General features: G+C 33.1%; 28 protein-coding genes, 3 long non-coding RNA genes and 1 other non-coding gene across 36 annotated transcripts; 19 read left to right on the forward strand and 13 right to left on the reverse strand.

The window, feature by feature from the left end:
• Nucleotides 1-2,616: 2,616 nt before the first annotated feature.
• Nucleotides 2,617-3,732, forward strand: LOC126678497 (F-box protein At4g00893-like). The gene has a single exon (XM_050373392.1). It carries the CDS (start codon nucleotides 2,617-2,619, stop codon nucleotides 3,730-3,732), a length of 1,116 nt encoding a protein of 371 aa, XP_050229349.1.
• Nucleotides 3,733-3,874: 142 nt separating this feature from the next.
• LOC126677165 (histidine--tRNA ligase, chloroplastic/mitochondrial-like) lies at nucleotides 3,875-8,310 on the reverse strand. Its single transcript, XM_050371655.2, has 11 exons — nucleotides 7,868-8,310; nucleotides 7,690-7,785; nucleotides 7,464-7,552; nucleotides 7,131-7,260; nucleotides 6,693-6,785; nucleotides 6,326-6,400; nucleotides 5,981-6,098; nucleotides 5,390-5,532; nucleotides 4,602-4,730; nucleotides 4,194-4,357; nucleotides 3,875-4,114 (listed from the first exon to the last, which is right to left on the reverse strand). Exons 1-11 carry the CDS (start codon nucleotides 8,201-8,203, stop codon nucleotides 3,976-3,978), a joined length of 1,512 nt encoding a protein of 503 aa, XP_050227612.1. The 5' UTR covers nucleotides 8,204-8,310; the 3' UTR covers nucleotides 3,875-3,975.
• Nucleotides 8,311-28,507: 20,197 nt separating this feature from the next.
• Nucleotides 28,508-30,282, forward strand: LOC126678766 (heavy metal-associated isoprenylated plant protein 6-like). The gene is made up of 5 exons (XM_050373668.2): nucleotides 28,508-28,619; nucleotides 28,752-28,893; nucleotides 28,988-29,214; nucleotides 29,334-29,412; nucleotides 29,504-30,282. Exons 1-5 carry the CDS (start codon nucleotides 28,608-28,610, stop codon nucleotides 30,064-30,066), a joined length of 1,023 nt encoding a protein of 340 aa, XP_050229625.1. The 5' UTR covers nucleotides 28,508-28,607; the 3' UTR covers nucleotides 30,067-30,282.
• Nucleotides 30,283-53,431: 23,149 nt separating this feature from the next.
• LOC126677557 (uncharacterized) lies at nucleotides 53,432-54,233 on the forward strand. The gene is made up of 2 exons (XM_050372237.2): nucleotides 53,432-53,728; nucleotides 53,866-54,233. Exons 1-2 carry the CDS (start codon nucleotides 53,480-53,482, stop codon nucleotides 54,130-54,132), a joined length of 516 nt encoding a protein of 171 aa, XP_050228194.1. The 5' UTR covers nucleotides 53,432-53,479; the 3' UTR covers nucleotides 54,133-54,233.
• Nucleotides 54,234-54,346: 113 nt separating this feature from the next.
• Nucleotides 54,347-58,306, forward strand: LOC126677558 (auxin-induced protein X10A-like). The gene is made up of 2 exons (XM_050372238.2): nucleotides 54,347-55,032; nucleotides 57,536-58,306. Exon 2 carries the CDS (start codon nucleotides 57,546-57,548, stop codon nucleotides 57,843-57,845), a length of 300 nt encoding a protein of 99 aa, XP_050228195.1. The 5' UTR covers nucleotides 54,347-55,032; nucleotides 57,536-57,545; the 3' UTR covers nucleotides 57,846-58,306.
• A 4,901-nt stretch (nucleotides 58,307-63,207) lies between these two features.
• LOC126676710 (uncharacterized) lies at nucleotides 63,208-64,858 on the reverse strand. The gene is made up of 3 exons (XR_007640386.2): nucleotides 64,727-64,858; nucleotides 64,572-64,648; nucleotides 63,208-63,284 (listed from the first exon to the last, which is right to left on the reverse strand). It is a non-coding gene; the product is annotated as an uncharacterized LOC126676710 (long non-coding RNA).
• Nucleotides 64,859-70,996: 6,138 nt separating this feature from the next.
• On the reverse strand, nucleotides 70,997-74,624 carry LOC126676708 (uncharacterized). 2 transcript variants are annotated; one of them, XM_050370974.2, is made up of 4 exons: nucleotides 74,493-74,624; nucleotides 74,338-74,414; nucleotides 72,982-73,056; nucleotides 70,997-71,720 (listed from the first exon to the last, which is right to left on the reverse strand). In XM_050370974.2, exon 4 carries the CDS (start codon nucleotides 71,716-71,718, stop codon nucleotides 71,020-71,022), a length of 699 nt encoding a protein of 232 aa, XP_050226931.1. In that variant the 5' UTR covers nucleotides 71,719-71,720; nucleotides 72,982-73,056; nucleotides 74,338-74,414; nucleotides 74,493-74,624; the 3' UTR covers nucleotides 70,997-71,019. The 2 variants fall into 2 exon arrangements, 1 of the variants encoding a protein (XP_050226931.1); XR_007640385.2 differs by lacking the exon at nucleotides 70,997-71,720 and adding an exon at nucleotides 72,283-72,532 and having other exon boundaries at nucleotides 74,493-74,614.
• Nucleotides 74,625-94,124: 19,500 nt separating this feature from the next.
• Nucleotides 94,125-95,886, forward strand: LOC126676224 (uncharacterized). The gene is made up of 3 exons (XR_007640252.2): nucleotides 94,125-94,407; nucleotides 95,084-95,190; nucleotides 95,856-95,886. It is a non-coding gene; the product is annotated as an uncharacterized LOC126676224 (long non-coding RNA).
• Nucleotides 95,887-105,151: 9,265 nt separating this feature from the next.
• On the forward strand, nucleotides 105,152-106,034 carry LOC126679110 (auxin-responsive protein SAUR32-like). The gene has a single exon (XM_050374049.2). It carries the CDS (start codon nucleotides 105,298-105,300, stop codon nucleotides 105,634-105,636), a length of 339 nt encoding a protein of 112 aa, XP_050230006.1. The 5' UTR covers nucleotides 105,152-105,297; the 3' UTR covers nucleotides 105,637-106,034.
• Nucleotides 106,035-106,795: 761 nt separating this feature from the next.
• LOC126679012 (uncharacterized) lies at nucleotides 106,796-110,294 on the reverse strand. Of its 2 annotated transcripts, none has more exons than XR_008790627.1 (3): nucleotides 110,155-110,294; nucleotides 107,548-107,903; nucleotides 106,796-107,009 (listed from the first exon to the last, which is right to left on the reverse strand). It is a non-coding gene; the product is annotated as an uncharacterized LOC126679012 (long non-coding RNA). The 2 variants fall into 2 exon arrangements; XR_007640786.2 differs by lacking the exon at nucleotides 110,155-110,294 and adding an exon at nucleotides 108,445-108,654.
• Nucleotides 110,295-119,637: 9,343 nt separating this feature from the next.
• LOC126678158 (auxin-responsive protein SAUR32) lies at nucleotides 119,638-120,665 on the forward strand. The gene has a single exon (XM_050373047.2). It carries the CDS (start codon nucleotides 120,055-120,057, stop codon nucleotides 120,400-120,402), a length of 348 nt encoding a protein of 115 aa, XP_050229004.1. The 5' UTR covers nucleotides 119,638-120,054; the 3' UTR covers nucleotides 120,403-120,665.
• A 291-nt stretch (nucleotides 120,666-120,956) lies between these two features.
• Nucleotides 120,957-123,476, reverse strand: LOC126679165 (thylakoid lumenal 15.0 kDa protein 2, chloroplastic). The gene is made up of 6 exons (XM_050374118.2): nucleotides 123,129-123,476; nucleotides 122,637-122,740; nucleotides 121,782-121,872; nucleotides 121,576-121,644; nucleotides 121,336-121,445; nucleotides 120,957-121,236 (listed from the first exon to the last, which is right to left on the reverse strand). Exons 1-6 carry the CDS (start codon nucleotides 123,340-123,342, stop codon nucleotides 121,144-121,146), a joined length of 681 nt encoding a protein of 226 aa, XP_050230075.1. The 5' UTR covers nucleotides 123,343-123,476; the 3' UTR covers nucleotides 120,957-121,143.
• A 273-nt stretch (nucleotides 123,477-123,749) lies between these two features.
• LOC126679166 (uncharacterized) lies at nucleotides 123,750-125,681 on the reverse strand. The gene is made up of 3 exons (XM_050374119.2): nucleotides 125,466-125,681; nucleotides 124,190-124,268; nucleotides 123,750-124,063 (listed from the first exon to the last, which is right to left on the reverse strand). Exons 1-3 carry the CDS (start codon nucleotides 125,615-125,617, stop codon nucleotides 123,998-124,000), a joined length of 297 nt encoding a protein of 98 aa, XP_050230076.1. The 5' UTR covers nucleotides 125,618-125,681; the 3' UTR covers nucleotides 123,750-123,997.
• Nucleotides 125,682-127,586: 1,905 nt separating this feature from the next.
• Nucleotides 127,587-129,542, forward strand: LOC126676992 (transcription initiation factor TFIID subunit 8). The gene has a single exon (XM_050371396.1). The coding sequence runs from the start codon at nucleotides 128,221-128,223 to the stop codon at nucleotides 129,289-129,291; it is 1,071 nt and encodes a 356-aa protein (XP_050227353.1). The 5' UTR covers nucleotides 127,587-128,220; the 3' UTR covers nucleotides 129,292-129,542.
• Nucleotides 129,543-129,799: 257 nt separating this feature from the next.
• LOC126676993 (membrane magnesium transporter) lies at nucleotides 129,800-132,441 on the reverse strand. The gene is made up of 4 exons (XM_050371397.2): nucleotides 132,256-132,441; nucleotides 132,127-132,179; nucleotides 131,898-131,998; nucleotides 129,800-130,119 (listed from the first exon to the last, which is right to left on the reverse strand). Exons 1-4 carry the CDS (start codon nucleotides 132,326-132,328, stop codon nucleotides 130,026-130,028), a joined length of 321 nt encoding a protein of 106 aa, XP_050227354.1. The 5' UTR covers nucleotides 132,329-132,441; the 3' UTR covers nucleotides 129,800-130,025.
• Nucleotides 132,442-132,683: 242 nt separating this feature from the next.
• On the forward strand, nucleotides 132,684-138,452 carry LOC126676991 (uncharacterized). Its single transcript, XM_050371395.2, has 13 exons — nucleotides 132,684-132,927; nucleotides 133,034-133,080; nucleotides 133,278-133,548; nucleotides 133,734-134,077; nucleotides 134,216-134,501; nucleotides 135,575-135,642; nucleotides 136,273-136,524; nucleotides 136,791-136,866; nucleotides 137,192-137,268; nucleotides 137,352-137,395; nucleotides 137,531-137,615; nucleotides 137,970-138,068; nucleotides 138,167-138,452. The coding sequence occupies exons 1-13, from the start codon at nucleotides 132,774-132,776 to the stop codon at nucleotides 138,389-138,391; spliced, it is 2,028 nt and encodes a 675-aa protein (XP_050227352.1). The 5' UTR covers nucleotides 132,684-132,773; the 3' UTR covers nucleotides 138,392-138,452.
• A 4,202-nt stretch (nucleotides 138,453-142,654) lies between these two features.
• Nucleotides 142,655-148,433, forward strand: LOC126677510 (TSL-kinase interacting protein 1). 2 transcript variants are annotated; one of them, XM_050372170.2, is made up of 15 exons: nucleotides 142,655-142,822; nucleotides 143,406-143,657; nucleotides 143,774-143,856; nucleotides 143,931-143,978; nucleotides 144,087-144,196; nucleotides 144,534-144,618; nucleotides 144,730-145,003; nucleotides 145,428-145,562; nucleotides 145,653-145,804; nucleotides 145,912-146,150; nucleotides 146,232-146,383; nucleotides 146,516-146,580; nucleotides 146,960-147,367; nucleotides 147,467-147,592; nucleotides 147,827-148,433. In XM_050372170.2, the coding sequence occupies exons 2-15, from the start codon at nucleotides 143,531-143,533 to the stop codon at nucleotides 148,046-148,048; spliced, it is 2,226 nt and encodes a 741-aa protein (XP_050228127.1). In that variant the 5' UTR covers nucleotides 142,655-142,822; nucleotides 143,406-143,530; the 3' UTR covers nucleotides 148,049-148,433. The 2 variants fall into 2 exon arrangements, with proteins under 2 accessions (XP_050228127.1, XP_050228126.1); XM_050372169.2 differs by having other exon boundaries at nucleotides 146,232-146,580.
• A 6,449-nt stretch (nucleotides 148,434-154,882) lies between these two features.
• Nucleotides 154,883-156,994, forward strand: LOC126676321 (UDP-glycosyltransferase 86A1). Its single transcript, XM_050370501.2, has 2 exons — nucleotides 154,883-155,499; nucleotides 155,917-156,994. Exons 1-2 carry the CDS (start codon nucleotides 154,971-154,973, stop codon nucleotides 156,837-156,839), a joined length of 1,452 nt encoding a protein of 483 aa, XP_050226458.1. The 5' UTR covers nucleotides 154,883-154,970; the 3' UTR covers nucleotides 156,840-156,994.
• A 1,298-nt stretch (nucleotides 156,995-158,292) lies between these two features.
• On the reverse strand, nucleotides 158,293-160,656 carry LOC126678498 (uncharacterized). Its single transcript, XM_050373394.1, has 5 exons — nucleotides 160,651-160,656; nucleotides 160,168-160,496; nucleotides 159,899-160,091; nucleotides 158,566-158,866; nucleotides 158,293-158,474 (listed from the first exon to the last, which is right to left on the reverse strand). Exons 1-5 carry the CDS (start codon nucleotides 160,654-160,656, stop codon nucleotides 158,293-158,295), a joined length of 1,011 nt encoding a protein of 336 aa, XP_050229351.1.
• Nucleotides 160,657-161,463: 807 nt separating this feature from the next.
• LOC126677735 (cell division cycle protein 48 homolog) lies at nucleotides 161,464-165,581 on the forward strand. The gene is made up of 9 exons (XM_050372498.2): nucleotides 161,464-161,574; nucleotides 161,669-161,834; nucleotides 162,156-162,384; nucleotides 162,664-163,430; nucleotides 163,546-163,767; nucleotides 163,861-163,932; nucleotides 164,017-164,298; nucleotides 164,381-164,740; nucleotides 165,041-165,581. The coding sequence occupies exons 1-9, from the start codon at nucleotides 161,546-161,548 to the stop codon at nucleotides 165,332-165,334; spliced, it is 2,421 nt and encodes an 806-aa protein (XP_050228455.1). The 5' UTR covers nucleotides 161,464-161,545; the 3' UTR covers nucleotides 165,335-165,581.
• A 2,842-nt stretch (nucleotides 165,582-168,423) lies between these two features.
• LOC126677734 (cell division cycle protein 48 homolog) lies at nucleotides 168,424-172,953 on the forward strand. Its single transcript, XM_050372497.2, has 9 exons — nucleotides 168,424-168,569; nucleotides 168,747-168,912; nucleotides 169,476-169,704; nucleotides 169,964-170,730; nucleotides 170,834-171,055; nucleotides 171,150-171,221; nucleotides 171,317-171,598; nucleotides 172,045-172,404; nucleotides 172,495-172,953. Exons 1-9 carry the CDS (start codon nucleotides 168,541-168,543, stop codon nucleotides 172,786-172,788), a joined length of 2,421 nt encoding a protein of 806 aa, XP_050228454.1. The 5' UTR covers nucleotides 168,424-168,540; the 3' UTR covers nucleotides 172,789-172,953.
• A 13,838-nt stretch (nucleotides 172,954-186,791) lies between these two features.
• LOC126679060 (small polypeptide DEVIL 16) lies at nucleotides 186,792-187,201 on the reverse strand. Its single transcript, XM_050373996.2, has one exon. It carries the CDS (start codon nucleotides 187,103-187,105, stop codon nucleotides 186,938-186,940), a length of 168 nt encoding a protein of 55 aa, XP_050229953.1. The 5' UTR covers nucleotides 187,106-187,201; the 3' UTR covers nucleotides 186,792-186,937.
• Nucleotides 187,202-192,876: 5,675 nt separating this feature from the next.
• On the forward strand, nucleotides 192,877-194,142 carry LOC126678787 (uncharacterized). Its single transcript, XM_050373691.2, has 2 exons — nucleotides 192,877-193,462; nucleotides 193,546-194,142. The coding sequence occupies exons 1-2, from the start codon at nucleotides 192,956-192,958 to the stop codon at nucleotides 194,038-194,040; spliced, it is 1,002 nt and encodes a 333-aa protein (XP_050229648.1). The 5' UTR covers nucleotides 192,877-192,955; the 3' UTR covers nucleotides 194,041-194,142.
• A 12,097-nt stretch (nucleotides 194,143-206,239) lies between these two features.
• On the reverse strand, nucleotides 206,240-211,222 carry LOC126676812 (high affinity nitrate transporter 2.4-like). The gene is made up of 3 exons (XM_050371104.2): nucleotides 210,335-211,222; nucleotides 209,147-209,262; nucleotides 206,240-206,969 (listed from the first exon to the last, which is right to left on the reverse strand). The coding sequence occupies exons 1-3, from the start codon at nucleotides 211,148-211,150 to the stop codon at nucleotides 206,303-206,305; spliced, it is 1,599 nt and encodes a 532-aa protein (XP_050227061.1). The 5' UTR covers nucleotides 211,151-211,222; the 3' UTR covers nucleotides 206,240-206,302.
• Nucleotides 211,223-213,510: 2,288 nt separating this feature from the next.
• Nucleotides 213,511-217,314, reverse strand: LOC126678121 (RNA polymerase sigma factor sigF, chloroplastic). The gene is made up of 9 exons (XM_050373005.2): nucleotides 217,041-217,314; nucleotides 216,061-216,185; nucleotides 215,851-215,978; nucleotides 215,547-215,741; nucleotides 215,186-215,453; nucleotides 214,843-215,073; nucleotides 214,503-214,643; nucleotides 214,222-214,422; nucleotides 213,511-213,953 (listed from the first exon to the last, which is right to left on the reverse strand). The coding sequence occupies exons 1-9, from the start codon at nucleotides 217,123-217,125 to the stop codon at nucleotides 213,666-213,668; spliced, it is 1,662 nt and encodes a 553-aa protein (XP_050228962.1). The 5' UTR covers nucleotides 217,126-217,314; the 3' UTR covers nucleotides 213,511-213,665.
• Nucleotides 217,315-217,699: 385 nt separating this feature from the next.
• Nucleotides 217,700-222,316, forward strand: LOC126677613 (uncharacterized). Its single transcript, XM_050372312.2, has 3 exons — nucleotides 217,700-218,057; nucleotides 221,088-221,284; nucleotides 221,963-222,316. Exons 1-2 carry the CDS (start codon nucleotides 217,893-217,895, stop codon nucleotides 221,244-221,246), a joined length of 324 nt encoding a protein of 107 aa, XP_050228269.1. The 5' UTR covers nucleotides 217,700-217,892; the 3' UTR covers nucleotides 221,247-221,284; nucleotides 221,963-222,316.
• Nucleotides 222,317-222,405: 89 nt separating this feature from the next.
• Nucleotides 222,406-223,707, forward strand: LOC126677612 (transcription factor PCF1-like). The gene has a single exon (XM_050372311.2). The coding sequence runs from the start codon at nucleotides 222,825-222,827 to the stop codon at nucleotides 223,452-223,454; it is 630 nt and encodes a 209-aa protein (XP_050228268.1). The 5' UTR covers nucleotides 222,406-222,824; the 3' UTR covers nucleotides 223,455-223,707.
• Nucleotides 223,708-225,553: 1,846 nt separating this feature from the next.
• Nucleotides 225,554-226,192, forward strand: LOC126678499 (transcription factor PCF1-like). The gene has a single exon (XM_050373395.1). It carries the CDS (start codon nucleotides 225,554-225,556, stop codon nucleotides 226,190-226,192), a length of 639 nt encoding a protein of 212 aa, XP_050229352.1.
• A 1,487-nt stretch (nucleotides 226,193-227,679) lies between these two features.
• LOC126678869 (OVARIAN TUMOR DOMAIN-containing deubiquitinating enzyme 12) lies at nucleotides 227,680-232,048 on the reverse strand. Its single transcript, XM_050373780.2, has 11 exons — nucleotides 231,817-232,048; nucleotides 230,967-231,321; nucleotides 230,718-230,884; nucleotides 230,325-230,398; nucleotides 229,922-229,976; nucleotides 229,708-229,782; nucleotides 229,517-229,590; nucleotides 229,381-229,429; nucleotides 228,932-229,016; nucleotides 228,084-228,140; nucleotides 227,680-227,873 (listed from the first exon to the last, which is right to left on the reverse strand). Exons 2-11 carry the CDS (start codon nucleotides 231,289-231,291, stop codon nucleotides 227,812-227,814), a joined length of 1,023 nt encoding a protein of 340 aa, XP_050229737.1. The 5' UTR covers nucleotides 231,292-231,321; nucleotides 231,817-232,048; the 3' UTR covers nucleotides 227,680-227,811.
• A 22,823-nt stretch (nucleotides 232,049-254,871) lies between these two features.
• LOC126679661 (small nucleolar RNA R71) lies at nucleotides 254,872-254,978 on the forward strand. The gene has a single exon (XR_007640947.1). It is a non-coding gene; the product is annotated as a small nucleolar RNA R71 (small nucleolar RNA).
• A 15,771-nt stretch (nucleotides 254,979-270,749) lies between these two features.
• Nucleotides 270,750-275,989, reverse strand: LOC126678106 (serine/threonine-protein kinase PCRK1-like). Of its 2 annotated transcripts, none has more exons than XM_050372982.2 (5): nucleotides 275,536-275,989; nucleotides 274,369-274,770; nucleotides 273,212-273,472; nucleotides 272,995-273,117; nucleotides 270,750-272,027 (listed from the first exon to the last, which is right to left on the reverse strand). In XM_050372982.2, the coding sequence occupies exons 2-5, from the start codon at nucleotides 274,753-274,755 to the stop codon at nucleotides 271,512-271,514; spliced, it is 1,287 nt and encodes a 428-aa protein (XP_050228939.1). In that variant the 5' UTR covers nucleotides 274,756-274,770; nucleotides 275,536-275,989; the 3' UTR covers nucleotides 270,750-271,511. The 2 variants fall into 2 exon arrangements, with proteins under 2 accessions (XP_050228939.1, XP_050228938.1); XM_050372981.2 differs by having other exon boundaries at nucleotides 274,369-274,766; nucleotides 275,536-275,988.
• A 4,270-nt stretch (nucleotides 275,990-280,259) lies between these two features.
• Nucleotides 280,260-287,006, forward strand: LOC126679591 (putative white-brown complex homolog protein 30). Its single transcript, XM_050374644.2, has 14 exons — nucleotides 280,260-280,792; nucleotides 280,884-280,960; nucleotides 281,399-281,671; nucleotides 281,789-281,852; nucleotides 281,956-282,102; nucleotides 282,312-282,346; nucleotides 282,469-282,542; nucleotides 282,780-283,660; nucleotides 283,889-284,185; nucleotides 284,270-284,749; nucleotides 285,053-285,201; nucleotides 285,299-285,588; nucleotides 285,664-285,797; nucleotides 286,554-287,006. Exons 1-14 carry the CDS (start codon nucleotides 280,575-280,577, stop codon nucleotides 286,708-286,710), a joined length of 3,276 nt encoding a protein of 1,091 aa, XP_050230601.1. The 5' UTR covers nucleotides 280,260-280,574; the 3' UTR covers nucleotides 286,711-287,006.
• Nucleotides 287,007-287,059: the final 53 nt, after the last annotated feature.

The raw sequence follows: 287,059 nt of genomic DNA on the forward strand, positions 1-287,059 counted from the left end.
AGGCCAAGTTTCGTGTCTTTGGTGTGCAAAGACACTGTGTATAGTTTTGCTAGCTTTACATTTGTGTGCATGCTATGCCTGTTTTAAATATGTTTGATATAACGCTTTAAAAAGAAAAGTGTTTGATATATTTTATTAAACATATTGTTCGGATGCATGGTTTGAGACAAGGCTATCTGTGAGGAAAGGCACGTGAGCTAAATCCCTGTACCACCGCACCGATTTTTGGAAATGCGCGTGGGTCAGAATAACTAGGATTATTCAACCAGCATTTCTGAAAACGTGATTTTGCTATATGAATATTTTCTGAACTGTTTCTATGTTAAACAGAAAAATATTGTAACGACGTTTTTTGAAAACAGATTGTATGCGAGATGCGATTTAGATTTATATTTGCAAAAAATTTATAGAGGTTTTAGGCTTGCTAAGAGTTTCGAAACAATCATTCCCATTCCTTAGGGCCGGTCTCGACTCGAGTTTCGGGGTGGAAATTGGGTCGTGACACATATAGCCAAAATTTTCATATTACCACTGCGACTCTGCTGAAATAAATTTGAAACAGAATCTAAACTAATTTCTAAATAGAGATAACTTTCACAAATTAAAAATAAACGAAGAATCGATTTACATCTCTCAACTTGGCACAAAGTATAAAAAACGTCAAAATTAGCAAAAAAATGATTACTTTTACCTTGAATTTGGCAAAATCAAAAACCTCCTCACTACTCTCATCCAAAAAAGTGAGATATACTCTTCGATTTTGATGGTGATTTATTTTTTCCAAGGTGGTTTTTTATGAAAAAAAGTTTAAAATGATCCTAAATTTTTTAAAACACTGTAAATTAATACCTAATAATTTAAAAAGGAACAATTTAATCTTTTTATTTTAAAATTTTATATAACAAATTAACCCTAAATTTTATATATACAATAAATTAACCCTCAATTTTATATTATTAATAAAAAAAATTTAAATTGAACAGACTCACTGGTTTGTTCTTTTTCTTCAAAAACAGACCGGAGCCACTCCGGGGAGGAGGAGAAGACCGGAGCAACTCCTCTTCTCCAGCGGTGAGGAGAAGATCAGAGCAGCTCCTCTTCTGCTCCTCCTCGCTGAAAATTGAAAAACAAATAATTGTATTTTTAAAAAAAGGTTCAAAAACTGATTTCAAGTTCAAGATAAAATTGATCCGGTTTTTATTAATTTGTATCAAATTGAGAGGGTAAAGTGATCCTTTGTTCAATTAAAAATGTATTATACTATATTAAAAGAAATTGAAAGTATAATTACAAAGTTTATTTTTGATAATTTAAAAGAAAGTGTGCTTCTGAGAGGAATTGAACTCACGATTTAACAATTTGCTGGCCAACTTTTATATTATTTGAGTTATAGCTCATTAGCACCACAAAATTATTAAGATTGAAGCTGTTGAGATGGATGTTCTTGCAACATAACCCAGTTAAGATGGTACAGTTTATCAAATGCATCAGGACAGGGTACACTCATCGACAAGGTTCGATATTTCAAGTCGAACACTTGCAGATATGCTCCGGTCGTAAAATATATGGAATTGTGTTTAACTCTTGATTCTGCCGCACAGTCACATGCCACGCCATGTCTTTTAGACAGAAAAATGGTTGAACTCCCAATATCGTCAGTTTCTCTCCAATTTTGGATCATCGGATCGAACTCAAAAACGTTGAAGCAACGAGGTTCATCGTCGGAAATTTCCGTTCTTATTTTTTGAACTAATAGGAGCTTCCCCCGACAATCGATCAAATAATTTTCAAAATGTGGCAGAAACGGGTGACTAAATAAACAAAATTCCAGTGTAGTTAACGGCGTTACCCGAATTTGATTTCCTTTGAAAGAAACAACCGCCAGAGTTTTTGTATTATTTGTTAAACAATACAACTTTCCGTCACCGGACACTTCAAACGACGGTGAATCATACACGCGAAAATCTGAATCTATCGCTTCGCCTATGTTCATCTGATGCTGATATTCGATGAAATTTTGATGACCGAATTGCCAAAAGAGAATGAAATCCGAACTAAGGAATAAAACTTGAACATATAAAGCAGGTGGCGGTGATAAAAATAGATAACAGTTGCCGAGACGGCGGTTTAGTTGCGGAAGCTTAATATTTTGGGAAGTGTTTGGATTAAATAGATAATGATGTCTCGTCCGATTGTTAACTGCTTCCTCTTCTAACACCATCCATCCATGAGAAGAAGCCAGTAATCTTTTATTTTTCATCTCTGGAATTTCTTTTGTGTAAAGTTTATTTTCAGAAATACTATAGAATCTCTGTTTTTCTTCATCTGCGTCGTGTATAATCAGCCATGGATATGATTGATCATCAATCATGGCGGCCTATTTGATTCCGCTGTTGCTATTAGCCGTGGCCTGTTTCGGAAAATCTTATTAGCTGCTGCTGTTTATATATCAAATTTAAACAAAACCATTACTCTTTATATATATACTAATTGATCCTAATCCGATTTGGTTAATGACTCTTTGATTTTTGTACTACAGTTGTACTAAAATAATACTCTTTAATTATATATATATATATGTCCTTTTCTTTTCCCAAAATTGTAGAAAGAATTAAGATGAAAAAAGAACTGGCTAAGGAAGAAGAAAAAGAAAAGAGATCACGGTCTGAACTGTTACCTGAAGAGCTCTGGATTATCGTTGCTGCATATGCTTTTCGAGATGATCCATCTGCCATAGCTAATCTTCGCAGTGTTTGCAAATCTTTGAATGTTTTGATAACTAATAATCAAAATTATATTGTTAAACATTCTGTTCCTCGTACTGAGCATCAAATACCTAATTACTATACCCAACACCCCTTCCTAATATCACTCAGAGGACAGCTTTGTGACTTTGTTTTTCGCAATTATACTTTTCAGATGCAATTTCCAGAGTTAGCAAGTTCATATATTCGATTTTCGAAATTCGGTTGGTTTCTTTTATCTCGCGGGGATGTTAATAAAACCCATTTTTTCTTCAATCCATTCACCAGACAGAAGATTGAAATTCCAAACTCAAATAAAAGATTTATGAGTATGTGTTTTTCTTCCTCTCCTTCTTCTTCGGATTGTCATGTTTTCGGATGGACGGCCGGTTTAAAAAGCTGTGGCGTTATCAAACGTGGCGAACAAGAGTGGAATTTCTACGGAGAATTAGAAAACTCTCTAGAAACTAATCAGCACCATCCCATATTTTATAAAGATCGTTGTTATTGCATGGGTGATCGTTATACCGTGGTGTTCAATCTAAAAAACAAGTCACTAGAGGTATTACCTAAAAGTCCTTTCTGGCATTGTTCTGTTACGGATTATTATTTAGTAGCAGATGAAGAAGAAGATAATTTATTGGCTATTTTCGTGCCCGGTGATGAAGGTAAGATCGAGATCATGCGTTACGATCATTCAGATCAAATATGGCGAGAAATAGAAACATTGAAGAATAAAACGTTATTTCTGAGTAGGACTGCATCTTTCATAAAGCAGGCTCCAGTTGAATGTATGAAGAACAGGATTTGTTTTCCTAAACTTAGAGATAATGATTATATTGTTTACTCGTACGAAAATGGAAATTATTGTTCTTTTTTGGGTGATTGTCGAAACAAAATCCCCGTGGATTTAAAGGCATTGCCAAATTGCGCATGGATCGAAACAGTCACAGCTCCCACGTCTTGCCGTGAAGAGTTCCAGTGGTAAATTAACAAATTAATCATGCAGCAAAATCTCAACAACTAGAAGAATTCTCATCTTAGTATTCTGTATTAATTTTTGTTTTCTTAGTTTGTAGTCATGATTTCAAGTCAATTTTTCCCTTTTTTCCATTGTAAAAGAATATACATACGTAAAATCAAGAATTAGTTTTGCATTTATTGGTCTCAAACAAAAATTATACATCAAGAATAATAATACATAACAATGATAAAATAATCAGATATATTATCATTGCAGCTCATTAAGCTTAACTTCATATTGCTCACCGGTGGAGAGGATTTTGACACAAACCATACCCTTTTGCCACTCGGAACTCCCTACCAATACAAGCCTCTTTGCATTTACACGAGCTGCTCGTTTGAATACCCTGAAAGATAAGTAGCAGAATGTATGAATTAACAAACGAAATACTTTTAAACCATGCATCAATCGAGCGGAGTAAATACCATTTAAGAGGTTTATTTTCCAAAACTAAATCAACGCTTTGTCCTTTCTCTCTAAGTACGGTAGCCACGCTAGCAGCTGCTCCTTGAAGATCACTGTCTAGAGCACATACAATCACCTCGACTTGAAGGCTGAGCTCCGGCAGGAGACCCTTCTCTTTTAGTAGCTGTCACAAAAGATAGAATAGTTCTTAATGAAGGACGAGAAATATAACAATAACAAAACAAATCTGACAGCAAACTAACTAGGACAGGTGAGAATGGAGAAAGATATTGAAGAAATCTCATACACCAAGGTCAAGATATTTGCAGAAAATGACGCATAAGTTCATGTAATATTAAAATACTCATATTGGCAATTAAAAATCATCATTAAGAAAAAGAAGAAAAAGAATAAGACTTTCCACTTACTTCAACTATAACAGCATCACCAAATCCAAATCCACAAGCTGGAAGATCATCACCGCCAAAAGTAGAAAGTAAGCGATCATATCTCCCACCACCGCATATGGCTCTCAACTTTCCATCCCTATCAAAACCCTAGAAGAAGAAAAGACGATTTGCATAGTTACACAAAAGAACAATTTCTACGATTTCACAATGAAAAAAGGAGGATAGAAAGACCACAAAAATCCAAGCAAAGCTTTCCACGTCACCGCATATTTCTTTATGTTAGCGCGGTAACTTTTACACAGGATGAGCTACATGTATCCACTTTTTCACCAAACAAAGCGTCGAACGTTCTTTATTTGCACATATTTTCAAATAAGACTCACCTTAGTAACACCTTTACTTATTACATGAGCTAAGTGATGGTATACATACTCATATTCAGACCTAAGCTATGCAAATTTGAGGTACCTTAGTTTGAATGGGGTCTTTGAACACTAAAGCTACAGTAGCGAACTAGAATCACTCACAACAGGATCGTTGATACGCAGCTCTTAATGTTTAGATTATACTGTTAGATGTTCATGTATTAGTAAACGATATACATGTACACCAAACACCGCAAAGTGTCACTTATTCATCCAAGGTAGAACATTTTAAAATAGATGTAGTAAGTAGTAAGTACTATTCTTCCAAAAGAGCACCTACGATGAAGTTAAAAAATAAAAACACAAAATAAGCTCTGAAGCATCAAACTGAAAACAATAACCAAACTTTGCCTAATAAAAAGACAATATCATAAACCTTACCTCAAAAACAATACCAGTATAGTAGGCAAGACCACGGACAACTGAAGCATCAAACTGAATCCACTCAGAATAACCAAATTTTTCAGCAAGAGAGAAAAGTTGTTTAAGGTCAGCAATTGCTTCCCCTGCATCTCCAAGTATTTCTACATTCACAAAAGCGTTTGCACTAAATCAGAAAATAAGACATGCATTCTCTCTCCTTGATAACTTTGTATTAGTGATTCAGGATCTAAAGGTACCACATGGCTATTCTACATATTAGTTTCAGAGGAGCAGATCTAGTTATCAATGCAATTTAGTCTACACGCTAGAGGATTAAAATGTTAACACAGCAAAAAAGTGAGGCTAGAAATTCTCAAGAGGCAACGATTTGCATAAAGAGTGTATGGTCCATCAGGAAAATTTTCAGGTAACTCTTTTGGCTGTGACTATAAGGATGACCCAATTATCATCACTAATGACACGATTTCTTCTGGTTATATTATGTTGTAGTGAGCAATGAACGCTAGCAATAAGCAAGAAAATAAACTTATAGTCATTGGCTAAAATGAAAAATTCAACTAACTTGTCAAACCATTTGTTGAACCCAACCTTCCAACTTTGTCAATGACTTAATGGAAAGGACTTGCAGTAGCTCCTCAATAGCTTGTTCTGACATCCCAACGGATTTCAATTCTGTCTTAATTTCATCTCTAGAGATCTTCTCAATCTGTTTGATGGCCCCATCAGCCATGCCAAAAACAAGGAAAATAAGTTGACGCGTCCAATTTGAAACAAACATGAAAATGAACAAGCATCGGTACACATGAAGTGACCATCAAAATTCACATAGATACAAGCAAGGATGGGAGTGTTGTCGTTATTGCTTGCTTCTAGCAACCCCTAAGGGAGTGGACAAAACTTTCATCTCAAAACATGAATACTTAAGTGACTAACCTTGTCTATAATGATGCAGACCTTGCCAAACATATTGTCAGAAATAGAATAGCATCTTAATACTTCCTGCAAAACCTGTAAGAAAGATCTCAAAAAGTTAATGCAAAGTTTTGAGCATGCAACAATTAGTTAATGCAAGTGTTGAGCATGCAACAATTAGTTAATGCAAGTGTTGAGCATGCAACAATTAGTTAGTGCAAGTATTGAGCATACAAATCCAACATTAAGACCAGATCAGATTGTCCTTGTTGCCCTTAAAGATATGAAAACAATGGCAACAGCAAACAGTCCACTTATAGATAGAAATATTATGATAAAATGCAACACGAGAAAAAGTTCACGTTCCTCCAAATACAAGATGCAACACCTTTCGGCTAGAAACTTTGAAACCAACATCTGCTGCAGTAATACCAATGCGCTTGAAAAATGTGACAATAGAAGAGATAAGCTCTGCTTCAGCCTACAAAATTAATAGAGAAAATATTGTTAAAAGAAAGCTTCATCATATCTGAATAACAATAAAACCTGTAAATTTACAGAATAAAGGAATTGAAGAGGGAGACAACAATAAAGAATACACTTTCGTGATCTACCTTGAGGGCTTTACTAAAGGTCAAATGTTGTCCATCAAACATACAAAGATTTAAATCATAGGTGCATATATTTGTGTATCAGGGTGAAAAACATGCATATTTGAAACTTGAAGGAAAGGGAGGGGAGAACATTTACAAAAAGAATTAAATCCTCGAAAATATCTTGAAACAAGTGATTCCTTGATTGAGAATTTTAGGTTAAGAGTACTTACTGTAACTTCAGGGACACCAATAATATCCATGTTCCACTGGTAATGCTCACGACGACGACCTCTTGTCATCCTCTCATATCGCCAACACTGTCCCACAGCGAACCATTTCAAAGGGAGAGGTACTGATTTTCTGAACCAAAAAAGACATGGAGATCAAACTCTGGGATTTGCCCTGGATACAAAAATCATAGGCAAATAAATACATGAACAATAAAATTTCTTTCGCAAATTAAAATCAAAAATTGAACATGACAGGGAAAGCGTAAAATATAATAAAAGGCAGCATATGCTATTGAAAATCAAAAGCAGCGCCATGGATCATAGGTTTAGTACCCTTTCTGTATCACTAGCCTTGCCAAAGATGGAGTGAGCTCAGGCCTCAATGCAACACGACGATTTCCACGATCTTCAAAGCAGTATAACTGCACCATTAAACAAGAGAAAGAAATTGTTCCTGAAGCAATTCTAAATGTGAACAAACTAAAGCAATTCTAAATGTGAAATACACAAAACAATCTCACTGCATAATAAGAGTAACAATACAGCAACAAAATCAAACCTGGTCTCTAATTTCTTCTCCAGCTTTTCTAATAAACAATGCCTCTGATTCCAATACAGGAAAATCAACCTCCTCGAATCCGTACAGCCTCGACACCTTTAAAATCAACAATAAACACATAAACACGGCATATAATATAATATAAATATATATGGTAGGAGTTAGAATGAGAGCTAACCTCTCTAAAATTGTTAAAGAGCCAACTGCGGAGTCGCATTTCCTCGGGAGGAAAATCTCTGGTTCCTTTAGGAGGATTGACATCGATTTTTTTAATTGAATCTTCGAGGACCGGTGGCGGAGCTGATATGCCCCCGGACCTTCCTCCACCTCCGCTTATTTCGGCTGGAGGGTAAGCGGAGACTACAGAGGAGAGAGTTCTAGGGTTTATAATGGAGAGCTTGCGAGGTGAAATTGAGGAATGAGAGAAGTGAGTTAAAGAAAGTATGAGCGGTTTAATGTAGAGACTAAAGTGTGGTTGGTGAATTACGTGGAGTGAATATCTGATCGGAGCCATTGGCGGTGGCCGGAAAAACGAATTTCCGTTCAGCTCGGTGTGGTTCAGCAGTGGTGGTGGTGGACTCTCAGGCTCAGCCTCTTGTTTCTGCTAATTTTGCTGCGCCTGCGCGCGCGTAGAAGTGTTAATTGGGGCTTATGGGCCGAAAACATTTTGGCCAACTCTAAACGCCCACAAGATATAGGCTGGGTTGTTAATCATGGATGTGTGGCCCAAGAGATGTAAACATAAATTATATTTTTAAAATATTATATAAAGATTGTAGTATAAATATTTATTTTACAATTTATTTATATTTTATATTTTTAATTCTAGAAAATTAGTTTTACCTACTTTAATATTTAGAAAAAATCTGCAAATTAATTTCATAGTGTGAGAATTTCCGTTGGAAATGTAAACAAGCAACTAGGGGTATGCATTCTATATTACGGTGCCATTCGGGAGTATTGAGGCTAAAACCACGGAACATAAAAAATTAAAACTGAACCATAATTTTAAAAATAAAAACTGAAATATACTATTATTTGTACTAAAATTAAAAATAGCCCAAAAACCAAAAGTTCAAAGTAATTTTCTCGCGAGATCTTAATCCATAATCAAATTGGCCGTAACCCTATAATTAATTGGCAGAAGTCTAGAAAAAAAATTGCCTTAAATCTAAAATCCTGAGAAGTTTAGAATCTCACATTGTAGCACGTGCTAACAATTGTATTAAATCGGCAGTTTTTAAAAAAATTTAAAAAGCAGTTTTTATAAAAACGAAGAAAGTAAAAATGTGGGCAGTTAAAAAGCAGTTTTATCATCTGACAATTTTTGTAGAGACTCCGTAGATAGAAGAAGAAGAAGAAAAAAAAGGTAATGATTACAACACCCGACAAAAATCAACAAAAATCCAAAATCTTTCAGGAGAAAAATAATGTCAACATCCTAATTTTTGGAATACATTTGTACTGCAACTTGTGTTTTTCTCATTTTTCAACGTTATTTTAATCGCAATTTAATTTACTATACAGGTTTTAGTTTTTCAATTACAAAAGCTTTCTTCAAATTTTTAAACGTTTTCAAAATATTTGTTTAAAAACTTTAAGGTTTTTTACATTCTTTGAAAACTTTTCACAATCGTTTGATTATTTTTTAAAATATATTTTGAGGTATAACCATCTAGCACGCTTACACACTCAAAGGCACCAGCCGTTTTCTAAAACATAGGAAATTTGGCACGTCCAGTGGAACTATTCACCAAGAACTCGCAATATTTTGATAAAAGATGTAGATGACTCTCAAAAGGAGGATAGTGCGCCTGCAATAGCATGGCCAGAAGGAATCATTCATACTGTGGTTGGACAGTTCAAAAAATTACTTGCGCCTTTAAATCATGAAAATAAAAAGCGCCACAAAATGTCATTCTTGTAGTAGAACCTATTACTGCAGAAGAAAAGAGGAAGGAGAATATAATTAATGATTCTACAAAACTATCATGGTTCAAATGATAGATAATTTTAAAAAAGATGGAAATGAGGCACGAGAAATGGAGGAATAATTTAAAGAATAAGCCAAGGAAATGCAAACAAGATGGAGGAAAGATCTAGAGAAAATGCTAAGAAAATCAAAAAATAATTCAGAAAGTACTCCAGAAAAAATAAAAAACATCACAAGATCGTGATAAATATTGTAGAGAAAATGTAAAAAATTTTGGCTTAAAAGGAAGACTATCCAAATAAGAATTCAAAACAAGCAGAACTCGGGGGGCATACTTTTGATAAATGCTTAGAAAGTAGTAGAGTCAAGTAAGGCATTTCAACCTTCTCCTATTATTAATCTTGTTTTTGAGGAAAGGTATGTTCCTCCTCATCGTAAAACTGAGGCGATAGACACTCCTTACAAGGAAGCTTTCCATCAAGGAACGAAACCACAATATTTTCGGACATACTAATGTTAATACACAATATAATGTGTATGATGAAGGTTTTAACCATGTCGGAAATAATTGTGTTGGAGTCCCAAGAGCAAACATCGCTCCAGTGCCTGTTTTGCAACTCATGTAGTTCCAACCATATGGATATTGATGCTGTGACAGAAATCATTCAAACACTCTATTGTCCCGATTGAAGGCAAGTTAGAAGGTCAGAGTTCCACAAACCATGTCCTGAAGAAATTGACAAAGATAATCCATATCCAAAAGGTTATAAAGTTCCTGACTTTTCTTTATTCTCAAAAGATGAAGGCCAATCAACGCTTGAACATGTAGCAAGATTTACTATACAATGTGAAAAATTGACAAATGTTTTTAATTTTTCAAATCTTAAATTGAGATTATTTTCTATTTACAGGAGCGGCATTCACTTGATATTTCATTCTTCATAAAAATTCAATTTTTACTTGGCAGGAAAAAAAAGGCAGTTTCACACTTAGATTTTTCGTTGTTAAATAAACCGATCATTTATTCGTCCCTAATTAAATTAGAGTCGCTCACGGCCTAGGTAAATACATTCAATAATCAATTGCAATAGTGCATATTTGTTTTAAGGCTAATCCCCTTGGAACCCCTCCATCTGTTACCCCAATTCGATTGCACTTTCAACGTTGCAAAATCGCTAATTTTAGCCAAATTATGGCTTTTCGGTTTCAATTGCACCCCCAAATATCAAACTGACCTCTTTTTACTTGTAAAATATTCAAATCAATACTTTATATTTTAACATGTAATTTTAATAGTGCTAAATGTTATATTTAAAACAAAAAATTCTTTATTTCAAAAATTATAAAACTCAATAAAAAAAAATTTAATACAACCAAATATTATTGATAAAATTAAATTTAGATCGTTTCTAATATATTAGAACTTTCCACCAATCTGAAAAATTTCTGTCGTTGGAGAACGGACCCAACTGGGTCTGTTCATCAATGGCGATGAATAGACCCAATTGTGTGTTTTCCGGCGACGGGTGGTTTTCGGGGTGGCGATTTCCGACGGCGGAAGTTTTTGGGGCTATTTTAATTAACTATTAGCTTTAAATAATTCAAAAAAGTTTAAATAATTTTTTTTAAATATAAAATTGTATTTTTTTTATTTAAATAATTGAATTTTATTCGTCTTTCCCGTGACGAACACGAGATGAGTTCGTCTCGAGGAAGACGAACGGGTTTTAATTATTTTTTTTAAATTATTTAAGTGAATTATATTTTATAAAAAAATTTATTAATTTTTAAAATTTTAGGGAAGATGATTTTTTAATTTTAAAATTAAAATTGGGGACTATTTAGAATATTTATTAAAATTTGAAGTATTTGAAAAAAAGGTCAATTTGATTTTTGAGGGTGTTATTGAAACCAAAAGGTGTTGATTTTAATGTTTGAGGGTGAAAATGAAACGGAAATGTCATAATTTAGATAAAATAAGTTATTCTTCAACATGAGTATGCAATCGAACTGGGGTTAAAAGGTGTGGATTTTCAGAGGATTGGCCTTGTTTTGAGAGAAAATGGTCAAATATGCCCTCCATGTTTAGCCTGAGGATCAAGTTGGCCCTCTATGTTCAGAAAGGTGTTAAAACAGACTTAATATTTTTTAAAAAGCTCAAATAAACTCATCTTTCTAACACCGTTTGAAATCCGTCAATTCTTACTTAGCTTGACTCTGATGTGGCTTTTTGAACATGAGGTGGTTCAAATATGTCTTCAATGTTTAACTTACGGTTCAAATATGCCCTTCATGTATGAAAACGTTCAAATTTGTCCTTCATTAATGAAAATGTTCAAATGTACCCTCTATGTATGAAAAAGTTCAAATACGCTTTTTCTATAAGAATAGGTTCAAATATGGTTTCGTGTATTAGATTCAAATATCACTAGTAAGGATAAGCAAAATTATCGATCGACCAAATTAACCGACTAAATTGGTGACTTTCAATCGGTTTGATTATAAGTTTGGGTTTAATCAGTTCAGTTTTGAAAAAAAATACAGATCTTTTCTTTAATTTTGTTTCGGTTTGAGATTTAAATTATCCAAACTAATCGAATTAGCCAAATTGTTTTTTACTTTTTTGTTGTATTTATGTCGATTTCGAGTTTTAGTTATTCTATCCAAATTAACAAAATGAGATGGCCTATTGAAGGCTTAAAATATTTGTTATCAAAGGACATTATTATAACCTGATATTAGCATGTAATTGAGTAGATTCTAAGAAAAATACAATCACTCTCGGGATCGATTCAATTTTAAAATTTCAAGTTTGAAATTTAATTCCAACTCGACAAAATATCATTTTAGAGATACGAGCTCAAACTCGATAGGATAATTAAAGTTCAATCTCTATTCGACTTGATTATATATATAAATAATTAAAAATTATATTTTAAAAAAATAAAGATATTATTGTGTTTATATATATAATAATAAAAAATAAAAAATTTACTAAAGCTTGACTAAGCTCCTAGGCTTATTAAGCGGAGCTCAAATTCAATTTGAACCTTTTTATATATGAAGGACGTATTTGAATTTTTTTTATACATAAAGAGCATATTTGAACTTTTTAGACATGAAGGACATATTTGAATATTTTTATACATGAAGGGCATATGCACTAACCATATTCAAACATTGAGGGCATATTTAAACCACTTCAACTTCAATAAGCCACGTCAGAGTCTACCTGAGTAAAAATTGACGGTTTTTAAAATGGTGTTAAAAGGACTTATTTGAGCTGTTTTGAAATATTAAACATGTTTTAGCAACTTTTCAAACATGGAGGATCAATCTGCTCTTCAAGCCAAACATCGAGGGCTCATTTGACCCTTTTCCCCTTGTCTTAATAGAAGAAAGTTTGTCCCCGTCTCTACATTGTCGTTCCAAAAGAAAATTAAAGAAAGTGTAGAGGAAGTTTCTTGATTGCTGGCCCGTGAATAATAAACATAACTTAGAAACACTTAAAACGACAACTGAAAATTAACAATGATTTAGTATTTGGGGGTCCTCCAAGAAGAGAAATAAATTTAAAAACAAAAATCAATTCTTCATCTCTATTCGAGCATTCCCGAAAAATAAGGAGTATTAAAATTTTAGTGTTATTAAATTTTTGTGTCATTTTATTTTGACCAAAATAATTAAATTCATTTTAATTTTGATACTAATCTTTATAAATAATGAAAAAACTTCTAGTAATTTCAGATCAGATTAGACACATCATGAAAGGCAAAAGGCTCACTTTAGCCCCTGAGGTCGGATCAAAAGAATAAATAAGCCCCTAAGGTCGAGGTTGGCTCACTTCACACCCTGTGCTTGTCCAAAACGGCTCACATCGCACCAAAAATTTAACTCCGTTAATTACTTCTGTCAAATGATGACGTGGCATATAGGCAAAATGTTCAAAAAAGTCCTTAATATTTAAAATACTTACCAATTGTATACTTATAATTTTTTTTAATAATTTTCACCCCCTTTTTCATTTAAATATTAATAATTCGAAAATATTTAATATTAAAATATTTATTAACACAATCGAAACACAATTAAACATTCCGAAACAAAATTAAACGCTTGGAAATCCAATTAAACGCTTCAAAATCCAACTAATTAAATTTAATTCACCCACCGTAAACCACACCGAAAAAAAACTTTCCAATTAAAATTAAAAAAAAAACATTAAAAAAAACTCACCGGAGAAGACGAACTTCGTCTTCTCCGGGATGTTCTTCCCCATGGAAGAACAAATCTGTTCTTCCATAGGGAAGAATAGCAGCTGTTCTTCCCCAAGGAAGAACAGCCAGGTCGGCTGTCTTCCTTGGGGAAGAACAGATCCGTTCTTCCCCAAGGGGAAGAACGATTTGTTGTTCTTCCTCTTGGGGGGATCGTTCTTCCCCAAGAGGAAGAACGATCTGTTTTTCCCCAAGAGGAAGAACAACTCATGTTCTTCCCCAAGGGGAAGAACAATGGGTTTTAGAGCAGAACCACCGGTGGTGGTTCTGCTCTAAAATAGTGACGGCGGTGGTATGTCCGGAATTTTTTTAAAAAAAAATTAGACGTTTTTCGGCGATGATTGGTGGTAGTGTCTCCGATTAAAATAAATAATTTCTGAGAAAAATTTATTTAATTTCTGAATAAATTTTCCGGCGATCGATTTGTTTAATTGGATTTTAATTTGATTAATTAGGTTTCGACGTGTTTAATTGAGTTTCGATAGTTTAATAAATATTTTATTTTAAAATATTATTAAATTATTGATATTTAATGAAAAAGAGGGTGATAATGGTTAAAAAAGTTATAAATATAAAATTTGGTAAATATTTTAAACATTAAGGATGTTTTTGAATTTTTTCCATACATGTCATGTCATCATTTAACTGAAAAACAGACGGTGTTAAATTTTTGGTGTGATCTGAGCCAGTTTGGATAACGTCAAGGGATGAAGTGAGCCAACCTCGACCTTAAGGGCTTATTAATTCTTTTGATCCGACCTCAAGGGCTAAAGTGAGCCTTTTGCCCATCATGAAATAAAATATTCAGAAAAATGAAAATTATACCTATTATTGATATAAAAAATTGCTAAACTCATCCTTAAAGTTTCTTACCATTAGCTTAAAACACTTAAATATTATCTTTACTATTTCTTTTAGTACTTGTGGTTCTTTTCATTGAAATTTTGTCGTTTTGGTTGACGATAAACAACAAAGTTTATTATAATTTTGTTCATAAATGGGCTATGAGTGTATAAAATAAACAGTTAAGAGACTATTTAAATATAATTTTTTTGTTAGAACTAAATAAGATTAAAATCAATAATGTAAAAAAATCAAAATGGATTTAGCCTAAAAATTAGTATTTGGTTGCCGCGAAACGTCAATTTGATATGATATTTCATCTCAAAATTTCATCATTAAACTAATTCCTCATTGCTCGTAATTTTCAAATTCAAAATTTAATACTATTTTACAATCAAAATAAAACAAGAATAAAATTTTCCTACTACCTAGACAGTAGGAAACTCCTGCAAACTGTGTGATGGCAGTCTCTCAAGATGCCACCGCACAGTTTTATTAATTAAACAAGAATTGGTTAATTGGCCATTTCAATTCCTAGTTAATTAAATAGAAATAAGTTAATTATCAGACTTTTAAAACATATTTGAAATTATTTCGGTGACTTTCAATTGTATTTGCTGCACTATAAACCAACAACTTCTGTACGTACTTTTTTTTGAATTATCTAATCATTTCTATTAAACATATTTCAATAAACAAAAAAATATAAAAATAAATTTCAACAAATTATTCATTGGATTCAATTCTCCTTACATATTAAAATTCCATCTTCTGAAAATATATAATCATAAAATAAAACTTTTGTAATAATGATAATCACTTGAGCTAAACCACAGACCCAAATAATGCCTTTAATTGTTAAATAAAACTTTTGCAGAAACATTTATCAAGATTCTAGTTATGCTGTATAGTTTAGGTTTAGGATTAACATAGTAAGAGAAGTACAAACAGAAGTTGTTGATTTATAGTGCAGCGAATACAATTGAAGCTTGAAAGTCACCGAAATAGTTTTAAATCTGTGTAAAAAGTATGATAATTAACTTGTTTCTATTTAATTAACTAGGGATTGAAATGCTAATAAACCAACTCTTGTTTAATTAATAAAACTGTGTGGTGGCAGCCTCAGAGACTGCCACCACACAGTTTGCAGGAGTTTCCTGCTGCCTAGGCAGCAGGAAATTTTTGTTCATAAAACAATATAAGTTAATTCAAAATTTAATACCCCTACACTATAACCAATATATTAAGGGCATCCATGCAACCTGATTTTAATAGAATGGTGAATTTTAAGGTCAAAACCTACAACTTAAAACTTTACAAGTTAATTGAATCTTGAATATCCTAAGAGGTCAAATTAAGTATGACATTATTACAATATATTGTAAGCTTGAAAAGTGCATGTGATTCACATTCACTTTTGTCATTTCATATATAATATGAAATTTTAATTCGGTGCTCCAAAAACTCACATGTGAATTATAATTGTTTAGTAGTTTTTGTATTTATAGTACCAAACTCCACTTTCATCATTTTGGGATGATACTTCTAGGATTTTTCTTGCTAGTCAAGTTGTTAAGGCTGGATGTTTGCTACTTGAACATGTGCAATAACTAGGGCCAGACGGGGCCTTAGCAGTCGGCCGCTCCGCACCTCCTTCAGTCAGTACGGAACTAAACTTTCGATTCCATATATAATTATTTTTAGCACTAAAATATTAAAAAAATTATTAGGTCGGATGAGATATCGTTTAATCTCTCAAAAAATTCAATTGACTTGTAGACTATTTATTTAGAAGGCTTCTAGCTAGGCGGAAGGAATGATCGCATGCTTCTGCATTCCTCTATCTCCGCTCCGGTCTCTAGCTATCGAACATTTATATATTTTATTTCTTTTAAATAGTTATGATTTTTATTAGCTTTACTCTTTTTTATGATTAACATTTTGGTACTTTTGTTTAATGAGGTCGCTGCAGCTATAAATATAGATTGATTTTTTTTGTCAGTAATTTCTTTATAAAATTTAAACATGCAAAGCCTTATTGTTTGAAATTTGATTCTAATTAGTTGGTGTCTTTTATTGATTCTGCGATTTCAATTTGTAATTCAATGATGGAATTCTGAGTTGTACTGTTATATATAGGCTAGCAAGCAGACACATGGTTTGATTGTGTATATAATAGTGTTTGATCCGAAAAATCATCTGATAAAACAAATGTGCATTTGTCAATATATTTAAAATATCTTTCATACGGTTATAAATTTATGGAATATATTTTAATTATCTAAATAAAAAAATAAAATTTATCGATAAAGGAGATAGTTCTGTACTACTTATAAAATATAAATGTAATGGTCCATTCATTTATATCGTTGGAAGTAATGCATATGGACGTAGCATTTGTATATGACTTTACAAATACTTAATGAGAGTTGAATTAATCTTTACATATGGAGTACATTTAATAGTCTAGTGGTGTTTTCATAAATTACACACTAGATCTTCTCAACTTTATTTTATTTACAATAAAGCATTTAAGTATCACTTTTTTCATTCCAATATATTTTTTCCACTTAAGTATTGATAAATTATTATCGACTGGGCTTTTTACGGGCTCCAGACAATAACTTGAAAGAGACAGAGAGACAAAGGTCAAAACGAATGCCGGTGAGGGATTCCGGCAATTCGCTCCGACACACAAGTCAGTTTTTGTAAGAGAATAAAAAGAAGAGAAAAGAAAAGAATCATTGAAAAAGAAGTAGAGTATTAATGGCATGCATTGATTGTATCATGTCATATTTACATCAAGACAATAAACATTTGTGATAGGAAATTTTTTAACTTTTTTATTATTAATTTTTCCACATGACTAACGCACCATTTGTTTGTTGCACGAATGACATGACGCAACGGTTGCGTACAATAATTTTTTTCAAAAGTACCTTTAGGGTTTGCACGTAAGGTGCCTTTTATATAGGTTCACCCCGTGCAAGCCTGATGTAGCAGCTTTTTTCTCTTTTTTGGTCTCCTTATTTCAGTTAGCTGACGCGACAACTTCTGATTGCATCTCGAGTGTTGTGTCAAATACGTGATATGCAAGAAATAATTGTATCTCAGTCTATAATCGGTACGAGTTCTTAGTTTATATCGCGTCTTGGATACTCAATCCACCCATACACCAAGATACCCTGATGTCTTAAGTCATCCTGATGTCTTTTTTCCACTGATATTAATGTGTTGTGGTGGTATTTCAGTTCGAGTCCCCCTAATGATCAGGCTGCTTCGCCCCTTTCATGTGTTACTACTACGTTATCAGCTATATTTTTATAATTACAAAAAATATGATTAATATTTTATTTTATAAATATATCTTTATTTTTATTTTGCCCTTATTCAATACTATGATTAATTGACTTTCTTGAAACAATAGCAATAAATAGTAAATTTTAAATAAAATAAATATAAAAAGATTTATATTAAAAAAAAGTTAAAATTTTATAGTTACCAAACCAAATATTTTTCATTTTTTATTATTCTACTCCAACTGAAATTTTAGTATAAAAATCTAAAACATTTTTTATGAGCATCTTTTCTATGATAATACTAGATCGTCTAGCCGAATTAGGTGTTAAAGGTGGAATATTTAGAGTTAAATCAACAGAAATCGCAAGTTGCAGAGGTCGGAATTTAAACCTACGTATCCGGTCTAAGCATCTTCTACTTAGTAACACCAAATTAACTGGATAAGGTAGGATTATCCAGCTTGTGTGACTGTCCAAAAGTTTCATTTGGTCCAGAATGTCTATATCGCACATAATTAAGTTGGGCGTTGAGTTTGTAGAATAGAATGAATCTATACGTCATTGATATTGTAAGCCTCCCCATAAAGCCATCGAACGATTATGGCAATGTTATATGGTACATTTCCTTCCCAAGTCAAACTGTTTACTATATTCGTTAGCCTAGGGTTTATATATATGCCAATAAAAAGCAAGATTTGTTTTCATTTTTTTCTTTAACATTTTCCCATTTAAGTTCAGATGGTATAAGGGTACGTAGTGTTTGCAATTGTTGTTGCTAGGAGTGTCAAAATGGTTCATGACACGATAATACGAACTAACCCGTAAATTTGGCGAATCCAGGTTGAGGCTTAGCAGATTCGTGTCAAAAACGTGTCAACCCATTTATGACACGAAATAAATGTGTCGTGTCACGGGTTGACTCGCGAACCCATCTAACCCACATAACCCGTTTATAAATTCTATTATTTATAATAATATAAAAATAAAATAGTTATAATTATAAAAAAATATATAGTATAATAAAATTACTAAATTAATTATATTAATATAAAAATAAATAAATTATATTAAAATTTTATAATTTGAAAATTAATTGATAAATTTGAGATTAAAATTATATTTATATGATTTAAAAAAAATGTTAAGTGGGCCATGTTAGTCGTGTCGCGTTAGCCGTGTAATCGTGTTAATCGTGTTACCCATTTATCTTAACGTGTTAATCGTGTCATGTAGTGTCACTGATTTAAAATTTGTGTCGTGTTAGGGTTGGGAATTTTGACACGATTAGTTAAATGGGTCGTGTTCGTGTTGACCCTAATCGTGTCAACATAGTGGGTCGACACGACACGAACACGACCCGCCAATCCATTTTGACACCTCTTGTTGTTGCATTAGTGAAAAGAAATATTGGTAGGTGAGGTAATTAGTTAATTATGTTTTTTTTGTCAAAGGTGGTAATCGACTTTTTAGAGTCTCAATTGTTAGTTTGTTAGTTATCGAGGCGTGGTTCGAACCCACAACCTCTTGATGCACTTACAGATGTCTTAGTCATCCAAGTTAGGCCCACATTGATAATTAGTTAATTATATAACAAAAGTTTTATTGACGTACGACAAAATTACTTTTTTACGTTACCACTAATAGATCAGATATAATATTTATTTTTTGTTTATGTATTTGTATTTGTATTTGTATTCGTTTTTGGTATTATTATAAAGGCTGGTCCTATTTATACAGTTAAAAAATATTGTAAATATTGTTGAATATTCATTTGTTATTTCCTTTCCTTTATTTGAAGATTATGAGGCTATTATTAAGGGATTAGATTTGTATAAGCAAATCTCTGTAATTGAGGAATCGTAGCTTAATTCTAGGACTATGATTATTTCCTTGTATTTCTCTATATATTCAGCTTTGAGTAAAGCTAATAAATCATATCAGTTTTTTATCATTTCAAGATGGTATCAAAGCTATTTTTGATCCACTACACTTTGTCTTTCTGTTTGTATCATTCTTAATCTTGTGAGTGTATTAAACCCATAAAAATGAGTGATAAAACTCTTCAAACAACAACCTCTAAATCAGTTCCTGTCATTATTCAATCTGAAGGAGTTTTTAATGCAGGAATTGTTCTAAATGAAACAAATTATGACATATGGTCTCAATTGGTGGAAATGCAAATTGCTGAAAGAGACAAAATCTCTTATATTCGGGGCAAGACGAAGCCACCAGCTGAATCAGATGAAGGTTATGAAAAATGGTATACAGAAAATCAAAAGGTAAAAAGGTGGTTGCTCATGTCCATGTCTCCAGAAATCATGAGACGTTATCTACGCCTACCCACTGCCTTTGAGATTTGGAATGCTTTGTCAAAAGCCTTCTATGATGGAAGTGATGAATTACAAGTCTTCACCTTGAACCAAAAAGCTTTCTCAGCAAAACAAAGTGGCAGAATTCTCTCAGTGTATTACGGAGAGCTGACTGAAATTTTTCAAGAATTGGATCATCGAGATAAAGTGATGATGAATGATCCTGATGATGTCAAAGCATATCGTAGATCTATTGAACGATTACGCGTACATATTTTTCTCGCTGGATTAGATGAGATGTTTCATCAAATTCAGAGAGATATTTTGCGCAAAGACCCGATGCCCAATTTAGAAGAATGTTACTCCTTGGTTCGACGAGAAGTTGTACGTCATACAACCTTAAAAGGTGATTCTGATACATCAGAATCCAGTGCTATGGTGGCTAGAAATCGGTTCGTTCCAGGCCATCAAACACAATACAAGAAGACAACCAATGGGATCGACAAGTCCTCACTCAAATGCACTAACTGCAACAAATCTGGTCATATTAGAAATGGTTGTTTTGACTTGATAGGATATCCAGAATGGTGGGACCATAACCGCTCAAAGAAAAATTACAAAGGATCTTCTGCGGCAGTAGCTGTTGAAACTAAAGCTGAGGAGGAGGCTGTTATTAAACAATCATCTGCTTTGGTAATGGCTGCAAACGATGAAGGTAAGGTTTTAAATATTTCTACACCTGTTTTGAATAATACTTGGATAATTGATTCAGGTGCTACAGATCATATGACATTTGATTCTAGACAGGTTTCACCTCTCAAAGTATCCACCCAAAAGTTTGTTTCAACTGCAAATGGAAATTCAATCCCAGTCCTTGGGGAAAAATCTGTGAATTTAACTAATACATTTAATTTAGATTCTGTTTTAGTTGTTCCATCTTTAGATTATAACCTTTTGTCAGTTTCTCAAATAACAACCACTTTATCTTGTGTTGTAATTTTTTGGCCTGACTTTTGTGTGTTTAAGGACATCAAAACCAGAAAGACGATTGGTTGTGGTATTAAGCGAGGAAAGCTGTATTATTTGGACTTAGAATCACAGAGTACCAAGAGCTTACAACAAGCACTCAAAGTGGACAATATTGGAGAAGTCAAAAGACAGGAAGAAATATGGTTACGACATCGAAGGTTTGGGCATGTATCTTTTGGGTACCTTAAAAAATTATTTCCTACTTTATTTGCAAATGTTGATGTTTCTATATTTAAGTGTGATGTTTGTGAACTTGCAAAGAGTCATCGTGTTTCATTCCCAGTACAATTGAATAAAAGTCCGATTCCTTTTATGCTTATTCATTCAGATGTTTGGGGTCCGTCTAAGGTTACTACATTAGGAGGATCAAGATGGTTTGTAACTTTTATCGATGATTGTACTAGGATGACATGGTTATGCTTGATGAAATCAAAAAGTGAAGTCAGTTCAGTTTTCAAAAATTTTCACAAAATGATTGAAACTCAGTATAATACAAAGATTCAAGTGCTTCGGAGTGATAATGGCGGAGAGTATCAAAATTCTGAACTTCAACAATATTTTAAAGCTCATGGAATGATCCATCAAACCACCTGTTCTAACACACCTCAACAAAATGGAGTTGCAGAGCGTAAAAATCGTCACTTGTTGGAAACTGTTCGATCCTTATTAATTGAATCTCGTATGCCATTATCATACTGGGGAGAAGCTCTTACTTCTGCAACATATCTAATCAATAGGGTCCCCTCAAGCACTATTAATTTTAAAACTCCTTTTCAAATTCTCAATGAAGCAGTTACAGCTCCAATTCTTCCTAATTTATCTCCTCGTGTTTTTGGGTGCGTAGTGTTTGTTCACCTTCACAAACATCAACGCACCAAATTAACTCCCCATGCTCTGCGATGTGTCTTTGTTGGATATGCCCAGCATCAAAAGGGATATCGTTGTTACCATCCTCCAACAGCTCGAATATTTGTTTCAATGGATATAGTTTTTCATGAGGATAAAATGTATTTCTCTGAGCCTGAATGTCAGGAGGAGTATTGGAAGGAAATTCAGACTCTCAGTCATGAAGAAATTGGCGATGAGGGAAACATAATATTTGATTCTAGTGATAAAAAGGTCACTCAAGATGAAGATAGTATTATGTCTTCGAATCAACTTGAAGCTGGAATTCTTGAGCATATAGCTCCTCAAGCTGACATACCACACCAATCGCCTCTTGAAGGTTCTCCTGAGCCATACGTGAGACAATTACCGCAACGACAAAATAGGGGTATCCCTAAACCCACATATGAACCTGAATTATCTAATAAGGTGAAATATCCCATGAGTCATTATGTGTCTAACCGTCATTTGTCAGAATCAAATGTGTCTTTTATGAATCAATTATCTGCTGTATCTATTCCTAACAGTGTGCAGGAAGCCTTAACTAATCCAAAGTGGAAAGCAGCTATGAATGAGGAAATGAGAGCCCTTGAAAAAAACAAAACATGGGAACTTGTTGATCTTCCACCAGAGAAGAAAACAGTTGGGTGTAGATGGATTTATACAGTAAAGTATAAGGCTGATGGCACAATTGAACGATTCAAGGCAAGGTTGGTAGCAAAAGGGTATACACAAACCTATGGAATTGATTACACAGACACATTTGCTCCCGTAGCCAAAATCAACACAATACGTGTCTTGTTATCATTAGCTGCAAACTTGAACTGGCCATTGCAGCAATTTGATGTGAAAAATGCCTTTTTACATGGTGAATTATTTGAAGAAGTTTACATGGATCTTCCACCAGGATGCATGATACCTGAAAGACAAAAGCAGAAGGTATGCAAACTAAAGAAGGCATTATATGGGCTAAAACAATCTCCACGAGCTTGGTTTGGAAGGTTTACAAAGTCTATGAAAGCATTTGGTTACCATCAAAGCAATTGTGACCATACTCTCTTCCTTAAGAGGAATCAAGAAAAAATCACTGCTCTTATCGTTTATGTGGATGATATAGTCGTTACAGGTAATGATGCTAAAGAAAGGAAAGATCTGCAAAATTACTTGTTTAAAGAATTTGAGATGAAAGATCTAGGCCCTCTAAAATATTTTCTTGGGATTGAAGTATCTCGATCTAATAAAGGGATATTTTTATCTCAAAGAAAATATGCCTTAGATCTGCTACAAGAAGTTGGCATGTCAGCATGTAAACCAGTTGATACTCCTGTAGAAGAGGGATTGAAGCTTTTCGTTGAGCCCGATCAAGTTCCAGTAGATAAAGGCAAATACCAAAGACTTGTAGGAAGATTGATGTATCTTTCACATACTCGGCCAGATCTAGCCTATGCCTTGAGTATTATCAGCCAGTTCATGCATAATCCCGGAGAACAGCATATGAATGCAGTTATACGTATTTTGAGGTACTTAAAGTCATCTCCAGGAAAAGGAGTATTGTTCACGCAAAATGGAGATTATCAAAGTATAGAAGCATATACAGATGCCGATTGGGCTGGTGACGCAAATGACAGGCGATCAACTTCTGGTTACTTTACTTTTGTAGGAGGTAATCTTGTTACTTGGAGAAGCAAGAAACAGAATGTTGTAGCTCGTTCAAGTGCGGAAGCTGAATTTAGAAGTATGGCTCTCGGAATTTGTGAAACATTATGGCTAAGACTTCTCTTACAGGATTTGGGCTATTTATCTGAACGACCCATCCAACTCTTCTGTGATAATAAGGCGGCTTGTGACATCGCTCATAATCCTGTACAACATGATCGTACAAAGCATGTCGAGGTGGATAGGTTTTTCATCAAAGAAAAACTTGATGCAAAGATTATAGAATTGCCTAAGATTCGAACAGAGGATCAGTTAGCTGACATTCTCACCAAAGCAGTCTCAAATCGAGTGTTCTCAAAGTTTATGGACAAGTTGAGCATGAGAGACATCTATGCACCAACTTGAGAGGGAGTGTTGAATATTCATTTGTTATTTCCTTTCCTTTATTTGAAGATTATGAGGCTATTATTAAGGGATTAGATTTGTATAATCAAATCTCTGTAATTGAGGAATCGTAGCTTAATTCTAGGACTATGATTATTTCCTTGTATTTCTCTATATATTCAGCTTTGAGTAAAGCTAATAAATCATATCAGTTTTTTATCATTTCAAGAAATATTTTATTGTTACTTTGAATTTAAAATTTTGGTTTTCTAAGAATAATCCATCTGACTTCATTTTTGTTTACATACTATATCATTAGTATTTTAGATAAACAAATTCAAATAATTAATTTAATTAGTCTGTAATAAGTTTTATATTATTTTATTATTAAAGTGGGTTTCTTATATATTAGATCGGCCAGATTTTAATATGATCTAACCTTTCGATGTGATTTTAAAAATATAGTTATAAATAAATTATGTTTAATACTTCTTTCCTTCTAAAATAATAGGCCATTTGAAAACACATAAAAAACAGAATATGTTTAAAATCAGTTTTTATCTCATTTTCAATTTTTTCAATTTATACTTTTTTTTTTAATTTATAGATACCATATTAATGACTATTTTTTCTATTAGTATATTTTATATTAGAATATGAAATAATTAATTAATTTAAAAATAATTATGCAATTTTTAAAGATAAATAAGACTATTAATTTTATTTTATTTGCTAGAAATAGTAGGTGGTTTATAATTTAAAACGCCAAAAATAATAATACGACATATCAATTCGGGATGGATAGTAAACAAACCAAAGTTAAAAGGCAAAACTCATACAGAGACCCCTCTACTTTACCAATTTTGTTCGAGAGGCCCCTACTCCAAAATTATTCACGTCCGGATCCCTATACTTGGCAAAATTTAATATTCACACCCTTACGTGGACGGAAAACGGCAAGTGTAGTTTACTCGCCGTTAATGAGAGTGTGGAACGAAAATGCTCTTAACATTTTTACTTTTAATCCCTATATATACAAATAAAATTTAAGGACTTTAAATGTATTTTTTCATATTTCCACACTTCATCTTCTTCGCATAGCCATCCACCATGGAATTTCAAGAAACCAAATTCTTCAGAGGCATTCCACTAACACGTAAGGTGCATACAAAATATAACCTTATTCTTCAGAGGCACTCCACCTTCTTTACATATGAATCAAAGTTTCATACATGTATCACTGAGTTGGATCCACTCTTACTGGTCTAACCCACTTTTTATTTTATAATCCTTTTTTCATTCTAAAAAGAATTAACTCAAAAAAATTAGTCAGTAGCAGAGGAATTTAGCTTCAAGCTGATACAAATACAATATAATAATTTATATAGATATATTAAATTTATATTCTAAATAATCCAAAAATCAGTTCATACCCTTTTTTCCAACTCTTACATATCTCAACTGGGTTCTTTTTGATTTTAAGTTCAATTTCTTCAGTTTCAGACATGTGAAATTTGGTTGTTTTTTGATGAACTGTTAATTGTGTTGAGATCAAAGTTTTATTTTTATTTTAAAATTAAGGTATGAATCTAAGAAACGGTAAAGAATCGATGTCAACAATCAGTTCTAGTGTTGTTTGGAAAACTATAGAGGTTGTTCCGGATCATTTTCCAGCCGGGCTTCAAGTTCTTGCTGCCGATCGATGAGAAACACGGCCGGAGATGACAAAACCGCTGATGCTGCCGTTGGTCGAGATCTCACTACTGCCGGCGAACAAAGCTACTGCCGTTGCAAGGATCTGCCGTCCGTCGCCGCTAATTGCTGAATGCAGGAAGAGTTGTTGTCGTCGTTCATCGCTGGAGAAGACTGCTACTACTGAGTGAAGAATTCAAAGGAAGAAGGTGATGGCAAAATAACCATTTTGCCATCAAATTTATTTTGCTTTACAATTTTGTTATTAAGTTGTAATTTGTATAAATAAATCCTTAAAATTGATGTCACGTATACCTCAATTTATTGAAATGAATGACACATCACTTTTTTCTGTTAATTAACGGAGAGTGAACTACACTTGCCGTTTTCCGTCCACGAAAAGGTGTGAATATTAGATTTTACCAAGTACAGGGACCCGGACGTGAACAACTTTCGAGTAGGGACCTCTCGAACAAAACTGATAAAGTAGAGGGGCCTCCGTATGGGTTTTGCCAAGTTAAAAATATACCTTGATACTCAGGAAGTTTACAGGAAAAAAATAAAATTTAAGGACGTTGGTGATAAAAAAAGCAGGTGTTTGAAAAGACGGATAAAAATATGTCTACTGTGTTTGATCTATTTTTAAGGGTGTTCAAAACCGAAACTGAAAAACCAAACCGACACATTAAGTTCAGTTTAAGATTGTAAAAAGAATTTTGTTTGGTCGGTTTGATTCAGTTTTAAACATAAAAAATTCAGGCAGTTTTTCATGTAAAATGAACTAAAAATACCAACCAAATCAAACTGATCAAAAATCGATTAAATCGACTAGATTGGTTCGATTTGAAAAATATTTCCCTAAAATTTTGGTTCGGTTTGTTTTTCAGAAGAATTTTTTTTTCGATTCGGTTCAGTTCAGTTTAGTTCGGTTTAAACCGATTGCACACTCCTATCTCTTTCCCTATATTTATGTGTTTTTAACGACCATCTATATAGAATTATATAATAGAAAATAATTAGATTGAAGCTTTTAATCTTTTATATAAAACGAGAAAAAAAGTATCTATATTCATATCGAATTTCTCCTTCTTTCCAATGATATCTATGGGAATAGTAGATAGTAGGAGGGCATAAAAATCAAACTAAATCAATAAAAAATTACATTTAGTGTAATATTATAAAAAAATTAATTTGATTTATTTTTGAAAGTAAACACAATTTATTCAATGTTCATACGGATCGAATTAAAAAATTAATTGAATTCAATCAAATCGACGGATTCACTTTAATTTGGTATAAACTATTCTAAATACAACTGAATGGTAAAAATGGATGAGCTTGACGGTATCAGCCTACTAGTTGGCTTTAATTTTGTAGTATAAAATAGTATAATTATCCAATGCATTATCTAGTCATTCTGATTTAACTATAGAAATTAACATTTTAATAATAACAATTGTTTAAAATTTTAAATGTAGAATCAAACACTTCAACATATACGCAAAAGCCAAATCCAAATTTTGATCAATTTCAACAAAATCGTGACTTGAATTCTTCAACCCGAATAATTATTCACAAAACAAAATAAAAAAACATATGCAAAGAACAAAATGATAAAATACATAATTAAATATACAGACCATTTAATTTTCACAATCTCCAATATAAACCACCATATTTTATTACTGTGGGTGCAGCCGCGGTAACCCACGTTGTTCTTTCAGTAACAATTCCAATTTCCACATTCCACATAAAGCACTCAATTACAGAACTACCCCCACTGCTTTTTGTTTTATTTATTTTTGCTTTTAAAAGAGAAAAATAGTTAGCCTAATGTTGTACCATATCGTATGTTACGGGTTTTAAAGATTTCACCATTTTGAATTAATTATAAAATTTATAAAAGTGTAAAATAATTTCCAAATTCTTTATTAGTTATTTATTTTCTACGTTCTAAAATAATAGTACATTATTTTTATTTTTATCCTAAATAATAAATAAATGTTAATACTCGAATGTTTCATTGCCATGTACACTCTTATTAATTATAAATAAATGCGTTAAAAATGACAATTTTAATAAATCAATTCAATTTAACTACTAAATAAAAAATTAATACATTCATATTTATCATAAAGTGCACATTAATTAGACGAAATATAAAATATGATCAAGATTCAATTTTATAGGTTGACATTTTATATAAACACCCTATATTAAGTATTAAATGAAAGTTCATCACTTGCCTAAACAAAAATACTAAAATAAGTTAATAACTAGAAAACGAGGGTAATAAAGTAAAATGTCAGTTGAGTGGTCACGGTCAAGTCAAAGAAAATATGCCGTCGTTTCTTTCTTTCTTATTAGTCCAATCGGGCGGCATAATCCACGCCCATCCAACCTGACATCATACCATACATACAACCCCATATTTCCCACATATCCCACATACATAAACCATACATACATACATACATAAACTGATCTATATATAATACTCCCAACCTCTGCCTCCATTTTCAATTCTTCAAATAATACAACAACTCTCTAATTCCAAACCTAATTCTCATTTCTACCAGTGGTTTAGCTAACTCTAAACAATTCACATTAACCAATGGGTGCTGAGGTTAGCCATTTTAGATTTTTAATTATCTCCTTAATCTCATTCATTATCCAAAGATTTATCTTTAAATTTTTTTAATTTTGATTCTGATTCTGATTCTGATCGATTCGGTTTGTGTCTGATTTAATTTAACAGAAAGAAGTTGCTGAAAAGAAACCAGAAGCTGCCGCCGCCGCAGAGAAAAAAGATGACGCGAAGGTCGTATCTGTTTACAAAATGGATATGCATTGCGAAGGCTGTGCAAAGAAAATTAGAAGCGCAGTTAAACATTTAGAAGGTATTTTATTTTTCTATTCTTAAATTTGTTTCGTCGATTGAGATTCTGATTTGTGTTGATTGAAGATTTAAATTGGATTTGCGTTATTTTGAAGGTGTGGAGTCGGCGAAAACCGATTGCGACGCGAATAAACTGACGGTTACCGGAAAAGTTGATCCGGCGAAAGTTAAGGCGAGGCTTGAGGAGAAAACTAAGAAGAAAGTTGAGATTATTTCTCCACTACCTAAGAAAGACGGTGATAAAAAACCTGATGAGAAAAAACCAGACGACAAAAAACCTGACGAGAAAAAACCTGAAGAAAAGAAAACTCCTCCTAAAGAGGTAATTAATTAATTAATTATCATAAATTTTGCAATTGATGCTGCCATTAATATCGGAGTTTTTGGTGGATGACCGACTGTAACTGTGTAACTGACTTGAAATTTAACTAAACGGTGCAGAGTACTGTCGTTTTGAAGATCAGAACACACTGTGATGGTTGTGTTTCCAAGATGAAGAAGATCATTTTGAAAATCAAAGGTAAATTAATTGTTTATTTTTAATCAATTTTTAAATTTTATTTTAAATTAAGGTGACGGCAATCTGACGTGGCTAATTTATCAATGAACAGGTGTTGCTAGCGTTACAGTGGATGCACCTAAAGATTTAGTAACAGTCAAAGGAACAATGGACGTGAGTTCGATGGTTTCTTATCTCAAGGATAAACTCAAAAGAGCCGTTGACGTTGTTCCTCCGAAAAAAGAGGAGCCGAAGAAAGAAGCCGCCGCCGCCGCCCCTGCCGGTGGTGAGAAGAAAGATAAGGAAGGCGGAGGAGAAGCCAAAGCTGAGAAAAAAGAAGGCGGAGGAGACAAAAAAGAAGCAGCTCCCGTTGCAGCAGCGCCGGCGCCGAGTGGTGCTAAGATGGAGATGAGTAAATTTGAATATTATCCAGCACCAGCGCCGACTCATTGGTTAGAAGGAGTGTTTGGACACAGTTACAGTGGTGAGCCCCATCATCAAGGATATTACCCGGAAAACCATCAAGCGTACCCGGTAATGAACCACGGGCATGGATATATCCAACAAGGATACGTACAACAACCGGGTTATGTTATGGAACCAATGTACAACCACCCAATGCATGCACCACAGATGTTCAGCGAGGAGAATCCGAACGCGTGTTCTGTTATGTAAATAAGGATAAATAACAGGGAGAGAAAAGTAAATATAAGAAGAAAAATAATAATCGGAGTGAATAGTAGAATTTTGTCTTAGGTAAAATTAAATTAAACGAGTAGAGGAATTTTAACGTTGTACCCTTGCCGGCCGGCGTAATGGTCTTGTCGGTTTAGTTGGTTGTTATTTTGTTTACTTTGTTATTTTAATCAATTTTATAATTAACATTTCTTACGATTAGTCTCTGATTAAATAATAATAATGGTTTTTATTATGGGTTTGGATTTTGTCTTTTGTTGGTAGTTTTAGGATGGGACCTGTTGGGTGGTTGTTGTTGATGTTATATTCCTTTCCTCCAACATTTAAAAGCTTTCTGATAACAAGGGAATGGCTGATTGGCTGGTGCTTATTTCCACTGTGTAGTACATTGACTTGCGATGCATATAGTACAAATAAAAGAATTCAATCTCTAGTACTGTGATGATTGATATATTGACAGATTGTTTTAGAAGTTGGAAACAGAAATAAACAGGGGAAACTACTAAAAAAAATCCTAACCTTTCATGTAATGAACAAGTTAAACCCTATGGTAAACATTGATGCAAATTCAAAAATTTCCAAAACAAACTCTCTAAAGGTATTAAATAAATAAAGAAAAAGGACTATTTAAGTTCCCAAACTTTAAAAAATGACTAAACATGTAATCGTTTTTTTTTACAAATAAGCCCGTAAAAAGATAATAATATTATATATATTTTTTAAAATAAAGTAAAATTATTTCATTCATATAATAAAAACTTAAACATAAAATCATATTTTTTTTATATTTTAATTAATAAGCTACCGAAAACTGCAAATTATAAGATAAAATTTAAACTTGGGACTTGAATTATTTTTTTTATGAAATCGAATCCTATTTTTCGTGCACTAGTAGTCAATTGAGTAATGTTATAAACGTTCACGGAGCCCAATAAATTTATCTAGCTGATGTAAATAATAAGCATAATAATATAGTATAATAAATAGATTATCTATTGAATTTTAACTTTTGAAATATAAAATATTCAACAAGATTGTACCGAAGAATTGTCCAAAAAATAAAGCTAATTAAAACATTGAAGAAGAAGAGAGTTAGGGTAAAATAATTGAGATAGGATAGGAGAGGTGTGGTGGGAAAATGGTATTAGAAAGAGCAATCCTTTAGAGACTTTTGTTTTAATTCGAAAACATCAAATCAAATAATTAATGGGGGATATTGATCGGTTACAATAGAAGAGGGTCTATTTCATATATGAATGAGAAATTGAGGGGTGGTCCTCAAGCAGTGGATGCTGAAACCTCTTTGGCGTCTAATTTTAGGTATTAATAATTAATTTAGATATCAATTGAATGATTTTTTATTTTTTTTATTATTATCATCCAATTGAAGGATTTATATATGCAAAGCATCATGTGTAAAGTATTTGCTTCACTATGCAATCTAATTGCTTCACTATGCAATCTAATTATTTTTTCTAAACGTGAGTTCGTGGATTAGGCAACTTTCCCACTTCCTAGACACTGTGTGAGTTCAAAGTATGACCATGATTTAAGCATGATCCTTACCTTAACTATTTAAATTATTTGTATCTGGGGGACTACTCAGTTCGATTTGGTTCACATAAATCAGCTTTAATGTTATATCGATTTCGAAAAATTTGATAAACTCTCAATAAATTGACCAAATTGGAATAGATTTATAAAATTTGAAAAGTTTGAATAAATTTTTGAAAAATAAAAAAGAATATTTTTTTGGCGCCATTGGACCGCTCTAAAATGTTGAAAAGATTTTACTTTTTAGCACCATTATTAAACTTAGTTTTTAGTATTAAATAATTTCAATTAGATTTTATTGCAAATCAAACTAAAATATCAACAAATTTGACTGATTTAGTTCAGTCAGGGTTGAAAAATTTGACATCTTTATAATCTTAGTTTGATTTAATTTAAAAAATATTGAATTTTTAATTCATTGTGGTTCAAATCTAATGCACACCCCTAGTATTATGTACTAATTCTTGTTTAAACAATAAATATAATGTCCCTATATAAACTGCAAAACATCATTACTTTATGGGATCAACAATATGTTTAAATCTAATTTTGCATAAGCAAATACTCCATTACATCTCCCTAAAAATCTATTTCTGAAGAGATTAATTAATAGGATAAAAAAATAGAGTAAAAAAATAATTTATAAATAGATACTATCAATTAAAATAGAAATTTTATACCAATTAGATTGGGACATAAAGAATAAGTTTAGAAATATCATATACTATGGCTGTGTATTGGAATTTGGAAATGTAAATAAATCACATATAGATTAAGTAAGAAGAACTCCAAGTTATATAAAAATTTATTTGTGATTGATGCTTAGCACAATTCAATTAATTTTATATAAACATATTATTATATATATATATATATCAAAATCTATCGAGTTTTTATATTGCGTAGCCCACTTAGTTTGTGTTATATTTTTTTTCATCGGGATATGGTGGGTGGCGAGTCTCACAGCATTTGGCAATATAATATTATGATGGTAATGCTTCTGTTATTTTATACTACTTTTAAACCAGGATTAATTAGTATAGTATTTGAATTAGCATGGTTAATGACCTTATATAATCATCAATAGGCAATAGCTGCAATTTACGTACATGCAAATAAAGACGTTTAAATATCAAAGCCAACAAAAAGCATGCCTTTTCATCACCAAAAAAGGCTATAACTTGCTTTCAGAATTCACCTACTAGCTCTCTTTTAGAGACACAAAATCAATAGATTAAAAGTTGATTAATTATCTTAAATTAAGCTTTTGAGTCAATATCTCCTTCCTTTTTTGTTAAAATTATTAGTTGATTAATAGGTGTGAATAAATTGATTATAAATAAATTATTCAATGTATATGAATGAAATTGAGTCCAATTACGATCATAATAAGTAAAACTAGTTAATAGGATGGTTGGACTATAGCCGTTATTAACTTTTTGTATTTTTATTATTTTATCGGTGTTGGATTTCTTAACATGATTTGCATAATTGTTTAAAGTTATAGCAATTCTTTTTTTATGTATATAATTATCTAATAATTCTTCTCTTGATTTGATTTCTGAAATGGCATGCATAGGATTTGATTTCTGCTAAAATTTATTTCTAAAGAAAACAAAACAAAATTGATGATGATCACAAATAAAATATGTAAATTCATCTGTGATGAAATCAAATCATTATGTACGATTATTGAAAATTTAGTAGTAAAATACAAACGGATATCATAATGTGAAAAATTGTTTCAATTGCAACTTGATGCGACATATGTATTGATTGAAGATGGAAAGAGAAATTATATTAATTGATTAATTATTTTTGTTCATTAAACATAATTTAAGCATGAATCTAAGTTATAATATATTTAAAAATAATATAATTACTAATTTATGTATGTACAAATTGATTCCCTCGATTTAATTACTTATGATGAAACTATGTTGGGAAAATTAATAAGACAATTATAATTCGAGTTTTCCATCCTAAAACAAAACTTTTTTAATTAATTAGTAAATTTAAATATTAAAATTTGGTTATTCTTTTATAAGTTCAAACAAACAAAAAGCCTAAAGTTTTACTGAAACATACTATAATTATATATTTATTTGAAATATTCTCATTCCTGGCCTATCATTTATTTTTATATGATAAAAAGGTTAGTTGTTATTTAAGTTTTAAAAGTTTATTATCTTTATTTAACTTATTATATGAATTATGTGATACAAGATTGTCCATTCTTAATTTATTCCTATTACATGGTCCCTAAAAATTGGATGTGGATGTGGATGATGAACAATAGAAAATCCACTGATGTTACAATAAAAAAAAATTAGCGACATGGACCCACTAATGGTCTTACAAAATTATAAACATCTTAAAAAAAAGGGTTAATTGTAATTAACGAATCTACTCTCAGATCATCTGTCTTTCGGGTTGTCCTGAAATAGTCTTTTCCATCGGATCACTCTATAATAAATTTGATATATAGTGAATTTCGTATTATGTCCTACAGACAAATAAAGCTAGATAGGATTTTGGATTTTTGAGCTCACTCCGAAACATAAATCCGTATCAATTTCAATATAAACAAATATTATATAATAAAGGTAATAAAACTTATTCTTTTTGTAATGATATATGTTTGTTTGATTTATACAGAGACTTGTTGAGTTGGTTTATTTTTATACTAATAATGCGTGATTTTGTGATACAAAATAGCCATGTGGAATTTTTTTGGACATTCCATCATTAATTCCATGTAATATCATAGCATACATATATTTATATCCAGGGCCGGCCTTAGATGAACCGAGGTCCTAGGCGAGATCTCAGTATTGTTTTATAAATAAAATCTATTTTTGTAAAATTATTTGTAAAAATAAACTCGTTTTATTTTTCTCATAAAATATGTTCTTTTTTCACTTTATAAAGGTACTCTCTCGGTATATTATTGATAAATATTTAGTAGATTTTTGATAAATATCGATAGATTTGAAGTAAATTTTTATAACCTTTCTTTTAAAAAAACATTTTTTTATATAGAAAAAATATATATAATGTAATTTACTCTTGTTTGTATTGCTATATAGTTATTATTAAAAGAGTCTAAGTTATTTTTAAATATAAATTACAACATTTACTACCATAAAAGAGGCCCTTTAAAATTTATTTTCTAATTACTAAAAAACCTAATTAAATTTAAAAAAATAAAAATTTCATCTATCATAACAAAAATTAATAAAATTTTAATATAACATTTATTTTTTTTATGGACCCCATATAATTATGGGACCCTGTAAAATTTGTGGCCCTAGGCACAGGCCTTAGTGGCCTATGCCTAAGGCCGGGCATGTTTATATCGTACCTATGACACCTATCTCATACTCCAAAAATTGGCATCAGAGCAATGGTTTTCGGACTCGAGAATTTAAAAACATTGCTGATATATGATTTTTGGAGTATGAGGTAGGTGTCATTAGGTACTCATAGGAACTACTGCAGAAAATAGGATTCGAGTCATGTTTTCTGCACGTATTTTTATGTTTCATAGGTTCTCAACCTTCCCTTATGTGATATGAGACTGCGATAGGCGTGCGTGTGGTCTAGACGATTCAGTATCGATGTTGAATATCAAACATGGAATAACGTGATGACGGTGTCGAAGTCATTCAATAATAGTACAAGGGACAATTAATGAAAGAAGTACATATTCAGACAAGTGGAGTAGTTGTGGAGGAAATCTTACTGGTTACATAGTTTAAGGTCCGAAGAACTTACAAAATCGAATGATATAAATTGTTATGATTATCATTTAAATGATTTTAAAAGCATAATTGTGATCAAAATTAGCATTAATATATGTTGCAAGAATCACTATACAAAGCATATACAAATCATATGTGTATATATACATACATAAAATAATTTTTATAGGACATGTGTTGACAAATAATCGCAAGTGTACGATATCGCGCAAGTAATATAACTTGGAAGACCAAGTATCGATCCCACAGAGACAATGTACTTAATTACTAATTTTAAATATTCTTTAATCGGCTAGCTAGAAAAATCAATAGGGTTTTGTAAATTAATTAAACTAATATAAACTGAAAACAAATAATAAAATATGATTTTAAAACGATAAGATTAAAAAGTTCAAGGATTGATAATCCCAAATAAATAAGTAAAATTATGGAATAGGATTTCTTAGTGATTTTATCGCGAATCGAGCTATTGTAAAGCACCGAATCCCGCCCTCTCAAGCCTTAAAGATCCGAATAAAATCACAACCTAATTAACTAACCAATTATTAACTCGCTCTCACGATATTAAAACTGAATTAAATAATCAAATTATAATTATGAAGCAAACTCAATGACTACCTAAATTCCAACCCGCTCTCACGGCGTTTTCCTCTAAGTTCTTAATTATCTATGTCTATTTAATTAACAATCTCTCAATTAGTTAACTAAACACAAACTCATGAACTAAGTAGCTAATTTAATCCAAGCAATAAGATTAATAATTAAGACACGAATTAATACTAATCCATCCAATCCAAATAATTACCAATTTATAAGTTCATATCAACCCTCGAACAATGGTTTTAGTTACTCATAATAAAACTGAAACAAAACAAGAAGGATGATGAAGAAGAAAGCATAATTAAACAATAAATACCGGAGTTGTCAATTTCGGAAAGAATCGTCTTGATTAAGCTTGAAATCTTCAACAATCGTCTTGCAGAAACTAATTATAAACTACTTATAAACTGCTGGAAAAAACTAAACTAAAAGCTATTTAATGAAAACTAAATTATAACTAATGTAATCTAATGTCTAATTTATTGATTGATTTCTAACTAATGCTATTACAATGCCTTTATATAGTGGAGGTAGTCCATGAATAATAAAATAACTCCAAATACAAGTCGGAATTGGATTAGGAGTTGCGTTGAAGTTGAAATAGGAGAAGAATCCAATTCGAACACTGATTCAGCCCTTTTTCTCATGTCTCGTTCGAGAAAATGCATGTCTCGTTCGAGACATGACTTAATTTGAAGTTTCGATGTTTTTTTCGTTCGAAAAACAACTCTCTGTGAGCAAAATTCGAAGGTCTCGTTCGAGACCTTAAATTCTCGTTCGAGACCCAATTCCAGCTGCACAACTGCTAACTTCAAAACTTCATAACTCGATGTAGAAAACTCCAAATGAGTTGGTTCTTGAACCGCTAGAAAGCTTAGGATGTCTACTTTATTTCTTATGAAGAATATAAAGTCATTTGAAATCTTTAACTGCTCCAAAATTGTCAATGAATGCTTCGGGGTCAGATTTTCTTGTGTGCAAATGTGCTTTCTTCATTCCCAAGTTTCACGACTTCGATCTAATCCACGATTTATACTCTTTATTGCTCAAAACGCTCCATAATCACTAAATAATCCTTGAAACACTAACACACACCATAAAGTATAAAAACACTAAATAATGTATGAATAATACGATAAAAGCGATTAAAGATGCGTAGAAACGACTCGAAATATAGGAGTAATTTTACTCCTATCAACATGCATCATATATATTGTATATATCAAAAGAAAAGTGAATTGTAAAGTCAACTCTTTGTAGATGAGAGATGTCATCGCCCTGATGCACAATTATGCAAATGTATTAAAAGTGGATTTTCAAACAATTTTTTTCGAAAAAGGTACTGAAGATGATTAAACCATTTCAAACAATTTTCGTTTTTCTTGTAAATACACCTGGACCAGAACTCTGTAACAAAAGTAAATACTCGAGATCAAGTAGTAAGCGATTCTCGCGAGGACAACAGAAGCATACAAGAATGGAAGTTGAAGAATATAGTTGTGATTAGAAAGTACACAGCTAGTTGTAGTTGAACTACAACTTGTGTTTGAATAGCAATGCATATTCGAGTTATGACAAATTAAGGATAAGAATATCCTTAAATAAGATGTTTAGGGCATTGTACCCTGGCACACTAGGAGTAACAAAGGAGGGATAGAACCTACTGATTGAGAAGTGGTTAAGACGTTAGAGATACGCGATTTTTCTAACACGCCTAATTGATCGAAAACACAATTTTACAACCTCTAAGAGGTGCGGTGAGAGGTTCTGTCACTTCTCCCATTGCATCTCATTGACAAAAAGTGAAAAATTTAAGTTTTCTCTCACTTTTCTTCGATCCAATGCACGATTATAAAATGGTAACTTCAGGATCACATCTAATTTCTACTGAGAAACATAAATTTAAAGAAAAGAATATATAATTAGTGATAGATTTGTGATTTTTAGCATAGTTATTCAAAAATTCAAAACGCCTAGACAAGATTACTACCGGAGTCGGGGAATGAAGACGACGACCTTTATCTAGAGACCGGTTTTTGTTTGTTTTGTTTACACCATGACTTCATATTTAATCTTTGTTGTTGTTTCTTAAATTATGTGTAGTTAAACCCTTAATTGGTGGTTAATAATTTGAATTATACGTTTTTAATTATATTGGATTATGGGTATTTACATCAATTGTTTGTTGATTATTAATCTTAATGTTTGATTTATTTTGACCATTTAAATCTTTATCATGTGTTTGACTATGACTTGAGAAAGTCTAATTGAAATACGAATGAGTTAATGCATGAGAGTGAATCAATGAATAGGTCTTCATAGGATTTTTAATCAACTTTAATTAAAATAATTATTTAGATTAATAATTACACGAGAGTGAGTCATTTTTTTTGATAATTTGAGTTTTTCTTACTTATAGTTTATTGAATTGGATTTTTATCAGTTAAAAGCTTGAGAAAGCGTAATTGGTGCATTCGAATAGTCTGAACTACAAGTGTATGAATTAATGTATATCCATATATCAAATAGTTTAAGGATAAACATCTTATAAGTGTAAATGACATGTTAGTTCAAGTATTTGTTTGTCTATTGTTCTTAATTTAACTAATCCAAATCAAACCCTTGAATTGTTAGACAAACTGAAATTGATAATGGTAGCTAAAGATTAGATTTACTTGTGTAAACGACATTCGATCTTTACAGTATGTATTACGAGTTGGTTTCCGTATATTTGCGGTTTCACCAACATTCATAAAAAAAATATAAACTAAGGTCTGAATATAATGTTTTTATTATTATCCTGCCTTAATTTCTGTAATATTTATATATGAATCTCAACTCCTTGTGATATACACTTGTAATCTTTACCAAAAAAGTAAGCAACAGCAAGAGCCGGCAAACCATTTCATCTAGTCTAAATAATTTATGTGCATGCATTGTGAAATTAACTATTTTTTTACATTCTCAAAAGAAAAAACTATCTTTTTATAAAGCAGAAGAGAATTTAGGATGAACCACTATTTCTATTTCTTCTTAAATAGAAGAACAATTTAAGACTTAGGATTCGTCATCATTGTTATCAATTAATTTCTTTAAAATTTCATAATCACCTTTATGAAATTAATTCAAGTCATCATGACTTTATTTCAATCTTACTTTTTATCTTCTTCATCGATTTGTGACAATATTCACACAATTTTATGATTTCAATTTTGACTAAATAATTTATCAAGCAACCTAGCTATTCTATTTCATAGTCCTCCACCTTTAAATTTGATCCCGAAAGTAAGTTTTGTATGAAATTTTTTTTATCTTAGATTTGATTTATGGTTAACCACGCTCATATAAATGAGTTTTATTTATAATTCAAACTGGTCGTTGGTTCAATTTTTTCACAAACGTTCCATCCTCCAATTCTAAAAGAAATTAATTAAGAAAATTACCGCTTGAAATAATTAATATAAAGAGAATTTAAAATTTATCCTTTGAGATAATTATGTGTTGCTACAAAATACATGAATACACATAATAATAACGCATCTTAAAAACAACCGAAGAATCCTAAAAAATATCTGAGGATAAAAAAAATACACCTCAACTAATAACAACGGCTTAACTTGTAACAATGTCATTCATAAAAAAAAAAAAAAAAAAAACTTGTAACAGTATCAACACGGCAAATGATCTTTAACATGAATATAACATTTAGGGGCTGTTTGGTTTAAGGTTGAAAATTGGAGTCAAAATGAGAAGAAATGAAAATGAAAATTTATTTGGTTCAATAAATAAGTGTAAGAATGAAAATGGATAAAATTTTATGAAAAAAGTTATTATTTATTAAATTATTTTATAAAAATCATTAATTTATTTTGATTTTTTCATTTAAAAATTATTTTGAAAAAGCTTTTTATTTTTTAAAATAATTATTTGAGTTTTTTTAATAATTATTTATTATTAAAATATTTTATTTCTCATGCAAATGAAAAGTCCATTCTTATAGATGAGGGGGAATAGGTAATTCACATTAAAGAGATAATTACATTTACATTTTCTACTACATTTTAACAAAACAAACACAAATAATGAAAATTATCCATTTAGGAGCAACTCATATCATTATAAGACCAAATCAGAGCTAAGAGTACCATAATAAGAATATTATCCTTTTTTTTCTCAATTCTTCTAAGACTAACATGGCTATATATGCCTCGTATTGATGAACAAAGTTGACACGTTTATGCTCGTATTTACATTGTTATATCTTTTTCTTCGCTTTTCTCCTTATTTATACTGTATTAACTTGCACGTAAAATGAATGGCCAAAATCTCTTTCGAATGTTTTTCTGGCATATTTTTTTCTGTTCAGGATCTTGACCAACTAGTATAAGACTCGTATCATTTGGTGATTTATTATCCATGAATAAAAAAATTGAAGTTTGATTCATCAAATTACACATGAATATGAGTCATATTATCTATTTAATATGAATGAGAAAATTAGGTAACAAGATATTTAAAAATAAAATCCTTGTACAACAAGCGTGCAAGTCTCTAATGCAATTGTATTATTATTACCTAAATGCATGAGATTATCAAGAACAAACTTTTGTCTCTTTTTTCTTTCATGTCTATATAGACATTTGTACGTCCAAATTGTGCACCAGCAAAAGCCAAAAGATAAGGCAAATAAATAGGAGTTTTCGTATACGTACATTTTCTTCAACCTTGTAAAAACAATTATTTAAAACTCAGCTTTTCTTTCTTACGCCTTCCTTTCAAAAAAAATTATTGATTTTAAAAATGAACCGAATCAATTGGTCAGAATATATTAATCGAGAAGCAACTATTCGGCCGGATTATATTTTAAATCCGAAGATTTTTAAAATTAGAATAAAAAAAGTTTTATTTATATTTAACTTATAATTTCAATTTATCCTCTAAAATTGGTATTTCTTAATATTTCCAACTATAAGTATTTGCATAATAAAGAAAAGAAATATGCAATGACAAAAAATAAAATAAAAATAAACATACATATTTAAAAATAAAATGATGAAAAATAAAACGAGCACATAGTCTTAAATTTATTTGAAGAAAATTATACTGTTACTATATAGTACTCCCTCCGTTCCAAATTGATAGGCAGTTTAGGACAAACACACGTCTTAAGAAATTGTACTTATCAAGATAAAATGAGTAAATTTATAAACAAATACCACACTTACCCTCATTTATTATAATAGCAGTTTTATCTTTTAGCATTTTTTGTGTTATTTTCAATGCATTCAACTATAATTAATGAGGGTATATATGACAATTAGTCATTCAAGCAATAAATTACTGCCTATAATTTGAGACAAAGAAAATGCAAATAGTACCTATCAATTTGGGACGGAGGGAGTATATACTTTATAATTTTAGTATATATAATTTTGTAATTCATGTATTTTATTATTGAAAACATCAAAAATCTACTTCATCACTTAAAAACCCACATCATTTATCTTTCACCATTAGTAATTAAAATTTCAAAATAATTTTGATTGAATCTATGAAACCATAAACCACTTGCAAACTATTTTAATCTTCGGTAGATTTCTAAAAACACTGCAAGTGAAACAAAAAACAGCAATTAATTTGGTTGATTTTAGTAACAAAATAGCAATTGAGATTGACCTCTTATTTATGATAATATAAACAACTACTTTAGAGCAAAGTGCTTAATGACGTACGCAAAATAACATTTCTATATCTATATAAATTGATCGTTTTTTATATGGTTATCCGGTCCAAATGGACAATATATAGCCAATGATTAAGAGGATTTATACCTATACTGCAACATACAAATTTGCGTACATCACCCTCTTAATAGTGACATTATTAATTTTTATTTATTTTGGCTGCATTATGGTACGTATCCATGATATATGATGGGTTGTAATTATATATGACTTTTTTTCCAACTTTGTGTATTTTTATTTTATCACGTATTAATCTGTTCTACGTTAATTATTAGCAGAAATTAACAAAAAATAGTTATTATTAGATATAATAACGAACTAATGCAATCTCAACCAATACTTTTGATTTATTAGAAATGTAAAAAAATTAATAAACTTTACAATTTTTTTTGTTTATTTTAGTCACGCCGTTTAAAAATCGACATTTTTATACGCCAACTACCAATTTTTCTCAAATCCATACACCGATTTTCGGGCGAAAGTTACCGACATGTTACTATCCCGTTTGTTATGAAATGTCACTATCCGGTTGTCAATTCAACAATTTTAGCACACTATAATAGGTTGAGATTAGAAGCTGATATGGATTAAAACACTCACTAAAATAAATATAATTTAAAAAATAGAAACTGGTGAAAATGTCCTATATATTTGATGAGAATTAATGAAATAATTATATTTGTTGAGAATCAATGAGAGAGCTGATCCTCTAGATTATATAAATATATAAATATATTTAAAACTAAATGAATATTTTATTTAAGTTTGGAAATTCATGATGATGTTTATTTCGGTTCTCTCAGTTATATAAATATAAAAGAATTTTGATGAATGCATTTAGTTACAGTAAACTATTTAATTTAGTCATATTTTTACTAAAAATCCAATTTTTTTAATTATGATCATTTTTCTTTATACTCTAATTCTGATAAATACCTCAACTGAAAATTATCAATTTTAAATAGAACTATAAAAATTTGAAAAGATTAATTTTTTAGATAAATGTATCATTAAATTAAACAGTTAGTTATAATTGAATGATATTTATTAAAATTAAAGTAAACTTAACAAAATTAAAATTAAATAGCATCGCAAATACTTGGCATTTTTTAGATGAATGTCTTCCATTAACTATAGAAATCAGATTAATTACTACTCCCTCCGTCCCGTTTAAGAAGGGACAAATGAGTTTTGCACAAAAATTAATAAAATAAGATAATATTTTATTTTGTCATGTCTACCCCTATTTATTAGTGTAGTTTCTCCTAATAATAGTATAGATTTATTGTAAATTGAGTTGCATTTAATACATATTGAAATAACTAAAGGGATAAAAGTGGAAGTTCAATATAAATTGGCACGGAAAACACGATATGGTCTTCTTAGATGGGACAAATAAAAATGAGATATGTCCCTTCTTAAACGGGACGGAGGGAGTATTACAAGTTGATTCCACATCAGCACTTATATGTATATGTCATTAGTCACGAGTCATGCCTAAATTAAAACATGGCTTAATACATAGTTTGACCCCTGAACTTGTACCCTTTTACCCATCTAACCTCTAAACTTAACGTCTCACCTATCGAACCTCTGAACTTGTTAAATAATTCGATTTAACCCCTCAACTTGATAAATACGTAAATATTGAACCCCTCCGTGCCACCTGTCACTTGAAACATTCTAGAAGAAATTATGTACGGAGGGGTTCAATGTTTACGTTTTTATCAAGTTCAGGGGTCAAATCGTATTATTTGACAAGTTCAGAGGTTTTATAGAGGAGACGTTATGTTTAGGGGTTAGATGGGTAAAAGAGTACAAGTTCAGGGGTCAAACTATGTATTCAGCCATTAAAACATACTATACTTTTGATTCAAAATTTAAAAATATTTAATAAATAACATATTTTATAATCTTATTGAATGTCAGTTAGGATAATCACAAAATAAATCATAAAATTTAATGTATTTTATTACTATAATTAAAAAATTTAATCTTGATAATTTAAATTTTGAACTACCAATTTTTTTATAATTTAAAAACCACATAATATTTAATAAAAAAAATACTAATATGAATGATTGAACAATAATATAATAACATATATTTTGGCGTATGTTCATGTGAGTAATTATTTATATTCGTAGGTGTTATGAATTGAAAAAAAAAAAATTTAAATCATCAAAATTATAAATTATTGTTATAAATCTATACTATATATAAAAGCACGGATGGGGGGGGACAGGCAAATTTACTGAATAATCCTTTTCAGTTTACTATTAAATAAAGATTTTATAGTCATTAACTAATTAATCATTATTATAATTAAAATCCTAATTAGAATAGGTAGCTAAATTATCTCCAATTTAGCTTTAGTATGTAAAACATAACTAAATTATCTCCAAATTAGTAGGAATACCTATCTTTTAGTTTGATTCAACTACAAAATTAGAATATTGTATTTGGTCAATATATTATTATTTAAATTTCTATTTTATTATTTTTAAAGATATTATTAATAAAATTAAGTTAATTATTTAATTATGGTTATTATAAAATCAAAAGAAGAATTTTCAGTTTAATTATAAATAAAAATTGATATAATTATAATAAAATTACTAATATGTTCATTGACGAGTTACGTTACGAGCCACGTGCATAGCACGTAATGCGAAACTAGTTGATATAAAAGACGCTAAAATCTATTATTAATTAATAATAGTAGTATTAAATAAATATTCAGCAGGCAAATCCGCATGCTTCTGGTGGGATTTATGAGCTAATGAGGTCACACTTAATTCCAGATTAGCGACCTAACTACACTCACAAACAAAGCGATGTGTTAATTGAAAAATGAGATGGACCTAATTCAGAAACAAATGATTAAACAATAATTGAAAAAAACATAAGCACACACAAACATCAGTGCTGTATGTATATCCTAATTTTAATTATTAAAATTTAAGTAAGCTTCTAGTCTTCAGACTACAGCTTAATGTAGAAATCTTAATTCAAACAAAACACGCATAATTATTTCGTATCTCATATTGCCCAACAGCAAATATATGACTAATCATATTCTATATCCATAATGCGTATTAAGTTGGTATATCAAATTGTTTATTTAATTATTTTTCAAAGAAAATAATAATAAAAAATTGATTAAGTTAAAAAGTTTTCACATATATAAGATGGCCCAACATTTTCATTGAAACGATTTAAATAAAAGCAACAACATACTTACCCACCACCAGATTATATTCTTGAATTATATATATCCTAATCTTAATTATACTAATTTCAGTCGCTAATTTATTGATAGGCAACCGCTTCATTTTTGAATAAAATAATTGATGATATTCAAAATTTGGCTTGTTTTAATTCGCTTATGAAGTTAGGTAAATAAAATTAATTAAGCTAGTAAACTAATCAGCTCCTGGAGTATCATACAAATCCCCTATTCTAAATTCTTGGGTGACAAGTAGCAAACTAGGAATCAACATTAAAAAATACAACAGAAATAAAAATTAACTAACCAGTTACTCGTTTTATGATTAATCATTTGGAATTTGATGAGGAAAGTATATCCATTCTCCACGTAATTTGTCATTATTAATAAGTATAAGCAGTGGCGGAACTGAAATTTTCACTCAAAAGGCGAAATACTGTTAATATTATCTTTAAAAAAATGTATAGTTCGGCTAGTTTTCAATATCAGTTGATGTGTTTGTTCTAATTGTTTTTAATTTTTTTAGACTATATGACAATGTTTAGTCCGTAATAAATTTAATGAATCATACGGTCTCTTTGAAATTAAAAAAAAAGATATCAATTGTATTAATTTATTAATAATATTAGTTAAGTTATTAAGCATAAACTTATCAATAAGTATTAAGTATGAATTCATTAATAAATTTATTTATGTAAAATACATACAAATACATTAATAATGATAAATTTAAACAATTAAATAACAAGAAATTTATTCATAATTCAAAAAATAAATAAATTTAACCCAAATAATAATATCAAAAATTTAAAATGAAATAACTAAAAAAAACATACTTCTTTGTTGTGATTTTATCAAATACATCATTTGCCATTGCTAAAATAACATAAATCATGTAAATTTCATTATCACACAGTTTTAAAAGAAAATTTATTGAATAAAAATATAAAAAGCAAAAAATAAGAAAAGAATTATTTAAAACGATGAAATTATAAAAAAAATCTTTATATACTATGGAATTGGAAAGACATGAAAAGTTTATGGGCTTTTGAGCATTACGCTGGTTGGTGCACGGCCAGATGTTTCAGCCTCACTTGTCAAAATTGACCGTTAATAATTTAAGAAAAATGCTTTATATTTCACTTTTTTAATCCAACTCTTTTAACTCACTTTACGTGATAAGGTATTATTTGTTCAATTCCCATCTAAAAATATATATTTTTCAAAAAACAAAATTTAATCTATCTACTTCTTAGTTGGCATGGTACAAAAGGTGAATTAAAAATGTGAAATTATATAGCATTACTCATAATTCAAATAGTAAAGGAAGCAAAACGCTAATGCTTCCAATTTTGTTTACAAATAGTGATATTTTTAAAATGTATACATAGACAAATAAGTAGTTAGGGATTCTTTTAGTGGTAATTTTTCTAAGGTGCAAGACTTGTTTAATGAAATATGGAATAAAATTATGCCATGCTCGCTTTGTTATGAAGGGAAAATGGTGAGATCCAAGATTCTTTTAGTATTTCTACAAAATTATATATACTCTCATGCTTTATATCATCAAGAGATTGAATGAACAATAATACTATAACGTATCAATTATGACTATGGTCAAACAACAACCATTTCATCATATCGTGCATTACCTAAAAATAATAAATCCAATTTCCCCATACATAATCTAATAATAAAAATTTAACTATTTACTTTGAGAGTTTTTTAAAAAAATCTTTAACTTATTATAATAAATAAATAAATCATGTTTAAATTTGAGAACATATCTGCTATTATATTTTAAAATGCAGATTAACGGAGTGTTACATTAACCCGAATTAATCAAATTAGGCTATACATTGATCAACTAAATAAATGGAATTAAATGAGTTGTGGTATTTTAGGTTAACTATGGAATACTATACAAGTTTGCATTTAAAATAAGCCAAACCCATTTAGAGGCTCCTGTACTTTACACTTTTTTCTCTGTAGATTCTTATATTTCATTTTTGTATTATCTAGTCCCTCTAATTACCTATTTTTTATTTTCAGGTCATTTTTGAGTTTTTTCCAGTCCTTTTGTGTGACTGGAGGAAAAAAAATTGTAAGTAGAGGGACTCGAGAAAAAAAAATTGTAACTAGAGGGACTGTAAAAAATTAAAAAAAGATCTGAAAATTGAAAATAGGTAAGTAGAAGGAGCAAATAATATAAAAATGAAGTATAAGGACCTACAGAAAAAAAAAGTATAAAATACAGAGACCTTTAGATGGATTAAACCTTTAAAATATTGAAAAATGGAAGTAGTTTAAGCCTAGGCAAAATGTGAATAAAAGATGATGAAATTTATCAATGATCCAAAATAGGGAAAATAATTAAAGAAGATAATTAGTAGGAATATTTTATAATTGAGAATGGAATTTGTCAGCATCAATTTATAGAGACAAGAAATTAGAAAGAGGAAGGTGAGTCATGAATGAAGTTTCATTTTCTGACTCAGCCATGACTATGACTCTCAACCATCAACATGTTGCCCTCTTTTTTCTTCATGTCTATGGCTAAAGCATGATGATGATGATCATCATATCCAATGTCAAACCATAAATCTATGGCAAAACTCACCTTAAATCCCTAAACTTTATTACTTTTATTCAAAAAGCTCCTACCTCGAAAATGTTATCTTCCCGGTCATTGTGTTTGTCATTTTTGCGATTTTCATGCAATTTTCTATGACTAAAAGAAACAAAAATTATAAGTGGAAGAAACAAAAAAATGCATAACCAAAATAACAAAAATGACAAATAAAAGGATCAGACAAATACGTTTTTCTCAAATAGAGGCTTCTTGAACAAAAGTGCTAAAGCATAGGAGATTCGGTATGAGTTTAACGTAAAATTATGATAATGGTGAATTATTTCTACTCATTAAAAAAATTTTGTTTCTGTCAAGCGCAGTATATAGGGCGGGATAAAGATAGAGAAGCACATGATTTAGATTTATGTTATGTTGTAAACCGCAAACAACTGTATAACTCTACCTTACTAATTAGACCTGGCAATTCGTATATGCGGGTCATAAACGAGTCAAACCCGTTTAGACACGAACACGATTAGCCTGAACACGAACACGACACGATTATTAATCGGGTTTGATATACAAAACCCAAACACGACACGGATATTACACGGGTTACACGACACGACACGTATAAACACGTTTATCTAAACGTGTCAATGAATCAACCCGTTTAAAGTGACACGTTTGAACCTGTTTAATTGTTTAACTACTTTTTTAATTTATTTAACATAATACTAAAAGAATTATTACTAAATTTTGAGATAAATACTATTTTAATTATATATAATATAAATAATTTAATTAAAATTAAGAATTTAATAATATTTAAATTATAAAAATAAATAATATTTAATTAAAACTAGTTAACCGTGTTTAAACGTATTAGGCGTGTATAACCCATTTAGACACGAAATTAATCGTGTCATAAACGGGTTGACCCGTTTATGATCCAAATCCATTTACATCAAATTCAAACCCGTTTAATTTCGTGTCGTGTCGTATCATTTAATCGTGTCGTGTCTAAAATTGCCAGGTCTATTACTAATCTATCTACGAAAAAAACATATAATAGATCGTGGTTCAAATTCTTATACAAACGGTCATCGTCTCCAATTATTAAAAAAATACTCCCTCCGTCCCATTTAAGAAGGGACATATCCTATTTTTATTAGTCCCACTTAAGAAGGCCATATCGTGTTTTTTGTGCCAATTTATATGAATTTTCTTTTTTTACCCCCTTATCTCTTTTCATAATTAATGACTATAAACTTATACACAAAATACAACACTATCATAAATAGGGGGTAAAATAAGAAAACGCTATAATAATTAATGTTTTCTTAATATATGTGAAAAAGTCATTTGTCCCTTTTTAAACGGGACGGAGGGAGTACATAATTTAATTTTGGTTAATCGATGGTTTGTTACAATCCCACGGTTTGCTCATCCTACTATTAGGAGGCGGAATTATAAAGTGGGTCCTGAATAATAATGGGTTTGAAAAGGGTTCGGCTTTTTGGATCTTCACCGCGGGGTCCACAGGAATTAGGGGAAATCGCAGTCAGCCTTAGCCTTTAGTTTAGCTCACCAGACATGAAAACTCAGACCCTCTTATAGTGGGTCCTATCCACGTCAGCCACACATGGAAACTCGTCTTAGTGTCTTAATTTCAATTTTTGGATATTCCATCTCTTGTTTATTTTTTTAGTGATTATTTCATTTTTTTTTCATTATTCCATTAGCTTAATAATATGCAAAATATACAATTTTAAAGTCGGTTAAATCGAAATAGTACTACAAAATTAAATTGATTTTAAGAAATTAAATAGAATTATAGCAAAAAATTAAAATAGAGATAATATTATAAAAATTTAAAAACTCAGTTTAAATTATAAAAATATATAAAGAGTTGAATTTCTTAATACAATTACACCTAGCAGATAATCAGTCCAAACTGAAATTGGCGATTCCAATTTTATCAAATGAGAGATCGATTAAAAATCAATTTTTTTATGATCTTGAGACGGTTTGAGTTAAGTTTTAAATTTGATCAGTTTCGGACCACAATTCTGTCTACAAATGAAAATGGAGAAAAAAAAGTTAGAAAAACCATCTTTAATTGACGATTGTTAAAAACTGCCTGAATTCTATTAAATCTCATTTACTACATCTAAAATCTACTATTGTTTAAGGCCTACTTTTTTGACTATTTTTTCATATAATAATGGCTTGAATTTACATACTAAAAATTTCAAGGCTGTTAAAATAATTGAATAGTTAGATTTCATTCAAACCCAACTAAAACGAATATATAAACATCAGCAAATTTTCACCAGCGGAGAATATAGGAAAACATTATTTAACATCAATTTGATTAATGCTTTCAAAATTTTAACCATTTTAATAAATCTTGAATTCATAATTTCTATAAATAAAATTTCAAACTTTGAATTATTGCCTATAGCCGTAGCTTAGGGGGCATAGAAAATTATTAGAAAATAAAATAGTCAGAAAGAGGAAAAAATGATTTTTTTTCTTTCTAAATTAATGAATTTAAGAGAAAAAGAAAATTAGATGTTGTATCAAATTTTTCATACCCCTCGTGCAAACCCAAGTCATATTCTTGTTTTTAGTCTAGAATTATTAGACATGACAAATTTTGGTTTCAATTTGAGTGCTGAAAACTTTGAAAACAAGAAAAAACATATTTTGATTACGTTTTTGACTATTGATTCATTTTTATAATTAATTTTCTTGCGTCTCTTTTCGATCAGGAAAAGGTACAACTATGACTGCAGTATTTATCTCGATTCACATTTAATCATTTAGTGAGCTTTTTAATAGTCAAAAATAATGTTGATCACTTTTATTATTTACAGTAGACCCTCTAATAATTAATACTCAATAAATTAATAATTAATAATTAATAAAATTTTAAAAAAACCAATTTTAATATTACGTCTTATTTAATATTCAATAAATTAATAATTCTAATGATTAATAAAATTTTAATCCAGTATGTATATTAATTATTAGAAGGTCGATTGTACGTTTGTTTTACCAAAATTTATCAAGCAATGAAAATATGACTGCCATTTCAATAAAAATATAGTTTTTCTTTATTTTTATTTAAAATTTTATTTAATATTATACATTTATAAAATATAAATTAAAATGGTTTCCATCTTTGGTAGTGTCATTCGGTTTAAATTGAATCGAACAAATTTTTTCTGTTTTTAAAAATCAAACCAGACCAAATTAAATTGCTCATTTTTGTTATTTTTGATTTGGTTGGTTTATTTTTGTTTGATATATATTGTAACTTAGCTAAAAAAGTTATGTCTAAAATCAAATTGAACTGAAGAATTGATTTTTTTAACATCAAACCGTACGAGGCGATTAAATGTCTCTCATTATTTGGACTAAGGCCCAGAAAGTTGGGACCACAATCAGAAATGTAAAAGCCCAGAGACAGCCCAATGATGTGGAAATGTTTCTTCATGGCGATCCAATAGGTAAATCTATCAGCCCATGTTTTTAATTTAGAAATTAGCCCAGTAATGATATATCTCTATTTATGTGACATTCATAAATTATTCAACAAATTAGGAATTTTTTTTTATTTTTTAAATAAGAGGAAATTACACCATTTACCAAAAAAAATGAAAATAATTACAAAACTATATATTGATTTTTTTCATTTACAAAAATATTAATAATATTTACAAAAGTACAAAAAAATAAAAAATAATATCAAACATACGGTGTATACTGTGGGTATAATGTCAGTATACTAATAAACTAACATTATATCAACATTATACCAAAATTATACCGACATTATACATACTGAGATTTTATTAATATTGAATAAAAATTTACCAAAATTACATCAAATCGTATACTGAAAATTAAATTAATAATATACCAAAATTATACCATTAGTATACCAAGAGTATACAAATTATCTAGTTCATTACCAACTATAGTGAAAAATACACATAAAAAAAAATACATGTTATCAACTAGAAAATATATATAAAAATTTATAATCAATATACCAAAAATATATTGAAATTATACCAATAATAAACCAAATATTATTTTTAAATTATCTGATTTATAGTTTTAATATTCCAAAATTATACCATAATTATACCGACATTATACAAATCGTACTTTTGTAATTAATTTTCATTTTTTGTTACTTTTGTAATTAATTTTAAATCAGTCGTATTTTTATAAATAAAAAAAGTTTACAGGTACTTTTGTAAATATTTTTAAAATTTTAGGTACTTTTGTCATCGTCCCTTTAAATAATGATAACGGAGGGATCGTTTTCAGTTGGATTTGGGTTGGTTTTCAGAGATTGTGGGGTGGTCGGAGGCTCTAAAACGCCGGAATGAGTTTGATTTTTTTAAATAATAATTAATTGTGTTCATATTAAATTTATTTAAATTTAGTTAAATAAAAAATAAATTAATTTTAATTAAATTATGGTTTTTCTGTTAGTTTTTAAAGTTGAAGGATTTATTTGTACTTTTGAATAGAAAAAAAATATATGATTTAGACTTAATTAATTAAACGATTTTATCTTTAAACTTAATTAATTGAACGATTTTATCTTTAGAATTAATTAATTGAATGATTTCATTCTTAAAGTAAAAAATTGCCAAAAATTAAAAAATTAGAGTAAAATTGAAACGATAAAATACGAATATGATAAAATTGATCACTTTTTAATATTAGGGTAGAAGTGATAAATGGCTAAAAGGTTATAGTTTTTTTTTTAAATATTAGGCCTAAATTATTATATTTCAACAGAAATACAGTCAGTTCAGCAGAGTATGATACAAAATCATAATCTAGAAAAAAAAATTATAATTATAAATTAAGGTTCTCTCAAAATGAACTCTACCTTTTAGAATTTCATGTTTGATTCGTTTACAAATGAATTTCAATCGGTTTTGGTGACTGAACCAAAAAAATTGAAATCGAAGTTGGAAAACAATCCAAAACCGAATCGAAATTGGAGTTAGGTCAAACTGCATTGAATCGTACCGAAAATTTCAGTTTGATTCGGTTAAAATGCGTTTTGTTTGTTTTAAAAATTAAAATTTTATTTACTAATAATATTTTATATGGTTATTAGTATATTTTATCTATTATATAGGGTATAATTATATAAAAATATAAAACAAAATATATTAATTATACTTTTTTTTGAAAAAATAACTTTTTTAATTTACTATTCGGTTTTTTATCGGTTCGGTTTTTTTAAAAATTAAACCGAATTGAAAATCGTTTTAACGAAAAAACTGAACCAATATTGAAATCTTGGTTCAGTTCGCTTTAGTTTTTTTTTCGTTCGGTTTGGTTTCTACATTCCCTATTCATGTGTTTTCAAACAAAAAATTTTAACATTTTAAATAGATTTCACATATTTTTAAGGGCTGTTTGTAATTGTTTTTTTCAAAATTTCACTTTTATAGCGATTTAATTTGAATGTTCAAAACGGTACAAAACAAATCCCAACCTTTTTTATTTATGCTATTTGTAGCCCAAATCGTTTACCTGAAACTTTATGCATATATGGGAGCCATATTAAATACACGTATTGACATATTAAATCTCGACGTTTCAAAAAAAATTCAAATAAAATCCTAACATTTCGTGTTTTTTCACTTTGTAGTTTAAAAAAAGAGATAATACCGTCGGAAAATTAATCAGGGTTACAAATTGCATAAATAAAAAAATTAAATTTTATTTCGTAACATTTTAAATGTTGAAAATAAATCGCTATAAAAATAAAACGTTAAAATTTATTTTACCAATATTCCTATTTTTAAAAAAATGATTTGTTCAAGAGGGCAAATAAAAAAAGTAAGAACATCCGAGAAAAGAGAAAAGCAAAAGGTGATGAGCAATGCCACCAACAGTAACCGCCACCACTAGATTCCTCACTTCTCGCGCCAAATGTCCTCATCAATGGAGAAATTACGCTACCAGTAATCCCAGATTCTCCATTTTCACTTCTACTTCTCTTTGCTCTTCCTTCCAATCTCATTTTCCTCATCTCCGATCTTCTTTCTCATCCATGACTGCCCATCCTCCTCCTCCGCAAGCTCAAGCCACTTCCGACCCAGACCCGGCTCAGTCCTCCTCTACAAAGACTGTGAGTATATCCTCCGGTTCTATTACTGCTCTTGATTTATGAATAAAAGAAATTGGTTTGCTTTAACTTTTGAATAATTGGTTTCTTGACATTGGGTGGTTAATTTTGTAATATTATGTGGGGTTTTGGATGTGCAGGTGAGGGTTTTGATTAAAGGAAGAGTGCAGGGAGTATTCTACAGGAATTGGACTATAGAGAATGCAAATCAATTGGGGTTAAACGGTTGGGTGAGGAACAGGAGGGACGGGTCTGTTGAGGCACTTTTTTCTGGAGATTCTGATAAGGTTCAGGAGATGGAACAGAGGTGCCGTCTTGGCCCACCCGATGCTATGGTTACTGGCCTCCAGGTTTTCCCTTCTCATGATGACCCTGGAACTGGATTCCACCGCAAATCAACTGTTTGAAGATACTTTTCCGGTGGATTTTTCCTTTAGTATGTGTAGATTAAGACTTACATTTCATGAGGTTATATATACAATATTGCTGTAGTACCGGCAGTTGATCACTAATTATCTCGAAAAAAAAAAAATAGAAAACTTTCCTGAATATGTGATATGTTTCCTTTTAACAGTTCCCTATTGAAAACTGTTTTTTGGCATTTGAATTAGAAGATACAGTTCCCGTCAAAGACAATATTCTAACTTGGCGTCATTGAAAATCTTTGATGGATTGAAATGCTAACATGACGTTCTTGTCAAAGTTGATTGTTGGAGACACCTGTCTTTTCCGGCACCACATTTTGACTCGTCAAATTGTCCAATAGTGCTTATATTGAGCTAGAGTAGTTGAAACTTGAAAGTGTTATTCACATTTCAGAATAACTAAGCTGTGCGCATCATCAAGATTAGACTTTCTTACTTGTGAAGGTCGTCTACGCTAGTTCTTAAAAATGGAAAGAAGAATTGGTAATTACTATATCGAGGTTATGCTAGCATTCAGTCTTACACTATGGAGCATGTTTTTACTTAGTTGAGCGTGCTTTTCAAGCAGTATTTGAGCTTTGCCAACCTATCTTTTGGAGATAGAGTATATGACTTCACAAAAATATGCCCAAGATTTTGCTGTTTGATAGTTTAGGTTGTTATTTATATTTCTGGTCTGACTAACAAATTTGTATATCAATCGAAACCAATGTAAACTGAAAGGAGGAAAATTTATGTGAGTTCAAATGCATTGAATATTTTCTCTTGACCTATTTATGCCTTGATTCTTCTTTTAACAGAGCAAGATATCAATAAGGATATGAGGTAATTTCCAACCTCCATAATTGCAGAGTACCTCAACTGGATTGATTGATATATCTGGTAAGACGTTTTTATCTGGGAGAAAGAGTAACTTGATGGTGCAAATGCATTTTAATGTCTTTATAATGATTGGCCACGGGTCATGAAAATGTCACTGTTCCATTGTTACCGGCCTGGTGATTAGCTAGCAATCTCTTTTATTATGTTTAGTTGATGGCGGTTACTTTGTGTTGATTGCTCTCTTATGATCTATCATTTTACCTACTATGAGTGGCATAATTGCATTAGTAGCTAAAGCATAATTGGTTCTTGCACTATCACCGAAAATAACTCATTAGGTTCATTGATTTGAAAATAAAGCTTCTAAAGTCAATAGTGGCATTTGATGGAGCATGATCATTTATTCGATGTAGTCATTGACCTTACTCATATAAAACTAGCACAGTTTGCAGTAAAGTCTTTTTACTTATAATACATGCTTTTGTAGCGTAGATCTGTTGCTATAACAGCATCGGAGTGTTCACATCCTTATGCAAATGTTCTGCCATATTCTTGGTTGTTGTTAGTTTCCCGGAAGTTGTGTTTATTTGATGATTAAATCGTCAATGACATTATAGCAATTACAGCCAGTAAAGAGAGCTAAAATTGATTGTGAAACATCTATTCATATAGAAACACTGAGAGTGATACATCAAAGTGTTATTAATTGCAATATCATTCATTCATATGCACTTGTCCACTTGGTTCATTGATTTGGTTGTATCCTCTCTTGTTTAACATCTCTACCATGTGTAAGCATCTTCCTTTCCAGGGAGGATCTATGCAAGCCAAACTTTTAAATCTCTACCATGTGTAAGCATCTAGAGGCTTGTTAGGAAGATGCTTATGATGCATGCCAAACCAAGACCAAATTATGTTCATTTGCATTGAGTGTGAGCAGGTGGGAGTATTATTCACCACTTTTTGAGTGATTGAGTTCAAAGGTTTCCTGGAAATAGCAACGGTCATTCCTACATGCCAGAGCTTAAATTCTGTTACTTGCTTGAACATTTTCAGTTTTCTCCCAGTTCTTTATGTTTTTATATCGTCATCTATATGTAATGATCTTAAATTGTGATTTGAAATTTGGGGTACTATTTATATTAGCTTTTTAATTTTTGACAATCGTGGTACTAATAACGGTCATAACTTTTTTGTGTATTATTGCCATCATTGTCTGTAGACAACTTCGTCCAAATCATGTTTGTAAGTTACAACCGACCAAAATTTTTCGGTTATGAACTCCATAGGAATTGTTTATACTTAATTGTGCTAAAGATACAGGTTATGTTTGGTTCATGAAATATGTCCGGAATAGAGTAGCTATTCCATATAGGATAGCCATTCCTTACTTTGGTTTATGGAATATTAACTCCGTAAAATTGCTATTCTGTGATTTTATTGAATAAGTATTCCACTCAAAATGTAAAGAATAGCTATTCTATAGTTTATATTCCACACTATTCCATTACATGAACCAAACATAGGTGTACAGTTTATGGATTGACATAGTAGTCCTATCCTACATTTTGAGTTCTTAGTATTCATGTATCAAAATTAGGAGTTTTACAATATTCAGTTAACCGAATTGACCAATCAACTCAAAATGAATGAACCGAACCAAAATCCCTCTTTTCAATGTTTTTGCAATTGGTGTTGAATGAACCGTGTACACATAAAATCTTACTTTGCACTTTAGCTACCGGTATAAGGACATCCTTGTGTTATTGTAAAGTTCAGATTAACTACTATGGTAACAAATCAGATTTACCGTATCAATCTTTTGATTTGGTTTGGCTTCAACTTCTTTTTTAAGTTGATCTGTTTCGGTGAGCCATCGTTTGGTGATAGAAAGTAGAAACGACTGATGCTCGCCCCTTATCAGAAGTCAACTAATCATTTATGTAATAAAACAGTAACTAATCGAAATGTAGACCAATGTATTTTGGTGGAGTTTCTTGGTCCCTAGGTAATACCAAATAGTTAAATTCAATAGTTTTTTTTTTCTTTTTGAACTTAATTGAATTCAATAATTTGATCAGCTACCAATTAAGTACAAGTTCTTTATTGTTTTTAAGTACAAACACAAAGGAAAATGATATGTAGAAGACGTGCACAAGTTAACTTTCTGAAAAGGTACCCAACACGAACACTTGCCCTTGCCCATCTCTGTATAATTAGTTTTTTTTAGCCATTTCTGTGTTTACCAGTACTAATCAAATAATTAGTGTTCCCTCATCACTGCATTAATATCAGATAGGATGGAGATATATATACATATCAGGAAGAAGGACAAAACACCTTTTATCATAGGTTTCTTTCTGTCAATTTTTGTATAAAGTATGAAGGTAGACCCCATTAGTGAAGCAACTGAATTGAAGATTGATCAATCATCACATGTAATGGCCCCCACTATCCATCACTTTTTCAGAGTTTTGATCCCATAATCTGCCATTTGCATTACATGTTACATGCTATATATAATTATATATATGTACACATTTCAGCATTGCTTGTATAACAGTTTCAGGACAATGGGAAAAGCTAAGAATTTTGAGGATGTGAGGAGAGGAAGTATTAGAATTGTGAGATTCATCAAGGGAAAGGTGCACGCTAGCCTTTCGTTATCCAAGGAGATCAGGGAAGGTCACTTTGTCGTGGTCGCGACGTCCCAAGGTTGGGAACCAAAAAGGTTCCTTGTAGAATTGGGGTTTCTTCACAATCCTGAGTTCTTGAAGTTATTAAAGCAAGCTGAGGAAGAATTTGGATTCTCCCATGAAGGAGCTCTTGCCATTCCTTGTCGACCGGATGAGTTGCAGAGCATCCTCGGGTAATTGTGTCGATGCCCTTTTCATGTTATGACGTACGCTTCCATAAATAAGCTGTCGTAGTTGCTAGATTACTTTTTGATGTTGTTCTACCCAATTCGGTTTTCTTGGTCCATAAACCTATTTGGAAGCTGTACGCATGATTTCAGTGTATGTAGCACAAAAATGGACGGGATGCTGAAATGGAAAACATCAAACTAATATTTTTTATAAGAACATGTCATAAGTATAGAGTTCCGGAGTCCAGTAGCGCTTCTAGAAATGAAAATGAAACTCCGGAACGTAGAACTCCTGAAGTTTCCGTACAACATATAAGTTTCATTGTAATAATGTTTAGTAGTAAACGGTGAAGATGAATCAAGCATACTTCTGAGCTTCTGTAGATTCTACCCTAATAATCCTGTAATGAGTTCTTAAACTTACTGATTAGATGCATACAAATGAAATTATGATATTTTATTTGGGTAGATAGATGCTCATTTGTGTTGATTTGGTAGAAATTGAGGGTGATATGTCATGTTCTAGAGTTAGCTCACTGGCTAAATACATGTGATGTGAAAAAAGGTAATTTGCAGTTTTTTGCCATTAAGGGTGAAGAAATTGAGAGGTTTGTTATAGAATTGAACAACTTAACTAACACTTCATTTGTAAAGTTACTGAATTGCTGAGAGGAACATGGATTCAAGCATATTGGAGCTAGGGGTGTGCAAAAATAAACCGAACCGAATCGACAAATTTGGTTTGTTTCTGTTTGACACTGTATTTTGTTTTTGTCAGTTTCTTTGTTTGGTTTTGGACATAAAAAAATTTCAGTTATGTTTTAGCAGCAGTCGAACTGAAATAACCAAACCAAACATAAGAAATCTACCGAACTAGTTCGGTTTGAAAAAGTTTATATTTTAGAAATAAAAATTTTAGTTCGATTTAGTTCGAACAGAATCCATACCACTAAGTGAAGCTCTTTCCATTCCTTAACCTTAAAATAATTTAGTATCTTGCTAGTCTTGGAATATTCAGTTTGTTCAGCTTGATTTCTGTTTAAACCAGCTAAGTAGTACATGAGCAATGATTCTAGGAAGCATGAAATTTCAATTGCAATTTTCTCAATCTCCTCACCTTTATAGTCAGTATATTTTAAGAATCAAATTGCATCGGCAGATTCAACTGCAAAATAGCAGTTCCTTATTTTCTTTTTTAAACTAAATTCAGAAGTATGGCTGAATCTCTTTGAACCAAATAAATCCGTAAAAGTAAATTCTTTTTAAATCGGTTTTTGTACGAATCCTCTAGCACAAGTGATGTGGCTAGAATCGAGACTTTCTTAGTCGATTATCAATGAAGTTTTAATTTCTTCCCGGTAAAAAATAAATAAATTCATTTGCTAGTTAGATATAACTGCACTTGGCATATGGATAGACTGACAAAATCTAATTTAACCGATTGAATCATAAATCGGAGGCCACATCAATTCAGCCACCGGTTTTTAAACAATATATAGCAATAACCATCGGGAACTGTTAAATATATGTGTAAAATTGACAAGATCCTTTATCATTTTGAAGGTTAATTTTAAGTGAGACCCACTATTCAAAAATAACAGGTGTTGATGATTCTATCGTGAGTATATCAAAATCGTATTCATATATATATATATATATATATATATATATATATATATATATATATATATATATATATATATATATTTAAAATAATTAAAAATTGAATGCAAACTGATGCTTAAAATGTTACTCCCTCCGTCCCGTTTAAGAAGTCCCATATTCTATTTTGGGATGTCCCATTTAAAAAGTCTCATTACTATTTTTAGATTATTTTTCCATTGAATACCCCAATTTACCCTTATTTTAGTTATCTTAAAAGAGTTTTATGGAAAATTCTAGGCTTAATACATAGTTTGACCCCTGAACTTGTACCCTTTTACCCATCTAACCTCTAAACTTAACGTCTCACCTATCGAACCTTTGAACTTGTTAAATAATCCGATTTGACCCCTGAACTTGATAAATATGTAAATATTGAACCCTTCGTGTCCACCTGTCACTTGAAACATTCTAGAATAAATTGTGTACGGAGGGGTTCAATGTTTACGTATTTCTCAAGTTCGGGGGTCAAATCGGGTTATTTAACAAGTTCAGGGGTTCGATAGGTGAGACGTTAAGTTTGGGGGTTAGATGGGTAAAAGGGTACAAGTTCAGGGGTCAAACTATGTATTAAGCCAAAATTCTACTATCATTAATAGGGGCAAAACATGAAAAGACAAGAATAATTAATGTTTTCTTAATCTGTGTGTAAAGTCAAATGGGACTTCTAAAGTGGGACGAAGGGAGTACATTTTAAAATTGGATTTCGAAAAAGATATTGTTCATTCCAATATTGGTCTAGAAACATGAATTAAAATGTTTTCTATTGAATTGCGTCTTTACTTTGTGACAACCCAATGGATCTAATTCTCTTGGTCCGTGATTATTCACTTTTCGGGAAGTACACTTTCTGAAAAGTTAATTATCTAGGAACTTAATTACTAAGGAATTAGTAATGATTCTACTTGATTTGTTTTTAAACTTTACAGAAGTTGATTTTGACAATAAATCCTTAATAAATAACTAAAACAATTGAATTTAGAGATATTTTTATATTTTATAACTATTTATCTAGGGAAGTAAAACTTACTTAGATTTTGTAAGAAAGTTACTTCCCTAATTAAGGGAAAGCTTTTCCGGAAAATAAGACACATAAAATGAAACAACTTTTTTTTCACTTTCCGGAAAGTTTTGCTTCCATAGTTAATTTATTCCCAACTGAGTAGGGCTTAGAATTTGCAAAACTTCCGGTCTCGTGCAAGCTTCATTTTGCATTTTGCATTTATCTTTTTGAATTCTGTAACATCCCATTGAAGTTTATAACATTTTATGTGATTGTATTTAGCCTTGATTTTCGATAATATAATGAGTGTTTATCCCATACAACCGTTGCGCCACGTCATTTTTACATTAATCCAATGAACATTTGCGATAGGAAATCTTTTAATTATTACTTATTTTTTTTATCATTCAATTTTCCACATGGCTAACGCACAATTGGTTTGTTGCACGAATGACATGGCGCAACGGTTGTGTGCAATAATTTTTCTAATATAATACTCTTTTCTTTTCAAAATAATTGTCAATTTTACAATTTTTACAGTCTAAAAAATATAATTAATATTTTAAATTTATAAATTCATTTTCGTTTTTTTGTTATGCCCTTATTGAATATCATGACTAATTCATTTTTTTGCACTAATGATAATAAATAGTAAACTTTAAATAAAGATAATAGAAAAAAATTAATCTTAAAGATAGTGATTTATTCGGAGTATGAGCAAATATTTAGGACACAAAGTAATAGACAATTATTTTGAGCCAATGTGAGTACATACAAAATTTTATATATTCAAGATATATCTGTACTGGACAGAAAGACAGGCTTTTTCTACAGTTACTTTGTTTTTAGTCTACTTTGTTAGTTTCACCATTGGATGAAGATGATAATAATTCATAAGACGGTAATAAATAAATCAAGTAAGATTTACTTTGTAAAAAATAAAGTAACTGTAGAAACACCCATAGAGCCAAACCTACTTTATTAGAAATTTTGTAATTCACGGGACTCGATTCGGTGCAGTTTATAATTGGTTTAGTGGTGTCAAAAAGGTACATTTTTTTATTTTTTTGAAAATCTATTTAAAACTTTCAAAAACTGTAAATTTAGCCCAATTAATGTTTTCAAAATTAATCTAATTACACCTACAATAACAATTAAATGTGTAAGAGTTTTTAAAAGTGAAAAGAAAAAGAGTTGTCTATTGACTTTGCCACGTAGTACAAATAAATTAATTTTAAAAAATATTAAATCAATTTTGAAAATTTGGATAGATTTTAAACGAATTCGTCAAATTGAAATATATTTATAAATTTTAGAAAATTTATAAGATTTTCAAAAAGTCATAAAAGTTTGACTTTTTAATACTATGCCTTTATGATTTTACTATTTCAATTCAATTTAACCTTTATTTTGATTTACTATTTCTATTTGCTGAAATATTTATTGTTTCAGTTTGCGTATTATGTTTTCTTAACAAATTTATCACCCCAGGCTTTCCGTTTTATGTTAGGTCAGTCGGAATGGTTTGAAAACTTTACGGCATTTCTTACACATGTAATTGTTCCCGATTCGCCATAATAATATGATATTTTACTCTAAAAAAAGAAAAATTATATAAAACAATTGTTGTGCCATGTTATTAGTGCAATAAATAAATTATTATACGGAGCATAATATACAGGGCTGATTTGTATATTTATAAAATAAAGAATATTTAAGATAATTTTATGGATGTTCCAGAAAGAATAGCAAATCTTATATTATTGATTATTATTTAAGATTTTACTTTGTAAGGTGTATAAGTGTCACGACCCATTTTCATGAATCGGGACCGGCGCTAGGGTATGGGTATGGTTGTACCAAAACCCGTAGCTAGCCTTGCGGATAACCAACTTAGATACATTTAAAACAAAGTACCTGCAGAAAATCACATGCTCGGGGGCAACCGAGACTTCAGCCTAATCTAGCAGTACAGATAAACAGCATATATTTAAAGTACGCTTAATCTCAAATAAACTCCAACATGGCAATATAATATAAATGCCATAACACTGTAATCATGCCACAAGCGATAAGTAATAGTTGGACCAATCCAACAACAATAGTCTAAAATATAAACGTAAGGCTAAGACATGAATAATATGAAACTACTACTGCGGTCTAAGAGTTTAAAATAGTTCGACACTTTATTTCTGAAATAAATAAAGAACCTCCGAGAATGAAGAAACGGAGATCGACCAAAGCTCAAATCATAAACCTGGAAAATTTGGGAAAACAACGGGGTCAGATTTACTGAGTAGAGTTTATATAACCATTTACATTTATTAAGTTAAAAACCTTTAAAACGTTTAATAAAACAATTTCATTATGGATTATCAATGAAACCCTAAACCACAATTCTAAATCCATTGTCGTGTCGGTGAGACGTATCTCAAAACCGATCCCCGACTATCACTTAATAAATAGTGAGCCCAGGAGACGTATCTTCCACCGGTGCCCTCACTAAGGTGAGACGTATCTCAAACCTACCTCAATACCATAATCATTACCGGTGCGCACGCAGTCCCGATGATGCCCATCGAGTAGCACGTTCCAAATCAAATCCACAATGTCGAAAACAGTTCAAAAGCTGCTTATACATATATATATATATATACAAAATAATACATTTGCTTAATAAAGAGGTAAATAGAGATATAAACTCACTGCTTGCTAAATCCACGTGATCCTGACAAGCAATCTAACTCTGGTTCGCCTCTGAAGTACGAACAGTCGACGGGTCTAAATAAAATATTAAAATCATAATTAAAATCAGACCCTAACTCTAAAGAGTACTAGACACCACATAGAACCAGTACAACACAATACCAAGTCACATATAATAACACACTTATATTAAATGCATTAAAAATATAACCCGAGTTATAAGGCACAAATCATATAATCACATTTAGAATGGTACATAACTTAATTTAAATAAATCCGAGTTAAAATCCATATTAGTGAGTCAGCCGAGTTATTAAAAACTACCAAGCTTCTTCCCACTTGTTGGGCGACCACAGTCTAACCCAAACCAAAACTTTATTAAATTTATAAACCCGAGTTTATAATTTAGATACTTGATAAATAATTATCTATATTAAAATAGAATTTAATATCTTATAATTCAAGTAACCCAAGTTACAACCAAAACTTAATTATTTTAAGTCTATAAAAGTTTAGGAACTAAACTGTACTTTAGCCAAATAGGGACTAAACTGTACTTTAGCCAACTAAGGACTAAATGGTACTTTAGTCAAATATAAATCAAATAAATTTCCATTCTTAATTTACTAAATAATAAATCAATTAGAAATCCAAAAGTTATAACTTAACTAAAATAAGTTTTTTAGAAACTTTAGGGGCTAAATTGTAAATTAGCCAAATTGGCATTTCAATTAAAAAAATTTAATATAATTACCCGAGTAATTAAATTAATTTAGATTATAAGGTCATTATCGTTTCCAATTTGCCAATTTAAAATCGAAATAATATAAAAGTTATTATCAAATCAATTAACAATAAAACTAACTTGAAGTATTTACTTGATTTAAATATAATAATATGGTGATCATTATGGCCTTTAAGCCATCCCTTCCATTCAAAATCCATCCCCGCCCAAGTAATGAACAACAGATTGAAATTTCTCACAAAATAAGCCATGATCATTAAGCTTTAACTCATACAAAACCTAATCAAATGATCATGACAATTATAGCCACTTAAGCATGCAAAATTTAGCCATGTGCAGCTCTTTATTATCAAAACAAGGAAGAACAACTTCAAAGGAAAAGATCACAGTGACCACGCATGGCACTCGGCTATGGTTTCGATCGAATTCGACTAAGCAAAAGTAACCACGATGAGACTCACATTAACCAGACAAGATTTGCATCAAACATCAACACAATTGACAGCCATAAATTGACAAGAATCGGCAGCAACAATCTCATAAAAAGGAATCGGCAGCAATATAGTTAAAACACGTTCGAAATCGAAACGGCGAGGAAACGAGGAACCTATACGTACCTTAATCAATTTCGAAACGTCGCGATGATAGAGCTCGCTGAGTTGGTGTGGATCGACGAAGAACAATCGAATTATAACTAATACAATAAGAAGGAATTTAAGAACCGTATTCGACGATATCGCACTTTAAACAAGAAAAGAATGAGAATACTTACTGAAGCTAATGAAAGCAAGAGTTGATGAATGATTATGATTTGATCTCAAAAACTTGAAGAATGGCGGCTAGAGGTTGTTCTAAAGAGAACAAAAATTTAGGTTTATGAGATAAGAAACGTGATTGCAGCGGTATCTTTATAAGGTGAGGAAAAGAAGAACCTGCTGCTTCTATTTTTGAAGCCTTAAAATGTATAGGCCTTTGGCCAAGTACAAATAATTTGGGCCAATTATTTCCGTGTAAAGGAAATAAGAAATGCATGCATGGCCGTGTGGTATGCATGGCATACTATTGTTTTTTTTTTTTTTTTAAGATTTAATAATACAACTAACACGAATCGAATCACGACCGAATCAACGAGCGACTCCAATAAAATTAAATAAAATTATTTACTAAAATAATATTAAATTACCTAAAGTTTGACGGAATATAAATTTAAAATTTAAATTAAAAAAAATAATAATAATTTAAAAATACGGGATATTACATTCTCCCCAACTTATTGAAAATTCGTCCTCGAATTTAGAACACAAAAACTAAAAGTATAACAACACGTAAGCCACATAAGATCAAACAACGATAACGCATAATCAAAGATACATGTACCTCAAGGAAAGAGGAAGGGATAACGTTTCCGCATATCGGACTCCGTCTCCCAAGTGCACTCCTCAACAGAATGATTCCGCCACAGAATTTTGACCATCGGAATCTCCTTGTTCCGTAACCTACGCACTTGCGTATCAACAACCTCAATTGGCTGTTCCTCATAGGACAGCTCCTGGTCAATCTCAACGCTCTGAGGCACAATCACATGTGAAGGATCTGAGATGCACTTCCTCAGCATAGAAACATGAAAAACAGGATGTACTAACGACATGTCTGGCGGCAGAACCAGACGATAAGCCACAGTTCCAATCCTCTCTGAAATCTCATAAGGACCGACGTACCTCGGTGCCAACTTTCCTTTGACACCAAAACGAACCACGCCTTTCGTAGGCGAAACCCGAAGAAACACAAAGTCTCCCACCTGAAACTCGATGTCTTTTCTCTTCGGATCAGCATAACTCTTATGCCGACTAAAAGCTGTCTCCAACCTCCGTTTTATCAACGGTACCTTCTCTGAGGTAATCTGAATAATCTCAGCACCAGACAACTTCCGCTCACCGACCTCCTCCCAGCAGATAGGAGATCGACACTTGCGTCCGTACAGAGCCTCATAGGGTGCCATCTCAATGCTCGCATGATAACTGTTGTTGTAGGAAAACTCAATCAACGGCAAATGAGTATCCCAGCTACCCTGAAAATCAAGAATGCACATCCTGAGCATATCCTCCAACGTCTGAATAGTCCTCTCAGACTGACCGTCAGTCTGAGGATGAAAAGCTGTACTGAAGTCCAACCGAGAACCCAAGGACCCCTGTAACGCTTTCCAGAACCTCGAAGTGAAAACAGAACCTCTGTCAGAAACAATCGAAACCGGTACACCATGCAAACTGACAATCCTGTCGATGTACAATTGAGCCAACTTCGAAGCAGGATACGAAACCTTGATCGGAAGGAAATGAGCTGACTTGGTCATACGGTCAACTATCACCCAGATGGAATCGTACCCCTGTCGAGTACGTGGTAAACCAACAACAAAGTCCATGGCAATCCGCTCCCACTTCCACTCTGGAATAGGCAGTGGTTGTAGATAGCCAAAAGGTCTCTGATGTTCCAGCTTCACCTGCTGGCAAGTCAGACACTTGGAAACGTACTCTGCAACATCCTTCTTCATTCCGCTCCACCAATACGTACCCTTGAGGTCATGGTACATCTTGGTAGATCCCGGATGAACACTGTAAGCTGACCTATGCGCTTCCTCCAGAATCTGGTCTCTCAAACCATCTAAATCCGGAACGCACAGTCTAGAACCAAACCTGAGAACTCCGTCAACAAAAACAAACTCGGAATTCCCATCCAGATGGATCTCATCCATAATCCGTTTCAATTGTGGATCCTCAGCTTGTAAAGCTTTAATCCTATCAATCAAAACCGGCTGCACCTGCAGTTGTGCCAACAAACTCCCATTCTGAGAAACCTGAAAACCGTAGCCCGAAGCTATCAAACCATGCCACTCTCGAACCATGGGTCTACGTCCAACCTCAGAAATATGGGCTAAGCTGCCCGAAGACTTGCGACTCAATGCATCGGCCACCACATTAGCCTTACCAGGATGATACTGAATAGTACAGTCGTAGTCTTTCAGCAACTCTAGCCACCTCCTCTGTCTCAGATTCAACTCTCGCTGATCAAAGATGTACTTCAGACTCTTGTGATCAGTGAAGATCTCGCAAGTCGCACCGTACAAGTAGTGCCTCCAGATCTTCAGAGCAAAAACTACAGCAGCTAACTCCAGGTCATGTGTAGGGTAATTCACCTCATGCTTCTTCAGCTGACGAGAAGCATAGGCGATCACCTGTCCATGTTGCATCAACACACAACCCAAGCCAATCCGAGAAGCATCGCAGTACACAGTAAAACCCTCAATGCCAGAAGGCAACGCCAAAACAGGAGCTGTAGTCAGAATCTCCTTCAGCTTCTCGAAACTTGCCTCACACTTGTCGGTCCACTGAAACTTAACACCCTTCTGTGTCAGCTTAGTCAAAGGTGCAGATATTCGAGAAAAATCCTGCACGAACCGACGGTAGTAGCCAGCTAACCCAAGAAAACTCCTGATCTCGGTAACTGACCTCGGCCTCTGCCAATCCATAACCGCCTCAATCTTCTTCGGATCAACCTTGATCCCATCCTTCGACACCACGTGTCCTAAGAAGGTAACCTGTTCCAGCCAAAACTCGCACTTTGAGAACTTAGCATACAACTGATGCTCTCGCAAGGTCTGTAGTATAGTCCTCAAGTGATAAGCATGCTCCTCCTCACTCCGAGAATAAATCAGGATGTCATCAATGAAGACGATAACAAACTGATCCAAAAACGGCTTGAAAACCCGATTCATCATGTCCATAAACGCTGCTGGTGCGTTAGTCAACCCAAACGACATGACTAGAAACTCGAAATGCCCATAACGCGTTCTGAAAGCAGTCTTAGGCACATCGACATCTCGAATCCGAAGTTGATGATACCCGGATCTCAAGTCAATCTTGGAAAAGCACTTCGCACCCTGCAACTGATCAAACAAGTCGTCGATGCGAGGGAGAGGATATCTGTTCTTGATGGTAGCCTTATTCAACTGCCTGTAGTCGATACAAAGCCGAAAGGAACCATCCTTCTTCTTAACAAACAGAACTGGAGCACCCCACGGAGAAGTACTCGGTCTGATGAAGCCACTGTCCAGAAGTTCTTGTAACTGCTCCTTTAACTCCTTCAGCTCAGCAGGAGCCATCCGATACGGCAGTATCGAAATAGGACCAGTTCCAGGAACAACGTCAATGCAGAACTCGATATCCCGATCAGGTGGTAATCCAGGCAACTCCTCTGGAAATACGTCAGTGAACTCGTTCACTATAGGGACAGTGTTCATACTGCCCACCTCAGCATCCATGTCTCTAACCACAGCTAAAAAAGCTTGACAACCCTTACTCATCATCCGCTTTGCCTTGATCGCAGAAATTAGATTCTTCGGTGTCTCCGCCTTTTCCCCTTGAAAAGAAAAGGGTAGATCACCTGGAATCCGAAACTCAACCGACTTCCCTCGACAGTCGATCGAAGCATAATGGCGCGCCAACCAATCCATCCCCAAAATCACGTCAAATGAAAGAACATCCAAAACAACTAAGTCAGCACGCAAATCCCTTCCATGGATAACCACGGAACATGATGGATACACAACATCCACCACCACACAGTCAGACAAAGGAGTAGAAACAGATAAAGGTTCACTCAGACTTGTTGGTGTTACACCCAACTTAGCAGCAAAACACGTAGACACAAAAGAATGGGTTGCACCCGCATCGAATAAAACAAGTGCATCTACGAAAGAGATCTGAAGAGTACCTTGCACCACTGCGTTAGATGCATGAGCATCCTGAGGAGTCAAGGCGAAAACTCTGGCCTGACCCTGACTCTGCTGCTGAGAGCTCTGCCCGGTACCATAGCTGCTAGAACCTCTACCGCCGTTGCCACGGCCTCCAAAACCACGCCCTCCAGAACCTCGGCCCCGCTGGCCACCAAAAGAAGCAGCAGGTTGAGAAAACCCTGCTGGTGCAGAGAACACTGGTCTCTGACTCTGATAGGATGGCTGAGCGACACTAGCTGCCGACATCTGCTGTCCAGATGCCTGACACTCTCTGGCGAAGTGACCCGGCTGGCCACAAGTAAAACAACCCCCTGGTGCTAAACGACACTCGCCTGGATGTCGACGTCTGCAGTTCTGACAGAAAGGAAAACTAGCACCTCCGCTGTTACCGCGCCCAAAACTGCGGCTGCTACCGCTGTTGCCTGAACTGTAGGTGTACGGCTGATAACTCTTCTTGACACCCCTCTTCTTGTTCTTGTACTGAGAAGGTGTCGATTGGTAGCTACCACCACCACTCTGCTGTCCAGGGCCAGAAGACTTCTTGGTCTGAGAAGGACCAGAAATATCCCCAAACTGCAGTAACGAGCTCTCCATACGCCGAGCACTGTCTACTACGTCTGTAAAATCTCTGCGTGTCTCGGTCAGCAAACTCACAAAATCGCGCCCTAAGCCTTTTACGTATCTGTTGTTCACCCTCTCCTGATCTGTCTGCAAGTCCGGCGCGAACCGACCCAACCTCACGAACTCAGTCGTGTACTCGGATACTGACCTATCATCCCTAGTAAGTGAAAGCAATCTGTCTCTGTGACCCCAAAAACTTGTTAGCAAAAATACTAACTTGTAGTAATCCGGAAATACGGAATCGATCCCACGAAGACAAGAGGTTTAAAGTGAGCGAACACGTAATTGGAAATTCAATTCGGAAAGCAACGATCAATTGAAGGTTCAAGTATCCAATTACTAACTAAGAATTAAACTAACGTGAAATTGCAATTTAAACAAGTAAAGAGAATTAATTATCAAGAATCTAATTCAATAAAAGGGGAATGTCAAGGAGTTAGTAATCCAACCTAGGTTATGCAATTATGATTGGTCAAGTGTAAACTACTAAGGACCGAGCGAGGCCTAAAACGTCATTCCCGCTCTCTCGAGCCTCAAGGAATGCCAAAACCGCTATCTAGTCATTCAATCACACCAAGCTCACTCTCGTGTTACAAGGCAAACTAAATCAATATCAAACGATTAATCAATCCGCTCCAAGGTCACCTAAATTCAAACCCACTCTCGTGGAGCTCTAAAATCTAGGTTTTCTAACCTAAAGGTCGATCTAATCAACCACCTCTCGGTGCGTCAATCAAACTATGACATTGATTAAGGTAGCTAATCCTAATCAAGCAATGAATAATAGGAAAGAAACATGAGCATACAACACTAAGGACCAACCAAATCAATCAAACCCCTAAGTTATCATACTAACCCCCTAACAAGGGGAATTTAGCTACTCATATGTAGATTAACACAAACAATCAAGGTATGAGCAAAGTAGAACATTAAAGTAAGAAGAATTACCTTGATTAAATAAGTAGAGCAAACAACCATAAAAATAATGAAGATTCACAATAAGTAGCTTGTAATAAAAATGAAGATCTTGTTCTCATAAAGCAAATAAAACTTTCATCAAGCTCCAACAATGGAGGAATCTCCAAGGAGAAGATGGCTAATCTAAAAGAGGTAAAAACTAGAGAATAATCCAAAATGTCTACAACTTGTTGTGTACCCTAAAAAAGATAATGTGCTATTTATATGGGTTACAAATGAGGTAAACAAAGGACACCCTTCTAAGGAGTGTTGGGCCTAAAATAGAAATTGAGCCCTTGAGTTTTGTCTTGTCTCGAAATTCAAATTCTGAGCTCCTTTTTAAGGGGCTCGATCGAGCCATCCACTTAAGAGTGAGGGCTCGATCGAGCCTTATGCCTTGAAGAAACTTCTGGACAGCTTTGTTCATAGGGCTCGATCGAGCCTTCCTTCATAAGTGAAGGGCTCGATCGAGCCCCTCCTTTAAATGTCCATATCTTGCTCGTTTCTTCGCTCTTTCAACTCGCTCCTATTCCGATACTTGATTTCTTCATTCTTTAAGCCCAAAACACTTCGCATTGCTTCATTTTACCTGAAACGCTAATACACAAAATAAGCACACCAATACGGGGAAAAAACGCTTCAAAGTATACTAAAAACAAGCGAAAACAACTCCTAAACATAGGTGTAAAATGCACCTATCAACCCTCTGTCACTGAAAACGGCAAGAAGAAAGCTCTGAATCTCGCCACAAACTGAGCCCAAGAGATGGTAGCCATGTCAGCATGAACAGAGCTACGAAACCAGTTTCCGGCTGAACCCTTCATTGACATCTCTACAAGAACGACGGTCTGACGCTCCGTAGCCTGTAGTCGCCGAGCATTCTGCTCAACCTCCTCTAGAAAATCCAGCGCGTCTCCAGAACCGTCAAACTCCGTTGGCTTTAGCCTCATGTAAGCCAATACCAGATCCCTGTCAGTGGTTCCAACACCACCAACTACTGCACCACCAGCCTGTGGTTGCTGTTGCTGGGCAATCTGACCCAAAACCGCATACTGATCCTGCAAAGCGACCTGTCCCGCTTGCAGCTGAACCTGGTTGAGTTGTAACGCCGCGACTCCAGCCAAAAACGTGTTGAAGTCGAAGTCGCCCAACTCAGGTTGTGCCACACCTGGCGCTTGAGCACCTCCTGCAGCACCGCGTCCTACGCCTCTGCCTCTACCTCTGCCAGCTTGGCCTCGGCCACCACGACCTCGACCAGCTCGACCCCGACCAGCTGGGCCTCTGCCTGCTAGTCCTCTACCAGCATGAACCTCTGGTTCATTCTGATCCACCTCCATAGAGATCGCGTCATCAGCCTCAGCATTTTGCTGAGCCGCAGCACGAGTACGAGTATTCATTCCTAAGAATGAAACAAGAACAATTTAAATAACACATAAAATTTCATACCCAAGCATGAAATAAAACAAGCACCAATTAAGATTTCCCGAGAAATCAACAATGATAAAAATTTATTCACCCAAGTGAAAATAACAATATAGTAAACAATAAAGCAAATAAATTCACACGACTGACTCACGACATTCCTATTGGAGTAGGCAGAAAGTTTTGAAAACAAAAGATGACGTTTCAAAGACAAGACTCGAATCCTAATTCCGCAGTAGTTCCTAGGGTAAATTAACCACTTAGCATGCCAAAACAATTAAACAATTAACATTTAAAAAGGCCTTGGTTTAAAACCAAAGCTCTGATACCAACTTTGTCACGACCCATTTTCATGAATCGGGACCGGCGCTAGGGTATGGGTATGGTTGTACCAAAACCCGTAGCTAGCCTTGCGGATAACCAACTTAGATACATTTAAAACAAAGTACCTGCAGAAAATCACATGCTCGGGGGCAACCGAGACTTCAGCCTAATCTAGCAGTACAGATAAACAGCATATATTTAAAGTACGCTTAATCTCAAATAAACTCCAACATGGCAATATAATATAAATGCCATAACACTGTAATCATGCCACAAGCGATAAGTAATAGTTGGACCAATCCAACAACAATAGTCTAAAATATAAACGTAAGGCTAAGACATGAATAATATGAAACTACTACTGCGGTCTAAGAGTTTAAAATAGTTCGACACTTTATTTCTGAAATAAATAAAGAACCTCCGAGAATGAAGAAACGGAGATCGACCAAAGCTCAAATCATAAACCTGGAAAATTTGGGAAAACAACGGGGTCAGATTTACTGAGTAGAGTTTATATAACCATTTACATTTATTAAGTTAAAAACCTTTAAAACGTTTAATAAAACAATTTCATTATGGATTATCAATGAAACCCTAAACCACAATTCTAAATCCATTGTCGTGTCGGTGAGACGTATCTCAAAACCGATCCCCGACTATCACTTAATAAATAGTGAGCCCAGGAGACGTATCTTCCACCGGTGCCCTCACTAAGGTGAGACGTATCTCAAACCTACCTCAATACCATAATCATTACCGGTGCGCACGCAGTCCCGATGATGCCCATCGAGTAGCACGTTCCAAATCAAATCCACAATGTCGAAAACAGTTCAAAAGCTGCTTATACATATATATATATATATACAAAATAATACATTTGCTTAATAAAGAGGTAAATAGAGATATAAACTCACTGCTTGCTAAATCCACGTGATCCTGACAAGCAATCTAACTCTGGTTCGCCTCTGAAGTACGAACAGTCGACGGGTCTAAATAAAATATTAAAATCATAATTAAAATCAGACCCTAACTCTAAAGAGTACTAGACACCACATAGAACCAGTACAACACAATACCAAGTCACATATAATAACACACTTATATTAAATGCATTAAAAATATAACCCGAGTTATAAGGCACAAATCATATAATCACATTTAGAATGGTACATAACTTAATTTAAATAAATCCGAGTTAAAATCCATATTAGTGAGTCAGCCGAGTTATTAAAAACTACCAAGCTTCTTCCCACTTGTTGGGCGACCACAGTCTAACCCAAACCAAAACTTTATTAAATTTATAAACCCGAGTTTATAATTTAGATACTTGATAAATAATTATCTATATTAAAATAGAATTTAATATCTTATAATTCAAGTAACCCAAGTTACAACCAAAACTTAATTATTTTAAGTCTATAAAAGTTTAGGAACTAAACTGTACTTTAGCCAAATAGGGACTAAACTGTACTTTAGCCAACTAAGGACTAAATGGTACTTTAGTCAAATATAAATCAAATAAATTTCCATTCTTAATTTACTAAATAATAAATCAATTAGAAATCCAAAAGTTATAACTTAACTAAAATAAGTTTTTTAGAAACTTTAGGGGCTAAATTGTAAATTAGCCAAATTGGCATTTCAATTAAAAAAATTTAATATAATTACCCGAGTAATTAAATTAATTTAGATTATAAGGTCATTATCGTTTCCAATTTGCCAATTTAAAATCGAAATAATATAAAAGTTATTATCAAATCAATTAACAATAAAACTAACTTGAAGTATTTACTTGATTTAAATATAATAATATGGTGATCATTATGGCCTTTAAGCCATCCCTTCCATTCAAAATCCATCCCCGCCCAAGTAATGAACAACAGATTGAAATTTCTCACAAAATAAGCCATGATCATTAAGCTTTAACTCATACAAAACCTAATCAAATGATCATGACAATTATAGCCACTTAAGCATGCAAAATTTAGCCATGTGCAGCTCTTTATTATCAAAACAAGGAAGAACAACTTCAAAGGAAAAGATCACAGTGACCACGCATGGCACTCGGCTATGGTTTCGATCGAATTCGACTAAGCAAAAGTAACCACGATCACATTAACCAGACAAGATTTGCATCAAACATCAACACAATTGACAGCCATAAATTGACAAGAATCGGCAGCAACAATCTCAGAAAAAGGAATCGGCAGCAATATAGTTAAAACACGTTCGAAATCGAAACGGCGAGGAAACGAGGAACCTATACGTACCTTAATCAATTTCGAAACGTCGCGATGATAGAGCTCGCTGAGTTGGTGTGGATCGACGAAGAACAATCGAATTATAACTAATACAATAAGAAGGAATTTAAGAACCGTATTCGACGATATCGCACTTTAAACAAGAAAAGAATGAGAATACTTACTGAAGCTAATGAAAGCAAGAGTTGATGAATGATTATGATTTGATCTCAAAAACTTGAAGAATGGCGGCTAGAGGTTGTTCTAAAGAGAACAAAAATTTAGGTTTATGAGATAAGAAACGTGATTGCAGCGGTATCTTTATAAGGTGAGGAAAAGAAGAACCTGCTGCTTCTATTTTTGAAGCCTTAAAATGTATAGGCCTTTGGCCAAGTACAAATAATTTGGGCCAATTATTTCCGTGTAAAGGAAATAAGAAATGCATGCATGGCCGTGTGGTATGCATGGCATACTATTGTTTTTTTTTTTTTTTTTTAAGATTTAATAATACAACTAACACGAATCGAATCACGACCGAATCAACGAGCGACTCCAATAAAATTAAATAAAATTATTTACTAAAATAATATTAAATTACCTAAAGTTTGACGGAATATAAATTTAAAATTTAAATTAAAAAAAATAATAATAATTTAAAAATACGGGATATTACATTCTCCCCAACTTATTGAAAATTCGTCCTCGAATTTAGAACACAAAAACTAAAAGTATAACAACACGTAAGCCACATAAGATCAAACAACGATAACGCATAATCAAAGATACATGTACCTCAAGGAAAGAGGAAGGGATAACGTTTCCGCATATCGGACTCCGTCTCCCAAGTGCACTCCTCAACAGAATGATTCCGCCACAGAATTTTGACCATCGGAATCTCCTTGTTCCGTAACCTACGCACTTGCGTATCAACAACCTCAATTGGCTGTTCCTCATAGGACAGCTCCTGGTCAATCTCAACGCTCTGAGGCACAATCACATGTGAAGGATCTGAGATGCACTTCCTCAGCATAGAAACATGAAAAACAGGATGTACTAACGACATGTCTGGCGGCAGAACCAGACGATAAGCCACAGCTCCAATCCTCTCTGAAATCTCATAAGGACCGACGTACCTCGGTGCCAACTTTCCTTTGACACCAAAACGAACCACGCCTTTCATAGGCGAAACCCGAAGAAACACAAAGTCTCCCACCTGAAACTCGATGTCTTTTCTCTTCGGATCAGCATAACTCTTATGCCGACTAAAAGCTGTCTCCAACCTCCGTTTTATATTTATAAAATAAAGAATATTTAAGATAATTTTATGGATGTTCCAGAAAGAATAGCAAATCTTATATTATTGATTATTATTTAAGATTTTACTTTGTAAGGTGTATAAGTCTACTTATATATACCCTCAACTATTTCTTGAGGAAATTACACTCAGCACTTGATTATTAAAAATAATTTTAAAAATACTTGAGCATTTTTTTTTTTTCTGTCAACACTTGATCCCACCTTTTTATTTCATTTAGCACTTGATTCCACCTTTTTATTTTATCCAGCACTTGATTCCACCATTTTATTTCATCTAATACTTAACCCAACTTTTTTATTTCATCCAACATTTAACTCCATTTTTTATTTCATCCAACATTTAACTCCATTTTTTTAAGATTTAGAATTTAGATTTTAGGGTTTATGATTTTAAGATTAGAGTTTAGCATGATTTAGGGTTTAGCATGATTTAGAGTTTAGGGTTTAAAATTTAAGATATAGGGTTTAGCATGATTTAGGGTTTAGGGTTTAGCATGATTTAGGGTTTAGGGTTTAAGATTTAGGATATAGGGTTTAACATGATTTAGGATTTAAGGTTTGACATGGTTTAGAGTTTACAATTTAGGGTTTAGGGTTTAGGATTTAGCATGATTTATGGTTTAGGGTTTAGTATGGTTTAGGGTTTAGGGTTTAGAGAAATAAGATTTTAAATGTTAAGTTTAATGTTTTTATTAAATTAAGTGCTAGGTGCAATTTATTTTCTTTTATAAGTATTGTCCGCAAATAAAAACGAACATAAGTATTTTTGAGATTATTTTAACAAAATCAAATATTTTTCAACTTTTTTCCTGTTTCTTTGCCTCTACTTTAGACTTGTCCATTAGGAGAGAGTGATTGTCCTACATATGGGCCTTTATCACCATTTTCCCAAGAGTAACAAATCGTATTTAAATAGAAAATTGCAGAAAATATTCCGTTTTTTATAATATTTACAAAAATACTCTATTTTTTGAAAATTTATTTGTTTATCTTTTTTTTTTGAAAATTTATTTTTTTACTCCGATTTTTTTTTACTATGAATTTTTTTATAAAAATACTCCGTTTTTTTTAAACTGTATTATAAACGGTTTCAAAGATGTCAATTTTTTTTAAAAATTGAAACCTTTTGAAACTGTAATTGAAACAGTTTTTTTAAAATATTCCGTTATAAACCGTTTGAAACTCTATTAGAAACTGTATTTGAAACCGTTTGAAACTCTATTTTTATAAACTCTATTAGAAACTGTATTTGAAACCGTTTGAAACTCTATTAGAAACTGTATTTGAAACGTTTTTATAAAAGGGCCTAATTACTTAAAAACCACTCACCTTGTAACTTTTTTTCATTTATACCATGACCTAGGAAAATTTTCAATTATACTGTCACGACCCAATTTCATGAATCGCGACCGGCGCTAGGGTATGGGTAATGTAGTACCGAAACCCGTAGCTAGCCTTTCATTTAATTCATAAACACGTAAACCTGCAGAAAACCAATGCTCGGGGCAACCGAGACTTCAGCCTAATCTAGCAATTATAATAATCAACAGTTAAAATAACATGCTTAATCAATTCTGGGTCTAAATAGGCATAACATAAATAATCCAAAAAAATACATAACATGCTAGAGCAATATAACCAGTCAGACCAATCCGACAAAATAAATAATAATAACAAGGACGTCTAGTTACTACTGCGGTCTAAGAATAAAACAGTTTTACAATTTTATTAAAATAAAAGGAACCTCCGAGGAAAAGTAAATGCGGAGATCACCAGACTCTCTCAGATAATAACCCTGGGGAAAATTGGGAAAACAACGGGGTCAGATATACTGAGATGAGTTCATACCACTATCTACATTTATTAAGTGGAAAACCTTTAAAACGTTTAAAACATTTAATAACGATATTACGGATAATAGTTGGAACCCTAATCCACAATTCTAAATAATAATCATAATCCAATAGGTCTGGTCCCGAGAGCGGAGCTACACCGAGTTACCACTGACCACACTTATACCAGAGTCCCGAGAGCTGAGCTACACCGAGTTACTCTACCTGGTCCCGAGAGCTATGCTCACACCGAGTTACCACATTTCCATAAATACCTTACCCAGATCAATACCGGTGCGCACGCAGTCCTAATGATGCCCATTAGGTAGCACGTTCCAACTAAGAGCCATAATATAAAAACAGTTCGAAATATACGTACAGTATATATATTTAATATTAAAATAACAATTTACTTAATAAAGCGGTAAATAGTAAATATAAACTCACTGCTTGCTAATCCGCGTGAATACCGGCAAGCAACTAACTCTGGTTCGCCTCTGAAGCACGAACAGTAGACGAGTCTAGACAAATAAAATAATTATAAAAATTAGACCCTAACTCTAGAGAGTACTAGACACCACACAAGACTAGCACAAATAATCACGTAGCAATTAATCAATCCAAAATAACACAAATATATCCAAAAGGTAATAAAGCCCAATTAATATAAGTCTATTGAGTTCCCGCTTAAATCCAATTTATAAATATTATTTAATAACTTTAAATAATAAATAATTTACAAATAGTGGGTTTGCCGAGTTACCAAATAACTACCAAGCTAACCTCACTTGTCGGATGACCCAAGTCTAATCCGACTCAAAACGTTTACCAAATATAAACCCGAGTTTATATTTATAAAACAATTTAACAAAATAATAATCCAATTTAAAAGCGGAACTCAATAACTTCAATTTCAAGTAACTCAAGTTACAACCCCAAAAACTTAATCATATAAGTCAAATAAAGTTCAGGGACCAATTTGTACTTTAACCAATTAGGGACCAAATTGTACTTTTGCCAATTAGGGACTAAATTGCACTTTTGCCAATTTGATTTCCAAAAATCAAATTAATTACTTTAATTTTATAATTAAAACCAACAATAAAGTTATTAGCCGACAATCCACTTAATTAAGTTATAAAATAAGTTTAGGGGCTAAATTATAATTTAGCCAACTTTTGACAAAACGACATTTGAAAACAAATATAATTACCCGAGTAATTATATTAACTTAATTTATAAATATCTATCATTTCCACTATTTAATTTATATTCAAAACAAAACCCAAGTTATTAGTTAAAGTTAAACTTAAAGGATTGATTTTATTTAAGCAAAATAACTTGGTGGCTAAAGTGGCTATTAAACCTCATCTTCCTTATTCAAAAACACAGCAGCCCGCCTAACCCCATTCATGCCCCTAACTTCAAGTTTCTGAACTTGAAATCTCAAACCGAAACATCTAAACCTTAAGAACTAATTTCATCACAAATCTAAGGCATGAAATCAAACCAAAAACTCAACTTAAGCACTCCCCAAAACTCAAAAACGTTGACAGTAACCAAACACATAATCGGCCAAAATCAAACAAACAAGACGATGGTGAAATTCGTTCCAAAGGCTTTAACTACTAACCCCTAATCATATCCAATGTATTTGTAATCATAAACTCAACAAAAACAAATCCAAATCTCACACAGGAATCGGCAGCAATCAAAAAGAAATAAGAACAGCTTGAACAAAACAGAAAACGGAAATCGTGCGGCGATTGAAACGAGATCGACGGCGTACCGTTCAGCGAAAATGAGGTAGGGAAACGTAGATACGTGAGTCTAGATCGTCTGGAATCGAACGGAATCAATTTCGATCTAGAAACGAAAGAGAACGAATCAGAAAACCGAAAGACGTTTCAAGAGCAAACTGAATTCAAGTGAATCAAGGGTACTTACTGAACAGCGATCTTTGGTGGATGATATCGGCTTCGTTTCTCAGCGAAAGAACAAACCAAAAACGTCAAGGGCTACCTTGCAGCGTGATCTAGGGTTTTTGTGAAGAAATCGACTTTAAATAACGAAGGGAAGTGAGCCGAAAATGTGATCGAACAGGGCCGGATGGAAGGGTCAAGGGCCTGCTGCCATTCCCGAACGGAAAGGCCAAAATTTGGCCTGATCCCGTTCGGGAAAGGCCTGGTCCCGAACGGGACCAGTGCAAATTTTGCACAGTCCCGTACGGGACAGGCCCAGTCCCGTACGGGACCTTACGGGATTTCATCAGGTCTCGTAAGAGACCTGGTTTATCCCTTGGTTCAACCATTTGGTTGAACCAAGACCCAAAGGAGAATATATATTTTTTTTTAAAACCGAACCGAGGATGAATCGAACCACAATAAATTTACGAAACTTCAAATACCCCACAAAATACATCCGGAACCACGTCGGAAATAAAAAAAATAAATTTAAAAATTTACGGGATATTACATTCTCCCCAACTAATTAAAAATTCGTCCTCGAATTTAACACGACAAGTAAATCACATCAGAACAACACGTAATACAAGTAAAAACTGCAAAGGTCACAGAAAATCAAATATCGTACCTCACGGAAAAAGAAAAGGATAGCGATTCCGCATATCCAATTCGGTCTCCCAAGTACACTCCTCTACAGAATGATTGCGCCAGAGAACTTTGACCATCGGAATCTCCTTGTTCCGCAATTTACGCACCTGCGTATCGACAATCTCAACTGGCTGTTCCTCATAGGACAGCTCCTGGTCAATCTCAACACTCTGAGGCACAATCACGTGCGAAGGATCAGAAATGCACTTTCTCAACATAGAAACATGAAACACAGGATGCACTAACGACATGTCTGGCGGTAGAACCAGACGATAAGCCACAGCTCCAATCCGTTCCGAAATCTCATAAGGACCAATATACCTCGGTGCTAACTTTCCCTTGACGCCAAAACGAACCACGCCTTTCATAGGCGAAACCCGAAGAAATACGAAATCACCAACCTGGAACTCAATGTCTTTCCTTTTCGGATCAGCATAACTCTTATGCCGACTAAAAGCAGTCTCTAACCTCCGCTTAATCAACGGTACCTTCTCAGAGGTAATCTGAATAATCTCCGCTCCCGAGAGTTTACGCTCTCCGACCTCCTCCCAACAGATAGGAGATCTACACTTGCGCCCGTACAAAGCCTCATACGGCGCCATCTCGATACTCGCATGATAACTGTTGTTATAGGAAAACTCAATCAACGGCAAATGAGTATCCCAGCTACCCTGAAAATCGAGAACACACATCCTGAGCATATCCTCCAACGTCTGAATAGTCCTCTCAGACTGACCGTCAGTCTGAGGATGAAAAGCTGTGCTGAAATCCAACCGAGAACCCAAGGATTCCTGTAACGCCTTCCAAAACCTCGAAGTAAACACAGAACCTCTGTCTGAAACAATAGAAACCGGTACACCATGCAAACTGACAATCCTGTCGATGTACAACTGAGCCAACCTCGAAGCAGCATACGAAACCTTAATCGGAAGGAAATGAGCTGACTTGGTCATACGGTCAACTATCACCCAGATGGAGTCGTATCCCTGTCGAGTACGTGGTAACCCAACCACAAAATCCATAGCAATCCGCTCCCACTTCCACTCTGGAATAGGTAGTGGCTGCAGATAGCCAAAAGGTCTCTGATGCTCCAGCTTCACCTGCTGGCACGTCAGACACTTAGAAACATACTCAGCGACATCCTTCTTCATCCCGCCCCACCAGTAGGTACCCTTAAGATCATGGTACATCTTAGTAGAACCCGGATGAACACTATAAGCAGATTTGTGCGCTTCTTCCAGAATCTGGTCCCTCAAACCATCTGAATCCGGAACACACAATCTCGAACCATGTCTCAGAACACCATCCACAAAAGTAAACTCAGAATTTCCATCCTGCTGAACTTCCTCAATAATCCGTTTCAATTGTGGATCCTCAGCTTGTAAAGCTTTGATCCGATCAATCAAAACGGGTTGCACTTGCAACTGTGCTAACAAACAACCAGTCTGAGAAATCTGAAACTCATAGCCTGAAGCTATCAAACTGTGCCACTCTCTAACCATGGGTCTACGCCCAATCTCAGAAATATGAGCCAAGCTGCCCGAAGACTTGCGACTCAACGCATCGGCTACCACATTAGCCTTACCAGGATGGTACTGAATAGTACAGTCGTAGTCTTTCAGTAACTCTAACCACCTCCTCTGTCTCAAGTTCAACTCTCTCTGATCAAAGATATATTTCAGACTCTTGTGATCAGTGAAAATCTCACAAGTAGCACCATACAAATAATGTCTCCAAATTTTCAGCGCAAAAACCACAGCTGCCAACTCTAAATCATGAGTAGGGTAATTCACCTCATGCTTCTTCAACTGTCTGGAAGCATAGGCAATCACCTGTCCATGTTGCATCAGAACGCAACCCAAACCAATCCGAGACGCATCACAATACACTGTGAAACCGTCAATGCCAGAAGGCAAAGCCAACACCGGAGCTGTAGTCAAAATCTCCTTGAGCTTCTCAAAGCTCGCCTCGCACTTGTCAGTCCACTCAAACTTGACACCCTTCTGTGTCAATTTAGTTAAAGGTGCAGATATTCTGGAGAAATCTTGCACGAACCGACGATAGTAGCCAGCTAAACCCAGAAAACTTCGGATCTCGGTAACTGACCTTGGCCTTTGCCAATCCATGACCGCCTCAATCTTCTTCGGATCAACCTTGATCCCATCTTTCGACACCACGTGTCCTAGAAAGGTAACCTGATCCAACCAGAACTCACATTTTGAAAACTTAGCATACAACTGATGCTCACGCAACGTCTGTAGTATAGTCCTCAAATGGTAAGCATGCTCCTCCTCACTCCGAGAATAGATCAAAATGTCATCAATGAAGACGATCACAAATTGATCCAAAAACGGCTTGAACACTCTGTTCATCATATCCATAAACGCTGCTGGTGCGTTCGTCAGACCGAAGGACATAACCAGAAACTCAAAATGCCCATAACGAGTCCGGAAAGCAGTCTTAGGCACATCTGCATCACGGATCCGTAGCTGATGATACCCAGACCTCAAATCAATCTTGGAAAAACACTTCGCACCCTGCAACTGGTCAAACAAATCATCGATGCGAGGAAGAGGATATCTGTTCTTGACAGTAACCTTGTTCAACTGTCTGTAGTCGATACAGAGTCGAAAGGAACCGTCTTTCTTCTTCACAAACAGAACTGGAGCACCCCACGGAGAAGTACTCGGTCTGATGAACCCGCTATCCAACAACTCTTGTAACTGGTCCTTCAACTCTTTCAGCTCTGCAGGAGCCATCCGATACGGCGGTATCGAAATCGGAGCTGTACCAGAAACCACATCAATGCAAAACTCAATATCACGATCAGGTGGTAATCCAGGCAATTCCTCTGGAAACACATCGGTGAACTCATTCACTATCGGTACACTATGCATATCACTACCACCAGCCTCCAAATCACGAACCACAGCAAGAAAACCCTGGCAACCCTTGCCTAACATCCGCTTCGCCTTGATGGCGGAAATCAGATTCTTAGGTGTTTCTGCCTTTTCTCCCTGAAAGGAAAAAGGTAGACCACCTGGAATCCTGAACTCGACTGACTTCTCTCGACAGTCAATAGAAGCATAATGGCGTGACAACCAGTCCATCCCCAAGATAACATCAAAAGAAAGAACGTCAAGTACAATCAAATCAGCACATAATTCTCTACCCTGAATAACCACTGGACACGAAGGATAAACAACGTCCACTACTACACCTTCAGACATAGGTGTAGACACAGCTAGAGGTTCATTCAAAACAGATGGTGCTCTACCCAATTTCCCAGCAAAACAAGTAGAAACAAACGAATGGGTCGCACCCGCATCAAATAATACCAAAGCATCAGTAAAAGAAATCGGAATGGTACCTTGCACCACCGCATTTGATGCACGCGCATCCTGAGGAGTAAGTGCGAACACTCTGGCCTGACCCTGCGGCTGCTGCTGCGAACTCTGTCCGGTAACATAACCGTTGGAACCTCTACCGCCGTTACCACGGCCACCAAAACCTCTGCCACCAGAACCACGGCCCCGCTGGCCACCAAAAGATGCTGCAGGTTGAGAGTACCCTACAGACTGTGTAAACGCAGGTCTCTGCTGCTGATAAGATGACTGCGCCACACTGGAGTTAGACATCTGCTGCCCAGATGTCGGACACTCCCTAGAAAAATGACCCGGCTGGCCACAAGTAAAACAACCTCCAGGAGCTAACTGACACTGACCATAGTGCCTGCGTCTGCAATTCTGGCAGAACGGAATGTTCGATCCACCACTGTACCCGCGTCCTGAACCACGGTTACTCCCACTGCTACTGGAACTGTACGGAGCACTCCTGGCACTATGCCTCCCTTTGTTGTGAGTCCGACGACTCCCCCTGTTGGCCTGAGAAGAGCCACTGTAGTAGTTCCCACTACCATGCTGCACTGGGGCCTGCTGCCCCCCACTAGGAACGTCACTCTTTCCCTTCTGATTCTGGAAAGGGTCAGAGATCGTTCCAAACTGAACCATCGAATTTTCCATCCGCCGCGCACTATCCACTAACCGGGCAAACTCCATGTTTGTCCCTATCAGCAAAGGAAGAAACTCCGAGCCTAAACCCCTAACATAACGGTCGTTCACTCGCTCTTGATCACCCTGTAGATCTGTAGCAAACCGCCCCAAACGTACAAACTCAGTAGTGTAGTCTGTCACTGATCTATCCCCCTTCTTCAAAGTGAGCAGCTTTTCTCTGAAACTCTCAGTAACAGAGAAGGGTAGATAATAACCTCTGAACCTGGTCACAAAATCAGCCCAAGGTAAAGTATCCATAACTGGCCTGATGTTATCGCGATACCAATCCTTAGCTGGACCCTTCAGCGACATTTCCACAAGCATCACTGATTGACGATCAGACGCTTGAATCCTCTGACTGTTGTACTCAAATTCCTCCAAAAAGTCAAGAGCATCCCCAGTACCATCAAAAGAAGTCGGATTCAACTTCAAGTAGGTCATCACCAACTCTCTGTCTGTTGGGACATGACCGACACCAGCAATTCCACCAATACCAGCTACAGCACCAACCTGAGGTTGCTGTTGCTGCGCTAACTGACCCAGTATATTACACTGATTCTGCAGTAGAGCCTGATTGTTCTGCATCTCGACAACGCCAGCCAAGAAAGTAGTGAAGTCGAACGCTTGCAAATTTGGTGCTTGCTGCACCCCTGGTGCCTGCTGCACATTCGGTGCCTGAACACCTGCCGCACCGCGCCCTCTAGCTCCACCTCTACCAGCACCAGCTCCTCTGCCTCTACCAGCACCTCTACCTCTGCCAGCACCTCCACCTCGACCACGTCCAGCATTTGCCTGAACAGGTGGTGCGTTCTGATCGACTTCCATGGAAATCGCATCATCAGCCACAGCTTCTTGCTCTGCCGCAGCACGAGCACGAGTACGAATAACATTGTCCATATCCTAAGATTGAACAACAACAATTTAAATAACAGATATTTCATACCCAAGTATGAACAAAACAAGCAACATATATGATTTCCCAAGAAATCAACAGCAATAAAATGTTCACCCAAGTGAAATAGCATTAACAATTAAAAGCATCAAATCAACAAATAATGACTGACTCGACGCAATCCTATTGGTGTAGGCAGAAAGTTTTAAAATCAAAAGATGACGTTTTTAAAGACATGACAGAATCCTATATCCGCAGTAGTTCCTAAGACACAACCAAACTTAACAGAGTAAACACATAGCAAGCAATTGGCCTTGGTTTGAAACCAAAGCTCTGATACCAAGTTTGTCACGACCCAATTTCATGAATCGCGACCGGCGCTAGGGTATGGGTAATGTAGTACCGAAACCCGTAGCTAGCCTTTCATTTAATTCATAAACACGTAAACCTGCAGAAAACCAATGCTCGGGGCAACCGAGACTTCAGCCTAATCTAGCAATTATAATAATCAACAGTTAAAATAACATGCTTAATCAATTCTGGGTCTAAATAGGCATAACATAAATAATCCAAAAAAATACATAACATGCTAGAGCAATATAACCAGTCAGACCAATCCGACAAAATAAATAATAATAACAAGGACGTCTAGTTACTACTGCGGTCTAAGAATAAAACAGTTTTACAATTTTATTAAAATAAAAGGAACCTCCGAGGAAAAGTAAATGCGGAGATCACCAGACTCTCTCAGATAATAACCCTGGGGAAAATTGGGAAAACAACGGGGTCAGATATACTGAGATGAGTTCATACCACTATCTACATTTATTAAGTGGAAAACCTTTAAAACGTTTAAAACATTTAATAACGATATTACGGATAATAGTTGGAACCCTAATCCACAATTCTAAATAATAATCATAATCCAATAGGTCTGGTCCCGAGAGCGGAGCTACACCGAGTTACCACTGACCACACTTATACCAGAGTCCCGAGAGCTGAGCTACACCGAGTTACTCTACCTGGTCCCGAGAGCTATGCTCACACCGAGTTACCACATTTCCATAAATACCTTACCCAGATCAATACCGGTGCGCACGCAGTCCTAATGATGCCCATTAGGTAGCACGTTCCAACTAAGAGCCATAATATAAAAACAGTTCGAAATATACGTACAGTATATATATTTAATATTAAAATAACAATTTACTTAATAAAGCGGTAAATAGTAAATATAAACTCACTGCTTGCTAATCCGCGTGAATACCGGCAAGCAACTAACTCTGGTTCGCCTCTGAAGCACGAACAGTAGACGAGTCTAGACAAATAAAATAATTATAAAAATTAGACCCTAACTCTAGAGAGTACTAGACACCACACAAGACTAGCACAAATAATCACGTAGCAATTAATCAATCCAAAATAACACAAATATATCCAAAAGGTAATAAAGCCCAATTAATATAAGTCTATTGAGTTCCCGCTTAAATCCAATTTATAAATATTATTTAATAACTTTAAATAATAAATAATTTACAAATAGTGGGTTTGCCGAGTTACCAAATAACTACCAAGCTAACCTCACTTGTCGGATGACCCAAGTCTAATCCGACTCAAAACGTTTACCAAATATAAACCCGAGTTTATATTTATAAAACAATTTAACAAAATAATAATCCAATTTAAAAGCGGAACTCAATAACTTCAATTTCAAGTAACTCAAGTTACAACCCCAAAAACTTAATCATATAAGTCAAATAAAGTTCAGGGACCAATTTGTACTTTAACCAATTAGGGACCAAATTGTACTTTTGCCAATTAGGGACTAAATTGCACTTTTGCCAATTTGATTTCCAAAAATCAAATTAATTACTTTAATTTTATAATTAAAACCAACAATAAAGTTATTAGCCGACAATCCACTTAATTAAGTTATAAAATAAGTTTAGGGGCTAAATTATAATTTAGCCAACTTTTGACAAAACGACATTTGAAAACAAATATAATTACCCGAGTAATTATATTAACTTAATTTATAAATATCTATCATTTCCACTATTTAATTTATATTCAAAACAAAACCCAAGTTATTAGTTAAAGTTAAACTTAAAGGATTGATTTTATTTAAGCAAAATAACTTGGTGGCTAAAGTGGCTATTAAACCTCATCTTCCTTATTCAAAAACACAGCAGCCCGCCTAACCCCATTCATGCCCCTAACTTCAAGTTTCTGAACTTGAAATCTCAAACCGAAACATCTAAACCTTAAGAACTAATTTCATCACAAATCTAAGGCATGAAATCAAACCAAAAACTCAACTTAAGCACTCCCCAAAACTCAAAAACGTTGACAGTAACCAAACACATAATCGGCCAAAATCAAACAAACAAGACGATGGTGAAATTCGTTCCAAAGGCTTTAACTACTAACCCCTAATCATATCCAATGTATTTGTAATCATAAACTCAACAAAAACAAATCCAAATCTCACACAGGAATCGGCAGCAATCAAAAAGAAATAAGAACAGCTTGAACAAAACAGAAAACGGAAATCGTGCGGCGATTGAAACGAGATCGACGGCGTACCGTTCAGCGAAAATGAGGTAGGGAAACGTAGATACGTGAGTCTAGATCGTCTGGAATCGAACGGAATCAATTTCGATCTAGAAACGAAAGAGAACGAATCAGAAAACCGAAAGACGTTTCAAGAGCAAACTGAATTCAAGTGAATCAAGGGTACTTACTGAACAGCGATCTTTGGTGGATGATATCGGCTTCGTTTCTCAGCGAAAGAACAAACCAAAAACGTCAAGGGCTACCTTGCAGCGTGATCTAGGGTTTTTGTGAAGAAATCGACTTTAAATAACGAAGGGAAGTGAGCCGAAAATGTGATCGAACAGGGCCGGATGGAAGGGTCAAGGGCCTGCTGCCATTCCCGAACGGAAAGGCCAAAATTTGGCCTGATCCCGTTCGGGAAAGGCCTGGTCCCGAACGGGACCAGTGCAAATTTTGCACAGTCCCGTACGGGACAGGCCCAGTCCCGTACGGGACCTTACGGGATTTCATCAGGTCTCGTAAGAGACCTGGTTTATCCCTTGGTTCAACCATTTGGTTGAACCAAGACCCAAAGGAGAATATATATTTTTTTTTAAAACCGAACCGAGGATGAATCGAACCACAATAAATTTACGAAACTTCAAATACCCCACAAAATACATCCGGAACCACGTCGGAAATAAAAAAAATAAATTTAAAAATTTACGGGATATTACATATACCCTATTTTCGATTTTTATGTTTCATCTCTACCCTAATGAGTTAAATTGACTTATTTTCTTTTGAAAAAGAGTGTAAATTAGTCTTTCATTTTTAACCTATATTCTGATAAAACATTAATGTTAATCATTTATATATCTTGTTTTTAATATTTTCATCCTAAAATTAATTAAATTATCAAATTTTTTAATTTTGGGGTACAAATGAAACATAAAAATCGAAAATAGGGTACAATTAAAAATTTTCCTAGGTCATGGTATAAATGAAAAAAAATTATAAGGTGAGTGGTTTTTAAATAATTAGGCCTTTATAAAACAGTTTCAAATGTGTTTTTTGAAACTGTATTTGAAACCGTTTGAAACTCTATTTTTATGAAACCGTTATAAACCGTTTGAAACTCTATTAAAAATTGTATTTGAACCGTTTGAAACTGCGGAGTAAAAAAATAAATTGCGATTTTGATACGCTTAGAAACTTTCAGTTTTTGAGACCGTTTAGGTACGCTTATAAACTTTCAGTTTTTGGGGTAAATTTATAAATATTTTAGTTTTTTAGGTATTCTCCTAAACTTCTCTATTTAAATTGTGATTCTAAGTTAAATAATCACTCTCAATTATTTTGATAAATTAAAAATAAAATTATATATTATAAACAAATTTAAAAACCGCGATGAATTTATTTTATTTTTAATTAATCTAAAAACATATGTTATCTTTAATTGAACTAAACTAGGGAGTATCATTCTTAATTGATTAAAATAATTGAGAGTGAGTTCAAAAACCGGATTGAATCGTGGCTCATTTTTAAAAAAATACTAATGTCCCAACCAAATAAGACCGAGCTTATAGCTTTGGACGAAAACACCTTTAGAGTAAATATTTTAACTCATTTCCCTCACGTCCAAATTATATATCACGCTCTAATAATTTTTAACTATACCCCAGCAATATGTTTACAATTATAGGAGTAATGTGATGTACTTATTAGAGATTAGGGGGCAAAACGAACCAATTTTTTTTTTTTAAAGAGTTTTTGTTTAAATCAAAAACTTAATCTTATTTGATCTCTCATGCCAAAGTCGAGGGATAAAATAAACATGTGTCTATTTTGTTAGCTTTTTGTATAATTTTGATAATATATAGATAAAGAAAAGTTTAGGGAATGTGAAAATATATATACTTAAAGTACAATTATTCAGTACCTTAAATTTTCAAAGCTATGAACTTTCTATCGAAGTATGCAAACAACCAAAAGGTTTAGAAAGTACAATAACACTAACACACCATGTGCAATTGTCTAATAAAACTCTCTTATGTGATAGACATTTAATTTTGAAACAAAACACTAGAAAAAAATTGCAAGTTTTTGACTAAGTAAACTGAATCATTCACAACTTTGACATGCATATGATATGACAATAACACATAATCCTTTTCCAAAATTTCATGCATATTAGGGTTCGGGCCTTTAAATTACTTAGACTGTTCCAGATTTTAAATCGAGCAAAAATACATTTAATATCTCCTTATCATTTTATTTTTTTTATACATATAGTGTGTGTTCACCACATCTTCAAAGCTTATGATATTTCACCATATTATTAAAATATATAAAAAGTTTAATCGACTAAATTATATTATATAATTATTAAAATTATATGACATACAACTTTATGTAAAATTTTCCTAATCTGAATATAGAAATAAGTTTGGAATTTTTTTAAATATATGTATGCAATTAGGATCATGTCCATCGCCATGATGTTTAATTAATTGATTAACATTACATATTTGAGCTTTATTGTATGAAAATAAAAATATTAAAAATGGCAAAATACTATTTCTTATATGAACAAATAATTATTTTTTGTTTGAATTTTAAAAGTACAGTTGGAAGTATAAATTGAACACTAAAAACAAACTCGAAACTCCTATTTAAGGGTTTTTAGGATTAGAAATATTATACAAAAATGAAAAAGAAAACAATTGTATTACTTCTCATGTTTGGTGAGCGATATGGCATTCGTCTTTTTAGATTAAACGACATTGGCCTTTTTAGAGGCAAACTCGATGAGTAGATTACTTTTTTTAGAAAGTCCTATCCGCGTAGAGAGATGGCCGCCCACATTTACACCACCACCTATAAACGAAATGTAAGAATCGATAAATTTTCGTGCAACATAAATATCTCAAATATAATAGTATTGGTAACGAATTGAGTTAAAGCAAAAAAATAAACCAATGCACGCGTTTTTCATTGAATTATTTTTGTAAATTATGAAGTCATCATGAACATGTAGTAGTTAGGCAATGAACCGTGTATGTATTCATTTATTGGCCATTGCCATTTAATGGATAAGATATTTCATAGTATTTTCCTACCTTCTTCACAACCTTCTATATAATTCCTTGCCTATATATCTCATCAATCATCGTCTCACATACAAAATCTTACACACAAAAAATATTTAGCAAAGAAAAACACAAGATGATGCTTAGGGTTTTTGCCGGAAAATTACGAAAGGGTCTCTCATTTTTCATACAAAAAAGTCATAATTTCACGATCAAAAGTATGAAATCGACCGTGCCAGATGACGTAAAGGAGGGGCAATTTGCAGTTTTTGCCATAAAAGGTGAAGAAATTGAAAGATTTGTTATAGAATTGAGCTATTTAACAAATCCTAAATTTGTAAAGTTGCTTAAGCTGGCCGAGGAAGAATATGGATTCAGACAAAATGGTGCTCTTTCTATTCCTTGCCCACCTCAAGAATTGCATAACATTCTTAATGTTCTTAGCTAGCATTGCCAGTTTCTAATATTATATTATTTGGAGATCGAATAAGTTCACATGAGGTATACAATTGGGGGGTATGTCACTTATTTTCTAATAAAAAAGTGATAAATTTTTAAATAGTTATTTAGAAACTCGGACCCGAGATTTCTCACGATTCTTATAAAAACGAGAAGATTACCACTCTTGATTGGTACTATTATTCATCATTCTTTGTTTCATTAACTTGGTGCTGATGCACTTAGATGTACAGCTGAAAATTGATAATAATATATACTGAATTATTCAAAGAAAGCTCTCATCGTTACTATAAAAAACCAAGTTTAATCACGGGATTTGTTGTTTTACATTAATATGGAATGTCAAAACATGCATCTTTTACCACAAATATGTCTGCAATAGATTCTAAGCTGAAGAATGAGTTAGCTTAACTTTATCCAAGTTAATGTAGGTTAAATTAGGAGTGTGAACTAGCCGAGTCGAGATCGAGTTATGCAAAGCTCGAATTTGAATTCGAGCATGTTATACAAGTTCGAACTGGAATTCAAGCTTAAACAAATTTAAATTTTCAAGTTTAATTTCGCGCTCTAATAACATCCGAGCTATGATATCGATCAGAGTTGAATTATATTTTGAGATAATAATTCTGCTTAGGGTAAAAATTAGACCACAAGTATCTCTTTGGGTGAGAATAAACCACAAACCTATAATTTTTCATTAATTTCACTACTATCAATTTAAAGAGTTTACGGACAAAAAAAAGAGAAAACAAAATGACCAGACAACTTTTCCTACTTTAAAGGCATAACTCTTCAGGACTAATTGCAACAAACTAGCTAACAAATACCTAAATTAACTGAATACTAATTAATAGATAATTAATTGACAATTTGACATTCTCTTGTGATAAGAACCCATTACTGTTCACGTACTAAGTTTGTGTATCACTTACAGAAGATTATATATTTTTGACTTATCAAGCGACTTGAGTTTGAGTTCGACTCAAGTTGAGCAAAGAATAGTTATTTAGAATTATAATATTTGGCATGTATTTAGTTTTTTTATTATAGATCATAAATTTCAATTAATTAGATACACATAAATTTAAGGGTTAATGTTACTATATATTACAACCTTTCGCGTTTTTTTGGATTTAAGTACAATCTTCAAAACATATCACCTAATATTCTAACCTTTTATTACGCATCATATATAGTATAAATGTCTAAAACGACGTAGATTTAGTCATTCACACGGCAAAAAACGACATCATTTTTTCAAAAATAAAACATAAAATGCAAACCGAGTTTTATAATAAAAAGTTTGAAAATGTTGGGACGTTAGGTGAGACGTTTGGTACATTGTATTGTATTAATTGAAAAATAAAATGATAGATTGTGATATATGATATTCACACAAAATTTTAAAATATAAAAAAAGAATTAGTAAGAAAACAAACTATTATTCTATCCGTGTACAACTATTTAGTTGATATTTAAGTTTGGCATGTTATTAAACTCGAGTAGTTAAAGCTCGAGTTCGACTCAAATTTTTCGAGATCGATCGTAAATTAATTTTTAATAATTGACGAGTAGCTAATATAATTTTTTTTGGAATGTTTATTATTGAATTTAATGGTCAATGCATCTTCTTATTACCCTACCAGCCCTTCTATCAAATTTTAAAAATTAAATTCTATTATATATTTTCTGTATACGCGGCTTCAGCTTCTAGTGAATGGGCACTTTTTATATATTTCATGGATTGAGATTTAATGAATGGATTCACAGTTGCAGATTTGCACCCGTTATACCTATTTATGGACCGGCTCTGCTGAGTTTTAATATATTTTTTATAAAAAAATGGAAAAAATATTTTTTAAAATATTTTTTATTTTTATTTTAATAAAAAAATAGAAAAAATATTTTATTTTTTAGCACTTTTTTTTACTAGGATTTCTTTTTATTATAATAACATTTATTTTTTTATTTTTATTTTAAATATTTTCTTTTTAACATAACACGTATATTTTTTTTTTCCTCTCTTTCTCCTTCTTTTTTCTTCTTCTTCTTTTTCTCCATTTTTTTTTTCTCTTCATTTTTTTTTTCTTCTTTATCGCTTTTCCGCTGTTCTTCATCAATCTAACGTAGTTCCGCCATCACACCACTGTCGATTTCCCATCATGCCGCCGTCGATCCGCCGTTCTTCCATATTTAGTGTAATACCCCAAAATATTGAAGCATTTAATTGGACTACGTGTCCAGTCCTGTTTCGCCAGGGTGGCGATATTGGAAATAATTTTCGAGAAACTTAATATTTTATTTCAATTCTAAAGTTAGAATTGGAATTAGAAGGAAAAATGTCAAGAAAAGCTCGAAATAAGGTACAGGGACTAAAGTGGTAATTTAGCCACTACGACTTAAAATGGAAATTATTTCGCCAAGGTCCGCGAAATGTTTTATAGTATATGTGGTAAAAGTCTCGAGTCAATCGGAGACCTTTTAAAATCTGGACGCGGATGCGTTTTGGGCTAAATTGCAATTTTGTAAAGTTCAAGGACCTAATTGTAAATTAGCCAATTAAGCCTCGAGAATAGCAATTGAAAGATTATTGACGGAAAATAATAATTTTTAAGTTAGTATTATTTATATGAATATAAATAATACGTATCGACTCGAGTTAAAAGGATAATTTAACCGTTTGGTTAAATTAGAAAGTTTAAAAGAGAAATGGTTTAGATTAAAGAAATGAAGGATTAAAACGGCAAATTTTCCAACTCATTTATATGTTTCCTTAAGCATAAGGAAATGAGAAAAGGATCAGAAGAAATGATCCAGAGAAGAGAGAAAATGACGATCACCGTCGTTTCGCCGCCGTTTCGCCGTTTCTCGTCCAAATCGCGAGTTCTTTATATCGATTCGTTCAGAATTCGATTCTCTATCATCTTTGAGCTTCAAATCGAGGTAATCTTGACGTTTTAGTTGCTGAAATTGAAGAATATAGGGCTGCCATGTCGAGATCGAATCGTATCAACCGTAGTCACGTTATTTTTGACGTTTTTGATGATTATTGAGTTGAATATTGTGTTATATTGATGTAGAAACATGTCGGAATGAGTTAGGGATGTCGGGAGCATGTCGAGATGATATTTGGGGCTGTTTTATGGTGTCGCACGACGTGCGACAAGGTCTCACGACGTGCGACATAACCTCGCGACGCGAGCGGACTTGCGATTGGCATAATTTCTTCGTTCGGACTCGGAATTGAGCGATTCTCGTTGCGTTGGAAAGAGGAAAGGATTGTCTATCAATCCTAAGCATCATATCAAGGTAATATTGCTGATTTGGATGTTAAAAGTTGAGGTTATAGGCTGTCTCAACGAAAATGTTACGCTCGAATTCCGTACGTCGGAATTGAGACGTTTACGGTTGATTTCGAAGTGATAAAAGTGTTTATAATGTGTTTAAATGATCTAGGTATGTGTTGGAATGAATTTGGAGTAATTTGGGGCTTTGAAAAAGGTCTAGGAGCCTCAAAACCGCTGCTTCCAAAGTGCGCACGACGTGCTGCACTTCAGCACGTCGTGCTGGTGCGCGACGTGCACCACAAGGGTGCACGACGTGCACCACAAGGGTGCACGACGTGCACCAGTGAAGGGCACGTCGTGCCCTTCATGAAAAATGAAGGGCACGATGTGCCAAGCTGGCACGACGTGCCCTACTTCGATTGTGACCTCCCTGGGACTTCCGGGAGCGAAAACTGGCTTCCGATGGCATGATACGGGTGTAGAACTCTGATAAATGTCTTAAAATGAATATTAATAAGACATTATAGCAATGAACATTAGCATGATGAGTAATCAAGAAATGAATAGAGATCTTTAAAGAAAGATACGTTTAGAGAACGACAATTATGTTTCGTTCTTTTATCGTGATAGGTATCTAGTGCAGTTTTTAAGAATAGGATTCTCTAAGTATATATTTTAACAATAGAATCCTATGATAGATGTGACAGACTATCGAGCTACGAGTATGACGAACCAAGAAGCTCGATGAGGATTGACGGACCAGTCTCCTGGAGCTTACGTTCGGATATAAGGAATAGCGGTCACAGTGAGTGGCAATTTACTTTCGCGTATTATTATTATTAAAGTTATTTTCATATATTATGAATATGATTATCAAAACGTCGCATTTATATGATTTGCTTATATAAGATGGTATGTTTGATGATTGTGATTATATGAATGCCATTATATTCATTGTTTGAATATGAGTATCTAGCATGCGATCCGAAGAAACCAACTACCTATTGGGTGTCAATAGGCTGTGTGATCACCAGTATTTGAGTCAGTCTAGCGTGTCTAGATTGTCTATGAGATTATGAAATGCGCATACGATATGAATGCGATACGAGTGAGAACTCGGTTACGGTGTAACCTGAGCCCCGTATCTAGTGGGTTGGACCCACCAGTGAGTTGGACTCACACTTTGAGATTAAGAGATTGATCGCGGCTGACGTGGTTGAGTGTGAACACTCCCGGGTCGGATCACTTGGATCAGTTTGATTCGAGTATTCGGAGTGAGATAAGTTCAGAGTTTAAGATTAGGGTTTCGGTCGGATCTGCTATTTATGAATATTATGTTATTTTCATATTATATCGAGATAAATATATATATGTTTGAGTATGCGATGTGTATTTTGATAATACCGATAATAAGTTGCATACTCACTCAGTATTTTCCCAAATACTGACCCCTCACTCTGATGTTTGCAGGTATTAGAAGTCGGATCAGACAAGCCATCTCTATTGTGCCAAAAGTCATTGGACTTGCACAAATATGAGTTCCTAGAGCTGCAGTGGTCAGTAGGTGTCAGTATAAGGATAGCGATTTAATTTCAAATAGTTTATTTTGAATGTAAACTCTAATATAATACTTTGATATCTATAAGTATGTTATCTAAAAGAGTTTTCTGAAAATATTCTATATATATGATAATATGTTTTTAAATGCGAAAAATTATTAGTGGTTTTAGGCTTGCTACGGGTTTTGGAGCTACCACTCCCATTCCCTAGCGCCGGTCTCGGCTCAATAATTTGGGTCGTGACATTTAGTTTAAGCGATTACGATTTATTTTAATTCTCATATCTATAAAAATTGCTCTTTAATTTTTTTCAGTTTCAAATCTAAAAATTTGCATAAAAATGATTTTATGTTGAAAAAACTATTTTCTGCATAAATTAGCGTCTGATTATCATATTTGTACTACTGTATGACATTATCATATCAATATCATTACACTACAGAGAAAAATGATATTTTAAAAAAAAATGTTTGATTATCATATCGATATCATTAATGTTAGCATATATGTATCAATAACGTTATCATATCAGTATCATAATATTATATGGTTACGATAATAACATGGTAAAATTTATAATAAGATTATGATAATAGTATGATAAGGTTATGGTAAAAGATTATGATATAGTTATGATAAATTACGTTATATGTAAATTTCTCTTCAAATTTAGAATAGACAGTGAATTTGGTTTTCCACGTGTAAAGAGCCAAAGTCGCTTTCTATTTCATATCTTATCAACTAAATTTCAAATTTTAAATATAATATTATCCCCTTTTCATCATTAAAAATGATTAAAAAAATAAATTAAAACTTAAAATTAATAGATGAATATTCTTTAACATTTATAAATTTAAACAAAAATAAAAAAATTTAAATTAGAGAGACCATTAAACTAAAATTAAGTCACATTTTTTATATTTAAAAAGCTCTCTATTTTATCAAAAAAGCTCTTTATTATAAACAACATCATTGAAAATGATCTTATACTTATTTTTATTTTTTAATAATCAAAAAGGTGGAGCTGTGCGAGAATTTAAATTCACGATCTAATAATTTTATTGTTCAGCGCTTATACTATTTGAACTGTAGATTTTTGGATTGTTACACTTCTTCTCCATCAAATAAAAAATATTTATAATATATATTTTCTGGAAACGCGGCTTCTGCTTCCACTAAATTGGCACTTTTTGTTTCTTTGATGGAGATTTAATGATTGGATCCACAGTTGCAGACTCTTACCTTTTGTAATTAAAACATTTAAGTAGCTGCCTGCAACAAACATTTAGTAACTCTTACATACGGTCCACTTTTTTTATATACTAGTTTCGCATTACGTGCTACGCTCGTGGCTCGTAACGTGACTCACCGATTTATATATTAATTAAATTTATTATATATAATTATATATTTTTTTAATATATTAATTAATTGACGTCAATATATTTCTTATATATTATTATCTTAATTAAATTTGTTACCATTATATTAATGTATTTTATATATAATCAATATTAAAATATATTTAGAGGTTTTGTTAGATTGGAGATAATTTTTGAATACTGTTTTTATTTTATTTAAAGTTATGGTAGTTATATCTCAATGAAATTAAAAGGTTGAAAAAATCAAATAAAAAATATATTTAATAATAGTATTTTTATTATTAAATCCAAATAAAGAATATATATATATATATATATATATATATATATATATATATATATATATATATTTGGATTTAATAATAAAAATACTATTATTAAATATTTTAAATTTAAACTTATCCATAATCATAATAAAGAATGTTATTACAATCCTAATAGGACTAATTACTTTCATAGAGAGAGTTTATATTATAAACAAAACCATTTATTTATTATCTCTAGGCGAAATCTATGCCTACATGTAAAATAGATATTAGTGTAATTTAATAATATCGAATTAGTGTAATAATTCAAAGTGTTTGTTTGTCATTCAATTTCATACTCCAGACTACACTTCTTTGGATTAGGAGAATTTCATATTAGCAATCCATACATATGAATAATTATTTTCTTTAGAATTCTAATTGCATTAAGAAATATATTTTGAATTAAATAATTCAAAGTGTTTGTTTATAAATAGACAATTTCGTATGAGCAGCAATACATACATGTGGGAGTCTAATAATTACTTTCTTTAGAATTCTAATTGGATTAAAAAATATATTTTGAATTGAATTAGGATAAACAATTAACATGTTATTATTATTAAAGATAGAGTTTTAATTGTATTAGGAAATAGTTTATGAGTTGGATTAGAATAATTAATTAGTCTAATAAATTTTAATTATTATTAAGGACATTATCGTAAATGTGCCTGTCCCCCCCCCCCCCCCCCCCCCCCCCATCTGTACTTTTATATATAGTATATAGATTTATTTTAGTCTAAAGAGACCATGCACATTTTTTACGTTGAAATTAGGCGCTTTTTTTTACTACAACAGAAACATAGAATTTGAATCTGAAACTTTCAAGTTGAATCACAATATCCATTTTATAAAATTATGTCTACAAGAACTAAAATCATGCCTTATTTTTATTATAATATCGGAAGAAATTGAATTTGGGACTCCCAAATCGAAATACAACATTTGAATTTTTGTATTTTTTTTTTTTATCATAAGCTAAACTTCAACAAGTGAAGTGAAAGTATTTATAATATAAAGATAACAACTCCTGATCACAATGAGTAAATCATACCAAAATCAAATGATGATACTATAAAACAGAGTTATCCAACAAGCTAAAATTACGCTCTATAATAAGCAAATTCATGTAAAAGACAATTTTATAGTCGAGAAATCAAGACATAAACCCAAAATATTTCATGTAAAGGGCATTACATTTCCTCAGTCCCTCCATTAATTCGTCTATGATCCCACACTTTGGAAAATCTTCATTCAAGAACAGTAATCCTCATTCTGTCTTCTTATCCTTCTGCTCATAAATCATAAATATTATTTCTTTTCCTATTTCTATCTTCATCATAAAATTAAAGAAAGAAAGAAAAAAGGGCAACGCAATTAAGTAGGTTTTGAACTTTTGATTATCTGCAAAACACGTATTGGCTTCTAATTCTATATGAAGGTGCATATAAAAATGGTTCATATCAGTGACGAAACCAGACCACGATTTCAGATAGAGCACATTTTAATTATAAAAATTATAAATATAATATCATAAAAAATATATACTAAAAAATAATTATTAAAAAAATGATCAAAGATTATATGTATTTTTATTTTATATTTTTATCGGTTTATCCAAATTAATCAACTAATTCGGCTAGTTTAGTTTTCCATTTTCAATATTTTAGTTAATTCAATTAAATTAGTTTTTAGTTAAAATTAATAATTTAATCGGTTGAAGAGATATTATAATTCGGGTTGATTTAGTTGTATTAAATCTATCGGTTCTTATGTTTCTCCACTGATCATTTCATAACTATAAACAATGAGTTAGGTAACACGGAAATGAATATTGGAAAACGGGACACTCAGACATGTGAAACAATGTTATTTTAAAATTTTCTATATAAAAGGTTTCGTGTTTGAAATGTCAAATTTTTGAAACATTTCTGAAACGAGACACGTTAATTAAATGAAGTGTACGTGCTATCTAAACAATAAATAAATTCATTGGTTAACTTATTATAGATTGTCTCTATGGTTGAGCAAATGGACAATTAAATTAAATTATATGGATTAAGTTTGATTAAAGTCAGGATAATTTATTTAGTTTGGTCCAGAAAATATTATGGTTAAGATTTATGAATTTTTGGCTAATTAAATCACCTAAATATTTTATATATTTAAATAATTAATTAATTTTTTAAGTAAATTTTTTTTTTTGAGGTAGGGCCTAGGCACTGCCTGGCCCTACCTTCTCTCCGTCACTGGTTCATATAATACTGCATTAAACATAAATAACTAAAAGTTTGCAACCAAAGGATTTGATGCAGCCTACGTTGCACGAGAACTTCTTTAGTCCTATGTTTTGGTGTTTTATTCTCGATTGCAGAAGATAGATTTATAATTCTATATTATAATCTATTTTTATTTCGCAGTTTTCTATTTCAGCATTTTTGTTTCAGTATATATATAGGGTAAAAGATAATAACAAGTTTTGTTTATTGTCTAGCCTAAAATGGTTATCCCTAACCTTTAAAATCTAATTATTATTCCCTCTCTTAACTTATATACAGTAGAATGATTGCAGTTGTAGTACAGTATTGCAATGGCTGTCCCTTAGATATTTTTTCCTGTTGTTTTCGAACTTGGGACCGGACCGGATGACCATAAAAGTACTCACATGTGGAGTCGATACATTGTATCATATAAATAATATAGGCTTGTTTAACCAGCTTAATCCTTTACAAAATATCCATTGTTTCTGAAGCTTGAATATGTGTGAAAAAAATTTATAATTTTATTTTCTTCATTGGAATGTTTATTGAAGTGTAGAAACTTCATGAATTCTAATAATATCAGACCAATTGATGAGTAATAGGATTGGAATTTGAAACCCTCTTGAACAACATTAATTGATTTATGTTAAATATCAGTGATTTGAACGTATACTATCTTTAAAATCGGGGGGGGGGGGGGGGGGGGGGGGGGGAGGGGGGGGGGGGGTCTGCACTGCCGAAAAGTCAGGTTAAATATTTTTTAGGTCACTGCACAATTATAAAATAGAAATAATCTACACTTTGCCTCCTCTTACATTCATTTCCTTGACTCCACGTTCTATTAGCTGCAATAACAAATGACTAGCGAAATTAGAGACGGATACAATCACAAATGAAAAGAAAATCAAAAGAAAAATGGCGGGTGATCAAAAAAACAAAATAAAGGATATAATAGAAAAGGCTTAATATTTTAAAAAAAACCCGACCTTATACCCCTTTTCGATCCTACCCTGACGTTGAAAACTTATCAATTTATCATATTTTGCATTTTGTTTCAATTGTATCGCAATTTTTAATTTTTGTCAATTTTTTTATGTAAATGATAAAAGCATTCAATAAAAAATGTTTAAAAATAAAATTAAATTCATTTTCATTCAAAAAAGTACAAATAAGCCATTTATTTTAAAAATTAGCTAAAAACCATAATCAAATTAAAACTAATTTAAATTTTTAATTAATTTAATCAAATTTAAATACTGCCTTCGTCCCAAATTGATAGACACTATTTTAATTTTCTTTTTCCTTATTTTTTTTATCAAAGGCTAAAATTTCATTAATAATAGCGAAAATTACATGAACGGTTTCTCAACACATTGAGTCAACTATTCTAGAGAAGATGATGAGAGCTGTAACTATACAGTCATCGATTAGGGCTAAACTAACCAATAAGGGTCATCCAAATTTAATTAGCTCTAATAATTAATCTAAATAATTAGGCTTCAACTTGTGTATATGAATACACAGCATATGGGATGCCCTCAGAAAGCCTAATCCTTGAACATCCCACTAGAATGTTTTCATAATTGACGGTAGCCATGTTCTTCAGGCGCTACCGTTTGCTCACCAATATATCCACCTTCAATCGAGTAGTCCTCTTTAGAAAATAACGCAACTGAATTAGACACCACGCCTTCATTGCCATCTTGATATTTCAAACCCCTTTTTTCCTCCTCCAGTGTTTGTAATGTCTTCAAATGTTAATTTTTTAAGGGAGTTTGATAAATATACCCTCATTAATTTTTGAGAATATCTTGAAAATAAAAATTACTAGAAGACAAAAGTTACCACTATATTGAATAAGGGCAACTATGGTATTCTTTTTATGTATTAACTCATTTTATCTAGAGAATTTAAATTTCTTAATACTCGTGTTCGTCCTAAACTGCCAAAATTTGAGTCGGAGAGAGTAAAATTTAAACGTGTACAATTAATATATGTTATACATGGATAGAACGTTTTTGAATTTTTTTTTTCAAATGAAAAAAACGTCAATTTTATATTTCTGGATACAATTAAAACGATAAAATGCGAAATAGGATAAAATTGATAAATTTTTAACGTTAGGATAAGATCGAAAAGGGATCATAAGGTCGGAATTTTTTAAAATATTAGATCAATTATAAAAACTACCAAAAAGAGTAAGTGACGCCGAAAAATAATCTATAAAAGACGGTTAAAGGGGTTGGTCAGCCATCATAGATTATTTTTCGGACCCGTCATCTGAAGTCTACGTTTGATCTTCATATTGTTCGTGTGGACCTAATCGTGTCAGCAGAATGGATCGACATGACACGTTTACGACCTGCCAACTCATTTTGACACCCTTTATTTTAACTCTAATTTCACTATAAAAAATCAAATTTTGTGATAGAAAACATCTGTCACGAATTTGATGGACATTGTGAAGGATTTGTTGTGAATTTGTAAAGGTTGTGATGAATTAGTGAAAGAATATTTTGTGATGGAAATTTCTTTCATAAATCCGTTGCAAATTTTTATGATAAAAAATCTGTCATTAGTTTTTGATTTTTTTCGTTCATTTTAGGAAAATTTCAGAATTGTCAATTTTAAGAAACTTATAAAATCGTCAATTTTAGCCTATTTTTTAATTTTTTATTTCAATTATAGTTATTTGTTTTAATTTGATTCAAATATACCCTTTATTTTTGGACTTTTTACGGTGAAAATGCAAATTAAAACGATATAAAGCACTGTTAATTCTTGTGCATTTAACTAAAGCGTCCCACTACACAAGCGGCCGCAAAAAATAAATTTTGTCCTTTTATGTGATTAAATCTTCTGTATTTTTTCTTTCAATTTTTTGTCTCTTTTTTCTGGGTTCATCCCATTTTAGATTTCTTTTTCTTTATGCTGTGAGAGGATTTTTTGAGCTCTATTTGTAATCTTTCTTGACTTTCTTTAAAAGCATTTCGAAGGGCATATTTAGATATCTTTTACTCTAATTTGAATAAACAGGTACTATTGGAATTGAGAATTAAAAAATAAACTAAATTAATAATTTTGAAAATTTAAACCATAAACAGAAAAAATCAAAAAAAAAAAAATTCAAAATTTTTAAATGATATTAAGCCTAATAAAATTTGTCCATTATGCCCGCACAGGTTTGGTCTAATGGTCTAAACCTTAGCCATCTGGGCGCCAAAAGTCGCGGGTTCGAACCCCGGCTACGCCCTTTCTTAATATGGAGTGGTTGATGTTGGATTGCTGGCCATTATAGTCCGGAATTACGAGGTATGTGGGCTTGCGGGCGGTCCACATCCCGGGGTTTGACAATGATATAAGTTTCGGCTCAGTAGAGTGAGTCCTCGTCACCAAAAAACAAAAAATAAAATAAAAATTGTCCATTATCTAGCCTGGGGGGGGGGTATCCCTAACTCTAACTCTAACTCTAACTCTAAGTCATTTTTACAGTAGAATGATTGTAGTACAGTAGTACAGTTTAGTAATGGCTGTCCCTTAGATATTTGTTTCCTGTTATTTTCGAACTTGGGACCGGCGAACCATAAAAGTATTCACATGTGAAGTCTATACATTGTATCATATGAATAATAAGGACTTGTTTATCTCATTAATCTAGCTATCCATTGTTTCTGAAGCTGAAATATATGTGAAAAAGCTTAGTAATTTGTTCATTGGAATTTTATGCTAAATACCAATCATCTGAATTTATTTATACCTTAGATATATTGTTTCATATACAAAGTAAAAAGCTTAAACCCTAAAATAAAGGTTGAATATTTGGTAGGTTACGAAACTATCATTTTATTTTAAAAGAAGAAACCCTAATAAATGTTTTGAGAGTGAGAATGATAGTAAAATTATATCTGAAAGTTGAAGCTGGCCGCAATCTGAAAGAGACATAAAGGAGTTAAACATTACTGTTCAGAATATAGTAAAGCTGTGAAGACGAGTAACCTTATCTTTTTGTCCCAAAATGAAGTGGTACGAAAGAGGACAACTAGTTCTTAACAAGTTGGAGCTGAAATATTTTGGAACTATCTAAATCTGGACATGTACTACCCCACCTCACTTTCACAATTTTTATGATCCATCATTAGTCATAACATTCTATTATTTCAAATGAAATGACAAGTCCAAGAAATAAAACAGAATTAATCTACACTTTGCCTCCTTTTCCAATCATTTTCCTATAACTCCACATTCTATATTAGCTGCATTAATCCACCACAGGGACTACATTATATAAAAAATGCAAAATATATTTTTCTATTCATAGCTATAGTTCGTTTGTCAAATATTATATATGATTTTAAATTTTATCGGTTTCGATACTTACAAAATAAATACCCGCAACTCGTTCAGAATTTACATAATGCAACATTAAAGGGTTAAATTATTTTACGATTACGGAACTATAAATATTTAAACTTGATTGACCAATGTTTCATTTGTTATAATTTGGTACCCAACTTTTATTTTTATTACAACAGGAGGTTACTCATTTATTTTTGTTACAACGGTAAGTTTTGTTTAGTTGAGAATGAAAAATTATTTACTAATCCAACTTTGCCACATCAACTTATTGGCCACATAGATAGTGGTAGAAAAATTACTTAATTAACAATATCAATTATGCTCGTCAAAAAAAAAAACAATATCACTTATGATTTAATTCTAGCTTACCATTTTTTTTCTTTTTTCTGCCGTTTTGCTTATGTGGCATCCGCACATGACAAAGTTGCTTTAGCTAGTAAATTTGAATTGTCACGTAAGCAAAATTTTATCAGAAATGAATGAATAACCTCTCGTTGTAACGAAAGTAAAAATTTGATTACCAAATATAACAAATAAAATATTGATTACCGAAGTGTAAAGAGTCTATATATGGTTTGATAATACAAAATATAATAACCCCAACATTACACATTCTTGTAAATAAAACTTATCATATTTGACATATATAAAATATTGTTTCATGTCAGGTATTAATTAAGAATAGATATGGCAACACTCAGAAAAAATAAATATTATGTCAAACAAGTATAAACCGTGTCTAGAAAGACCCCCACCATTTGTAAATGTAGCATAGAAGATGAATAAATGAAAATGTAGTAGTATTAAAAGATATTCAGTAGGTTGCTTTATACGAATGAAATGGCCCCATGATACTCTTAGGAAACTTCAGCTTTCTTTCCAATTTCCTAAATGTGTCACTATATATATTCCAATCCCTTAGCCACTCCAAATTATACAAAACAAGAAAACAAATACATTCTAATAGCATTTTCAGCTCATCCATCAAAACAAAACAAAATACAGTTAACAGATTCTACTCGAAGTTGCGATTACATTTCACGAATTCCATGGCCCTATTGAGAAACGGAGAAGAAAGCGTTAGAGCTCTAATGAAACTCGAGCATTTCGTTAAAAGGATACAACGGGGTGTCGTTCATTCATCTAGAGGATCAAGCCTCAGGGACATTAAGCAAGGACATTTCGCAGTTATTGCGGCGAAGGGTGGTGAACCAAAGAGATTTATAGTGGAGTTAGAGTATCTAACGAATCCCGCATTCGTGAAGTTACTGGAGGAAGCGGAACAGGAATTTGGGCTCCAACAGAAAGGAGTTCTTTCAGTTCCTTGTCAACCCGAAGAACTAGAGATGATTATAGGCGAAAGAAGAAGAATGAGTACCGAATGGTAATGGACATTTAAAATCTTTATGTACCAAAAAATGATCGGTGTTATTCAAAGTGTTCAGTAGTGCGAACTGTGATAAGAAACAAAGATCTATTCAACCAGGAAATTCTTACAAGTTCAGTAGAAACATATTCGTTCAGCTTTTGAGATTAAAATAATGAACTCATTCTCATTACAAAATAAACACATCTCTAGATATATATATATATGTGTGTGTGTTCCTAAAATAGAATTTGGAAAAACAATTAAGTTGGTATTAGAGCCTAGAAGTCAATCATGAAACCAAGAGAAGATTAATTATTGCATGCATAATAACAAGCTAATTAAGGCTCTTGCATGCTTTCATATATAAAGATGTGGTTGTGAGTATGCCAAAAACAACACACAGGGATTGTCTAAAGTGAAGCAGGTTTCTTCCCATTTTCTATATTTGATATTTGACACTAATGAATCTAATTGAAACGAGTGACCTTATCTTTTTTTTTAATGGAAATTAATGAAAAGAGGACATTTTACTACCCCGCCAAAATATGATAGTTATTATATGACCCATTGTTAATCAGCAGATTCTAAAATTCCAGATAAATGACCACTCAATAACAAACACAGGAATGAATCTACATGCTGAAAATATCCAAATTATCGTTTGTTTGCATTTTGAAGACCAAACTTTACACTACAAGAAACTAGTTCTTTAGCGAAGGTAAAAGTGGTCGTTAATTCATTATATCCGGTCGCAAATTGTTTATAGGGAGGGTAAAAATCCGGTCGTACATGGTCGTAATAGGCTCCGCCGTAAAAGGTATTTAGGACCGTAAAATAATATCCGGTCGTAACTCATTTTGCGAAGGTAAATTTTTCCGGTCGTAAAAAGATCATTAACAGCGACAGTATTTTTAATGTTATTACGACCGCTATACCTTCATAATTCTGAAGAGCAATTGCGACAACATTTTACATAACAATTGCGACCAAATTACCTTCATAATTTCATAATCTTGCATTAACACATTATTCTTCACGACCGCTTAGATAGTCGCTAAATGCATACACATTTTCATAATCAATTATTATTTTGATAATGAAATTTATTTTTAATTTAAAAAATGAACAAAATATAAGAAAACTTATCTACAGTTAAAATATCAATATTGACAAGAAAATATCTACATGTTTTGTAATGCATATTATAACTAGTCAAAAATTTAAAACATTAGCAACATAATAACACTAGCTGCAGCAACCAACTAAAACTGATGGATTCAAAATGCAAATTATCTTGATGAACATATATTGATGCAATTTCATGTCTCATCTTCTTTAGTCCACCAATAAGTACTCCCACTCTTGATCCTTCTTTACACTCAAATAGCATTCCTGCACCCAAAATAAAACAAAGAGCATTAAAAGCAATTCACACCACAGATATTAATCAATTTGACTTCTAAAAACGTTTCAAATTGTAAAATCGGTTCAATTTGTCACTGCCAACAATAACAGAAAATGTAGCACAAATCTATTAAATTTATAAACCAAGACAAAGCATATCCAATCAATTACAGAAATCAGAGACCAAATATGAATGCAAAAGACACAAATAATGAATTCTTTATTGCTATTTATGCCTCTTGAGCAAAAATAACTGTATTTGCATGCCAATTGCACATATTAAAAACACAAAGCCCCCAAATCAGCTAATTGCGGCCATGTCCCAACAACCAAAACCAGATAAAAACATAAACTAACAAATAGTTAATAACACGATTAAGATTCACAATAAAGTACGAGACCATAGGCAACACTCAATTTACATAGACACGTATATTACCTATAGGCAACACTCAATTCATTACAAAATAGAGTACAGTGAAAATATGTTAGACAAATTAACGGAATAGACAAGAATAATACTCACATTTTTAGGTGTAATTAACTTTGTTGGGTATCAATTGTATGAAATGAGGTTGATGGTTGGTCACTTTTTTCTTGAGCAGCGAACATTTCTTCAAACTTGCGAAATTTATCTTCCATTTCTTCAAACTTTTGAAATTTATCTTCCAATGCACTTAATCGACTTTTCAATAATTGATTTTCTTCTTGAAGTTGAGCTTCGCGTTCAGCCTTCTTAGTTGATGGACCCTTTAAATGTTTGAACTTCACTCCACCACCGTAGCCAACCACATGACTATGTGTTTGATTTCCAAAACATTTTAGGACTACCTCTACATTTGGAAGAGAGGGATCCGATTCGATCACCTCGCAGATTTCATCCTAAGTAAGAAGAAAACGAACACTAATGAGATAAAAATGCAAGAATCCTACTTGATATTTATTTGATAAAAACATTTTTATAGACAAAGAGCAAATATCAGATTAATTGCTTGTATTGTAAGTTGTGAGATGCTACAGAAAAATACATGAAAATAAGAACAGGTATAACCAAGTACATTATGTGGCCTTACAAATTTAAATTGAAAAAGATCTGTTAACAAGTACTTTAACTGCTAGGAATATTATATATTGAAATCACTTGCAATCTTAAATTACTAACTTACATATTTCGCAATAGTTTCAGGTTCAACAAGCTTGTGATAATAGGAATTAAGAATTAAGCATGAAAACAACAATTATCAAAAAACTTATGAGAATAGGAATTCATCTTCATATTATTAAGACCTAGAAAGCAATTAAATAATCACCAATCATATTATCATGTTGTGAATGCAATTAAACATTTTTTAACAAAAAAGGCCTAAATTCAGGCTGCCATAAAAAACTAACTCAATAACACTCATGAAAACTGAAATAATACCTCTGGTGAAATCACAAGTCTGAAATTTGCTAATAAATGGATCAAGACAATGGCACAAAGAAGGTGAAAAAAGAGAGTGAGAGAGGCGTAGAGATAATGAAGAAAAGCAGAGCGAAATAACCTAAAAAGAAAAAGTCAATAGACATATTAATTACTGAAAGTAAACACAAACATAAACATGACAATTTAAACATGGTTATTCATTAGTGTTTGAATTTAAATTGAATAATTATGATCATTTGAGTCCAAATTCTCTTCTATGTATTTGTGCTGAAGTATTACTATAAGAATTAATATAATTACAAACAGTAAACATCTGTGACACCTAATAGAAGAAAATCTGCTGTATAATTAAACTGTTTATTCTACCTTCATACATAAAAATAATTGAAATGGAAATACAAACCTTGGTCTCACAATATCAAATTCAGAAATAACAATAGAAAAAATTCATCTGTGATATACGCAATAGGAAGGTGAAATCTGAAAATCAAATCAAATTAATTTAGTGTTATCAATAGAAAAAATTTACAATTTATGTGTTGATAATTTCTAAAAAGAAAACAGAAGGAATGAGGGTTATGCCCCCAAAGAATTTGGATGAATGTGGAAATCTGCCTAAAGTAAAGAATCTAAAACTGTGAACTAATGATTAGGTTCTCTACACTACCCTCAGTACCCTTCAGTATTAAAAAACAAACTTATGCAGTGAGGGCAGTAATTTTACTACTCACATCTGTGCTATTTGTTAGGCCTCATTTCACATAAAATATTCTATCAGAATGCAACTTATTCTTCTCAGCTTATTCTGCACAAGTTATCTTCCACAGCTACATTTAGAGAGAAATTATCAAAATTCCCAATTTTTTTATTAAAAAAAATGCATAGAGAAAACAAAAATAGAAATTGTATCGAAAAAAATTACAGAACTATTTAGAGAGAAAGGACTGAAAATCGCACCTGAAAATGTAAAATCAACAAGTCATTTGAGAACTAAAACATTTAAACATTGAAAGGTCTAAAAAATTTATAAAAATTACGGACTTAAGGTCTAAAACTTTTAAATAATCAAAAATCACGCTCCTCCAAGTTAATATATCTCTACTCTATATCTAATACAACTCTAAATGTGAATAAAACAAAACAAATTCTTTGATTCTGAATAAAACAAAAATACACTTCACTATTATAAGTTAAACCTGCATAATCTCTAATCCAATTACAATAATTCTACAAGAACCACAACTTCAACCAATTATAAGAGAATTTTAAGCACATCAATCAAACAGAATAGAATAAAAAACTTAAAAATAACATAGAAATATAAATAATGTGAAAATGGAACCTGATAACTGCCATGATTGACAATAAAATGAAAATAATAACTTACTATTGGTGAAGAGAGGAATTAGATAGTACTAAAAATCAAAAATCAAAAATCACAACCCTAAGTTGAAAAGAATAAATCAAAAATCGTTTAGCTTGTACACCTCCAGTTTATAATATCAAAATCATAAGTTGATAATAAATCAAAAGCCTAAGTTGAAAATCAAAAATCAAAACTTAAAAATCAAAAATCAAAAATCAAAACCCATAGTTGAAAAGAATAAATCAAAAATCGTTTAGCTTGTACACCTCTAGTTTATGATATCAAAATCCTAAGTTTAGAAGAAATCAAAAGCATAGGTTGAGAATAAATCTAAACCCTACCTGAGGTTTCAGTCGCAATCGTCTGCTGGATTTGGAGATAAGAATTTTTTGAGCAACTTAGATTCAGCATCGCAATCGTCTTCTCTAGTTTCAGTGGCGTTTAGGTTTCATACGAGCACCACTTTTTGATTCTGCCATTTAGTTTCAGTCGTTCTATTTTTTGTTATTTTTTTTATCTATTAAATCACTCGCTGGGCCTGGGCTTAATATTTAGCATTTGGGACGGGAATTATTTTCATATTAGGAAAGGATTATAAAAGTGGTCGCAATACAAAGGTACAATTTCATTTAAAGACCGGATAGCAGGATAGTCCTTATTGATACATATATTACGACTAAATTAGGGTCCCTTCGCAATATGTTGGCCGCTAAAGATCCATTTTCTTGTAGTGTTAATTTGTTTCACTTATTAGCCTTTAATTTTATTTCAACGAAAGATTTTCCGCTCAAAAATATATATGTTGCTGCCAGAGTTTATTTTATTTTTTACTTAAAAAATTATCATGTATACATAATTAATTTGACATAAAAACATTAATTTAAAATGACATTATGGACACGTGGGAAGTTTTCAAGATAAATTAAACTAGAAAATCTGATTGTTTCGTGTCAAAATATGGCCGATACGTATGCATTTAAAAAAAATCTTATTTGAAATAAAATCAAAATTTAATAACCAAAATGAAGTAAATCAAAGGTTTGAGCACCGAAATAAGAAAAAATGATAGTTTAGATATTCCCATGATATTCCCATGATTAATTATCCGCCATAACATACGGCTGACGAAATTAGTGATGAATCCAATCACAAAATGAGAAGTAAAAAAGAAGACAGAAAATTGGCATGATTCATATAACTTTTTTCAGTTTAAAGATTGAATTATATCTTTGATCTTTTTCAAATTGAACCGAATTGAGCGCCAATTCATAGTCGAATCAAGTGAACTATCCAGTTCGATTCGAGTAGACACTAGGTTTAACTATAATTTGTGCTTCATAGATTTTCACAGAAAGGTGTCAAAATGGTCTTTTTTTTCTTCTCTTGAGGTAATACTTAGTTATAACAAAGAGACGATCCATTATTTGGACATGTGAAAAGCTTATTTTAGGAATAATTAAGAAAGGAGAATTAACAATATTACATTGGAAGGAATTATATATCAAGGTACAATTATTCAATACCTTAATATTTTCAAGGGTTAATTCCTAAAAAAATCACGAACTTTACACGAAATTTCATTTTAATCATGAACTTTAAAAATTATCATTTAAAGGCACGAACTTTCATTTTGTTTCAAATCTATCGCCAAAGTAAAATCCGATGTATTTTATCGAATCAAAAATTCCTAATCCTATATACTCTAACTAAAAGATAATAAGATTTAATGTCGATTTATAATTAGGGTCTTTCATTAATGGTTTATTGAAGAATTTAATCAACAAAAATACACTGAAATGATAGATTTGAAACAAAATGAAAGTTCGTGCCTTTAAATGGCAACTTTTAAAAGTCATGATTAAAATGAAACTTCGTGTAAAGTTCGTGATTTTTTTAGGAATTAACCCTATTTTCAAAGCTAAAAACTTTATATCATCAGAATATGCAAAAGCCTAAGAAGGTTTAGAAAATATATATATATAATAACATTCCATGTGCAATTGTCTAATATAACTGTCATAGTAGACAATTTGAAACAAAACAAGAGAAAAAAAAATCAAGTTGTTGACTACATATATAATTTCTAAATCAAACCTATCGCTATATTTCATTTTAGTGACCGAATTTTGATTTTTTTTCATTTTGATAGCTAAAGTTTAAAATTATTTCAACATAGGTTTTTATTCAAAATTTTGACATGGCAGCCAAATTTTACCACTTGGCAATCGTTTTGTATTTATATTTTCATGAAATTTTTTTATTTATGCATAATTTCATTCCAACAAAAAAAATTCTTGATCAAATTATGCAAAAAAAAGCAAAATTTAGATGACACTTAAAGTTTAGTAACCAGATTGAAAAATAATTAAAATTTAGTAGTCAAATTAAAAAGAATTAAAATTTAGCAACCAAAATAAAAAAAATAAAGTATGTTCACCAAAATAATATATTTCGATAGTTTGGATACATCCGGTGTCCATTACCCCATATTTTATAAAAAAAATACTTCCTTTGTTTTATTTTATTTATCCATTCTTTTACATTTTGATATTTAAGAAGACGTATTTTTTTATTATTGATATATATTTTTATTTCATAATCATCCAAAAACATTCCATCTTTTGAGTTTTTCGATTATATATTAAATTTATAAAATTGTTAATTTTACCTCAATTTTAAATTTTAAATTTCAATTGTATCTATTTTTATAAAATTGGATTTTTTTTACTAAAAAAATATTCAAATATTGTATGTCCATCACAGTAAACCCTTATCTTTTTAGAATTCCAATTTTATATTTCAAATTCACGAATTTTAAATCTCTTTTTTGAATAAAAAATTTGAATTGGGAATAAAATAATAGTTAATTATAAATTTAAATTTTAGATTTTATTTAATTTTCTTTAAAATAGAGTTTAAAAATTGAAAAACAATAAAACAAAACAAAATGAATTAATATTTTCTGTTCTTTTCAAATCGAAGGAAAAATTGGTAAACGGTTTATTATTATTGTATATAATTGTGAATGCATCTTCCCATAACACTCCTCTTCCATCTAATATAAAAAAAATCTAAATATATTTTCTGGCAATGCGGCTTCTGCTTCTACTGAATAGGCACTTTTTGTTTCTTTCATGGAGATTTAATGATTGGATCCACAGTTGCAGACTAATTAATTTTACCTTTCGTAGAAACATTCTAGTGGTTGCAACCAACATTTAACTCTTGTACAATTTGGCCTACCTTTTTAATATTTTTACAAATCTAAAAAAATTCTTTCGCAAATGCTCATTAGCTTATAAAAATGATACGGCACAATCATTGACTCTCAAGTCGAATTATAATATATGAATCACTAAGAATTGAAATTATGCGGTTTAATTAATAAGCAAATTCATGTAAAGGTCTCTACATTTCCTCAGTCCCACCATTAATTATTCTATGAGATATCTACTGAATGAACATTTCTTCATTCAAAAACAGGAATCCAAATTCTATCTTCTTCTTCTTCTAATCATTAATCCAAAATATTTGTCTGCTCCTATTCCTATCTTCTTCATAAAATCAAAGAAAGAAAAAGAAAAAAAAAACAATCCAATTAAGTACTCCCTCCGTCCCAATAGAGTTGTCCACTTTGCCTTTATCACACAGTTTAAGAAAAGTAATTATTGTTTGTAGGTTTTATAAAATTTTCTTTGTTTTTCTTGTCATACCCCTATTTAATAGAGGGTCCACTTGCAATTTACTATTAATTTACTCATTAGTGGATTTTAAATATGGGTAATATAGAAAAATTGAGTGTAAAAGTTACTTACTTTTTGAAAGTGGACAAGTATTTTGGGACAAAAAAATTTCTCAAAGTGGACAACTCTATTAGGACGGAGGGAGTAGGTTTTAAACTTTTGATTATGTGCAAAACATATACTGACTACTAGTTATTTATGATGGTGCATATAATGCTGCATTAAACAAAAATAGCTAAATTAAACTTAGCAACCAGATTTGACGCAGCTTACGTTGCACGAAAACTTCTTAAGTCCTATATTTTGGTGTTTCATTGTCGTTTCAGGAATTTTTTTAAAATTCTATATTACAATCAATTTTTTTATTTCACAGTTTTATATTTCAACGAATCTGTTTCCGTACATACATAGAATAAAGGATCACAAGAAGATTGGTTCATAATGTAGCCTAGATTGTGTATTCCTAACCCTATCCTTTGAAATAATCTAACTATTCCCTCTCTTAACTCATCTACAAAAGAATGATTGCAGTTGTAGAGGCTGTCTTTTGGATAGTTGTTTCCTGTTATTTTCGAACTTGGGACCGGTTAACCATAAAAGTATTCACATGGTAAGCCAATACATTGTATATTCTAAATTATAAAGACTTGTTAACTTCTTTACTCATTATTTTTTAGCATGAAATAAAGATGTCTAATTAAATACAACTTATCCTAAAAAAACTAGATAATTACTTATTGTTTCAGAAACTGGGTATATACATTGTTTCTGAATCTGGAAAATATATGTCAAAAGCTAAATAATGTTTTTGTTCATTGGTATTTTGATTGAAGGGTAGAAACTTCACGAATTCTAATATTATCTGACCAATTTGTTATTCATAAATAATAGGATTCAAATTATTGAACAAAAATTAATTGATTTATGTTAAACATCAATTATTTGCACTTATGTATATATTGTTGTATACGAAATGAAAAGCTGAAACCCTAAAATAATTAACAACTAATAAATAGTGTAAAGCAACCAAATTTTCTCTCTCTAAAATATTTGCTCTCCCTTCTCTCTGAAAAAAAAAATTTTCATTTGTTCATCTTTTTAAAGGTGGGAGAAGATGATTTCTCCGGCTTTAGCCGGAAAATCATTTTCTCTCCGTGCATAATACTATTTGCTATAGATCTACTATGTTCTTCTTTAGTTGAATAAAGTCTTTGGTTATAATTTTTTTTGAGTTTTGATTTGTATTTTTCATATTTGAATAAGTATAAAGGTTTTTGGTGTTTGTAGGTAGGTCTATCAACGTTTTTGGTGGGTTTTCGAATTTGAGATCTAATTCTTTAATATCTAAAATATATGTAGGGTGTCTTTTAGATCTATACAAGTTTTTGAAGATGTTAAAAGGATGGGTTTTTTTTAGATCTAGCAAAGTTCTTGTAGATCTATATTCGGAGATTTTGAAAACTCATTTAAACTATTGTAGATCTAAAAATAGGGAGGTTTGTTGGGTTATCTTTACTAAAAATTCATTGAAGATGAAGATCAGAATGCTAGGCTCAACCGGATAGAGCGGTTTCAAAAATAAATCGGAAGAAGAACTGTCCAAGTACCCCGTCTACGAGAAACATAGTTTTATCGTTGTTAAGTTTAACATAGTCACAGATTTTTTCTTATTTTTGATTATTTTTTACTTATCCGGAATTGTTACTTAATTTCTAATTGTTCAAACTTAAAAGATCATAACGTGGGTTGTGATGTGATTTTCATATGTTGTACTTGAATTTTTTTAATGAATTTTTATCTTTGGAAAAAAATAATTCTAAAACAATTCCAGCTGACCTTGTAATGATACTCTTACAATGATAAAAAAAAAGTATTACATACTTTAGGTTAGAGTATATATAGTCCAGCCTAGAATGTGTTTATGGTTAGCGCAAAAAAAAATGATACTGCTAAAGGAGCTAGGAGATATACGCGTTCCACCAGTCGAATAGGCTTATAAGAAGGAGGCGAGACATTAGCTGATTTTGATTTGGAAGCAAACATGACTAAGAATGACAAGAATTCCATGCCATCAAAAGGGAAAATAGTTGAGTATTTTTATTAGGCTTAATTATTTAAAAACCACCCATATTAAACTTTTTTTTCGTTTATACCCTGATCTAGAAAAAAATTCATTTATACCCTGACGTATGTGTTTATATTTCACCTCTAGCTCAAATTTCAAAAAAGAAGATAATTTATTGAAAACAACTAAATATAAGGATTATTTTATACTTTTTTCTATTAAAAAAATACAAAGAAATACTTTATCTTTAAAAATGTTCAAAAGTAAGGATTATTTAAAACTTTTTTCTAAATGAAAAGAGGTTAATTAAGTGTTTCGGGGTAGAGGTGAAACATAAACACATACGTCAGAGTATAAATGAATTTTTTCCTAGGTCACGATATAAACGGAAAAAAAATTCAAGCTGGGTGGTTTTTAAATAATTAAGCATTTTTATTAATGAAACACATACATTTTTATCAACAAAAACTAAAGTTCAGACTTAATCTTCATATTAAAACTTAATTTTGGATTAGTTGGACATTAATCCTACTTGGACTTCATAATCTCCAGATTGATACGGTAATTGGTTATTGATCCTGCTTGGACTTCTTAGTCTTCGAATACAATACTTTTCGTGAATTTTTTTTAAAATAAAAGTAGAATTTGCCGTCAATGTAGAGCTAGAGAGAAGTTAGGCCCGAGCTGCTGGAAGATTAAAAGTGAATTAAAAATTAAACCCGACTAGACTAAATTTGAATCGCCACTAAATACATCATACTCCTTCAGTCCGAATAGAGTTGTCCACTTTGCCTTTATCACACAGTTTAAGAAAAGCAATTATTGTTTATAATTTTTGTAAAAAAAATTTATTTTTCTTGTCATACGCCTATTTTATATAGGGTCCACTTGCAATTTACTTTTATTAGTAGATTTTAAATCGGGACGATATAGAAAAATTGAGTGTAAACTTGGTTGCTTATGAAAGTGGACAAAAGTTTTGGGACAAATTTTTATTTTTAAGTGGATAATTTTATTAGACGGCTGTGGCGGTGGAAATGATGTAGCTATAAATAAATGTGAAGCGCATAAATTTTGAAAACAATTCAGATCGGATGCAATGGTCAATTTGCCCTGCCATCAGACAATCAGAACCAGTATGCGCAGCACACAGCTTTTATCGTCTATCATATTTTGCTGTTTTGGGTGAAAAAAAATCAATGATGTCAGTACTTTTACCCGCATTCAAATGTAAATGTAATTCTGCACTAATTACAATAATCTTTTACTATTATGGGTTAGGAAATACAACATTACCAGCGCAAAAAACTGTAGTATGCATGAGAAATCCGTCGTCAGAGACTATGATTCCTTCATGTCGATGCTACGTCAGTAATTTCGTAAATTCACGTCCATCTCAAAATAATTTTTATATGTCGGGAAATTACGTCAATAATGTGCTATTTTCTAGTAGGATTATGCATCAGGTTGGAGACTCATAATAGTGAAGATGAAATCCAAATAAATGTATTGAGAGGAAAGCTTATTGAGCTGCTCACCAGCGGTATAGCTTTCGGCACGATAAGCGTTCGGTTTGTGTTCGTTCGTATTTTAAACAAACAGAGATCGAGTTTGATTTTATGTTATTTTATTCAAATAACCTGAACATATGTTCATGGTGCTCGACTCGTTATGTTCACAAATAGCTCGATTATGAGCTCTTTTAATTAACTGTTTGTGAACGGATCCTCGTATATATGTGAGCTCATGTAATTGTTGGTGAATTGGCTTGTAAATAAGTTCGATTATGAGTTTGTACACTTGCTCGTATTTAAATAAGATATTGAATTCATTAATACTACATTGTTTTATGAAGTTTTAATAAAAGAAAAAATAAATTATATGAAAACTCTAAAATAAAATTATACCTTATAATTTCACAAATCTCTGACCCTGAAAATAAGTTAAAGAATGGTTCGTATTTAGCTCGTGTTTGTTTATTTAACTGTTAAATGGGCTGAGTTCATGTTAATTCGTACGTTTAACCGCTAAACAAGTTCGTTCACGAACTCGGCTCGTTTATCAGCTAAACGAACGAACACAATATAAACACAAGATGAACACGAACACTATAAATTTTAAACATGTAAACTTCGTCCATGTATCGAGCTGAACATAAACACTTTAAATTCCGCTCGAATCATTTACAGCCCTATTTATTACAATACATGGTGAGTATCAAAGAGACGTTAAAGAGTTGCATATATTATTGTTAGAGAGTCAAGAATATGGCAAGGCTGTAAAGACGAGTAACCTTATCTTTTTGTACGGAAATGGTGCGTACGAAAGAGGACATGTTCTTAACAAGCTGGCAGGTGAAATGTCTTGGAACCAACTAAATCTAGACATATACTACCCCACCTCACTCTCACATTTTTATCATCTTTCATTAATCATAACATTCTAAACTTTCAAATGAAATGACAATTCAGTGAAATAGAACAGAATTAATCTACACTTTGCCTCATTTTGCAATCATTCCCCTAACACCACATTTTATTAGCATGCATTAATATGCGACGCAGCCAAATCAGTGACGAAATTAAAAATTTGTTGATCAGAGAAGAGAGACGGAATGAAATGACTAATGAGAAAAATAAAAAGAGAGAAATAAAAAATAAACGATAACTGATAGTCAAAAGAGTTGGTCGCCCATCTTCTCCTTAGTTTTGTATGCCGCCAAAAGTTCTGACTAGTGTTTTAAAAACTAAATTGGTGGTGGTTCACCGTTTTATAGTTAATTTTATATTTGACTTTATGTTGTTTGGAAAAGAAAAATAAACGAAATATAACTAAATTTATAAAATTCTACTGGCTTTTATGATTGAACTTGTTCAATGATTCATAAATTCGTAATTTTTCGGTCCAAAATAGTTGAACACAGAACACATTTTCCATTTTTTTTTTTAAAAAAGTAGAACCAAACTAGCTAGTCTCAAGTTTGCAGTCAAGCCAATTGAATTGGCCAGTCCAATCTGGTTCTTATAAACTGGTTTCAACTTAATTTGTTCTTCATACTAGTGATTTACAATAAGATGACAAAAATGCTCTTTAAGGTAATATTTACCTAGCCTAGGCAGTCTTTGGTAATACTTACTTATAAGAGAATCCATTATTTGGACAAATTAATACATGAAACTTAAAACAGCGTAAAGTATGATTATTAAAGAATAAAAATATTATCTTGTCAATAATACAATGTAAACTATATTTATAGTTAGCCACAACTAACTCAATGGGAACCCAACTGAACTTTTCATAATGCAACAGCTAATTCTATAACTTCATTTTCTATATATTTTAATTTCCTCAAAGTTATATAATCCACACAAAATTCAAAATAAAAGGAGATTATTATAATAAAATAGAATTGTCAGATAGTGCAATTATATAAGGTCATATATGTAGTGATATGGAACAGACTGGGTCTGAGTGTATTAAATGCTAGAGCCGACACCATACAAACTTTCATCGGTCTGGTCAGCATTTTAAGTCATGTTCCGTCGGTCATTCACCGTCATTAATTCTTCTAATGGAAACTCAAGTATGGTAATAAACTCACACCCTAGCTAATTAAAGATGATTATAGTAATAATATTTATGCTAATGTCTCATTAATATAGTTTTATAAATTGACTATTTTACTTCCATCATTGGCTTCCAATTACTCTCCATAGCGGACTACGACAGCTATGTCTCTCTTAGATTCTCCGGTCGAAATAGCTCTGTACGATTCTCGATGAAAACAGAGGTTTGCGATTGAAGATTATTTCGAGATCCTCAAACATATTCAAGAAGGATTGTCACTTCTACATATAAAAAACCGTCAATCTAAAAGTTTAAGTTAATAAGCGGGACTCTAGAATGATATCGAAAATATGTAACAGTAACCACAATAAGGCGAGGTTTATGTTCATTTTCAGTTTTTCGATCCGGTTTGCATCAAAACTGAAATGCATTTTTTCACTACTAAAATCGAACTCAACCAAAAAGTTGAATTGTTTATAATTTCAAATCAAACCGAACCGACATTCAATTATTCAATTTAGTTCGGTTTTTGCATACCCTGCTATACATATCAAAACTTACTCAACGTTTGTTTTTCTTAGACAGAGCAAACTGATACAATGGCTATGGAGTGGTAAAATAAGTGTAAACCGTGTCTACAGACCCCACCATTTGCAAATGAAGCTTGGAAGATGAATAAATAAAATGCAACATTAGAAGATATGAAATGGCCCCATTATGCTCTTGGGAAATTTCAGCTTTCTTTCCAGTTTCCTATCTCTCTGCTATATATATTCCTAGCTCTAATGCACTCCTAATTCAACAATACAAGAAAACAAATAGATTCTAATAACAGATTCTACGCAAAGCTGCATTTCACGAACTCCATGGCCTTGTTGAGAAACGGAGAAGAAAGCGTTAAAGTTTTAATGATGCTCAAGCTTTTCGTTAAAAAGATACAGCGGAGTCTCATTCATTCATCTAGAGGATCAAGCGTCACCGAGATTAAGCAAGGACATTTTGCAGTTATTGCGGTAAAGGGTGGTGAGCCGAAGAGGTTTATAGTGGAGTTAGAGTATTTGACTGATCCAGCGTTCGTGAAGTTACTGGAGGACGCAGAAGAGGAATATGGGTTCCAACAGAAAGGAGTTCTTTCAGTGCCGTGTCAACCTGAAGAACTAGAGATGATTATAGGCGAAAGAAGGCGAAGGAGAAGAATGAGTACTGAATGGTAATGGACATTTAAAATCTTTGTGTACTGGAAAAAATCGGTGTTTCTGGTTTGCATGGTTCACAAGAAGACTAACGAAGCATTCTTTTGTTATTTGAAGTGTCCAGTAGGGAAAACTGTGAAACAAAACGGACATTTGTTCTACAAAGAAAATGATCCTCTCACTAGTTCACCTACTGACACGCCTCGTATAAATTCTAACTAACAAAAAAATATACAGAAATTCTTACAACTTCAGCAGAAATATTAATCATTCAGCTTTTGAGATTGAAATTCTTTACTCAAGCATTCAGTGTAATTACCAGAACAAAATCACTCACATTACAGATAAAAAACATCAGTTTGCTGTATAAAAATTTGTACTAATGCGTTTATATGAATATATTCCTAAATTGGAATTTGGAATGAAATTTCACATGAAAATGTGCATGCAAAAACAACACGAAAGGGATTGTCTAAACTGAAGCAGGTCTTTTCCCATTTTCTTGGTTGACACTAAAGAATCTAAGTACTAAGTATGTCTGAAGTTGATGCAGTACTTAATGTCAGCTGAACATATGATCAATAGTATTAATCTTTATTTACTTTACTGATTACATTTACATACATAACTCTGTACTGGTTTATACTTGATTATCAAATAATATGACATCTGAGACATACAATTCTTTTAGATAAATACACAGTACACAATCAAATTGTAACACAGTATAAATAGAAAGAATCTTGAATGTTAGACCCAGAATCATTTTACCTCAGAGCAATTATTCGGTCCCACAGGTTCTCTCAAACAATTTGATATGGCCATAACAGCAGATTCAATAGAGGTATCTTCCCCCTGTTTTCGAAATCGATCAATATAAAATTTCCTCTAAATATAAAACTATTCGTGTAATTCAGACATACTAAAACAATCCAGGCAACATTGTAACTTCACCTTCTCTTTCCAGTAAAACATGTTTCCATATTTCCCTGCCAGACGACTCCAGAAGCTACGTGGAATGTCTAGATCAACAGAATCCCCAACGTTGAAATTTAAAATATTTCCTGGTCAAAGAAAATATGATGTGTTTTAAAGTATGATGTGTTTGAAATAATAAGTTCAAATTAGTCAATAAGATCAACGGCTGATACAGTCAAGATAGTATGATGTGTTTGAAAGTTCGAATCATCTTACCAAAAGTGGGGTCTGCAACAAAGACTATTGTCCTATCATCCACTTGCCAGAAATCTCTAATTGCTAATCCTGAAAATGAATTATCAGACACCTAAATAAAGATTACTTTCAAGTACAAAGACATTTAGAGTTGAGAAGGAACAATGGCATCCGTATATCCAAAAATAAAACATGTTCACAAGCACTTACGATAAACAAAAACATACCCGGTGTGTCAGGATAATTTTGTGCTAGAACTCTTAATTTGAATCCAGTATCCTTCTCTATGTTTTCAATTTCCTGTGCAAGTCTTTTCTCCTACAAAATACCAATGTCATATTTGGCAATTTTAGTCAACTGTTACTTTCCTTCACTTAACAATTGCTCAAGGAACGAACTTGACTTTTAATCTCATATGACAGGATAAAACAAGCCGTTGCTATTAGAAATACATGCCCACAGATGATACATGTCAGGTTATCTGCTAATTCACCACTAATCATCGGTCCCAACCCAGACTTCGCACCATATATTCTAAATACCAAGTATGTAACCAAAAGGTGTAAGCTTGACAGTAAGGTTCGTTTGCTTACTTAAAAACTGACGAAACGAAAGTGAAAACACTAATTCAGGTCTTCAAAAGGAACTTGATATAAGAAGTTAGTCAACTAGGCATATGGGACCTCATCTGTAACAAATAATACCTACCGAACAAAAACTCAAATTTTGAAGCTTTTTGCCACCTATTATTTGAACTAGGGACAGATGGTATTTTGTTGTTCATAACTAGTAAGATATTTGTAAGAAACATATGTTTCATATATAGATTATGTATTAACAGAAGTTGAAATTTCTCATTGTGCATATAAATAGTTCAACAATATTCTTCAAAACAAACAATCTACAAACAGTTACACATAAGAGCTATAAACCGTCGTGCTGCTTTGATCAATGAGCAAAATGTTTAGAAACTGATCGCGCCTGATATAAAAATCAATTAGGTAATCACATTTCCTAAATATATGTGTACAATCAGCTATCGCAAGGCAATCCCCAAACAAAGCATAAAAAGTGACTGTTACCTGGCCATCAGAAAGGAAGCCAGCTACATCTATTACAGTAGTAAAATCCTTAGGAAGCAATTCTGGCTTGTTAACTCCAACTTTCGCCTCAGCAAGTTGAATTCCTGTAAAATTAGGCCTCGTATTAAGTCTACTGCACTATAAGCAAAACATAAACCAAACCAAGTTGCTATCCACAAAAATAAATCATCCTAATGTAGCAGCCATCAAAATTTTCTATCTTTCTATACAACATAACCATCCTAATTTTAAAAAATTCATGTTCATCAACTGAACATTTAGTTTCTATAAATTTACTTCTCCATATCAGGTTTTTCTTCTTCTTAAAAAGCAATAAGAACACTAGCTTTTTTGCAATCAACGTTCCAGCTACTTGAATTAATATTCAAGAAATAACATAACAGTATTTCAATAACCAAAATAACATAAAAACACAACGAATTTTAAAATTTCATGGTATTGTCTTACAAATGATAGTATATGCATACTTACCTGAGAGAGACAGGCCAAGAGTGAGAGCCCCAGAGAGCAAAAATTTCAAAGAATTTGATCGAAAATCGACGACCCAGTTGCTGAATTTGGTTGAATTTTGGACTGGAGAGGCTAGCCTGAAGATTGGAGATGATGGTGTAATGGGGCGTGTTAATGCAGGACGTGAAGAAGTGGCTCTGAGTGAAAGAGACGAAGAAAAATGAAGCAATGCCATGCTTTTGGTTTGTTAGGACCGTACAACTGAAAGCGAACTGTTACTGGATAGGATTAACAGACTTTTAATTGTTTATAGTTTAGAAAGCTTCAAGCTTTCTTAGAGGCGCGTGAGGTGCACTTACGTTAATGGTGGTGAACTGGGTGCATATAATGGCAATCAGTGTTCTTAATGATTAATTGCAGTTATAGTATTTTTGATAAAATATTTAAAATGGAAAAAGTTGAAGCTAGTGTTTTTCTGAGATTCAGGTTCAGTAGCTGATCAGGAAATCTGCTAAACCGTTTTCACGGATCCGAGCTTGACTCGATTAATATCGAGTTGATTTTGAGTATTTTTTTCATTAATCCCGAATAGGTGACGAGTTAACTCGACTTAGACTACTGACCTTGATTGTAATGTATCAGTTCATGTTTCAAAACCAACTACAACTGTAAAGATTTCAAGGTTCAACCAAGGAGCACATATAAACCATTCGCTTGCTACTCTTTCTCAATGTCTTATGCACTGAAAAGCTATTCAAAGATCCATTAATACAAAAAAGAAGAAATAAAACTCCAATTATCAATTGCTTAAGCCACCAATACAAACACGAGATTGTAAATAAGGCATATAAGCTTGCATTTCCCACAGATCCCTTCCAAGGAACAGAAAGCTAAGGGAAATAAACAGGCCAGTTGATATAATAATTGTCTCGGATCTCTCTGTCCATTTCATTCCACTGCAACAAAATAAACATGCATTTGCACATTAGTGTTCCGCTTAGCAACGTCATTCTCAGGAATAGGCAGCGTAAAAAAAGAAAAACTATGCGAAGTTTCTAGCCTTGGATTAACCAGTACATCACCTTAAATTGGTATGGCTCATTCTTCTTCATAGCTTTCTTCCAGTGGTACTGCTCAAATAGAAATGCTTTGTCATGCCAACTGCAAGCACATTCATGAGCGTCAATTGATGAAATCATCGAAATGGTAAATGCGACAATATAGCAGATAAACCAATCTTATGAAGGCAATAATATTATTACAGCTCAGGCACTAATCATGATGCTAATTTCGATACAAACATTCACTCTTCTACGAGTGGTAACACTACCTATCATCCCTCTGCCATTCTAAAACAAACTTGATGCTTTGCCAAAGCGATTGGAGTCTATATTGCATAGAAAGGAAAATGCTGAAACTGTATACATTAAAACCAGCAGAACGCTATTTTTTTATAAGATGTTATAAATATAAAGTTCCGGAGTTTGAGAAGTTTTTTCGGAAACGGAAACAAAATGCCAAAACATAAAAGTTGATAAGTTTTTGTGCAACATAGATTGAAATCATCCAGTTTCTCTACTACGTAGCAACCAGTATTATATAGTGCTACATTCCATATAGAAAAAGAAGTTAGTAAGATAGCTGTCTAGCTGAGTTGATCTATATAAAATTTAAGAGCAATGCCATACTCAGAAAGCACTGTGGATGGGCAATTAGTATCAAAGCAATGGTATTTTCTTTATAAAAAAGTAATACATCTACAGTACAAGTTGCCTAAAAGATGATGATAATGTTCCTACACCAATAAGAGCATAGCGCAAGAGCAACTGCAAGAGGCCATACAGCAAACAATTCCTTCAAATAGCTATATAAATGTAAACCTAAAAGTTAAAGCATTCACTAAAACCGCTCACTCCTCGTGTTCTGATAAAACCAACAAAAGGGAACGCAAAATAATAGGATTAAGAAATGAGTCTGGTTGACAGAGTACCTGTTTGGAATAATTTCAATTGTACGAATAATTTTGGAATGAACGATTTCTTTCAAGCCTAGTTTTGTTTGAAGTTAAAAAAATAGAATTCTAGCAACAACATACTTTACATAGCTAATCAGAAATCAATCAATTGAATTAGATATTCTCGCACGATGAGGACTTACCAAACACAGTCTAACAACATAATTATCAAACAACAACCCACAAACATAACCAGATAAATATCAATAATTGGGCAGCATGTCTCACAAAATTCCATAGCTAAATCAAATTCCCAATTCACAAACACAGCAACTTGAACCATACAACTAGATTAAAGAGATAAAAAGAACCCAATAATTAGAAATTGAAAGAAAGCAGCATACTTGAACTGATTAGTGAGGTGCCACATGTAAGGATTGATGAAGGTCATGACAGAAAAAGCAGCAGACCCGATCCAAATGTTAAAGAATCGGTCCGGGTCGGCATGAGGAACTCCTGGGTCTCCTCTGTATGCATTTCCGAAGTACTTCTCCATCTCCCTCTCTGCTAATAAGCTATGCTTATCTGGTTCTTGTCGTCGTTTCCGCTATTTTCCCCTATCTTCGCATAAAATAATGATTTTTTGGGTAAGATGCGGACTGGTCTGGGTTTTTCTGTCTAAATATGGACCCAGCCCAGACCGACTCTCTAGCCCAGAGTAATGACCAAGCCTAATTCATAATCAAAACTGAAAATATTTTTTGTTTTTTAATAAAAAATTATAAAAAATACCTCATATTTTTTTCAGGTTTATATTTTTATTTTTAATATTTAAACTAATATGATGTTACCGTATAGGTATCATTATCATAACAGTATCATAATGTTTTTATATTTATGTACTTTATTAAAATATTATTATAATATATTTTTATAAAAATTATTATAACATTATCATAACAGTATTTAATCATTATCGTGATGTATTTTATCATAATATTTTATTATAATTTTATCATATCATTATCATAATCTTATTATACTACTATCATAAACTTTATCATACTATTATAATCTTCCCTGTCTATTATCATAACTGTATCATGCAAAAATATTTTACATATTTTATCATAAATTTACTATAAAAGAATTATCATATGATAATTGTTATCGACCTAATTGTTACCTAATTAACAGTGGACCAAACACGGACACGTGTTTACTCGCCCTTGAACCATGGGAACCGAGTAGTTCATATACAAGGGCGAGTAAGCTACAAGAGCCCCAGATCGTGGTATCATGGGCCTCTTCTTCATTTCTCGCTAAACGTGGACATAAACCACCTCAGCAGTTACCCAATACAAAGGAGCTACAAATACTCCCATTTGAGCACTGGAAAAAGGTTAATCACTATTCACACCCTTAAACACTTACCCTTTACCTTTATACAGTGCTAACTTCACCATCGGAGTGGTTTCCAAGCTAAACCAGCCTGGTTCCTTTTGACATTGTTCTTTGCGAAGGAAGTTGGTGATCCTGTTCATATTTGGAGTTATCAATAATGTTATGATAACGATATAGTAATATTATGATATCAAAATGATAATCAAGCATTGTTTTTTGCAAAAAAATCAATGTTATGGTACTAATATGATAATGTTTGTCATACCAGTATGATAATTAAGAAAAAAATTGATGAAATTAAACATGAAATGAGGGCGGAAAAATGATGAAGACGAATAGGAAATAAATAAAAAACATGATAAAAATGGAAGAAAAAAAGAAATGAAAAGAAAGGAGAAGAAATAAACATGAGAGAAAGAAATGGAGAGAGAGAATAAAAATATAGATGTAAAAGTAAAAATAAAAATGTTTAGAATAAAAAAATGATAAAAACATATGATAAAATAAAAAAAGAAAAATGCTAAAAATTAAGTTTTTTTTTCTATCGTTTTCTTATTAAGATAGAAAATCAAATTATTTTTAAAGATGGAATATTTTTCCTAAATTTTTCATTAAAATTTATCTAATACTATGTTACAATGTTAATTTGTTCCATTTATGCGTCTTAACGTATGGTGTTCTTTCTTCTTATTATTATTATTGGAGAATGAGAGCTTTTGTCGAAAGAATAAAATTTACGATCTTGACATAGCACTATGTAGCCCTTATACCGTTTAAGTTACAGTTCATTGGTATATATGGTGTTTTTTATTGATATTTCATACTCATTGGTATATCATGTTATTTTAAGTATCCTATGTAAAAATTGCAGTTTTATGTCCGAAACGTCAAGTGTCTTAAATGTTTCCAGAAAAGGATACGTTGATTGAATGAAGTTTCCGTGCTACAGAGGTTATAGCTTATTGGTTAAAATAGATATTAAAAGAGAGATATTTTTCTTATCTCTTTCTTATTGAAATAGAAAATTAAATTTGTTTAATAAGAATATTTATCCTAATTTTCTACTCTCTTTTTCCCCCCAAATGGCCCATAAAGTTTAGAACAAGCGAGTAGAAGACTTTTCTGAAAACTCGGACGATTCATCGTGTATGGTAACTCGGTAAATAAATTTACTGGACTCTATAAATAAACCCCACCGTATTTGATCGATTCTACATATCTCCTCTCCCGATCTCTCAAATCAAACTCTTTTGAGGGTTTTCAGTGTCATTTTTCAATCTAAATTTTCCCTCCAAATTCTCCTGTAACTAACCTTTAAACCCTAACACGATTCAATCTACTTCTAGGGTTTATCACTAAAAATCCCTCTTTTACTTACCCTTCTGTACAATTTTTTCATTTTCCCGGTTTCTTGTTTTCTTTTTCAAGAATTTGATTGATCTTGGGTTCTTGATTTTTGGGTCGTTTAAAAAATAAGTTTCTTTTTTATTCTTTTAATTGATTTTAGAAGTCTAGGGTTCTTATTGATTTTTGAAGCGTGGGTTTTATTATACTCTCAAGGAATTTAGCTTCTTTGATCTTGGGTTTTCCGAATTCTTGAATTATGGTTAGCAAAAGGAGTATTTTTCTGTTAATTGCAAAGTATATAATCTGCTAGTGTTGGCTACTTTCTGATTGTTTATTGAGAAAAATTCTTGATCTTGGAATGGCTGTAATCGGCGATTAATGGATTAATTTTGACATGAGGGTTGAAATATGAGAAATGGTGGTGAAGAGAGTACATCAGGAAGACCTAAAGCCGGTGACTTTGGCCGCTCTGTGTCGAGAATGGCAGTGGCACAAATCTGCGAGAGTGTGGGGTTTGAAGGGTTCAAGGAGTCGGCTTTGGATTCTTTGACCGAGGTTGCGATTCGGTACCTTGTTGATCTTAGTAAGATTGCTAACTCTAATGCCAATTTATCAGGTAGAACTCAGTGTAATTTATTTGATATAGTTAAAGGGTTTGAAGAAATGGGTGCACCATTAGGGTTTTCAGGTGCATCAACTTCAAGCAATTGTGTTGTTAGTTCGGGTACTGTTAAAGAGATAATTCAATTTGTGGATTCTTCTGAAGAGATCCCATTTGCTCAACCTGTACCGTCGTTTCCTGTTGTTAGAGATAGGAGATTAATTCCTAGTTTTTTAAATATGAATGAAACACCACCCGGAAAGCATATTCCTGCTTGGTTGCCTGCTTTGCCTGATCCTCATACGTATATTCATACCCCGATGTGGAATGAAAGGGTCGTGGATCCTCGGTCGGAAAAAATTGAGCAAGCAAGGCAGAGGAGAAAGGCAGAGCAGGCTTTGTTGAGTTTGCAGCAGAGGCTTCTTAGCAATGGTTCTGTTATATCTTCTACACCGGTGGCTAGTAGTCGCAATGTTAAGGAAGTAGGAGTAGGCGTATCTAACCCGATTCTTTCTAAGCCATTGAAACCCGGAGAGAAGGCTGTTGCTGCTGGTGTAGTGCCTGAAAAACTGAAAAACAATACCTCTTTGGTAGAGGCATTTGCTCCGGCTATTGAAGCTGCAAGAGAAGGCGGGTTTGCTGATGGCGACGAGAATGAGAGGAAGTTGCTTCCTGAGAAGAGGCCGGCTGTGAACTTTAAATTTAAAACTGGAAAGAAAATGCTCGGCGAGCCTTTGGATTTGAGCCTTTCGAGAAAGGGTGGAGCTATAGTAGGGCATTCATTAGGGCGGGAAGACGAGAGAGATGATAAGAAGAGGAGAGCAGAGTATATACTTAGGCAATGTATGGAGAATCCACAGGAACTTACTCAGTTGTAAAATTAATTTGCTGACTGATCGGTTTATTCGCAATTCCGCAGTTGTAGAAGGGCTGTGGGAGAATAGTGTTTGATAGTTTGAAATTCTGTTGCAAGTTCCCGATAGTCCTACTCTTAACAATTTTTAGAGGCATGTGAGTAGTTGTTTTTATGTTTGCTTTTGGAGTTAGTCTCAACTGATTCTTTTGACAATGAAGCTTTTGCTTCTTTGTTCAACATTTGATGCTATAATGAATGAATCTTATTTGCTCATTGGTTCTGGCAATTGAATCTGATTCTAGCTTGGTGTATACGTTGGCGTTTTGAATTTTATATTTTGGGTTTTTCATTTTTATTTGCGAAAAGTATGTTTTTACTTTCAAAAACAATTTTTTTTCTGTCCAAAAGCAAACATTTAAAAGCACAACTGTCATGATATAAGGGGAAAGAAGGAATAAGCATAAAAATCAACTCTTCCCATAGGATGGAAGCAGCTAAAATTAGTCGCCTCATAGGGCGGAGACATGTCATTGAGGAACAGAAAATTCCATTGATGTATTTAAAGCCATCTACAAAGTTGAGCAACAGAGAAAACTGGAAGGATAAACAATTAAAGAGTTAACTTAATAAACTAGGCATAGGCATCCCTGGATCGACACATCCACAAAGTTTTGCTCTTCTCAAGTTCTAATTTGACAGAAAAAATTACAGCTCTCCTCAAACAGAAAGTGATCCTTCCATTTGGTTGAAAAGACTTCAATGCTTCAGCTTCAACTCCACGTCTGAAGGGGAAACTTTACCGCGATGGTTGAAGATCATGAAGTCCATATTTTCTGGTAACGATACGATCCTGAATTTAAGAACGGGAAAAGTTATGTGTCAATGAACCATTGTTGCAATAAAATACTATCAAACATCATTTCAAAGTGCCAACTTCCAGATACAAAGGCAGTCAAAAAGTATATAATACATTTGGAAAGGATAATTAGCTGTTATTAGGACTGGGAAATAACATTCCAGAGGAATAGATTATGGTTGACACTTGCCAGTGTTAAGTACTCAAAATTTATAAGTCCTCAATTTTCTAATGAGCACAGTTTAGCAAGCCCTCTACTGCACTATATGTCCACTCAGTACATAAATGTGCTTCTATAGATTGACAAGGAAGCACAACTCAATGAACCTGACACGAGACCAAGAAATGTGCAGCTATGTCCAGTTTAATTTCCCATTACAACTTAATTATTGAGATGGAGTTATTAATCAACAACATTTACATGTATATTTCCAAATGTATGATCAATGACTAAAACATTATCAAATGATGTATCCAAGAAGCCCAGTCCATGTCTTGTAGATTTTACGATATAAAAGAAACTGTTTCATGGTTTACTTGATTCCACTTTGTATGAATTGAAAACTATTTCTTGATTACAAACACAGAATACCCCATCTCAAGTGCCAAACACCTTGTAACCTTTGCCATGCTAACATAAATACATATTTCAATTTAGTTATTCTACTTTTAACCTCAATTGAGATTTCATCTAAACAACATATGAAAACATCATGGCCGAAATTGTAACATTCAGAACCCAAGATCCCTAAAAAGAGAATTTGTACCAGCTATAGAAAGGAATAGCATCTATAGGTTACAGCAAGTATAACAATATTGTTATTATTTATACGATTACACATTTACACCATCTTCCTAAGACGCACAATAATGGTTTTTATAAATTAGTTCAACAAATCCCATTCTTGAACCTTAAGTTATTTTCTTTATCAAGTTACAAGACTAATGAAATCATGTGATATAACTCAGCAAGCCGCAAGTACTCATTAGTATAATGATCAAATATTTGCAAAAACTAGTTTGCTGTTTCAACATATTACACGTAGAGCAGCCAGGGGGACAGTTTGGGTGTAAGAAATCAAATTGAAAACTTAATCGGATCAATTAATATCAGTTAGATCCATAGGCCACTTACTAAAGTTTATTCCTAAACCATGTTTGATGGTAAGATGTTCACAAATTAGCAATTATCTCAAACAGTAAAAGTGTAATCTCATAACTGGACTGAAGAACTTCAAGAAGAGGAAAAAGGTTAAAATTAATGAATATAGTCTTAGCCTATTATATACAATTAAAAAAGGCACAGAATGCAAGCCATTATATGCACTTCTCAGTTAGCAGCTCAAATCTAAGATAATTAGATGATGCAAAGTACACATCTATAAGATTCTAGCTTCCCTATTTACAGAAAAGCATAGTTCTACAAGCATAACAGACTCCTACATATTCCCACTTGTGAGAAATCAAACATCAAAAACATCTCCAGCTCAACAAATATCAAATCATTTTATAGTAAGTGAAAATGTCGCAACTTCAGAACACGATTATTAGACCTTTCACACGCAGGTTATTCTATTCTATCCAATTTCAGGTCAGCCTTCTCAAAGATTTGAAATTTCAGTGGCTTGAGGAATGTAGTCCGTTAAGTTAAATCTAAATCATTTGACACAGTAAAACCTCTCCAATCGATTTGCAAAATATGAGCTTTCGCATAGTCGAAAGCAACAACCTAATCAGTATATTATAAGTGCATAGAGAAGCAAAAGCAATACCTGTTCTCATCTGAATGAGGATGTATGGAGAGGAATTCCCCTGGAGCAGTCAAAGCTGCCCATATACACAACACTAACCCTAATAGCAACTCTATCACCACCTGCAAATTCCAACCAAACAACAAAGCATACAATTTAAGAAACAGAAAATAAAAATTCAAAACCAAAAGAATCCAAAAATCAAGGGTTTTTTAATGATATCCAATAAAACTATAAAAGTAAAACTCACATTAACTGGAGGTCCTGAAAATTCCTCTTCCATAATCTTCAATATACCTCTATCTGCAACCAGTCCAATAATTGTATAAAGGTTAAGCTAAAAGAAATTTTGAATTAATATTAGAATCAAGATTATTACATTGAATGGTTGAATATGCGGCGTGCGAAAGAATCAACATTCCAAAAGCGCCGACAATAAATGCTACGTCCATTTGAATAATTAATTACAATCTCCACTTCGATCTTCGATCACCGGCAGCCGACCTGAGCTCTGGGTTCACGGCGGAAATACCAAAAAGGCCAAGGAGAGTTTTTTTAGTTCAGATTTGAGTCTTCAAATCAAGTAAGCGACGCTATAATCCCCACTCCAGCTAATTAAGTGTTTCCAAACGGTGTTTCCATCAAAAAAAAAAGTGTTTCCAAACGGTGTCGTTAGAAGGATATGTGATAGTATTAAGGATTTTATCTAAAATGTAGCAAGAGGGATTAAAAGTGTATAACGGTAATCTTTAGGGATGTTATTCGAAACAAAACTTTTTATAACAACCCCTTAAACGCATTGTCGTTTTCTTATCTCTCTAGCAATTGTCAAGAAACATGCTGCTCAGAAGCAAAATTTGAGGAGAAAAAGGTGGGAAAGAGAAGCAAAAGCAAGAGATGATTGTAATTGTCAATCCACTTTTTGATGGATTACTACCATTAAAGAGTTCAAGATTGTATGGTTATCCTAAAATCTTACCAAATTTGTCTTCTTTTATCAGCAAGAATCTTAAATTTAACAACTACCCATCACTTCAATTATCTTCCCAAAGTTAGTTCTTCAACTTTACATTTTAGTAATAAAAAGTACGCATATTTTATCCATTGATATGACCGTGTGTGTGTTTTTGCTTTTCTTTTTGGTATGTTCTTGGCAGGTGGTTTACTGTCAGCTGGTACTAATGAAAGCTCACCTGAATATAAGGTACTCAGAGAAAAACGTTTCTTTATCAATATTTCTTTAATTGGTGGTGGCTGTAATGAACATGACAATGATATTAGTCTTACATTTGAATCTGCTTAATTGGGTTTTATTTACATTCCTATTTGGATTTGTTTGTAAATTATCTAGGAATTATGATTATCTTGTAATTGTCATTTTCAATTGGTTTGTGAATTTAGGTTGACTATGATCATGAAGCAGAATTAGAGTCTCTCCCCTATCTACAAACTCTTAGAGAATTTCCCAAGGAGGAACTTGCAGCAAAAGTTGTTATGGTCAGATTCGATAGTGCAATTCTTTTGAAGGAAAATGTTGACAGGAGATCTCATTCAGTTTCTAGTGCAATTATGACCATCGAATATTTACATGAAAGTGGAGCTAAAATTATACTCTTGAGTGATTGGAATCAGAAAATTAATTCAAATCTTCTTGATGCAGAATCCGCTGCAGGTATCAATTCAGTTTTCTTATTTGGTGCTTTCGGCAATTGATTCAATTAGCAATATGTGAAGTGATTCTTCATAAGACAATTGGACTATAGCAATATTAGATTTAATATTTAAAAATTATGAACGAGCACTATGCCCATCGAAGGAACAATTTTCCATGCATTTATTGAAGTCTCCTCTTTCCAGATATCCTGTCATCAATTCTCCAACGTAAGGTTGTTTCCCTGCAATGTATTTCTGGTGATGTGCTACTGAAGATGGAATTGTTTAAAGAAGCAGATATACTCCTTCTTGAGAATCTTTCTGATTTTAAAGAGGAAGTTGCCAACTGTTTAAAGTTTGCTGAACAATTATCATCAGGAGTTGATATTTTTGTTAATGACTCCTTTTGCTTGTCTCATAAAATCCTTGCATCAACCGTTGCCATATGTCATTTTTGCTCTGCTCATGTGGCTGGATTTCACTTTGAGGAAAGCCTAATTCAACTGAAGAAGACCGCAACATCTAACAGAAAACCGTATATTGCAGTTGTATGTGTCTACTACTGTATACCTACCTATTTTTGTTTCTCTACTTTTATATATTGAACGTTTCAAACATTTTTTTCTTTGTTTTTCCTATTATGTGCTATGCTTCATTCAGTACCTGAATTTTTCTATCTGATGTAGATTGGAGGGGGAAATCTCTATCGCAAAGCAGATGCATTGCGTTTTTTAGCTTCTAAATGTGATGGACTTGTCTTTGTTGGTATGATGGCATTTCAAATAATGCACGCCTTAGGATATTCTGTTCCTTCAAGTCTGATAGAGCCTAAGGCGAATAAAGCGGCCATGGACATAATTGACTTTGCACATCATAGAAATATTTCAATTCTCTACCCCAAAGATTTTTGGTGCAGAAAAGCTGCTGCTGTAGATCAAGTAGAAGTAGTTCCAGCTCATGGTATTTCGGATGGTGAGGTTTTAACCCTCAAATATGACATTTTCAGTAGTATCATTATATCTTTTCTATACATGAATTGGCTATCCATTGAAATCTACAAAAAGTTGCTCATAGTTGGGTAAATAATGATACCCTCGCATTATACCTCAGACAAGTAGGAGGAAAAATAGAATTTTAGAACCTCAATTTGAAATTGGCAAATCTTCCATCAATTTTGCTATGGTTTTAACTTTTAATTGATGTTGTCGTGTAGGCAGTGGAACCTGTAATTCCTAAACATCTACCTGTTGCTTATTTTGTTTGATTTTATTCCATTGCCTTTTAGTTTTGTTACCCCTGCTACTGCTAGTACTTAATCAAAATTAGAAAACAGTTAATGACCCGTCATTTTCCTGATACACGGGATACTTACTGCAATTTGGTGAACTACATAACTATAATATGTTTCATTTATGAATTGGAAACACACAGCTCTCATTTGCATGAGGTATTTGATCAGACTGGAAAGAATGACTTCTGATTTGCTAAAAGTTCTATAAAAATCAAACAAAAGGGAGAATGATCATTCAAATAGATGGATAATACCTATTGATGATAATAATTTGACCATAGTTGTCATTTGAGCTTTATTTCCTTATTCATGAGGGACGGATGCTATTTCTTGTTATACTTCTTGTTTTATCTTTTTAATTAATTTTTTTTTGATGGAATAGATGAGTGCTATATCTCACATTATATAAGTAATTCAGGTTATAGGATATCTTCTTGATTGCATACCTGGTGATGTATCAGAAGTACATTGATTAAAAGAGATCTGGCCTGCCTATAGGATTAGTGAGGATCAATTTCGTTGTATTGCATTTGTATTTATTGTAATTGAGATCCAACACCATTGTGTGTCAATATTTATCTTGTTTTGATCTGAAGATTAATTCCTCTTTTCACATGGGAGTACGTATTTATAAAAAGAGATCTGGATGAGTGGTTGCATTTTCAATTTAGCAACCGTAACCATTAGCTACAGTTTCATTTTCATAATAATGTCTGAATTTTGAGATATTTACTCTTAAGTCCCTTTGTTATAGGTTGGTTGCCTGTTGATCTTGGCCCTAGGTCACTGGATGAAATAAATTGTTTACTTGCGAAATCAAAGGTAAAAACAATAAAATATTGTAGAGTAAGGCATGATCATTCCTTTCAATTGATCTCTTAAGGCATGATCATTCCTTTCAATTGATCTCTGACTTCCTTTTCTTTCAAATTATTCCAAAACATTTACTTAAGGAAGTCTTTTTGCACATTAGGTGATGCATCACTTGTAGAACCTATCAACTTCTTAAGAATATAACTTAGTTTATTTAAAGTAGAAAGAACTTACTAAATCTGTAATGTGGGAGCAAAATATTTTAAGCAGAAGAATCCAGAAGAAGTACACATCTCATTTTTTTAAAAAGTTGAGCACTTCTCATCTTTTGTAGGACAATACTCCCTGGTTCAGGGAAACTGAATGGCTCATTTAGTTTTCTACTTGAAAGAACATTAATTGATATTGTAGTTTGTGTTTCATCAAGTTTTTATTTCTGTCTTTACTATTAAGATTTGGCATATGCTTATGTATGGAATGTTTCTGATGAAGTACATGAATCATGATGGAGGCATTATACTCAAAACGGCACTCACAGTTATTGCATTCGTGTACCTTCTTTGAGCTGCTTTCAGTCACAGCATTGTTATTGCCTATTTCGTGCTCAAAGCTGTCTTGTAATTTTACTCTGACATGCAGAAAATAATATGGATTGGTCCACCAAAATTCAAATTCTCAAGTCCATGTATAGATGGAGCATCTAAGTTGGCCCAAATGATTGATGAACTAAGCCAAGAAACTTGTGATGTAATTATTGTGGGGAATATGGCATGCAAAGCAGTAATAACAAAATCGCGTTCTTTCTTGGCTTATGATTTAATTGAGAGTGCTTCAGTTTTTTGGGAGTTTTTCAAAGGAAGAAAGCTTCCTGGAATCATGGCCTTAGACAAGGTATATTCTCTGAAATTTCTGTTTATTTAGTTTTTTTCCCTGCATTCAGAAAGTTGAATGGGAATGAGCATATCTATTGCTTTCTCAATTCCATGCTTGTTCAACGGTTTCTGTTTATCTTGGCCTTTCTGTAGATTTCGCCATAAGGGCCTCAAAAGTCTATGATTTAGTAGAATACCATGACCCTTAGCAGCCTTTATTTGTAGTAATCAACCATCTTTGCTTGATGTATTTCTTGGATATTGTTAATTCGTGCTTGGGTGCAGGCATACCCGTTCACGATTGATTGGAGTGCTATCTACCGTGACACAGCTCAACCTTTGGTAGTTGATATAGGATCAGGTATTTATTCTTTTTTCCTCTCTATAATTCTTGTACTCACTATTTTAAGTGTGCTTCAGATTGATAATCTGTAAGTGACCCTGGACGTTGAATTTCCTGTGTCATCCAAAGGGTCGGTTCCTTGTCTTTGTTTTGCCAAACTATTTGTAAATGAATGTAAGAACGAGCAAATATATATATTTAAACATGGGGTTTTTATATTTCTGCAATGATCGTATGCCTTTTCTAAACTTTCCTCTTTTGAGATTTATTTTCATATGAAAATTTAATCAGGTCGACGAGTCTATAATTATATTTGTTTCTAACTTTTGTTTAATATGGTAAGGTAATGGAATGTTTCTTCTGGAAATGGCTAAAAGAAGAAGAGATTTGAATTTTCTTGGATTAGAGAGTAACAGTAAGGTATAATGTTTTTTTCCTTCTAGATTTCTTTATTGGTCCCCTCTTCATACAAGTTTTTGACTTCTTTTGTCTGATTCTTTTAGCTTGTGAGACGCTGTCTGGCTTCTAGTCATCAGTCTGGTAACAGGTATGGTTATTGTATCTGCTGATTATGTTATGTGCATTGCTGAGATTATTTGTTAAGAGTTACGGTTTCACCGAGTTTGCCTGACAGCATTGTGCTGAATCTTTTCCTAGTTTGATATGTGCTTTTTGTTTGAAGGCACTTTATTGCTACTAATGCAACGACAACTTTTCATTCCATTGTCAGAAGTTACCCTGGAGAGCTGATACTGGTTTCAGTACAGGTAACATATATAATATTCTGTTTATGATTAAACTTGTTTCGTCGTATGTTTGCGATTGTGACCCTGAAACTTTCGAACAACCTAGTTACGTTAGTTGGCTTGTTGTACCACTTTTTATTTGGTTTTAGCTGCTAAGCTAAATGGAAACGCTGAAATGAGAAACATTGAATGCAAACTGGCGAGCCAACACTTTTTTACAAGAATAGATTATGAACGTGGAGTTTTAAAATTTCAGATTTATTTGCAGAAATGGAAACAAAATCCCAAAACATAAAGCTCGAGAAATTTATATGCAACATAGCTGCTGTCTTTTTATAATCCTATAGCATAACATGAGTGTTGTACTATGTTCAGTGTCCAAATCCCGACTTCAATAACCCGAAACATCGATGGAGAATGCTGCAGCGGTCACTGATTGAAGCAGTAACGAATTTACTTGCATATGACGGAAAGGTAAAACACAATCTATATTATATATCAAGCTGAGATCATTATACATGTGAAAATGCTTGCTCAGATCTTATATTGGTTTCTCCTTTGCATTCCTACAGGTATTTCTGCAATCTGACATAGAAGCAGTTGCATTGAGAATGAAAGAATTATTTCTGAAATACAGCAGGGGAAGGCTTTTCGTTTCGAATGACGATCAAGGAGTATGGCTTCAGGAGAACCCCTTTGGAGTGAGATCAGACTGGGAACAACATGTAATAGATCGGGGGTGTCCAATGTATAGATTAATGCTTTCCAAATCGACAAATAATAAGAAGATCGTTTAACTCTCGTGTAAAAACTCTGTTTGTGTTTGGTATAAATTTAAAGGAAAAATGAATTGATATATCCACAACTAGTGCTAAGCAAAAACCGAATTTCAATCAAAATATATTTTAATTGTTAAAATATTTGAGAAAATATATTGGTTCTTTTTCTAGTTTAGTTTATAAATTAATGGCAAAAGGCTCACTTTAGCCCTTGAGGTCGGATCAAAAGAATTAATAAGCCCCTAAGGTCAAGGTTGGCTCACTTCACCCCTTGACGTTATCCAAACTGGCTCAGATCACACCAAAAATTTAACACCGTCTGTTTTTCAGTTAAATGATGACATGGCATGTATGAAAAAAATTCAAAAACATCCTTAATGTTTAAAATATTTACCAAATTTTATATTTATAACTTTTTTTAACCATTATCACCCTCTTTTTCATTAAATATCAATAATTCAATAATATTTTAAAATAAAATATTTATTAAACAATCGAAACTCAATTAAACACGTCAAAACCTAATTAATCAAATTAAAATCCAATTAAACAAATCGATCGCCGGAAAATTCATTCAGAAATTAAATAAATTTTTTTCAGAAATTATTTATTTTAATCGGAGACACTACCACCAATCATCGCCGAAAAACATCTAAAATTTAATTTTTTTTAAAATTCCGGACATATCCACCGGTGGTGGTTCTGCTCTAAAAGAGATCAGAACCACCACCGGCGGGTCTGCTCTTTTTTAGAGCAGAACCACCTAAAACCCATTGTTCTTCCCCAAGGGGAAGAACATGAGCTGTTCTTCCTCTTGGGAAAGAACACTGTTCTTCGTTCTTCCCCAAGAGGAAGAACAGATCGTTCTTCCTCTTGGGGAAGAACGATCTGTTCTTCCCCAAGGGAAGAACAGATCTGTATGTTCTTCCCCTTGTGGAAGAACAGATCTGTCTGTTCTTCCCCAAGGAAGAACAGTCCACCTGGCTGTTTTTCCTTGGGGAAGAACCGCTGCTGTTCTTCCCTATGGAAGAACAGATTTGTTCTTCCATGGGGAAGAACATCCTGGAGAAGACGAAGTTCGTCTTCTCCGGTGAGTTTTTTTTAATGTTTTTTTAAGTTTTTAATTGGAAAGTTTTTTGTCTAATTGGAGTTCGAAGCTTTTAATTTTGTTTCGAAATGTTTAATTGTGTTTCAATTGTGTTAATAAATATTTTAATATTAAATATTTTTGAACTATTAATATTTAAATGAAAAAAAGGGTGAAAATTATTAAAAAAAATTGTAAGTATACAATTGGTAAGTTCTTTAAATATTAAGGACTTTTTTGAACATTTTGTCTATATGCCACGTCGTCATTTGACAGAAGTAATTAACGGAGTTAAATTTTTGGTGCGATGTGAGCCGTTTTGGACAAGCACAGGGTGTGAAGTGAGCCAAGCTCGACCTTAGGAGCTTATTTATTCTTTTGATCCGACCTCTGGGGCTAAAGTGAGCCTTTTGCCTAAATTAATCGAACCAATTGAAGAATTAAATTTCAAAATTATGTTATTTTTATTAATATTAGTTTATTGTGCATGTGCGCTAGTTTTTAATTTTTTTAATTTATCATGATTTATATTAAATATTGTTGAACGTGATTTTTTAATTTTATATTTATCGTAATTTATATTTGAAATTGTTGCATGTTTTTTTTTACATCTATCGTGATTTATGTATGATATTATTTAAATATAAAACTGAAAGGTTTCTTTGCAATTGTGTCCAAATATTTTAGTTTTATTTTTAAATCTAAACATTTACGTCCTTTACCAATTACGACCAAATTTTAAAAATGTTGTCTAACTTCTAGAAAGAATTATTATGAAAATTTAATCGCAAATGATAAAAAGACGTAAAGGTTTGGATTTAAAAAAATATAGTTTTGGACAAAAAAAAAATTAAATTGAACATGATTGCAAATTTGAAAAGTTTGGTCATAATTGCTAAAAGAAAAAAATATTTGAATTTATAAAATGTTTTGGGTTTTTATATATTAATTAGATCCTTAGCTTTTTTTTTTTGATGCATTGATATAGTTGATATAAATTATAAAATGGTTGTATCAAACTTGCATAATTTTATATATTTATTAATTTTCTCATAATTTTGGATAGCCACACAAATAAACTGAATATCAAAAAGAAAATAATTAAAAGAAAAATCAACTAAGATAATATTGCTAACTAAGTAACTAACATGTCTAAAACAAAATTGAATAAAAAATTTCTCAACATCGGATTTGTGCATCAGAAGATTGCTCAGCACTCAGCAGCAGCAGTTTCAAACCAGGTGCAGTTCAGAAATTCCTTCACATTCCATGAAGTTGCATGACTTGAATAATCTCCAGGAAAAGATTGATACTTTTTAGCACCAAGAGAATAGAAAATAAGTTGATGATTATCATCTCCCACTTTAGGAAAAAAAATCTTATTACTCATAGCTTCTACAGAACCTGCAGGTTTCAGCAAACATGATGATGTTCTACTGACAAACAACATATTGTCTCTCAGGTTCTTCACGTTTCTCCAAGCTTTTTTGCCAGGAATTATCCGATTCACTCGAATTCGTTCTTCATCATCGGAAACGAAAACCGCCAATAAATCCTTATCTCCTGCATTCTCCATCAAGAAGGATTTATTATTATAACCCTTAATTGTTACTCCGAAAACAGATGAAGATTTTCTCTGAATATCAAACTGTAAGACTTTGCCTTGACTTCCAAGTAAATAAAAACAGTCATTATGATAAACAGGATGAGAATAACAAGGTAAAAAAGAATCATACGAGCTGTAAAAACTCCATTCCGATTCACCATATCGAATCAGGCCAAACCCGTACGAGTTCATCCCGAAAACATAACAATCTGAATCATTAGTCGGCGGAGATGAAAAACACAGATTCAGAAAAGATTCAGAACAAATTGGAAGGTTTTTCATGTTCCTCGTCCATGGATTGAAGAAAAAACTACTTCCATCGATACGAGATAAAAGAATCCAACCGAATTTCGAGAATCGAATCCATGAATCTGTGAGTTCTGGAAATTCGAGATCAAAAGTATGATTATGATTCAGAAATTTGCAGGTACCATCCCTCGTCAATGAGAGTAAATATGGAGATTGAACATGTAACGTAGGAATAGCTAGAGGAGATCTAAAAATCATTAAATTCTTTAAATTCCATGGTTTTGAATTAGTAATAGCGCCATTGTCATCAACAAGTTGTTGATTACTTTGCCCTAATTCTTCAGCTCCTGACATATCTACTTCGACAAAAGTTTATGCTGCACTGGTTTAGTGTATGCAATTGTGTAGTTTGCTTGCTGACATTATTTATAGATGCAAATTTACATTATCCAAATCCATTACTGAAGAGGATTCCTACTTTAGATTAGTAATAATTTGATTACGTACTGTACAAGTAAACAATATATTGAAAAAGGGTTTTTCCTTACATGCTAAGAATTTTACATGCTAACAGGAATTAGTCATACATTTATTTATAACATGTTCATGTAAAAATACATACTTATAATTAACTTTTTGTTTTTTATATTTTTTTATCTAAACTCAATCGATAATTTTAGTTTGATGAATATAAAAAGAATAAGTTACATCATAAACCAATTAGAAACTCGAACCAAATAATAAAAATCAGCTAAAACTAGACATGTTCATCGTTCAAACTTGGACGGACTCAGGTTAGACCCAACCAGACTTGACTATTTCTATTGCAAGTTCGAACTAGAACCGAAGCCCGGTCCGAGGGGACCCAAGCTATACACAGATCTAACCAAATGATGTTGATAGTAAATAGTTAGGTATATAGCTAGCTAGCAAGCAATAGCAATATGATCAAGAAATCACATACAACAACATAAGATGCAATATTTACTCAATGGATAAAGAATAAAATTCAAAAGAATAACAATTTTTTTATGACTTAATTTAATTTAATTTAATTGCTTTTTATAAAGCAAAGAAAACACACATCACATGCCACTCTTTCATTCTATAAAATGCCATGTGTACATTTATTTTTTGAGATAGTAATAAATAATTAGTCGCTTATAATAATGGAATAATGGAAATAAATTAAAATCAAAACAAGCTTTATTTTATCTTCAAAATTAATTACTTTATGTAATAAACATTAGTGCATCACCTTTATTTATTCTTTTTTGTTTATTCATTTTTTTTCATTTTTGTTTTTCTCCAAAGTCAAAAAAATTTAAAGAAAATATCAAAAAATACCAAAAAAATAAAAAAAAATTCTTTTCTTACCATCTCTTCAACAGTTGAGAAAAATAAAATTCATGTGGTTTCGATTTGCTTTTGCGTCAAAATTAGTCAAGTTACGAGATTAGGGTTTTCTAGATCTGTTTTAATTTTGTCAATTTTATCGCTTTCTCAGGTAATTAATTGCAGAATTAACTTCGATTTCTCTTCGATTGTGATTTTAATTTCTTAGGTCAAAATTGATCAAGTACTAGTCCAAACCCTAGATTTTGTTTGGGTACTAGAAATTGAAGGCAAAATTTGAAGAAATTGAAATTAAGTGAATTTTACTGGGTTTGTTTTAAATTTTTCGACTGATTTACCTTTGAAAATTAGCTTGATTTAGTGCATTTAAGTTAGGGTTTGATAATTGTGATCTTAAATAATTTTCGAGATTTGAAATTCCATTGAGTTTAAATTTCTGCATTTTGATTTGGTATTGGTACTTTTAGATTGGTGCATTGGCTTGTTTTGCTTTAATTTTAAGTAAACAAAGCATTTATTTGTTAGTTTTTTTTTTCTTCAGTAGAATTTGAAGCTTGGGATAATTATGATGGTTTGAATGCAACTATTGCCTTCTCAAACATTAAGACTGATAATTAAGTTGTGAAATGTTTTTTTATTTTATGCAAAGTTAGATAATCAAAATGATAGTGTTGAACACGATCGGTTGTTTATGTATCCGAGTCCTCATAGTTTGTTTTTTTTTTTTGGTATAGCTTACTTTTACTCTAGAGTTGCGGCATTTGGATTACGCACTGAGTGGGAGGTCAAAGGAAGTATTTTCGTTGAAATTTGTTGAGCTCTAGTACATAAGTGTGTAGTATTCTTGTGATGCCTTAGCATGGAGATGGAGTCACAGGTCTCATTGGATCCAAAGGTAGCTTATTATGGAGAGAATACTTCAATTCAGCTTGGGGATCGTAGCATAACATCACTGATAGCAGATTACATGGAGCCGCAACAGCCAGGTACACCATAATGTTTGAATTTGTTTCTACCTTACTGTGTATGTTTTAAGTGAGTGTGGGGTTCAATCTGTTATTTTGATGTAGAAATTTAATTATTGAGAAAATGTGCAATGCAGTGAAGAAGCCAACTCGGCAATGGGCTGCTTGGACACGCGAAGAGGAGGAAAGTTTTTTCACAGCTTTACGACAAGTCGGCAAAGTATGTTGTTTCATGAACGTGCTTTTACATGTTTCCATTTCTTAAACTCATGATTTGTTTTGCTCCCATTGCAGAACTTTGAGAAGATAACTCGTCGTGTCCAAAGCAAAAATAAGGATCAGGTCGATTACTGTCTTAGGAGATTTAGCTCCCCTTTATCTGGTGTTTTTTCCCTTCAAAAGTAACGAATATTTTATCATATTCATCTTTCTCTTTTGTTTCATTTTCAGGTCAGGCATTACTACTATCGTCTTGTGAGGCGTATGAACAAGCTGCTGGGTCCAGGATTATGTCTGGATGCCAAGAACTCCAAAGATACTAATGCGGCAATGCTTCGTTGGTATTATTATAATCTATAAACTGCTCGGTCGTGTTGTTTAAGTATGTGCATTAAAAACTGAGAAAACATATCAAATTATCAATAACACATGGAGAAAATGGAAGATTTGAAAATATCATGAAGCACATGCTATATTTTTTGAATTGTTGATTCTTTAGGGTAATCTAGTAGCATTTTAGTAATTTTCATTTTTAAGATAGCATCTTTCCTCTCAAGGAGGACCCCTACAGATTAAGGGGCTGAGAATTTTGCTATGCTAGTGTCTTGTTTTTTATTACTCTTATTTGCCCGGTCTAAACTACATTTCTGTCTCTTTCTTGATTTTTACCCTCTGCAGGTGGTCTTTATTGGAAAAGTACAGTTGTAAAGCTTCAAAGCTTCACCTGAAGCCACGGAGGTTTAAGATATTTATTGAAGCACTGGTTAGTTATCATTGTCTATATCTTCAAAACATCAATGCTTTTCTGGCCATGACATGTAACTTGATTTTGCTGCTGGATATGCACAACTGATCATATATCTTTTCCATGAAGGAAAACCAACTATTAAAAGATCGTAAGAAGATTGTAAAAAAAAGGCCTTTGCAATTGGAAAATGTTCCTCCAGCTCCAATTACTCTAAATAATCAAAATAGAGGACCAGGACAGGAAACCCGAACTGTTAAGTTGGTTCTCATGGATACTCAAAACTTGCAAAGATTAGGAGCAGGAAAGGGCTCTTTAAAACGCAGTATGAATATAAGTGTTATCCGTGGAAGCAGAGGAGAATCAGCTGCCTTAAAACCTGCAAGGCAAAGACGGAAACAAGGTGATTTATTTGTTTTTAATCTTCTGTCATCCGTGGAGCTTGAATTGAATTTTGATTCATTTTATTTCAACTTTTGTCAGTTTTGTCACTTCCATTATACATCTTTCCACTCGGGAAACTGTTTGCATTGTTTGTGGTAATGCTCATGCTAGCATGACTGGTTGCTTTCATCTTATAGATGCATAAACATCTACACCACATTTGACAACTTTTGATGAGTTGGATGAGCTTGAAGCTCTATTGAAAGAACCATTGTGTGTTAATTCAATTTGCACTTATCATTCTTCTCCCGGACTTGTGCTTCTAGATATCCTAATTGCTAAAATTGCATAATTTTCAGGTGATAAGGTGCAAATTATGTTACTTTCTACAGTTCCAAATGCTGATTTGTTTAAATTCGATTCTTCGTTACTTATTTCTGTAGGTGCTGTCTCATCAGCTGCTTATAAAAAATGGGAAAAGGCAGCAATTGCTGGTGTTTCTTTGGTTGCTGATGCTGCTGAGCATTTGGAGAGGGAAACTACTGATAAAGATGTTGAACATGATCAGGTTATGGCAGGTCAGGCTGATAATTAGTTTACAAATTGAACTTTGAAATGAATATTACTTATCGATTTTAAAGTGCAATAATTCCTTGCGTTCTATACAGATCAGAGGGTTTCTGGCCCTGTTGAAAAAGGTCTGCCCCCTTTGTCCGCTTTCTCACAAAACCATTATGCCGAGAGCAATGCTTATACTAACATGAAACTCAAGCTCCAGTTGTTCCCAATTGATGATGGCACTCGAAGAGCCTTAGAAATGGTGAGCACAAGGAGAAGCTTTCTTGGTAACTGCAATTATGAGAAAATATAGCAGCTGAGGAGTACTTAAAACCTTAAAAAAATGACAATATCTTCATATATTTTCAGGATAATCATAACCCACACCTGGAGCTTACTCTCAGTACTCGAAAAAAGATATCATCTGTGTTGGAACACCTGAACCGGAAATGGGGCAATTCAAGTGTAGCATCTGGAGGGCCAATCCTTTTTCCTTACAATGTTCAACGAAAAAATATTATCAGTTGTCAGAGATGGACTCTAGACTCCATTGTCAGTGCAGCAGATGTATACACCTCAATTGGAAGCCCTCCAGTTTTCCGCCTGAGGTTTATTTATCTTTCGATCATCTCGTATTCATTAGTTAGATACAATCTACATATGAGCTGACATTTACAACTTTAATGAAGGTATGGCTGGTTTTCCGACAATGAATTGGCACCTGTTGAATTGCAAGCACCCACTCCAAGTGGGAATCCTATGGACTTGGAAAATGGTAACAGGAAGATTATGAATTGTAGATCCAAGTCTGGGATGTCTACTGATGATCTTTCTGAGAAAGGTAAGGGTCAGGCAGCTACAGTTAACAAGAACCATGCTTCTACACCCTCTTCCACAGATATCCTCAATGAGATTAGTGGACGTACAGCCACAGGACATAGATATGGATTGATTGAATTGTCTGATCCCGCAGCAAATGCATCATTGCATGAAAAGGAGATTGGTGAGAGGTTGAATAAGAAACAATTGGATAATGCAGTAAGTATACTTTGCTGTCGCAAGTCTCAAGTTTATGATACAGTAGCTGTATGGGGCCATAATATACCTATTGCATTTGCAAAAGCATTTAGAACTATTCTTTTGTTTGGGTTCCTGTGCAGTTCTCACTAGAGCTTGCAAAACGGGAGTTTAAGCCTCAAATTTAAGGGAATTTTGCAGGTTAAAAGTCGTCTATACTTGAAAAATGAATACCTTTCCTTTGGAACAAAGCTTCTTGGTTAATTTAAAACTTAATATGACTCTTGCCTTCTTGTTTATGTGTGGCAATACTTATCATAACACCTTTCTGATGCCTTATTCATGAAATATGAGAACAACTGTTTTACCATTTTTCTTACCTTGACTTGTATATCCTCAGGATGACCCAAGAGTGAGGCATGGTGCTGCGCTGTCTGCCAGTGAATGGGCCGACAGCCTCACCGACATTAGTGTTGGAGATCTTCTGTCTGATGTGTCTCATGATATTAACCCTAATTCTACTGAACTCTCCATTGCTGAGAGAGACCAATGTCTTCAGCAGATGCCATTTAGCTGTGATTCATTTGATGCTGCTATTGCTGCTCATATGTTAAGACATCAAAACAATATATTTCCATCCGCAGAAGCATCCCACATATCTTCAATCTGGGATGCTGAAGAAACATGTGATGCCTTCATATTTCAGAAGAATCACGGTCTGTGCCAGGAGATTCCTACTTCAGCTGGCGGTGTCTCTTTAGATGTTGGAAAACCGTCAAACTCAGTAACTTCTTTGTCCTTTGTTGAGGTATTATTTTCTACTAAAATTTGTCCAAGCTACAATATTATGATGAGGAAGAAATAGGTTACCTCAACCGCATGTAACACATATTATATGTTGTTTCAGGAATTAGCTGATGGAGAAGGGGCTGTGGACTATTCTGGCGGAGACCCTATGGATGAAAGTTCACCTGATCCGCAATTTTTAGACAACTCGGCTAAAGATTTTACTGAGCTAACAGATATCTACTGGGTATGTTTTCTTTCATCATCTTTTGTGGATTTTTCTTGGCCCGAATCCCATTTGGCATATAGTTTAGGATATTTTTGGAGAGCATTTGCTTCTTTTTTTTTTTAGACAAATAGAATGCTTTACAAGCTTAAGTTTGTTAAGAGTTGGAGAAATTGCAGTGAATTTTGTCCTGATTTTATGTGATACGCATTGTAGCATGACTTCTTTCTTCTTTTCTGTCTCTTGATCATGCAGCCAGAATCCTTAGGACCGTTAGATCTGGATTTACCATCTTCTAAATACCATAATGATGAGCTCAATCTAAGCCATAGCCTTAGTGGCTTGAATCGTCTAATAGCCAGCAGCTTGGATGCTTTTCAAAATTGCTCCTTTCTCGGGCAAGAAAAGAAGGATACAGCAGTAGAAGCTCGCGAAAGTTGCTCGTTTTCAGATTTTAAAATTGGTACCGGGTCTTGAAATTTTTGCCAAGTTGTAACTCGAGGGTTTTTATTTTGTTAAAAGGATGAACCCTGTGCTTGGAATATGATGACTAACGGTTCTTGTAACAGGAAAGACTAATCATTTTCCATTTCACTAGCACAAGGAGAATGTGCTGAAGGGATGGGTGCAAGTCAAGAAAATTCTGATTGCATCTAGAAAAAGTAGTTACCTAATCAGAGTCTTCCAACATTTGTACAAAAATAGACACGGATACGCTTTCTTTCTTAACTTTTACTGATCCTGTAAATTGCTGTTCAGAACTGTTGTGCAACCCTTTTCGCAAAGAGTTTTATTTGATCTATGTTGTTCATCATCCTTGTTGCTGTTTTCATCAAATATAAATTTCTTTGGTTGGTGGTTATTCATTGTAGTTGAGAGTTAGATGTTGCAAAATGCCGACATTAGTTTTAAATTCTTAATTCATAACTAGAGGTGTAACTAAACCGAGTTAATTTGTGACTTATTTTGGGATTATTCAGAATTGATTCGATGTTAGTCCGATAATTAGATTGAGTCAAGTTTAATCTCAATTATTTTATTGGGTTTGATCTCGAGCTTTTAAAATGAAATTCAATCAAATTTAAATCGGGATCGTTAACTTGAATTTTAGAGTCGAATTGAGTTTCAAGTTGCAAGTGTTTCCACTTGAGTTGATTCCACCTCAATTCGCATGACCTTACACTTTTCTTGTCCTTTGGACCTTGCTTGGTTAATTATATGTTGTGGTAGTTTGATGGTGCATCTATCTAGACAAAACGAGGCAAGGATGGTCTAAGGTTAACGTCCATGGAGTTGTGTTTGATCGCCAGAATTGCTGTGCTTTCGGCTCGATGATATTGAAGAGAGAATGGTTAATTTTATAAGGGTACTAGCTTTAGCCCCGTGTGTTGCACGATTTTTATTAAAAAAAGTTCTTTATAATCGTTTCACCAATATCGATTGACATAATGATAATTTGATATTTTTTTCTTCATTAATTTTTCATTAGACTTCTCTACAAAGATCTTAATTTTCCTTTTTTTTTCAAACATAATTTCATTAATTAGCAAACAAAATTTTATTGATTCAATGAAATAAAACAATGATAATCTGAGATATCTTATTTGTTTCAATTGCTATGTAAATAAAGGTTACAAAATATAATAAACAATCATCATAAGGTTTGCAATCATATTTTGTTTGGTTTTTTTGAAGATGTTTCCATGTTAGTTTAGTGTACAAATAAGGCTAATAAATATGAGAATTTAAATTAATTATTAGTGGAATAGTTTAGGAAATTTCAAGAGAGATTAATTGTTATAAAATAATTAATACTCCATCCATTCCATTTTATCTATCATCTTTTATATTTTTTGATGTCTTATAAAATGTTGTTTTTATATTATAAGTTTCGGAGTCGGAATCACGTCCTCACGACGTGAGGATGCTCCTCACGACGTGAGAGAGGTGCCTCACGACGTGAGGAAGGCCCTTACGACGTGAGGAGGGCCTGGTACGATGTGCCAAGCCTATTTTGAGGTGGGAATTGCATTCCGAGACCCGACGCGATGTAATTTGACTTGATTTTGACCTACGGACTCCGAAAATGTGCAATTGGGACATATAACATGAAGTTTATGATTAAGGTTTTGATATACGGAGTTAGACATTTAGGTATAAGGTTTAAGTTTTAAACCTAAAACCGTATTGAAAGAGCATCGAAGATCGATAAGCAAAGATTGAACGAAATGAGATTAGATGCGGTTAGAAGTAGACGAGTTACGTACAAGTTTATATCTCAAGTCTAAAACGTCTTTAGAGTTAGATTCTTACTCGAGTTATGTTTGCTTGTTTCCTAGATCCGGCAAGGCAACCAGCTACCGGATCAAGACACGAGGACCTTTGAAAGATCGACTTATTTGGAGCTTACGTATAGGAATATGAAAATAGCGGTTGCTGTGAGTTACACTTTACTTTTGTGTATTATTACGCAATAACTAGTTTTGATATTATAAGTATGATATTAAACTACATCGCATGTTATAGTATTTTATCGATATAAATGAATTTGTCCATAATATTATCGATTTATAGCCAGTGAAAACTAGTATATGATCTGGGGAAAACGAGCTACCTATTGGGCGTCAATAGGTTGTGTGATCACCAGTGTCCGAGTAAGTCATAGATAGAAGTTGTATTGCTCGTTTATCAGAGTACTTTTATTGGTTGTGAATTCGATACGAGATCAGCATGGTTGAACTATCCCGCGCCGTGTATCTAGCAAGTCATCATGGTTGAACTATTCCGGAACTCCGATGTATTGTTGGATTTAAGATGGTATGAGGCATGTTGGTTGAACTATCCCGATGCCCGACCAGATAGTTGGTTGACATGGTTGAACTATCCTGTAACCTACCATCAGGATTAAGAAGTTGTTATTGTTTATGAGTACTAGGAATTGCCTAGTTCAGGATTGTTTATAAGATTAGGGTTTCGATAGGATCAAGTACTTGAACCATAATATATGTTTTATTTTAAGTGCGATCTTAATTTATATAATACCTTAATAAAGTGTAAGCTCACTCAGTATATTCCCATATACTGACCCTCGCAGTTTTCCCTCTCAGGTGAATAATCTTTTGACGTGACGGACTTCTATCCTTACTTCGGAAGTCTGTTTAGAAGTATGTGCAAGGAAGGTTTCTATCGATAGCGCTGGAGTAGTCTAATCCTAAATGTTTATATGGTTTGTGATCGAACGGTTTTATGTATGGCTTGTGCTTTGATGTTTTAAAACTTGTATAGTTTTATCTGCGCTTAACTCGTTTGCTTTTGATGTGCGAAACAGAGCAATACTTGACGTGGCATCGCATTGTAAGACCATAATTTCTATACATCGTTTTCAGAATGTGAATAGATATTTGTAAGCGAATCGTTTTAAAAGCTTTTTTGAAACGTTTTGCATGATTTCTATTTGATTTGATTGCAAAAGTCTAATAGGCTGAAAAAACTCTAACCTTTGTTTTGGTTTTCCATTCCACCCCGATGTAGCAATTTTATCAATTTTACCCTATTTTGGATTTTTGGTTTTCAATTGCACCCTGAAGCATTAAATTGAACTCTTTTCATTTGGATAATTTTCAAAATAGATCCTTTATATTTATTAAAAAATCTAAAAATTCCTTAATGTTATAAAACTATACAAAAAACCCATTTTCTCCATCAATTCAAAAAATATTAATTAAATAAAAATAAAAATAATTTTTTTAATTTTCAGAGGAAGAGCGCTGCTCCTCCTCCAAAAACTCCTCAATGGAGGAGCAGTGCTCCTCAGGCGAGGAGCAGATCTGCTCCAAAACAGAGGAGCAGCAGATATGTTCCTCTAGGGGTGAGCACGGATCCTGAATATCTCCAAAACCGAACCGAAAATATCCAGGACCGAAAAATATTCGTTGACCATTGACTTTCCCCGAACCGAACCGTACCGAAAATTTTATTGGTACGGTTCTGGATCTTTTATAAATAACCGTACCGAGAACCGAACCGAACCGTACCGAACCGAAGTACCGAACTTATACCCGAAGAACTGAAATTATATATATATATATATATATATATATATATATATATATATATATATATATATTATTCTAATTTTCATTTGATTATTATATTTGTATTAACTTTGAATTGCTAAAAATTAAAATTGTTTTATAAAATTAAATAATATATATTAAAAATATTAGTCTATATATATAAAAAAAATTATTAATTTACATAAAAACAAAATACTTATATATTTCAATGAAAATTATATGAATTTGTCAAGTATTTAATAATTATTAAAAGTATTTTTTATAAATTAATATGAACAACACATATTCATTATTTTCTATCATTGACCAAATTACATAGTTTTAACAAAAATGATATAATTTTAGACTTGAGAATTAAAAGTACCCTTATCAAATAATCAAAAAATTAATATTAAATCGAACGATAATATAAATGTTGTGCCTTTTTATTTTATTGATGATTATTTACTTGTGATAGTTGAAAATATAAAAAATATGAATGAATGAGTAGCTTATTAATTTTAAAAGTCAAATTATATTATAATATAGTAGAGATCACATTTTAAATAAAATAATATCTGTGGTTTTAGTGATATCCGTACCGAACCGTACCGAACCATTAGGACCGAATCCCCGTACCGAACCGTACCGAAAAATAAAATCTCCGAACCGAACCGAACCGATTATTGGTACGGATCCGGATATCCAATTTTTGCTATCCCCGACTTTTGGTTTGGTTCCGGAGATTTGTCAATCCCCGGATTCCTCCAGACCGTGCTCACCCCTATGCTCCTCGCCTGAGGAGCTGCTCCTCCTCCTCGGTAGAGGAGTCCGACAGAAAATAAAAAAATATTAAAAAAATTACTTGGTGGTCTCTGATGGGGTGTGGCGGTGTATGGTTCGAGTGATGGTGGGCGACGAGCGGAATTTAGTCGATGGGTCCGGTGATGGCGGGTTCGATGAAAGCGAAGTGAGACATATTGCAATTTATTAATCAATAATAATTAATGATTTATTTAGGGTTTATTTGAAATTTTTTTAGATTTTAGGACTTGTTTAAATTTGTCCATATAAAAAAGAGTATGAAATGATAATTAAAAATATTTATTTTTATATTTTAATCGTTATAATAGTAAAATTATTTCATTTTTTTATTTCGAGGTGTAATTGAAAACCAAAAATTTAAAATAGGGTAAAATTGACAAAATTGCTACGTAAAGGTGGAATTGAAAATCAAAATAAAGGTCAGGGTTTTTTCAGCCCATTAGCCATTGCAAGAGAGTTTATATTGGTTTTAGGCTTGTTACGAGTTTCGGAGCTATCACTTTCATTCCCTAGTACCGATGGCGGCTCGATATTTCGGATCGTTACATTAGAAATAATATTAACATATTAGTGAAGAAACTTATCAGCAAAGAAAAATTAAAATTTGATTAAAGTGTCGAGAGATAAAATTTGAATAAAGATTTATTTCATTCTTTCAACTTGGTATGAAAAATCAAATAGGCCCAAATTCGTTAAACTGGATCAAAAAAATTATAAGTTTGCAAAATTAATTAAAAACACCCCTCTGACACAATAAAAAAAGTGAGATTGATAATTTAACATATTTAACTCCAATTAATCATACTTAACTCTAATTAAATCCTAATTTAAAAATTTAACTAAACCTAATTAACCAACCTAATTAAATTAATTATTCATAATTAAATCTAATTAACCTAATAACTCTTAATAATCAGTCCTAATTTTCTTAATCTTTTGTCGCCGCCGCCTGCAGAGCAGTAACCATCGCCTCCGCCTATAGAAGCAACGATCATTGTTCGCCAAAGTCTTGTTTTCCTTCACTTGTTCTCCTTTAGTTTTCCTCCTTTGTTGTTCATTAGAAGTCCGTTGTCGTTCGTTGATTCGTCGAATGCATTGCAGCCTTCGTTGAATCCTCGCAACAGACTTAGAGAATAGATCAGCAGGACTACAAAGATGATCTTAACATCTCATTTGTAGCGGCAACAGATGTTGGTGGAAGGGTGGCGGAAGCAGCAGTGGAGATTAAGGTTACGGTTTCAAAACGTTTTGATTAAGAGGGCGAAGAAGAAGAAATGAAAAGAAAAGAAAACAAATGCTAAAAAATTTTGGATTTTAAATGAAATTTTATTTGCTATATGAACATTAGAAATTATAAGAGTTAAATTGATTTTTGAAATTTTTAAGTGTTAATTTAAAAAATAAAATAAACATTAAAAACTATTTTACATTTTTTTATTTTATAATAGAGAGTACGTTTAACTTGATGGAGTGAGAGTAGGGGAGGATAAGTTTTGTTCCGGTTTGACATGTTGAATTGATCTATTTTTATAAACTTAAGTCTATTTAATTTTTCTTACCAAGTTGAGGGTGTGAATTATTTCTTTCTTCGATAATTTGAAAAGATAAGGGCCACCGCTTGATAAATTTACTTAATGTGCCGTAAATTGATTGATAGCTCATAGTCATAGAGATGCAAACATTCTACTATCATCCGCAAACTTAAACATGTGGCTACTATCCGCATTTGCTCTACATGTTGCTTTTCTCATCATTTCTTTATCTCTCATCAATTATAATAACATCAAACAGTTATTGTAGACAAAAAATATTTAGAATTGACTAAATTGTAAAATAACATAAACTCAACATCTTATGTAATTTTAAATGTAAAATTTTAATTTCGATAATTTAAAATAAAAATTAATATTATCCATACCAAAATAATTTCTAATAATTTGATTTAATTTGGTTAGAACCGAATGTGATGTTCGGCTTAAATATTTTTACATCCTTATAAGTTATTTTAATTTAATTTAGAATATATAAAATTTTACCTTAACTCGGTTTGGAATTAAATACGCATTTTATTCTATATATATTGGCAAACTGTCATATCAATTAGAGATGAAACATGTACCTTTTTAACACAATTTATTTTTCAAAGCTTACAAAAATCAAACTGGTATTTTAATTTGATCCGATTTGATACTATAAAAATAATTTTAATTTTTAATTTGAATCAATTTAAATCTAAAGAAAATTAGTTAAATATTAGTGTGAATCAAATAGAAAAACAAATCAGAAAGAAGACTCCATCACAACTGATCTATATTAGATTGAAATATTTTACATGTTTATAAATTTAGGTCGGTTTGATTTAATTTTTTAACTATAAATTTTTAGTTTGGTTTGTGTTGATAATGCACACCTCTGCCCTATATATATTGTCCTAAACCCATATCAACTTAAACACTAGTCCATGATATAGTAACAAATTTCATCATTTTTCTTATGAATCTCAATACTAAAAACTAAGAATGGAAGATCATGAAGAAAAGCCTCATGCAATTATGATACCTTATCCTCTTTTAGGACACATAAAACCATTCGTTAATCTTGCAATAAAGCTAGCATCAAAAGGCTTCATCGTCACCTTCATAAACACAGACTCAATCCACCATCAAATTACAAACTCAGCATCCGCCATTAATGACCATCACGATGACATCTTCTTCCAAGCTCGTAGTTCTGGTTCAGACATCCGTTATTCAACTGTAAGTGACGGGTTTCCGTTAGGGTTTGATAGATCTCTTAACCATGATCAGTTCATGGAAGGTATTTTGCATGTCTTCTCTGCTCATGTTGATGATCTTGTCGGAAAATTATTGGTTCAGACGAAGCATAAGGTCAATTGTCTGATTAGTGATACTTTTTTTGTGTGGCCGTCTATGATTTCGAACAAGTATAAACTTGTTAATGTCTCGTTTTGGACTGAACCAGCTTTGGTTTATAATCTCTATTATCACATGGATCTGCTCAAGATTAATGGCCATTTTGCTTGTCGTGGTACGTCTGTGTAATTATTTAAGCTTAATTACCTCCTTAATTGTGATTATTTACATACTTTCATATTTATTTTGATTTAATTCAGTGCGTGCATTCTATTTGACTCGATTAATTTTTCTAACAAATCAAACGGAATTTATAAGGATGTAAATTTTTCTGAGCCAAATTAAATCAACCAATCACGTTAATTTTTCAGTTTAATTTGATTTGTATTAAAAATGGATTTAAACTTGTTTATATATAAAAGACTGAACCGAAAATCCAATTTTTTATATTGTCAAATTAAGCGAAATTGAATTTACCGATTCGGTCGATAAAATAAATATCCTAGACTCAAAAGATAATAGTGATATTTATTTATAAATGTACACATCAAATATTATTAATTGTTTATTTAAATATTTATTATCTTGATAGATAATCGAGAGGACACCATCGATTACATACCAGGAATAGAAGCAATAAAGCCAAATGACTTAATGTCATATCTTCAAGCCAATGATACGTCGACAATTGTCCACAGAATCATCTACAAGGCCATTTTTGAAGATGCCAAAAAATCAGATTTCATCCTTTGCAACACAATTCAAGAGCTTGAACCTCACACAATCTCAGCCGTTCAAAAAAACCAGCCATTTTACCCAATCGGCCCAATTTTTCCAAACGGGTTCACCAAAAGTACTGTGGCTACGAGCCTATGGTCCGAGTCTGACTGCACCCACTGGCTCAAATCCAAACCCCATGGCTCAGTTTTATACGTCTCGTTCGGTAGCTATGCTCACTGTAGCAAAGAGACTATTCTAGAAATAGCCCATGGGCTTTTACTTAGTGGAGTGAGTTTTATTTGGGTGCTTCGTCCAGACATAGTGAGCTCGGATAGTACTGATTTCCTACCCGTTGGATTTGAAAGTGAAATTAAAGATCGAGCGTTGATTGTGCCATGGTGTTGTCAAAACTCGGTGATTTCACATCCAACGGTTGGAGGATTCTTAACACATTGTGGATGGAATTCTATATTGGAAAGTATATGGTGTGATGTACCACTGCTTTGTTATCCTCTGTTGACTGATCAATTCACTAATAGAAAATTAGTGGTTGATGATTGGAAGATCGGGCTCAATCTTTGTGATAGGAAGCCAATCACGAGAGGAGAAGTTTCTGAGAAGATCAACCGTCTGATGTGTGGAAAAATAGGCGTTGACTTGAGGGAGAACATCAAGCGGCTTAAAAAGATACTGGAGGTTGCCGTTTCTGCCGTTGGATCATCTGAAAAGAATTTGAACCAATTTATTAGTGATGTGAAGACTAAAATGCAAATTAAAAGGAATTTCAAGCGTTAGAAATTAAGGACGCATCCACGAACAATGCCAAATTGCCACGCACTTCAACTACTATTGTCTACGGATACTTTATTTTTTTTAAAGTAAAATTTAGAAAATGTTTGATAACTCAATTTATTAGATAAATTAATATTTTAAATACTTAATTGTTTTAACTTGATTTGATAATTTATAAAAGCTTAATTTAAGATAAAAAGTTTTAGTTTGGCTAGATTTTAGACATAAAGAAATTAGTTAAATTCTACAATAAACCGAACAAATAGCTAGCAAAACCAACCAATTCGGTTTGGTTTAAAAAACAACTCTTTTAAATTTTGGTTTAGAAAAATTACAATATTTTTATTTGGTTTGGTTTGATTTTTAAAAAAGTAAAATAACATGGGTACGTTTGGTTGAAAAAAATAGTTGTAAGTTCGATTTTGAAAAGGCCTAAATGAACAAAAAAAATCACCAATTTTTGCGTGTTTTGCATATTTAACATAAATTTTTAATTTTGGCAAAAAAGTACAGAAACTTTGCAATTTTTATAATTAATACATCGGTACCGTTTTGGATGTAAAACGGCAGCATTTTTTTAAAAGAAACGCAAACGTGATCTTAATTGCAAAAATTAAAAAGTTCATTTACTTTTTTTGCCAAATTAAAAGTCTTTGTTAAATATGCAAAACACGCAAAAGTTTGTGATTTTTGATGCATTTAAACCTTTTTAAAAAAATAGTAAAGTATGTTTCAAAAAAAAAATAGTAAAGTTCTTTTGTAAATCAAAAAAAAAATTAACCGAATCAACTAGTTCAATTTGATTTGAAAAATCATTTATAAAAATTTGATTCATTTGATTTTTTTTAAATAAAATAAATTAGTTATTTCAGTTCAATTTGTAAAAATAATTAATTAAGTTTGTTTTAAAAGTTTAAATAAAATCCAAATTTAATTATTATCTATTATTGAGAGTTTAATTTTTTTTAACTATCCAAATAAAATACATTAAATTTATGAATTTTAATTAAAAAATTGAAATTTAATTGCTAAATCTAAATACATGGATCCAAAAGTATTCTAATGAGTTAATTGAATTTTGGGATTAAAAGGAGTTGTATTATAGATATTTCTAAGAAGGAAAAAAAATACGAGCTCAACAAAAAAACATTGATGAGGCTCACAAATACCATATTTCTTAAGAGATGCTCCGTTTATGGATTGGAAGGTTAGTCAAATAACAACGACGAGTTTCTTTTTTACATATCATTATTGTAACATGTAAGATGATATATATTTTTTTATATATTATTTGTGAAGTAGATTGGAGTTTTTTTTGGAGAATCAAACAATCTTATTGATAAATATCAGAAGCAGTTACATCGGTAAGAAATTCAGGAAAGTTGGAAAATCACTCATAATGAGCTGACATGGAAATAGTATACTAAAGCATGCGCAACACGATTCGCAAATCGCCTTACAAAAATAAAGGAAAATTAACTAACTGTTTCGCCAGATCGGTATAGTTTTCAATAAACACATCCTGTTTGGACAACTCAGGATTTCTCACTTCCAAGATAACCTCCATCAAATCCGGCTCAACACTTACGTTTGAACGCCCTTTAAGCCAGCTTAACGCTTCCCTTAAACTGACAATTTCTGCAATTTTTGGCGAGAACGAACCCAAAAAATTGCAGTATCTCGCCATCACCACATTCCCAAACTCATCCCTCACACACACAACCGGTACCTATCCTATTCTGCTCCGGAAAGACCGCCACATCGACGTTCACCTTCCACCAACCCACACTCAGAGCTTTCCACACAACTGCCCAATCATCTCTGCCAACATCGGCTAACCGCAACTTTAATTGCTGAGAATTTGCAGCTGTCCACGCTGCCACACTATATCTTGCATCACAAACAACTGAACTCGGCATACTCTTCTTCTTTGCCCAAACCACGTTGTTTTTGTTAATCCACAAAAACCAACAAGTCATAGCCACTAGAGCAACATCCTCCACACTCAACGAAGACAGCCAACTTCTACACTAAGAGAAACGAATCTGCATGAAAAAGAAATAGAACAAAGGATCACTTTACCCCCTGAACTTGGCGCAAAGTATCAAAAACGTCCAAATTGCGAAAATCGGATCACTTTTACCCCTTGAACTTGGCAAAACCGGATCAAAATCCCCCTCAGTGTTGACGTGGCACTTAATTGGAGAGTGAGTTTAATAAAAACTATAATTAACTCTAATTAATCACTCTTAAATACTAATTAATTCTAATTAAATTTTGATTGAATAAATAAAATCAGGGATCTTTTTGACACTTTTCTCCAAAATAAAAATTACAATTTTTTTTACTTTCTTCAACAGATTGGCCGGAAAATTTTCCGGCCAATCTGTTCTTTAAGAACAGACCCGCCGGCGGGTCTGTTCTTGACCTGCAGCCACAGACCCATCGTCGGATCTGTAAACAACAGACCTGACGGTGGGTCTGTTAACAACAGACCCGACGCCGGGTCTGTTTGAAACAACCCACCGTGCGCGGTGGGTCAATGACGAGGAGCAGCTCCTTGCTCCTCAGCCTGAGGAGAGAATCGCTCCTCAGGCGAGGAGCTGGCGAGAAGGACTTCTCCTCTGAGAAGAGGAGTAGCTGCTCCTCTTCTCAGGAGAGGAGGAGCTGCTCCTCCTCGCCGGAGTCAATTTTTTTTAAAAAATTGATTTTTTTTTGTAAAAATTACATAATAGTCCTTTATATTTTTAACTAATATTAATTGGATATATAATGTTTTATAATAAAAGGGATTTATATGTTTTTTTTTTTATTTGGTATTAATCTAAAATGAGTTAAAAAAATTAGGATCCTTTTAAGCTTTTAACCATTAAAAACCACCTAGATTTGGAGAGTGTATTTCACTCACTTAGGTGAGAGTGGGGAGGGTGTTTTTTGTACCAAATTTGACAAGTTCAGGGTAAAAGTGATCCCGTTTTATTAATTTGGACGTTTTGATACTTTGCGCCAAGTTTAGAGGGTAAAGTGATCCTTTGTTCAAAAGAAATACCATGCACATTTACCTTACGCCAACATTCCTTAGCAAACTTACACTGCACACATAAATACAAAACTGACTCATCACCATACCCACACACAGGGAACGTAGAATTGATGAATACCTTCTTCGTGGCTAACGTGTCCACAGTTGGAAGAAAACCAGAGCAAGAACGCCAAAAAAATTTGGCGTGAAGAGGTGCTTGAACTTTCCAAATTCTGCCCCAAAATATTATCGACACAGAAACCAATCTCTCCCCGGATCAGTCTATTGAGCTCTTAACAGAAAACACACCCCCTAGCTTCATGTTTCCAAACCCAGGAATCACAAACATTTCTCCTACTAAGAGGAACATTAAAAATACTAGTCACCACATTGCTAGGGAAAATGTCCCTTATTAGCCCTTCATCCCAGACTTTGGCCCCAACTTCCATAAGTTGATTAACAGTGGTATCAACCAAACCATTTGGAATAGGCATACTAACAAACTTAGTGGTAGGATCCACCAGCCACGGTTCCTTCCGAACATTTGTACCACAATTGTTACCAATCCGCTTCCTAGCTCCTTTACGGATCACACTTTGAGCCTCGAAAATACTCCGCGACACCGAACTAGAATTCACCTGCTAATTTAGCATTAAGAAAAGAATCATTAGATAAATACTTAGCTTTAAAAAAAATTTCCTACAAGATTCTCACTAATGCTAAGTAACCTCCAATACGCTTGTCTCGCTAACGTAGCAACACCAAAATCATGAAACTTTCTAAAATTCAAACCGCCATATTTTTTTGAAATATATAATTTATCCCAACACGCTCAATTAATCCCTCACTTTTTCTTTTTGTTATTTTTCCGCCAAAAAAATTCATCATCCTCTTTAAAGCGTCACAAAGACCCACCGGAAGGAGAAAACACTCATAATGTAATTTAGCATAGACTGGGCAACGATTTTGATTAGAATCTCTTTCCCCCTTTAGACAAATACTTTGAATTCCATCTCTTTATTTTATTCCAAGTTCTATCTTTTATAAAACCGAAAATCTAATTTTTTTTACCGACTAGAGGCGGCAAGCCTAAATAGATGCCTTGTCTATCCTCCCCACAAGTATTCTTGTTAGCATGAAAGAAATTAAAAGAAATTAATAAGTAAAAAAATGAAGTTGAAATAGAAAACATGGAAAACAAAAATTAGTTAGCATAATCAAACCTACTTATTACCCATAAAAATTTGACAAAATGTAACAATGAATATACACAACTAATACACCTTATATAACAACCTTTTAAAAAAATCTCCACTTCTATTAATTAATCAATTTTAAATTAGACTTATAATTTGTTTTTGATTAATATTTATTATATATATTAAATATTTAATACAAAAATAATTTTTTAATTTATATTCATTTTAAAATAACAAATTTATCTAAATAGATAAATGTGAACAGAATCTAAAATTCACACACATTCTTATTCTTGTTTTTTGATATGAATATTTTAGTGAAAAAATTAAATGAAATATAGAAAAAGAAAAATAATAAGAAGAAGTTTTCTTTCCTAACAAGAAAAGAAAAAAAAAGAGTGATATAAAAGCAGCCCAACCCAACAAACTGCTTCAATTACTTCTTCAGATCCCAAACTTGTTTGCTGTTTATCAAAATTCTCTCTGCCATGTCTAACCAAGCCGAGTCTTCTGATTCGTAAGTATCTCTTCACCCAGATCTGCATTCACTTTTGGTAATGATTTTGTGTTTGATTTTGATTTTGATTTTGATTTTGATTTTGATTTTGCAGTAAGGGAACCAAAAGGGATTTTAGTACTGCGATTCTAGAGCGCAAAAAGTCACCCAATCGACTGGTTGTTGATGAAGCTATTAATGATGATAACTCTGTTGTTTCTCTCCACCCTGAAACCATGGAGAAACTCCAGCTCTTCCGTGGTGACACCATCTTGATCAAGGTTTGTTCTTTTATTTCTGGGTGTTGTTTTTTAAAGGATCTGTGAACTGGGTTCTTTGTTTTTAGAGATTATGGTGTATAAAGCTCTGAGCTTTTATCTGATTTAGGGTTTTATTGCTGTCTTATTGCAAAATTTAATGATAATTTAGTACTGATTGTTGTCGAAGCTATGTTTAACTAATTTTGTAGTTTAATCACTACTTAATTTAGAAATTTGGGTGATATTCATCTGCTTTTCACTTCATTGTTTAACCATGACATTAAAGAAAAGTTGTTTAGAAGTATTTATCTGATCGGGGAACTGTATGTTTGTGGTGTTTAGGGAAAGAAAAGGAAGGATACCATCTGCATTGCTCTTGCTGATGACACCTGTGAGGAGCCGAAGATCAGGATGAACAAGGTTGTGAGGTCTAACTTGAGAGTTAGACTTGGAGATGTTGTCTCTGTGCACCAATGTCCTGATGTCAAATATGGCAAGCGTGTGCACATACTGCCTATAGATGATACAATTGAAGGGGTCACTGGAAATCTTTTTGATGCTTTCTTGAAACGTAAGTTCGTTTCGGGTCTTCTACTTTCTAGTTTCTAGCAGTATGTTAAGATAATCAATCACTGTATGTCGGATTTAATTGTTTTTCATTCAGATTTTATGCTTTCATGGAAACTTCAATACAATTTATTGTTTCTATGAATTTAAATATGCATTTTAACCTGCACATTCTAATCCTATGAGTATAAGAGGCTTGTAATGTTACATTTCCGTATAGATATACTTTGTAGTGATTCCCTAATCCTTTGTGATGATTCTGACCCGACTGAAATATCTGCAGCTTATTTCCTGGAGGCATATCGCCCAGTCAGGAAGGGTGATTTCTTCCTTGTTAGGGGAGGAATGAGAAGTGTGGAGTTCAAGGTTATCGAGACTGACCCTGCAGAGTATTGTGTGGTTGCCCCTGACACTGAGGTTTTCTGCGAGGGAGAGCCAGTGAGGAGAGAAGATGAGAACAGGTTGGATGAAATTGGCTATGATGATGTTGGTGGTGTTAGGAAACAGATGGCTCAGATTCGTGAGTTGGTGGAGCTTCCACTGAGACATCCCCAACTATTCAAGTCAATTGGTGTGAAACCACCAAAGGGAATTTTGCTTTACGGGCCGCCTGGTTCTGGTAAGACCCTTATTGCTAGGGCTGTTGCCAATGAAACTGGTGCTTTCTTCTTCTGTATCAACGGACCTGAGATCATGTCAAAATTGGCTGGTGAGAGTGAAAGCAATCTTCGAAAAGCTTTTGAGGAAGCAGAGAAAAATGCACCATCCATCATATTTATTGATGAAATTGACTCGATTGCCCCCAAGAGAGAGAAGACACATGGAGAGGTTGAGAGGAGGATTGTCTCCCAGCTCTTAACACTTATGGATGGGCTTAAATCTCGTGCACATGTTATTGTCATGGGGGCCACAAATCGCCCGAACAGCATTGACCCAGCTTTGAGAAGGTTTGGGAGATTTGACAGGGAAATTGATATTGGTGTTCCAGATGAAGTTGGGCGTCTCGAAGTTCTTAGAATCCATACAAAGAACATGAAGCTTGCTGAAGATGTAATCACCAAACTTAATTTTCTTACTCTATTTTCTATTGCTTACCATTTACTTTTTTCTATATCTCCTACTCGGTCATTCAATATGTTTCACATTCTGTTCTTTTTGTTTATAGGTTGATTTGGAAAAAATTTCTAAAGAGACACATGGTTATGTTGGTGCTGATTTGGCAGCTCTCTGCACTGAAGCTGCACTTCAGTGCATCAGGGAGAAGATGGATGTGATTGACTTAGAAGATGAATCAATAGATGCTGAAATACTTAACTCCATGGCAGTGACTAATGAACATTTCAAAACTGCTCTCGGAACAAGTAACCCATCGGCTTTGCGTGAAACAGTGAGTGCTTGTCTGATGTTTGTGGGGCTTTTATAAAACTTGATTGACTATTATTGTGTTTGTTAAGATTCTAATTAAAAATCATTGGTCCAGGTTGTTGAGGTTCCTAATGTCAATTGGGAGGATATTGGTGGCCTTGAGAATGTTAAGCGGGAGCTTCAAGAGGTACTCGTTTTTTATCTATTTGATTGTATTTACGGGATTTGGATTATAAATATTATCTCACACGTCTGATTATTTACGATGCAGACTGTTCAATATCCAGTGGAGCACCCTGAGAAATTCGAGAAATTCGGAATGTCACCCTCTAAGGGTGTTCTTTTCTACGGTCCTCCTGGTTGTGGAAAAACTCTTCTCGCTAAGGCTATTGCCAATGAGTGCCAGGCGAATTTCATCAGTATTAAGGGTCCTGAATTGCTTACAATGTGGTTTGGTGAGAGTGAAGCCAATGTGCGAGAGATTTTTGACAAGGCTCGCGGGTCTGCTCCTTGTGTCCTCTTCTTCGATGAACTTGATTCAATTGCTACTCAGGTTTGTTTTAAACATGAGCTTTTAATGTTATGCTAATACTAGGATTTTGCTTATTGGTCAATGTTTTATGCCATTTTTGCAGAGAGGAAGCAGTGTAGGAGATGCCGGGGGTGCTGCTGATAGGGTGTTGAATCAGCTTCTGACAGAGATGGATGGCATGTCTGCAAAGAAAACTGTTTTCATAATTGGGGCTACTAATCGACCTGATATCATTGACCCTGCCCTTCTGCGTCCTGGTCGACTTGATCAGCTTATTTACATTCCTCTTCCTGATGAAGATTCGCGCTATAATATTTTCAAGGCTTGCTTGAGGAAATCACCAGTGTCAAAAGATGTCGATCTTAGAGCACTTGCCAAGTATACCCAGGGCTTCAGTGGTGCGGATATCACCGAAATTTGCCAGCGTTCTTGCAAATATGCTATAAGAGAGAACATTGAAAAGGTATGCTTTTGCTTTCTTTGCCGAGTTATCCTGAGTTCAATTCTGCTGGTATTTGGGGTGTGAATTTGGTTTGAACCGATCAAAACTGAAATCTTGCTTCTTTTTCAACCGAACTGAATTTACAAGAATATTAAACTTAATTATACTTTTGTTCATGTTCGAAAACCAAACTGAAAAAGTAAAATTTTTTTATTCGGATAAAACCAAACTGAACTGAAGCTGTCAGTTCAGTTTGGTTTTTGGACGCTTCTGGTCAGTACAGTGCATAATCGTCTGCGCTCACATTCCATCTGATTGCAGGATATTGAGAGGGAGAGAAGGCGAAAAGACAACCCGGAAGCTATGGAGGAAGATGTCGAGGATGAAGTGGCCGAGATCAAGGCAGCACATTTCGAGGAATCCATGAAGTACGCTCGTAGGAGTGTTAGTGATGCTGACATCCGTAAATACCAGGCATTTGCTCAGACCTTGCAACAATCGAGAGGCTTTGGATCTGAGTTTAGATTTTCTGAAACAGCCGGTGGTGCAGCTGCTGCAACTGATCCTTTTGCAGCTTCTGCAGGTGGGGCTGATGATGACGATCTATACAGTTAGAGAGTTTTCAGAACACGCTCTTTTCTTATTTATCTTATGTGTATTTGTTACATCCACACATGTTGTAGTTTAAGAATGCATGGAATTTTATTTTTGCCCAAGTTAGTTATGGGTTTTGATCTTGATAGAACAGATCCTGCTACTCTTCCAAAACATTCACCTTTTTCCAGTACTATAGCTGCATTTCTATGCCTTTTTAAAAGGAAATGATGGATAACTGATGTGGATATCATGAAAAATTTCATAACATTTGTGTGATCTAGCATTTTACTATTTAATTGCTCAAGTATTATACTGTATTTAAGAGAACTGTTTGGTTCAAATGGTGTAATTGCTGCAGAGATGCTTTTATTGGAAATAAGGTATAAAGTAATACTATATTTTTAATAAGTTATCCTTCATTCAGAATGGATAGGCCACTTTACTATTTGGCATCTCGGACAATAGGTTACTATTTAATGAATCATTTAAATATTAAACGTAAGATTTTTAGTTTTTCCAAACAAACTAGGTATTTTATATTCAAATACAAAATATACTAATAAAGAAACTAGTTAATAACATACTATCTAAAAAATTATGAAAATATAGTCAAAAGTTAGATGAAAAAATAATTTCAATTAATTCATGTTTATCCTCATAACTTATTATTTTGGGACGGTGAAAATGTTTTATAAGTTTACTTATTTCCAACTAAGTAGGTCTAATTTTTTTTATAAGAAAATAGTAAAAACAAGAAGTAAACAGAAGTTGGAGAATATATTTTTAAAAGTGTAACATGTAATTTTCTCTAAACTTTAAGCGTTTAAATTGGACAAGGGTTAAGGGATGGAGTATCTTACACTTCTTTTGCACCTTACTTATAGAATAGATTCAAGGACAAAAGTGATCATGTTTTTTAGAAGACTAACATTAATGAAAAAAAAAAAATTCATCTGGGGTCTTTGTACTTTAAACCTTTTTTTTAAGGTCATCCAATTTTGTATCATTTGGTACCTTTACTAATCTATATTTTGATTTTTATATTCTTTTATATAACTGAAGAAAAAAAAATGTAAGTAAAGAAACTGAAAAAACTAAAAAGGAATTTGAAAATCGTAAAATAGACAAATAAAGGGATCAAGTAATACAAAATTGAAGTATAAGGACCTTCGGAAAAAAGTTTAAAATACATAGACCTCCAAATAAGTTTAGCTTAAAAAAAGGCATTTATCCATAAATTTTAAATTAAAAAGAAAATTAAAAGTGGAGGAATAATCAATTTCTTAACTCATTGTTTGCCGATGGTCTTATAATAATGTTGGAAATTTTTAAAAAAAATTTCGAAACTTAGTAACTTATCGTTTAGTGACATTATCTTATCTAACAAGATCATAAGAAATGTATATTTATTCAAAACTCACTAAAAAGGTAAAATTCAAATAAATAATTTAAAACAAATTAAAATTCAAAGAAAAATATATTTTACGAGGATAAAACTATATGAGTTTTTTCAATTACATAAGTATAAAAATAATTATGTCATTGTCTGATTTTTTTTAAAATTTATTATTTTAATGTCTGGTTTTTTAATTATTATTTTAATTTTTATAAAATTTATCAAACACGTGATTTCAATTAATTTTGGGTCATTAATAGGACATGCATTGGCCGATCCGATCATAGAACCAACTAAATTAAATGAAGCAAAATAAAATTTCACTCATTGTTTTAACCAAATCGTAATCAAAATGTATACAAATCGAATAACAATTGAACTGTAATAATTATTTTATTCACCCGATTATCTTGAATAACTGAATAGTCAAATTTTATTAATATTAATTATTAAATGAATAATAACTTAATTAAATTTGGTTAGTTGGATTATTTTAAAAAAAGAAAAGAAAATTAAACCGAATTAACTTAATCAATTTTTTTACAAAAATTATTAACCATATGTGGGCCAAATTAACCATAACTTAAACAAATTTAAAATTTAATTTTAATTTTTTTTGACTTGGTTAATTCGGTTTTACATAACCATTATGCATTCCTAGTTATTGATGTGCTAAAAAAAATGAAACCCGTCATTATTTAATTTTTATAATCATGTGAACAAATATAATGTATGCAGATAATATATGTATTCAAAATAACAAACCAAACAATAAATATAAAATTAAATTTGGTATTTTTAGTAGTCCGGTAATCGAAAATAGACTAAGAAACACTCATTCAGTACAATTTTAAAAATGTTAAAATCTCTATTATTTTTTAAACCCGCTCAAATAATAAATTTGTAAAAGCACCACGTAATTGTTCCTAAATTGTTTTATATATTTTTGTTAAGGATATATTGTTCCTAAATTGTCTTATGGTTTTTAGATGTTTTAGATTTTAAATTGGCTTATTAAAACTCGAAACCGACACTTTAAAATACATTGAAGAGCCTTAGTCATTTAGATTAGGTCTCACTGGCCATCCATCATACAATCTACCTTAAAGAAAACAGGCACAAATTTACAAAATACTATACCGAAAACTATAGCTTATTTTTAAAATATTTCTTGAAATTTTAATCTATAAAATACAATGCTAAAAATATATATCATATATATTCTATAAAGAGAGAAAAAAATGTTATTTTGAGCGTCGTTATATTGATCGAATATTAAAATATCAAATTTGTTTTCCATTAATTTCAACAACATCGATAATGTTTTTCAATTATCATATCAATTATCTTATTCAAAAAAAGTAATAAAAAATATACAACTAACGGTGTTGATAATAGGCGATCCATTCCATATGGTTAGTAGGTGAGAAAGTTGATATCTTTTATAAATCCTCTACTTCAATTATAGATTGATTAGGATATAAATAACTTTGTTTTGATGGATATAATTAACTTTTTAAACACAAAATAAAATGTACTCACACTTTTAATTAAAATACTTTTCATATTTTAGGTAGTTGATTATGGGTGTGATTCAATTGGTGACGCATTAAATTTGATTCATAGTTGCCTACAAATTCTAATGAAATACTTAAACCCAAAACTAATAGAATTAGGATTTAATTAAATACCATAAGGATGATTATAATTTAAGTTATCTTTCCGGACAAGAAAAGAAGAAGAAAAAAAGTTTTTATTTTTCCTCTATAAATACCCATACACAAATTACAAGTTTTTGTTCATCAAATTCTCTCGCTATCTCTCGACCATGTCTAACCAAGCTGAATCATCCGACTCGTAAGTTTCTCTTAACCATCGCTCACTCAGATCTACCCATACTATTTCTACTGTACTCACTTTTCAATCGATTCCAATTTTGAATTTTATTTGACAAAATTTGATAAAAGATTTTCGAGTTTATTGTTTTCGAGAGGGTTTTTGCTAATGGGTATCTGTTTAATTTTGATTTTGCAGTAAGGGAACGAAAAAAGATTTTAGTACTGCGATTTTAGAGCGCAAGAAGTCACCGAATAGGCTTGTTGTTGACGAAGCTATTAATGATGATAATTCTGTTGTTTCTCTTCATCCGGAAACCATGGAGAAGCTCCAGCTCTTTCGAGGGGACACCATCTTGATTAAGGTTTTGATTTTGTCTTCTTTTTAGCTTCAATTATTGTTTTAGGGTTTTTGGTAACTTGTTAGTATTTTTCTAAATGATCTGCGAACTGGGTTCTATGTGTTTTAGTGATTATGGTGTTATAAGATATGGGATTTTATCCGATTTAGGGTTTAATTGCTGTCTCATTGGAAAAATTTAATGATAACATAATACTGCTTAATCACAAATTTAAGTGATGTTTGCTTCATTGTTTAAGAAGGAATTTCCCTTTTTCAGTACTATTCAGCTTATGGGCTATGTTTGCTTCTTAATTTTTTGTTTTGTGAATGTTATAATGATTAAGCTTGCGAGGGTAATATTTTACTGCCTAATTGGAAAAGGTATTGATAAACCAGTGTTGCTTTGTTTTGTTTCATTGTTTATCTAAGGCATATGATGGATGCTGTTTACTTTACTAAGACAACGAATTGGTTTTTCTGCATTGGCTTTTCAATCTTAACCTTGCTTGTGGAAGCTCTTAATGAATTACTTCTTGTCTTCAGATAATTATACCAGTATTTTCTGTATATGTTTGTGGTGTTTAGGGAAAGAAAAGGAAGGATACCATCTGCATTGCTCTTGCTGACGACACCTGTGAGGAACCAAAGATCAGGATGAACAAGGTTGTGAGGTCTAACTTGAGAGTTCGACTTGGAGATGTTGTCTCTGTGCACCAATGTCCTGATGTCAAATATGGCAAGCGTGTTCACATACTTCCTATAGATGATTCAATTGAAGGGGTCACTGGAAATCTCTTTGACGCGTATTTGAAACGTGAGTTCGTTTCGAGTCTTCTACTCTCTAGTTTCTAGCATTTTAAGATAATCAATCACTGTATATCGTATTTAATTGTGTTTCATTCAGATTCTGTGCTTTTATGAAACTTTAATATAATTTACTTTTTCTGTGATAGTAAATATGCATTTTAACTTGCACATGCTAATCTTATGAGTATAAGAGGCTTCTAATACCCCTTCCCTCGCTCCCTACCCCTTTATTCGTGATGATTCTAACCCGACTGAAATATCTGCAGCTTATTTCCTGGAGGCATATCGCCCAGTCAGGAAGGGCGATTTCTTCCTTGTTAGGGGAGGAATGAGAAGTGTGGAGTTCAAGGTTATCGAGACTGACCCTGCAGAGTATTGTGTGGTTGCCCCTGACACTGAGGTTTTCTGCGAGGGAGAGCCAGTGAGGAGAGAAGATGAGAACAGGTTGGATGAAATTGGCTATGATGATGTTGGTGGTGTTAGGAAACAGATGGCTCAGATCAGGGAGTTAGTAGAGCTTCCATTAAGACATCCACAGCTGTTCAAGTCAATTGGTGTCAAACCACCAAAAGGAATTTTGCTTTATGGGCCTCCTGGTTCTGGAAAGACCCTTATTGCTAGGGCTGTTGCAAATGAAACTGGCGCTTTCTTCTTCTGTATTAATGGACCTGAGATCATGTCAAAATTGGCTGGAGAGAGTGAAAGCAATCTTCGAAAAGCTTTTGAGGAAGCAGAGAAGAATGCACCATCCATCATTTTTATCGATGAAATCGACTCGATTGCCCCCAAGAGGGAGAAGACACATGGAGAGGTTGAAAGGAGGATAGTTTCCCAGCTCTTAACACTTATGGATGGGCTTAAATCTCGTGCCCATGTTATCGTCATGGGAGCCACAAATCGTCCCAACAGCATTGATCCAGCTTTGAGAAGGTTTGGTAGATTTGACAGGGAAATTGATATTGGTGTACCAGATGAAGTTGGGCGTCTCGAAGTTCTTAGAATCCATACCAAGAACATGAAGCTTGCTGAAGAAGTAATAGCCAAACTCTGTTTTCATGTTTCTCTAACCATTAACTTTTTTATTTCTCCCACTCGCTCATTTAACATGTTTCACATTCTGTGATTTTTGTTTATAGGTTGATTTGGAAAGAATTTCCAAAGACACGCATGGTTACGTTGGTGCTGATTTGGCAGCTCTCTGCACTGAAGCTGCTCTTCAGTGCATCAGGGAGAAGATGGATGTGATTGACTTAGAAGATGAATCAATAGATGCTGAGATACTCAACTCCATGGCAGTGACTAATGAACACTTCAAAACTGCTCTTGGAACAAGTAACCCATCTGCTTTGCGTGAAACAGTGAGTTTTTGCCTGATGTTTGTGGGTTTTTATTTCCGAACTTGATCAATTATCATGTGTTTGTTTTGTTACTAATTAAGCATAACTGTTCCAGGTTGTTGAGGTGCCTAATGTTAATTGGGAAGATATTGGTGGTCTAGAGAATGTTAAGCGGGAGCTTCAAGAGGTACCCATTTTTTATTTATTTGATTGTATTTTTGGAACTTGGAATATTCTCCTAATATTTGGCTATTAATACATGTTTAATTTTTTTTAATGCAGACTGTTCAATATCCAGTTGAGCACCCTGAGAAATTTGAAAAATTTGGAATGTCACCATCTAAGGGAGTTCTTTTCTATGGTCCTCCGGGATGTGGGAAAACTCTTCTTGCCAAAGCTATTGCTAATGAATGTCAGGCAAATTTCATCAGTATCAAGGGTCCTGAACTGCTTACAATGTGGTTTGGTGAGAGTGAAGCTAATGTACGTGAAATATTTGACAAGGCTCGCGGGTCTGCTCCTTGTGTTCTCTTCTTTGATGAACTTGACTCAATTGCTACCCAGGTTTGTTTTATTATTCTCAACAACTAAATCAGTACTTTCAATCAGTATTTTCAAAACCGGATCGGACCGGCCGGTTCAACAACATTCCTACAATAACTCATTTTTTTTTAGGATCAATAACTCATTTTTTTTAGGATCTATAACTCATCTTTTAGAATCTACAACTTAAAGTTATTGTGTTACTTTGGACTTAGGATTACGTGTCTATATTTTTACAAGTCCACGGCTTATAACTTATAAGCCCAATTCTCTGCTTACATATTCTCTATGTTGAACCGGTTGAACTGCCAAACTGTGGCTCTACTGGCTCAGCCACCGGTTTGGTTTCTAAAACACTGCTTTCAATATTGTGTTTATGCTAGAATTAAGATTTTATTTTTCCACAAGAAAAAAGACAAGCCATTTTGTTATTTTGCTTCTTGCTCACTTTATTATGCAATGCGCAGAGAGGAAGCAGTGTAGGAGATGCCGGTGGTGCTGCTGATAGGGTTTTGAACCAGCTTTTGACAGAGATGGACGGCATGTCTGCAAAGAAAACCGTTTTCATTATTGGTGCGACAAATAGACCTGATATAATCGACCCTGCCCTTCTGCGTCCTGGTCGACTTGATCAGCTTATTTACATTCCTCTTCCTGATGAAGATTCACGCTATAACATTTTCAAGGCCTGCTTGAGGAAATCACCAGTGTCCAAAGATGTTGATCTTAAAGCACTTGCCAAGTACACTCAGGGTTTCAGCGGTGCCGATATTACTGAAATATGCCAGCGCGCTTGTAAATATGCAATTAGAGAGAACATCGAAAAGGTTTGCGTTTACTGTAATTTCTCAGTCATCATATATTAATTTTCTTTGTATTGTATATAACAGTATGCACCTTATTTCTGCATCTTACAGGATATTGAGAGGGAGAGAAGGGGAAGAGAGAACCCGGAAGCTATGGAGGAAGATGTGGAAGACGAAGTGGCCGAGATCAAGGCAGCACATTTTGAGGAGTCCATGAAGTACGCCCGCAGGAGTGTGAGTGATGCTGACATCCGCAAATACCAGGCATTTGCTCAGACTTTGCAACAGTCGAGAGGCTTTGGATCGGAGTTCAGGTTTTCTGAAGCCAGGGGTAGCACAGCTGCTGGACCTGATCCTTTTGCAGCTTCTGCTGGTGGGGCTGATGACGACGATCTATACAGTTAGACTATCTTTTCAAAAAGAACCTTGTTTTTGTTATTTATGCTCTTTTTATGTGTAATTGCTTACACCCATACATGTAGTTTTAACTTGGTACTTTCCTTTGGTTTAAAACATATTGGGATACTTTAGAACTACTACTTTTTCAAGTATTGTCTATTTTTAACTGCATTTTGTTTGTGGATGTGATGGATAATTTTTTAAGTGTTCATAGGATTGATATCTTCCTCTGCGGATTGATGAGCTTCCTATGTACAGGGTTTGCATATCGGAAAGTATAGAGGAACAATTTGAGACAGCCGGCGATTAGAATTGATTTGACTAGTATATTTTTAAAAATTAATAATTCTAAAAATATCTAAAATTTTCTTATTAATTGACATTAAAGAGTTCAAGCTATTTAAGTCAATTGCCAAGTTGGATTTGGTAATTCCATTCAAAAAGTTTGCAAATCTAATCAAATTTTAATTTAGTTAATATATTTATAATATTATTTTTATTAGAATAATTCTTCAATATTTATTTATACAAATAATTAAATGAGTAGCATACAATTTTAAGTATTGTACTATTCAAAATGAAATTTTATCGAAAAGAAATCAGATTTTGAGTTTTAACTTTCACCTAAAAGTTCTTTAATTGGACTTGGAATATACTCCAACCACTACCTTTGATCAGAATTTAATCAAATTTAAGTATCTTCTTACATGAGCTACACAACTCATCCTACATGTTCTAAGAATCTGGCTGACAAGATCTTCAATTATGAATTCCATCAAATTTAAAACCTTAACACAATCAATCGAATACTTCTTATCCCCACCCCATGCGAGGTTTGTAAATAAGTGGTTGTTTGATAATAAGCAAGGAATATCCGTCTTTCTGCTAAACAGTTGGTAGCGGAATCCTGTCAAATCTTGCTCTTAACATAATTTGAAAATTGTCGATGTTTTCTTATGTGGTTGCGTAATTGGACTTTTACCAACAATCACCCAAGGACCAAAACTAAGATTTTTAATAGGATTTATTTCCGATGAAGCTGGATGCTCATCTATAACTTGCATTTCGACCCTTGGCAGTACAAATTGATCTCTAATAATGTTTTGTGGGCATTGTTCCTTAATATGACACAGCTTCCCGCAAGAAAAATAGATGTGTGGTAGACATTCTTACTCAAGTTTTTGGATTCTTCCATATAAAAACAAGTGTGAAACAAAAAATTTCCTCAAATTCAGTCTCCCCACCGTCTTACCAATATGACAAACAACTTGTTTGCTATAATAGTGGATTCACATTCTTGAAAGACATGTCTTCTTGAGGATTCCCATCTTATTTCTCATTACATTCTTGGCTCAACAATTTTTTATCAAATGCTAGTGAACCTCCTTTTGAAGCGTGTCAAAGAAACTATTTTCATAAAAGAATTATTAGTGTTTCTTTGTTTCTCTAATTTTCTTCAATGTAAGGTAGAGGAATTACTATGGATTGATAGGCCGTGTTCGTACTGTGTCGATCCATTCCGTCGACCTGAGTAGGATCAACACAATATGTTTAATTAATCGTGTCAAAAGTGTCAGCTCTAAAAGCACTTTCACTCCAATGCTAAACTAATCTCATAATGTTAAATATAGTATTTAGAATAAAATGCACAACGCCATTGCTATCGTATATTTTATGTTAAACTGGATGTTATATTTGGCCAATTTTAGCATATGTCAAATTTTTTATTTATTTAAATTAATTATAAAAGTGCCACTCATAATAATTTTATTTAGCATAATTGTACTAAAAATATTTATTTCAAATTAATAAATTAATTTCCGCTAACCCCCACCAACAAATAAATTAGGTCTATCTCTGTAAAAAAAATTATTAAATTATAATAAAAGTAAATTTCATTAACTTTTATATAATAGAAATATTGAATAATTATTTTTGTTAATAAATATAAATTAGATGATAAATAATAAAAATAGTATCAATATAATATTTTTTTTAGATTATTATTACTAAAAAAATATAATCCAAGTAATTAATTAACAACATATTATACAAATAATATAAAATTAATTTAAATTTCATAATTTTTTCAATATTTTATTTTTATAATATGTTTACATTCAAAAATAAGATTATTTTTTATTAAAATCTTTTTTATTAAAAATTTATATTCTAATATTTAATGAGTAAATATTGATGAAGTTTAAATTGAAATTATTAATAAATATTTCATGTTTTTTACATATAAAACAAAAATAAGTATACAATTAAAAATTTATCATATGATATAATAAAGTGTATTTAAGTTAAAATTTAAATCTTGTGCTACATTTAACATTTTGCTATATTCTGTGTTAAAATAACATAAAACGGAGCACATGTGATGAAAATGCTCTAAGACGATATAAAATTAAAATGAATAATACGACACAACATGATTAAAGAGCTATGAATAATACAATTAACATAATCTGTTTAATTTATAAAAACATTTTAGATATAGAAAACATGATTTGAACCTCAAATTTATCATCTTAAACTCGGTATATAAAAATGAATCTTAAAAATTTAAACCCAACTCTTATTTTTGGATTGCAATATTGGAAGATCCTAATGGTAATACAGTTTGTGACTATGTTCAGAAATGAAGAATTTAATGTAACCGGACAAAACTGTAATCTGTAATGCCATTTTATATTAAATTTTTACAACATTATTCTACTATATATTTCCCTTTCTCACTTGCACAAAATGTTGAATAGTCAATACCAATTTATGTAGACATTGGTAAAAACTCTCATTTTCTTTCTTGAAGAAACTCTAGCCGCGTCACTTTATAGTCTTTATTAGAGAAATGGCTTTGGATATCATTCTTTTAACCGGTTGGGTCTTTTTTATTATGATTATATTTTTTATTGTGACACAACAAGTTACTTGTTTAAAATTTTATTGTAATTAAATCTTTTTTAATTTTATATATGGTTGCCATGTTGATAAAAAAAAATAAGTTTAATTTAAATTTGGCTATAAAAAATACATAATATGCAAAAACGGGTTATTTTTGTTAATTTTAAAAATTTTGGTCACAACTGACAAAAAAACACTAAACTTTGTTATTTTTAGGGGTTTGACCTTATATGAATGGATTTTACCAATGTGAGTCTAATTTGGATGGATAGACAACTCTAAATGCATGAAGAGGTTGTGAATTTGAACCACCTCTATAACTAATAAACTAACAATTGTGATTTTAAAGAATCGATTTCCATCATTGAGAAAAAATATATTTTATATAAGAAAAATATATTAGGATATAATCTACCTAAATAAGAAACAATTTAATATATAGTTCAAAAAAGTTCATTTTTTCTATATTCAATCAAAATTTAACTTTTATAATTGTAACTAATTTAAAATGTTAACAATAAATTAAATTAAATTTCACATAATTATTCTATTTAAAGGTATTTTCATATTTTCAGTGATAAATCAAAAGAATCTATTTCAATTTATTAATATTTCACTTTAATTGATAGTTTTACACATATTACTTTAAAAATTTAATTTTTATTAGTATACAATGTTACGTGCCAATAAAAGAATATTATTGTCAAGTAATAAAATTTAATTAAATTTTGGAAAGTAAAATTTTAACAAAAATATGTTTTGTTAATCCATAAGCTTAAAAAAATGATGTTTGATTATAATTGCAAATTTTTGTCTCTTTTTTCTCAATTATTTTTATGGGTATGAAATAAATGTCTTTCATAATTAAAATGACTTGTGTGACTTGAGACTTTAATAATTAAAATAGTATTATACATCATTATATCTTTGACATTATGCCCAGTAAGAATCTTTAAAATTTGTTGGGTTGATTAGAGCAAATCCAACGATGGGGATTAAATATTAGCTAAATTTGAGAAATGTAGGAAATAAGGAGTCATGTCCCTAGAACTAAAACAAAGGAAAATAATTAATTTTGAAGTGGGGATTAGGAAAGATGATGATGATGATGATAATAGGACATGTTTTTTTTGGGAGACAACCCCACATGAAAAAACTTGTAGATTAGTGAGTGGCTAAATTATAATTGTCCTTCTACTTCTAGGCTTTCTTGTCAATTGGGTCCTAAATATGCATGATTTGCTTTGGATTGTAATCATTTTCCAACATATGTGACCCCCAACACCTCATTTCATAATCATCAACATTGCTTAAGATTCTCTGATTTTTTTTTACAAAGTATATAAGGTATTTTTTTGTTGGATCACAACTATAAAATGACATCTATATGCTATTTATATTTAGATTAATTCTCACTTGAATTGAATATGTTATTTAAAAAAGATAACCTAATTTTAAATATATACGCCAATTTAACGAACGTCTTATCAACTTATATGCATCTTAAAATAAAATTTCCTCTCTGATTGTCCTACATTTTTTTATATTTATTACAGAATTTTCATTCAAAATTTATCTAAGTTTGATTTTCAATTATGAATTCAAATATAAAAAATTATGAATTTTTATGAGTGGCAACTTCTTAAACTTATACTTAAACTTATGGAACTTCTATATATTGATTTTCTTTTAAATTTAGCAATGATTTTTAAAGAAAGAGGTAAGAAATATATGGTGATATGAATTACTATTTAATATGAGAGAAAGATTTACGTACCATGAATTATTATGTAAGTGGACCCAAGATAGTTATAATACGTTGTGAAGGTCAAGTATGAAATAATGCTGCAAATGTAGAAATAGTGCTGCAAATGTAGGTGTATTCACCTACCACATTACAACTTAGAACTTAGAATCCATGAAACTTTTATTTTGTGCTATTAAAAACCCTATTATTTTCTAAAACAAAGATCAAATTACTTATGGTAGCTAGATCTGTTTATAGCATGGGTATCCACTTGGTACGGCACAAAGCTTTATATCTTAAATCTGATTTGAACATTAATTTTAAAATTTAAATCTGATATGAATCCACAATAGACTCAAAAAAATTATAGACAAATTTAAATTTTGAGCTTAAGAATTTTTTTTTAGAAACGAGTCTATAAAATTCCAATTTGATGTACCATATAAGTTTGGTTATTATATAGCATAACGAAAAAGAAATTCATTTTGAATTAGCTTAAAAAGTAATTATATAAACAATTATACCGATAATTGCCATTGGTGCAAGCAACCTTATTTAAAATCTTCCAAATCTCGTATTTTTTTTTTCTTTCTAAATGAAATTATCAATTTGGTAGAATATCTAAGTTGTTTATTTAACCTTTTTTTTTAATCTTGATTCACATCATAGACAATTAGAAAATCATATCATAGGCCCCAAATGATCATAATAATGGTGAGGAAGCACATCATATCATAGCATATCCTACAAGTGGATATCAATCATGGCTATGGGCAATACCGATTACCCCACCATTTATTCAATTCTTTTTCTTTCTATGGTAAACTTTTTTTGGGGTCCAATTCAACCTAAAAATGGTCATATTTTAGATTATACTATTATATTTTACTAATGGCTTCTAGCTGATTTAATTGATTGTTTGATGTATTTGGTATAATATAAATTGTTATTATAAAATTAAGATTGATTATATATATTAAATATTTTGTATTTTAATTTTTCCGACAATATTTATTCTAAACAAACACTAATATTAAGAAAATACTAATGATTAGTGTTATAGCATCATCTAACCGTTTGAGTTATTGAGTGATCAGTTATTTGATAATAGTATCGCTTTTTTAGTGATTGGAAACTCTTATTTTAAATTTATTGAACATTCTATAAAATTATTTTAAAAGTAATGATAATTATTTATCAGTATCTAATCTAACAGTTTGATATTTAATTTAAAAATTGATAATTTATCATACTGATAAAAATAAATTATAAAATAAATTATCATCTATTGTTGAATTTTATTTAATAACTCTACATCAACTTTCACAAACAAATAAGAATAGTTTATTTAAATTATATACCAATTTAAATAAATAATAACTAATTTATCGCAAATTTTTTAGTACTAATTATTTTTGATGTGGTAGGAGAATTTTTTTAAATGTTAAATTGGTATAATCGCTTATACAATCGTTTGAGTTACATGATTCAGTCTAATGTATGAATTAAGAAGCCTATTAAATAGATCAAATTTAAATTAGCAAATAAAAATTAGATAAATTATATAATTTAGTCGAATTGAGATTCGATCAAGTTTTAATTTACCGTGTAATTGTTAGAACTGATCATGTATAATAGAGTTGTCTACTTTTTTTAGAATTGTTTTATTCAAAAGGCTTTATCCATTTTTTGTAAATAATAACCTTAAACCTATTTTAAATATATAATTTTTATTTCTAATTTATTGATAAATTAGTATTTAAATGACTATTATTGTAATATAAATAAATACTATTAGTGGCTATAATAAAAAAAAATAGGAAAAAAATATAATTCTTTTTTGAAATACGTGATGAATGATAAAGGGGTTTACTATTCGCCGCCTCAAATTACTACCCACCGCCCAAGTTTTGACTGAAATGCCCTTAACATAATTTAAATTCAAAAACAAAAAAACAAAAATCCTCTCAACTCAAAAATCTCTCAAACTCAACCTAAAATCCCGACGATAATCGGAGCCGATTTATGTCGTAATCAACGGGAAATAAAAGACGGGAACCTCCGGTAATTAATTTTTTTCGTTTTTAACTGTTTTAATAAAAAAAAAAATTTATTTTTTCAAGGGCCATCGCCCGGCGATGGCGATGGCCCTGTGCACCATCGCCTGGCGATGGCGATGGTGCACAGGGACAATCGTCCCCGAGGACGATGGTCCACTGGGACAATCGTCCCCCGAGGACGATGGTCCACTGGGACAATCGTCCCCCGAGGACGATGGTCCACTGGGACAATCGTCCCCCGAGGACGATGGTCCCAGTGCACCATCGCCATCGCCATGCGATGGTGCACAGGTCCACCGCCATCGCCGGGCGATGACCTTTAAAAAAAATAATAAAAAAAAATTAAAAAATTAAATAAATAAAAACCGATTATTCATCGGAAGTTCCGTCTTTTATTTTTAGTCGATTTTGACATTTTTATTATAAATTCACTCGGATATTCGTTAGGTTTTTAATTGAATTGAGAGAATTGAATATTTAAAAAAAAATTGAAAATGGCTTAGGGATGTTTTGGTAAAAAGTTGGGCGGTGGGTAATAATTTGGGGCGGTAAATAGTAGTCCACATGATAAATTGAGCAATTATATTGGAAGATCTTAAACGTAAAAAAGTTAGTACTGGTTTTGGTTCAGAGCAGTATATGTATAGCTAACCCACACGTGCGTGTGCACGTGGAAAGTCATAAAAGGATCCGAAGATGAGTTGCTGAATTAAGTGTCAATGCTTACATCTTTTCTTTGTTTCAACCTTGTCAGAATCCCACGTGTTTACATGGCTCCCTTTTCATCATTTCTTCACTTTTATTCTTTCTTATATAGTAGGAGTATTTTTTATACTATCAATTAAGTTTCAAACTCTTTTAATTTAAATTAAATAATTTTAAAATTATAAATATCAAACGCAATGTTAAGTCTCCTAATAAAATCTCTTAATTTATTAAATAAGCCTTTAATTATAATTTTATAATTATTTTCATTAGCTATTAATCTAAAAAAATTTGTATATTTAAAAGTAATTTAAGATAACTGGTGACTAAAGGTCAGAAAATGACCACTTATTTTGTTATCGACCATCCTTTTTATAATGAAGTAAGTAAGAATCTAGAGAAAAAAAAATTATAGGCGAAGAGAAGAAGTATTTGTGAAAAAAAAAAACTAAGTTTACGACCTAACATATTACTACCGAGCGTTTATATCATTTGAGATATAGTTCAATGATAAAGATACATATTTATTTTAGAGCAAATTTCTCAAGACCCTTCACATGCATCATAATTTATGCTTTCGTTTTTTTGTTTGAAAATCAAACGATATAGTTTTTTATTTTTGTTTCCGTCAACTAGAGGTGTAAACGAGTTGGGCTACTCATGAGTTACTCAAATCGACTTGAAAAAACTTGAAATCGACTCAAAAAATTTGAGCCGAGCTCGAATTCGAGTTACTCGAACTTCATCTCGAGCCGAACTTGAGTATCAAATAAGGGGGCTCGTGAGGCTCGCGAGACTAAACGGGTCTAAACGAGACTCTTACATGTATAATATTAAAAGTTATTTTTAAATCACATTGAGTTTTATATCTAAATTTATATCCTTTTAATTGATTAAATATTATATTTTATAGTAAAAGAAATTTATTACATCTATAAATTATAATTATTAATTGTATTTTTATTGAATTTGGGTCGAATTCGAGCTAGAGTAGTTCGGTCATTGGTCGAGCTCTCGAGCTTTAAAATTTAGGCTCATTTGCGCTCAATCTCGAGTTTGAGCTTGTATAACACATTCGAGCTCGAGTTTGAGGTTGGCCTAACTCGGCCTTGACTCGGTCCGTTTACACCCCTTAAGTCAACGATTTAGTTCATTTGTCTATTTTTACCGTTAGTCAATTAAATGTAAAAAATGGATAGAAAACTAAACTGTTGATGGAAATAAAAATGAAAAACTACATCGTTGAAATTTCAAAAAAAAGAAAAAGAAAAATGTGAATTCTTATATATACTAGTTTCGCATTACGTGCTATGCACGTGGCTCGTAACGTGATTCGTCAATGTACATATTAGTAAATTTATTATAATTATATCAATTTTTTTTATATATAATCAATATTAAATTAGTTAAGAATTTTTATAAAAGAAAATATATTCAGTTATTAAATTTTTTTTATATTAAATTTATTCTTCTTTTGGTTTTATAATAACCATAATTAAACAATTAACTTAATTTTATTAATAATATCTTTAAAAATAATAAGATGGAAATTAAAATAATAATATATCGACCAAATGAAGTATTTTAATTTTGTATTTCAATCAAATTAAAAGATAGATGTTCCTATTAATTTGGAGAAAATTTAATTATTTTTTACATATTAAAAACTAAATTGGAGATAATTTAGCTATCTATTCTAATTAGGACTTTAATTACAATATATATTTAGTGATTAATTAAATAACTAGTTAATGACTATAAAACCATTATTTAGTAATAAACTGAAAATGATTATTCAGTAAATTTGCTTGTCCTCCTATCCGTGCTTTTATATATATATGAAGAGACTCTATAATAATTTCCTCTTATTAAGTAAATTACTGAGACTCTCTAAATATGTCATAATTTTTCAGTTAAGTTCTTTAATTTAGTTGACTAAAATATATACGAAAGAATTAAATCGCTAATATAAACAAAAATATAGAGTTAAATTGTTTGATTTTTTAACCGAAAAATAAAAGTATGAATCATGATACACATAAAAAATCTCATAGTAATTTATTTTTTATTTTATTGAACTCATCAAATAAAATTAAAATGAGTGTTTGTTCCATGTAACGGTTCTGCAACGTTATATTTATAACAAACCAATGAAAATTTACGATTGAATTTTTTTAATTATTTTTTAATTATTTTTATTATTAAATATTAGCAAATGGCTAACATTTTTATTAATTTTTTTTACGAATGACGTGGCATAACCTTGCGTTGTATAATTATCCAATTAAAAAGTGTCTTCAGTTTGTTTTTTTTTTCTTCCAAAGATAAATCTATTGATGAAGATAACAATACAAGAGTGAAAGTCATATGACAATAATTTTTTTATATGATCTTTCAAGATTAAGCAACCAATAAAAGGCAACAAACGTGATACAAGCAAAAATTAAAAAGAAGTCTAATCATGAATCCCGCAAACTTAACACAACGATAAACCGTCGGACGGGGAGTTCGATCTTCTTCTTCCGATGAGACGGAAAATCCGCTTGAACCGTTGAAGCGTAGTATTTTTGCCAACCAACCATCTTCATCATCTAGATGTATAAAGTTAAAAGTCACAAACCTCCCAATTTTTAGATTTACAAAAACTTGACTTTAAAGAACGATCAAACACTAAAAATTCTTTGTAGATCTAAAAAATCAAAACAAAAGAGGTAGTAAAGACCTTAAAATTTATTCCAACATGATAAAATCAAAAAAATCCAACTCAAAATCAAAATTTTAACAAAGATTTATTGAAATAAAGAGTAAATCTATACTACTTAGCAATATGGGCGGAGAGAAGATGATTTTCCGGCTAGCCGGAAAGATCATGTTCTCCCATCCTTAAAAAGATGGAGAAAATGGAAGTTATTTCTAAAGAGAAGTGAGAGCACAAATATTTTAAAAAGAGAACTTTTTATCTTATTTTTGTCATTCGTCTTCAGTTTGGTTTGAGTTGTGGAAAAATCGTAATCCATTAATGAAAAACAATAAAGATATTCATAAAAAAAAAAAAAAGACAGTGGCAGCATGGTACCTAGCTAGTAACTAGGGGCCGCACGAGGGGGCAATCGGCAGCCTGACACTTAATTTCCAATTTCACGTACAGTTTCACCCTTTTTTTTCTTTCGCCACTAAATTCTCTTTTACTCAATTTGTTTTATTTAGGATTGTTTTTTAGGAAATTTATACCAACTTGGTGTCAACTTTTTTTAAATCTTTTATTAAAATGTCAGCTTTTTTTCTTATTTTCTATTTTAACTTTTTAAAAAATCGTAGAAAATATATAATTTTAATTAATTTTTAATCATCAAACTACTAATAGAATTTAAAACTAATTTTAATATTTATTACATAAATTGTCATTTTAATGTTATATACAAATACATCGTTACACACATGATCATCATTTTTAACAATATAACACAATATTTAAGTGAAAATTGTATTTAATTAACTTTCATTTGCTAGTGAAATAGTTAAATTTTATTTATTTGATATGCTTTGTAAAAGAAATATAAAGTTTATACACAAAAAAAAAATCAAACACTGGTGATTTTGTTTTCCATTTTACAATGTAAAACGAAAAAATTAGTTAAATAGGGATACTATCAAATTTCAATAATTTAATTTATATTTTAATAAAGAAATAAATTGTAACTATAATTTTATATTTCTTTTCAACACAAAACCACCTCTTAATTAATATATAAACTATTTTAAAATTTATATTATTCCAAATGGAACTGAATTAGACATATTAATGAATACTTAATTAGTAGTGTTAAGCACATTTTCCCCTTCAAATGATTCTGAGAACTTACTAAATTTAAATGAAGATAAATTTGTTTATTTTATAAACCGTGAATGGTTTTTGGGGATCATTATTCTTATTAATAGAAAGAAAAATTACATCAATGATGCCTGTTTTTTTTATTTGGTGTTAAATTTTTATCCTTTTCTATCCTAGTGTGTTTTAATATTTTAAAATGTATGAAATAAGAGATTTTAGTAATTTTCTTTTTTTCAGACAAAATTTTAGTCATTTTCAGTTATTAGTGTGCTAAAGACAAAAATAAATCTCTTTTTACTTAAATTTATATACTTATATAAGTAAAAATTGCAAATTATGTGCGTGATTATATATGATATATTTATAATTGAAAAATCTATATACATTACAAAAATTAAATACTGATTTAAAAAAAAAAAAAGAAGTTTCAGATAGCGAAAGGTATAAAAAAGTTTAGAGACCCTGGCCTAATTTATTTATTTTGATTGAATCATTTTTATTTTGGTAAATCAGTAGTTGCAATTTTATGAGCTTCGGGTTGTCTATATATCTCTCTCTTCCTACCTATAAAGTCAATTCTGGTTTATTGTTCTTTGAAAATGGGACTATGGACATTTTTTCCATAGATATTGTGGATGTGGTGTATTATCCAAACTAATTCATAATGATCATAAAAAAAAATAAAACTCATAATGAGTAAGTCGACGCTTAATTATAATTTCTTTTTCAACAAAAACGAGATTCGAATACGAAACTCTAATGACCAACACCGAACTAAACTAAAAAGCCATATGTATTATTAGCTAAAAGACAATTATATCCACTATCGAAATTGAACTAACTAAAATCAATACATTTTTTATAAATAAAAATCGGTTTATTAATTTGGTTCGCTTTAATTTTAGTTTGATTTTTGCACATCCATAAAAAAGAGATACCTAATGTTATTGTTACTATAGGCTATACCCAATGTGCTATCAAACGTATATCCATGTGTTAATTCTTCAATTTTGTTCTTATAATTTCGTTTTTTTTTTTGGTAAGCCCATCCGGTTTTCAAGGCTTCGCCCTGACTAATCCGGATCCGACCCGTGTCGCGCACCTGGCATGCTGGGTGAGTCTTCCAGTGAGAATTTTCTGCATTCACAAGGACTCGAACCCGAGACCTTGCTTAAGCGATACCAAGCCGCTTACCACTTGGACCAACTCCCATTGGTTATATAATTCCGTTTTTAGCTTACCATGAAGAGATCAATTGAAATTAAGTACGTAATCATGATTAATTATGAAATTAAGAAAAGCTTTGATTTCTCTTGAATGGGTTCAGTATGTGGAACCAATGACATTAATAACCATCAAATCAATGTATTGTGTGCTTGTACTATCACAAAAAGTAATTGCATGTGATATCTTATCCAGCCAAGCCTTCTTATTTTGACTATAGTAATACTTTAATTATAACCTAAAGTCTTGATGCTAGATTACTGATGTATTTTACCGACCAACATCAAATTTATCAGTAACTGTAGCGACAAATTATTAGAGATGAAATGGCAACGGAAAAGATCGAACCGTCATAAAGAAACCATCAAAACTGGCCGAAGGTAATGGAGTTTGGACGGACTACTCCGTCGGCATTGTCTGTCACAAAATGCTTCTTGGAAGTTGGCAGCAATATTTCGCGACGGATACCGACAGTTTAATTATTTGTCTGAAATTAGCGACTGACTATAGACCATCGCGAACACAATATTAAAAGATTAATCCGTGAATAAATAAATTATAACCATTTTAATTTAAATTTTTTAAGTGTTCTCGTGCCGATAAAAAAATATGAAAATAAGTTATAAGCATACGATTTCAGAGTTTCATCAATACACTTAACTAAAGTGGCATAAGCATTTGGCAAGACTCCCTCTCCAAAAGCGTCAAAATCCACCATATCCGATTGTTATAAATGATAAAAAAAATGAAATCCATTTTAAAAATTAAAACAAAATGTCAAAAAAGGAGGTTATGACTATAAAATTTAAAGTTCTGGAATTATTTTCGAAACCAGAACCGAAACATCAAAATATATAACTCGACAAATCTCCGTAGAACATAATAGAACGTATGTAAAGAACAATTAATAATATTTCAAATCATGGTGGGTTTTGAGGACACATGACTATAGAAAACTTAAAAATAAAATAGAAGAGGATGGAGGTCCAAACAAAAGTAATTCAGAAAATTAATGAAATCTTGCTGTTGTCTGATGTTCCCTTAACAAAAGTCCATGTTGATTAGATTGTCTGAATTTCAAAATAGTTTACAATTTGGAGGTTGGGGAGCATATTTATTAATAATTGAAGAGCACACTGTGATGTACTCCTTCTGTTTGCACTAAAAACAAATTTAAAATTTCTTTTAATCATTTTTCCTTATTAATTACATTCCCTTTTCTTTTCATTTAAAATTCTCTATACTCAAAAACTATTTAAATGCTTTGATTAAAAAAAACTATTTAAATTAATCTCAACTAATCTTTAATCACCTTAATGGTGGAAAATAATTACCTCTAAAGTTTAATTATTATTGAAGTGAGAAAGAAAGAAAAAACCCACCTTGAGTAGCAAATTCACCACTAATTCCCATTATCTTCAAGCTATTGACCTTCAGTTCCATATTTCATCTTCACAGTAGAAATTTAATAAAATAACAGAAGAACTAGAAAGATTAAAACATAAGGAATCAATTAAAATACTGAGAAGAAAAATAGATCTAAAATCATTTTTATTCGATAAAAAAAATGAAAAGAAAGCTTATAAGAATTGAATATCTAATATATTAATTACAGTCTCATGCAAAATAGATACAGAATCAAAATTATAATAATGGAAATGATGTAATGAAGATGATGAGTTAAGGGTCTCCACGTTCACGCTCATGCCAGCAAATAAGCATGGCGATGCATCGGCGGAGAATGTAGAATTTGGCTCGTTGCTTCTTCACCAAGTGACTGCATTTCTGACCGAATGATCTGCAAGGCTCGCAGCTATTAAAGCTCGAGTTTCGTTCCGTATTAGGCATTCTTGTAAACACCTGATGAGCAATGTATTTATGGAAAGTGTTCTGTCACTAAAGAGTAGAAGCAGTAAATATTAAAGGTAGAGATGGAGAGATTTATGTATTTATAGATATATATATATAGAGAGAGAGAGAGAGAGGAATATTTTTAGTTTTAATTTGGATGAACCTAGCTACTTTAGGGTTATGAAATTTTAATGCATTAAATTTTTATTCCAACTAGTATATGTTAGTACTAAATAATTTTTGATGAATTTTTTTACTTACATAAAAACATAGATACTCATCATATTTTATTTATTTTAAAATCATGAAACTATTTATTTTATTTTATGATGGATATTAAATTTTATATAATATGAAAAAAATCATGTACTTCTTAATTATCAATCACTTAAGCAATATATAGTCAAAAATATTCAGCAATCTCCTGCTATTGATAAATTAAAATTTAAAAGTCAATTATTTTGTTTTTTGATAATTAAAAGGTCGATATTTTACGAAAAAATTACACTAAGTCCCTGATATTTGTCATAATTTATAATTTTGTCTTTCTTATTTGAAAATCAAATAATATAATTTTTTATTTATATTTCCATAAATATTTTTAGTCTTTTTATTCATTTTTTTTATGTTAGTTAAGCAAGTCAAAAAATTAAATTTTAGTTTAATATTTAAATTTATTTTTAATATAAATATAAATAAAACTTATATTTTAATGAAATTAAATGACTTAATAAATTTATCTTATTTTTTATAAATCTTTTTAATTTAGTATTATTTTTTTTTCAATTTTATAAAGTAAGTAGGAAAATTTAAAAAACTAAAATAAAAAATTATTAAAAGTATAAACAGTATTATAAAATATTATTTCTATTTCTATTTCTATCAAAAACGTACAAGTTCGAGGACTACACTGAAAAAATATTTATTTTTAATTTATTTTTTTAATTTAGTTGACTAGTACCAAAAATAAAAAAAATTAAAATATTAATAAAAAAAGTTATTCCATTTAATTTTTAAATATAAAATACAAAACTATATATAAACTACATTATATGTGCGGAATATCCTATTAATTTGCTCAAAATTTGATAGACTTTTTTATTGACTATGTAAGTGGTGGTGTAATTGAATGAAAATAAGATTTATATTATTTCTGAGTCGCTCACTCTATTGGAATTAGGTATGGACTGTATCCACAAGTTGTCAGGGGAGAATGGTGCAGCATATGAACACACGGTATGGACCTATATTTCTTGCCATTTCACCTCTCGGACCCATCAGATTTATACAAAAATATAGATTCTTTTACCACACCATCTACATTTTAATATTGTAAACCTTCGTCACTCTTTCTATAGCTATGATCTGGTGCGAAAACTGAATATTAGTTATCTAATATAGACAAAAATAATAATTAGAAATTAATCAACGGATTGGTCAAAGTGGTAAGCGGCTTTATATCGCTTAAGTAAGGTTTTGGGTTCGAGTATTGTGAATGCAGAAAATCCCTTTTAGCAGACTCACCCATGTCAGGTGCGCGATATGGGTCGGATCCGGATTAGTCTAGGGTGAAATCCTGGAAACTGGATGGACACCAAAAAATAATAATTAAAAATTAAAACAATTCGGCCTAATAAATTTGTGTTTTCAGTCTTCACTTATGTTCGTTAAAATATGAACTACAGAGGAAATATAAATTCGCTTGTAGAAATATATAAATTTGTTTGTGGTATGGGTTTCAGAAAACTAAGCAAATGTCATAATATCTATTTAATATTATTTAATTAGTGTCAAAATATATTAATAGATGATGATGTATGTGTTTAAAAATACAAATATAAGGATAAAGCGTAAATATTTAAATATAATAGTATTAAGGCCTAATGCCTAAAAAAATCCCGACTTTTTAGCTCCTTTTCAATCATACTCTAACGTTGAAAACTGGTCAATTTTATCCTATTTTTCATTTTTGTGTTTCAATTGTACCCTGAAATATTAAATTGACGTCTTTTTTATTTAGAAAAAATTAAAAAACGTTCTCCATGTCTAGCATATATTAATTGCATATGTTGCAAATTTATTTAAATTTAGTTAAATTAATTAAGAATTTAAATTAGTTTTAGTTTTATTATGTTTTTTAGTTAGTTTTTAAAAATAAAAGACTTATTTGTACTTTTTTCAATGAAAATAAATTTAACTTTATCTTTAAACTGAGTTAATTAAATGATTCATCATTTAAATAAAAAAATTGTAAAAAATTAAAAAATTAAGGTAAAATTGAAACGGAAAAATGCAAAATATGATAAAATTGACAAGTTTTCAACGTTATGGTAGAATTGAAAAAGGTCTAAAACGCCGGATTTTTTTTAAAGTATTAGGTCTAGTATTAAATATAAAGTGAACATATAAAAGATACTATTAATTTGGGCTTTCTACACAAATCACTCAAAATAAGAGTCTATTAACATTTATACCTCAGAAAAATTAAATATGCAACAATCCCTCAATTTTTCTTAAAAGTTTACGTATCTATCTCAATACCCCAATATAAGGAATCTTTACAAAAAATAAGACACTTGTACCCTCACTAATAAACTTCAACAGAGCCTTCCATCACTTTTGTTGCAGACGTCATTCCACCGTCGCGTTGATTTTCTGGCACTGATCATGGTCGACGCTGCTTCTGCCGATACCAATATCGTTCCCGCCGTTGCTTCAGCGGAGATCGTTGTCGTCGTCACCGCTGCTTCAACCGCTGTTGTTGTCGTTACCGCCGTTGTTGTCGTTACCGCCATTGATACAATTTATTTTGAATTTCTCTCCTAAATTATTTAAAAAATCTTAAAATACTACATTTAAGCATGTAATTCTTTAGATCTCGACAAAGGTGGAAGTTTCAAACATCGTGAATCGCGATGGCTCTTTTTTGCTTGTTTTATGGATCTGGATATTATCATGATTTTCAATTACTTTTCTTCTTCTCTCGTTTTTCTTTATTTTATGGATAGTGTAGGTCATGTAATAGATGATTTTCTATATTTTTTAAATTATCTATTTGCAAGAGTTGATGATTAGGAGATTTACTTTAAACAACTTTATAATGGCGATGTTTCATTTAGTTTAATCTGGGTTTTTCAATTTTATTGCCACATGAAATTAACATTAAAAAGGATTTGTTGTTTCAGCAATATTTTAATTAGAGTAGTTCAGTTGAAATAGGTTCACATCCGGTTCATATCAGGTTGATTTTTATTTTTATAGACTGCCAAATATATTTTATTTAAAAGAGATATTTAATTTGTGATTACATTAAATGTCAACATTCTCATTATATAAAAGTCATCTAAAATTGTAAAGAGCAGCAAGACGAATTTTATTAAAAAATAAATTAAAATAGTTCAGTTGCTATAGGTTCATATCAGGTTCACATCTGGTTGATTTTTGGTTTTTTAGACTATCACTTAAAAGAGAGATTCAATTTGTATTGCACTAAATTTCAAAATTTTATCTATATAAAATGTCTGTTAAGACTGTAAAGAGCAGTAAGACAAATTTTATAAAAAAAATGAATTGAGATAGTTTAGTTGATATATCACGTCAGGATAACATCAGGTTGATTTTCGGTTTTATATACTATCAAATATAGTGCACTTAAAAAAAAATCAATTTGTATATTACACTAAATTTCAAAATTCTCTATACATAAAATGTCATTTAAAATTGTAAAGAGCAGTAAGATAAATTTTATTAAAAATTGAATTAAGAAAGTTCAGTTAATATAGGTTCACATCAGGTTCACATCAGGTTGATTTTTAATTTTATAGATTGTCAAATATATTTCACATAAAATATATATTCAATTTGTATATTACACTAAATTTCAAAATTCTCTCTATATAAAATGTTAGTTAATGATGGAGTCTGCCTTCTGAACCGGTGAGTGAACCTGCAAAACAGGGTAGAAGCTAACCGGACGGTGGTTGTCCGATTAACTCTCCGATGCTAAAGTCAGTCTAGAGCTTTGAGCAGCGTTTTGAGTATATGAATGTAATTGTCATTCTAGGCATACCTCGTGCTCCTTTTATAGTAGTCGAATATACCTAGTAGAGTTGTATTAGGCAGGTGAATCCTACTTTGTAGGGATTCGGCCGTATCGTAGAGATTCTCCTGATTTGTCGGGATCTACCTTAATCTGATAAGAGTCCTATTTAGGAACGTCTTCCTAAATAGTCTTATCTTCCTAAAGTAGAGTTTATCCTTCCATATGTAGTGTTTGTGTCCAAATAGGACAAGATTTCCATATTTAGTCGTTTACCCGAATCCCGGGCCTGACGCGCTCTTGGCGGATCATGTGGGATTCGGTCTTTATTAGCGTGTTACCGAATCTTAGAGATTCGGCATCTCCTTCATACCTTTTCGGTCTTCAGGGGGAGTCCGGTGTCACCTGAGAGTAGATCTCCTGCAACTCGGCTCCATTATACTTACAGTAGGATTCGGTATCCATCATTAGCCCCCCCGCAAGTGAGCTGAAGTAGTTTGGCATTTATGCCTTAGTGGATTTTGGCTCTTTTGGAGCTGAGTTCTCTTATAAGGGCGAGTCGTTTTGTATTCCGGGCGAGTCGTTTCATATGTTTGTGGGTGACGTTTCTTCTTTAGTAAGATTCTGTGTTGCCACGTGTCGTCCATCAGTAGAGGGTTATGACTGGATGAATGACAAGTGTCTTCGTGCGTTATTAGTATTTGTAATTATGGGATCTCGTCTTTTCAGTTTCTTTGATTCAGGCTATATAATTGCTCATTTTCTTTCATTTTCTTTCTTTTTTCAACCTTTGCTTTCTCTGCAACTGCTAACCTTCGATTTCTTCAAGCTTTTTGTGGGTTTCCTTCTTCTGCTGTCAAGATTCCTCGTTTTCAAGTTGCTCCTTACCTTTCTTTTGATCCTGCGTATTTGCTTGCGAGGTATTTTACCTTTTCTCTAATTTAATTTCCTGGTAGTTCTTCAATTTTGATTTTATTCCTTCTGTTCTTCTTGTTCTTCATCTTGTTCTTCGTCTTTTCCTTTCTTTTGATCTTTTAGAGTTTTAATTTCATCATCATTCCGTGTTTCCCCCCATTTTAAAAATTTTAAAATGTCAGAAGTAACTGAGGGGGCGAAGGGTGCTCGTGACGAGCTAGAATATACCCGGAGCTCCTTGTCAAGAGAACAGATACTTGGGTATGCCGAGGAATTTGACTTTCCTGAGTCGTATGTTATTCTGAGACCAGCAAAATCGTGTCGGGCGAATCATAGCACCGATTCGCCTTCCAAGATAGTAATTTTTCATGAGCAACTTTTAGCGGGTCTTAGGTTTCCCTTAGAGTCTTTAATCGTAGAGGTCTGTCTTAATTTAGGTGTTCCTTTGGGTCAACTGCATCCGAACGCGATTCGCCTTCTTTGTTCTTTTATGGAATCGTGTAGGGTTCGGATGCAGGAGCCTTCGCTTGCTCTTTTTAATTATTTTTATGTTTTCTCCCGCCGAAAGGGTGAGGAATTTATTTTTGCTGGTGGTCGACCGAATCGATCTCTTTTTAGTCTTCCTTCTTCTTTGAAGGGTTGGACCCCTAAGTTTTTCTTGGTTCAGCACTCTTCTTTCTCCTCTTTTTCGCGGAGTTTTACTTCTAGTAAGGTTTCGCTTACTAATGTACCTGATCTGGATGATGGGGAGAAGGACTTCGCCCTGTCTTTGCTGTCGGATTGTCGTTTTGACAAGCCCAAGTACAGTGTTCTTTTAGAACAGTATTTGAGTCGCCGTGAAATACTTTTGGCGGGTCTTCCTTTAGAAGGTATTTTTCTAATCTTTTGTTGTTATGTTTTTGTTTTGTAGGATGTCGACTTCTCTTGAACATTTGCTTGACAATTTTCATGTCGATATGACTGTAGATATGGGCGAGGTCACCAGTGGCGTTCCTAATCCGTCTTCGGTCGCCGTACCGGATCCAACGCCTAATCCGGTGGATCTTGGTCTTGCTTCCGGCGATCAAGTTCCTGCTGCGACTTCTGAGTCGCCTTTGCTTCCTTCGAAGGAATCAGCTCCTTCTCTGAAGGGGTTGCCTACCGGCGGTCAGAAGCGTCCTGCTGAGGACCAGGCTGGAGCTTCTGCCAAGCGTCCCAAGAAGAAGAAATCTTCTGGGGTGTCTTTCGAGGAGGCACCTCGGTTTGCGGCTTGGGCGGACGCGCAGGATCCGCCTCGACTTTCAAACGTCGCCATTCTTCATGCTTGCATGGAGAATGTTATGATAAAAGAGGACATTGAGTCCATTGATCGCGAACATGGCGATAATTTGGCTGAGTTCGCCTGTCTCGGCGGTTTTTCGGTATGCTTTTTTTTCTTTTGTTTTATATTATGATTTGCTTCTCTTTTTTTTTTTTTTTTCTTATTTGTTGCTTTCTTTCTCAGGTGGTCCAGTCCATCGCTGTTTTGGAGCGCCGCCGAAGGGATGCAGTGGATCAACTGAAGAAGCTTCAGAAGGATTCCGAATCCTGGCTCTCCGAGAGACAGAAGATGGAGGAGGAGGCTGGCGAGGCGACTGGTCTGATCCAGCAGCTGAGGTCTTCCGTATCTGCCAAGACTCGGGAGATTTCCGCTTTAGAGGCTCGGGTTCGAACTTTGTCCGAGGAAGTCGAGTCTCTACAGTCTTCTTCAGGTGCTCTCACTAAGGAGAGGGATGATCTGAAGAAAGAAGAGGAGCGTCTCCGCCGGCGATTGGGTGACTCTGGGAGCTTTTATTCCCAAGTCATGACTCAGTACCGGTTGGCGATCGGGGCAAAGCTGCGGGAGCAGAATCCAGGCGTCGATCTTTCTGGAGTCAATCAGTTGGATCCTGCTTCTTTGGCGAAGGAGGTGAAGGCGAAGCTTGATAAGCAGAAGCAAGATGCTCTGAAGAAGGCTTAATTTTTGTTTTCTTCTTTTTTGTATTTTTTTGCTTTTGCCTTATTTTTGTATTGGATCGTAGGCGGATCCTTTGTAATTTTGCTTCTGTTAATATAATGATCTTTTGACCATTGCTTTTCTTTAGTTGTAGAGTTAATCTAAACTCGTTTGTTATTTTGAGAAGTTAATCTAAACTTCTGCTGGTGTAATTTATTTGTAGGTCCGAATGGATCCTTTTATTTATTTGACTCGGACGAGTCTAAATTATTTTTTTTAACTAAGATTCAAACGACTCTTGTTAAATTGTATGTATTAGGTCTCGAGCGAACCTATAAGATTTGTTTCGCCAAATCGCCTTTTATTTCAAAAATGGAAATAAGTACAAGCCATGAATTTATTGATAATACTTTCTCAGGTGTTCTACATTCCAATATCTGGGTACCATGGACCCAGTTATTGTCTTTAGTCTATATGCGCCTTTGCCAGTAGCTTCTTCTATGATGAAGGGGCCTTCCCAATTAGCTTGCATTTTCTTTACTCCTGCGTTTCCTCTGCCAACTTCCGCGTTTCGTAAGACCAGATCGCCTCTTTGAAATTCTCTAAAATTCATTCTTTTGTTATGGTATTTTGCGGCTTGCTTCTTGTATGTAGCGGCTCGGGCTGCCGCTTCATCCCTTCTCTCCTCTAGTAGGTCTAGACATAGTCTTGTTCTAGCCTCATTGGTTTCTTCTTCTAGATAGTTTACTCTGATACTGGGTATACCAATTTCTACTGGAATTACTGCTTCAGTGCCGTAGGCGAGCCTGAAAGGTGTTTCGCCAGTTCCTTTTCTAGGAGTTGTTCTGTATGCCCATAGAACGCTGTATAATTCTTCTGCCCAGTTCTCCTTATACTGAGAAAGTCTCTTTTTTATTCCTTGTGCTATGGTTCGGTTGGTGACTTCTGTCATTCCGTTTGTCTGAGGGTGCGCCACCGAAGTAAATTTCAAATTGATCATTAGTCCTTTGCAAAATGCCTTGAACCGCTTGCAATTGAATTGTTTGCCGTTGTCTGCTATTACAGTGTGGGGTATGCCGAATCGGCATATTACTTCGTTCTTGAAGAATTCCTCTACTTTGGCTGCGGTGATGGTTGCGACAGGTGCTACCTCTACCCATTTTGTGAAGTGCTCTATTGCGACGATTAGGAATTTCACTTGATGTTTTCCCGTTTCGAACGGTCCAACTATGTCAATCCCCCAAGTGGCGAACGGCCATGGGCTTTCCATTGATCCTTGAGGCACTGCCGGTACACGACTGATGTTGTCGTGTCTTTGGCATTTATCACATTTCTTGACTAATGCTTTTGCGTCTTCTTTGATGGTCGGCCAGTAGTATCCCTGGAGTATTGTTTTTCTTGCTATGGTGACTGCTCCTTCGTGCGCGCCGCATATTCCTTCGTGGATTTCCTTTAAGATGGATTCTCCTGTCTGAGGCGAGACACACCTAGACCATGGATGAGTTAATGAGGTTCGGTAAAGAACTCCATTGTGAAAAGAGTAGTTGGCAGATTTTCTGATGGTGCGAATGGCTTCGACTTTGTCTGTTGGTAACTCGCCGCGGTCTAGATATTTGATCAGTGGAGTCATCCAGGAGTCGGCCTCCTCGATTGCCATGACTTCTGTTTTTCTGGTGCTTGGTGATTCGAGAATTTCCTTTAGCTGCATTTTAGTGAATAGATCTCCAAGTTCTGACGCTGATTTGGCGATGGCGTCGGCTTCGGTGTTTTCCTCTCTCGGGATTTGAATGATTTCCCATTGTCCTCCTTGTGCTTCCAGCTGTTGGAGCTGTGTTTTGACTTGACTCAGGTATTCGATCATCCCTGTTTCTTTGGCTTGATATTCTCCCTTGACCTGATTTACCACCAGCTGGGAGTCGCTATAGATCTTTAGGATTTCCGTTCTTATTTCTAATGCGAGGCCGAGGCCTGCGATTAGGGCTTCATACTCAGCTACATTGTTGCTGGCGGCGAATTGGATGTTTACTCCATATTCGATCCTGATTTTTTCGGGTCCTTTGAGGATGGCTCCTGCTCCAGCTCCTTTTTCATTCGACGCTCCATCTACGTGGAGTTCCCATACCAAGGCTGGTTTGGGTTGGCCAGTCTCGGTTGGAGTTATTTCTGCTACGAAGTCCGCTAAAGCTTGTGCTTTCAGAGTCGGGCGAGGTTCGTATCTTATGTCGTGTTCGCTGAGTTGGATGGACCAGTGGACTAATCTTCCGGAGGTTTCTGGTCGTTGGATCGCCTTTCGCAATGGTTGATTTGTTCTTACCACAACGTTGTGACTTTGGAAGTAGTATCTCAGCTTTTTAGCTGTGGTCAATACGGCAAGTGCCATTTTTTCGATCTCGGGGTATCGTGTCTCCGCACCCTTCAGGACTCGACTAATGTAGTAGATTGGCTTCATCTCGTTATCTTCCTCCCTTACCAGCACTGTCCCGATGGTCTCGTGTGTGGTGCTGATGTATAGGTATAGTGTCTCCCCTTTCAGCGGTCTGCTTAGCAATGGAGGGGTGACGAGGAACTTCTTTATTTCTTCAAAAGCGTTCTCGCAGTCTTCATTCCATTCAAATTTTTGTGTTCCTTTGAGGGCTTTGAAGAAAGGCAAGCATCTTTTTGCTGAGCAAGACATGAATCTACCGAGTGCTGTGATTCGCCCGTTGAGTTTTTGAACTTCATTTATGCTTCTTGGTGCCTTCATATCCATAATTGCCTTGATCTTTTCGGGGTTCGCCTCTATTCCTCTTTGAGATATCATAAATCCCAGGAATTTCCCGCCTTGTACGCCGAACGTGCATTTGTCAGGGTTCAGCTTCATTCCGAACTTATTTAGTATGTTGAATGTTTCTTCAAGATCTTTTGCATGGGTTTCTTCCTTCTCGCTCTTGATGATTAGGTCGTCTACATACACCTGGACTCGTTTTCCTATCTCGTCTTTGAACATGAAATTCATAAGTCTTTGGTATGTTGCTCCAGCATTTTTCAGGCCGAAAGGCATTGCCGTGTAGCAGTAAGTTCCTCCCTCTGTGATGAATGAAGTCTTTTCTTGGTCTTGCTCCTTCATCTGAATTTGGTGGTAGCCTTGAGCTGCGTCGGCTAGGCTATACATCGCGTGTCCAGCAGTAGAGTCCACGAGTTGATCGATATCCGGGAGAGGGTAGCTATCTTTAGGACACGCTTTGTTTAGATCGGTGTAATCCACACACATTCTATTTTTTCCGTTGGCTTTCTTTACGATCACTACGTTAGCTACCCATTCGGGGTAGTGGACTTCTCGTATGAATCCTGCTTTCTCCAGTTTTTCTACTTCTTCAGCGATTATTTTCTGTTTTTCTTCCGAGAACTTCCTTTTCTTTTGCTTCACTGGGTTCGCCGCTTCTGCTACATTTAAATCATGAGTAATGACTTGGGGGTCTATTCCGACTATTTCTGATGCGTTAGCAGCGAAGGTTTTGACGTTGTTTTTCAGCATGGCCGTGATTTCGCTTTCGGTCTTCGGGTTCATGTTTGCGCCGAGATTTACTCTTTTCTCCTCGTCGAGTTGGAGTTTCTTTGTTTCGCCTTCTGGTGCTGTTTCTTTTTCTTCGATGTCGTGATTAAGGATTTCTTCTATTGCCATTGCTTCGCCTGATTCTTTTATTGCTTGCTCGTAGCACTTTTTCGCCTCGGCTCGGTTTCCTTGTATCGTGATAATTCCTTGTTTCGTCGGTATCTTCATGGTTAGTGCCTTTATGCTTGTCACGGCAGCTGAGTCGTGGAGGAATGGTCTCCCCAGTATTGCGTTGTATGGCAGGTCGATTTCTACGACGCTAAACCGTGTAGGTAATTCCTCGCTTTTCCTTGTCCTTCCTAGCTTGACGTCGAGGGTAATTGTTCCGTTGGGCTTAATTGGCAAGCCCCCAAATCCTACCACAGGCGTGGCATTTCTTTTTAGTTCCGCTAGGTCTCCTCCTAGGCTTTCGTAGGCCTTTCTTGTTATTAGGTTTATTGCGCTTCCTTCATCGATCAGGATTCTCTCAACGTTCCAGTGTTCGATGATCATGGCCACTACCAGAGCTTCGTTGTGCTCTTCAGCTATTCTCCCGAAGTCCTCCCCGTCAAAAGTTACTGGAGGAGGAGTTGAGAGTTCTGTTGCTTTTCGTTTTCTCTGTGACGTTTGATCCTTCAGGTTTACTCTTTCAGAAGTCATCTTCTTCAATGAGATTTGTTTTTGAGTTCAGAAAAGCTCCTTCTTTTGTAGTTTAGTTAAGCTTTTCCCACAGACGGCGCCAATTGATGGAGTCTGCCTTCTGAACCGGTGAGTGAACCTGCAAAACAGGGTAGAAGCTAACCGGACGGTGGTTGTCCGATTAACTCTCCGATGCTAAAGTCAGTCTAGAGCTTTGAGCAGCGTTTTGAGTATATGAATGTAATTGTCATTCTAGGCATACCTCGTGCTCCTTTTATAGTAGTCGAATATACCTAGTAGAGTTGTATTAGGCAGGTGAATCCTACTTTGTAGGGATTCGGCCGTATCGTAGAGATTCTCCTGATTTGTCGGGATCTACCTTAATCTGATAAGAGTCCTATTTAGGAACGTCTTCCTAAATAGTCTTATCTTCCTAAAGTAGAGTTTATCCTTCCATATGTAGTGTTTGTGTCCAAATAGGACAAGATTTCCATATTTAGTCGTTTACCCGAATCCCGGGCCTGACGCGCTCTTGGCGGATCATGTGGGATTCGGTCTTTATTAGCGTGTTACCGAATCTTAGAGATTCGGCATCTCCTTCATACCTTTTCGGTCTTCAGGGGGAGTCCGGTGTCACCTGAGAGTAGATCTCCTGCAACTCGGCTCCATTATACTTACAGTAGGATTCGGTATCCATCAGTTAAGATTGCAAAAAACAGTAAGACAAATTTTATTAAAAATTGAATTAAAGTAGTTCAGTTGATATAGGTTCATATCAGGTTCACATCAAGTCAATTTTTGATTTTATAGCCTGTCAAATATATTTTACTTAAAAGAGATATTCAATTTATATATCTAAATTTAAAATCTCTCTCAATATAAAATGTCAATTAAGATTCATACAATAGAATAACATGCTTATATATGTCCAAAAAATACAAAAAAATGATTCATATTTTTTATGAAAGTTTACTTAAAGTTCATATATATTGCACTTCAAATTAGCATATGGTCGAAATAAAAATAGAAATTTATCAATTATTTAAAATACTTTTTAAATTAGATTTATAATCAATTTATGAAAAGTTTATTTTAGATTAGTTTATATTGAGTTGATATTAAATTTATATTAAATTTATATTAGGTCCATATTGAGTTTATTTTAAGTTCATGTACTGACCATTGCGGAAAAATTTAACAAGTTTACTTTTAATTTATTATTAGTTGATTTGTTACTTTAGAAATTTACTTTTGAACTATTAAAAATATTAATTTGAATAAATCAGATTAATTTTAAATTTATAACAATTTATAAAAAAAATTATTTTAAATTGACATTTGATTTACATTAAATATTTTAATTTTTGTTCAAAATTAAATAATTAATTTTTACATATATTTTTATTAATATTGTAAAGAAAAACTAAAAAAGATTGAAAACTAGGTAAATAAATGTTGTATTTTTATTTTAATAAATAAGCCATTAAAATAAATTAATATTTATATATGTTTCTATTAGTATTTTTCTATGTGTACTAAGTTTGGTAGCTTTTTTCCTCAAACAAATAAAAGCCAAGCAGCTTTATGCTTTTCAATATTAAACTGAAGTTCAACACGCCTTCAGGATAATGAAGTCTTTGAGCGAGCAAGAAAAAATCGTGACCGTTGAACAAGTTTCAAATATTCACTGTTGATGCATAAAAACTTATTAGTAAAATTATGGACAAAGTAACACGGGATGTTGTCACAATATTACAGTAGTATATAGAAAATAGGGGGAAATGATTGTGTGTAACGGAGACACATTAAGAAAATAGAACATGAGGATAAAATAGGAAGGAAAATGATAAAAGGTAGACATGAAAACTTTTTCAGAAAATTGAGAGATTTTTGCTAAAAATAAAAAGCTGGGTTACTAACATAAACATTTGAGATTTTGGGTGATTTGGTGTAATTTTCTCTATTAATTTTGAATTTAGATTGGGCCCATTAGTATATTATTTAGAGAAATTTACGCCTTATGCATATTTTTTTGACTTTTTTGCAAAATTATTCTTTCATATAATACATCGGCAAGCGTGCATGGTTTCTAATTTTTATTTACAACAACACGGTTAGCCTCTAAGATTTCTACTCATTTTTACTAGGCTGAAGGTACAAAAAAATCCTCGTAATTTTTAAAAAAATATAAAACAGTTCTTTAATTTTTTTAGGATGCAAATTGACCATTTAATTGTTTTTTTGAAGAAAAAACCCTTCAGCCCAAAATCTCTACAGACCTCCATGGTATGTTCCTCAACCATGGTCTATTAGGCCTATTATTTATGGACAAGGTAACTTTTTGCATGAATTATACATAAAATTTGGAGTCTCAGTTAACGTCGAGCATTGATATATTATTTATGGTTGACATGCGTAGCGTTAGAATTTCTGTAACCCTTGACCATTAATTATATGTACATGTATTTTGTATTTTAAGCTTGCTATGATTTTGGAGCCAACGCTCCTATTTGTTTTAGCTCTGATCATGATTCATGATTTTAGATCGTGACAAAATAATAAGTGATTATTATTGATGAGATTTAAAATTGTCGATTAATATGTTAATTACATGGTGTAATGAGAATTTAAAATTGTTAATTAACATGATTTTAAGAAATATTGTTATGTATAGACCTTTTGACCAATGTGATTGAATTTTTATTTTCTTATGAATTGAAAATCTTAAATTTTTATATTATGACATATTTATTTTATTGATTAGATGCATTGTTGATTATTTTATGTGATACAATAGATAAATAAAATAAAATAAACTCTTGTTTAATATTAAGTATTTTAAGTATTTTCTGTTGATTAACATTTACTAAGACTTTTTTTTTTTGATAATTTGGGGAGCGGGGAGCGCTTGTGGGAGGAATCGAATCCACGACCTAGCAGTTTGCTGCTTAGCGCTTATACCATTTGAGCTATAGCTCATTAGTACATTTACTAAGACTTAAATTGCTATATAGAGGATATTGTTAAAGCATGATATATAAAGCCATTTAAAGATAAGATGGATAAAAATGATTGTTAAAGTGGGAAATTCCACATTGGTTGTGTGTGTGAGTGGACATGTGTTTATATATTGGTTGGGCACCTCCACTTAACACCAATTGGTTTTAAGATGGAATCTAACAATGATATTCATATATTTAATTTGATTAGACTTAATTAGGTTATAAAAATGATTTTGAGCTTATGATATTAAACAGAATATTGATAAATGTGATGTTAATATTTCATATCTAAAAATTGTATAATATATAATTGGTAAAGATTTACCTATTTAAAATAATCTATCTAAAATAACAACACTTCAAGTGATAAAGCAAATCTTACTTGAAGTAGGATAAAATATGGATCTTAACCCACTAATCAATAATTGAAATCTTATTAAGAGTTTGTTGTAACCTTGATACTAACTGTTGAATTTTTAGTACCAATTGTCGTAATCGATTTATGACCGGATTAGTATGTGTAGCAGATTCGAAACCATTTGATAGTTATTTAATTATGAATTTGATAACAAATAACAATATAGTAAAATAAAGGAGTATTTGCAAAATAAATCCTAACGTTTCACTTTTTTAGCGATTTAAGCCTAACGTTTAAAACGTTATGAAACAAATCTTAACTTTTTCAATTTTTGCAATATGTAGCCTCATCTCAAATTTCAGCCATTTTGTCATCTTTTTTAAGCTACAAAGTGACAAAATATAAAAAGTTGGAATTTTATTTACAAATTTTTAAAATGTTGGAATTTAATATGCTAATAATATGACTGCCACATATGTAAAAAAATAGCCGAAAAAGAAAAGATGTTATAATCCAATTCGAATGTAAAAACATGTAGAAACTAATTTATTAGAAATGTTTGGATTCAGTGTCAAAAGGGTGGGATATAAAATTTGAAATTAGATTAGAGTTTGATGATGTTAAAGGGGATGATGCTGTTTGTTGTACCATTTCCATTTCGAAATGGAAAGTCAGAAATGGGACCTGCCATGTGCTAAACGGCAGCCAGTTTTTATTTTTCGTCTTTTTAGGTCTTAGGAAACATTTTAATCCATGGGTCTCCATCTCTCTCATCTCAACCTTCCTATATCGTAAACTTAAAGAGAAAGGGTCAAAATGCGTTCCATGTTTAACTCGAGAATCAAATTGGCTCTCGATATTTAAAAAGATACTAAAATTTATTTAATATTTTTAAAAAAATTCAAATAAATCTCTTTTTCTAATACTTTTTGAAAATTTGTCAATCCTTACTTTGGTGGAATCTGACGTGGCTTTTTAAACTTCAAATGGTTCAAATATGCACTCAATATTTGACTTACAATTCAAGTATTCCCTTTATATATGAATAAGTTCAAATATTCCCAGTAAGGGTGAGCAAAATTATCGATCGACCAAATTAACCAACCAAACTGATGATTTTTGGTCGGTTTGATAACAAAATATAAATTTTTAATTTTTTGTTTGATTTGAGATTTGAACTATCCACATTAACCAAATAAGCCGAAATTTTAATTTTTTTAATTTTTTTCTTATATTTTTGTCGGTTTTAACCGAAATAGCCGGACTACCACTCTATTCAGTCGGTTCGATTTTCTTTTGTTATTCTATTGATTCATTTTTTATGAGAATATCTTATTAGTTTGATCTTGAATTTATATTGTTATTTGTACATGAGAATGAGATGGCCTATTGAAGTTTTGGAAAATTTGTCCAGTATCAAAGGACATTATTATCACTTGATATTAGCAATGTAATCGAATAGATTATAAGAAAAATACAATCACTTTCAGGTTTGATTCGCTTTTAAATTTAAAGTTTGAAACTTAATTCAAACTCGGCAAATTATAATTTTAGAAGCTCTAACTCAAAGTCGATATAATTGAAATCTGAGCGCGATTCGACCTGAAGTGTATAAATATTTAAAAATTAAATTTTATGAAAATAAAGATATTATTGAGTTAAAAAAAATAAAAATAGGCTCGCAGACTTATATCGAGCGGAGTATTTTGATGGTCAAAATCAATATGAACTTTTTTTATACATGAAGAGTATATTTGAACCTTTGTATATGTGAAGGGCGTGTTTGAACCACGTGCCAAATATTGAGAACATATTTAAATCATTTTAAAATTCAATAAGCCATGTCAGATTCCACCTAAGAAAGAATTGATGGTTTTTAAAACGATGTTAGAAGGAGGGATTTATTTGAGTTGTTTTTAAAACGTTAAGTGTATTTTAGCAACTTTTCAAACATCAAGGGCTAATATGCTCCTCATGCCAAATATGGAGAGCTCATTTGACCCTTTTTCCTAAACTTAAACCCTTTTCTTTCAAATCAATTTCCCATGACCAATCCATCGACCAATTAAGTGTGATATCTGGAAAATTTTACATTTAGTTATTCCAACCAAATATTTATTATGAAATTCGGTTCGTATATTAGAATTTATACGATTTTGAGCTTACTTTTTTGGGTCTATAATGTTAAATCTCATACGTGAAAAAAACAACAACAATTTAATATTCTTAAGATTTTTTTAATAATTAATAAAGAAAAAAAATTTCTGAGAGAAATTAAACCAACGACATTAATATTTATTGTTCAGCTCTTATACCTTTTGAGATAGAGCTCGCTGGTAATGGTCTCAAGTTAATATTGGTTTGTACAAAAAATTAAGGACTTAAGTAGCAATTTGTCCCTTCAACTTGTAAACAATGGGCAATTAACACATAAATTAACTTTATTGGCAAATTAATACACGAACTTGATGTTTATGGGCAATTAGCCCATTTTGACAAATTAACTTACAAATTAAAGAGGCAAATTGCCAATTTAGGATACAATTAACTCACAAATTAAAGGGCAAATTGTCAAAATGGGACAAATTATCCATAATCACCAAGTTCGTGTACTAATTTGTTAACAAAATTAATTTATATGTTAATTGCCCATTTTTTACAAGTTAAGTGGGCATATTGCCACTTAAGTGAAAAAATAAGTATCCAAACTCACTACAAATAGACCAAGCTTGGCTAGAGGCCAGTCTCTTAAAATTATGTGCACTATATGTAAAGCTATGGCGAGAGGCCAGTCTCTTCAAATCGTCAGAACTATGGACTTCTTCTAAATTTTATGGGCCATTCACACCACCTGAAAATTGAGGTGTTTACATAAATAATAAAAAAAAAAATACTGTAAACATATTTTTTTAATTTTTTTATAAAATATAATTTTTAATATAAAATTTATTCTTTTTTTCATTCTTTTTTTTCTTCTTTCATTTTTCACCTGCACATCCTTTTTTTTTTCTTTACAGAATCTTCTTGTTATATAGAATGTGTTTCTTCTCAATTTTTTTCCAGCCGATTTTATTTTGTATCCGATTTTTCTTCTCTCTGTCTTCTTTTTTATTTCTATTTCCTTTTTGATAATTTTTTATTTAAATTCGACAGTTTTATCCTTTTTCATAATTATACATTTAATATATTATGTTGTATGTTTTAATAACGTCTTTAAAAATATTGACATTTTTTCAAAGAAAATTAATGGATTCATCTTTTTCATTTTGCAAATTTATATGTAGAGGAATTATTTTGACGTATGAAACTGTTTAAAACTATTTGAATCTATCTGTTTAAAACTGTTTGAAACCATTGGAAATATTATGAAACCGTTTGAAATTATATGAAAATCATTTGAAATTATTTTTTAGCAATTATTTTTAAAATTATGTACAAACTGTTTGAAACCATTGGAAACATTATGAAACCGTTTGAAATTATATGAAAATCATTTGAAATTAATTTTTAGCAGTTGTTTTTAAAATTATGTATAAACTGTTTAAAACGATCTGTAAACTGTTATTTTACAAAAGGTTGTAAAACTGCATTTTAAAAAGAACAAATTTTCAAAAAAATTACTAACCTTTGTGATTTTTATCTATGACCAAACCTTTTAAAATTAGCAAATATAGCCCGTTTTTGCATATTATATTTTTTTTGTAGCCATTTTTGAACCGGTACGGTTTTTTATTGTGATTAAATCTTTTACTATGATGCAACATGCATATATTTGATATTTTATTATGATTAAATTTTTTTCTAATCTTATATATATTTGGCTATTAAAGGAACATAATTTGCAAAAACGGATTATATATATTAATTTAAAAAGATTTGGTCATAACTGATAAAAATCGCAAAAGGTTTGGAATTTTTAGAGAGTTTGGCCTTTTAAAAACCGTTTAAAACTGTTTGAAATTTTTGGAAACTATTTAAAAAAATTACAAATTGTATTTTTAAAAACCGTTTAAAACCCTTTTATAAACTGTTTTTTTTTTAACCGTTATAAAATTATATTTTAGAAACCGTTTAAAACCATTTAAAATTATTTTTCTTTTTCAAAAACAATTTATAGTATGACTTTCATATTGTGGTTTTGGAATTCAATTTTGCAAATATTTTTATAATTTAAGTATTTCTTTTAAATTTTTAATCACTTTATGGCAATTAAACCAAACGCACACAATTTTTGTCCATAAAAAATCCATTAAATAAAAAACGAAGTACATGGACTTATTAAAGAAAAAAATAAAAATTACAAGGCTATTTTGATGAGTTGAGCCTTATTTTTTATTAGCAGTATCGTCAGTAATATCTGAAGCTTATCTGAAGCTTTTACCATTCACTGATCATGCAAATAAAAGTTTGTATTATTTTTTTTGTTAAATGTGAAAACCGGTTTTTTATAGTCTCAATTGTTAGTTTGTTAGTTATGGATACATAATTCGAATCCACAATTTTTTGATGCACTTAGCGGTGACTTAGCCATTAAAACTGGACCCACATTAGCAATGAAAGTTAGTATTTAAAACCTGAAATTTGGATTATGATGTGATAATATATGATTTTCCTTTATATTTTTATTTGTTCTTGTTCATGTTAGTTCATTCATTTCATAATTCCAACAAATTTATTTAAAGCACCAACATCTTACAAACTATTTCATTCAAGTCCCTACACATCAGCAGAAGTAGAACTAGGTGGTGTAGTAACAGAAACGACTCGTCGTCCTCTCTCCGAACGGCTATTCTCTGCAAATTTAAGACTTCCCTGATGCATCCCTTTCTCCTTCTCTTCTTCATTCCATTCCAACCCATAATAATACTCTTCACTGCATTTCTCTACATTCTTCGTCGCCGGCAAAAACATACTGCCCCATTGCGGAAAATGCACGATCGTCACCGGCAACGTACAAGCAACGATCATAATTCCCATCAGAGTTAACCCTGTTGCTGTACTGTAACTTGAGCTTGTAAAAAATAAGAGCTGAGTCAATCCTGACCCGAAATTCCCTCCGGCACCGGTGAGGCCCGAAATGATACCTAAAGAGCGGCGGGAAATGAAGGGGATGATACCGAAGGTGGCGCCGCAGGCGGCTTGAGCACCTAAGGAGAAGAGGATCATGAAAACGACGGAGAGAGGGAGTGAGTTGGCTCGTCCGAGACATATGCAGAATATGCCTCCTAGGGTTTGGAGTATGTAGAGGTTCCAGAGGCGGCCACGCATTCCGAATCTGCGTGCAGCTGTGTCCGACATGAGACCGCCGACGGGACGAGCGAAGATGTTGGCCATTCCGAATGTTGCAGCTATGGTGCCGGCTGTTCTCAGCTTGAGGTCAAACCTAAGTGGAACATAAGACCAGTCAATTGGTCAAACCTGTAAGACCATGCAATTACGTGATCTAAAAATTTATTTCAGCTTCTTATATCATGTCATATCCATAAATCTAACGAATGCTTATATCAATAATATCTCAACTTTTCTAAATCTACTATTTCAATGTTAAACCTTTTATATGTTTATATTAGTATTTTAATCTTCTAAAAATATATAAAATAATATTCTCATTTATAACTGATGTACTGAAAAGATAGAAATACATTTTAAATTTGCTTAAATTTCTTTGTCATATCAATAAAATTGTTAAAAATATGTGCAAACAAGGGTTTTTGACATTTTTGTGCCTCCCTAACATCAAAATTTCAAATTTGTGCCTCCCAGAAACAAAATTCTTGTTTTGTTCCTGGGCCCACGCAGCCCGCTATATGAGATAGCGGACTGGTGTTAATCTGGGTGATTAACATTAATCACCCAGATTAGACCAGCCCGCTATCTCATATAGCGGGCTGGTCTCTACCCCAACTATGATTGGGCAATAATTGCCCAATCAGTTTTTTGATGCATAGCATAAGCCACAACAGATCGTCCGTAATGCAATGGAAAACAATAATTGAAAAAAAGAAATGAAAATACGCAAGCACTAATATAGAAAGTTGGATACTTGATCAAGTAAAAAGATAGATATGATTTTCATTTGCAAATCAAAGTAATTCATGATTGTTGAATAAGTTGAAAACATTATTAATTCTGATAGAGTTTTTCACCGCTCATGAGAAGCCATCAATTAGAACAATTATTAAGCTGAATGGAACAGAAGAAAATGTGGCAGGGAAACATGGTATTCTACAACATAAGCCCTAATAAAATGAACAGAGGCAATGAACATGTGGAAATGAGGTCTTAGAACTTCAGGAAAAAAAAAGTTTTATTTAAACTAAACTGCTTGTTTATAGTATGTTTACCATAGAAGAAAAGTTCTGGTACTTAGAATAGAACAGGAAAAACTTATCACATTCTTAGAAATAGTTAAAAACTGAATCTACTGAGTTACAAACTCAAGTAAATTGAATCTATTGAATCCAACTTTCTATGTATTTCTTGTTTGAATTTTTGTGGTTCGTAATTTCATAGAAAATATTGTCTTTGTAATGACTCGACGCTTTGATGGAGTTATGGGGCCAATTGTTGTAGAAACACTCGGACTTCGAATGTTGATAGAAGGGTTGTTGCTCGAGTTACCATTCTTTACCTAGTTTTTTAATTTTTAAAAATGAAATTTTAATTTTTACATGATAATTTTGATTGAGTGGACTATTTATCACTAACAAAATCATTCTAAATGTTTATTTTGTGTTTAGTGATTTTTTTAAATGACTGACTTGTTATCATTTAGATGTTATATTTTTTGTACAGTTCTTACTTCATCTAATAAAATTTAGACTTTAATGAAAAAAAAATGAATGATTAAATATATTTAAATTATAATATAAGTAAATATAATAGAAAATATCATTATATATTGATTACTTTTTTTTTTAAATTATCATTATATATTGGTTACTTTTTCTTAAAAAATATTTTACGATTTATTACATATATCTAGGTTTTTTAAAAAAGAAAAAATGAATGCCCAATCATAGTATGCACCAATAATTGGAGAGAGAGTGAATTACTCTCACCCACCCCAATCATTGGGGCAGAGACCAGCCCGCTATATGAGATAGCGGGCTGGTCTAATCTGGGTGATTAGTGTTAATCACCCAGATTAACACCAGCCCGCTATCTCATATAGCGGGCTGGTGTGCAGCCCGCTATATGAGATAGCGGGCTGCGTGGGCCCAGGAACAAAACAAGAATTTATTTTTTGGGAGGCACAAATTCAGAATTTTGGTGCTAGGGAGGCACAAAAATGTCAAAAACCTGCAAACGATATACCTGCAAATGTGGAATCGAAATAGCAAGTTATATTTGAAAAGATTGACTTTATTATAATTTGGTGATCGAATATGGTTAAAAACTATTTAAAACACTTTTACAAAGTAAAGAGCAAGTTCAAAAGTAATAAAATTTCATAAACTAAAGTAGTATATATTCAATTAAAAAATCAGACATATAATTTATATTAATCATTTTAGAATAAGATGGGTTTGATTGGGAAGGGTGAGGAGAAGATGGAACCTGTCAAAGAAGTATTCTGCAATAACATTATCAGTAGTGAGTTCCACACCTAATGACATGCCATACAGAAGTGAAAATATCCATGTTCTGTAATTTGTTATTGCATTCCAAACTACCTGCATACACATAAATCAATATAAAATGTGATGATATAACAAACAACCCATTTCATAAAATAATGGTAAATTTAACTTATATTTGAAACTGCTAGATAAAAGTTAACTGATTTTAATGATAGTGATTTTTTTTTTACATTTGTTCTAGGTTGGTCCAGTTGTCCTAATCGGCCGGCCGCTAAGGGATAATCTGCAAGCCGCTTGATCTCAAGATTTTATTTGTTAATAATATATTGCTAGCTGTATATACATACTAAAGTTTAATTTACAAGTTACTCATCGGGACTAAGGCGGTATATATGCCAAAATGTTGAACTTATGTTAATATGAAATGCCAAAACATGGCTACAATTTTCCAAATAATTTTTTGGCCTTACTAGTTTCACCTCAGGGTACTAGGTCAAACGTTCTTGTTCTATATAAAAGAATGATAAAAAGTAAAATAACGACTAGTAATACCAATAGTAACTAAACTGTATATGCTAGAGATAATACATATATTGTTGGACTTTAAGTAATAGCTTTTCTTAATGAAATTAGTTAATTTATTAAATCTTTTCATAAGATATAACTTATAAGAAAAGATGTAGAATTTGATTCTTCGTAATTCCTACTTAAATTATTATATGGCTTTATTATATTTTAGTGTCTGAACTTTAATTTGTTTTATTTTAGCTATTAAATTTTGTTTCACTTCAACGAGACGTTTTCAGGCCAAATTATGCATATATGATAAATTTTCAGACAACAAAAAAAAAACAAAAATCAATCATTGTGTGACAAATTTTAATTTTATCGAGAAGTTTTCAAGCCAAACCATGCATATATGGCTAGTTTTAAAATAAAAATAAAAATCAAAAATCAATTGTTTTATATGCATTTTAAATCTGGAAATCTCTCGTTAAAATAAAATTTAAATTTAATAATCAAAATAAATAAATTAAAATTTGTCATCAAATGAAATGAAACGATAATTTAATTTGAAAAATCACTAACCCCATAAGCAAGTGCAATTTTGATTTTTTTAGCACCAATATGTACTCATAATAGTAATATTTTTAGAAATACTAACCTTAGAGAATTTATCCTTAGGAACATCCCCTTTCTTCTGTAAAATACTGAAATTACCGTCAGGTAAATCTTGCCCTAAACTCAAAACCAGAATCCCCATAATAACATGTAACCATCCCGGAATAAAAAACGCAATCCTCCACGCCGTAAACGGCGTAGCTCCAGCTTTCTTAATCACCTCAAAAAGCAACGGCATAATCAACTGAGTCGCTCCGCCGCCCATGTTACCCCATCCCGCCGCCGTACCATTAACAACACCGATAATTTTTCCGTTAAACATACTACTCATCCAAAACTGGCACGAAACAAACGTCGCTAAAGAAAATCCGATCATAAACCTCACCGCTATATATCCACCGGCGGACTGCACGAACGACATGCAGAAGACGGTCGGAGCAGAGAGCATGATCAGAAACGCACATGCATAACGTGGGCCCAAGAGATCGCAGGCTGCACCCATTGCGAGCCTGGAGAATATGCTGCCGGAAACGGAGGCGATTCCGGCGTTTCCGATGTCTTTTTTGGTTAGGTTGAGATTGTCTCTGATGATCGGAACTAGAGGAGCGGCGGCGAAAGTTGAGATGAAGCAAGTGAAGAAGGAGAGCCAAGAAAGGTGGAAAGTTGTCATGTGGGGATTAGCTAAGGAAAAGAGATTGAAGATTTTGGATTTGTGTTCAGAATCGACTGGGAGTGAGAATTTAGCAGTCGGGTCAGTTGGGATTTGTGGGTTGTTGATGACTGAAAATGCGAACGTTTGTTCTTTGGCTGAAACTCCGTGCATGGAGCTTCCCGGTGAGAGTTCTTCTGTTTTGGCCATTTCTAAGAGTAATTTACAAGCAAAAGTAGTGAGTTTTTTCTTTCTTTTTCTGATCGTGAATGTTGCTGTGAAGTATCACAAAGAGATACGTTTATATACCACTAGGACAATCTTAGGTAATTGATTCTCTGAATTCCTAAATTGTGAACTTATTTCATTTTTGGGATCAAACTTTTACTACTAGAAAACTGCATTTTACCAACAGATTTTTCTGTCGTTAAAAGTTGAAATTCGTCGGTAAATTAAATTTTCCCTTGGTAAAAGGCTAAAATCCGTTGTTAAATCAAAAAATTTCCGTCGGTAATTATCTGTTTTTTAGTAGTATTATTTGTTTCTTTTTAATTATTAAATTTTAATTTTATTTTAGCGGGAGATTTTCTAAGCCAAAAATATATATCTGATAATCGGGTTTTGCTTCTTTTTTCTATTAACAATCAGTTTTTGCAAATTTCCATTTCATCGACATATCTTTTGACCAAATTATATACATGTAGTAAGTTTTTAGATACAAATAAGCAAAATCAATTATCATGTATGTATTTTCAATCTAAAAATCTTTCATTAATTACTATTTAATAATCAAAATATGATAAACAAAAAATTTCATCATCAAAATAAAATATCTCTCGCAAATTAGTTATCCAACAAAAACCAAAAGTGAGGTTCAATTAAGTTGGACTTGTTGATTGAGAAAACTAGTGGTTCAGCAGATTAAACTATAAATCGAATCAAAAATTTACTATTTATATGCTACTGTTCGAACTAGCGATTGGTGTCCTCATAAATTCGGCTACCGGTTTGGTTTTTAGAACACTGATTAAAAGTCAGCATTCACTTTAAAATAAAATATATAATTTTAAAATAAACGAAACATACAAATGTTATTTCTCCACACAAGGAGAACTAAAATTCACAAAATTAAACCGAATTCAAATATTTTATTCAATTTTAAATTGAATCAAACTAAACTGAATCTTTTGGTTAGGTTTAGCCAACAATCCTTAACTCTTGTCTTTTAATAATATACACACAATCAATCCCGTGTATCAATTATCTTACATCTGCAAAATAAACTTTCACTTGGTATTTCTCAAGTGATGGAGACCAAAACAATTTTTATATACTGTTAATAACCCTTTCACTTGATCTAAAAGGTTTCCAAAGTGTTTGTGAAGAATCGAGAATGATGATGAAATGTCAGCATTAGGATTGTCTTATTTGGTTAGAATTATACTTTGCCGGATTGAAGGCAGCAAATTAAAGTTTCTTTTTTATTTGTTAGAATTATACTTTACATTGTTGAATTTATGAGGAATTAGGCATAGATTTAAAACAATAATCATCTTTTTCTTCATCATCATATTAGTATTACCAACTAGGATTGGCAGTTAGCCATTTGTCTGATTAACCTGTCCAAGTCCAAACACTATGTGTCTATGATGTTAACTTATTTTAGTTTGTGGGTGCTTAGCTTTGGTTCAATCAGAATTAGGGGTGTCCACTCCGGTTTTTGGTTCGGTTTGAAGTTAAGTGAGTTTTTCTAAATCAATCGGTTTTTAGAGAAATAGAAATCAAACTAAATTAGAGAGATAAAATTTGTTTCGGTTTTTTTTTACCGAAATATAAAATTAACTACTCTTTTAAGATTTAGGAAAAATAAAAGAAATATTAAAATTTGAAATCAAATCTAGACCAAATGATAGTACATTATACAATTTAACTATTTGATTTTGAATACATCACAATTCAGTATTTTTATAAAAATAAATGAACCTAACCGATCATTTTGTTTTCAAAACGAAACAATGTTTCAGTCGGTTCGGTTTGATTCACACCCCTGATTAGAGGTGCATTTAATTAAATTCGAACCAATATTTTTCAAAGCAAGTCAAACAGATTTTTAATAACTTTATACTCCCTCCGTCCCACTTAAGAAGGGACATATCCCTTTTACACATAGATTAAGAAAATAATAACTACTCTTATGTTTTCTTATTTTACCCTTATTAATTATTGTCTTATAGTTTGTGTGTAGAGTATTAGCATTAACTATAGAAAGAGAAAATAGGGGTATAAGAGATAATTCTTTATAAAGTGGCACAAAAATCATGATTTGACCTTCTTATGTGGGACAAAAAATTTTGAGATATGTCCCTTCTTAAACGGGACGGAGGGAGTATTATTATTTCAAACCAAACAAAACTTAATAAATTAAAAAATTATAATTTCAAACAGAAAAGAAGCGGATTTATAAGTTCGGTTTGTCTCAGTTTCGCACACTTCTAAATTCAGTGTTTAGTATTTAAAGTTAAAAATACATTTTCCAAGTAAATTCCTAAACATAGAAAAGAAAAAAGGTATGGGAAATAAAATGTAGGCTGATTGCATTCAAGAACTTGTCCAAGAAAAAAGTGATCAACTTGAGGCTCTTGCACTTGACGAAGAGTATGCATTATATTTTACAGTAAATACAATATATCACAATTTGAATGGCATCAGCATTCTGTCTCTACATCTAAACAATTAAATCTGCATAAGCTTCTAGTCCATGGCTATCAAGACACTGCTTGAGCTTGTACAATGCTCTGCTTTCTAACTGTCGCACCCGTTCCTTAGACAAACTAATCACATTTCCGATTTCAGATAACGATTTCTGTTTTCCGTCCTCAATGCCAAATCTCAACTTAATTATCTGCCTCTCTTTCGGGTTCAAAATCTTTAAGAGGCCGCGGACATGTTTCCGCATCAATTGCTTCGCCACCGATAACTCCGGGATCTCAACTTCAGTATCTGCAGTTACCTCCTGCGAATATAAAGAGAGGAGATAAGCAGATCTACAAGAATATGTTATCAATATAGAATTCCGGAGTTTCATAAACTTATTTGTAAACGGAAATAAAACTCTGAAACATAAGACTGAAAAAGTTTCCATGCAACATAGGTGGTGATGGATGCATAATAAGTGCACCGTTTACCATTACAGGCTTTCAGTTGTACAACGTCGTATTCTACTGGGTTGTAAATAAAGCTGCCTAATGCATATCGGATGAATAAAAGAAGCAAATACGTACCTGATAAGTAGTTCCTTGGTCTGCCCACACAGGTTGTTGCATTGAATATGGCATTCTAGTTAAACATAGTAACCTCTCCAACTTCTCAACTGTAATTCCGGTACGTTTTGCTAATTCATCTTTGGTCGGCTTGCGATTTCCTTCCTGGATATACGACCTTTTTGCCTCCAAAACTTTTGCCAGGATATGGTAAACATTTTCCTGCCAAGAACTACAAGCATGATGATTTGAAACAGCAGACGAAAAGGTAAAAGAACAATTAAGAGTATAATTTTCAATACCGGTAAACGAATCGTCCTAGAATGCTGAAATATGGCCTTCTTAACAGTCTGTCTTATCCACCAGTATGAGTACGTGGCAAACCGGCAACCAACTTGTGGTTTGAATTTCTCAATGCTCTTCATAAGGCCGATGCTTCCCCTCTGGAACAATATCAAGAACAAACAGAAATGTAGTAATTAGAAGTCACCCTCATCAAGCCATATATTTCCAAGGTGATAAGTTTCATAATAGCTACACCTACCACGTCGCTAAATTCACCTATCTATACGCCAAATTATGCATTTTTTTTATTAAACAGTGGAATGAAAGAAATGCCACCCTGTGAGGCTTTCTGTTTACCTGCAGTAAATCCTGAAGGCTGAGACCACGGCCTCGATATTGTTTAGCAATGTGAACTACCATCCGCAAATTTGCATTAATCAGCTTTTCTCGGCTTCTGTTTCCAGAGTGAATTTGTGATTGCATGACCGAGTAGCTATGCCCAACAGCATCAGCCCATTCAACAAAGGTCGGTTCGCGGCCAAATTGAAGTTTAAGCTTGTCTTTCACCTCCTCCAACCTCATTAGGTCCTGTTTCACATTGCCATGTACAGAAACAGAATAAGATATTCCATAAACCAAGTGCCTCCAGCTTTTTTAATAATAGCATTTTACAAAACAAACATTGAGATCAGGCAAACACCTGCACTTGAGCAATCAATTCAGTCTCTTCCTTAGCTGTCAGCAGTTGTTTTGTTTCTGGGCCCCACAAAAAAAATCGAAGGGGATCCTTTGGATCAACTCCTTCATTCTTTTTGTGTACACCAGCTTTTCTAGAACTATAAGGCTCATGAAAAATTTCATTTGTTTTTGTCCCCCTCCGATTCTTAGACTGCCTTTTTAAACGCCGCGTTGACCTAACAGTTTTTACCTCCTCGGTTGAATGATTAGATGAATCTACGGACCCAAAACTGCAAAAATTTAAGATGTGAGTCCTGAATAATTGAAGCTCTACCTGAATGAACACATTAATGTGGAAACATGAGAGCTCCAAAGAAACAAACCTAGTAGAAACTGTATCATCAAGAACAGTGCATTTCTGAGCTAGTAACGCTGCTTCTTTAGAGGCGGATAAAGCTTTCTTAGCAAGGTCAATCACATCGGTCGATTCAACAGCCATGAACTCGTCTTTATTGGTTGTGACAGACTGCATAGTCAACGACCAGGATGGACTTTGTCCAGTTTGTTGAGGAGACAGTCTTTAACAGGAAATAGGATACCATAGAAGAACAATATTCAGGAACCAAAAGTATAAAACATAAGAAAATTGATGCATGTATCAAGAGAACAAGGTTTAGCTCATCTTACAAATTTGAAAAGCTGGGCCAGGAAAGCAAGAGTCGATCATAGTTGTACATTAGTTGATCTGCTTCACCAGAATTATTCCCTTCAGGAACTAAGGTCCTGGATTCCATCTGCCTCCTATCCAATGTTACCTATAACAAAACACCCTGAAAATTTTGAGCTATCATGAACATCATTCCCATTTTAAGATAGTATTTGTAATGAGAATATAACCTGAGACATTCGCCTTAACTCATCACGCTGCTCTTGCATAAGAACCGAAGTAGGAAAATTTCTAGCTATTGAAGTGGTTGGAGCTGAAGTGACAGCAGAAACTGCTTGTTCATGAAGCATTACAACTGCAAAAGATCATAATTCATATGCATAAACAAGATTTCAAAATTCCATAAAATAACACATGTAATCCTACTTTGACACAGAAAGGTAATCTCTAATTAAATTGTAGCTATGTTGCACGAAAACTTATCGAGTCCCACGCTTCGTTCATTTCTATTTCACAAAATGCTTCTCAAACTCTGAAACTTTATATATATAGCCTAATCTTGCAAAAAATGTTGTTTTGCCGTTTTCTATGTTTACGTTTATGTGCAACATAGGCCATGTTTGGTTCACGGAATAGAATAACATGAAATGAAGTAGCAATTCCATAAGTAATAGAATAATTATTCTTTACCTTTTGAGAGGAGTAATTACCGCACAAAATCATGGAATAGCAATTCGATGGAGTTGCTATTCCGTAAACCAAAGTAAGTAATAGGCATTAATAGCTATTCTATTCCGAACCCGAACCAAACGTAGCCATAGTTCTGTAGTCAATCCAATAGCAGGACACTTAATAGAGGCAGCAGTTAAGAGGCTTCTCTTCCTAAAAGAACTTCCACTAACAAACTAGTTTTCATGAACTAAATAAATTACTACACAATAGATTAAAAATAATAAGCTTTTCTTCCAATGGCCATCTTAGAAATCTTAGGAAATGATAAGAAGCTACCTAAATGCAAAATTAACAATAATCAAAGAGACTAAAAAAGCTTGAATGCAACTACCACCATGAAATCCAGAACTCTAAAAGCAGAGTCTTTTCTAGTATTGTGCAGGGAAATTAAATGGAAGAACAACAGCAGCAGCAAAAACAAACAAGAATACAAATTTGTGATTAGAAACTGTGAAGTTGAGATAACTATAAAGTGTACCTGAAGAAGAGAGACAATTCTTGAGGTGAGTTCTTAGAGGAAATGGCGACGGAGGAGAAGAAAGCAAGGTTCTTGCAGTCTCCATTTGATAAAATTCCAATGGTATGAATTCAATTCAATGTTTCCCATTAAAGTTCATGGTTTTTATATGCCTAGTCGCAGTAATCCTAGTCCTAAAACAATAGGAGATAAGAAGAAAAACATATAAGTGAAGCACTTGAACAGTTGCAGAACAATAGTTTCAGACCTCTAAAACTAATGGGCAAATTCAATCTTCTTGTTTCAAAAGATCAGGTTTTGTCCGACTGATTTTTTTTTAACAAAGGGCCATTCCGACCCTCAAATTTGAGTCTCCTAGTCAAATAAGTCACTTTTAATTATGTTTAGTTAATTCGATCTTTAAACTTATGTTTCTCGAACAAATAAGCCACATGTTTGAAATATACAAATTAAAAATTATTTGGTTTAAATTATAAAAAATTAAAATCTAACTGAATGATTAAAAGTGATTTACAGTATTTGATTTTAAAAATATAAATTTGGAGATTTAATTGATTAAAAAATTTAAATATCTTGTTTGATCCTAATTCAAGGGCCGAGTTGACTCTTTGCTCGATTTATCAAGCCCATGTATTTGACCCATTTCTTCGTTGTTCATTTTCAGTATGCAACCACCTGTAACATTAGCTAGTTGACTAATACAAAAAAAAATGGCGGAGATTATTTTCAGCTTCGTGGTGGAAAAAACTCTTGCAAGAATCCCTTACCTTTATCGCCGACGAGATCAAACTTGCTGGGTATCTCGGCGATGAACTCGATCGCTTCAGAAACTCACTCGACGAGGTTTGTGACATGATGTTGGTTGCCGAAGAGAAACAGATGACCCTCAACCTCAAGAGTGTGAATCGCTGGCTGAATCAGCTCAAAGAAGCTGCTTATGATGCTGAAGATGTTCTTGAGGAGGTAATCTATGAAGATCTTCGTCGAACATTAGAGAACCAAAACCAAGAAAAAAAGGTACGGAGCTTTAATCCAATTTCCGAAATCACTGGCTCTGCTAAAAAGGCGTTTTTTCGCTCGAAATTTGCTCATAAAATTAGGGATTTTAATGATTTGTTAGATAAGATTCGAAATGGCAGTTCTTTTGGACTTCAAGTCATCACTAGAGAACGAATTATGCCACAGATTGACTTGAACCGAGTCACTGACTCGGTACCCGAAAACCCTATCTTTGGGAGGGAGGCTGACGTGTCCAAAGTTGTCAACTTGTTGACTAACTTTTGTGATCACCAAGTTCTTGATGTCATTCCCATTGTGGGCATGGGCGGTGTAGGAAAAAACGCATTTGCTCAGTTGATAAGGTAATGGCATAGTTTATATTATGCGTTTGTTGAAGATCAACCGCAATAAGGGAAATGCCATAGCTGTTGCCACTCGTAGTGAGGAGGTCGCATCTTTTAGTGGAGTCTTCTTGTGGGCTTAGGCATAATTTGAATTTGTTGAGTGATGATGATTGCTGGTCCATTATTGAGGGAAGGGTGAAAGGAAATAGAGAAATGTCTGTTCCTTTAGATTTGGAGGTGATTGGGAAGGAGATTGCAAGAAAAAGTGGAGTACGCTTAGCTGCAAAAGTTTTAGGTGGGACATTAGATTTGAGGAGGGAAAAGGAAGCTTGGGTGTCAATTAAGAATAGCAAAGTTTTGGATGCATCCGATTATAAGGATAACGTGAAGTCTATATTAAAACTAACTTTTGATCATTTGCCTTCCTATTTGAAGGATATGGTCCTTGATGAGTCATGGTGGAAGTTAAAAAACTTGCAGACTCCAAACTTGAAAGGCGCTGTGATTGAAGAGTATCCATCTCCAATTGGTGACTGTAAACTTTTGAGATGTCTTGATGTCTCAGAGACTAACCTTAAAGCGTTGTCTGAGTCTCACCACTCTTTATGGTTTGCAAACTTTGCGATTCCTTCGATGCAGGTAGCTTGAGGAGCATCCTAGAGATAAAATGAGCAATCTGGTCAGCTTGAAGAATATTCAATTTTCCATGGATGAGCAGATGCCGAGTGGATTGGGGAGGTTAACTTGTCTTGAAAAGGTTGCCATTATTTGTTGTGGGTAGTAATAGGGGAGGGAGCATTCAAGAATTGGAATGCTTAAATGAACTAAGAGGAAAGGTGACCTTAAATCATCTCGAGAGTGTGAGAGATAAGGAAGAAGCTGAGAAAGCAAATCTAAAGAAGAAGAAGAAGAAGATAACATCCTAGAATTTATATGGAATTATCAATTTATAGAAAATAACAACAATGAAGAAGTGTTGGATGAACTGGAGCCTCATCCAAACATTGAGAACATACAGATTATGGATTATATGGGTGGAAATTTTCCTCCGTGGCTGTTGAGAATGCAAGTTCCCAATGAAGGTGGTAGTTTCACGCTATTTAATAACTTGATGGAACTGATGTTAACTTGCTGTAGTAACTGTGAGCAAATCCCGAGCCTCGGATATCTTCTAAGTCTCAAATATCTCGAAATAAGCTGGATGGAGAAAATAAAAAATATCGGGAATGAATTCTATGGCATCAATAGTGGTGGTGGCACAAGCAATGGACAAAGGTTGTTTCCTGCATTGAATATTAGTTTAAGTTGGTTAGAGAAGCTAGCTGAATGGAGGGCACCAGAGCTAGGTGACAGTGAGACAGTTGTTGTTTTCCATTGCCTCAAAGAATTGAGCATCCACTCATGTTCACAATTGACAAAGATCCCAACAACAAGTCTTCCTTTATTTCTCGTAAAACTGAAAACCTAAAAGTGCGATCAATTGAGTTATTTATTTGACGAAATCCATTCCTTCACTTGTCTTAAATGTTCGAGGATAAGTAATTGCAGTAAACTAACGTGTCTTCCGAGTTCGCTGCAATCCTTTACGTCCTTGGAGAAATTGAGCATAGATGAATGTTTCGGGCTGACATCTATTTCTAAAGATTTAGGGAGACTAAATTCTCTTATTTCTTTGAAAATCGTAGATTGTGAAAGTTTGAGTCATTTTTCTGATCTCAATCCAAAATATTCATTCTCTTGAAGAATTAGAAATATATGGGAATAATCTTATGGGAATAATCTTAAGTCTCTGCCTCATCAAATTCAATGCCTCAACCTCAAGTATTTGGCTATATTGAGTTCTGATAAATTGGAAGCTTTGCCGGAGTGGTTGGGCAACATTTCTTCTCTTCAGTCCCTAGATATTTTTAATTGTTCCAATCTGAAGTATCTACCAACAAAAGCAGCAATGAAAGGCCTCTCCAACTTGAGACATCTTGGGAATTTTGAATGTTTTTCCTATCTTATGGAAAGTTGCAACAATAAGAATGGTTCTGAATGGGATAAGATTTCTCATATTCTCAACCTCAAATTCGATTTGTTTTCTTTATTTTGACCAAAATAACAAGTAAAATCATGAGTTCGTACTACTGTATGAAGGTCAAGACTGGTCGTGTAGTTTCTCACTTACTGTGTGTCTACTTTTGCTTTTTTTTTCTTGTCTTTTCCCTCAAGCTAACCATTTTTCATTCACCGTCTTTATATGGCGAAACCTCGATCAATAAAACAATAATTTTTATGTAATTTTCATCTGGTAAGAATAATTCTAGCCAAAAGAATCCGTCCATCTTCTGGAGTAATGTAGTTAACTAGCTGCACTTTCTTTTTGTTTAGTCAATTAATTATGTAATGGAAGATCCAAGTTGAGCCTCCATAGATGTAGTACAATGGCTCCCCTTTGGCTTTGAGTGTGTAGATATAAAGATGTAGTAGTAGGTGTTAAATCTACGAATGCTTACCATAGTTCAGCATAATACGAATTAGTGATGTACAGGAGGTTATTTTACTGCTGGCCAGTTCACACTTCAGATTCTGCTTTGAATCCTCTAAACTGCTCGCCTGACTACATTTGTGTGTATTTGGCTATTTGCTACGCAAATGTGTTTGCCTAATTTCCCTTCTCTAATGTGCTGTGTGACATTGATGTGCTGCCTTTGCCTTCCAGTTTTGTATGTTTCAAACACCTGTGCTCGGCTTGCCTCTGAACATGGAAGCAGTTGCTGAAGGTGAGAAGCTATTGTCTTGTGCTCTAAATACTCTAAAGACGGTTTGGCTCACCGATATAGTGGACCATTCTTGGTTGGAGGAGAGCAACAATCAATAGCAGACCTCAGCCTGATCTGTCAAATCATGCAATTTGAGGTAAACATATGATTTTGCTTAACTTAATTATTGTCCGGTGGGGTTTCAGATGTTCAGTTTTATTATATTGACATGTAAACATATGATTTATCTTTTTGTATTATTATTCTTGATTTGCTTTATCGTAATGAAGTTCTTCCAGGTTTTGATTGTTTTATTAATGTCAAAATGAACCTACAACTAAGAAGTCCAAGTTTGATTACTTTCTGTTGTGTAGAATTTGTAACTGTAGCATGTAGATTATGTCCAGCGTTCTCCTCGAGATGAGATAGATTCAAGGATCTGCTTTTTTCTCATGGTTTTTATTGTTGTGCAAACTAGGGAACATCAGTGTGTATTTGCAATCTTATACAACTCTTCTGTTCTTATCGTGGTCTATTTTAAGGTTGTAAATTTGTTATTTGGTTATTATTTCGGGGCTGGTGGGGAGGTGCTGAGAAGAAGTGAGTGAACTTTATGGTTCCATCTTTCTTAGAAGTTAGTAACTAGAGACTTCTGTCATATTTTTGTAGTTCCTAGATTTTCAGTTAATGCTGTTACAATTTACACTAGCTACATATGCACACTTTTACGTTCTTGTGATTTTCCATATAGAGTTGCATGAGCTCTATTTACAAATTGATTTTGTTCGACAAAATTTTAGATATTTTGATCAAATTGGCATTTGTTAATTTTCAGTTTGGATGAGGACATGCAACAATCTCTTGATCACTGATTGCAGCTCGCAACGGAAGCAGAAGTTGGCTAGATGAACAAAAGAGAAATACTACAATGCACAGGTTTCATTGGGTAGTTTGAGGTTCACTCAATGTACTGCTATGAGGATGGAACCAGTTGAACCATTTTGGTGAATACTGAGGTGCTATGAAGATAAGAGGAAGTTTTGAGTGCAGCTCAATAGATCTCTGTTTCTTGAGTATTAATGGATAGGGGATATTTATGGCCTTGGCCTTCTTTGGGAGTGCAAAAGCTAAACTTAACCAAATTAAGTAATTAATTTTTTAAAATATTTAATCGAATTAAACCAAAATATTTCATTTTCTAATAAATCGAATTGAACTAAAAAAAAATCACCTTAATCTTGTGTCTTAGGTGTGGCCCTGCCCAGAATTACCACTGTGGCCCACAGACAACTTTGCACATAATCTGTTAATGGAGAGAACGACACAGACCCCACACTGGACCTAATAGAGGACCCCACATCATCTTTGGTCCCCTGCATGACACGTAAACTTTTACAGCCCCCACACTTATAAATCAACGGCTGAAAAGTTACTTCTATATCAGTTTTTTACAGTTTTACCCTCAATGGGGTCCATAGAATCCCCTTAAAGCCCCACACATTTTTTCTTTCCCTTTTCCTTCATTCATCATCATCTTCATCAATCCATTTTCTTTCATTTCCACTACTGCTACTCTTTGTATAAAACCCTAATAAATCATCTCCTCTGAATCTCAATCTTCCCAAAGTTTCAATCTTTTTTCATTAAATCAAAAAACCAAACAAAACCCACAAATTATTTCTCAAACTTTTATCAAAATGAGCTCTAAAATCATTTTCCATAAGCATCACCAAGAAACCCCAAACCTAAACAATTCACCCCTACTCATGACTGAGTCACAACCCAAACGCATTACTATTACCCGACTCGCTCAACCTCAAAAACCCATATCCAAGGACCGCCATACCAAAGTGAATGGGCGTGGGAGACGGGTCAGGATGCCAGCCCTTTGTGCAGCTCGGATCTTTCAGCTGACCCGGGAACTAGGCCACCGTTCGGATGGTGAAACGGTGGAGTGGCTTCTCCGACACGCGGAGGCTTCTATTATTGCTGCGACTGGTACTGGCACTGTACCGTCAGACCCTGTTTCTACCACTATTGGTGCGGTTCCTATATCATCCGTTTCGCCGTCTGTTCCGTGCAAGATTCAGACTAGTATTGCTGGCGGTGGCGTTGTTCATGGGCAGGGCATGTTTGCTCTGACGGCGGCGCCGAATTGCCGTCTTGATTTGGAGTATAGACATATGCCTTTTACTGCTTTGCTGCTACAGCCAGCTTCTGTTATGTGTACTGCCTCAGCCGCCGAGGGTGGTGGCATGCGTCAGCACCGCCACCAGGAGGAGGAGGTGCTTGGAGTCGGGGATGATAATCATCCAGAGCATATGTAGACAAAATGAAATTTAGGATTTGGATCAACATTACAGTATTAATAAAGTATAGGTATCTTTTTGTAATTTGTGGGGTTTTGTCGTTTTCAGGTTTTTTTGGTGGGTCCAATTAGGTTTTTATTTACTCTGGTGGGTTATGAATCAAACGTTGGGAATTGGTATGTGTTCTTGATTTGATTTGTGGGTTTCGATTAGGATATGATTTCTCCATTCGATTTGGTTTGATAATATAAAAGTACAGTCGACCCTCTAATAGTTAATATTCTATAAATTAATAATTCTAATAATTAATAGAAAATTGAAAGAACCAACTTCGTTCCACGTCGGATAATTAATAATTCTATTATTTAATAATTAATAAAATTTAAAATATATTCTATATAAATATTAATTATTAGAGAGATTTTTTTAAAAAAATATATAACAATTGATGATTTATTTGAGGCAATACTAACCTTAATTCATAAAGTGGAAGTTAAAATACCATCAAATTATGACTTTATTATTCTTTTGAGAAATTTTAAAAGTTATTAGATAAATAAATTAAAATAAGTAAAGTATCTCTAGTATAAAAAATATTAAAAATTATTTTACTTTATGAATACAATTTCTTAATAATAATTTTTTAGTTTGATATCAATTGATATTTTTTAAATTGAATATAAAATTATTTCTTTTAAATTGAGTGATTGTAAAGTGTATTTATTTAGTTTTTTATAATATAATATTAATATTAGGTCTATTAATGTAGATGCTTTAAAATATCTTTTATAATTTTTTTATATAAATTCAATAAATTAATAATTCTAATAATTAATAAATTTTTGATCCACCATGTTTATTAATTATCAGAGGGTCGACTGTATGTTCATAGTTGTATTCGGTTTTGAACGTAAAATATTTTGGCTTAATACATAGTTTGACCTCTGAAGTTGTACCCTTTTACCCATCTAACCTCTAAACTTAACGTCTCACCTATCGAACCTCTGAACTTGTTAAATAATCCGATTTAACCCCTAAACTTGATAAATACGTAAATATTGAACCCCTCCGTGCCACCTGTCACTTGAAACATTCTAGAAGAAATTGTGTACGGAGGGGTTCAATGTTTACGTTTTTATCAAGTTCAGGGGTCAAATCGGATTATTTAACAAGTTTATAGGTTCGATGGGTGAGACGTTAAGTTTAGAGGTTAGATGGGTAAAAGGGTACAAGTTCAGGGGTCAAACTATGTATTCAGCCAAAATATTTTTGTAGTTAAATTTTGAACATACCGATTGAACCAACTCTTAACATTTAAAAGTAGTTACAATTTTACTTTTTGATCTCAAATATAGTTACATATTAATATTATATGCTAATGAAGGAATTCTGCAGAAAAAAGTAAACTAATGAGACGGATGCTTATGAACTTTGTCTTAGGCATGGTAAGGTGGTTCTTACTTCTTTAGAGTATTAAAGATAAATGATTCAAATAAAATTTAAATTTTAATAATCAAAATACACTTTGATCATCTCTTAAATTATCTCTATCAATCACTCTATCTTTTAAAATATAATACGAAATCAAATCACACATCATATCCAAAAAAAAATTAAAACTGTATTATGTAAAAAAGATCAAAATCTGATTTCTATTATTAGTTTGAGCTCACTCGTTAAAATAGTTGGTAGATATTGTACTTTTCTTATGGAGAATATCCTATTAGAGATGACACCAGTATTTCTTCAAATATCCCATTAGAGATGATCTTCTTCTTCGTTGTGACTGTGGCCCTGGTCCCACAAACAACTTGGATATCATCTGTAATTAAACAGTGGGACCACATCATCATCTTTGATTCCCCCACATGACACGTGTACCCCACATACATATCAATGGTTGAAAAGTGGTCCACAGAATCCCCTTCTAGCCCCACAGACGTCCCTTCTTTTCATTTGCACCCATCATCTTCAAAAAAGATCCTCCATTTTCTCACATTCTACCCTCTATAAAACCCTATGAAAACCTCAATTTCATTACCAAAGCTTCAATCTTTTTCACGAAATCAAGAAAATAATATAAACCCACAAATTATTTCTCAATCTTTTTAACCAAAATGAGCTCTAAAATCATCCTCCATGTCTCAAACAACCATCATCGTCAAGAAACCCCAAACCTAAACAACTCGGTACTGCCCATCTCCATACCCATGCACAAACTCAATACTGAGTCAGCTACCCAACTTGCTCAACCTCGAAAATCCATGTCCAAAGATCGCCACACCAAAGTGAATGGGCGTGGCAGGCGGGTGAGAATTCCGGCCCTTTGTGCTGCTCGGATCTTTCAACTGACCCGAGAACTAAACCATCGTTCCGATGGTGAAACGGTGGAGTGGCTTCTCCGTCATGCAGAGGCTTCCATTATTGCTGCCACTGGTACTGTACCTTCAGACCCTGTTTCTACAACTAGCGGTACTGCTGTTCCGAGATATTCCGTTTCGCCATCCATTCCGTGCAAGATTCACACTAGCAATGCTGCCGGTAATAGTATTCAGAGGCGTGGCTTGTTTGCTCTAGCGGCGGCACCAAGTTGCCGTCCGAATTTGGAGTATATGCATTTGCCGTTTACTGCTTTATTTCTGCAGCCAGCTGCTGCAGCCGAGACTGGTGGCATGCGTCGTCAGCAGAAGCAGCCGGAGGAGGAGGAGGAAGGAAATGTAGTTGGAGCTGGGGGGGATCATAGTCCTCAAGAATAGATGTAGGGAAGGATTTAAAAAAAAAAACAGAATAAAAATAGGATTTAGATCAAATTACACAGTATTTATATACGTAGGTGTTCTGCTCTGTGACTGTAGTCTGTACTTTTGGCAAAGATTTTGAGGGGTCGATTTGTTTATCCTTTTTTTACTTTTATCATTTTCATGAATTATTTCTTTTATTTTCATAGGCTGGATCTTGGAAGTGAAGATGATATAATAATTGTCATTCGTGAATGCAATAGTAATTTTCCTTAAATTAATAAGATCATAGACTTACAAAATATAAATTCTTAATTTAAATTTAATTAATCTCACTCTCTTTATATTTATTATTATTATCATTTATATTTATATTTATTTATTTATTTTCAAAATTAATAATATAATTTTTTTTAGTTATAATAATATAATTTCACTGTAAACAAAGGAAAATTCAATAAGATAGTCTACAATTTTATCCTTTTATTTACTTTTTGATTCCATTTTTAAAACATTTCATTCTTTATTGTTTTTTCAGTTAATATTAATATTTTTTTTCATTTATTAGACACTCTAATTATTAACAACGATTTAAGGATCACATAGTTTGATCCTAAAACGAGATCTATACAGATATAAAATACGATAAATGTCAGGAGTGTCGAATTACCTTGCCCTTAAATCTATTGATATGTATCATAACATAATAGATCCTATTTCAGATCTGTCTTTAGTGTTCTTCTCTAGGCTATGAGACACACTCCTTTAGAGTTTTAAATTTCTTGAAATAAAACTTGATAGTTCAAGTTTTTAATTTCGAATTTTAGAATCGAGTTCGAATTTTGCCAATATTCCGACTTGATTCTATTAGAGGCCGTCATAAAATGGCATAGAACGATGATGTGGTGTGGGGGTGTTCACTATTCTACTGAGAAGTAAAGATATTCTTCATATGGTTGATTTGCATCCAAGCAACAACTTCCATTTTTGGCTTCGCCTAGCAATTGATCTTCTACCTCGGGTTGCTCTTTTAGTTTTATGAATTATGATGAAAACAATGGAAGATCATATCACATTTACAGTGAACAGCATGAGTTTTTGGGGACTGAATAAAACAGAGCAGAGAACAAATTTGTGCTTCAAAATGGATGCAATCACATACTATTAGGCTTCTCTGCAAATCTGATGCCGGTAAGCAGAGCTGTGTAAAAATTAAGTAAAACTGAATAGCCAAACTGAACTAATAAATTTAGTTCAGCTCAATTTGAAATTTAAGAAAAAAACATTATTTTTCAATTAAGTTCGGTTTTAGAAGAATATTGCTACATAATGATGAATTCCGTCTTTTTGTCGTGTATATCAATAGAATAAAGATTAACAACAATGCTGCCTTTAGCATTCCCTCTTCGTCTTGCATTGGAAAGATTTGGCATTCTATTCTAAAAGCATGCCTGCAAAAATGGGACATGAAAGCCGATAGATGCTGATAGATACAATGGAGCCTATAATACATAACAAAAGTTTATTGATTAAATTAGAGATTAAAAAAATACAACACAAAGAAGCATTGTGCGTGTACATTAGTCGAAAATCAGCAACAGCAGTGAAGCTCGGATAAGGAGATCGGCCAGCCATTTCTACTGCCTCTGTCCGAAACTCCACCACTTCTTCTTCTTTCTTAGCTCTTTAGAAGTTGTATCTATATAAAAACCAAAAAAGAGATTCATCAATCTCATAAGCGACGAGAACTGAAGAAGCCATTCAATTTGTAATTAATAGCATCTTAATTTACTTTGAATTGTTTGACAAGTTCGACAAACCCTCCCCATTCCGAAACAAAAAACTATAGTTCAATTATGTCCTTCTATCCCATGCCATAGATGGTGAAGCAAGAAAATAAAAAAATTACCTCCTTGAAAATAGATAGAGTTGTAGTGTACTTCCGCCCAAAAGCTCAAGAAAATTACTGCATATGGAACACAAATTCTTTGTTAAAATATTTCAAAATTAATACTTAAATCCCATTTGTGAATAAAATGTGAAATCAATATTGTAACCAAAACCTGACGGTAAAAGGGAAAAGGAAAGAACAAGTGGAGTTGCAGGCCAACTAATAGCCAAAACAATCAATGTTAACTATGTGTGAGACTATATTCATTTAAAATTTCAATTTCAGTGCTTCAGAGCTAAGTAACCGAAGAGAAGCAACATAAGTCCAACTCGAGTGCTATTGCATAGCAGAATTAAGACGACAAATTGATCCAACAATGACGAACTAGGTAGCGCGGACACGGACACGGTGAAACGATGCGCTATTTTAAGGTTTCCTATGTTAAAAACGGAATTTCGATTCCGAAACGCCGAGTTCCCGACACGTTTTTGAAACAGGAAAGTTGATGGAATAAAGTGTTGGTGCTACCTAGATGATGAAAGCTCAGACGAGAGCGTATGAAGATCATATTATCGAATAAAGCCATTACCCAGAAAGGAATAAGTCAGTTACCTGATCAGGCCAAACTGACAATACTAAAACTTACAACAAAATTTGTTAGTTGTTATTACGGTTATTATCAGCATAACATACATATTCCAAAACTGAAATCATACAAGACAAATTCATAAGCTGGAAGTAGAGAAAAGAAACAATAACTCCAAAATTTCCTAAATAAAATATGAATGAAATGGATCAATATCTGGGAAAAATATGTCACTGTAACTTTATTCCTTAACAAAGGAAGGAAAGGCCAAAAATGTTACCTCTTTTTGTCTTTTCGTTGATCGGAAGAATCTCTATGTAGCAAGTGTCCTTGAAAGAGGTCATAACTAGTATCTTCACACCATACTACATTAGATACTTTCACGAGTTATAATTGGAGCAAAAAAACACCAATGCTTATCTAACAATTTAAGAAAGCATACATCTATACACTAGGTTTATTAAAAAATAAAAAATAAATTAATAAAACATAAACAAAAACACAGATATAGACTTAACTAAATTTCAGGAAGCTATTTTTAGATTAATTTATAATAGAGACAAAGAACCAAACTCATCTCCTTCAAGACAATAATGTTAGTATAACCGAAGCAAACTTAGTGTGGTATATGTCTTAGGAAATCTTAGCTTTAGCCAGTCATGGGATAGCACCTAGGCATTATATGCTAAATGAAATAAAAAAGTTAAACAAAGTCGTTACAAACCATACCATATCAGCAGCTGCCTGCAATGTGACATGATCTCCCCACTCACCACTCCTGGCATAAACCAAACAGTAATACAATCAAAATAATGAATCAAACCTATTTAATATCAGCTACAAAGAGAATAAGTTGTTTAAATACCCGGACATCTTCTTCAAGTAGTCACCATACTCCATGGGAACGTATCCTTCGTATATTTCCGGATGAGATCTCAGCTAGTGATTACAAAATTATTGGAGGGAAACAATATCAGGATTCATAAAATGTCCATCATAACAAATTCAATAAATTTTTGTTAAATCGTTAAGAACTTGTTCTGGAATAGCGCGAACCTGATTCACAACCTGTCGCCTCACAACTTTGTGACGATCTGGTGTGCCATATAACTGATCTGATAAAGCACGAAACTGAAGAAGCCAGATTTAGACCAGTAAATTATCATAATTTTGTTGATATATGTCCATATCAACCGATAAAACTAATATGGTTTGCCCGGAGCAAGAAGATGGACAAGAAGATTAAAAAAGTGAAAAAAAGAAAAACTACCTGACAGTTACCATCTCCTTGAACCTTAACTTCATCAAAGCCAAATAACTGCAATCTAGATTAACGGTACTATGTAAGCAAAAAAATAACACTACCCATTAGAGAAACTATGATGAATAAAGATTTCCAAGGGAAAAAAAAAGGGAATGAAAGTTTTTACAAATGTAACTGAATGCACTACAGTAATAACGGGCCTGGATCAAACGCAACCAAACTATAAATACACATAATAAGAACTGGACAAATAAAATCACTGCCTTCATCAAGCTTTAGCTAGAGCAGTAATTTCTGGCTCTGAGAGTGCCAATAAAGACATTGCTTCATTTCAGTATTATATAAGATAGGCATACTCCTTGAAAGGCACATTCTTGATAATGCTCATGAAACTTTTTAACTGTATTACCTATTGAGAAGTCGTTCATGGTCTGAGGTTGCTTCATCGAGTGAAGGTATTTCTCCATTAATTCTAGGGACATGCTGTGCAGAAGGAGAGAAATAACAAGAAAATATCAAACACGGGTAATTTTCTAGGCTCAAGAAAAAGAGCACATACATAATTTGCACAATGATTTGCAATGTTAAATATATGACGATTTATTCCTTGATAAGGATTTGAATAAATGATCAACTTTAATACTCATATTTGTGTAAATTTATGCTTACTAGTTTACTCCAAGCAAAAGGAAGGTGGTGAGACAAGGAAAATAAACATTTAAACAAATGCCTAAAATCTAATTGACCCCAAATCGCAGTAACATGTTTCCATGATGATTTAAAGCAACTAAACCAAACTTACAGGGATAGGAACCATTTGATTCAGCCTTCTTTCAACTTCGTCATCATCCAGTGCATATTCATCAGTATATTCTGGAGAATAAGAATACTCTTCTTCCCCATTACCAGGGCTAGAACATGAACTAGATGGGACCATACCATCAGAATCTTCGTGACTATTCTCATGATCTGCATAATATAAACATCATGCTAGAACCGCCAAGGAAACCCGAACTCATAAAAATGAATTAAGTCCTTCTCCGCTACATACCTGAGCTGTAGCTCCTTGTTGGTGTGCAGTGCCAATCATGCACCTGAACAGATTCTTGCAAATTCTCCTCTCTTTCCGACGTGTATCCAGAAGCTTCAACAACAGCCAGCTGCGAAAACTCTTCTTGCAAAGTTCGAGCAATAATCTCATCACTATCTACATGAGAACAATCTGATATATCATAATGATCTCTAATATACTGTCCATGAAAATTATCTTCATTTTGCACAACATCGCCATAATATCCGGAATAAAAGGGCGGATCCCCATCAAGAAGACGAAGACCCCATTGAACTACATACGAATCTTGATCATACATGGCCATTTACTCATAAACACTCCCTCCAACACTACCCTGAATCAAGAACAACAATAATTCTCAAATAATACCAATCACAAAATAACCATTAACTCAGTTTAACTTGAAGATTAAGACACAGAAACCTTAAGGTCACATGAACACCAGCTGTCAACCATTAAACTAATACTAATATGCAAAAAGTGGATCCCACAAGAACTTGAACTTTTGAACACAAGATCATCATCAACTTTTCTCTAAAAGACCAATTACTTAACAAAGAAGGGTATTACTATTAATATTAATAATGAATCAAACATAAAAATCCTTTAAACCCCAAAAAGGAATACACACTAAAAGCTCTTATAAAATTTAATCACTTTTTAATCTCTATTTTAATATAAACAACAACATAAACATGCATAACTAATCTAAACATACACAAAACTTTAAATGCAAATAAACCCTACAATCATAACCATAATCATAAATTATACACACTAAAAAGAAAAAAGATTGAATCTTTGAATAAAATAACAGATACCCACTAACCTGGTTATGTTGAATCCAAAAAAAGATTGAAACTTTGATTTATGTTAATGTAAATGTGTATTTATAAATACTGTTTGCCGCGGAGTGTTAAAGAAAGAAGATGATTATAGAAATGAAAGGGAACTGAAAGAGAGAGGAGATGGGTTGATTAAGGAGCGGGATCGTATGGCGGAGGTTCATTTGATTGGTACATAATTTGGACGGTGAAGATTTGTTTTCAAATTTTTCAAATTGATTGTATGGTTATGATTGTATTGACATTTTTGCTTTTTCAGGTATATGAGTTAGCTGCAAGTGCTGATTATGATGAATTTTTTTCATTTAGTACTTGATGGATTAAGATGTATTTTTTTATCCAAATTTAATTAATAAGATTTTTAATTATATTAAATATCGTATATATTTTAAAATCTTCTACTAAAATATATAATCGAAACACAGGAAGCAATTTTTAAATATATTTTCAACAATCTCCTTGCATTTGGTTTTAACATTAGAAGTAATTTTTTTTAATTTTAATGGAGTGACAAATTTTCAAATTTTGACAATTTTTATTATTAATACGTTATGCTTTCATGATTAGTTTATTCAAAAGTGTGATTAGCATGTGTATTGCACTCTGAATGGTGTTAGATTGTTAGGAAAAACCTACATATCATGAGGTTTCCAAATTTTCAAGTATTTTTGTTGTTGGATGCTTTAGTTTTACTCTAATTAAATCTGAATTTTAAAATTTAACATTCGTGATTCATGCTTAACACAGTTTCATCTCATGCATCACAAACATATAATCAACTTTTTAAAATTGAAAATAGCATTATAACTAAAAAATGAAACTTAATTATTTGAAAAATTAACCAATAAAATTAAATATAACTGCAAAAGTTATACTGATTTATTTAACATGCATGCATTTCTCTAATGTATTACTCTAACTTAAAAAGTTATATCATTTTATACTAAACTACAAAATTATCATTTTTCTTGAATTATTATTTTGTTATTAGAAAAACAATACAAATTTTAAAATTATAATTTATTTTATCAATTGATTTATTAAAATATAAGAAAGAAATTATGTTGCCTAACAAGAAAAAGAATCACATTTAAAAAAACTAGCTTCATTTGTTTAATTTATTTTAATTTTATAAGGATAAAAGTTAAAATGTGTTACATTTTTTGAACAAATAATACGTGTTGCATTGTTAGTTCAACCGCTGTTATGTATTTAATTCAATCGTAATTTATTTTCATAAATGCGAGAGAGTTAAATATAATAAAATTAAAATCAAGAGTCTATGATTGAATCAAATCATAAGCTGAGAGATTCTCTGTATATTATATTTTAAGAGTAATGTCATAAAAATTCACTAATTTTATACGTTTTCTCATTTTAGTCATGCCTTTTAAAAATCGTCATTTTCATACACCAGCTATCAATTTTTTTCAAATTTATACATCACTCGAAAATCCACCGAGATGGCTGACGTGTCACTATCTAATTCGTTATGGCATGTTAGTATTCGGTTGCCAACTCGGCAATTTTTACTGAATTTTTGAACGGTATATGGATTTGAGAAAAATTGATAGTTCGTGTATGAAAATGACGATTTTTAAACAGTGTGATTAAAATGAAAAAACGCGTAAAGTTGGTGAATTTTTATGATATTAACCCTATATTTTATTACTTGTTTCTAACAATTTTTGGCGATTGTGTTGCTTCCAATTTCTATTGGGTAGAAATTTACGAGCAACAAAATTAAAAAAAAAATTCCAATTAACAAAACTAAAATTAGAGGATCGAATTACAACAGTGAAAAAGTTTAGAGACCCGTAATGATTTTTTCCTTTTATTCGCATTCCTTGCCCGCCCATCTTGATTTGAATAATATATTCCCATTTGCCAATATAGAACGTGACGTTTCTTTAAAAAGATGAGAGAATGAGTCAGATAGAGCATATCATACTAAATTTGTATTATTATTTAATAAAAAATATAGTACATAGTTTAGATGTTAACTTAAACTATTGCCAACATTTCTGTTTTTTATACTCCAAACTTTGTATCTTCACAAATCTGAAAATGATATTTAGCATTAAACACATACCACGTGGATGGTGATGCATCATCTTGCATGCGAGATGCAACTAATAATTGAGGTTTAACTCATCAATATAACTTTTTTCACTGAAACTAGTGCCAAGAATTTTTATTTTATTTTTTCTCCAGCTGCCGTTAGTAGTTTGATTTTTTTTATTAACGATAGTCATTCCTTTTTTATATTATTTTAATTTTATAGATTAATAATTAGCGATTTTTTTTCATTTTTTCTTGATGAATTAAATGTTGCGGAAGCTCAATCGATTACGCTAGCGAATCATGTATTGTGCTAAATAATTATACCGGAAAATTCCCAGGAAAGATTGGTGGGTCACAACTGGACCACTTAAGTACCAAACTCCTTAGACAGAATTTCACTCGATATAACTAACTTCACAATAAATAACTCTAACTAGTCTAACCGTTAGCTATTAAATAAACAATAAAGAGAATACCAGGATTTTAACGAGGTTCAGCCAGAAATGACCGGCTTACATCCTCGGGCACTGCCCAAAATACTCCACTAATTGTTTGTAACAAAATACAAACTCGAGAGAGAACCAACTAAGCCTTAGGAGTTAATAAGGCTTGTTGTGGGATTAGTTTCAATGGGTAGAGGAGACTCCCTTTTATAAGCTAAGGAAGTCCTCACCCCTCCACTCCTAAGCAATGTGGGATTCTACACTATATGTATATAGCTCAACAATCACAAGTCCCTTTTCTAAACAATGTGGGACAAATCTAAAATGAGCCATATCCAACAAATCTCCACCTTGGCGAATTTTCTCTCTACCATCTCGGACTATCTTCAATAGTACCTTCAACTGCGCTTCAAAAGCGCCAACTCTCAACTCTAACAGTCAAGTACCAATGTGGGATGATCCCACTTCAACACTCTCCCTCACGCATAGCATGACCGAGCAGAGCAACCAATCCCCCCTCACGCATCGCGTGGGCCGGGCCACATTCAAACCTCAAATATTGAGAACACTAATCAAATTCAAACAATGTTTGAACTTGACTGCTTTCACAATCTTTGTCATCATATGTAGGGGTGAGCATGGTTCGGTTCGGTTCGGTTTGGTTTAGTAAACTCCAAAACCAAACCATATTTTAAGGGAAAATATAAAAACCAAACCACGCCAAATATTTACGTAAAATTTTGGTTCGGTTAACCAAACTTTAGCATCGGTTTTGGTTCGGTTTGGTTCGGTTTGGTTAATATAGATTTAGATAAATATTATATATATCTATACGTAAAAATTAAAATTATACGTAATAATTTTTACTTATATGTGTGTATTAGTTTATATATTTTATTTTCATATATGTATCTATACACACATATTATATTTATATATAAATATTTCAATAAATAAATTTTATATTTATTTATACATATATAAATATTAATAAAAATAATAATATTGTAAACTTCGGTTTTTCGGTCGGTTCGGTTAACCACTAGTTGAAACCAAACCAAAACCAAAAACCATACTTTTTTATAATTTGAAACCAAACCAATCCATTTTAACCATTTTAACCAAACCAAAATTAATTTCGGGTTGGTTTGGATCGGATTAATGGTTTGGTTCGGTTTTTGCTCACCCCTAATCATATGAGCAGGAGTTTCCATGGTTAAAATCTTCCGAAGTAGGACTCCACCTTCTTCAATAACCTCTGGCACCAAATGATATCGAACATCAATGTGCTTCGTCCTTGCATGATGAACTTGGTCCTTCTCTTCAATTTCCAATTCACCAAACAACCCATGAAGCCAAATTGCTTCCTTAACAGCTTCCGCACTTGCCATGTACTCTACCTCCATGGTAGACAAAGCAACTATTGGCTGCAAGGTAGACTTCCAACTAAACGACGCCTTTGCTAGTGTAAACACATAGCCCATAGTCGATCGCCGTTTATCAACGTAGTCCGAATCATTGTACCCAACTACATATTGACCATCTTTCTTGTCCTGCCCAAATATTAGACCAATATCCACAGTATTCAAAGTATACTGTAAAATCCAATTTTCATCTCCAGCCACCTTGAGTCCATCTGGCTGAGTCGAATTGATTTCCCCATCCAAGAATCCATGTAAAAACACTGTTTTTAAGTCCAACTGAACTAGTTCCATATTCAAATGTGCTACTAAGGCCAACAAAATTCTAATGGAAGAATGTTTAACAACTCGAGAGATAGCCTCAATTCCTTCCGTCCAAACATAGCTTTTAGCTACCAACTTTGCCTTATAGCCAATATCATTCTTGTTCGGAAATCCTTCTTCATATATCCAATTACAGGGACGTAGTCCCTCCAATAATCCTTGAGTTGCAAGAACCGTCAAGAATTTTCCACCATCATGCCCCAAACGTCGATGCCAAAGACTGATTTCTTCTAGCTCATTATCATCACTAGAAGAAACTATAGCTGACCCAATAATTGCATTACCCTGATAGTAATACAAGTTATTGTTCTTTCGAATTCCTTTCATGACAACCTGTGCACCCGAGAATACCTTCATAACTCCATTTACTGCAGTCACAACAAAGCCCTTTGATTCTAGGACTCCTACATAAATGAGCTTTTTCGTCAAACTCGGTACATAGCGAACATCTTCCAGAATCCTTATTGACCCATCATGGTTCCTCAAGTGAATTGAACCAATTCCTTTTGTCAAACAAGGATTTCCACTTGCTGTGTAAACAACTCCACATTCTAGCTCTTTGAAGTCAACAAACAATTCCCGATTGGGACACATATGATGACAACAACCCGAATCTAGAAGCCATTCAATATGAGTATCTACCGATGACACAACAACCAATGAAAGATCTGAATCTTCGTCGTCGCACTCAGTTACATTCGAAGCAAACTCAGCTTTTTCTTTATCTGTCTTGCCTTTATTTTTCAATTTGGGACAATCCCTTTTCCAATGCCCTTTCTCTCGACAAAAGGCACAATCATCTTTTTCTGGTCGGGATTTTGATCTCCCTTCCTTCCCAATTGTTTGTCTTTTCAAACGGCCTCTAACAATCAAAGCTTCTGCTGCACTACTAGTGTTTTCTTTCTTATCTTTTCTTCTCAATTCATAACTATATAATGCAGCGCAAACTTCACTAAGAGACACACCAACCTTCCCATGAAGGAGAGTAGTTTCAAGAAACTCAAACTCTTCAGGAAGTGATCCCAACAACATCAAAGTCAAATCTTCATCATCAAACGTCACATCCAAATTCAACAAATCGGCTACTAATTGGTTGAAATTTGTGATGTGCTCATTCATAGTAGTACCTGGGAGATACGTGAATCGAAACAGCCTTTTCTTCATGTGAAGCTTATTCTGACTGTTCTTTTTCAAGAACTTCTCCTCCAATGCATTCCACAATTTATACGCAGATGTTTCCTTTGAGAAAGGATACTTCTGCTCTCTGGAAAGGCATGACCGAATGGTACCACATGCTAAACGATTGATGCTACTCCATTCTCTCTCATCAACATCTGCTGGTTTCTCTTTTTCAATAGTGACATCTAGACCTTGCTGAAATAAAGCGTCTAGAAGCTCACTTTGCCACATGCCGAAATGTCCTGTACCATCAAAAATCTCCACCGCAATTCTTGCATTTGTCATTGCCATTCTTCCCGAAGAAGAAGCTATCAACGTGGATAGACTTTTGCTTCCAGACATTTCTGCTCCAACTTTTATTTAATAGCTAACCGATATGCCAAGGATAGAACCTTAGCTCTAATACCAATTGTTGCGGAAGCTCAATCGATTACGCTAGCGAATCACGTATTGTGCTAAATAATTATACCGGAAAATTCCCAGGAAAGATTGGTGGGTCACAACTGGACCACTTAAGTACCAAACTCCTTAGACAGAATTTCACTCGATATAACTAACTTCACAATAAATAACTCTAACTAGTCTAACCGTTAGCTATTAAATAAACAATAAAGAGAATACCAGGATTTTAACGAGGTTCAGCCAGAAATGACCGGCTTACATCCTCGGGCACTGCCCAAAATACTCCACTAATTGTTTGTAACAAAATACAAACTCGAGAGAGAACCAACTAAGCCTTAGGAGTTAATAAGGCTTGTTGTGGGATTAGTTTCAATGGGTAGAGGAGACTCCCTTTTATAAGCTAAGGAAGTCCTCACCCCTCCACTCCTAAGCAATGTGGGATTCTACACTATATGTATATAGCTCAACAATCACAAGTCCCTTTTCTAAACAATGTGGGACAAATCTAAAATGAGCCATATCCAACATTAAAATCTATCAACGAAGCGCAATTCAATTACCAAAAACCGAAAATAGATTAAAGATCTTTCAACAATAAAATGGAATTGTTTATAAACTGTATTAGTTTTATTTATTTTTCATTGTTCTTTCTTTATGAAAGGTTTGTTGTTCTTTCTATGTGAAAGGTTTGCTATCTCTTTTTTATGAAGGAGTTATCAAGTGGTGAATGGAATGATGTGCGTTTGTGGGTGATTGGAGAATTTCGATCGAAAAGTGATTGAAATCTGCACTTATTTAACGAGACAATTAATAATTTATTTTTATTTTCGTAAGTAAGATCTGCGAATCAGGTAGCATATTGTCTGTTTCATATCAGGTCATCGAGTTTAGTTTTCGAATTATTTCGGATTTCTTACAAATGTAACTGTTTCATATTCGATTTAATGAGATTTGATGATTTCAAAAAAAAAACTCATCAATAGACCTCTCTGATTTTTTTATTTGATCTTTCTTTGAAATTTAATATTCAATAAATTCACATATTACTCGTTTTCTATTTAATAGGTTCTTTTATGAATTGATAAAAAAATTCTATACTTTCAAATTTTTATTTACTTGACCTCTTTTCAAGTTTGATGATGTGGTGCAATTGTAAACATGTCAAGTTAGGTTGATATTTAAGTTCGATGCGAGTTTTACGACTAATGTAGTATATGCTCTTTTTCCTTCTAAAAATCTAAAATAAATTAAATACAAAAACTGGACAAATACTAAAATTTAAAATTAACTAGATATATAAATTTTAAATTGTAAAAATGCTTAAAGATGATTTTGACCAATAATTAATTGTACTTATATTTATCAAAAAAATTTAATTGTACTTATTTCATCCCAATCTAATTAAAAATTTATATATACATTTATTTTTTAAAATTCATTAATTAATTTTAAATTTTTCGTTTAAATTCTAATAATATATTAAATACATCATATGCTCTAAAAATTAATTGAAAAGTGTAAGAAATATATTATATCAATAATTAAATAGAATGAAACATTAAAAACGTTCGTGTCAATTGAGTTAAAATTGAGAGAACAACTTTTATGATGAGTAATGGTATTTAACCCATCAAAATTAACTCATTTTGTTGTACTGTCTGACGTGTCAACAAACGAATGAATATATTTAACAAGAGTATTTGATATACACACTTTTGGAAAGAAATTAAGCAAATAAAAAATTGTCGCGTCAAACTGTACAATAAGGTGAGTTAATTTTGGTTGATTAAATAGTGTTTTTCCTTTTATTATATATGATGCAATAAGCTAGTGCGATTAAAAATAGCAATTTGCACGATCTGTGGATCCGGAAATTTGTAAATCTTTTTTTTGTACAAGGTCCATGAGGTTTTTTGAACAGATCTTAATTATGAGACGACACCTTTAAACCTTTCACATTAGATTAATCCCCACTCGGGCCGCGTAGGTCCCTTGCGGGAGACAAACTCTGCCCCAATTTTAAACGATTGCATACATGAGTACATTTCGAATCCGCGACCTCATTTAGGTTAGAAGAGCGCCTTATTAACTCATTTGCGCCTTGAGGTTGAGATTTGTAAATCTTTAGGACCAAACCAAAACTAGAAATCTCTAAGATAGCTAATTTTTTAAATAAGGTAAACAAATTAGTTTTTTGATTAATTTTTTTTTGTCTAATTTTTTTTTTCATGCATAATGACTATAATTTTTTTTGAAACCCATAATGACTATAATATATATCCAATATATTTATACGTACTTTAATAGTTTCTTACAAACTTATTTATAGATCTTATGTTTATTATTCTATAAAAAAAAGTCCACATACTATTAATTTGATTTCTAAAATTAAATTTATTTTGGAAGATTTCGTTTATCATTTGAATACGTTTATTTCTTTATTTTCTCCCTTGTGCATTCTTCTATCAAAGTATTAGAAAGCATCCTGTTTATCCTTTTTGGTAAATTAACTTGATCTACACATAACTAAAATCAAATAGCTAGACAAAAATATTACTAAGATTAATTTTAATATTTAATACTTTGATCACTAATTTCACGAATCATAGCAATTATATGCATGAAGTATAAAAAATAAAAAGTTAAACTAATAAAATAAAATATAGACTGGTACTTTAAATTATTTTTAGGCCAAATAGTAAAAAAAAAAAGCCAAACTTTTCATGAAAGTTTCACAATTCAAATCTTTCAATTTTATCTAATTTGTCCTGAAATCTATGATTTCATTTCAATTCTGTCTAATTATGTAATTTTGCTCATGTGGCGGCTACATGACGCTGATGTGGCATTGCCACACATCAGCGCCATATAAATAAGGTGTAGGCGGACAAAATTGAAACGGAATCATGTATTTCAGGACAAATTAGATAAAATTGAAAGGTTAATACTTCTATGAAACTTTTATGGCTTAATCACCAAAAAAAAATCCCGACCTTTTAGCCCCTTTTCACTTACACCCTGATGTTGCAATTTTGTTTATATTAGCCTAATTCGCACCTTTTGTTTCCAATTACACCTTAAAAAACTAAATCAACCTTTTTTCACTAGAAAAAAATGTCAATTTGATCCTTCATTTTTAATTTAGTTTCTAAAAAGTAATTAATATATTAAAAGTAAAGGATCAAATTGATATTTTATACAAAAAGTGAAGGATTAAATTGGTTTTTTTTCTAGTGAAAAGGGGTCAATTCAGTTTTTAAGGTGTAATTGGAAACGAAAGGTGCGAATTAGAGTGATATAGACAAAATTATAATTTTATGGTACAAGTGAAAAGGGACTAAAAAGTCAGGGACAAATTGTCTATAATCACCAAATTCGTGTACTAACTTCTCCATAAAATTAATTTATATGTTAATTGATTATTACTTATAAATTTAAATTCATATTGCCACTTAAGTCATGAATCATGATTAAACTAGCAGGGAACTTTATAAGAATAGTTTTCCTTTCGGAGTGGACTTTAAGGAGGGCAAAGTGGCTATGAGGAGTGACAAACCTTCCATGCTAAGTTGTAAGATTCTGCTTTGCATAGCACAAAAGATGAGAAATTCTTTGAGCAATGATTTGACAGAGTTACGTATGTTTTGAGATGTTTAAAGTCAATGTTTGCCACAAACCCATACACAACTTCAAATTAATGGGTAAACCTCACAAATTTCTTCCTTCAATTATGGGTCACTCAAACTTGTTGAGAAATCATTTACTCCGTGACTCCATTTCAAAATAATAGTCCACTTTTTTATTTTTTTATTTCAAAATAATAGTTCATTCTTTTATAAATCACAAATTAAAATGTTTATTTTACACATTATCATTATTTAATGTGTATTATTTATTACTATTAGTCTATAGTCATAACATTTAATAAAAATATGGTAAAAAAATAAAGATAAATTTGTAAAAAATTACAACATTAATTGTATTTTTTAAATTGTATGAAAAGAGGAAAAATTATTTTAGAACGGAGGAAGTATTTATATACATTTAATTATTCGATCAATAAATATTAACTTTTATTTAAAAAAAAATTATGGATAACATGTTTATTTGTTAGGCCTAATGTCTTAAAAAACCCTGACCTTTTAGCCCCTTTTCAATCATACCCTGACGTTGAAAATTTGTCAATTTGACCCTATTTTGCATTTTTGTGTTTCAATTGTACCCTGAAAAATTAAATTAACGTCTTTTGCGTTTGGAAATTTGTTTAAAACATTCTACATGTCTCGCATATATTAATTGTATATTTTTAAAATTTATTTAAATTTAGTTAAATTAATTAAGAATTTAAATTAGTGTTAATTTGATTATGGTTTTTAGTTAGTTTTTAAAAATAAAGGACTTATTTGTACTTTTTTAAATAAAAAAGAATTTAATTTCATGTTTAGACTTAATTAATTGAATGATTTCATCATTTAAGTAAAAAATTAACAAAAATTAAAATATTGGGGTACAATTGAAAACGGAAAATTCAAAAGTGGGTAAAATTGATAAATTTTCAACGTCGGGGTGGAATTGAAAAAAAGTTTAAAAGTGAGGGGTTTTTGAGTGATTAGGCCTATTTGTTATGCATCACTGTTTTCCGCATAACAACCACCATGTCCATGTGTTACCTTTATTACTTAGCATAGTCAGAAAATTTTATCAGTAGAGCGAAATATAAGAGAGAAAACAATAACCCATGATTTCTTCATACTAACAAGGGGCAGAACTCAGAATTGAAATTTTTTCATAACAAAAATATATTACTTTCTCCGGTCCATAATATTTGTCATATTGGACAATTTTACATAAATTAAGAAAATAATAAATATGTCTTGATTTGTGTATAGTTTTACTCAGTGACGAAGCCAGCCTCAAAATTCAGGTAGGGCACAAATTCAACTTATAAAAAATATCATACCACAAAAATATAACTAAAATGTATATTTTTTTTTGAGAATAAAATGTGCACTTTTTTTTATTGAATTTTAATGTAAAATAAAATGGAACGTTAAAAATGCATTACAAACTTAAAGAATCATCGTTTTCAAATTAGAGACAATTGTATTTGACGAGTTTTCATTTTCTGAATGATATCATCGACGTTGAAATCTATTCGTACTCTTCTTAAATTATCCATATTTGGAATATAAGACTCTCTGATAGAGGGTCGTAGCCTTTTTTATTAAAAATATATCTATTATATATAGTTTAAAAAATCACAAGAATTAGAAAATATAAATTATTTCGGTATAAAATTAATTGATTAATTAATTACATATTATAATAATTATTTGATGATCAAAAGTGGAACTATATTGATATTACTAAACATAAATTAAATTTATCTAAAAGTATATTTATATAAATCTAGATTAAAATTTAAAACTACAAATCTAGAACCAAAGTTTTCATTTTTTTGTGAAACAATTTTAGATTTAAACATAAAGCAATAGTGGCTCTTGATTAAGAATGTTATTCAACAAAATAATTAATGAAAAAATTAATCAAATTATTGAATTGTTAATGCACATCATGTGTTTTTATAAAAATTAAATTTACCGTATTCGAAATATATTCAGAAATTAAAAGTATGTTTTTGAATAGAGAAATTTTAGAATTAGAACTTTGATTTGAATAGGTATCATGCAGTTTAAGGAAAATTTAATTGGTTTATAGAATAATTAGGGTGTATTTATACAGTATACTTTGTTACAGACTATTAATTTTAATAATATTTTAAACTATTTCAATTTGTAAAATAAGAGTTGCTATAAATAAAATAATCTTTTTTTATGTCAATCTCAGAGGTCTCCTTTATCAGACCCTTGCAATTGCAAAGCAAAGTTTGAGTTAACCCAACTAACCAAGAATATTTAGATTACTGGTAAAAAAAATTCTAGAGAAAATTACACCAAATCACCCAAAAACTCAAAAGTTTGTATAAATCACCCAACTTTTTTTTTTTTTGCAAAAATCCCTCAATTTTAAAAGATTCTTTTCATCCCTACCTTTTAATAGTTGTGATTACTATTTTATCCTTATGGTGTATTTTACCTATTGTGTTTTCATTACACCTAATAATTTCTCCTCATTTTACATAAACCGGCCAATTCTAACCGAACCACCACCGGTCAGACCATTATTGGCCGGTCAACGGCCGGACCACCGCGGTCAACGCCGGTCAACGGCCGGACCGCCGCGGTCAACGGCCGGACCGCCGCGGTCAACGGCCGGACCACCGCGGTCAAAATTAAAAAATACATGAGTAAGACTAGTAAGATATTTCACTTGTTAAAATTAAAAAATATAATGGTTTGCTGGTCAAACCCGAGGTGGTCGTGGTCGGATACGTGGTGGTGGGACCCGCCATGGTGGGCAAAAATTCAATATAAACCTAATAACGACTTAATGTCAACTCAATGACAACTTAATGTTAACTTTATTATTTATACTATTAAAAATAATTTATAAAATGACAAATAAAGTAATAGTAATTTAAAAGCAAACTATCTAAGATTTTATTGACATGAGTCGAAAGTAAATTTAAAATAAATGAACTGAATATAAGCTTAATATGAACTCAATGTCAACTTAATATAAACTCAAAGTAAACTTAATGTGAACTTAATATAAATTTATGTCAACTTAATGTAAATTTAATGTTCACTAAATATCAACTCAAAGTAAATATTTTGATAAATAATTATAAATTTTAAATGAAATTATTTTTTTATTATAATAGTAAAATTATTTTTTTATAATTCATACTTTTAAAAATAAACTAATTGTAGAATGAAAGTATATTATTTAAGATTTTTCGCAATGATTTATGTAAATTTAATGTCAACTCAACGTCGAATCAATGTAAACTCAATGATGACTGTTGGCAAATAATCGCAAGTGTACGATATCGCGCAAGTAATATAACTTGGAAGACCAAGTATCGATCCCACAAGGAACAATGAACTAAACAATTAATTTCTAATATTCTTTAATTGGCTAGTAGGAAAATAAATGGATTTGTGTGAACTAATTATAATCTAAAGTGAATTTAACTCAAGTAATTTAGACTAAAAATCTGAAATCAAACAAATAAATCGAAGTTTAAACAATAATGGTAAAAAGCTCAAGAATTGATAATTCCAAATAAACTAGTAGAAGAATGGATCAAAATTTATCTAGTGATTTTATTGTGAATCGAGCTATTCTAATGCACCGAATCCCGCTCTCTCAAGCCTCAAAGATTCAAATAAAATCACAACCTAATTAGCTAATCAATTATTAACTTGCTCTCACAATATTAAAACTGAATTAAATAACTAAATTGTAATTATGAAGCAAACTCAACGACTACCTAAATTCCAACCCGCTCTCACGGTGTTTTCCTCTAAGTTTTTAATTACCTATGTCTATTTAATTAACAATCTCTCAATTAGTTAATTAAACACAAAATCATGAACTAAGTGATCAAATTAATTCAAGCATTAATCTTAGTAATTAAAACACAATTTTACTCACTTAATAAATCCTAATCCAATTCGAAAACTAGTCTAAGTGTTCATATCAATCCCCGAACAAAGGATTTAGTTACACATGCTTAAGCTTAAATTAAACAAAGAAGAAGATGAAGAATTAAACATAATTAGAACAATAAATACCGGAGTTGTCAATTTCGGAAGAATCGTCTAGATTAAACTTGAAATCTTCACAATCGTTCTTTGCAGAAACTAATAATAAACTACTTATAAACTGCTGAGAAATAGAAGCTAAAACGCTATTTTAGGAGAATGAAAATAAAACTAAAGTAGTCTAAATTATTCTACGTATTAAATTGAGTCTAGTACAAGGTCTTTATATAGTAGGAGAAGTTCCGGAGTCTTCTAATTCGTATTACAAATCAATTTGTAATAGGAATTGTAATTGTATTTGGAGAAGGAATTTCACTCCAAATCAAATCCTGAAGCATGCGTGTTTTACTCTTGTCCCGTTCGGGAAGCCCTTGGTTCCGTTCGTGACATGCCTAATTTTCTTCTTTCCCGAACGGAACACACCATTCACGTTCGAAAAACTTGTTGGCCGAAAGCTTTTGATATCAGATTCCTTCTTGAGTCCCGAACGGGACAAGGCTTTTCCGTTCGGGACTCATGCTCACTCTGCATGTTTTCCGTTCGGGACTCATCTTTTTCGAACGGAACAATCCTTTTTTTCCTCAATCTCGTTCGTGAACTTCAATTCCTTCGTCCGCAAGCTACGCTTTTTACTCGTACACGCAATCCACCATAATTTTGCCCCAAATAGTCGATTTTCACCTAATTTCCACTGAAACACTAACAAACACTATTAAACGTAAAAACGCCAAATAATGTATAAAAACAATACTACACATAATGAAAATCGACTAAAATCGACCCTAAATATAGGAGTAAAATACTCCTATCAAACCTCCTCACACTTAACCTTTGCTTGTCCTCAAGCAAGAAATAAATCTTACTCTACAAAATATGTTAGAAATCCTTAGCATATAACTTAACAATAAATCAATCAAAGAAATCCCCGACCCTATGAATAATATGAAAAACAACCTTCTAAAACCGACAACTAAATAATGATGCAATCAAATAACAATAATAATTTTATGACATAATTCAATATAACAACGGTTACTAACTCATTAGTACAAGGTCAAATTGAATCACACTTCAAGCCTCACTATCACTTGCGGGACATGGAACATAATCAATTTCTCACTTAGGCAAATCATAGCACAATTTAATAAAAACTAAGCTAATGGCATCAATATTTCAACAAGTAGGGTATATAACAAAGAAAGCTCACAATTGAAAACATGAATACTCACCATAAGCTTGCTCATAGTCCCGGACTCCGCTACTTGATTCGGTAATCAACAAAAATCATATGGTCTTTTATTGGGTTGTAATGTGGCTAAGGTAAAGGGTAGGTAAAAAGGTTTAAACAAAGGCTAATTATCAACTTAATATACTATTTATTACTACTATTAACTTCTAGGTTGACCTAACTCCGGTTTTGCGTTTATGTGAACTTTTAACTTTCTTTTATTTTTGAATTTACGCTCTACTCATTGCTTTTTGCAATCTCAGAATTTTTCTCTTTTTGAAGCTTTTTGCTTGCAAATTTCTATCTTTTTTTTTTTTCTTTTTCAATCTTTTTCAAGGCGCAATCTTAATCTTTAAAGCACAATGTAGTTCACTTTTCTCTTTTCACTAATCTTGAGTTATTAATCACCTATATTCATCATAGTCATAACAAATAATATATCAAGTCGATAAGGTAAACAAAAAGAGGTAAAGCATAGAACGGTAAAATGTATAAAATATGGTAAAAACAATAAAAAGGTTTAAGGCTCAAATTGGTGTAATCTAAGGGATAAAGGGTAGTCTATTTAAGTGGTCTAAAAGAAAGGTTATACCTAATTGCCATAATCATCTAATTGTTGAAAACTCAATCGTGTAACTTTAAACGGACACCGAGCAAGTTCTAGGAATAAAACATGAAATCAATACTCACAACAAGGAAATTAAGCTCAAAACTCTCAAAAGTGTGTAGTGTTATGCCATAAACTCAATTCCTACTTAAATTATGCTACTCATGCCAAAAGTTTAAAAACGACTATAAAAATAAACAATCAACATGTCATGAATCCGCATCAAGTTATTCAATTATGTTTCAACGATTTGAACAAGTCTAAATTTTGAATTCACCCTTATTTCATCGGATTATGTCAACGAATTATTAAGTCATTAAGCAAGCATCGCTTATCAATTGTCGAATTAAGAAAACGCGTTCATACATTCATTGATTCGGGGAAATCTAAGATTGACAAATTAATTAAGATACACACCAAATCAACTAACACTTTCATATTTAAAAGACAACGATTTAAAACGATACAAGACCTTGAAATAAACTAATTTAACACCTAATACAATCTACTAAAAAGAAAATAACAACTTAATAAAAATAAACTAAAACTGAAAAATAAAGATAAATCACCGAAAAATAACCCAAACGAAAAATAAATTTTTCTTCCCCCCTCCTCACACTATTTCTAGCTATGTCCCCAAAGCTAAGAAATAAGAAATAAAAATAGAAAAAATTGGAAAGAGTTTGGGTTTAGAAAAACAAATCTCGCTCTAGTCAAAGGCCGGTGGATCCGGTGATGGTTCCGGTGATGGATAACGCTCTCCGCCGGCGGCATTAAAGTAACCCCGAAGAAAATCCTCTTGCCGATTAAGTCGTGCTCGCATTCGATCTTGCCTCCATTGTAGTTGTGCAAGACCAACATGTTGTTCACGTCGGATATCTTCAAGTAATTTTTGGTTAGTTTCCCAACCAACCCGGTTTTGCTCCCATCCGATCCGGTTTTGCTCAACCAACTCAGAAAACCGTTGGTCAAACCCGGAAACATGAGCCGCTTCTCCGGCTTGAGAAGTTCCCGCGGGTTCCTCCCCCGCTCTTCTTTCTTCTCCACCTTCTACTTCCCGTGCTACCTCTTCTCGCCGTGTTCGTGCCACCAATCGTACCCTTCTATTATAGGGAATAACTCTTCCCTTCTTCACAAACCCGGCAACATCCAAATGGTTCATATTAAGAGACCGTGCTAGAATGGTCTCAAAAGTCGCCAAAGTAGACGCCGTAGGCATACAATTGTATTTTTCCGCCAAAGCACGAATAATGAAACCATAGCCAATCTTGGATAATTCGGATGGAACTTCCCTCAATCGCTTCAAAAGACGATACGCCGTGTTGACTTGGTATGCTTCTATCTCCGAATGCAAAATAGCATTCAAAGCTAAAAGATCACTCTTGGCCACCTTCGTATATTCACCACGCCCGCCAAACGAGTGCCCAAACCACTTCACAAACACCACGATAGCGATGTCTTTGATTTCATTAATTTTGGACCCCCTTGTCCGATAATCATCACGATCCGTCAATTCCCTCCATATCTCCACTTGATCAAAATTTTGATCCCAATCTATCAACCCCGTTCCCCTCATTCCAAACATTTCCACCAAATCTTCAACACTAAGTGTGTGGCTAGTGTTGTTGATGCGGAAAGAAATAGATGAAGGGGAACCGCTAACCGGTTTGAGAGTAGAGAAGAATTCACGAGTAAGTTCATCGTAAGAGTGATGACTAACCTTTGCCAATGCCGATAACCCCAAAATATCCAAATAACGCTCCACCTCATCCTTGATGCCAAGGCTCTCCATATCATCAAAATCGATTTGGAATGGAACTACCATTTCCCTTTCTTTGATACTCAAATATAAATCACCTTCCTCCTCCGTATGGATTTGGAAAGGTGCGTTATAGCGAGTAGTCAATATCGCCGCGGTGTTAACCCGAGATGAGGATGGAGCGGTTGATTTAGTACGTGCCCTTCCCACGGCCGGTAAGGGTGGATTCGCCGCTTCTTGATTTCTCGTGCTTGAACGACGGATTGGTTGATTTTCGGCATTCTTGCTTCGCACCATGATTGCGGAATGAGAGTATTTCTAATAAATTTGGAGAATAAGAAAAGAAGAATATTAGAAGAAGAATATGTGTGAAATAGAAAGTAGAAAAATGCAAGGTATTTATAGGAAAAATAAATCAAATCTCAAGATTTCCCTCCACTAATTTCAAACTCTCCATTTAATAACTTGAAATTGATTTAATGGTTTAGATCGAAGCCATGTAATCAATCCAAGTGAAATTGAAACACTAATGAATGGTTCGGATTTGCCAAATCATCAATCCAAGTGAAAAATTCAAATTTTTACAAAGCACAAATCTCAAAGAAACACAAGTTTCAAAAGAAACACAAATCTCAAAAGAAACACAAGTCCCAAGAAATCTACTACACTTTAATTCAAAATTCAAATTTTTCAAAATTTTTGATGTTTCCCGAACGGGAATAATTTAATCCCGAACGGGATTAGGCTTAATTCTTGTCCCGTTCGAAACTAGGCAAAATTTCCTTGTTTCCCGAACGGAACTAGGGCTTTCCGAACGGGACAAAGGCAAATTTTGCCTAGTCCCGAACGGAAATATCCTTTCCCGTTCGAAAAAGTAAGAAGCCGAGGGCTGAGGGCTGAGGGCTGAGGGCTGCTTCCCGAACGGAAATAGTATGTCCCGTACGGGACAAAGGCAAAATTTGCCTTGTCCCGAACGGGAATAGCCTTTCCCGAACGGGACAAAGGCAAAATTTGCCTTTTTTCGAACGGGAAAGGTTTTTCACGAACGTAAACCTCCTGAAATATTGTATATACCTGCATAAACACACAAAAACACACCCCGGAATTAAACGGAAATAAATAAACAAATTGAAAATTAAATACGCATAAAAGAAAATAAAATAAATAAAACAAAACACGTAACCTCTCGAGATTGCCTCTCGAGTGCGCTTTATTTTTGGTCAAAAGCTAGACCGTGGCCCGGAATTTATGTAGGAGTGGTGAACGTGATTTGTTCCACTACTTGATCCGTCAAAGGTCCAAGATACGGCTTGCACCGTTGTCCATTTACTTTGAAGATTTCACCACTAGAGTTCTCCAATTCCAAAGCTCCATGACTTGCCACCGTTCGAATTTTGAAAGGACCGCTCCAACGGGATTTTAATTTCCCGGGAAATAATTTGAGGCGCGAGTTGTAGAGCAAGACAAAAGAGCCCTCCACAAACGTTTTAGGCACGATATGAGCGTCATGCCATCGTTTCGTCTTTTCTTTGTAAAGCTTGGCGTTTTCATAGGCATTTAACCGAAATTCGTCCAACTCATTGAGTTGAAGCATACGTTTCTCCCCCGCCGCTTTAAGGTCAAAATTTAGCTTTTTAATGGCCCAATACGCTCTATGTTCAAGTTCCACCGGAAGATGGCATGCTTTCCCAAAAACAATACGATATGGAGACATTTCGAGGGGCGTTTTAAAAGCCGTACGATATGCCCATAATGCATCATCTAGTTTCAGTGACCAATCTTTCCTTGTGTTATTAACCGTTTTCTCTAGAATTCTCTTTAGCTCACGGTTAGAAACTTCAACTTGCCCGCTTGTTTGAGGATGGTACGGAGTAGCGACCCGATGATAGACTTTATATTTCCGCATCAAGGCATCGAATTGCCTATTGCAAAAGTGAGATCCACCGTCGCTTATTATTGCTCTAGGAGTCCCGTATCGATTCATCAAACGTTTGAGAAAATCCAACACTACTTTGGCATCGTTAGTGGGTAATGCTTCCGCCTCTATCCATTTTGAAACGTAATCTACGCACACCAATATGTATTGCTTTCCAAACGACATAGGAAAAGGACCCATGAAGTCTATTCCCCACACATCAAAAAGTTCCACCTCTTGAATGTTGGTAAGCGGCATTTCATCTCTCTTAGATATGTTCCCCACTCTTTGGCATCGATCGCAATGACTAACAAAGTCTTTTGCATCGCGAAATAGCGTAGGCCAAAAGAATCCGCACTCTAGCACACGAGCGGCGGTCCTTGATGTACCATAATGGCCCGCATAGTCCGAGGAATGGCATTGACTAAGTATAGGCATCATCTCTTGTAGTGGTACACATCTCCTCAAAATCCCATCTCCACACACCTTGAATAGGTACGGTTCCTCCCATAGAAACCGTTTAGCATCGCTCAAGAACTTCTTCCTTTGGTGGTAAGTCAAATCCGGTGGCATTATTTCGGAAGATAGATAGTTTGCGATATCCGCATACCATGGCGTTTCCACTTCCGAAAGTACCATCAACATCTCATCCGGAAACGTTTCATTAATCTCTACGCCACTTATAATTGGTTCCGGAATCTCTAACCTTGACAAGTGGTCGGCGACGACGTTCTCCGTCCCTTTCTTGTCGCGAATTTCGATGTCAAACTCTTGCATAAGAAGCACCCATCGGATTAGTCTCGGTTTAGCATCTTGCTTTGCAAAAAGGTATCGAAGGGCCGCATGGTCCGTATAGATGATAACCTTAGAGCAAAGTAAGTACGACCGAAATTTATCCAATGCGAACACCACCGCAAGCATCTCTTTTTCGGTGGTGGTGTAATTGAGTTGAGCACCCGCCAATGTTCGGCTCGCATAGTATATCACGTGAAGCTTTTTCTCCCTCCGTTGCCCCAATACGCACCCGAGTGCTATATCACTTGCATCACACATGAGTTCGAAAGGAAGAGTCCAATCGGGTGATGAAATAATTGGGGCCGAGATAAGGGCTTCTTTCAACCTAGCAAAAGCATCAAGGCAATCATTAGTAAATTCATAAGGAATATCTTTAACAAGTAAATTAGTTAAAGGACGAGCAATGGAAGAGAAATTTTTGATGAATCGTCGATAAAACCCGGCGTGCCCTAAGAAGGCACGAACTCCTTTTACGGTAGTTGGTGGTGGTAATTTCTCGATGATTTCCGTTTTTGCTCTATCTACTTCAATGCCGTCCTTGGAGATTTTATGTCCCAAGACAATTCCTTCCTCTACCATGAAATGGCACTTCTCCCAATTCAAGACTAGATTGGTCTCCTCACACCGGGCCAACACTCGTTCAAGATTATTTAAGCATATCTCAAAAGAGTCCCCGAATACCGAAAAATCATCCATGAAGACTTCCATAATATCTTCAATCATATCGGCGAAGATGGAAGTCATACATCGTTGAAATGTTGCCGGTGCATTACAAAGACCAAATGGCATTCTCCGATAAGCAAACGTTCCATAAGGACATGTGAAAGTTGTTTTCTCTTGGTCATCCGGGAAGATAAGAATTTGATTGTACCCGGAATATCCATCGAGAAAACAATAATAAGCGTGGCCCGCTACCCGCTCCAACATTTGATCGATAAATGGTAACGGAAAATGGTCCTTCCTCGTCTCCGTATTCAACTTGCGGTAGTCAATACAAACACGCCATCCCGTTACCGTCCTAGTGGAAATTTGCTCACCCTTCTCGTTCTCAATCACCGTCATCCCCCCTTTCTTTGGAACGCATTGGATGGGACTAACCCACGCACTATCGGATATGGGGTATATAATTCCGGCGTCGAGAAGTTTTACTATCTCCTTGTGCACGACCTCCTTCATATTTGGATTCAAACGCCGTTGTCTTTGAGCCGATGCTCTTGACTCATTTTCTAGGTGGATCTTGTGCATGACCACCGAGGGACTAATTCCTCGGATGTCCGAAATTTGCCAACCGATCGCCAATATATGTTGCTTCACCACTTTGACAACTCTCGCTTCTTGTGTTTCCGACAAGTTGTTTGAGATGATGATGGGAAGAGTCATGTTGTCGCCCAAAAACGCATACCGTAAGTGAGATGGTAACGTTTTAAGCTCAACCTTTGGTGGAGAGATAGAAGAAGGTGGTGTCACGCTCTCTCTTCTAATCAAATTTTCGGCTTTCGGCTCATCTTCTTTGGAATATTCTTCCCCGAAAGTTGCTTGTGTCTCCTCGGAATGGAATATGACTTTTGAAACCGGGAAAAGTTCTTCCATGAATTCATCAATCATATCCAATTTCATGCATTCCACCTCTTCAAAAGTGTTGCGCATAATCCTTTTCATATCGAACTCTACTTTGTCATCATCGATACGCAAAGTGAGTCGTCCGGCGTGCACATCTATCAATGCCCTCCCCGTGTTCATGAAAGGGCGCCCAAGAATCATAGGGCATGTTTTATTCGCCGCATAGTCAAGTACGACAAAATCCACCGGAAAGATAAATTTGTCTACTTTGACTAGAACATCTTCTACCACTCCGTATGGCTTTTTGAGGGAGTGGTCCGCCAATTGAAGCATCATTGATGTTTGCTTCAAGGTTTGATCACCAAAAATATCCCTGAAAAGAAACAAAGGCATTAGATTGATACTTGCCCCTAAATCACATAGACAATTAATTGAATTTAAATCGCCTATTTTGCATGGAATTGTAAAACTCCCTGGGTCCTTAAGCTTGGTGGGCAAGTCACTAAGGATGAGTGAGCTACAATTTTCCGTTAGGGAAATTGTGCCTTTGTCGTCCCAACTCCTTTTCTTCGTTATGATTTCTTTGAGGAACTTCGCGTATTGAGGCATCTCACGCAAAGCATCCGCAAAGCTTATATTGATTTGGAGTTTCTTGAAAATTTCCAGAAATTTATGGAATTTTTGGTTATCCGGCGTCTTCTTCAATCGTCCCGGGAAGGGGACCTTTGGCACAAATGGAGGAGGAGGTGGCGGTTTTACATATGGAAGTTCGGTTACTTCCTCCTCATTTGTTCCCGTTGTTAGATCGATTGCTTTCTCTTTACTTGCATGTGGATCCTCAAGTTCTTTCCCGCTTCGGAGTTCAATGGCTTTTACTTGCTCCCTTGGATTTGACTACGTTGTAGACGGTAAACCCCCTTGAGCTCTATTTTGAAGCGAGATGGCAAGTTGAGAAATTTGAGTCTCGAGATGGTGATTGACGGAAGCTTGGTTCTTAAAACCGGTTCTAACTTCCTCAATAAGCTTGTCAATCTTGCTCCCCTCATCCGTATTCCGATTTTGAAAACCGGGTGGGGGTTGTGGTCGGTAGTTGTTGAAGTTGCCTTGGTTTTGTGGACCACGGTTTCCTCCTTGCAAATTTGCTCCTCCCATATTTGGGTTGGCATTGGCTTGACCCGCATTTTCCCTCCATGAAAAATTAGGATGATTCCTCCACCCCGGATTATAGGTGTTGGAATATGGGTCATTGCCTTGCCTTTGCCCATTGACATAGTTGACTTGCTCATTTGAGTTTTGATGTAGGACGGGGCAATCCATTCCCGAATGATCGTGCCCATCACAAGTCTCGCAACCCATTTGAACTACCGCAAGTTGAGCATTCCTTTGATTTGCTTGTTGTTTGTACATCTCGAGTTGTGCTAGAAGTGTCGCATTCTTCGCTTTCATTGCTTCAAATTCTTGGGTTTGCTCGAGGGTCATGATACCCTTTTGAGGTGGTTGCCTCAACCGCTCGGTTGACCAAGAACAACTATTTGTAGCGAGTTCCTCTAGCAAGTTATTGGCCTCATCATAAGTTTTCTTCATAAGTGATCCTCCCGATGCCGCATCAATCGTTGCCCGTGTAGCCTCATTGGTACCATTGTAGAAAATAGAGACAAGATGCTCCCTCCCTAGATGATGATGCGGACAATTTCTTTGAAGCTCTTTGAAGCGTTCCCAAGCTTGGTATAGAGATTCACCATGTAATTGGAGAAAATCTATAATTTCCTTGGTCATCCTTGCGGTCTTACCCATAGAGAAATACTTATTGAGAAAAGCTTGTGCCAATTGCTTCCATGTTGTGATTGAGGTGCTTGGAAGTGATTGAATCCAATTCCTCGCCTTATCCCTCAAAGAAAAAGGAAAAAGACGAAGCTTGATTTGATCCTCCGTCACATTATGGATTTTGAATGTGTTGCATACCTCCGTGAATTTTGAAAGATGGGCGTTTGGATCCTCGCGTTCCAACCCATAAAATTGACAACGACTCTCAAGTAGTTGAATCGTTCCCGGCTTGATTTCAAAATTGTTAGCGAGTATAGGAGGTGCAAAGCATCCATAGTTGGCGTTGTCTACGTTGGGTAAGAAGAATTCACCCAAGGTACGTCTTGCGGGAAGAGGGGCGACCCTCTCGTTTGGCCTATTAAGAGCTAGGCCATCATGTAGTGGTGGTGGAACAATCCCCTCGTGATTCAACGGAGGGTTACGGTCGTCCTCCATTGTTTTGGATTTCTGCGCTGTTTTTCGGATACTTCTTTCGAAGGATGTTAAATCTGACTGAAACGGTTCTAGCGGTTTTCTGGCACGTCGTGTATTAGGCATACACTAACCAAAACTCCTGCGCAAACAAAAACAAGAAAACCAACGTAAAATCCAAGAATCACAATGTATAAAAATAACTAAATAGAACTAACTCAATCTAAGAATAAGATACTTTTAATTAATTTAATTGCAGTTGCTCCCCGGCAACGGCGCCAAAAACTTGTTGGCAAATAATCGCAAGTGTACGATATCGCGCAAGTAATATAACTTGGAAGACCAAGTATCGATCCCACAAGGAACAATGAACTAAACAATTAATTTCTAATATTCTTTAATTGGCTAGTAGGAAAATAAATGGATTTGTGTGAACTAATTATAATCTAAAGTGAATTTAACTCAAGTAATTTAGACTAAAAATCTGAAATCAAACAAATAAATCGAAGTTTAAACAATAATGGTAAAAAGCTCAAGAATTGATAATTCCAAATAAACTAGTAGAAGAATGGATCAAAATTTATCTAGTGATTTTATTGTGAATCGAGCTATTCTAATGCACCGAATCCCGCTCTCTCAAGCCTCAAAGATTCAAATAAAATCACAACCTAATTAGCTAATCAATTATTAACTTGCTCTCACAATATTAAAACTGAATTAAATAACTAAATTGTAATTATGAAGCAAACTCAACGACTACCTAAATTCCAACCCGCTCTCACGGTGTTTTCCTCTAAGTTTTTAATTACCTATGTCTATTTAATTAACAATCTCTCAATTAGTTAATTAAACACAAAATCATGAACTAAGTGATCAAATTAATTCAAGCATTAATCTTAGTAATTAAAACACAATTTTACTCACTTAATAAATCCTAATCCAATTCGAAAACTAGTCTAAGTGTTCATATCAATCCCCGAACAAAGGATTTAGTTACACATGCTTAAGCTTAAATTAAACAAAGAAGAAGATGAAGAATTAAACATAATTAGAACAATAAATACCGGAGTTGTCAATTTCGGAAGAATCGTCTAGATTAAACTTGAAATCTTCACAATCGTTCTTTGCAGAAACTAATAATAAACTACTTATAAACTGCTGAGAAATAGAAGCTAAAACGCTATTTTAGGAGAATGAAAATAAAACTAAAGTAGTCTAAATTATTCTACGTATTAAATTGAGTCTAGTACAAGGTCTTTATATAGTAGGAGAAGTTCCGGAGTCTTCTAATTCGTATTACAAATCAATTTGTAATAGGAATTGTAATTGTATTTGGAGAAGGAATTTCACTCCAAATCAAATCCTGAAGCATGCGTGTTTTACTCTTGTCCCGTTCGGGAAGCCCTTGGTTCCGTTCGTGACATGCCTAATTTTCTTCTTTCCCGAACGGAACACACCATTCACGTTCGAAAAACTTATTGGCCGAAAGCTTTTGATATCAGATTCCTTCTTGAGTCCCGAACGGGACAAGGCTTTTCCGTTCGGGACTCATGCTCACTCTGCATGTTTTCCGTTCGGGACTCATCTTTTTCGAACGGAACAATCCTTTTTTTCCTCAATCTCGTTCGTGAACTTCAATTCCTTCGTCCGCAAGCTACGCTTTTTACTCGTACACGCAATCCACCATAATTTTGCCCCAAATAGTCGATTTTCACCTAATTTCCACTGAAACACTAACAAACACTATTAAACGTAAAAACGCCAAATAATGTATAAAAACAATACTACACATAATGAAAATCGACTAAAATCGACCCTAAATATAGGAGTAAAATACTCCTATCAATGACTCAGTGTCAACCCAATATAAACCTAATGTCAACTCAACGTCGAATCAATGTAAACTCAATGATGACTCAATGTCAACTGAATATAAACTTAATATGAACTCAATGTCAACTCAATATAAACTCAAAGTAAACTTAATGTGAACTTAATATACATTTATGTCAACTTAATGTAAATTTAATGTTCACTAAATATCAACTTAAAGTAAATATTTTGATAAATAATTATAAATTTTAAATGAAATTATTTTTTATTATAATAGTAAAATTATTTTTTTATAATTCATACTTTTAAAAATAAACTAATTGTATATTGAAAGTAAATTATTTAAGATTTTTTGCAACTATTTTTGTAAATTAATGTCAACTTAACGTCAAATCAATGTAAATTCAATGATGATTCAGTGTCAACCCAATATAAATATAATGTCAACTCAACCTAAAGGTTTATCCTTTCAAATGACTTTGTCAACACTCCATCTTCTCCGATGGGACAACTTCCTTTCTAACCTTTACATGAGCTCTTACAGATGTGACTACAAGATCATGTTATCCCAATCTCTAAGCACTTTACACTCACAAACAACCTTAAAACCCCTTTATCGCTGCTTTATTCAACAGGTCTGTGGCTTCCTTTCTTCAGACTTGCACTCCTACCCACAAACAACCTTAAAATCCTTATCCTGTTACAACCCCTGGTTTATTCAACAGTTCTCTGGGCTACTTTCTATAGTCATGCACGTTAACTCCCTCCCTCTGCACTTAAACCCTAATTTCTACCCTCTTTTTATACCCATCCTTACCAGCATTTACTTCTTCACATTTACTATCTTCCTGCTCCTTTATTCCCTTTTCCAACCACCATCATTACTACCTTCTGTTATACTTACCAGCATGGACAACACTTCACTTACTATAAAAGACTTGTCTCTCCGAGCTTCGAGACTTCAGGTCTCTGAGCCCACTCTCGTTTTACGCAATGAACGGGTTCAAAGTAACTTGGTGTTAGCAGGGAAGTTCTGGGGAACTAAGGAACTCTACCCGTCTCTAGTCAGGGAGGTTATGATGAAGTCATGGAGAGCCTTCCATGGACTACGGGTGAAGAAAGACGCTTCTGGTATTTTCTCCTTCTACTTCACCAGAGAGGAAGACAGGGATAGGGCTTGGAATGGTCGACCATGGTGTCTGAATAACCACCTCCTGGTTCTTCAACAATGGAATCCAGCAGCTGCTCTGGCCGGGCTAGATTTCACCTTAACCCCGATGTGGATCCATGTACTCGGTCTTCCGGGATGCCAAATCAACAAGGCAAATGCTGCTGCGATTGGTGGTCTTTTTGAAAGACTGGTTGCTGTAGATAGTGAAGAAACGGAAAGTGGTGATCTGGGAGGTACCATGAGGTTACAATTCCTTTTCAACGTTACCAAGGCATTTCGAAAGGGGTTCTTTACTGAAGATGTCAACGGGCAGCCCTTATGGGTCGATTTTGTCTATGAAAGGATGCCGGATTTCTGCTTCCGGTGTGGCGTTATTGGCCATTATACGAGCTCCTGTCAACAACCAGAAAGTATCTTAAGGCAGCCAGGGGTACCGGACTATGACATCTTAATGAGGTATGGCTACTCCAAAAGATTAGCTAAACCTCCTACCTCCACTTCTAGAGCTGCATTGCCTGAACGGAGTCCCATCCGCTCCTTGCAAACGGCGGAACAACTGGGCGGTCAGAGTCGAGAGGCTCCGGTCCTTAACCAGTGGATCTATCGAGGGGACCAGCAGGTAGTCAAAGGCAAGGACAAAGGTAAGGCTACTCTTGGTGAGCCGAATGTAACTTTATCCTTGGGAACCCAAAAAGAGGATTTAGGCACTAGTAAGGGTAATACTAGGTCTGTGGTACTGGGAGAAAGAGAAGCAGGACCTAACCTACCTATCACATCTAGGAATCTGCTGCATGCTAAGCTTATGAGGGAACTTTCTGCTACTCTGATCCAAAGGGGCGAAGGGATCAAAGAGCGGCTGGGTAACAGTGCTACACATGTTGACATTGCTAGGGTTTGCCAAGCTCTTAAGGAAGATAAAGTCTCTCAGATTGCTATCAAGAAGCCGTCTACTTACCAGAAATTCCAGCTGGATGCTAATATCTTTGCAAAAGACCCTGTCCTTTCAAATGGACCCAGGGATGGAATTCTGTGCAACACAAAAACGCTGGAGGAACTCGGCATCCTTCATATGTTCCTACCGCCACAAAACCTACAAGGTAATACCTTTTCTATTGCTGGGAATTCTGATCCATCTCCACCTCCATCTGCCCTGACCGACTTGGGAGTCCATCACAACAAAACCAAGGTCACTGCAAGCACGCCTACCAATCTCACAGACCAGCTGGTGCCCACGTACGCCCCTCCCCAAACTCGCAGCCGTGCCATTGCTACAGGTTCAGGTGCTATTGATGCGGTTATCAAGGCGCTAAACCCCACCCCGATTCTGCAGAGCCTTTGTCCCTTCATGGCAGATGAACAACCAGCAATCCCCAACAAAACCATGTTGCAGCAGATTGCTTCTGACTGTCAAATTGAACCGGCCGCGGTTCCCACTCTACTCAGGTCACGCAGGAAAGCAGTAGCTCGTCAACACAGGCCAATGGTTAGCCCGTTGGATGGTGTGCCTATAGGTAGCGGTGGAAGGGTTGATAACCTTGAAGAGCTGCATGATGACAACTTTTCAAAGAGACGCAGAGAGCATGATTCCTTTGAGGCAGCTAAGAAGATGTGTTTAGCTCCAAAATCCAAATGGGTGGAGGGTACCAGCCTTAGTGGTCCCCAAAACGATATATGAAGCTATTGAGTTGGAATTGTCAGGGAGTGGGGAATCCCCTGACATTCCACAATTTCAAAGGGATCATTCGATCTCATTCTCCCGACTTGGTTTTTCTGTCAGAGACAAAGAATAAATCTGCCACGGTCCATCAGTTTCTTCGCAAGGCTGGTTTCAGGAACTTCCATGTGGTTGATCCTTGTGGAACTGCGGGTGGTTTGGCTTTGGCTTGGTCTACCGGTTGTAATGTTATCGTAGTTAATTTTAATGCTTTCTTTTATCATTGTAAGGTTACCAATTGTGATGATGGCTGTGTTTGGAATTTTATTGGAGTTTATTTGGCGGTTTCGTATTCTGAGCGTGCAATTCAATTTAGTTTTCTGCGTAATTATTGTTTGAACTTAGTGGATCCCATCGTCTTGGGAGGGGATTTCAATTGTATCAGTTGCAGTGAGGAGAAAAAAGGAGGTACTCGGTTTCTTAATAGTAGGGCTGATCACTTGAATAACTTTTTGTTGGACTCCAGCATGGTAGATATGGGGTTTAGGGGCTTCCCATTCACATGGAACAATAGGCGCTCTGGAAATGACAATATTATGATGCGACTTGATCGATTTGTGGCCTCCATGGAGTGGATTATGAAGTATTCGCGAGCGATAGTCACTCACCTTGAAGAATTAGGGTCGGACCACCGCCCTATTATTCTGGATTCAGCACCTAAAACGAGGCGAAGTAAGAAGAGGTTCTATTATGATCAACGATGGAAAAACAACCCAGAGGCGACTCAAATTGTTATGGGTTCTTGGGAATCCATGGCTAGTGGAGATGTCAATAAACTCTGGAGGGTTCAGCAAGGCATCAAAGCTTGTAAAACTCAATTGTTTCAGTGGGCTAGAACAAAGAAGCAAAACGCTAGCAGAAATATTATGTTGCTTAGACAACAGATTGGCGACCTCCACCTTGCTGGGTACGAACTTAATGCTGAGAGGATCAAGAATCTTGAAACATCTCTTTTGGTTGAGCATCAGCGTGAAGAACAGTTTTGGCACCAGAAATCAAAGATTAACTGGCTAAATTGGGGTGATCGCAATACGGCCTTTTTTCACGCATCGGTTGTCCAGCGTAGAAAACGCAACACTATTGCTCAGCTCTGTAATAATGAGGGTGAACTATGCAACCAGGAACCGCAAATTGTGAATATCGCCTTGGATCATTTCAGGAACATATATACTTCATCCAGACCCTCCAATATCACCACGGCCATATCAGGGATGATGGCAAAAGTCACGCCTGCCATGAATCAAAATTTGATCAGAAATTTCTCCGACGCCGAGATCCGAAAAGCAACCTTTGCTATTCACCCAACTAAAGCTCCAGGGCAAGATGGAATGACAGCTCTTTTCTTCCAAAATAATTGGGATATTATTAAAGCAGACATTTGTGGAGCAGTGCGTGAATTTTTTGCAGGTGGTCGGCTACCCCGCAGTCTGAACCATACCACTATTACGCTTATCCCTAAGGTTAATTCACCAATCACCATGTCTGATCTGCGCCCTATTAGCTTGTGTCCGGTCTTCTACAAGATTATCTCCAGGATTCTCACAAACCGTTTACAACCGCTCATGCCTGCACTTATAAGCGAACATCAAAGCGCCTTTGTGAAAGGTCGTCACATTTCAGATAATATTTTGTTGGCACACGAGGTAACTCATCATCTAAAGACTAGACGAGGGAAGTCGAAGTTCGAATTGGCTATGAAGCTTGATATGAGCAAAGCTTACGAGAGGGTGGAGTGGGTGTTCATTAAAAGAGTGCTTCGGAAAATGGGGTTCCACCACACTTGGATTAGATGGATCATGAGCTGTATTTCGTCTGTCACGTACTCCCTTAATTTTAACGGCTCATCCTATGGATTTATTGAACCTTCTAGAGGTCTCCGCCAAGGGGACCCTCTCTCGCCGTTTTTGTTTTTGTTTTGTGCAGAATGCTTCTCATCCTTACTTGGACAAGCGGAAAATGCTGGTTCTATCTCGGGGGTCAAAATTTCACGTCGCAGCCCAAGTATCACCCATCTTCTATTTGCAGACGACTCTTTACTTTTCTTTCAGGCATCAATATCTCAGGCAACGGTGGTCCGTGATATTTTGGAACTATATTCGCAAGCATCAGGCCAAGAAGTTAAGCTTACAAAGTCATCACTCTTCTTCAGCCGAAACGCTCCTAATCTTTTGCGCGGCCAGTTAGTTCAGCTTCTAAATGTGTTCAGCGTAGGGGGGCAGGACAAATACCTTGGCATTCCGGCTCTTGTGTCAAGGTCTAAAGCAGAAACCTTTAAAGACATCAACGTAAAAGTGAAGCAGAAAATATCCAACTGGAAGGGCAGCCTCCTCTCTTACGGCGGTAGGGAAGTACTCATCAAGAGTGTCGCTACCGCCGTCCCGGTGTTTTCTATGTCAGTTTTTTTGCTCCCTAAGTGCGTTCACAAAGATATCAATAGGACCATATCCAACTTCTGGTGGGGTCAACGAAACACAGAACGTAAAATGCATTGGGTCTCTTGGCGAAAAATGTGTTTATCAAAGGAGGCGGGAGGTTTAGGGTTCCGGGATTTAGAACATTTTAACCTAGCACTGCTCGCTAAACAAGGGTGGAAGATTTTGCAGAATCCAAACTCTCTTATTGCTAGGGTCCTTCAAGGGAAGTACTTCCCTCACTGCTCATTTATGGAGGCTCCTAATCATTCTAATAGCTCGTGGGCGTGGCGTAGCCTTCTTATGGGTAGGAAGATCCTTTCTCAAGGGGTCCGTTGGCAAGTGAGAAGTGGGTCGGAAGTTCCTATTTGTAACTCGCCTTGGTTACCTACGACGCCTCCCTTCTCTATCCAGGAATCGACAGTCGTGCCTCCTGATCTTTTGCGCGTCTCGCAGCTCTTAACGAGAGAGGGACACCAATGCGATAAACAATTGGTTGAATCAATGTTTTCTCAACCGGATGCTGCGGCAATTTTAAGTATCCCTATTAGCATCACAGGTTTAAAGGATCGGTGGGTTTGGCACTACACAAGGTCAGGCATCTTCACGGTTAAATCAGCCTATCATTTATCAGTTGATGGAGGTCAGTTAGCAGCCCCTCCCGAGAATGCAGCGGTCGCTTGGAAAGTACTCTGGAAGTTAAAATTAACTCCTCAGGTAAAATGCTTCTTCTGGCGAATTCTGAACAATGGTTTGGCGTGCAATGAGAGTATTCACAAGAGGATCCAAGATAAGTCTCCTATGTGTCCGAGGTGTAATCATTCAGAATCCTTAGAACACCTCTTTTTCTTGTGTCCTTTCGCTGAAGCAGTATGGCTGGGCTCAGAATTAAATCTTTTGACTGCAAATATGCTTGCTCTTTCTGTCAAATGTTTCTGGTCCACCCTCCTTGACAAGGTTAGCCTTGATACTAACAAGTCTGAGATCCTCACTAAAGCTGTGTCAATTTTTTGGGCGTTGTGGAAGTCGCGAAATGCCCTAATCTTCTCGGAGAAGGATAGCGATCCGTTGGAAGTCTTAAGCGCAGCAGCAGTGTTCCTTTTGGAGCTTTCATCATGTAACATCAGCAGCCCCAACAGAGTTGGATCCTCCTTGCCGAATTCTACTACTACTGACTCTACTTTCAGGTGGTATCCCCCGCCCATCAATGAGTTAAAGATTAACTTCGACGGAGCTTATCGGAAGGAGACAAACCTGGGAGTGGGTGCTTGTGTGGTTCGCAATCATCAGGGCAAAATCTTGTTTACGTCAGCAAGGAGGTTTTGTAATGTATCTTCTGCGGCAGTCACTGAGGCTTTGGCCTTAAGAGAAGCCATTCAACTGGCTAGGCGTTTTCATATTACAAATCCGTTTTTCGAAGGCGACGCAAAGGCAATTATAGAAGCATTGAAGTCTGATGCTTCGGTCGATAAGGACTGTGATGTGATTATTCAAGACTGCAAAGCTTTAAGCGACATGTTTTCCTTTACTCGTTTTACGTTTACTAAGCGCAATTGTAACTGGGTGGCTAATGATTTAGCTAAGAAAGCCCTTAGAGAGCCCTTCTTTTGTAACAATCCTCTAGCCCATTTGACGTGGCTAGAGTCGCGACTGTAATGGTCAATTTTTAATGAAGATTCCATCTTTCCGGGAAAAAATGATGACTCAATGATGACTCAATGTCAACTCAATATAAACCTAATATCAACTAAATGTAAACTTAATATAAATTAAACTTAATATCAACTCAATGTCGACTCAATGTCAAGTGAATGTAAATCTAATATCAACTCAATGTAAAATTGATGTAAACTACATGTCAATTCAAAGTAAATGTTTTAGTAAATTATTATAATTTTAAAAATTAACTTAATATTAACTCAACGTCGACTTAATATCAACTTAATGACGATTCAATGTCAACTCAATGTAAACGTAATGTCAATTCAATGTAATCCTAATGTCAACTCAGTGTAAATATCATGTCAATGCAATGCAAACCTAATGTCAACTCAATATAAATTTAATGTCAATCTGAAAAAGTAAATTATTTTAATTTTGAAATGTAACTTAATATCAACTCAATGTAAACTCAATGTGAACCTAATGTCAACTCGATGTGAACCTAATGTCAACTCAATGTAAACTTGATGAAGGTTACATGTCAATTTGAAGCAATTTTTTTAGTAATTTATTATAATTTTAAAAACTAACTTAATATCAACTAAATTAACTTATATTATTTATTTTGAGTTTATATCGAGTTGACATTAAGTTAATTGTGTTTCTAATACATTAATTTATAAATTTATTTTAACTTAATTTACTTTAAGTTAATATTTAATTTACACTAGTATTAATTTAGTTAGAATAAATTAATTTAAATTTTAACAAGCGTAATATTTTATTAGTATTTTATAATCAACCATTTTAATATGTTTATATTTAGTTTACATGCTTTCTTATACATTATTAAAGAGTATATGTATATATATAAAAGAGTAAATAAAGACAACAAACATGTCTTGCCTTGATGGTTAGACACATGGACAAAGAGTGAGAGGTCATGGGTTCTATTCCTACTAATAGCAAATTTATATTTTATTTAATTCTTTTAAAATCTCACCACTATAGTTGATTGCCCGTTGACCGTTGGTTGACCGCGGTGGTCCGAACGTTGACCGCGGTGGGCCGGCCGTTGACCGCGGTGGTCCGGCCGTTGACCAGCGTTGACCGCGGTGGTCCGGCCGGTCGGACCGAAAATTGGTCGGTGGCGGTTGGTTAGTTTGTCTAACCAAATCCACATTTGCCACGTGTCATCATTTGATTGATTCAAACATAAACCAATGAAATGTTGACAAATATCAAGGACAATATTGTCTCATTTTTTTTTATTTTGGGTTATGAGGGATTTTTGTAAACTTTTTATTTTTTTTGAGAGATTTTTGCCAAAATCAAAATGGTGAGGGAAAAGTGAAACACCATAGCATTTTTAGGGGATTTGTGTAAAAAACCCAAAATTCTAAGTGAGGTAGGGCCCAGGTGTTACATCCGTCCTTGGTTTTACTAAATTGTCTATATTTATTATCACTTATTTTATGTTTAACTAATTCTTTTAACCTTATAAAATATTTATTGCTGCGACAAATATTATGGATCGGAGGGAATATCGATCAACACTATTCAAGACGGACGCACGTATCTGTTTGTGATTGGTTCTGCGACTTAAACATTTATTATAAAAAAATTATCCACTTAAAGGATAATAAATTTTTAAAATCACTAAATTTTTATATTATTTATTTCAATTGGAGAATTTCAATTTATTTAATTTAAATAACGAACTTTAATATCACAAGCGGAAGTTATATAATACTTTAAAGGCCTAATCACTGAAAAATCCTCCACCTTTTTTTTTCTTTCAATTGTACCCCAATATTGAAAAACTCTCTCAAAACCTTCCCGCCTTTAAATTCTATTCCAATTTTATCCTGACGTAGGAAAATTCTCTCAAAATTCCCTCACCTTTAGATTTTTTTAATTGTACCCTAAATTGGAAATTTTTATGGTTTTAATTTTAAAAAAATTATTGGATATAATTTTAGGAAGAATGAGTTTTTATATTATTAATAATATTAGTGTTTAATTAGAATATAGATTAAAAATGAAAAAATATTTTAATTTTTTTTTCATGTGAAAAAATGTCAATTTAATACTTTAGGGTACAATTGAAAAAGAATCTAAAGATGGGGAGGTTTTGAGAGGATTTTTACATCAGGGTGTAATTGAAAAAAAAAATTAAAGGTGGGAGGTTTTTGAGTGATTAAGCCTACTTTAAAGAGAAAATTAAACCATTTGACTCAATTTTGGATATCTTTACGTTAGTGACTCAGAAATTATTTTTTTACAAAAATCTCTCATTTTTTAAAAATTCTTTACACTGTGTACCCCATCTGAATTTGAAGCCTATTTTACCCTTTACTATTAGTTGTTGTAGATGACAGTTGTCTTCTTCAAATATTTCTCGGTGAAGTGTTGCTTCCGACGGCTGCGTTTTTTCTTAATTTCCATGGTTGCTTCTTTTCTAAATAAAAATCTAAATCCTGCTCGTTTCAATCTTAAGCTGATAATGGGTTGTGATTAAGTTTAGTTTTGTTTTTGATTGCTGATTGTTGATGTTTTTGATTTTAAATTGAATTGGAAGTTCTTCTATTTATCAATAGATAGATTTGAAGTCCAGAAAATTTATGGAAACTGGTGGACTATCTCTTAATCTGACATCACTGCTCCACCCTCGTCGTTTCTACACCTAGCCATGGCAGATTTAGCCGGGTCTTTACTAATGGCAATATTTGCTTTTTATATAAACAAGATTGTAGACAATGTCCGCCTCATCTAATTGTTCTAGAATTGATTCAATTATAACTGACAAGAGAATAAAGAGGAGAAATGGAGTAGTAAGATTGAAGACAATGATGACGTTGACATGTACGGTTTCCACGTTGGGAAAAGAGAGTGACTTAAAGTCACTGGATTTTGGAATTAGACGTTACATTTAATTGAAAGTGGTCAATGATTTCAATGGATTTTGAAATAAATTTTCATCAAATTAATTATAAATTTAGAATTAATTTAGTTTAGTTTAATTAATGCCTCTTTATTAAATTTACCGTAAATTTAATAGTAGTATAAACTAAATATTAATTGAAAGTAAACTAATTAAAATTATATTTTATTAAACTAATTATAAAACTATAAAATTAAATTAGTCTAATTAAATTGAATATCGTTTTTAGTTAAAATGTAGTTGACAATCTATATAACAGAAAATCAACCTAATGTGAACCTAACATGAACCTATATCAACTGAACTATCTTAATTTAATTTTTATTAAAATTTATCTTGATGCTCTTTATAATCTTAACTGACATTATACATTGAGAGAATTTTGAGATTTAGTGTAATGTAGAAATTGAGTGTATCATTTAAGTGAAATATATTTGACAGTCTATAAAACCGAAAATCAACCTAATGTGAACCTATGTCAACTAAACTACCTTAATTTAATTTTTAATAAAATTTGTCTTGTTGTTCTTTATAATCTTAATTAACATTTTATATTGAGAGAAATTTGAGATTAAGTGTAATATACAACTTGTTTGATAGTTTATAAAACCGAAAATCAACCTGATGTGAACCTGATATGAACCTATATCAACTGAACTATCTTAATTCAATTTTTAATATTATCAGTCTTGCTGCTTTTTACAATCTTAACTGATATTTTATATATGGAGAGAATTTTGAGATTTAGTGTAATATACAAATTGAATATGTCTTTTAAGTGAAATGTATTTGACAATCTATATAACCGAAAATCAACCTGATGTGAACCTGATGTAAACTTATTTCAACTGATTAACCTTAATTCAATTAGTCTTGATGCTCTTTACAATCTTAAATAACATTTATAGAGAGAGAATTTTGAGACTTAGAGTAATATATAAATTGAATATCTATTTTAAGTGAAATGTATTTGACAGTATATCAAAACGAAAAGCAACTTGATGTGAACCTATATTAATTGAACTATCTTTTTTATCATCAATATCCAATTGGGTTGTCTATTTTTTGATTAAAAATTTGATGAAATGGGATAATGTTTGATACATGAAAAATCAAAAAAGCATAAAGTTGTTGATGAGGATTTTGTAATGTAAGATCCTCTGTCCTCCATTCAATTGTTTTAGCAGCCCTTGTTCTACTTTAATTTTTACACCAAAACAGAACAACGGTGATATTAATGGAATTAAAAAAGAAGAAGAAGTGTAGATGGGAAGCAGGCAACCATAACAACAACTCAAAAGTTGTCTTAAAGAGTGTTGTTTTTTTGGATTCACAACAAATTGAGAAGAAGAAAGTATAATGGATGGATTTCTTAGGAAAACAACTTGTTTATACTAGAGATTTTGAATCCATGTTGTTCTTTTTAATACAAAATTTAGTGAAAAATCTGTTCATGGGTACATTACGATTCTTTGCAGTCTTAATGTCCATTAATTCAAGTTTCCATGGCATGTTGTTAGTTCTTGACCAAAATCTTTCAGCTTTAAATATTAATTTGCCATCTTTGAGCTTCAGGAACTGCATTAGAGTCGAAGTGAGATTTCATTTCATAATTTCATTTGGATGTGAGACATCATCCTATGTTGGATTGAAACTAGTAGAGTCTGTTTACATGATCATCAATTTTTAGCTTCTTGTCTATTTCTTGTCCTTCATTATCAGAGACATGAAACCATAGCAATTCATAAGTAAAAATAAATCTAACTTTAAAATGAAAATTCATAAAACATTATAAACAAATAGCACAATTGGAACTGTACTGTTATCAATTACTGTAACTAGATTAACTTTAATTTAAGAGAGCAAATAGCCGCCGCCGCCACAAAAAACGACCACCGCCACTAACAAACCACCACCACAACCACTTGAACTCCAACCCAATTTGAATTCAACTTTCTTTCCTCTTCTTCCTCCTTCAATTGTAATCAAAACATCGTCAACTCACAAATTATTGTGATCCTACAATTTTCAACAAGAGTACTAGTTTCTGCCGTCAAACCTATTCCCGTCCATCCTTCCATCACCATCACTGCCATCTCCTCGCCTGAATCCTCTTCGAAACACCTAAATCTGAATTTAATTCAACAAAAAAAACAACTTCAAATGACACCCACCGCATTGAGAATCACGCCATTATCCATAGGAGAAGTTTTCTCAAAAAAGTGATGGAAAATTTGCTTTATTGGAAAAAGATGAGCAAAGGGTACAGTTATGAATGGGGCAAAATTGTCCTATTAATTTTTATTTTGTATATTGGGTGATTTTTAAAAACTTTTCAAATGCTCTGAGAGATTGCTGCAAAAAAATAAAAACTTGAGGTATAAATATAACACAGTACCACTTTTGAGGGATTCCTGATTTTTACCCTACTTTAAAAGCAAATTGAGCCTACGTAGCTATCAAATTTTGCCATGTCATATTTTTCTTACAGAATAATAAATTTCACGATAATTAGACTTTTATTTTTATGCAATTTTTTTCATTTATTATGTAAAGTGGTAGAATATCTTTACCGTATAGATTGATTTAGGGTTTTACCATCTCTTCTAATTACCTTCTTGCCCTTTTAACCAAAATATAATAATTGTTTTTTCTTTCAACTTCATTCCAATCCTGAAATTGTAATGGCTAATTACAATTCAAATTCGTCGGGAAACGAATATCAAGATTCCGAAATATTTCATGAGATAATTTTTTTAACGTCTTTTAAGGTGGGACGCACCCGGATCGCATCGCACCAGAGATTAGGAGGGGATACATTTTCTGGAAATGTCTCCTCCTCTGGGGAGACGTTTCCAGATTGCGTCTCCCCAGAGACGTCCGAGTGAATCTTTTTGTAAAAAAAATAAAAATAAACAAAAAATTTACCGTATTATATCATCCTCCGTCTCAATTAGATTCTGACATTTTCACGTGAGATTTTTGTTATCCGTTTTTCATGTTTGAATGTAAGTTGAGAGAATTTGAATGTGAGTTTTAGAATTAGAAAATAGGGAAAAGTATTTAAGTAAAAAGGGTGGTACCTAGTAATTTAGGAGCGGTAAATAGTAGTCCACTTAATTTAGCTTATAATAACTAATAATCTTCTCATTATTAATAATTTCAAAAATATTTAAATTAAGTCAAATTAAAATTCCTGTCAAAAATGGAAAAGCGCAAGAGTGTAGTAATCTTAAAAATTACACTCCCACTTTAAAAATTATCAGAGGTTCATATCGATCGTGGACAACACTTTAAACCTTTCACATCCAGAACCATCCTCAATCAAGCCGAATAGATTTTTTTTGCGGAAGGCGAAATTCTTTGGTTATGATAAACTATAGATTTATTCAATGCTCCAATAATCAATTCACCACTCATTTTACATAAAAATCTTTAAAAAAAAATCATTTTCAGTGTATTCCGACAATTATATATATAATTTATCCAAATTGAATCATCTTATTCTTGAGTTGTTGGTTTGAAAAATACACGCGACTGAATCAACAATCCAAACGACAAAAGAAGACCTATACATAAATTTAGTTGAAAGTTCAATCATGCAGAGTATGATCAATATACATTACAGTAAAAAAAGATTAGAGTGTACCAAAGCATTACAACTTGGTCACCTTGACAACATAATTTAAAAACAAACAAACACATATTAAGCAAAAAAAAAAAAAAAAAACTGTGAGGTAGCTTCACTAAACAAATCCTACTACAAGTTCATCTTGAAAGAGCCAACCTAGCCGGCCGAGAAAATTAGTCGATACATAACTAGCACGGCTGCACGGGGTAACACTATTCTTATCGAACATGATTGCTGGATCTTAACGTGTAATATGGTTACAAGATCTACCGAAAGAGAAATGTAGTATATACAAAGGATAATATCACAACAAAGTTAGCATCTTCCAACAAACTAGGCTGCACGGAAGTAAAGATATCGAAACAGGAAACAACAAAATGAATTTTTTTAATGAATAGGTTATAAATATAAAAAGTTTCGGACTTTTAGAAATATTTTTGAAAACAGAAACAAGTCACAAGTGTAGGACTCGAAATTTTTTTGTGCAACATAGGACTCAGAAACATTGTATTATCAAATGGGAAGTTTGTTTTCATAGCTCGGTTCAGCGTTAGCATGAGAACTTGCTCCATATAAAAATCTAGCATAGACTTAGCTTCTTAGTCAATACACGACGAATCGCAGAAGCCTCAATAACAAAGTATATCATGGAGTAACCAATTGATTAGGCCAAAAGACCTACCTCTACATGCATTTGTCAATGTTTTATAGTCAGCGTGTTCTGACATGCTTTGGAGTCCAAATGCGAGCAAACCAGCCACTGTCTCTGCCTTTCAAATCTATGTTTCTTCTTTTATTTTTCTTTCTACTTTCGCGTGAATTTTCCATAGACATTGAATTTCCGAATGATGAAAGTGGACTTGATGTTTCTGATGATGCATCCACAATTCTATTCACCATTTCCAAGACCTCGCTCATCTTTGGACGAGCCTTGGGGTTTCTGACTAAGCATCGGTTTGCGATAGTAGCAAGCTTTTGAGCTGACCTTAAGGGATACCTTCCCTCGAGCCTTGGGTCCAATATTTGCGGAAACTTTTTTGCATCTGATAGGTATGGCCTCACCCATTCCAAGAGCTTCTGCTCATTCCTGGGTCGGTTTTTATCCAAAGGACGGCGACCTGTGATGAGTTCATAGAGAAACACCCCAAAGCTCCAAACGTCACTCTTAGAAGTGAGACGTCCAGTTTGAATGTATTCGGGAGCTGCATATCCCATGGTCCCCACAACCTGATGAAAAATACCAAAAGCATGAGTATAGGGTGATATACAAACCAATTATTACGCTAAAACGAATACGAAAAAATCAGAACCTGCCAAACTGTACTTTTTACAAGACAAGATTAAAACTATGGAGTTTCAAAAAAATTTCTAGAAAAAAAAAACGAAATGCCAAAACGTAGGACCCGACAAGTCCTGTGCAGCATAGCTTACAAGCATCGGTTCAAGCAAATATTTTAAAATAAACAAGCAAATTGGCATATATCTGCGCCTGCTATAACATATACTATTAAATATAGCAGAAAATGTAAGGAGGAGCCTAATCAAAGTCACTAAGCTTGAAAATAATATTTTTTGACTTACATCTACAAGTAGCAATCAGATGTAGTCTCTTTGGTTGGAACACATACAAACGAAGTACTAGTGCACATGAATAACATCAGCAACATGCAGAAAGAAATTGATTTTGAAATTTTTTATTTTGCAGTTTTAAAAAGCATACCAGAATAAGCAAATGCAAAGCAGTATTTAGCTTTAAAATTTCTGAAAGATTTAAGAGCAATTAATCAGGGTGAAGTTTAAATGGTTAAAAAGACCATGGTCGATTACCTATGTAGTACGGTAATGGAAACGCCGAAACGATAAATGCAGAAATGGAAAACGGCAAACAATATATTTACAAGAATAGATCGTAAATATAGAGTTTTGGAGTTTCAATAGCGTTTCCAGACACAAAAAAACGAAACGCCGAAACGTATGACTGGAGAAATTTTAGCCGATGACAAGCACACCACAGTAGGATCACAGGAAATATGAATCCTTTGAAAATTACATATGATGACTGGTTTAAGGTTTGAATATGCACTTCAGAAGGAAGGTCTGATTTTAGCGAGTCGTCGTAAATCAGCATGTTTAGGAGAGGACTAATTAAGGAAATTATCATCATGAGCTAATGAAATCTTATTGAACAACATACCGCTGTTGAAACGTGGGTCAGCCCTTCCGAAGGTCCCAACCTGGCCAGCCCAAAATCTGACAGTTTAGCATTCCACTGATCGTCTAGAAGGATATTTGAGGATTTAAAATCCCTGAAGATGATCTGGGAAAAAAGAAGGGGGACAAAAAGAAGAGTTAAGAAGTAAAATCAAAGTTAGCAGATTATTGCACTGAAATGGAACGAAATGTTCAAGTACCTGAAAACTCATATCTTCATGCAGGTACGTTAACCCACGAGCAGCATCTTGGGCTATCCTCAACCTCATGGCCCATGGGATCGGTGCATCAGACCGTACGGACAAATGATCCTCAACACTTCCATTAGGCAAAAATTCATATATCAGAAGGCGCTGGATACCTCTTTCATCATCATCAGCACAATAACCAACTAACTTGACAAGGTTTGGATGCTCGACTACTCCAAGAACATTCACTTCTGTGACCCATTCTTTATGGCCCTGTCAACACAAAGTAAGAATATCAATAAAAACAGTATCTGAAGTGAAACGCTAGTTTTAAAGAAACGACACTCAGTATGATACAACATTTTCAACAAGGGTCAACAAGGCACCTTAACTATAGCAGACAGTCAACCAACATAGCAACAGAAAATTCAATAAAGAATCTAAGAAATAAGTCTACAACACTTGACCTACAGACTACAGACTGTAGGAAAAAAGATTTGGCCTAATGTGATGGTTTTGTCAAACTTTCTATAGGTAAACACTACCTGCTATATTTATCCTATGTAAATTTTCTAGAAACAAAAAATGTACTCCCCGCGCATATATTTTTGAAAGAGAGAAAAATAAAACCTTGAGAATATGGTGTAACTTTATTAAAAAAAATTGGTATATTTAAGAGTGAGACATCCGGCAAACGCCGCTGAAGAACGCAAGCAAAGCTGAGCTTTTCGGAGCGAACCAATCTTCCATACCGACCCCCTTACTCTCTCTCTATTAAAAAAAAGCTTTCGGGAAGCGCAAAGCCAAAATTTGGAGCGTGAAGTGCAATAAATAAAGTCCAATTAGATCTATGCTTTGGAGGTACTCAAATTAATAGTATATCAATTAGAATAATTTATGGTTGGCTTGTTTGGAGCCAACAAAATAAGTCATGGACTGATCGCTTGGAGCATGAGAAAGGTCGATCTCAATTGCTTAACACCATGGTTTCGCTCAATGTTCTGTTTTGTGACTTGAGCATCAGAAGCACGGTAGAGAGAACATTGAAATGTACGATTCCATGTCTGATAAACAGTAAAAACAAGAGAAATACTGACATTGGGGACTCCTAAAAGGTCTATGGATTCAAAATATTGCACAACCTCAATAAAATGAGGGAGAAGACTTGCCTGCATCCCTCTTTTACCAAGCTGTTTCACTGCAACCTCAAGCTTTCTAGTTGGGTCCTCTGTGGTCTTAATAGACCCTCGATACACACAACCAAATCCACCTTCTCCGAGCATGACTGAACGGCTAAAGTTCCTGGTGGCGGACTTAAGCTCAGAGACAGTGAACACTCTCAGATTGCTTGGTCTTTGAGACATGCTAGGAAATGAGGGCCTACTGATGGAGTCCAAACTGGTTGCAGAGACATCTTGAGAATTAAAATCACCAGATCTTCCAGCAAAAGTAGAATTGGCGAATTGGGCTGAGACCGAATGTGTAGTCTTTGATTCATCCCTTTTATTTCCACCGTAAAATGAGAAACACTTCATAGCCCCCCAACTAACTCCCATGCACCAATTTCCTAAATGTAATCAATAGACAAGCAAAACATCAACTATAAAGAATATATACAAAAGGTAATCACGAGCATGAAATAACAATTTGTACGTAAGAATCACAACTGTTCCAGCAAAACTTAATTCTTCAAATTGCAGATGATCATGTTATGCGAAACCAAGAAGATATAACTATCTCAAAGTAACCGCAACTTATCATAAAAGTTCAATCCAATGTTCAAAATTGAATACGTCCCAATGATACACATGAAAAACAGATAGACGAAGCAACATATTCTATTGAAGCTTCAACTCTTAACTTTATGAAACTACCCAAAAAAATAGCAACCATAAAGGGAAAAGAGCACAAAGAAGCATCAACAGTTACCGGTCCACAATTTCCAACACGGCCCTTTAAACGACACGACATGATACGAAGTTAAGCCGATCTGGACTGAGAGTATGGGTCATAAACGGGTCACCGTATTCTACTGCCAGACCTACTTACTGGCTAAACATCATATGATATTATTCTTTCTTTTGTCATTTCTCTTAAAATGCTTACTTTCTGTTAAAAGTTAAAACCCAATTCCTAACATTCTCTTAGCCAATCAAAGTCCAAGTTTCCTAATAGCATCTCTCATGATCAAAATTTAATCTTTCATTATTACATAATCATTCTCCAATCACCTCATTTGATTACTATGCCAATAACGAATAACCATACATACAGCACAATTAAGCAATAAGTAAAGTAAAGGTAAAATGATTGGGATTGAGATTGAAAATGCTCACCTGAAATCAAGGCAGTCAACTTGAAGGTAACTAATAAATTCTTCAACTTTTTTTCCAGAAAAAGAAGCCCACAAATTTGAGATGTTGTTGGATTTGCAGCAACTTTTGCTAAACTTAGCAAAACACAAGACTCATATAGAATTTCTGAGAAGTACCCAATTAGAGTATGTGACTAAGAAGACTTGTAAAAGCAAGAAAAATGGTTTCTTTCCTTTTCAATACCATTCCTCACACGGCAACTCAACAGATGCAAGTCAGCTTAGGCTGAGCGGAGCCATCAAATAAAAAATGAAAGACCGGATCATCCACAGTTTAAAAAACTTAACCACGCCAAAATATGAATGGGTCGTTTGAAAATGAGATACAACCCGGACCAGAGTGTTAGAGAGAAGAAAAGTCTAAAGTCAATAGAGTAAATGGAATTTGGGATTCATTAGATAATCGTATCTTCATTTTAAAACTCTAAATTTCTGTTAAAAACATACTCCATAAATTAAGGTATTAATGCAGACTTTTAATTGCTATGTCATCATTATTGTTTTGGTGGAGCTGTACGGTCATTTAGTACAATCACTGCTGTTTAGTGTTTTGTCGCCTTCCATAAATGAACAAGTTCCTGATTCTAAAATTTACTGCTCTCTCCATTTATTTCTTTTATAGAGATATTTTTTAGATACATTCATTTTACGGTATCATCCGCGAACTAACCTATCACATTATGACACGTCATTGAAATATGATGTTATCGTAATTTTATTTATTATTTTTATATTTTTAAATAGCAATATTACAATAGTGTCATTATTTTAATGACATGTCATAATTTAATATGTTTAATACATGCATAACATGCTAGACTGAGTCTTTCTAAAAAAATTTCCTACAAACAACATACTTAACATATACTCAATAGTAGTAAATTTAAAAAATGTTTTTTGTGTTTAAAAAGAGTGTTTATCCCATGCAACCGTTGCGCCACGTCATTTTTACATCGAGCCAATGAGCATTTGCGATAGGGAATCTTTTAATTTATTACTTGTTTTTTTTATCATTCAATTTTCCACATGGCTAACGCACAATTGATTTGTTGCACGAATGACATGGCGCAACGGTTGTGTGCAATAATTTTTCCTTTAAAAATAATGTAATCCTGTTAACTGATTATTATTTTAATTTATTACATAAAAGTATAATTATAAGAAAAGATAAATTTAAAAAATAATAATATAAAATATTATAAAATTGTAAAAGGACACATAATTATAGATAAATAAATTTGACTAAAATAAAGAAATGAAAAAAGTATAATTATTTAAATTTGAAAATTTGATTTTTAAATTTAATTGAAAAAAGTTTGTAAATTTATCAAAATTAATTATTGTTTGAAAGGTGTGAGTGTGAGATAGTTCCAAGATCACAGCTAATTACATTTCTCATGTTTATGTATGGACAAAGACCATTGATTTGGAAAAGAATAGGCGGAAAAGACACCATTTTTGTCTGCTTGGTTTAACTAATCTTTTTTTGGACAAGAAAAATTTCTTACTTTTACCTAAAAAACTCAATAAAAGACCATAATAGTGTTTTTTTTTGGTTACTTTCTCTGTTTTAATTGTGATTATCTTACTTGTTTAAGATAAATTTGATAATTATATTTAAAAAAATTCTTCTTATTAAATCTATAAATTAAATAATCAAATATATAAAATTAATTTTTTACTAATTTAAGATGATTTTTTAATATTAGCAATTTATTTAAATAGATAATTAAAAAATGTGAAAAGTGCTATTTTCTTATCCTACTAATTTTTTTAACCCGAAAAAATCACAAACATCGAACATTATTAAAACAATTTAAATAATAAGGTGAAAAGGACACTTGTCTTACATGGATAGTCTTTTTTGGTAAAACAAAAAAAATAGGCGAAGAAGGACACTGTTTTTGTCTGCTTGATTTACAATGCTAGAGCCAACGTAGGCTTATTATATCAAGAAATTGTTGGTTAGAAACTTAAAATTACATTTCTACAACTAATAAACTAATAATTGAAATTTTAAAGAATCGTTTACCATCTTTGATACAAAAAAATTAGCTTAATAGTTTTTGTCAATTTTACTCTATTTCACATTTTATCATTTCAATTATACTAATTTTGTGATTTATGTCAATTCTTTATTTAAATAATAAAATTATTTAATTAACCATATTTAAAGATAAAATTAAATTTATTTTCCATTTAAAAATATATAAATAAGTCCTTTCTTTTTAAAAACTAATTAAAAACCATAATCAAATTAAAACTAGTTTAAATTCTTAATTAATTTAATTAAATCTAAATAAAGTTTAAACATGAATATATACTATACATGGAGAATGTTTTTGATTTTTTTTCAAATGAGAAAGACGTCAATTTAATATTTCAGGTTACAATTGAAATGATAAAATGCGAAATATGGTAAAATTGATAAATTTTTAGCGTCAGTATAGGATCGAAAAGGGGTTATAAGGTCGGATTTTTTTAAGGTATTAGGCTAAAAGAAACTTACAATACTAGTTTTTTGGCATGTTATCAGTGGATTAACCTATCATATTATAACACGTCATTAGAACAGTGGCACTATCATAATTTTGTTAGTTACTTTTTACACATTTGAATAGTAATATTACGATAGTGCCACTATTTTAATGACATGTCGTAATGTGATAAATTTAGTATACAAATAAGGGAAGTTCTTACCTAGATCCGGTCTATGAAAAATTTATAGACCCATCCAATAAGGTGTTAGAGAAATGAGATAAAAGAGAAAATAATGAAAAAAAAAAGAGAAAATTGTGTTTGATTTTTTAACACCTCATTGGATAGGTGCATGAAAAATTCATAGACCAGGTCTAAGTAAAAATTTTCCTACAAATAAAATGGTAAATTGAGTCTATCTAAAAATATCTCCAAATGACCGATAAAAGTTTGTTACTTTACCTTAATTTCTTTAATGGGAACCGCATAAAATTAAAAGTGTTTATTACTCCCTCATTTTCAAAAATTTAATTTATTGTTTTATTAAATAATTCAATTATAAAGTTAAACTTTTTACTAATGAGATTAACAATATTAAATTAATATTTATATTCTAAAACTAGTTCTTTTAATATCTACAATGGAATGAGTACTATTTTCTTATCCTAATCAAAACATAATTAAATTGATTAAAAGATAAAATGATGTTTTATTTATTAATTAAAATTAATTTATTTGTTAGTTTTTTAGGTACTAACTAATTATATAAATTGTAAATATGTAAATTAATTTTATAAAAAAGTGATATATTATGGCATATATATTTTAAATTTTTATTTAATAAGTTAAATTATTATTGAATCCAATGGTTGAATCGATTTAACCCTGAATGGTTGAATTCGGTTTAAAAAGAGCAACAATATGTATAGTGTTATCTCGGCCAAAAGCATATTTAGGTTTCGGTACTATTGTGTTTTTTTTTTTTCAACTTAGGTCCATGTACTCAAAAACGTTAAAAGTATGTCTTACACTATGAAAAGTCTCCAATTTAAGTCTTTGCGTCTTATTCCATTGGATAGTGTATAGACACACTTGTCTTTAAAACTGGTTGTATTTACACAATAATTGTTTGGACTGGGATTCCCCCAAATTCATTTAAACTTGAGAGGGTCATGTTCACGATCTACACCGTCCATTATAAAATGAACGGTGTAGATTAATTTGATTGAAATTGTATTTTTTGATCTATACCGTTCATTTTGTAATTGACGGTGTAGATCGTGAATATGACCACTCAAGTTCAAAATGAACTTGAGTGAATCTCAATCCTAATTGTTTGCCTACTGATCCTTACAGTATAATTTGTCACCAGTTGAGTTTTTGCACTATAAGTCTAACTTAATATCTCAATAATTCAAAATTTTGTTAAATTAAAATAATTATCTTTAAATGTATAATTAAATTTTAATTTTTAAAATTAAATTTATTAAAATCATTCATCTCCCTCGAGACTGATTTTGGTTCGTTTCAAAGAAGACGAATGAGTCGGTCGTCTTCTTCTATGGAAGACAAACATTCTGATTTTTTTTTTCATGGGAGGAAGACGAACGAACCCTATATGGTTCACGTGAATCATATATGGTTCGTCTGCTTCGAAATCAATTAAGATCGGTTTTTGAAGAAAACGAACGATTTTTAATACATTTATTTTTCTAAAAATTTATTTGTATCTTGATTTTATTAAATTAATAAATTTAAACTAAATAAGATTGTAAATCAGATTTTAAAAAAATATTAATAGTCAGAGACAATTTTAATATCGGAAATGCTAAAAACAATTAATAGCATTAAAAATAAAATAAAATTAAAAAATTATTAATATTATTTGAATTATATAAAACAAGAACTTAAAATAGATGTCTTAATAGTGTATGATCTAATTTGAAATTATTTTGTCGCAGACTCAATTTGAAAAATAATTATAATATAGGGACACAAATATGTATTTTGCCTATGTTAATTGTTAATGTCATCTATATTCCGTTAACTCGCGCAATAATAAGAAATTAAAATAGATATTCACGATGATATAGGATATATTTTTAACGTTTTTAAGTACAGGGATCCAAGTCGGAAAAAAGTAATAGTGAAAGGACCCAAATATGCGTTTGGGCGTGTTATTATCTCACCCAATTCCCCTTCATTGTAGGCATTTGTTTCTCCCCGCCATCTCTTCCATCCAAAATTCAAGGACTTCCCTCCAAACTCAAGAATGGACTCCTCTGCTTTCACCCATTTTCCAATCCCTCAATTCACATTTTCTACAACCCATTACTCTGTTTTTTATTCCCAGCTCCTCAAAATCCATTCTTTTTCTTCCCATTTTCAAAAACCCATTACTCGGATTGAAGCTTTGATTTCCGAAAATGCCATGGTTGATCTCTACTGGTGCTGTCCGAATTCCAGGATTTTGCTGTATCTGTTCTTCATAACTGGTTATTTTGAGCGGTTCAAGCCGTGGAGATGAGTGGACTGAAGATTCACATTTACGCTATTTTGCTTCTTTTAGCTCTAAATTTATTGGCTTGCGCTATATCTGAGGTTGAGGTTGATTACAGTGACACAGATAGCCAAGTCTTGCCTCCGGTTATGACTCAGATGATTTATAACCGCCTTTCGAATCTCAGTACGGTGTTCAGTGATGCTATACTTGATACTTCTGATTTTTGCATCAAGAATGTGTTAGTATTCTTTACTTAATTCTTTACAGTATTTTTTTCTCTATTTTGGCATAATTCTGTTTTAGAACAATTCAATGTCTGTGTTTCTCAGATTAGCTGATTGGAATGGGGCTTTTGATTTTACTGGAAAATTGGGGTTCTTAACAAATTGTATCAAGAAGACTAGAGGTAACATTCTCAATGATATAGTCTATATTTTGCATGCCATAATTGCCAATCTAATATTAAGATTATGGTCCTTAATCCTTTTATTTTATGTACTCATGTCTGTGGTTCACTCACTTATCTATGATGATGAATGGTTGATGTTGTGATATTTTGGTTTTGACATTCCAAGATGGTGAATACAACCTATATTGCACGGAAACTTGTGGAGTCATACGTTTCAGCATTTAGTTTCCGTTTTTAGAAAACCTCAGTGTTTCCCATTACTGTTTTTGTGCAGCCTTTATACAACCTCATGTCCGTAAATTTAGTGGATTTCTTAGCTATGCTTGATTCATTCAATATCAATATCTGTTCTACTTTGTGTAAATGCACTTTTCTCTTCTTTTTTTTCCTTCCTTAACCTATATATACTCATGTTGATTGTACTTCAATACGCAGGAGATATCACTCATCGACTATGTACAGCCGCAGAAATAAGATTCTATTTCATGAGTCTGTTTGAGAGGGCAGAAGCAGGGAATTACTTGAAACCTAATAAGAACTGCAACTTGTCCTCCTGGCTTTCTGGTTGCGAACCAGGATGGGGATGTAGTATTGGCCCAAATCAGAAAGTTGTTATAGAGAATATTGTTGACATACCTGCTAGAACTCAAGATTGTCAACCTTGTTGTGAGGGATTCTTCTGCCCCCAGGGTCTCACTTGCATGATACGTAAGTACTTCTATGATACTGGTTTAGATTTGAAAGTTGAGATAAAGAAACCTTCTGCAATTGCTTAGACAATGAAAAGCTGACGATAATGCCTTTTTTATGGTCTTGTTAATGAAGCTTGCCCACTAGGTTCCTACTGTCCACTTGCGAAACTTAATAAAACAACTGGAGTTTGCGACCCGTAAGTTCATCTCTGTCTTTGAAGATTTACACTTCTACTCCTTTTCATTCTCATTTGTTTGTTCTGTGAATTAGTATTTATTGGTCTAAAAAACAAATTGCAGATATAGTTACCAAATGCCTCCGGGACATCCAAATCATACCTGTGGTTCTGCAGATATCTGGTCTGATGTCGGTACCTCTAGTGAAATCTTCTGTCCTCCAGGATCATATTGTCCAACTACCACAACCAAACTTCCTTGCAGTAGTGGGTATTGATCGTAATACTTTTTCCCAAAACGTATCTCATTTTTCTAAATTCTTGTAACACGTATTTTTAGTGGATACAATTGTTCAGAAAACTATGTTTCCATCACAAGTTCACAACTTGATCAAATGCACCATTTTCCACAATCTATGGTAGTGCACTTGCTGGTGCTTGGAAAATATGTTCTCTAACTACATGTTTTCATGAATGTAGGCATTACTGCCTGACGGGTTCCACTTCTCAAAAATGTAAGAAATTGGATATCTCGTTTACCTTAGGCATAATATATGGTTTTAAATCTGTGTTGGTTTATTGTGATATTTTTCCCTCCAATGAATACATGATTATGACGTTTATATGGCATTTGCAGCATGCTTCAAGCTAACTACCTGTAAACCAAATACCGCCAATCAAAATCTCCGTGCTTATGGGGTTATTCTTATTGTAAGTCATAGCCCCATCAGTCCCACTACATATTGCATTGTGATATTCCATTTTTTAATAGGAAAGCAGTAGTAGTCTGGTATCAAAGGGTGGTTGTATTGGATAATGTGAATAAGTTCCACCCTACCTCAAAGTACCAGGCCAATGGTCTACTTGGCTCAAGCTTTGCATGTACAATGATGGAGTACTGCTTAATTGGATTGGCTGGTATTTAATATCCTTCATTTACTTATGTAGGTAACCTTGACCACTCTGCTTCTCATTATTGTTAACTGCTCCGATCAAGCTATCTCTACACGAGAAAGAAAAGCAGCCAAATCCAGAGAAGCTGCGGCAAGACAAGCAAGAGAAACTGCACAAGCACGCGAGAGGTGGAAATCCGCAAAAGATGGTGCCAAGAAACGTGCATTTGGATTGCAGCAACAATTGTCGCGTACATTTTCTCGTCAAAAATCTAGAGCGCGAACGGAGCAGCTCAAGAGTGTGAAACACAGGTCAGACGATGTGCTGTTACATTCTGCTGGTAATAAAGCAAAGAAGAATGAACCAAGCAATCTCACAAAAATGATGCATGATATTGAGGATGATCCGAATAATCCTGAAGGGTTTAACTTAGAGATTGGAGATAAAAACGTAAAAAAACATGCACCAAAGGGTAAACAATTGCATACGAACAGTCAGATATTTAAGTATGCATATGGTCAACTTGAGAAGGAGAAAGCTATGCAGGAGCACCAACAGAACTTGACCTTCTCAGGAATAATCTCAATGGCTACAGATACTGATATCAAGACAAGACCAGTGATAGAAGTTGCCTTTAAAGATTTAACTCTTACATTGAAAGGAAAAAACAAACATCTCCTTAGGTGCGTGACAGGAAAAATCATGCCAGGCAGAGTTTCTGCCGTCATGGGTCCATCAGGAGCTGGCAAGACAACATTTCTCTCTGCTTTGGCTGGCAAAGCTACTGGATGCACAATGACAGGTTCAATTCTTATAAATGGAAAAAAGGAATCAATGCACTCTTACAAAAAAATAATTGGTTTTGTGCCACAAGATGACATCGTTCATGGCAACTTGACAGTCGAAGAAAATCTACGATTTAGTGCAAGATGCAGGTAAGAAGCATGTAGCTTGCTAGTTCAGTATTTACAATTACTAATATACACGGTTCCTGAAAAGAGCATCACATTTGACGAGGTATCAGCAAATTCTGAAGACAAATAGAATCTAACAGATGATATAAAATTATTATAAGTTTGCTTCAAATGTCATTTCCACCAAATTTTTCCTGTTTTATTCTGATTATTACAATATGTTTTGCATGGGGATCGATCATAATGGAGATTATCCGCCAATATGCCGAAAGCTGACAAGGTTCTGGTTATTGAAAGAGTTATTGAGGCCTTGGGATTACAGGCCATAAGAGACTCATTAGTTGGGACGGTAGAGAAGCGGGGAATCTCCGGAGGCCAGAGAAAGCGAGTGAACGTTGGTCTTGAAATGGTCATGGAACCTTCACTGTTGATTTTGGATGAGCCCACATCTGGTTTGGACAGTGCTTCTTCACAGTTACTTCTAAAGGCACTACGGCGTGAAGCTCTGGAAGGCGTAAATATCTGCATGGTTGTGCATCAGCCTAGGTATGTCCTCTATCTGGTTGCATATATCAATTGATCTTATCTGAAATTGGGAAGAAATTTAATGTTTGGATTTCTCTGGTCTAGCTATACGTTGTTCAAGATGTTTGATGACTTGATACTTCTAGCAAAAGGCGGTATAACTGTGTATCATGGATCGACTAAGAAAGTAGAAGAGTACTTTTCTGGCCTTGGTATTGTTGTACCGGAGCATGTTACTCCTCCGGATCACTATATAGACATTCTGGAGGGTATAATTAAACCAGAATCAAATGTGACTCATGAACAGTTGCCGATAAGATGGATGCTACATAATGGATACCCTATACCCCCAGATATGCTTCATCTTTGTGATGGACTTGGTTCAGGCTCATCTGCTTCCAATGCAGAAGATGATTCCTGTCCTGTAGATACAGAAAGCTCTTTTGCTGGAGATCTGTGGCAGGATGTGAAGTGCACTGTTGAGTTACAAAAAGACTACATACAGAACAATTTTGAGAGGACTAAAGATCTGTCCAACCGAAGAACTCCTGGTGTAAGCCGCCAGTATCGGTATTTCCTTGGCAGGTATATATCTATTGTTTTTTTAGAATTTGGTTGTATTCCTTGGCTGTAATTATAAGGGTTTTCAGGTAGAGGTGTGCATTCGGTACGAACCAAACTAAAATTTTGATTTATTCAAAATTGAACCGTACTGAACTAGTCGATTTGGTTGAGTTTTTTTGTACCAAAACTTAGCTGAGTTTTTCTTTACTTACAAAACCAAACCGGACTGTATAATCCAATTTTAAAATAAGGTCCGGTTTTTGCACACTCCTACTATTAGGTTTGTTACACCATCATTTTATTGCCTGGTTTAATTTATTTCAGGGTTGGCAAGCAACGACTACGAGAAGCTAGACTACAAGCAGTTGATTATGTGATTCTATTATTAGCAGGAGCCTGCTTAGGAACTCTCACTACAGTGGATGATGAAACATTCGGGTCTACCGGCTATACCTTCTCTGTTATTGCTGTTTGTAAGTTGGAAAACACAAATTTGATGGCTCTTCAATTTTACTGTTGATATTGACTTCGTCAGATAACGTACTTTTATGTCATGTTCGTTTTTTGCAGCATTACTATGCAAGATTTCAGCGTTAAGATCATTTTCTCTGGACAAATTACATTACTGGAGAGAGAGTGCATCCGGAATAAGCAGTCTAGCTTATTTTCTATCAAGAGATACACTTGACCTTTTCAATACATTAGTAAAACCTCTGGTTTACTTATCCATGTTCTATTTCTTCAACAATCCTAGGTCGAGTTTCACAGACAATTACATTGTATTGATTTGTCTCGTCTACTGTGTTACCGGCATTGCTTATATATTCGCCATCTACTTGGAACCTACTCCTGCACAATTGGTACATGCTCGGAAAGTTGTTCATTTGTGGTTTGTTAGGTTTGTAGGTATTGATCATTTTCTTTGAAATGTGCAGTGGTCGGTGCTTCTTCCTGTTGTCTTGACTCTCATTGCAACTCAGGAGGAAGAAAGTGGATTTGTTAACAAACTGGGATACCTGTGCTACCCGAAATGGGCTTTGGAAGCTTCCATCATCGCGAATGCAGAAAGGTTAGCTCTACTCTTTTTCTTTCTCTAGATGACCATCAAGAATAGGGGTTTGCATTTCTTTTGAACTGAATTGAAATTTTGATTTTTCTTTTCAAAACTGAACGGAATCAAATTTACAAGAATTTAAAAATATTTTAAAAATTTCCTTGCCAAACTACATGAAAGAGAATTTCGGAAGTCCAGAGAAAAATTATTGCTAATTGTCCAAAGTGAGAAGTAAAAACATTCTTATAAAGACGTTCCCCAGTAATATCATCATGACCCGAAGTCATGTGCGGTAGCAATGCCAATCAAACCAAACTGTACTAGTCCGTTAGGGACCTGGGGTTTTATTTCGGTTTTTTTTATTCTGTTTGTACCACTTGAATTAAAAAAAATATTTTGAATATTGAACCCAAGCAGTCGGTTCTGTTGGTTTTTTCATTCAGTTTGTAAGAAAAATGAACTGCAACTTTTTATTTTCAAAACTGAATTAAAGCAGTTTGTTTTTCAGTTTTGTTCAATTTCTTTGATCCGGTCTATATCAAAACTGAACTGAATTCTTTTAACTTTCAAAATAGAATTAAGCCAAAACCAAATTTTTTTGTAATGCCAAACAGAACTATCGATTTAGTTCGACTATTCAGTTTGGTTCAGTTTTTTTTTTCCAAAAAGCACACTCGTCTTAAAGTTTATTCCCATAAACAAGAACTAATGTGCATGTGCATACTATAACCTTGTTTAACCGATAAATTTCTACTGTCCATTGGTGCTTAGGTACTCCGGTGTCTGGCTGATAACTCGGTGCCACTCATTGGTAAAAAGCGGGTATGATCTTGGTCACTGGAATCTTTGCTTGGAACTACTCATTCTGACCGGCATACTCAGCCGTTTTGTAGCATACTTTCTGCTGGTTACCTTCCAAAAGAAATGAGTAGGAAAGTGTTAACATTTTCTTGAACCTTTTGACATGTTTTGTTGTACAAAAGATCAGAAAAACTAAAAAAAGACCTTGTTTATCATCTTCATACTTGTATAAAATATACAAACAACAGAGTACAGATGGCTAACAAATCAGATTAGTCAGTGTAGATCAGGTTTAATGATTCAATTAGGTTGTATAATCATTTTCTTGTTGTATGAATGTAATGTATTAGAGTAAATGTTGCTAGAAACTCATACATTTCACCTCTATTGGAGAAGGATGAGGAAATGTTTTTCATGCTCAAAGTTTTTCTATTGTTGTCATTTGGTTTCACTTGCAGTGTTATTTGTTTTTAGGG

The sequence above is a fragment of the Mercurialis annua genome, linkage group LG4 (assembly GCF_937616625.2).
Source record: "Mercurialis annua linkage group LG4, ddMerAnnu1.2, whole genome shotgun sequence".
Lineage (NCBI taxonomy): Eukaryota > Viridiplantae > Streptophyta > Magnoliopsida > Malpighiales > Euphorbiaceae > Mercurialis > Mercurialis annua.

What these genes read in the sequence shown, in the direction of transcription:
- LOC126678497 (XM_050373392.1), top strand. Translation starts at nt 2,617, where the DNA reads ATGAAAAAAGAACTGGCTAAGGAAGAAGAAAAAGAAAAGAGATCACGG.
- LOC126677165 (XM_050371655.2), bottom strand. Translation starts at nt 8,203, where the DNA reads ATGGCTCCGATCAGATATTCACTCCACGTAATTCACCAACCACACTTT. An exon ending in TCTTTAACAATTTTAGAGAG is followed by an intron (nt 7,786 to 7,867) that starts GTTAGCTCTCAT and finishes TTGATTTTAAAG; the next exon opens with GTGTCGAGGCTGTACGGATT. An exon ending in GAAAATAAACCTCTTAAATG is followed by an intron (nt 4,115 to 4,193) that starts GTATTTACTCCG and finishes CTTATCTTTCAG; the next exon opens with GGTATTCAAACGAGCAGCTC.
- LOC126678766 (XM_050373668.2), top strand. An exon ending in CGCAGTTAAACATTTAGAAG is followed by an intron (nt 28,894 to 28,987) that starts GTATTTTATTTT and finishes GTTATTTTGAAG; the next exon opens with GTGTGGAGTCGGCGAAAACC. An exon ending in GATCATTTTGAAAATCAAAG is followed by an intron (nt 29,413 to 29,503) that starts GTAAATTAATTG and finishes ATCAATGAACAG; the next exon opens with GTGTTGCTAGCGTTACAGTG.
- LOC126677557 (XM_050372237.2), top strand. Translation starts at nt 53,480, where the DNA reads ATGCCACCAACAGTAACCGCCACCACTAGATTCCTCACTTCTCGCGCC. An exon ending in AGTCCTCCTCTACAAAGACT is followed by an intron (nt 53,729 to 53,865) that starts GTGAGTATATCC and finishes TTGGATGTGCAG; the next exon opens with GTGAGGGTTTTGATTAAAGG.
- LOC126677558 (XM_050372238.2), top strand. Translation starts at nt 57,546, where the DNA reads ATGGGAAAAGCTAAGAATTTTGAGGATGTGAGGAGAGGAAGTATTAGA.
- LOC126676708 (XM_050370974.2), bottom strand. Translation starts at nt 71,718, where the DNA reads ATGAATACTCGTACTCGTGCTGCGGCTCAGCAAAATGCTGAGGCTGAT.
- LOC126679110 (XM_050374049.2), top strand. Translation starts at nt 105,298, where the DNA reads ATGGCCCTATTGAGAAACGGAGAAGAAAGCGTTAGAGCTCTAATGAAA.
- LOC126678158 (XM_050373047.2), top strand. Translation starts at nt 120,055, where the DNA reads ATGGCCTTGTTGAGAAACGGAGAAGAAAGCGTTAAAGTTTTAATGATG.
- LOC126679165 (XM_050374118.2), bottom strand. Translation starts at nt 123,342, where the DNA reads ATGGCATTGCTTCATTTTTCTTCGTCTCTTTCACTCAGAGCCACTTCT. An exon ending in GCTTCCTTTCTGATGGCCAG is followed by an intron (nt 121,873 to 122,636) that starts GTAACAGTCACT and finishes GGTATTTTGTAG; the next exon opens with GAGAAAAGACTTGCACAGGA. An exon ending in TGTTGCAGACCCCACTTTTG is followed by an intron (nt 121,446 to 121,575) that starts GTAAGATGATTC and finishes TTCTTTGACCAG; the next exon opens with GAAATATTTTAAATTTCAAC.
- LOC126679166 (XM_050374119.2), bottom strand. Translation starts at nt 125,617, where the DNA reads ATGGAGAAGTACTTCGGAAATGCATACAGAGGAGACCCAGGAGTTCCT. An exon ending in CACCTCACTAATCAGTTCAA is followed by an intron (nt 124,269 to 125,465) that starts GTATGCTGCTTT and finishes ATGTGCTTGCAG; the next exon opens with TTGGCATGACAAAGCATTTC. An exon ending in ATGAGCCATACCAATTTAAG is followed by an intron (nt 124,064 to 124,189) that starts GTGATGTACTGG and finishes ATTTTGTTGCAG; the next exon opens with TGGAATGAAATGGACAGAGA.
- LOC126676992 (XM_050371396.1), top strand. Translation starts at nt 128,221, where the DNA reads ATGAGAAATGGTGGTGAAGAGAGTACATCAGGAAGACCTAAAGCCGGT.
- LOC126676993 (XM_050371397.2), bottom strand. Translation starts at nt 132,328, where the DNA reads ATGGACGTAGCATTTATTGTCGGCGCTTTTGGAATGTTGATTCTTTCG. An exon ending in TTTCAGGACCTCCAGTTAAT is followed by an intron (nt 131,999 to 132,126) that starts GTGAGTTTTACT and finishes TGGAATTTGCAG; the next exon opens with GTGGTGATAGAGTTGCTATT. An exon ending in CCTCATTCAGATGAGAACAG is followed by an intron (nt 130,120 to 131,897) that starts GTATTGCTTTTG and finishes TCTTAAATTCAG; the next exon opens with GATCGTATCGTTACCAGAAA.
- LOC126676991 (XM_050371395.2), top strand. Translation starts at nt 132,774, where the DNA reads ATGATTGTAATTGTCAATCCACTTTTTGATGGATTACTACCATTAAAG. An exon ending in GAATCATGGCCTTAGACAAG is followed by an intron (nt 136,525 to 136,790) that starts GTATATTCTCTG and finishes GCTTGGGTGCAG; the next exon opens with GCATACCCGTTCACGATTGA. An exon ending in TACTTGCATATGACGGAAAG is followed by an intron (nt 138,069 to 138,166) that starts GTAAAACACAAT and finishes GCATTCCTACAG; the next exon opens with GTATTTCTGCAATCTGACAT.
- LOC126677510 (XM_050372169.2), top strand. Translation starts at nt 143,531, where the DNA reads ATGGAGATGGAGTCACAGGTCTCATTGGATCCAAAGGTAGCTTATTAT. An exon ending in AGAAACAATTGGATAATGCA is followed by an intron (nt 146,581 to 146,959) that starts GTAAGTATACTT and finishes GTATATCCTCAG; the next exon opens with GATGACCCAAGAGTGAGGCA. An exon ending in AGCTAACAGATATCTACTGG is followed by an intron (nt 147,593 to 147,826) that starts GTATGTTTTCTT and finishes TTGATCATGCAG; the next exon opens with CCAGAATCCTTAGGACCGTT.
- LOC126676321 (XM_050370501.2), top strand. Translation starts at nt 154,971, where the DNA reads ATGGAAGATCATGAAGAAAAGCCTCATGCAATTATGATACCTTATCCT. An exon ending in TGGCCATTTTGCTTGTCGTG is followed by an intron (nt 155,500 to 155,916) that starts GTACGTCTGTGT and finishes TTATCTTGATAG; the next exon opens with ATAATCGAGAGGACACCATC.
- LOC126678498 (XM_050373394.1), bottom strand. An exon ending in CTAAGGAATGTTGGCGTAAG is followed by an intron (nt 158,867 to 159,898) that starts GTAAATGTGCAT and finishes CGTTTCTCTTAG; the next exon opens with TGTAGAAGTTGGCTGTCTTC. An exon ending in TCCGGAGCAGAATAGGATAG is followed by an intron (nt 158,475 to 158,565) that starts GTACCGGTTGTG and finishes CAAAAATTGCAG; the next exon opens with AAATTGTCAGTTTAAGGGAA.
- LOC126677735 (XM_050372498.2), top strand. Translation starts at nt 161,546, where the DNA reads ATGTCTAACCAAGCCGAGTCTTCTGATTC. An exon ending in ACATGAAGCTTGCTGAAGAT is followed by an intron (nt 163,431 to 163,545) that starts GTAATCACCAAA and finishes TTTTGTTTATAG; the next exon opens with GTTGATTTGGAAAAAATTTC. An exon ending in TAAGAGAGAACATTGAAAAG is followed by an intron (nt 164,741 to 165,040) that starts GTATGCTTTTGC and finishes ATCTGATTGCAG; the next exon opens with GATATTGAGAGGGAGAGAAG.
- LOC126677734 (XM_050372497.2), top strand. Translation starts at nt 168,541, where the DNA reads ATGTCTAACCAAGCTGAATCATCCGACTC. An exon ending in ACATGAAGCTTGCTGAAGAA is followed by an intron (nt 170,731 to 170,833) that starts GTAATAGCCAAA and finishes TTTTGTTTATAG; the next exon opens with GTTGATTTGGAAAGAATTTC. An exon ending in TTGACTCAATTGCTACCCAG is followed by an intron (nt 171,599 to 172,044) that starts GTTTGTTTTATT and finishes TGCAATGCGCAG; the next exon opens with AGAGGAAGCAGTGTAGGAGA.
- LOC126679060 (XM_050373996.2), bottom strand. Translation starts at nt 187,105, where the DNA reads ATGCCTAATACGGAACGAAACTCGAGCTTTAATAGCTGCGAGCCTTGC.
- LOC126678787 (XM_050373691.2), top strand. Translation starts at nt 192,956, where the DNA reads ATGTTTTTGTTTTGTAGGATGTCGACTTCTCTTGAACATTTGCTTGAC. An exon ending in CCTGTCTCGGCGGTTTTTCG is followed by an intron (nt 193,463 to 193,545) that starts GTATGCTTTTTT and finishes TTTCTTTCTCAG; the next exon opens with GTGGTCCAGTCCATCGCTGT.
- LOC126676812 (XM_050371104.2), bottom strand. Translation starts at nt 211,150, where the DNA reads ATGGCCAAAACAGAAGAACTCTCACCGGGAAGCTCCATGCACGGAGTT. An exon ending in CTAAGGATAAATTCTCTAAG is followed by an intron (nt 209,263 to 210,334) that starts GTTAGTATTTCT and finishes ATGTGTATGCAG; the next exon opens with GTAGTTTGGAATGCAATAAC. An exon ending in GCAGAATACTTCTTTGACAG is followed by an intron (nt 206,970 to 209,146) that starts GTTCCATCTTCT and finishes TGTTCCACTTAG; the next exon opens with GTTTGACCTCAAGCTGAGAA.
- LOC126678121 (XM_050373005.2), bottom strand. Translation starts at nt 217,125, where the DNA reads ATGGAGACTGCAAGAACCTTGCTTTCTTCTCCTCCGTCGCCATTTCCT. An exon ending in TGGCCCAGCTTTTCAAATTT is followed by an intron (nt 215,742 to 215,850) that starts GTAAGATGAGCT and finishes TTCCTGTTAAAG; the next exon opens with ACTGTCTCCTCAACAAACTG. An exon ending in GATGATACAGTTTCTACTAG is followed by an intron (nt 215,454 to 215,546) that starts GTTTGTTTCTTT and finishes AAATTTTTGCAG; the next exon opens with TTTTGGGTCCGTAGATTCAT.
- LOC126677613 (XM_050372312.2), top strand. Translation starts at nt 217,893, where the DNA reads ATGATGTTGGTTGCCGAAGAGAAACAGATGACCCTCAACCTCAAGAGT. An exon ending in ACCAAAACCAAGAAAAAAAG is followed by an intron (nt 218,058 to 221,087) that starts GTACGGAGCTTT and finishes TTTGCCTTCCAG; the next exon opens with TTTTGTATGTTTCAAACACC.
- LOC126677612 (XM_050372311.2), top strand. Translation starts at nt 222,825, where the DNA reads ATGAGCTCTAAAATCATTTTCCATAAGCATCACCAAGAAACCCCAAAC.
- LOC126678499 (XM_050373395.1), top strand. Translation starts at nt 225,554, where the DNA reads ATGAGCTCTAAAATCATCCTCCATGTCTCAAACAACCATCATCGTCAA.
- LOC126678869 (XM_050373780.2), bottom strand. Translation starts at nt 231,291, where the DNA reads ATGGCCATGTATGATCAAGATTCGTATGTAGTTCAATGGGGTCTTCGT. An exon ending in AACAAGGAGCTACAGCTCAG is followed by an intron (nt 230,885 to 230,966) that starts GTATGTAGCGGA and finishes TATATTATGCAG; the next exon opens with ATCATGAGAATAGTCACGAA. An exon ending in CTCTATCTATTTTCAAGGAG is followed by an intron (nt 227,874 to 228,083) that starts GTAATTTTTTTA and finishes GTTTTTATATAG; the next exon opens with ATACAACTTCTAAAGAGCTA.
- LOC126678106 (XM_050372982.2), bottom strand. Translation starts at nt 274,755, where the DNA reads ATGGGAGTTAGTTGGGGGGCTATGAAGTGTTTCTCATTTTACGGTGGA. An exon ending in TTGGTAAAAGAGGGATGCAG is followed by an intron (nt 273,473 to 274,368) that starts GCAAGTCTTCTC and finishes TTGTGTTGACAG; the next exon opens with GGCCATAAAGAATGGGTCAC. An exon ending in TGACCCACGTTTCAACAGCG is followed by an intron (nt 272,028 to 272,994) that starts GTATGTTGTTCA and finishes ATTTTTCATCAG; the next exon opens with GTTGTGGGGACCATGGGATA.
- LOC126679591 (XM_050374644.2), top strand. Translation starts at nt 280,575, where the DNA reads ATGAGTGGACTGAAGATTCACATTTACGCTATTTTGCTTCTTTTAGCT. An exon ending in GGGTCTCACTTGCATGATAC is followed by an intron (nt 281,672 to 281,788) that starts GTAAGTACTTCT and finishes TTGTTAATGAAG; the next exon opens with CTTGCCCACTAGGTTCCTAC. An exon ending in AAACTTCCTTGCAGTAGTGG is followed by an intron (nt 282,103 to 282,311) that starts GTATTGATCGTA and finishes TCATGAATGTAG; the next exon opens with GCATTACTGCCTGACGGGTT.